At 45.0% G+C, this 233,302-nt stretch overlaps 7 protein-coding genes across 21 annotated transcripts in view; 2 read left to right on the top strand and 5 right to left on the bottom strand.

The window, feature by feature from the left end:
• The window catches only part of LOC119404728 (uncharacterized), a 53,855-nt gene extending 43,744 nt beyond the window's left edge, over positions 1-10,111 (bottom strand). The window contains exon 1 of the mRNA XM_049419373.1: positions 9,951-10,111. The gene's annotated coding sequence lies outside the window, so the exon portion shown is untranslated. The remainder of the gene's footprint in view (positions 1-9,950) is intronic.
• A 23,729-nt stretch (positions 10,112-33,840) lies between these two features.
• On the top strand, positions 33,841-89,435 carry LOC119404727 (dihydropyrimidinase). 2 transcript variants are annotated; one of them, XM_037671387.2, is made up of 13 exons: positions 33,841-34,091; positions 59,290-59,384; positions 59,727-59,800; positions 60,592-60,702; positions 62,453-62,620; positions 63,859-64,001; positions 65,817-65,885; positions 73,830-74,107; positions 75,511-75,652; positions 76,704-76,787; positions 79,361-79,624; positions 82,231-82,459; positions 89,111-89,435. In XM_037671387.2, the coding sequence occupies exons 1-13, from the start codon at positions 34,089-34,091 to the stop codon at positions 89,194-89,196; spliced, it is 1,746 nt and encodes a 581-aa protein (XP_037527315.1). In that variant the 5' UTR covers positions 33,841-34,088; the 3' UTR covers positions 89,197-89,435. The 2 variants fall into 2 exon arrangements, with proteins under 2 accessions (XP_037527315.1, XP_037527314.1); XM_037671386.2 differs by lacking the exon at positions 33,841-34,091 and adding an exon at positions 51,850-51,906.
• Positions 89,436-92,127: 2,692 nt separating this feature from the next.
• Positions 92,128-162,944, bottom strand: LOC119404725 (F-BAR domain only protein 2). 10 transcript variants are annotated; one of them, XM_049418984.1, is made up of 23 exons: positions 162,696-162,944; positions 152,151-152,242; positions 147,704-147,878; positions 146,171-146,383; positions 141,468-141,747; positions 138,687-139,085; positions 129,153-129,245; positions 122,337-122,430; positions 119,027-119,248; positions 117,067-117,091; positions 116,873-116,933; positions 116,697-116,738; positions 115,943-116,076; positions 113,893-113,928; positions 110,260-110,333; positions 108,112-108,281; positions 107,147-107,292; positions 104,335-104,547; positions 103,847-103,992; positions 100,435-100,651; positions 97,400-97,564; positions 94,256-94,508; positions 92,128-93,754 (listed from the first exon to the last, which is right to left on the bottom strand). In XM_049418984.1, exons 1-23 carry the CDS (start codon positions 162,723-162,725, stop codon positions 93,732-93,734), a joined length of 3,303 nt encoding a protein of 1,100 aa, XP_049274941.1. In that variant the 5' UTR covers positions 162,726-162,944; the 3' UTR covers positions 92,128-93,731. The 10 variants fall into 10 exon arrangements, with proteins under 10 accessions (XP_049274941.1, XP_049274942.1, XP_037527305.1 ...); XM_049418985.1 differs by having other exon boundaries at positions 119,027-119,218; XM_037671377.2 differs by having other exon boundaries at positions 138,858-139,085.
• On the bottom strand, positions 93,249-93,713 carry LOC125759910 (uncharacterized). The gene has a single exon (XM_049419372.1). The coding sequence runs from the start codon at positions 93,711-93,713 to the stop codon at positions 93,249-93,251; it is 465 nt and encodes a 154-aa protein (XP_049275329.1).
• Positions 162,945-163,346: 402 nt separating the features above from the next.
• Positions 163,347-175,168, top strand: LOC119404724 (integrator complex subunit 12). Its single transcript, XM_037671376.2, has 8 exons — positions 163,347-163,516; positions 166,400-166,640; positions 168,357-168,569; positions 169,577-169,743; positions 171,185-171,251; positions 171,353-171,445; positions 172,800-172,925; positions 174,169-175,168. Exons 2-8 carry the CDS (start codon positions 166,461-166,463, stop codon positions 174,586-174,588), a joined length of 1,266 nt encoding a protein of 421 aa, XP_037527304.1. The 5' UTR covers positions 163,347-163,516; positions 166,400-166,460; the 3' UTR covers positions 174,589-175,168.
• A 6,538-nt stretch (positions 175,169-181,706) lies between these two features.
• On the bottom strand, positions 181,707-186,491 carry LOC119404723 (tetratricopeptide repeat protein 33). Of its 2 annotated transcripts, XR_007417493.1 has the most exons (5): positions 186,142-186,490; positions 185,255-185,336; positions 184,350-184,481; positions 182,029-182,330; positions 181,707-181,971 (listed from the first exon to the last, which is right to left on the bottom strand). XR_007417493.1 is itself a non-coding variant. In XM_049418992.1 (4 exons), exons 1-4 carry the CDS (start codon positions 186,363-186,365, stop codon positions 182,109-182,111), a joined length of 660 nt encoding a protein of 219 aa, XP_049274949.1. In that variant the 5' UTR covers positions 186,366-186,491; the 3' UTR covers positions 181,707-182,108. The 2 variants fall into 2 exon arrangements, 1 of the variants encoding a protein (XP_049274949.1); XM_049418992.1 differs by having other exon boundaries at positions 181,707-182,330; positions 186,142-186,491.
• Positions 186,492-188,256: 1,765 nt separating this feature from the next.
• On the bottom strand, positions 188,257-231,445 carry LOC119404722 (oxysterol-binding protein-related protein 11). Of its 4 annotated transcripts, none has more exons than XM_049418991.1 (21): positions 231,310-231,445; positions 230,844-230,875; positions 230,547-230,652; positions 230,430-230,477; positions 229,720-229,801; positions 229,528-229,637; positions 226,596-226,826; positions 224,979-225,020; positions 224,332-224,412; positions 222,356-222,429; positions 221,959-222,044; positions 206,645-206,784; positions 201,240-201,325; positions 200,339-200,420; positions 199,381-199,513; positions 197,661-197,771; positions 197,103-197,257; positions 195,807-195,923; positions 192,414-192,575; positions 191,270-191,353; positions 188,257-188,755 (listed from the first exon to the last, which is right to left on the bottom strand). In XM_049418991.1, exons 1-21 carry the CDS (start codon positions 231,322-231,324, stop codon positions 188,696-188,698), a joined length of 2,037 nt encoding a protein of 678 aa, XP_049274948.1. In that variant the 5' UTR covers positions 231,325-231,445; the 3' UTR covers positions 188,257-188,695. The 4 variants fall into 4 exon arrangements, with proteins under 4 accessions (XP_049274948.1, XP_037527302.1, XP_049274947.1 ...); XM_037671374.2 differs by lacking the exon at positions 231,310-231,445 and adding an exon at positions 230,992-231,209 and having other exon boundaries at positions 206,645-206,781; XM_049418990.1 differs by lacking the exon at positions 231,310-231,445 and adding an exon at positions 230,992-231,208 and having other exon boundaries at positions 229,528-229,607.
• Positions 231,446-233,302: the final 1,857 nt, after the last annotated feature.

Here is a 233,302-nt window from a genome sequence, read left to right as displayed (position 1 = left end):
TCATTGTTCCGGAGAAAGATGTCATCAATTACAATATCTTCCAATGTTTCGCTTAAAAGAAGCCGGAGGGGGAAAGGGGGGGGGGGGTCGTTGCAAAACTGTTCCAAGTAGTGACAATGCCGTAAATACGAAAGAAGAGACAGTGACTGACGGTGTCTGTTTGCTTGAAGTTGTTTTCACGCTCGCGCCATGTCGCGTCAACAACAATACACTTTCATTACCCGTGAAATGCTCAGGCTCGTTCTTCTCACTTTTTATATCTATCTGCCGAAAGCATCTGTTTATTGGTACTTCAGAAGCAAAAAGTCACAAGATCCCTTATGCACTTGCCTAAGACGACTCGAAGGCGAACGCCATCTTCTTTTTCTACTCAGTCCATTGTATTCATCCCACCCCCGAAAGCTCGCTGCGCCTAACGTGGTTTTGCACTGCCTCCGGGATCGGAGGTGCGGCAAGCTTTCTGCACCTCGTACGGTTTTGCAGCGCCCCGGGATCGGCCCACCTTTGACCAACCGACGATGACGTCCTATTCATGTCATGATGATCTCTAGTTCTGGCGATCTGTGATGCCAGGGGACGTCGTATGGTGACGTCAAATATGATGATTTTTTTTTGCAACACTCGCGTTGACACCGACGCCGCCGACGGTCAAGTTTCGCACTTGATGAGACATATAAAGGCTTTCGCCTTAAAGAAACTACTCATAACCTGTTGCCAAAGTTAGTCAAGAGTCATGTCAATGTTAATCGAGAGGACGGTGCAAATGAATGAAGCGGGCGCGCCTTCGAGAATAAGCTTAATTTTTGGACATTCCGCAGCTTTATTTATATTTTGGGCGGGTTCACACACAGCACATTGAGCTGTTTGCCTCCTGGCGAATAAACACGAACACAGAGACCGACTCAGTAAAAGCCAAACGCGATATCGAGCTTAGCAGCTGAGGTGACAACTCCTAAGTTCAGAAACGCGGGTTCGATTATCGGCTACGGTGGCCTCTATTTCGCCTCGATTATAATTTTATATGCCAGTCTATATATTCTGCTTTACAGCACAATAATTTTTTTCTCGTAATTTTAGCACCAAAAATGCAGTTTCTTCGTTATGCTGGCACCCCCCCCCTCCCAATGCTGCTTCTGAAGCCGTATAGAATGTTTCCCCTTAAAATAGGCTTAACGCGAATCAAAAACGACAAAAAAGCAAAGCAGGCGCGCGAATCTAGCTATGCTTGTCGCGGTATACGTCTAAAGCTATGCTTAAAACGAAGAAGAAACTGTCACATGAGTCTTTCTTTTTTTTGTGCGATGAATGACGTCAAAGAGGAGGGGTTTATAATCTGCCCTCGGAAAGCGAGAATTGACGCACCGTTGCGTCACCCACATTTGGTATTTAACACAAAATGGCCAAAAGAAAAACACACAATCCGATATTTGAACTGTACTCGCCTCAGGTACAGAGATTTCCTTGACTCGGTTCATTCACTGAACTACGTTGCTACGAAAATAGCAAACACAATTTATAATATAGCAAAATTAGGATTTTTCTTACCAAAAGCTAAATATCTACGAAAATAGCGGACACATTGCATAGTATAAAAAATTAATACTTTTCTTACTCAAAGCTATGTTACTACGACAATAGCAGATAAAATGTATAATAACGCAAAACTAGGATCTCTCTTACCAGAGGCTACATTGCTACAAAAACAGCAAGCACAATGAAATCGTGGTTTTGACGGAAGACTGTCTGGTCGGGAAGTAACATGATAGAATTAAAAGAAGGACACCGACCGTAAAAAGAGTACGAAAAAGACGTTTCGGCTCCCCTGACCGGAGCCTTGTTGACAATCAAGCACAATGTATCACAGAGTAAAATTAATATTTTTTTTTCCAATAAAATTGTGACCATCCAAAGCTATATTACTACGAAAATAGCAAACGCAAGGTGTGATATAGTAAAATTAAGATTTTTTTACCCAAAGCTATATTACTACGAACACAGCCAACACAATATTGTCAAGCGGGCGTGGCAATAAATCATATAGTAAAATATAGATTTTTTTACTTAAAGCTATATTACTACGAAAATGGCAAGTACAATGTATGATATAGTAAAGTTAAGATGCTTTTTTACCCAAAGTATATCGCGCACGAAAATAGCAGATAAAATGTATCATACAGTAAAATTAAGATTTTTCTTACAAAAATAGCAAACAGAATGTATCATACAGCAAAATTTAGATTTTTCTTACCAATCTGCTTGTTTATGACTCACCGTTTTTTTTTTCTTTATTTACCTAAATCATTACTATCTATTTTTGAGCAATGCCAGGCTAAGCCCGCTTGCTACAACATCACCACAACCACCGTCACAGCCCTCACCACTGAGCTGAAACGAACATCTGCGCGTAGGACCAAACAAAAAAATTTTCGGCGAATTTCTTATAAGAGGCGATGTCCGTATGGGTGCGCAAAGCATTCTATGGAATAAGGTAAGGGAGATTAGTCGCACGCATGTCTTGTTTTGTTACGTCGTTACAAGAGCGGACAGCCAACATCAGGGGATAGTGAGCCAAGACTAAACATCAGCCAGCTCTAACCAACACTGCAGCCATTGCTGGTAATAAACGAGGAAATGCAAGCTTATAAAAATTATAAAGTTTTCTTTCATAATTGGCTAATATTCTAGTGAACAGTATGTCTTGGTTTTAATTCTGTCCAATAATTTCTATGTTCTACTTTACATCAATTGATATTTGTTTCCCAATACAAGGTAGAAAAATGTTTTATTAATTCAAATCAAATGAACTCATTTGTCTTCAAAGTGCAGAGTCAGTGTCATCTTAAAAGAGGTGTACTTGTGATTTCACTGATACGAAGCTTTAAAGCTGTTCATTGAATTTAAAGAACGTGTTAATATAACTCAATCTTGTTCCTTTAATTTTACGTTTTCACTTAACATTACCTTGTGGCTGGCGAACGATAGCCACTGTTGCCTTAGCGCCATAAAACCCAATTTAACCGTAAATTCATCAAGAGAAAAAATAAATAAAACAAAACACGGAACGTTAACAAACATCGATACAAGGTGGCGATCCGAAAACTATCTTGAGGACACCCCTTTACTTCCCGGAATGGCTTCTTGTTAGTAAATCTGGGAAGAAGCTAAACGGATAGTGAATTTAGGGACAATCTTGCAGCAGCGAAAACAAGATGATGACGTAGTACCAGGAAGTTAGGGGGCATCATATTGTGCAACGTCATCGTTACGCGTGGGGATGTTGGGCATCGACGGGAGAAAGAAAATCGGGAAGTCGACGCGAAATGAGGGACGTCACCGTCGTAAGGGCCGCTTCTTTTTACCCGTGACCTTTAGAAGACGGTGCCACTCGGAGCGAGTCAGCGACGGATGGGTGAGGAGGAAAACCGCCTGCGGCCGCGCCAATTCTCCTCCTTAGCAGGGAAAGGAGGGGAGCTCAGCTGACGTCACAGCGGATTGTTCCTTTCGATCTCGGTGCCGCGGCGGCCGGCCTTGTTGCATGAGATCTTGTTGATTGTTGTTGTGCCCGTCGGCGATGCCGCTGTTGTCGGATCGGTCGCGCACTTTTTGATCGCGCCGACTTACTTGTCGACTGTTAAGGCGAACGTCTTAGATGCCTCATAAATTGCGATAATTGCACGTCGGCGTCGTCCCGCGGCGTCGGCGTCAACACGAGTGACACAACGAATTATCACGTGATGACGTCACCGTGTGACGCCATCATGATGTCACAGATCGCCGAAGTTCGTGGCTCCACCACGACGTCATAACGACGTCACATAACGCGACGTCAGACAATGACCTCATTGCATGACGTCTTCGCTTGCTCAAAGATGGACCGATCACAGAGGCAGTGCGAAACCAAGTGAGGTGCAGATAGCTTCCGGAGGAGGTTCACTGCATCGACTGAGAAGAAAAAGAAGATGGCTTTCGCCTTCGAGTCGTCTTACATTAAAACACTAGAGATCCTGTGAGTCTTTTTTTTTTCTTTTTTTTTCTGTGTTGTTGTTGTTGTTGATTGTTACATTAGTGCGAACGTCCCGACAATGACGATTCTCGACGCCGCGCGACGCATGTTCGCTCCAAGTCGATTACGATTGGACATCCGGTTTAAAGAAGTAGGACATTGTCACGTGACTATTGAGTTTGCTGTTGGTGGCACCAAGTTACACTTGTGGTAAGACGCTGTTGAGAGGTTCTGTTACACCGGCAGGTGAAGTGGCGCTGCTTTCTGCCGCCTTGGGAATTGTGGTTTACGCGCTGACGTCGATAGTAGTGCAATTAATGTAGAAGCACATCAAATTCGGTTGATTTGAGCACTTTTCTTCTTTTTTTTCTTTGTACTGACTGTACTTACAGTACAAATTGACGTAAAGACGGAATGAAACTTCGTTGTTAGGCTGCAGCGACGCGTTTATCTCCTCTCATCATCGTCTCGTTTATCATCGCTGCTTTATCCAAGTTCAGTATCAACGTAAGGAAGTTTCTGTTATTGGCGTCGATTAATTTATCTGTATCAGAGCGCTCTCGTGTGCACACTGACACCCTTAACATTGTTCTACTGTTCCACTGCTCCAATTAACATTGTTCCATTGTTCTAATGCAGACAGCTGTCATTAGCGATACATCGGAAATTAGCTGTAAATAAAAAGTTGCCTGTTCGTTCGCTCTAAGCGCCTTTCCGTGTCACGCGCAGTTTGCACGACAACAATTTCTTCGGTTTGCGTAGCCACGAAGTTGGAAACATCTTGTGACGGCACTCCAAGCATTTTTAAGAACATGCTCCTGCGGTAATTCAAACATTGGGTTCTTTTGGCTCACGCGCGACAGGTTTCATCAAAAGATGTTCACCAGTCGTCCAGCGTTCGGATTTTTATGTGCGCTCGAGCGTGAAAGAGCCGAAACATTATCCACACCCGAGGGCCGAAGCAGAGCTCCTTGCCCCTATATATACTTTTATTCGTGAGATGAAGAAAGAGCGATGTATAATTGCTTTTATTTTTTAATTTTTTCACGTTTTCATTCCCGACGAAGGCGAAAGCACCTCCTAAGGAGGACGTAGAAGTGTTGCCTGTAGCCAGGAAACTAAATAAATAAATAAATAAATAAATAAATAAATAAATAAATAAATAAATAAATAAATAAATAAATAAATAAATAAATAAATAAATAAATAAATGTGCATGGGCTGTGCATTAGTATCGTATCAAACTTTGTGGTTATTTAATGCGCACGATTCACAAAGTAACTTAAAACATGTATGCCAAGATGGTCTGCCCGAATTTGCATCTGCTTAGTCAAGCCACATGACTGTGACCGAGTAGACTTCTTGTAATGAATCAGAGTGAGCTAGATTTAAGTAAAGCGTGGTGATATTGTCTCCAAACCAACCCAACTCAGTAACATTATAGTGGGTGTGAGTTCGTTGGATCACAGGAAAGCAAAATCATCGAGGCTGCTTTTTGAAGCGGGCGCTCCGTTGTGAACGGCCGTTGGCGTTCATTCGAGTTATTGTGTATTATTATTTGGGCCATCAAATGATAGGATGAATAAAACAAAATAAAAAGCTGTAGCTTTTTTTTTTATTTAGATAAGCCGCGTCGTTGTTGCAATCAACATTGTGTTTCCATGAACATGTGCATTTTTTTTTAGCGTGAGAGAGATGGCAGCCTGGCAACAAGGTCGTTACGCATACAGGCGTAAATACACGGGGGAACCTGTTTAGTCAAGTTTTCTGGCTAAAGCCAACACTTTATACAGGACTTGATTAAAAAGTGTTTAAGCAGTGCGTCATTAATGCAAGTATGACAGCGGCCGCTTACTTGAAGTCCCATCCACTCCATCTGTAACCTTAGCATTCGTGGATTCGTACGTTACTCACGTATGTACGTCATCACTTACGTACGTCATCACTCCCGACAAATTATAAATAACATATTCGGGTACTCATGGTCAGGGACTCGCGAAAACGTTCGCGTTTATGGCTATCCATGTTACGGTAAGAGCAGTATTGTGCCAGAACAAATGAACGTAAAGGGGAAAAAAAGCTTTCTTTTTTTTCCGGCACCAGCAGTCACACCTAAATGTCGGTTGAATATTGCACCAGTAGCAATTAGCGAATGCGTTAACGCTATAATAGAACCCTCACCGTAACAGCTTATGCGTATGTTTATGTATAAAACTGGTCGATATGACTTGTCAAGGTCAAATCGATCAGTTCTGCGTACTATTTTCTGCATTAATATTGTTTTGTATTTACTGCTTGCGAACAAGGATTTGTATCAATGACTCGTCTGTTCACTGGCCAAAATAAAAGGTTATCTTGTGACCATAAACCACATCGCTGTAACCGGCTGTGCCTGGCCTAGTTACACAAGTCTTCGTAGACTTAGACAGGCCCGTTTTTGTATACTATTGTTCTGCATGTGTAGAACAAATTATTATTATCATTATTTTTTTTCATACTTGATGCGTGCGCCAGCAGTAACACTCTACAGGTTGTTCCAGGGCACTTAAATCAACGACTGGTTGAGTGGTTTATTATTTACGTTATTACTGTTATGGTTCGCCAGCACAAACGCTTCTTAGCTGCTCCTGTGCGCCACAATAATTTATTTATTTATTTATTTATTTATTTATTTATTTATTTATTTATTTACTTGTTTTTATTTATTTATTTATTTATTTATTTATTTATTTATTTATTTATTTATTTATTTATTTATTTATTTATTTATTGTTCTGGCTTGTTGTGCCAGCAGAGTTGGGGCAGATAATGCATGTTAAACCTCGCTAAGGCCTGCGCACTTGCAACAAAGAAAACAAGGCCCACAGACGGTAAACGGACAACCACGGCCTTATGTACATTAGCACAAAATTGAAATCTGCGCGTTTCTAAACCTTTCGTGGCCCTGGCCGCGGTCTTAATTCACGCAACGTAAACACGAAAACGCGCCAGACCGGCGACATTAAGAAAATGTCAAGCGACCGAAAAGAGAAAAACAAACAAACGAAACGAGAGGTCACAAGAGCGCCCTCATTCACTACAAACTTCACATTTAATGACCCACGTATTTTTTTTTTCTTTCATAGTTTCTTTCTCTCTCTTTTCAGCTTAATTCAGTCAGCCTATATACGTTTCGCAACTGTTTGTCACACAGTGATGACTCATCGTAACCTAGACGGCATAATGAGGTGGGAAAAAAAGGAATTTCTTAAGCGGACAGCTGTGGGACCGCTCCTGCGCTGGACTTTGCTAAACAGTTCACTGTCACCCTATATCATCGTTCACCTGTGAAATTGGCTCTCCGTTCTAGCGAGTCACCAGCGACTCACGTGCATAGTGATGTACGTAACAACAGCCAACACGGGGAGCTAGCTATATTAAACTTCTGAACTCGGTGTACCAATTCGGGTTACAGCATTTCGCTATTCTTCTGACTAGACGTGAGAGCGACAACAAAGTTAAACAATAAATTAGTTTCGACTTATAAACTCTGAAAAATCTAGTGTCCTTAATTTCACCGCCATCGGTTCATTAATAGCCGAGAAAACCAATGCCAAAAGTATCACTTTTAAATTTCCCACCGAAAATCTCCGATGGTGACGTCATATATTTCGAAGTGTTTCTTTTTTTTGCTTTTCGTATTTTGGCCCGGCTCAAATTCTTTATTCTTCAGGAGTTGTACGCAAGAAGGTAGGTCCACCGACCGAAACGTCGAGGAATACACTAACGATTACCGCTCAGCTGTGAGTCATATGTATTTATTCTTAATCGTATGGCTCTGGGAACAGCTATAGTATACCGAATATACTATACATATACGTATATATATATATATATATATATAGAAGGTTCCTGACTATTCGGTAAAGGCTAAGAATATAAAGTCAGTGAAACACATAACATTCTACCTGACGTTTCGACCGGGCGCCGGCCTTTATCATTTTTGATAAAGGCCGGTCCCCTGTCGAATAAAATGTTTATATATATATATATATATATATATATATATATATATATATATATATATATATATATATATATATATTTTTTTTTTTTTTTTTTTTCGGGAGCGTTCGATTCATCTCGTAACAACTGGTAGTGCCAGAGGCGAGATCCGGACCCATGCCTTCATCACGACAGTTTGTTTTGCCTGTTCCCGCCCTGAGCAGTTAATTCAAAGATAGTTTATAGGATACCAAAGAATAGTGTAGGAATAATCAAAACGTAAGGCAAATTCTAAGCAACTACGGTCATCACTCAGCGAGTTGTGGATAAAAAAAAAACAAAATGAAAACTGGACTTTCGTTGTCATGAATTTTGCGACTTTTGTACGAAAGAAAGTTACCGATACCGTAAAAAAATCGCGACTCAAGCTCCTATCGAAGCGTCAACTCGAATCGACACTGCAGCGTCTGATGCGATTACGAGCGATCCAAACGACTCAAACGTGAAGTCAGGTCGGTGACCATAATGAAAAGTATAGTGTATAAAAATAGACTACGTTACAGTTGAACTATAAAGCCAGGCTGCACGGCGATCGCAGCGAAACCGTCAACCGTATCGAATTTCATCACCGCGCCCATCGCAACAACTTCCTGCTTTTTCCCAAACTATACAAGGACGGGCCCAGCCATGTTAACGACTGTATAAGAAGCGCGTACAAACGTTTGTAAGGAACAATGAACAACTTATTGAAAGAAACGAATTCGCTATCTTCGAAGACGATCGGGGATCTCTACGCACGAAACTGTCGCATCAGACATCTCAGAAGGGCGAAACAAGGGCCGTATTGCTGACCTATAGGCGGTCATGCGCGTTGAAGATGTAAAACCTTCTGCGCTTCTTTAGGGTTTTTTTTTCTTTTTTGGACAGTCAAATTGAGTCTGAGACGCGTTCGTTTGATTCGAAACGCTTCACGCGCTGCGTAACCCGTAGCGATAAAGTTTTCAGAAGACGTCAGCTTAAAAACGATTGTGAACATTTCGATACGCGATGGTGAGGTGGATCCGAGCCTACGCTCTAAGAAAAAAAAAATGAGAATTCGGTGGAGTATTTCTGCCACACGGCTGTGATTGTCGTCTACCTCGCGTACTTTTTCTTGCATTATCACCGCGGTCCCGGCACTTCCCGGTCACGAACGGCGAGCGCTATCAGCGTGACGTAGCATTCTTGATGGCAATGTGGCGAAAGCCAGGTTTTCAAGAAAGGAAACGCGAGCAAGCTAGATCACTATTATAGGTGCGTGGCAGAAATACTACTCAAATGCTCAATGTTTTTTCTTAGAGCGCACGGAAGGATCAAAGCACTTTTAAAAAAAGGTAACGTAAGAGCCGTTATAGCGGTGAAAACGTCTGAACCGAACTTCCCGTGTGTCGGTTATTCTCCTCTCCTCAACGGCTAAGCCGGGATATCTGCCGACGTAAGCCAATACAGTAATTTCCGGCGCTTGGAGCCCCAGGCCAGGAAGGGAAAAGTTACTACCGTATAGGAGGTCGAATAGATAAATAAACTCGAAAACGATAAGTCTCGTTTCACGTCTTAATCTATCAGGGCGTGTGTCAGCAGTATCCGTAGTGTCGCAGCCAGCGCAACGGGCAAGAAAGCGGGAGAAAAGGAAAGCCAGCGGGGGAAAACAGAAGGGCAGTTCGCAGTGGTTTCCAGGACAAGAACTGTGGCGTCGGTGGCTACACAGGCAAGCACACAGACCGTGCGGTAAAGGCCAACTACCAGGCAGAAAGCATGCCGAATGACCGAGCAAAACCAAGACGACGGTTACGGGGGAGGGTTCCATTCGGAGCGAGAAAAATAATAATACTTTGAGGGGTGGCCGAAAATTTGGTCCCCCGAAAGGGAATTCAGTGTTTCGGGAGGTACGTGCCGTGCGTTTATGAGGAAATAAGGAACTCACCTGCATCGGCAGAGCGTGGTGGAGCAGAGGCGTTTTTACCGAAACGACGAAACAGCGAGCTCGCACGTCGCTGGGCGGGCGGCCGCCGAAAAAAAACACCCGAGAACAACCGCCGCGCAGGAACCCAGAGGCACAGCAGACCGGCGGGCAGGCCCCGACCCAACCGCGGCCTGTGCTGCTCGCTAGCCTGCTGCTGCCCCCTCCCCTGGAGACCGGGGCTCCCGTTGCCACGGCGACGGGACGAAAAACTACGTGACGTCATTCCGCAACGTCATTCGTGGCGCGTGCCCCGTCGACGTCACCACGACCGATCGCGGCGGCGCCGCGCGGTGGGGAGTCGGAAACCATTCGCGCGTGGCCTCGGAGACTTAGGCGCTAAATTTGGGAGTCTCGGAGGTCGTGCTTTGAACTGAAGGGATCTGGAGAGTGCTTGAGAAGGGAAAGGGGTGTCCCTATTTTTAGCCAGACGGGGAAAGACGTACGGAGCTCGTCGGTCTATCTCTTTCTGCGCCGTTCGCGCCGCGCTTTCTGAGGGAGACAACACACTCCCTTTTCCGCTTTCCGCACGCTGCGTCGAAGTGCTCCGTGCCGCAAAGCCGTAAAAACGTTGGACGGGAAAACAAAAAACCGCACGTAGGACGAAGGGAATGAGCGGTAATGGCCGTAGCTCAGCTAAAGGGATCTGAAGAACAAACCAAAGTATAGTATAGTATAGTATAGTATAGTATAGTATAGTATAGTATAGTATAGTATAGTATAGTATAGTATAGTATAGTATAGTATAGTATAGTATAGTATAATACAGTACAGTACAGTACATCCTCCTCATATCTGAGGGCAATGTCGCGCGTTCAACCTACGTGTGTGAATCGTCGGCATGTTGCCTTCCCAAGGAAGATCAAAATTGCTATATACGTCATTCACAGGAGGGTTCCGCAATATTTGACCTCTGACCGGGACGCCGGGTCTTTCGTCTATGAAGCTAAGTTTTCCGTCAAAACCTGACATCTTGAACGAAATAAACAGCGTGGAAACCTCGCGATGCAAAACCTGACAACCAATGTACCCGTAGAGCGACAAGGTGTCCGAAGAGCATAATACGGTATAGTGGCGTTTATTAATTATTCGAGGTAACTGGCGCGGCTGTTGTCGCCACTAGATCGGTCGCAATGTTCTTACGATTCCGTAGGAACACTCAAGCTTACATTTTGACAATGAACTTGAAATATTGCTGGTGACGTAAGCGATGTATGTCTAGTTAACCTGAAATAGTGAAGGATAACTTTTCCAAGTGCATAGCGGCGCCAGCGAGGGATGCGAATGGGGGAGGGTAGCTGCCCCTCCCTCCATGGCCCCCCAAGAGCAAACATATATTCAAAACACAGCGCATAAATTCGTGGGCCTTCCTTACCCTCTGAAGGGACTTGTCGTGGATGCCTCTCCCACCTGTAAAGAAATCCTAGCGACGTCACCCCTGCTCAAATGTCATGTTCGTCAGTGGCGCCGTTAAAGGGACACTAAAGAGCAAAACGATTTTTCTCGCATTAGTAAAGTAGTCTTCCACCATACCAAAAACACCACGCTTGCTGCGAGAAAACGCGCAAAAAGAAAATACAAGTGGCGACGCCACCTTGGAATTCCCGCACCATTTGCCGTGACGTCACATATCTTTGACGGCGCCTGCTTGGGCCTACGTAGTTCCTAGCAGGGGTGGATCCAGGTGCCAACTTTGGGGGGGGGGGGGGTTCCTTCATTTGACAGGGGGGGGGTGGTAGGGTAGGGATGAGGAGACAGACAGGCATTGCAGGCAGGGGGGGGGGTGACACAGACTTTGGGGGGGGGCGATCGCCCTTACCGCCCCCCCTCTGGATCCGCCACTGGTTCCTAGTATGTTAAATCGAAGTACATTGTCCTCTGAGGGGGCCAGAGACTTGACATAACGAGCTTTTGGAAATTTCGTCGAGCCAGTTGCACCAAAATACGTTAAGTGCTCTTTGAAATATTTTACGTCACGAATTACAAAGTTCGGCGCGAAATTTAAAAATGAAACATTGAACTTGGTTTCCTGCTCTAATAATAAACCTATGGTGGTGAAATAAACTACACCAGAGTTCTCTGAGCACACTTTATCAATCGAAAACAATTCATTGTTTCTCTTTAGTGTCCCTTTAAGCGAAACAAATTAGCGCAGTTTGCACTAAGTCGCGCAAGGCTGAGTCACAGCAGTGTTGCTAGGCATGTTTCAGCTTCTATTGTTAACCGCCTGTACAGAATTCTTGGGCGGTGACTGAACGCGTGTCGGTTCATGATGATGAAAACTTTCTATCTATGACACACGGCAAACCTCGACCATAGCAGAGATTAAGAAGAACGGTAGCACAGCGCCAACTATCGAAGAGCCGCGCATACAGAAATAACCGCGCGCTCGCTTTCCATTCGCGTTTCCATCTTTTCCCGGAACTCTCGCCTCGAACTCCCGCCCCCTTACAGCAAAGCCACTGTAGCAGCAGCGGCGGCGTTGCGAATTGCGCCAGCCCTGTTGTGTCGAAGTCGACTGCTCCTCTTGTTGGCTTCTCTCGCACCTCGCTCTGGCTTCCCTTGGCTTTGGGCTTCGAGGAAGCCAAACAAAGCACGAGGAAATGGCTGAAACGCCCATAGGAACTTCTTTTCTTTTTTGTAGCATTTCACCTAGCGTCCGTTTCCATTATTTGCTTGGCTCGATTTCGTCTACTGTATCGTTCTTCCCTCGCCGTATTGCATGCAATCAAGCTTCACATTCTATGCCCCCAGTCATGTTTTTTCTTTCTCAAAATTTCTTTTTTGCTTCTTACACAACTATAGAGCACCGCGTTGAGAACGAGAAGTTAACCATTCGTAATCCGTCCAGAAAAGGCTAGTTATTATTTTTTCTTATTCAAGGGTGTTTCCTGTCCATTTTCATCCGCAATAATAATAATTGTTGGGGTTTAACGTCCTAAAACCACGATATGATTACGAGAGACGCCGTAGTGGGGGGCTCCGGAAATTTCGACCACCTGGGGTTCTTTAACATGCACCTAAATCTAAGCACATGGGCGTCAAGCGTTTCCGCCTCCATCGAAAATACGACCGCCGTGGCCGGTATTTGATCCCGCGACCTGCGGGTCAGCAGTCGAGCACCATATCCACTAGACCACCGTGGCGCATCTGCATATAAATTTTAACTATTATAGACATGGACAAGAATATAAATGGTTAAATCCAAGTAATCAATAAGTCATTCGGTAATGGAGAGAGCGAAGAGCAAGGAACAGAAGGCCCTGCTAAAGGGTATACACGACTGAGATCGAGACGAAATACACACGAGAGCATTATTTATCTTGAAAATTTCTTTAACGTATGCGCGAAGCCCACCGCACCCCATTAATTCCAGCAGTGGCTTGTGATGACTAGCGCTTGATAATTTTGGCGAACTCTCAGGAAATATTGGCTAATATTGAGTATCCGATCTTATAACGATGTAATAAAGTACTACAACTATGCATCTGCTCCCGTTCATAAGATAATTCGTAAAACTACGACAGTTGCTCATACGGAGATATGGCATAAGTTTATCACAATCACACAAGTACACGTCAACTGCAAATGTTTGTGTGTCTGCGTGAGTGTACGTGTGTGAGGCAAACGAACACCACGTAAGGAAATAAAGCCTGAAAAATAAAAATAATAACCTTAAAAAGAAGATACACAACAGGGATAGTAAAAAGCTCAAAGAAAACTTGGAGGACGCTCGAGCTTCGCCTTCCAGAGTATAGAACGCGATAGAGTAATCGAACCCCGTGCTCATCGGCTTCAACCGGGCCGCAAGAAAAGGAACGTTTGTGCGCGTAACATTGGCCGTTTCAAGCTATCCTAGAATCCCTGCTGCAAGTACAGTCGCGAAGTGCCCACAACGGCATATTTCTTCCTTTTGCGAATTGGCGAAGTACCCATTAGTCGTCCGGTCACGGGCACCTGCGGAGCTGCACACTTTGTAATAGGTGGGCAGCTTTGAACAGCCCACTCGTTGTGCAGTTCACATGTTTTGACACCTGGTGCGATTCTACGATTCTGCCACGCGATATTCCGCCACTACATGACATTCTTATAGCGTGTTGTTCTTTTTTTTTTTTTACGAAGCAGCTTGCAGCACTGGCGTGACTCCATGGTAGAACACATGCCAGCCACGTATAAGGCCTGGATTCGATTCTCGCTCAGACCGAAGATTTCTTAACATTTATTTATTTGCATCCATCCCGAATTCTCGCTCCCGGACAACGTTGATTTTTCGCTCACAACCAAGGACGCCGACGCCGCCAACGGAATTTCTGCGAAACGAGCTGTCTAACGCTGTCGCGTTAAAAACCTCACGGCACCTCTTCTCAATTCGCTTCAGACGTCTCAAAGGCGAAAACCATCCCGTGTGGCTATTGTACCGTGCACATTATGTCACGCGAACCCCGCTTTTATGCTCTCGCCGTAAGAAACGGGACGCGGTACCAAATGCCAGTCATTCGATCTCGATCCAGTGATTCTTCTTTACTTGCCAAGCAAACGGGAACAAAGAAAGAGGCAGATTTCGTCAACTACGTTTATTTCTACGAAAAATAAGCGAAGTACTTATTCTTCGTCCTTGACGGCACCTGCTCGCTCGGGCGCACCGATGTCCACAGTTGGCAGCCAATCCGTGAACGGGAGAGCGCCGTCGAAATTCGCAGTAAGGAGGATAAACAAATGCAGCTGTATAGCACAGTCTATGATGGACGACGAGCACTCGCCCATTCTTCGTCGTCGCCATACTTGCGCAGCATGCGAATGGCTAACCGATCCAAGACCGCACGCTGGTCCAGGAAGGCATTGAGCGTGCCCCATGGTCCGAGAAGCTGTCACGCCTTCCTCTCACCCAACCCACGATGCGCCCCATGCCGGACTTGAGTCTTTGGCTCTGGTACTTATCCGCGACCACCTGACCATGAATATGGTTGCATCTTCGACGACTTTGGACGCACTCGTTTCGCAGTCCTTCTCGGCCGAATGCTTGCACGCTGCTCTCCGAGGTTGACCCCGAACTTCCCAGCCGCATCACTCGGCGTGGTCCCTCGAGTCGTTGGAATCTCACCTTGCGAGCACAACGGATCGAGGACGGAAGTCGAGTTTCCGGTAGCGTCGCACTTCCGACGGCCGTCTTCATGGGCTTTATTCCACTGCATCGCGAGGAGCGCGAAGAGTTCTGGAAGGTTCGCTCGTGCACGTTGGACGGCAAGCCACTGGCACCGCTGCTCGTCGAATCGAACGCCGGCGTCGACTCGAACTTGCAGCACGGCCCGTCGCGACTCAAAGCAGCGACGCTTGTTGGCATCTCGCGAAACTGCGGCGGCGTCACGGCCACAGAAGAAATGGGCGAAGATCCGCAGAACGTTCGTTTTGGCAGCCACGGTGATGACGGCAGACGTGGAACGATTGTGGCGCGGGCAGAACGTGCAGCTCGCGCTTGAATTGGGCAGCGCATGCAAGGGTCATGATGATTATAATGATGCGGCACCTATACCCAACTCAAGGTAATGGCCTAGATACCGCCAGCGAATGATTTGATTTCGCATCAGTGAAGCATTTATGTCATGGTCACCCAGGTGTTTCTAAGCAGAACGAAATTTCTCTAGCGTAGACACCAAACAGCTTGAAAATTCGTAGTAAAGGTTTGCCAAGCGATCAGAAGTGACATTTAGTGCATAAGGTGGAGTCAGGAAAACTGAACGGGAATTAGTGTTAAAGGTGAATCAATTGCGAATTAAATTTAAAACAAATGTTATATTGAATTGATCAAAAGTGAATTAAATGTTAAAGCGAAATAAATGTGAATCAATTAAAGCGAAAATGTTTCAGCACCAAAATGGTTTCACTGACGGCCACGATATCTCAGCATCTAGTACCAGCCGTGAGGTCCGCGCGACACCAAAGTAATCGACGATGTAAACGACTGAGATCGTCGAAGTAGTTCTTCAAGTAGATCGTCGAAGTAGTATAGTTCATAGGGCAAACCGGAAGGCGCTTGAATGATCGTTTAAGAGAGCATAATAATGTGCAAGTGCGGTTCAAGGACACCTCGAAATTTACTGCCGCGACTGTGGCTGCGTGCCCCTCTGAGCGTTTCGAGGTAATAGGCAAGCACCAATCGCAGGCCACACGTGAGATAATTGAGGCTTATCACATAAGCAAGTCTGACGGCACACGTGTAAGTTCCCCTTCAGTCGCGCTTTTGCAAAAAGAGATTGCGTATATCGATCACATTTAAGCAGTACGCTGGCTTCCTGCTCAATCAACAAGTGACAAGAGTTTCGCTGGTATTATATCGCGGTGCTTGTTAACTGCACCCTTCTACGCATGTCCACTTTTCTCACATATGTATGTACATCGCTCCGCTATTAAATCATTGTTGAAAGTCAGCGCTGTGTGATGTTTTAGGGGCGAAGCTCCTTAAGGCGGCACCCGTTCGTCCCTCGTAGTCGTAGTCGTAGTGCGTAACCAGTCTTACGCTTTGACCTCCAAGGTGGTGCCGGTGGGAGATTTTTCCGGTGCGTTGTTGAACAATAAAAAATTCGCAGCGTGCGCGTTAACTAAAAGCCGAATTCTTCTGTCTCTCATTCTCCATTAGCAGCCATTGGCATGTTCCAGTAAGAAACGTTAGTAGAAGTAGAAGTGTAAGTGTTAGCTAAAAGCCGACTTCTTCTGTCTCTCATTCCCATTAGCAGCCATTGTTTACCTCCAAGGTAGTGCCTGGTGAGATTTCGCCTGTGCGTGATTAAACAATAAAAATTTTGTTCGAAACGCCGTTGATTGATGAAATAAACCAACGAAAGACGCCAGATGTTTTGTAAAAGCAAAACGAAAGAACGCCAGATGTTTCTAAAGTAAAACGAAAAGGCGCCAGCTGCTTAACGAAAGACGCCAGATGTTTTCTAAAGCAATGATTTTGTAAACAATGAAAATTCACAGCGTACATGTAAAATTAAAGTGAGCTGCAAGTCGTCATAACTCATCGAACCTTTAGTATAAACGCGCCCGAAATCACGTCGGTAATGATGTACTGGGCAGAATTCACGGAAGATTCACGGTTTACCGATGAACCTCCGCAGCTTCGCCCACTCATCATCATTCACTCCGTGGATATGCTGTGATTTTTTCTTCGTCAGTCCTTGTCTGTTGCGCCGTTCTTATATTCAATTATGTTCTGACTATGTTTGCTGCTGGGTGGGGGGGGGGGGGGGGGCAAAGGGGAGGAGCGAACGTTATGGGGGGCTCCAGCCTCCCCCCCCCCCTTGGGTGCCGCCCCTGCTTGGGTGCCGTGTTAGCCGCGCCCCCTCTCCATCATGCTAGAGGTATGATTTTTTGAAATCTCTCTAAAAGCAAGGAAACGCGATGCCACGTAGGCACATTGTGTAACAGGAGAAGAAGAAGATAAGAAGGAGGAGGATGATACGCTCTTATGACGAGTGGACGCGCACAAGACCTCAGCTTTCTCTTCTTCGAGAACGCCTAGAGACTGCTCCTTGCTCCGTTTTTCCCACGTGGATCGTGTAAGCTTCGGCCGCATACCACTGTTGATAGAAGCATAGGCGTGCGCAGGGTTCCTCATTAGGGGGTGCGAAGGTTCATAGCAGCGCCCCCCCCCCACCCTAAAAAGTCCATTTATGGGGCAGATTTTGCGCCCCCCCCCTCTTAGATGATTAGGGGGGTGGCCGCCCCCCCTGCCCCCCCTCTGCGCACGCCTATGGATAGAAGGATCATGGAAGCGCTGGCCTGCACGAACAGTACGTAAGCAGCTTCCGAGTAAAGCTGCTATTGGAGGCTAGCCGGTGCGAATACATGGCTTGCTTCACCCTGTGTGTGGCTTTTTCTGTGTCAATTCGTCCAGTTCCCGGCAGCACGAACAAGCCATGCAAGCTGCTTCGCTGTCCATTCTATCTTAATGCAACGTTGGCCAAATTCGCTATTTTCTTCGGTTGATTGCCGAGCAAAACGGGAAGAGAAGAAGCACATCTCGTTATCTACGTTTATTTGTGCGAAAAACCGACACCCTACTATTGCTATAGTCGTCTACGCTTCCCTCGCATGTACGGCTGCTCAACGTGCACGAACGCGCGCGCCGAGGTCCACGGCAGCGACCAGTCCACGTACGGGGTTGCACCGTCGACATTAGCAGGAGGCCAGAAGCGAATGTGGCTGTTTAGCTCCGTCTTCTGTACAGGATGAGCAGCGGACCGTTCATCGACGTCGCTGTACTTGCTAACCAAATGAATAAGGACACGACTAGACATTGCGGATGCAGTTTTAGGAAGTCAGTAAGAGCTCCCCATGGTCCGAGAGCCTGTCATGCCTTCCTCTCACCCAACCCACGATACGCTCCAGGCCGGACTTGGGTCTTTGGCTCTGGTGCTTCATCGGCGAGCACTTGGCGATGAAGATGGTTGCATCGTCGACGACCTTGCACGTACTCGTTTTGCAGTCCTTCTCGACCGAATGCTTGCACGCTGCTGTCCGAGGATGACCCCGAACTTCCCAGGCCCATAACTAGGCGTGGTCCCTCGAGTCGTTGGAATCTCACCTTGCGAGCACAACGGATCGAGGACGGAAGTCGAGTTTCCGGTAGCGTCGCACTTCCGACGACCATCTTGACGGGGCCTCCGTTGTTTCGTGAGGAAGGCGAAGGTTTCTGGAAGGTTCGCTCGTGCGCGTTGGACAGCAAGCTGCTGCCACCGCTGCTCGTGGAATGGAATGCCAGCGTTGGCTCGAACTTGCAGCTCGGCCCGTCGCGCTTCGGAACAGCGACGTTTGGTGGCATCTCTCGAAGCTGCCGCGTCACGGGCCCACATAAAATAGACGAAGATCCGGACAGCGTTCGTTCTAGCAGCCTGGTGCCGACGGAAGACCTGGAATGATTATGGCGCGAGCAGAATGTGCAGCTCGCGCTCGACCTGGGGCGCGCATGCAAGGATGATGATGATTATGACAACGACAACGATGTTGAAGAAAGGAAAAACTTTATTGGGCGAGTGAGTTTGGGCCCTTCACGGGCCCTGGACCACCGCACGACCATCGCATTGCGCCTTGGTGTCCAGACCACGCAGCGCCAGGGCACTGGCACCCCGGTTCACGCAGCGAAGCTGTTATTGAACTGAAGGTAATGGACAGGAAATACCCCTGGATACTGCCAGAGAATGACACGATTTCGCATCGGTGAAGCATTCACGGCATGGACAACAGGGTTTCTTTGTAGAAAGGCAATAATTGAGAAACGAAGCAGGTTTAAGAGAGAGAGATATATATACAAAGAGGAAAGGCAGGGAGGTTAACCAAGCTTTTGCTCGGTTGGCTACCCTACACTTGGGGTGGGGGAAGGGGGAGTAATAGAAAGGAGAGGGCAAAGAAGAAAGAAGAAGAGTAAGAAAGAGATAGATGAACAGTTAGCTTGAAAGTACGCAACACGAACTCGCGCTGTTAGTTCACAGGCGCTCGTGAAGTCCGGTGGTCCTCAAGAAGCACAAGAGGACTTTCGTGGCCTTGCGCATATGCGAGACCGTAGGTCAAGGTCCCAGGATCTTCTTTTCTGTCAGTGGCCTTGAATCCAACAGGCTTAAAATTCTCGAGGTAGTTGAGGCATGTCGTGTAAGTAGAAGTGACAATTAGCGCGTAAGGTTAATGAAGGACAACGAAGCGTTAATGCCACGTGAATTAAAGGCGAGCCAAACATGAATTAACAGTGAAAAAAAAACGTTAGAATGAATTAAAGTGAATAAAATGTTCCACAGTCGAAATTAATGTCACTGACGGCCAAGAATTCTGAGCAAGTAGAACCAGCGGTGATGTCCAGACGACATCAAATGGAATCGACAATGCAAACGACTGAGAACGCCGAAGTTATTTTTCTAATGTATATTTCGTGAGACTATAGGCTGGCGCCTGTGTTCTCCTTAGCGTTAGCTAAAAGAACTGTAATATTTCTTCTCTCCATCCAAACTTCCGCTTTCTCTCGCCGGCAATCGAAACTGCGTCTCCAAGCTAAGAAGCATATTCAACCCGGCGCCGGCCAACAGAAAAAAAAAGCAGCTTCGCACTAGCGGCGCCAAGCCTGAAGGAAGTGTTGTTGTCGTTGTTGTTGAAAAATGAAAAATGAAAAAATGAAAAATTTGGTGCCGATGGAATTAAGCGAGGGATTCTTTTAGTAGCAATGAGATATTCCTGGACAGTGCGGAGCCGGGCGGCCTGCCTTGTTTCTCTTTACTTTTCTCTTTATTGTTTCCTCTCTTCACTGGCGCAGCCAGGGGGTTGTTGGGAAGGTTTAACCCCCCCCCCCCCCTCGCACCAAACTTTTTTTTTCTATTTTGCATTTGTATATACACAGGCACACACAAACGTACGCACGAACATACAAAAAGCATGGTTGACCCCTTTCCCCCCCCTCTCAAAGAAAAAAAATTCTGGCTACGTTACTACCTCTCTTTTCTCTCTTTGTTTTTTTTCTATCTCTGTTTTTGTTTCTGCTTCTTCTTATTTCTCTTTTTCTCTTTCTATCTTGCTCTGTTTTTGCTATTTCTTTTTGTGTCTGCTTCTTTCTATCTATTTCTCTCTCTGCATTTCTTTCCCTGTATCTCTACCTTTTTTTTTCTCTTTCTTCCCTTTCTTTCTCTCTATTTCTCTCTCGCTTCCTTTCTGCCGCTTTCTCTCTCTCTCTCTCTCTCTCTCTCTCTCTCTGTGTGTGTGTTCGTTCTCTCGCCCATTCTAGTTATTGCATCCCACGCCCAAAAATCGGCGCAGCGAGAGAGCACGCGCCGGGCGCACGTGTCCGCGGAGCGAAGCAGAAGATGAAGAGGACGAAGAGCGCGCGCGCCGGCCGTGTTATTGCGTTGCACGCGCTAAGCGCAGCTGCGCGTTCGAAGGTAGAGGCCGTTCATGATGATGACAGTTTTTTGCGCACACTTCAGCGCCGAACCTCGAGCTCAAACAGCGCCGCTGTTACAAAAAAAAAAAAAGAGACAACTTTCGTTATCTATACTTACGCGAGAATGAACTAATATTTTTTCTAGCCATCCCCTGCTTATAGTCATAGCTACTGCTGCTTGAAGTGGAGGTACGCGAGCGCCGAGGTTCGCGTCATCATGCAAAACGAGAACACAGAGGCATATTTCGTTATCTACATTTATTTGTACGAAAAACTGGCGCTGTACAACAGCTCGTCAATGACGCCTCTCTCGAAAGATACGGCTGCCCAACGTGCTGCCACGCGCGCACCGAGGACCACGTCAGCAGCCAGTCCTTGAACGGCAAAGTACCGTCGATATACGACGGAGGCGGGAAGGGAACGCGTGTCTTTAATTCCGTCTTACATGCGCGATGTGCAGCCGCTCATTCTTCGCCATCGGCACACTTGCGAATTGGCCTAATGTGCACAAGATTCTCAATTCCCGATGGCGGTCCAGGAAGGCCGTAAGAGCGCCCCATGGTCCGAGAGGCTGTCATGCCTTCCTCTCACCCAACTCACGAAGCGCCGCACGCCAGACTTGGGACTTCGGCTCTCTGGCGCTTCATGGGCGACCACTTGACGATGAAGATGGTTGCATCTTCGACGACCTCGGACGTGCTCGTTTCGCAGTCCTTCTCGACCGAATGCTCGCATGACCCCGACCTTCCGAGGTGCGTCACACGACCACGTCCCTCGAGCCGTCGGAACCTCACCTTGCGAGCGGAACGGCTCGAGAGATGGCGTCGAGTTTCCGAGAGCGTCGCAATTCCGACGGTCCTCTCCGTGAGCTTTCCGCTGCATCGCGCGGAGGGCGAAGAGTTCTGGAAGGTTTGCTCGTGCACGAAGGACGACAATCTGCTGGCACCGCTGTTTGTCGAATGGAACGCAGGCGTCGACTCGAACTTGCAGCTCGGCCCGTGGCGCTTCGGAGCAGCAACGTTCACTGGCATCTCTCGAAGCTGCGGCGTCACGGCCTATGGGCGAAGATTCGGAGAGCACTCGTTCTAGCAGCCTGGTGCTGATGGCAGACGTGGAACGACTTTGGCGCGAGCGAAACGTGCAGCTCGCGCCCGCCTTGGGCAGCGCATGCATGGCTAATGATGATGAGGACGGTGCCAACTGTAGATGATAAAAATATGTTTATGAATAGATAGTTTGCGAAATAACCACTAGCGGCCAATTTTTCTTTTCTTCCGGAGCTTCAAAGGTAGATAGACTGCGCAACTCGCGCTTGAAAGACGCACGTAATGATCGCGATGATAATGAACTGAGTGATAGCGGCACTTATATGAAGTTACCTACATTTGGTGCTTAATAATTAATTGTTGGGGTTCAACGTCCCAAAACCACGATATGATTATGAGAGTGGAGGGCTCCGGAAATTTCGACCCCCTGGGGTTCTTTAACATGCATCTAAATCTAAGCACACGGGCCTCAAGCATTTCGCCTCCATTGAAAATGCGGCCACCGCGGCCGGGATTCGATCCCGCGACCAGTCGAGTGCCATAACCACTATAGACCACCGCGGCGGGTCATCTGGTGCTTAAAGCATTGGCTGTTATGACGTGTATACCCGGTTCCTAAAATTGATGCCGGCGTTTGCAATATATAAAAGCATAGCCTTTGAGGTTCGTGGCTTACACGATTTGAAATATAGATAACTAAAACTGATACCCAACTTATCCTGATACCCAGTTGATACCGAGATAAGCTGATACCCAGCTTATCTAGCAAAACCCTGCAGTGGATAGGAGTAGGCCCGTAGCCAGGAACTTTTTTCGGGGGGTGGGGGGGGGGGGGCACTTGCTGGGAACCTTGACTATTTGAGAAAAACACCTGTTTTCATTATTTAGTTTTGGAGGGGAGGGGCTAGCCTCCCCCCACTGGCTACGGGGAGTCACTATATTTTTAAAGTAATTTTCTTCTTCTTCAAATCTGTGGATCCGGAACGAGCCCCACGTTCCGCTCGCGCCATAAGCGTTCCACGTCCCATCGAAGCCTGGCTGCCACAGCCGACGCTCCCGGTTCTTCGCCCATTTCATCAGAGACCATAACGCCGCAGCTTCGAGAGTTGCCAACAAATGTCGCCGCTCCTAAGACCGAGAGAACCTGGAACTTCGAGTCGACACTGTTACTTCGACTTGACAAGCCGAGGCGGCAGCAGCTTGCCGCCCAACGAACACGAGCCAACCTTCCAGAACTGTTCGCCCTCCTCACGATGCGACGGAAAGCCGACGAAGACAAGCGCTGGACGAGCGACGTTGCCGGGAACTCGACGTCAGTTTCCGATCGCCGCCCGCAAGGCGAGACTCCGAGAACTCCGCAGGGACCACGTCGAGCACGCCAGCGCCCGGGAAGCTCGGATCATCCTCGTTCAGCAGCCTTTGTACGCGGATGCAGCCGTTGTACTACGACGTAAACTCGGACAGCCGCTGGGTGGTGCGCAGCTCACGAGCCAGGTGCGAGGAAGGCTGGACTGATTCGCGGATCATGCCGCACTCTGACCGCCTTCCTGGTCCGGCCTCCAGGATTCCGAGTGCGGCACGGGGACTTGTAATTGTTCGTCCGGTTTGCCTCTACCTCGGCGACGAAGAGTTCGTGGCTGATCGCTGCGTAGCGTCTATGGAGCAACCAGCGAGACGAGTCTGGCTTGCGCGATGTACGACTCCAGACGCCAGTAAGTGAGGCGACTGCCAATTCCGGACCTCGACGCGCGCGTGCCAGCTCATCTAGCAGCAGCTGCTACGAACATGGCGGGGACGATGAGCAAGAATACAGCGCGAGTATTCTCGTACGAATAAATGTAGATAACGAAATCTGCGTCTTTGCATGCGTTCATATGAGTGAGTGAGTGAGTGAGTGAGTGAGTGAGTGAGTGAGTGAGTGAGTGAGTGAGTGAGTGAGTGAGTGAGTGAGTGAGTGAGTGAGTGAGTGAGTGAGTGAGTGAGTGAGTGAGTGAGTGAGTGAGTGAGTGAGTGAGTGAGTGAGTGAGTGAGTGAGTGAGTGAGTGAGTGAGTGAGTGAGTGAGTGAGTGAGTGAGTGAGTTCAATTCAATTTATTCAGTTTCTTTACAATGTAACATAATTAGTGATATGTATTACATTCGGAGGTCCCATAGTTCCGGGAACTGACGGGGGGACCTCCTAATACTGAAACACATGTACGTTAAGTGTCAAATGCAGCATGAGAAAAAAGAATTCATTGATAAAAAAAATTTACTGAAAAGCTGAATATCGTGGTAGATCGAATAATTCGCAAAGCCCGTGAACTATATAGGCTCTTTATATCGCGGAAATTAAAAACTCATACCCTCTACCACCTGCATGGCGCTCTAACGCGCTGGCGAAGTCATGAAGCATACATTTAGATTCCGGGTTCTCTCTTACGCGTAACATACAAAAATTTTTTTTTTTTTGTCTCTTAAACAACGCGCGCGGCTGTTATGCTCACAGATGCGAACAATGCGACGCTCCCAAATACGGCACAATCTCCACCCATAACATCGCCCACATAATCTGAAAGTGTGGAATTACTATCATTTCAGTTTCTGCCACAGCTACGCGGAAATTTTCTGAGCGTTTCACGTAACCTCTCTAAACATGCAGAGAATAGGGGGTTTCGCGATATTCAAATTTACATTAATTAATCAAGACACTTTTCAATCTTCCTACGCATAGGCACTAACATTCCCCATACTTCCCCTAAATATAAGCTGCATGATTCTAGTTGCCGAGGACATCCCTATAACACACGCACAACATCTTCGAGGGCTTCTGCATGCATAGTCGCAATAACAGATACGATGTAACACTGCAGGTATACGCAGCAACTAAAAGCCCACCGGTGACTATGCAAGAGAAAACCGATGTGGCATTGGGGAACAAGCGCGTGCTTTCGTGTTAAAGACGCACAGTCATCATCATCATTATCCTGTAAGGGTGTTACAGTGTACTGCTAAAGTGCACTACTGCTTACCAGCCAACCATCTTTTTCGTTTTTTCTTTCTTTTTTTTTGGAAAATTCGGGTACCAATCAGAGCCAAAGATCAGACCTCATATTTCTCATCGTTTTAGTGGAAACAATACTGTCCTGTTGCTACCGATTCCTGCTGCACTTCGCAGCAGCGGATTCTCTCTTTTTCCTCAACGTAGTTAATCAAGTCAGAAAGTCAGCTAGTATGATAATCGCGTTCAGGAATATCCGCATGATCACAAAGTTCTGCGGTATTTCAGAAAAGTATTGAAAATAAAATTCAGGAAGCAACCGTTGCTCATTTGGGCGTTATCCTGAAGAGTAAGCGCACTGCTCAGATTACGAGCCCGTTGGTTCTTGCAATGTTTGTGCTTAATAAAGTTGCTGTCGTTTGTGTCTCCACAGTATTTTTTAGAGGCGAAGCATCTTATGGCGGAGTTCAATCCGGTGGTGGTGTGCGGCGTGACCACCCTTACTACGCATGCGCAAACCCTCTCCACTCCCCTCCCCCTTTTTCTAAACACGCCATTTCATATACGGGGTGCCCCTCCGCTTAAAGTGCGCTTGACAAATCTAGACAATGCAAGCGGAGTGTCACTTGCGGGAGAGTACACTCCGATCGGAGTGCGTTCAGTGCAGTGGCGCAAATCCAGAAAAATCACAAGGGGGACACACATCTTGCAATGGAGGCCATTTTGTTTTTATTTTTCTTTATACAAAAAATTAAAATCATCCTTTGAAATAATATTACCAAAAAAGGAGCATAGGTTCCCAGCTCATGTAATTGCATTGTTCTACTGATCGAGTCATCTCCGAAAGCGGTCGAGCGGCAGTTGCGATTTCAATAGCCTCACACAGCTGAGGGGTGTTGGACACAAGCCTACACGCTACAAAATAAACAGGCATTAACAAAAAAAAAGTTGATTGCACTATACTTAACTCTCAAGCAACTCAAATATATGGCGTTTGAAAGATAAATCTCAAGGGGTAACACTTGCAAGGGGTGTCCCCCCCAGCCTGAACACAAGGGCGATTAGGACCCCCCTGAGCCCCGCGTGATTTAGACCAGTTGGTTCAGTGTATACTGCCGGTGCAGCACCACATCCACCAGTGGTTATTTCGGGCTATTTCTAAATTTTGTAACCATCCATCCAATCACTGGCCAATATCCCTAAGTGGATGCACGGTCCAGGCACGAGGTGCCCGTTCTGCTCACGCTGTCCAGTCGTTCCACCTCCGCTATCGAAACCAGGCTAGTTAAGTTTGGGTCGATGGAGGCGATCCCGATGGTTCGGATGATCGTGGCGACACGTTGAAGGACTGGACAGGCCCGGTTGTTCAGATCCTGGCAAACTTGAGTTTATTTACACACATTTTACACTTGATGACAAAACAAAGGCCGGGGCGGCCACTCAACAGCTCTCGCGAGAACAACTGGGCTGGGCCCGCGCCAAGCGTTCAAGCCCTTAAGAGAATATCTCTTAAGATATTTCTTAAGAGAATATCTTAAGAGAATATCCTTAAGAGAATATCTCTTAAGATATCTCATCACCAAGTCCTTCGTCCCTGGATCAGAGTCGGCGCCAAGCACGACCTCTGTCCCCTCCTCAATCTCTCCGTCGAGCACCAAGCTCTCCCCTCTCCTCTCCTATTTCCTCCTTTAAAAGGACACTAAAGAGCAAAACGATTTTTCACGCATTAGTAAAGTAGTCTTCCACGATACCAAAAACACCACGCTTGCTGCGAGAAGACGCTTAATAAGCGAGAAAACGCGCAAAAAGAAAATACAAGTGGCGACGCCACCTTGGAATTCCCGCACCATTTGCCGTGACGTCACGTATTTTTGACGGCGCCTGCTTGGGCCTACGTAGTTCCTAATTGGTTAAATCGAAGTGCATCGTCCTCTTAGGGGGCCAGAGACTTGACATAACGAGTGTGTGGAAATTTCGTCGAGCCAGTGGCACCAAAATACGTTAAATGCTCTTTGAAATCTTTTACGTCACGAATTACAAAGTTCGGCGCGAAATTCAAAAATGAAACTTTGAACTTGGTTTTCTCCTCTAGTAATAAACCTATGGTGGTGAAATAAACTACACAAGAGTTCTCCGAGCATACTTTATCAATCTAAACCAATTCATTGTTTCTCTTTAGTGTCCCTTTAAATCCACCCTGTCTCGTCTGAGACCGCCTTACGGGACCAACCCTTTTCGATACTCCACCAATGAAGCAGAGAACTTTGTTTCTCTCAGAGACGTGTCTCCGCCTCCACGTTCTCACGCTTTGCTGTCCTCACTATGCGGCAAGCTAGAGTTACTGCATATGCTACCTTTAGGTAAGCATATACAGTAACTCTATACGGCAAGCCAGCTAAAGACGCCATCAATCGCATACACAGTCAAAGTACACTGAAATACACCCCACCAACGTGCCCAGTTTACAATGCCGTCTCGAGCCTTGCCTGCGACAAGATGCCGCCGCCTGCTGCAGTTACCGCAAAACCACGTCGGTGCTAATTCAGTGAGGACCGTCGCGACGGCGACACATTGTTTATGTTGTCAGTCTCCGTGGGATCGCTTCCGCCGCACGGGTGACTCCGCCGCGAAAGGAGCGGTCGACAAAAGGTCGCGGGGTTCGGCTACAAAGGCGCGGGTAGAGGCGAACGGCCTAATGGCCCTTCTGAGCGGTCGCTTTTCATCAAAGCGCCTTTTTTCCGTCGGACGCCGTCTGCCGATTAGTCACCGTTGACCCGCACCGGTGAAATCTTCCCCCGAACATAACTAGGCTTTTTTTCAAAACCGACGTTCCCGGGACTTCGTCCATTTCCATCATAGTTTATGGTCTTCCTGCTTCGAGCGATGCCATCAAACGTCGCTGCTCCGAAACGCGACAGGAGATGGACAGCTCAACTTACAAGACTTTGGTCGCTCACAGTGCACCAAAACTCACAAAAAAAAAAACGAGATAGACCCTTCATTTTCTCGAATAAAGCCGAATAACTTAAAAACTATTACAAATTTAGAGTGAATTTATTTTAAAAAATTCGGCAACTCCCACGTACCGAGGGTAATCGATGTTATGCGAAGCATGCGCGGGATGGTGACTGTGGATTAATTTTTGACATTGAGCGAAACGTTACGGAATGACGCTAGAGAAATATGGAAGGGATATATGTACACTCATATGTTGAAGTGTCGCATATCTATTACATAACCAGTTGTTTACAGTTGCGTAACGATGCCAACAGCAACGTGGGTGTTTCCAACACCAGACGCGGTAAGCTGATATGTAGTGCTCGACGAAGAAGGAACACAGATGCACAGGACAGGCGTTACTCGCAACTAAGCTTCATACAGGAAAGTTTCCCTAGATATATACACAGCCGAGTGGCACGCGCAGGCGCACTGCACGTACATACGTTACAGTCACAGTTACATGACGGAGAACGCACGCACGTTTCACGAACCCGTGTGTATGTGTAGAAGGGGTTCTTTACGGTTCTTGAACAAGGTCATCATCACCATGATCAGTCAGCACCGGCGCTTGGACTGGACTTGTTAATCGGATCCGTTCGTGATCGCGGCTATGAGAAGTGTAGTGAAGTGCGAGGTATAGTGTAGATGGTGGAAATCCTGGATGCCTCTTACGATGGAATTATCTATGATGCTTGCTGTAGTAGACATGGCAGCGAGGTCTTTTGATGCCCTCTCCACATCCAATCCGTCTTTCAAGCAGTATAAGGACCAAGCGTTGTTGGGTCTTGATATATGAATGTTGAAGTCAACGGTAATGATAAGAGGCCTGGTTCTCTCAGCAGATTTATTGTACAAAGCATTGACGATGGATTTTGCGTAATCGACGTCGTCCACGTTGCGGACCACGTGTTCGAGTGCATGGTAGTTGAGGGTCTTCCAGGGCTGTTCTGTCTTCAGTTTCCTCACTTTCCTTGCGTTCGCCGCGGTGATGTATAGGGGTTAAGGTGCTCGGCTGCAGACCCGAAGGTCGCGGGTTCGATCCCGGCCGCGGCGGTCGCATTTCGATGTAGGCAAAATGCTAGATGCCCGTGTTCTGTGTGATCTCGGTAGATGTTAAAGAATACCGGGTAGTCAAAATTTCCGGAGCCCTTCGCTACGGCGTCTCTCATATCATATCGTGGTTTTCGGACATAAAATACCAACAATTATTATTATCATCACTCCTTTCGTGTCAATGTATGTGTTCGCGGTTACTGTGTTGGTTGAGATCCTGTATCGCCTGTGGCACATACCCGCATACCATTAACTCTGCTTTACGGCTATGTGCCACACGTGACAGAGAAAGGGTTTCATGACACACGCGACAGGTATTTTGCGTTAATCATATCATGACCAGTGAATCGTGTTCGTCATACACTGATCCCCTTCTATGCCAATTTTGGTATATTACAAATTATGGAGACTAAAGTCCCTAGATTTTTCCCTGTTCTTTCTTAAGTACCGACAACCATTGAAGCGCCGTCGACGAATCTCTTTGGCTAACGCTCGTTTTCGGTAGCCATGTTCTTCCTAACGCTTTTCCAGCACCCGGTGAAACGCGATCCCCCATTCACTAATGACAGGGGTTTGACGGGAGGAGAAAGGCACGTCGCGTTAGCATATTGTCCGCTGAAAGATGCGTGTCTAATGTACTTAGACGCGCATGGCTTTGTAAATCTTCCAAGTTAGGAAGAAAATGGCGTCGGACGCCAGCTGCGCGTGAGAGAGGGCCGGGAAAGGAGGCAGTTGTCGCTACTTAAGTAAAAGGGTAAAATCTAGGGACTTTAATGGAGACGACCAGGAGAGCGCCCAGACGTAGGCGGATAGATAGATAGATAGATAGATAGATAGATAGATAGATAGATAGATAGATAGATAGATAGATAGATAGATAGATAGATAGATAGATAGATAGATAGATAGATAGATAGATAGATAGACAGACAGACAGACAGACAGACAGACAGACAGACAGACAGACAGACAGACAGACAGACAGACAGACAGACAGACAGACAGACAGACAGACAGACAGACAGACAGACAGACAGACACAGACAGACAGACAGACAGACAGACAGACAGACAGACAGACAGATAGATAGATAGATAGATAGATAGATAGATAGATAGATAGATAGATAGATAGATAGATAGATAGATAGATAGATAGATAGATAGATAGATAGATAGATAGATAGATAGATAGATAGATAGATAGATAGATAGATAGATAGAAACGGCCAAAGTGCCTGAGGTTCGCTCAGAAATGCTTCGCATTTAAAATGCAGGCATACACCTCTATAGGCGGCTTGAGAAGAACGCCATTGTTTCGCGCGCACTTACCGCAGTTTGTTCACAGAAGTTGACACAGATGTTTTTATGAAATGCTGAAGTAATGTCAGCATTTCAAATCGATTTTTAAGGCAATGCGTTGGCTAGCCTGATCCCACTTCACTGATATATTTGTCCACATATGTGGACGCTGAGATACAAGGGTTTACGCTATCGGCAACTTGTGCTCCGTCGTGCACAAGTTCTCAGGTGGGTATGAGCCACAGGAATTTGACGAGCTCGACTACCGTGTACAGTAGGTGCGAGTGTCAAACGAAAAACGAATACGTGAAAAAGAGAGAAAGAAAGAGATAGAAAGAACGAGAAATACACAGAAAGGGAAATGTATAGAAAGAAAGAGGGAATTAGAGATTAACAAAGAAAGGAAGAAAGAAATGAGAGAAAATAAATAAAAATAGAACGAGCGAGAAAGAGAATCAAACAGATAGAGTGATACAATTACACACAAAGAAAGAAAGAAAGAAAGAAAGAAAGAAAGAAAGAAAGAAAGAAAGAAAGAAAGAAAGAAAGAAAGAAAGAAAGAAAGAAAGAAAGAAAGAAAGAAAGAAAGAAAGAAAGAAAGAGGGAAATAAGGAAGGCCATTCAGCTGCTCTCTTCCTTCAAGCTGGGCACCACTAATGACAAGCTGTCACAATTTCTTTTAGTATCCCTTTAAGCAACGCCAGACAACCTCCATTTCGTCAAGATGTTACGGTGGTGTCATGACGCTATGCGTGGCGTTTCTGCTCAGATCACCGGACGCGGAGCTCTCGTTTGTCTGTTGTCTAGTGTTTGCGCTAAATACCATTATGACGGTTGAGGTGCGAACAGACTCTCCCGTAGTGTCGCAAGAATAAGGAATGGCCAAGGCTTTTCCGATGAATTCAGCCAATTACGTTGAGAAATTCCACGTGAACTAGCTGTAGGAGAGCACGCGTCCGCTAACTTGCGTGGCACACCGAGTGAAATTCCGTCCCAAGATCTTCGCAGAGCTGCACAGAATTCGCCAACGGCTACACGAAACCGAATGACGCGGATAGCCGCGCCTGCAGCTTATCGGAGGCCAACAGTCTCGCGTTACCCCGCGATCCGCGTAATCTAAATGAAGGGAAAACTGTGCCATGCTTTCGTCCCGTTTATCTTCACTAGGGCAAGGCACTTTTATTCGCAGGTTCAAGGTGGCAGGAAGAAAAAGAATCGTCTACGTGGCAGCAGGGTGAGCCATATACCAAGGGCCTATACAATCACTGCAGCCCATGGGATCGACTCGCTTTACGGGAACCTGGTGTTTTTTCATAATAAACCCTATTCACAATTGTGAAGCTAGCTTTCCTGCTATGCAGTATGCCCAACTAATGGCTGCTATTCACATACTGCAAACAGCGTGTTCAAGCGCATTTTGCTTACGCTATGACGTGGAAAATGTAGACTCGGCTCTCTTGACATGAACACGCATAATAGACAAGCCGCAGCACGTGTAAATATATACCTCGTCTCCTCTCTAAGCGGATAGGTGCCGCCATTAGTTGGGCAAATATGCAGCGCAGGGAAGCGCACTTACGGATTATGAAAAGGGTCTATTATGATTAAACTTGGGAAAGAACAGCGCTGTTTTTTCCCAAGTTTAACCATGAACCAACTAGCCCAAGCATCGACCATTGTAAGTCTATTATGAAAACGGCGCCACGGAAAGAGACGAAGAGACTGGAATCACACGAAGACAAGCGACGCTTTTGGTGTGATTCCAGTCTTTTCGTCTCTTTGAGTCACGCTTATAAAGTAATGCATCCATACCAACTCGCCCATCTGTTACTCCTGGAGTTTTTTCCTACAGATCGCTTAAAAATATATTTCCAGCTTACCGTTCGACGTACGGATCTTTGAGTAAAGCGCTTGAGACCCTTGCTTGCCTGGTTTTCTCGAGAACAAAGCTCCCGTCAGATCTTGCACATATTTGAGAAACCAGCGCAAAAGCCGACACGGACGCACGAAGTAGAATGAACGGACCACTTCTTGTGTCCGTGACGGTGTTTGAGCTGGTTTTTCAAGTACATTCAAGAACTTTTCACCAACCGGCTCAGCTTTCCATTCTTCTTCCGCCAGAGCTCACGTGGGACGCAATATCACCGCGTGATCTTGGAAGGAAGGGGAAGGTTCAGCCAGGAGTCGCATAAGTATTGTTATTTTGCCAGTGTCAGTGTTTCTACCGCTCTACCGCGTCAATGGGGGGGGGGGGGGGGGGGGAGCGCAGTTCTAAACTTATCGCGGTTCTCACTAGTTCGCCAGCATGACTACTGCCACAGCGAGGGTCGATCAGCGGCGTGTCGCTCCACCAACGACGTCATACGACACTTTTGCTGACGTCACGTAACCAACTGCTGTCGAGGTGGGAATAGACTCTCCCATTTCTCGGTGACTGTCGACGTTAATGCGATTAACGTTGAAGTGACGTCACTCTGAGCGGCACGCCGTTTTGCCGCCACCACCGAAACGCCAAATGCGTGAGCCGTTCAAGTGCGACTGAGCGCCTCCCTCTTGATGGTTTAAACACAATTTAACAGCTAGCACACTGTTTTCCCTCCCATGAAAGGGAAAGATTGTCATCCGGAGAATGTGACGAGCTACGAAGGAAACCCACACGGCTTTCTCAGAAAGAAAGCTTCCTAATCGACGAAAGAAGTCATCCTGTTGCGGGATTCGAACCCGCGGCCGACTCCTTCCCCGAGCGGTTAGTCTATTTCGTCCGTAGCTGTCAGTTGATTTGACCCCCCCCCCCCCCCCCGTTTAGCTGCGATTGGCCAGCCTTCTGGTTCGTCCAGATATTATAGAACAACCGACCCAGTAAGGCGTCGGTGTTGGGTTCGAATCCCGTGCGGGAAAAATTTTTCCCGCAGCGTAGAAGCTTCATTTGTCAGAAATCCGCGTGGGTGTCCTTCGCAGTTTAGTACTAAGAACGAGTGGTTTTTTTTTTCACTTTCACGTACAACGTGCTGGTGGCGAGCGCTCCCAGAGCGCAGTTAAAATCATTAAACTCAACATAACTAACGTATACAACGTGCACACAACAGCAAAAGTCTGCGGGACGCAAGATTTTAGCAAAACCTACATTCCCGCTTTGTATGGGAACATAGCCCCCAATCGAGGAACCTTTTCGGCGCAAACTGAACGAGGGCAACGAAAAATTCAACTTGCGCCGAAAAGTCTCCACAGCTATGAACCAGTACCAACTAGCTGAAACCAGGATGCTGCAGCGTGTTGTAATTTTCTCCTATGCCGGCTAGGTTAGAAGCGTCATTCACTAACAGAGACGGCATTCTCCATTTGTAGTTGAGCCCACGTCCCGTAAACATTTACTGTCGGGTGTACCAATGGATGAAGCATACCGCGGGGAAAGGCTAAAGCCAGTTTCGGTTCCGATTTCGAACTGCCCGCCGTGTCCAGCGCGAAACAAGTACCCGTCCGGGCAACCTCGAGCGGCCGCACCCCGGTGGCGAAGCCGACAGCGCAGGGGAAGCAGGAAACCCCGGAAAGAAGGCAACCCACCGCGAGCTTCATTCAACGTGCGGGATCGGCGCGATTTGACAGCTGCTGCCGCCAAAGTCTCGCTACCACTGTGCGTGTGCAGAGATCGTGTCGACTCGACATTTTGCGCCTGGAAAAGAACACTTCGGGCGTGAAAGAAAGGCACGAGCCGACGACGTTGCAGGATTTTCCGAGGACGCTTTTTTTCTTTTTTGACTTCGCACCAACTGAACCGGCCCGGGAAGGCGGCAGCACGGAGGCATCATGGTGAGTCTACGCGGCATTTCTTCCCGCGCGGTCGCATTTCAACGATCGGCGCTGGCTTGGCACCGTCTCGCGCTTTTTGCGCTCTTTTCGATTCAATTTACTTCCAGGAGCGTTTACTGTTTGTCATTTGGTGCATCACTGTGAAAACGTTGAGCGAAACACACACAAAACAAAAAAACAAAGTACAGGAAGAAACGTGTTTTGGACAGGATAGACGCTCACTTACAAGTTAAGTTAATTGAAAAGAATTCCAAGAAAGCATAGCGGGTGCGCGTGCGTCGTCACAAAACTAAGCTAGTATGAAAGCGCACCGAGAAGTGCTAATTGGCAATGTGTTAGCATTTTCAGTTCATTTTCATATGAGCTTAATTTGTGACTACGCATGCGCGCCAACTCCACTTTCTTTGAATATTTCGGCAAATTTCACTTGTGAGTGGCTGTCCTGTCCAGAACATTTATTCCTGTACTGTTTTGTGTCGCTCCACCATTTCACAATTCACTTCCACTTCTTTTGTATTTTTCACGCCGCGCCAATTGATCCGGGCAGTCTGGGGGCGTTAACCCCACTGGTCGAAGCGAAAAAAAAAGAAAGCTTCCCACAAAGATCCCCGGCGCTTGACCGTCTACGACCGTCGCAACTTTTATTTACGCTTTGCAACGCACTTTATTGTAGAGAGCTACAAGGTGTTCTAGTTGGTGTTCATTCATCTTTGAAAGCGCGCTAAGTGAACGCAGGTACGGAAAAAAATACGGGACACACGACGTTGCGCTGAACGTTGTGTGTTCTGTGTATTTTTCGTACTGTGCAGTGTCTGTGTTCACTTAGCGCTTACAAATGAACGTTTGTAGTATAGTAGTTTCGAGCCGCAGGTACTACCACGTAACAACGGTTTCGATTACCGCAGTGCGAAAAACACGCAACTTATACCCGCAGCGGCAAATGCATCCGCTAGTTCTCATTCATCCGCTAATGCGACAAGTCAGCGCATTCAAAGTGCTTCAAAACGCGACTTAACTTCGAGGGTAATCCGAACCCTCTCGTCGATGCAAGCTTTAAAAACAGAAGTGCACTCGTTGCTGGTTGAAGATGCCGCTCCGCGCTCAGGCGCAATTTCAAAACACAGATCTGCATCGCGCCTGCAACGGCCGATTGACAGGAAGCAGCGGTTTGTGTCTAGCGGCAAAATACGCGCGAATTACGAACTTGTTTACATCTAGTAGTCGGTGCGGGGCCGTTCGCAAATCATCCTCAAGGTGATCGCCTATTCGGTTGGTGTTCGCAGTACAATATATGAAGTCGAATTGCCGATTCTTTAAGGCGTTTTCGTTGTGTTGCGCATTCTGTGGTCGAGTTGTAGCGATCGCTTTTTCGGTTGTTTTTTTCTTGACAATACAAAAAGTTCCGCACCTAGCGCGCCGCTGCTATGGGTAGTGGACCTAACACCAATCTAATACCAGCGTCACACGGTCGCTTTATATCGCGATCGGGCCTGATCGGATCGAATTTCTTGATCGTGATTGGGGCCTCTATGCAAGCTGCAGAAGGGAGCTAATCACTGTTGAGAAATTTGATCTCGATCGGGCTTAATCGCGATCGCAATTGCACCGTGTGCCACCGATGTAAAGAAAAAAAAAAGACACTTCGCAAAAAAAAAATAAATAAAAAACTCTTGTTAACTTGTAACCGGTCTCGATTCGGTTCGCGACTTTGGGCACGCATTGTCATCACTTCCATTAATAGACAAGCGCTGCGCTTACCGCATCCTCGTAGGGCGTTGACCCCGCCAGCTCCTGCTATTAATAGCCTACTTGGACGTGCATATATCCTCCGACAATTGACTTAATTGACGACGTTGACGCGAGACGTATGCGGCTTAATAACCATGCGGCGCATGCGCGCGCCCTTTGCTAACACGCCCCCGCAGACACAAACACGAAGCTTTAAGCTTTGAGCATGGAGCTCGTTGTGGCGTATCGATTCGACGTCGTCTGCTTTCGCGTCGTTTTGGTGCAGACGTGTCGCGATGACTCAGCGCCCCGTCGTATTGATTCCGCTACGCTTCCGTGCGCGCTTTCGTGTTTATGCATTTAGGCCTTGTTCTACGCGTGAGGTATTACGTGGCTAGCTCCTAGAAGAAAAAAACACAAAAATCTGACTGTCACGGAAAACGTGGGCACACCCAGGTGATTGCTTTCTCGGTTCAATAATTATCATGTACAGATACGCAAGCAGCGACTGACATCCAGTGATTTTTAAGTAATAAGATGCGCAGGCGCACGTACAAAAACAAAACGAAAGACATTTGTTCGACGTTTCGACCGGGGACTCTTGAAAGAAGACTGGTCCCCGGTCGAAACGTCAAAAAATGTCTCTTCTTTTTTTATTTTTGTACGTGCGCCTGCACATCGTAGTACTTGACTATATATATATTAGCTAGCTCAGCTGAACGTTGATCGCAAAAGAAAAAAATGCAAGCGAGCTCACACGGAAGTTGTGGCAAATAGTGCGCAAGAACGGTGCATGAACAGAACAACAACACAGGCAAAACAACCTGCTACACTAACGTAAACTTAGTGCTAACCTAAACCCCTAAACCTACCGCTACTAATCGGCTCCTCCAAGAGTTGACGCGCCGCGATTGCTTAGCAGGTAAGGTGTCGCCCGCGCTAAGTTCGAGGACGCGGGTTCGATTCCCGGCCTCGACGGCCGCGTTTCGATGTGTAGACGAAATGCGAGAACGTCTGCGTGCTTAGATTTTGCTGCACATTACAAATGATCCGGAGTCCCCCTCTACAATGTGCGTAATAATCGTATCGTAGGTTCCCGGAAGTTTATTTCGTGTTTGTGCATGGTGTGTTCGTCTCGAGGTACGTGTAATTTAACGTCTATGTGAGTCAACCTTGTGCTTCGTGTTTCTCGTGGAACCACATATTCTACCGGACACGTGTCCTTCAGCCAGGGCGTTTAATTAGTTTAGGGAACACTGATGTGACATCGATTCTAATTAGTCGGTCAGATAACAATCCCAATATCAAGTGAACACACCAAGGGAAGCGTTGGCGTGGACGAGGGGGGGAGAGGGGTGTTCAAGCCTCCTCCCCCCCCCCGGAATTTTTGAACTTTGTGTGCATGTATACACGCACACAAGCACACACGTGATCATGCATAACGAGTAATTGAACCCCCCCCCCCCTCTTCGAAAAAAAAAATATTCCTCTAAATGGAATCATTTTTGATGGTATATGGTAAACCTACAGGTTGCAGTCGTATTCTTAAATGGACACTAAAGAGAAACAATGAATTGGTTTAGATTGATAAAGTGTGCTCGGAGAACTCTTGTGTAGTTTATTTCACCACCATAGGTTTATTATTAGAGGAGAAAACCAAGTTCAAAGTTTCATTTTAAAAGTTCGCGCCGAACTTTGTAGTTCGTGACGTAAAATATTTCAAAGAGCGTTTAACGTATTTTGGCGCCACTGGCTCGACGAAATTTCCACAAACTCGTTATGTCAAGTCTCTGGCCCCCTCAGAGGAATGTACTTCGATTTAACAGATTAGGAACTACGTAGGCCCTAGCAGGCGCCGTCAAAAATACGTGACGTCACGGCAAATGGTGCGGGAATTCCAAGGTGGCGTCGCCACCTGTATTTTCTTTTTGCGCGTTTTTTCGCTTATTAAGCGTCTTCTCGCAGCAAGCGTGGTGTTTTTGGTATCGTGGAAGACTACTTTAATAATGCGAGAAAAATCGTTTTGCTCTTTAGTGCCCCTTTAAATATGATCGCGTCTGCTTTTTTTTCTCTTTTTTTTTTTGCCACATAGTTATATTTCAATTTGTTTGCTATTCATTGATACTGGACGAACGTTGTACTCATCGTGATCGTGTATAATAATAGCCGTTTCCATGGTAACTGTGCCAGCGGAGCGCGCCACAGGTCCTATTTATTTATTTTATTCATTTATTTATTTTGGCAAACTCTACCCAACATCTACAATGGACACAGAAATGGGCCGCTCTAGCGGCCGGCCAGAGAACACTTGAAAATTCTACCAGCGTTGCTGCCGGCTTCAGAAAGTTAAGAGTCCGTTTTTTTTTTTTTTTATGCGCGGTCCGTCCAGTTGGCATGTTGGTTCGTTTGGCGTGCGTTCAAAAAGATTTCGTCGCGTTTCATTACTCCTTTTTTATTCTTCCTTTTTTTCTTTTTTTTTCTTCTTCCAGACTTCGCTAATACATTTTTTTTTTTTTTCTTGCGCTCGACGCTATGGCACGCTGAGAAGACGTCGAAATGCGACACGTGTTTCGTGGATGCATTCCCCCGTATATGATTGGTTCTCGTCTGGCACTTCTAGTTTTTTTTTTTTTTTGCCCCTTTTTTCTTCTTCTTCGTCGACTTCTCTTGTTGCGTGGGCAGCTGCGGTCACTTCGGATGGCCGCGCTCGCCCGGCTCGCGTTGAGCTAAAGAAAAACCGGTCTGCTCCCGTCCCAGACACGCATGGCTTCTCAGACAGCTTTTCCAGTGCCCATTTCGCCTGCATACTTTTCACTGACTACGCAGACGAAAGAAGAAGAGAAAAAAAAAGCCATATCGTATGTTTTGGGCAAGATGATTGCACAAAAACGTATTGACAACAGCTTTTTGTGCGCTGTGATCGCACAGACATGCATAGCCAATTAGCCCGCCAGATCGTCCTGAGCAGTGGCGTAGCCAGGGGGGCCCGAAATTTTTCAAATTTGCATGTATGCATATGTACATGCACATGTACAGACACACGCACGAACATAGGTAAAGGTTGGTTGAACCTAACCCCCCGCCTCCCGAAAAAAAATTTGTCTAGGCCACTGGTACTTAGCAGGAGTGAGTGAAACAACTTTATTGAGTGAAACAACTTTATTGTACTTAGCAGGAAATATTGCTTGCTGACGGGCATCTGTTATGCCGCAGTTAGAAATGTGCGATTCTTCAGTATTGGCTTCCATTACGGTACCGTTCTGCATCCCGTTCTACTGCAAGGCGAATCAGCAATGAAGCTTGTGAGGTAGATGTAAGTTGTCAATGAATGAATGAATGAATGAATGAATGAATGAATGAATGAATGAATGAATGAATGAATGAATGAAACTCCATCGTGCAGCCTGTGTTGCGTACGCTTCCAAACAAGGACTGAATGACAATCCCACGTAAAACTTGTGAGGCTTATGTAAGCAAGCAGTGAATGAAGTCGTCGAATGAATGGACAAATTAACGATTACAAATAGCTGTGTCTGCAGATGTCAATGTCAAGTCGCGCTGCTCAATGATACCGTCGAACGATCCACTCCGGCATGCGTCGCGTTCTGTGAAATGGCGTCTCTTGAGCATATTTCCACTAGTTCGGGCTATTTCTTTTTATGTATTGCGTTGCCATTAATGATCTATTGTGGCATGGCCTCCGTAGTAGACCCGAAACACTCACTTCCTTGTATCCGGCCATTGTCTGTGCAGAGCATTCGAGAGCCGGCAGACAAGGGCGCGCACTAACTATAGAAGTTACGAAATATCGTCCCAGCATTCATTAACGAATGCGGCGTACTCTGAAGGGCAAAAAGACTTTCTGAGACTGACATCAAACGTCGGATCTCGTTCCGCTTACCCTCCTTCAAGCTTTTCAATCTTGCATGTGTTTTGCACACACACAGTGGCACGGCCGTATGTTGACACCTTCGTCCAGCGCTCGTTTGTGTTTTGCACGCCTGCACCTTTTCAGCGTGCGCCATGGTGGTTTTGTTTGGGTACTGCTTTACAAGCCGGGCACGCTACAAGCGAGAGAGATCTAGAGATAGATAGTGAGAGAGGGGAGAGAGAAAGATGGACGTTTTCGCTAAAGCCCTAACGATATTCAAGGCTGCGTTACGCCATCGAGATTTCCTCCACTTCTCAGGGTCGACGTCGTCTCGTGTAGCGGATGCGCACATTCGCCTCGCTGCGCATCTCGCGGATGGCGCGTATTCCGATGTAATGTCCTCATCTACATATATGACGTCATCTGTGCAGCTGCGCCTATCCCTCCGGAACACGCGTTACGATCGACTGACTATAAATGCCCGAAATTTACACAATTTGATGCCAAGGTTCTGGAGACCAAATTTTAAAGCGAGTGGAAGCGTTATAATAAATTATGGTGTATCTTGCGGCAGTTTATTGTAACAACAACGTAAATAATAATCTAATTATTGTACACTCAGTCGTGCTATATATCTTCATAAACCGAATGCAGCGACTCGCATGCGATAGTCATCATACGCTACTTTCATACGATAGCTATCGATAACTATCGACTCACATGCGATAGTTATCGATAGTACATGCGATATTTATCTGCTGGCAGCGAGCATTCCTGAAAAAAGGTTTTTTTATTACTATTTTTAATTCCTGCCCTAAGCGCTCCACGTTCAACGACTCGTTGAACACGGCACTGCCTTCACCAGGGCGATCGTGTGTAGCAAAATATTTCTCTTAGAAGTGACATAAAGGATCTTTAGGCAGCAAGAATGCCTAATTCATCGTTCAGTGTCCGTGGTCTCTTCCTTGTCAATTAGTGCACAGAAATGGCAAAAGTAAGTCGCGTCTCCAAATCAGGACGCCGTGTCGCAAAGGGCTTTGCAATGTTTCACCACGGCCAATCCATAAAGTGGTTTCACCCTCTGGGACCAACAAAAAAGTTACTGCTCTACGCGTTCTTGCACTGTGTCGGTTCGCGAAAAACTTGCAGATCGTCGGTGTGTACACCTCTCCAAAACCGTCGGCCGCGCAGTGCCGACAAGGTGGCGTGCCCAGTCTAAGGACCGGCAGGCGTTCGACGCGCCCTTTATCTCTATGCACACGTGAACGTTGCGTTATCTGGCACGTGTCTTGCCAGTCTCGAAAAACGCTGCGTCATTTGGTTCGGCGCAGCGGTACGAAACTAGAAGGGGAAAAAAAACAGGAACATCAACCCTACATACATTTATTATTATTATTATTATTATTATTATTATTATTATTATTATTATTCGTATCGCGCCAAAACCACGATACTATGGGGCACGCCGCAGTGGAGGTTTCCGGAAATTTCGACCACCTGGGGTTAGCACCTAAATCTAAGCACACGGGCCTTTATAGCATTTCGCCTCCACCGAAATGCGACCGCCGCGGCCGGGATCGAACCCGTGACCTTCGGGTCAGCAGTCGAGCACCGTAACCTATATACGTTGCATCGCGTATAATCACTTAGTCTAACTGGAACTGTGCCGGACGCCTAGCCTTACCAGTTAGGTAGCAATACTATGTGACCACCGGTACAGAAATTTCAAATGCGGGCCACATGTGACACATATCTGTTTATCTATGTTTTGTCCTCCGGCAGCTTATCTCAAGCATGAAGACATACCAACTAGCCCATATTGCCGCCTTATTAGCATGTTTTTATCTATGGTCATACATTAACGTATCAAACCTGATATGTCACGCGCGACGACATCGGTGTGCACATATTCAATCAGGTATCATATTACTAACGCTCAGCTGCTGCTCTGAAAGTCGCGGGTGCGATCCCTGTCGCGGCGGTCGCATTTCAATGGTGGTGAAATGCTATAGGGCCGTGTACCCAGGTTAAGGTTCACGTCAAAAAAATGTCAAATTTTTTTTTAAATTTCGGGAGCCCTCCGCTATACGGCGTGCCTCATAAACATAACGTGATTTTGGCAATGTGCCATATTATATATATATATATATATATATATATATATATATATATATATATATGTATAATATATCACCGTGCCAAAATCACGAAATTACTGGGGTTTAGCGGCTAAATCCAAGTAATTATCACATTGCTAACGCATCGCCTATGCATAATGTGCCATATATGTGGACATATAGAGTTCCTCTTACGGCGCATTCCTTGTGTTCCACGTTCCTAATGAATATTTCAGGTACGACGCGACATTCCCATATTCGCCGGATAAACATAAATAAGAAAGTTCTGACGGCTGGACGAGAGCGCTAAGCGTGCAATAGTGACAAAGCCCGACGCTCTAACCACTATACACGACACAGGCGCACGCAATCATCAGAGGGAACAGATTGCAATTAAGAATGTCCCGCGGGCGAGCTGTACACCACGTTGAGACACTTGGCGAGTTTTCACTAAGCGGACGGAGCATTGACAATGATAATCGAGTCCGATCTATTCAAGCTGAGCTGCATGTTTTTTTTTTTCTTAATTTTACCGTGAGCAGGTTGTATTCAAGGCCATCTTTATTATTTGGAAATAATAAAACTGTAGTACATAGTTTTATATAATAGTAGTAATATTATAGTATAATAATATACAATTATTATATAATATCAGTAATATTATAATATATAGTAATATTTTATGAACTAAACTTTATATTTAACTATATATAATAATCTAAAGCCTACCTTTCTTCCCCCTTATATTGCACATACACGGAGCGAAGATTCCCACAAAATGCACAATGAATATAAAAAAATCACACGGTCCCTTATGCTCACCAAAGACGACTCGAAGGCGTCATCGCATGACGTCATCATGTGACGTCATGTTACATGACGTATGATGACGTCACAAACTTCGGTGATCTGTAGCGACACCTGTGATAACGTGACTCTCTTGTAAGATTCGTGTTGGCGCCGACGGTCACTTTTCGCGTTCGATGAGGCGTCTAAGGCATTATAGCCTTAACAATGATAGTATCATTGATTATTAACACTGTCATCTTCAAGGACATTACGACGCGTGCCGAAATAACCATGGCGTCGCATGCAGTAGCTCCAAGCCTTTCTTTCTTCCTTTCTTTTTTTCTTTTTTTGTTTCGTAAGTCCGGACTGCAACCTCTTATCTTTTCCACGCCGCCCAGCCAAAAACCGCGAGCGCTTCCGTGTTCCTTAAATATTTATTGTAGTCTGACTGTGTATACGAACGCACAGACGCGGCTCGTACCAAATTAAGAGGGCCTCTTCACTTGCGGCACATCAGATCACGTGCTCTTGGGTATGTGCGTGTGTATATATATATACTTTGTAGAGCCGAGAGAGAGAGAGAGGTCCATTTATGTACACGACGCGACTCGATGACTTCCAAGAAGCGAGACGCGCGGCATCCTTTCGCGTTGCGACTCGCGAGAGAGGCTCTGCTGCTCCTTATAGTAAGTAGTGTACGAGAGTCGCGGTACTCCCTTTTTAATCTATACACTCTCTCACCGCTGATGCCGCCGCTAGACGGCGGTTTAGCTACTTGAGCAGAGTTCCGCTACATGGCGCTCTCCCGCGCAGTTGCGTGCAGTGCGGCGAAAAAGGCAGCAGCAGCTGCGAAGAGGGGCTATATGCTACTTCTACAGTTGCTCACAACCTAAGCATAAGTACAAGCTCCGCGCGTAGAACTGCAGCACGCTTGCCATTCAGCTGTGCAAGAGAGTTGTGCTAGGTGGCTTTTGTCCTAACCGCAAGTACTTTTTCGCTGCTAATGTAAATGCGACGCACATTAATAATTACAAGTTCGTCGTCCCTACTTGAAATATTACGTTTCTCCGACCAATGATGTCGGAATGTTTGCTGAAATTTGCCAAAAATTTCAGGTTTTCCGACCTAAAAAAACAGCACCATGAGCGTACGTCTGTATTGCAACTGTCATGAATCACCAACTCGTCCAATCAGCCATTTTGACATGTATTAGAAAATCGCTTACCTGAAGTACGCGAAAGGTGCGTGACGTCAGGATATGAGACAACGCAATTGGTTGAGCATTATGCAACTTTTCTTTGGATGTGACAGCGACGGCTGTGGGCGGAGCTTAGGTTGTAACCGACTATACACCTTTTCACAGGAGAGAAAAAACGCCGCCATGTTGGGCTGCGCGCGGGAGTACAAAGGCCGAGGTCACAGCGTCGGTAGTGCATTTTTGGGGGGTCACGCCTATTTAGCGCAGCCCAAACAGAACTATGGCGGCGCCCAGGGAGCCATCTGTGAAAAGGTCTATACATATATCCATAGTCCAGCAAAATTAATGTAACTCACCTAGACCCACCCGAAGGATATATTTTTCGCTACGGGCCAACTCATGCTCAGACTCGCCAAGTTCTACTCAACGCCAAAGCTCAAGTCCCACAATAGCAGTTGCAGCGCCAACCGGTTCAGCTGACAGCCCGTCATAATCATGACGTCACGGTATGTGACGTCATGAAGTCACAAATTCTGATGTCCTTCGATAATCAGTGTAAAGATGCATGCGCCTGAAGTTTATCTTGAGGCGAAAGCCTTACCTCATCAAACGCGAAAATTGACCGTCGGCGTCCCGCGGCGTCGTCGTCAGCACGAGTGATGCAGAAAAATCATCATCAGGTGATGACGTCGCCGTACGACGTCATCATGACGTCACACATCAGAATTTGTGACTTCATCATGACGTCACATACCGTGACGTCATGATCGATCACGGAGGCAGTTAAAAGCCAGGTGAGGTGCAGAAACCTTGCAATGCCTTCGATACTGAAGGCAGTGCGAAACCACGTGTTTTTTGCAAACAGCTTTCGGAGGAGGACGGGGGGGGGGAATCAATAAATCGAGTGAAAAGAAAAAGATGATGATGGCTGTCGCCTTCGAATCTTCTTAGGCGAATGCATAAGGGACCCTGTGATTTTTTTTTTCTTCTAATAAATCGGCTGGAAGTTGGCATTCGCCCTGTCCTTCATGTCCGTGTCTCTCGTCGAGCTTTCCTTTTCTAGGAACAAGACAGCATTTTATTAGGGGCCACGTATAAGTGGCCTCACTCAATCTACGTGGACGAACTTTGACATATTAGCAATTATTTTGTCGGCTTCTTCTCTATGACCAACTCGCCCAACAACCAATCCTGCTTCTCTACTAACACAATCATTCGTTCAATAATCAGCGAATGACAAAATGAAGTTGTACAAAAAAAGAAAAAAAAACCGTTCATGCACTCCTTGCGAACTAGCTTAAAGGTGCCCTGTAACACTTTTCCGAGTAATCATCGAATGGCTTCATTGAAGGAGCTTACTGCATCACGAATCGACGGCCGCAAAAATTTCTAGAATCCGTCAAGTACGAGCGGAACTACATGGATTTGTCGCACGCTTCAGGCGCTTTCTCTCTCCTTTCGTACCAGCGAGCGCGCTGAAAGCTACGCAGGGGGGGGGGGGGGTGACAAGGGGGCAAGAAGATGCGTCCCTTCGTCAGCGCGCGTCATAACCTTGAGCACTTTTTTTTTCTTTTTTCCTTCGAACGCGCGGCTTACTTGCAGCGTGATCGCGAGCGAGCGAGCGGGCACGTGGCGGCATCCCGCGGCGGCTACGGTACCTATGCAGCTCACGATGCTCAAGTCAACCAATGGCCGTGGGCTTTTGGTTTATGACGCAGTCATTTGGGTCTGTGACATCATTTGTCGAGAGAAGAGGGGGCGACTTTGAGAATTAATTGTACACTCCAGGCCGCGTGCTGCGCGATAATATTTGGCTCACCTGTTCTCAGGAGCCTCGTCTACCGATCGGCAGCGTTTTTTGACCATCCTGAAAAAGTGTTGCAGGGACCCTTTAAACAGTACGCGAGATACCGGTCGCGCGGTGCGGTTTTCCGTGGCAGCTGCACGCATTTAAGCGGGACTGATAGCGCACACGTGCTCACGGAGCCAGTCTGTGAGTTTCTCGCCTGGAATCGCTGGAAGACGCGCGCGCTTGCGGTCGTGGCGGCGGAACTGCGGCAGCACGACGTCGCGAGTGATTGACTGCGCATCACTCAGCCGACGCCGCCAACCCTGAGAGAACGAGGAGAGCAGGAGGGTCGTTACGGCAGCGCCCTTGCCCGGAAGCCCCATTGTGGAGGTGTGTGTGTGTGTGTGTGTGTGTGTGTGTGTGTGTGTGTGTGTGTGTGTGTGTGTGTGTGTGTGTGTGTGTGTGTGTGTCAGAGAGAAAAGCAAATTAAAGTAACGTGGGGTAAGGCCGCAGGCACCACCCTGAGGCACAGCCGGCTTAAGCCAATTAATAAATAATGTAACAGGGGAAATTTTCCGAACGTATATTTTCGAAAAGGCCACTTTAAAAAACAGTAAAGGGGCTAAGCCAGAAGAGCACGGACGAAAGGATGTAAATGCGAAACGTTATAGGCTTAGTAAATTCAGGCAAGTAAGTTGTAAATAACAATTATCATACCCCAAATTGTTAAGGTAGTGTGTTAGTGGTTAAGGTGTGTGTTAAGAAAGTGGTAAAGTAGTAGGTAGTGTTCATGTAGAAAGTGCACATGTCGTTTAATTGTGCGGAAACTTGTGCGGACGGAAGTCTCATAGGCTCTTACCCGGTGTACGCCGCAGACATTCAAGAAGACTGATAAACTTAGCTTCCGTACAACATGAACGGGAGGGAAGCCCATAGGAGGCCGAAAATCGAGAGGTGGGGGGGGGGGGGGTCATGCGAGTTTGTTTACCCGTCCGATGCCTGCCTCCCTCCTTCCCTCCAACTCACTTGTGTGGCTTCCGGGACTGCTATTCTCTTTCGTGGGCCATTGTATGGGCGAGCCGGCGAATGTCCGAGTAGAAGTTGCGTGCATTGAGGGCTCTATAGCTTTCCCGCTGTAGTACTGTACTCGGTCCGCATAGTTGCAACCTTGATGCTGTCCGTCGGCGCTGCCTGTAAGTGACGAATAACTTTGCCAGCTGTGTATAGCTGGCACTACTTGGTCGTGCTTGGCCCTAGCGGTACAGAACGCCGAGTTGATCATTGTCATCATCATCATCGAAATATAATTGTTATCAGCATGACTACGCGGTGCAAATGCCTCGCGAATCCGAATCCGCTGTGCTTGCTGCGGCCACGTCATCCTTCTTTTGTGATGGTTATTTGCCTGTTAGCTCGGTAGCATCTGGCAACTCTGCCCGGCGTGCACATTTACCAAATTTAAAGGGATTCTAATGAGAAAAATGCGGGGAAATCGATTAGCAAAGCACGACATCAGCAATACCACAGACAAAAACAAAGAGCTTAATCTTACGGTGAAATGAATTCTTATAGATACCTAGTTATCTGCCAAATCCCAAGTAAAAGTCATCGATGATTAAAACACAATGGTTAAAAGGAGACTAGCGGTGACGTCGCCTTGAACTTGCTGCACAAGCTTGCCGTGACGTCATAGACTTTGAAGCCGTCGGCTGTAGGGCCCGGTTAACTGTTTATCGGTGAAAGGAGACCACACTATATTCTAAACACTCCAAACGCTCAGTTAGCAGGTTTTGAGGACGTCACTTCCGCGCGACGGCTAAAATACGAGAAAATCCGCGACGACTCAGACAGCTAGTTCCGGCGCGAAATATATACAAAAAAGAAAGCTTATTTCCGTCATGCTGTACAGGAATATAGTACATAGGCAAACGCTCCAATAACATCGCGTGTTCTTCGAAGCAACCACGATTACGTGTTTTACGAGGCAAAAAGTAATGTTAAAGAAACCGGATTGCGCAAAATTCCTGCTTCCAATTGTAAGTTGGCGTTTGCAAACATTCGTTAAGCTTCTTCTCTTGTTTGGTGCCTCTTATCTGCCGTGCGTTTAAGTACGCTAAAAACAAGGGGAAGAAAAAGCGGGGAAATCTTAATAATAAGACGCGTGACATTACGGACATCGCGTGCAAGAAACCTGCAGCTTTCCTTTCGCAAGGTGTCTTTCAATATTTGGTAGTCCATGCGTAAGTCCGTTCGATATGTTTCATGCTAACCATCTTCAGCCGTTGTATTTTATTATTATTATCATTATTATTATTATTATTATTATTATTATTATTATTATTATTATTATATCTACTCAACAGTGTTATGGGCCTGGGTCCACCAAGAATTGACGCACGTCATTTCCGTCACGGAACTGACGTCAATAAAAGGGCGTGCGGTAGCTCAGAATTTATTTATTTATTATTATTATTATTATTATTATTATTATTATTATTATTATTATTATTATTATTATTATTATTATTATTATTATATCCTTGTACCGCACTCAATAAAATTTTCCAACCCGATTGGTTTATCTTCGTGCACTTGGGGACCGAAAGTACACCCATGGTGTTCTAGATTACCTCGTTTGGCTGTCTGCCTACTGCACACAATTGACGACGCTGCCTGTGCGAACGACCGCATACGTAGCGTCATTGTGACACGAAACAGACGCTGGCTCGGGCAACCTTTCAAAGCAACCGCGCTTCCGCAACGGCTGAACTTGCGTATAGCGATGCGCCACCGAACGCTGAACGTGACGACGTCGTTAGGCCTAAATGATGCCAGCGTGCCTGTGCTCCGGGTGCCTTGGCATTGGGGAGAGTTCACCGCAACTGCGCATGCGCGCTGGAGTCCGTGACGTTACGCACCCGGCGATCGTGAGCGACCTCCGAAGAGGTTCGTGTGCAACTGCTTTCTTTGAGCGCCGTACTGACTGAACCCCCCGAAATTTCCCGTTTTTCTTCTTTTCTAAATATTTGCTGTTTTCTGCGATATGTGCATGCACACGAACTGACGTTAGAGAAAGGGGCAAAACAACACGCAGGCACCGGTTGTGTTTTAATTATTTAGACGTGAAAAACATGGGAATCAAGGCTACGTCAGAGCCGGATATCTCAAAATCACGAATCCATTACTAAACAAACGAAGAAAAATGAAGAAGAAAATATTGAAAATCACTGTACAGACACGAAAGCGGCGTACAACTGTGAGTCAGTATATAGCTATCGTTTACTGATCTTATAAAACGGTTTTTAGACATTCCAAAGTGCGCTATCTTGCACAGTGATGTGGCAGGCGCACCCTAATGTCCATACATAAATCTAGGGACGCAAATGCAACGTTTAGGCAATGCAACATTTCAGCGGCCTTTTGAAGAGCTCTGCTAACGTCGCTTGATTTCAAACGATTCATTTCGCCTTGATGTTCACTTGCCGTACGGTGCACGCGTTAAGAATGCATCAGGAGGATACTGCAAGGCAAGAAATAAATCGAGAGACAGACAATGAAGGGAACATGCGAAGAGGCAATGCTTTGTTGTTGTCCTCTATGAAGGGCTCTCATGAATTGGTGCCCTACATGGGACTGGCCAATAATTGGGTCAATCCCATGTAGTTAAAATGCTACGTTAAAATAGTAGCATGTGAACTCTATTATTAACGATAAATCTTTGGTTGATCGAAATCGATTTCATATAGCAGTTTAAGAATTTCGTCTACTACCTCACTGTTTTTTTTTCTTTCACACAGTTCTAACATGAAAAAAATGGACACTCGCCACGCCTCCAACGCGTTGGAAAACTTCTGAGGCTACTTGAGATCGGATCGCCCAATTAGTGCACTGAAATGCGTACGTATACGGTTCGCAAGAGAGGTACGCGCAACGAAGTACAATGCACTGTGTGTCGTACTGGCGCATTATATACTGTACGATGAAACATTACACAAGTCCAGCAGATATGTATAAGGACGTAGCTGTACACTCACATTTGACAGAAGCTTGCTTCGTAGCCATGGACACCGTTTTCTGCTGCGCCGCGTACCACACGCTGCATAGAATACCCTGTGTACTGTGACGCAGTGCACAACAGCTGGGAATCAAACAGCTTGTCAAACGCGAGGTGCGTAGAATGAAGTGTGCAATGCGTCTCGCGCGCGACAGCTGTGGCGGTGCAATCGAGCATATAGCGTACTATCTCACATTGTTTTCCTCAATCGCCTCCGATGACGGATGACTGCCCCACATTCCGATCTCGGAGGCCCTTGGTTTCGCTCGCAGACTTTCTATATGTACAAGGATCATCGAGTCTTGCGATTGTTGAGCCGACACAGATGAGGAAGCTTGGAGACGATGCATAAAGCGACGTCGGTTTCTGTTTAGTCACGCGGTGCGTCGCTAAGTTACTGTGGGCCTAGCTTTCACTTAACTGTCTTATACAGTAATTTTACTTAATCGTTTACCGACACCAGCACACTCACTGCGACATTTTACAATGCAAAGTCTTGTACAGCTGTCCTCGGGTTCATGCCACATGTCAATAAACCATCAATTACATATATTGCATAATTATTGGTCGCAATACTTCATATCACACTTTTCAGACATCATATCCGTGCGTGTCCATACTCTGACGGAGCGACTGCAGACTGATAAGTGACAAAATGTTGACCCTGCGAGAAAACTTTCACTGCCAAAAAGGGGAAAAAAAGAAGAAATTAACGTGTACGCGTGATACTTCTAAGATGGCCCAACTATAAGGTTACCGAACACAAAGCCTTCTTGAAGTCTCCTTTCGGGCTTATCAGACGACTTCATCGCGAGAACAAATCAAAAAAGGCTTTTTTTTTTATTGGTCCGCTCTGTTAGTCCTTACATAGCGGACCAAATTGCTTATGTATTTGCCCAAGACGGCTCGAAGGCTAAAGCCATTTTCTTCCTACTCTTAGTCGATTTCATTGATCCCCTCCCTTCACCCCATCCCCAAACGCTTTCTGCACCCACTGGCTTCGCACTGCCTCCGAGATCGGAGGCTTGCAAGATCTGCAGCTCACGTGGTTTTGCACTGCCTCCGGGATCGGCCCACCTTTGACCAAACGACGATGTCATCCGATGACGTCATCCTGGAGTATACTGGCTGGTTGAGATGCTGCGTGAACTCTTACTAGAACGCGCGGAGAAAGAAACGGTGACGTCAGATTAGTGCTGGTGCCCTCTCGCGTTCCTTTGTGTTCCCCCTTGGCGCGGCTGGCGAACAGAAGAAAACTGGGAGATCACAAAAGAACGCAGGGACCGAAGGACTGTGTGGCCTCCCCCGCACTGACACTCTCTGATGAGATAAAAAGTCACGGTGGCCGCCATGTTGAAGTACCCAGCGCAGAGAACCCGTCCGTGACGTCACGTGAAAACTATGTAAACCGAAGAATAAGCCTTTTTGAAGTCTCCTTTCGGGCTTATCAGATTTCGTCACGATGACACATCATAAAAGGACTTTTGTTTTTGTAAGTGTCCTCTATATTAGTCCTTATATAGTGGACCAATAAAAAGATCTCTCCCGATAGATAAGCGAGCTTCTTTTTTTTACACTTCTCAGCAGAGGCGTAGCCAGAAATTTTTTTCGGGGGGGGGGGGGGGGTTCAACCATACTTTATGTATGTTCGTGCGTGCGTTTGTATGTGCGCGTGTATATATGCGCAAGCAAAACTGAAAAATTTCGGGGGGGGGGGGTTGAACCCCCCCCAACCCCCCCGCCCCCTGGCTACGCCCCTGCTTCTCAGACGCGTGTATGCATGCATTGGGTTTGTGGAAGTAAACTCTCTGCAGGCCGGAGGTGCCGACACATGCGTAAACGTTCATGCGGGGAAGGAAAGAGCTAGGGGTCGTATCTACCAGCTGACGGACGACGTCTCGTCAATAAGGAAGTGTTCTCGCCGCCGTTCAACTGGTGCAACCGATGCGGGGGGGAGCGGGGCGTAAAGGGTACGGGAGAGGAGGGCGCAACGCCAAGGGCTGCTGCCCCGCCCACCCGTTGCGTTTTCCTCTCCTCGTGCTTCACCACCCCCGCACAGCAGTTTGCTGTTACGCTTCTCTTATGCACTTAGAGTTCGCTGCACGTCACGCTTGAAGTCGTACCGCTGACGTGTGTTGCGCGTTGTTTGTCTTGTATACGTGATATACTTTTCTTTCGCGTCTCCTCGCCGGTCATATTCGGGCGTGTTGTTGATGTCTGTGACGTCATGGGGTTCCGCGTCCGTGGTTCGAGGAGTGCGGCCGAGAGGGTGAGTGTTCTTGAGCTCGCGCCGCTAGGAGTAAGTGGATGTGTGTGTGTGTGTGTGTCATGGGTGCGCGTAGTACCCAATTCGTGACGTGAAAGAGGGGGAGGGTATAAGGGTGAACCGTATGTTCTCACGCTTTGTGAATTCTGGAGTGTGTACGGAACTAGCGAGCGTAACGGAAGTGCCTGGGCGGCGTACCGAAAAGAGAGGTCGCGCCTCTTTTAAATTCTTCGTTTTGTCGGTTTCCGTTCAGCTACTTTGCTTTTGTTTTATATTCTTACGGGCAGTAGAGCGGAACAACGCCTCCACGCACAGTATAGTCACTGCGCTGACTCTTTGAAAAGCATGGATGACACCTGTCGTACTTTGAGCGCGTACTGTATCCGCTTCCGACGCTCTTATAGACCTTTTCACAGACAGCTCCCTGGGCGCCGCCATAATCCTCTCTGGGTTGCGCTAAATAGGCGTGACCCCCCCCCCCCCAAAAAAAATGCACTGCCGAGACTGTGACGTCAGCCTTTTTGTACTCCCGCGTGCATCCCATTATGGCGGCGTTTTTTTCTCTCCTATGAAAAGGTCTATAGTTTATACTATATTTGAAACTTCGACATGTCGCGGACTGAATATTGTAAGCGTTTCTATTTTTACTTCCTTTGTTTCTTTGCGTTCACCTTGGAAAATCGCAGTATAAAATATGAGGTGCTGCAGTAGATGGAACGCCCTACTACTACTACTACTACTACTACTACTACTACTACTGCTACTACTACTACTACTGCTACTACAACTACTACTACTACTACTACTATTACTACTACTACTACTACTACTACTACTACTACTACTACTACTACTACTACTACTACTACTACTACTGGACATAACTTGCAGAAAGAAAAGATACACGTTTCGGGCTTGAATGGCAGTTAGTGCTCGTTACGCCTCAGCCACAAAATGGTCTCAAACCAGGCCCGTAGCCAGGAATTTTTTTTCGGGGGGAGGGGGCACTTGCTCAAGGTCTCGACTCTTCGAGGAAATCACCTCTTTCTCAGTAATTATTTTCGGTAAAAATCGCAGTACGTAAATTGCGTTACTTTTTAAATACTATTTTATTAATCTTATATTTTCAGTTATGAGATGAATCTTCCTAATAGTATACTATTTTTATACGGACGATAGGGGAGGGGGATCAAGGGGGGGGGGACGCTAGCCTCCCCCCCCCCCTCCCTGTCTACAGGTCTGGGCTCAGCAGACTGCGAGCATAATGCACTAAACGTAGAGCTGCTATGGGGGCTAGTAGTATCGAATTCATGACTTTTTGCGCTTCCAAGATCTGACGCAAGTACCAGTAGAAAAAAAAAAAAAGCATACACAGAGTATAAGTAGAAAGTAGAAAAGAAAAGACGCGCGCGCGCATCACCCTATGTGTGTCTTTTTTTTTTTTTCTACTTGTTCTTACGTCAATTCTTGGCAACACGACGTCACGTAGTACACTATATACTGCGGTAGATCTATCGAGGCGCTTCCAGCCAGGGCGGAACTGGACGGAGCATAGGAAGACGCGCATCGCTCGATGACGCGACCACGCCCTCGTTCCGTCGCGGCCCGTTGCGCCTCGCTTCACGAGCTCTTCTTCCGCCTTCGTGTATCGCACGCACCCGGCGAAGACAAAAGGTCACGACCCCCGGGTCGCCGAAAGGGGCCGAGCGCTACAACTCTTCCCCGGAGGAGGTCACGCTCTTTTAACCTCGCGCAGCTTTCGTCCCACGCTCCTTGATCAACAGTACACTCCGTGAAAGAGAGAGAGAGAGGAGTGTAGGGAAGTTAACTAGACTATGCGTCCAGTTTGCTACCTACACATGGGGAGGGGGAATAGGAGAGTAAAAGAGAGAGAGAAGGACAGACACATTTCACATCACACACACACAGTGCCGAGTTTCACAGGCGGTCGCTCAATGAAGTTGCTTTCAAGTACCGCAGGAGGGCTCGTGTGGCTTTCTGGGCTGATGTGCTGCGCGACCTGGCTCCTAAGATCTTTCCTTCATTAAAGGGCCGACCATCGAGTCTATTCAAGGCACATTGGAGAGTCCGGCGATCTTCGTCAAATTGGGGACAGTGGCACAAGAGATGTTCAATAGTCTCTACACAGTTGCAGCTATCGCGCATGGATGAATCTGCCATGCCAATGCGATGGCTGAATGAGTTGGTAAACGCTACACCGATCCACAACCGGCACAGCATTGTAGCGTCACGTCGAGAAATCTTGGATGGCAGTTGTAGCTGGAATAACGATTCAAGGTTCTGTGCAATATGCGAGTGCGAGCAGCGGCCTAAAAGAACTCATCGGTGTAGGAATGGTGCCTAATTAATTGCGAAGTGGGCTCGATTGTCCATATATACACACGTAGGGTGTGCCGGGTAACTTGTGCAATACTCGCCTTGGTAGCTTAGTAGCTGAGGTACGTGTACCGCTCATAAGCTCGAGCAGTGGCGTAAATTCAGGAAAGTCTCAAGGGGGCAACACACATCTTGCCATGGCGCACTCTTAAGAAATAAGAGTCTTTTGACTCCTTTCGGGGAGAGCCACGTATATGACTCTCTTTAAAAGAGTCACGTCAACTCTCTTTGGAAATCATTGTACTCTCTTCGGAGAGTCGTGTGACCCACAAGAGAGTTAACGTGACTCTTTAAAGGGGTCATGAAGCACCCCTTGGGATGATTGAAAAAACACATCCTGCGGAAAGCTGACACGGCTATGAACTGCTCTGCCAAATATTACAGTCGTGCGCGCCGCGTAATGGCCACAAGCGGAGCGCGAAGTTGCCGTTTCCCCAGGCACCCTCTTTTCAAACAGAGGCCGGTTCTCACTCTCGTCGGTGGGCGGGGCGTCTGTCCGCTGTACGTCGCAAGAGACATAGCATGCTTATTGGCCGATAGCCGACGTAAATTGAGAGCGGCGTTCGGATCAGATGCGCTTCTTGCCGCGGGGTGCCGCCACTTGCCGGCGCCGCACTCCTCAGTACACGGTAGCCGCACTCGCGCAAGCGAATCACAGCGGGAGAGCGATCGCGTTTCATGACGCGCGCTGGCGTAACTTCTTTCCCCCATGCCATCCCTCCCTGTCTAGCTTCCAGTGCGCTCGCCGGCACGAGAAAAGAGAGAAAGCGCTGGGAGCGTGCGCCAAACCCCCGTAACTCCGCTGATTCTTGACGGATTCGAGAAATTTTTGCGGCAATCGATTCGGGAGGCAGTACACTCCGATACTGAGGCCATTAGATCATTACTTGGAAAAGTGGTTCATGACCCCTTTAAGGAGAGTCATATACACTCTAAGAAAAAATAGAGTATTTGGGGAGTATTTCTGCCACACAACAATAATCGTCATCTCTGGCTTGCTCGCGTTTCCTTTCTTGAAAACCCGGCTCTCGTCACTTTCCTATCAAGGATGCTATGTCACGCTGATAACGCGCGCGCCGTTCGTGACCGGGAAGTGCCGGGACCGCGGCGATAACGCGAGGAAAGCACGCGATGTGGATGACGATCATTGTTGTGTGGCAGAAATACTACCCAAATACTAGATTTTTTTTCTTAGAGTGTACGTGGCTAGTCAAGACACCCCGAAAGGAACCACACATACTCTTTTTTTTTTTCTTAGAGTGCGGCCTTATTATTTTTATAAATAAATTCTATATTTACTTATATCAAAATTAAAATAATGCTCTCAAATAAAATTGAAAAACGAACATGGATTCCCAACTCGCGTAATTGCATAGTAGTATCGAGACTTCTCTGACACCGCTCGAGTGGCAGTCGCGATTTCTATAGTCTCACAGAGCTGAGGAATATATAGAACCCAAGTATACACACTACAAAATAAGCAGGCATTAAAAGGAAAGCTGAATTCGCTTTACTGAACTGCCAAGCAATTCAAATGTACGATGTTTGAAAGATAAATGTCAAAAGGGGGGGGGGGAGTTGTAAGAGTGTCCCTCGACCTGAAGAAAAGGGCCGGAGGTCACCTCCCCGCCCCTTTGATTTACGCCAGTGAGGTCGAGGTCGCGCGTTCGACTCCCGGCCATGGCGGTCGCATTTCAATTGAGCCGAAATGCAAGGACACCCGAGTACCTAAATTTAGGTACGCGTTAAAGAGCCCCAGGTGGTCAAACTTAATCCGGCGTGCCTCATTATCGCATATCGTGGTTTTGGCACGCAAGGCCTCAGAAATTATTAATAGCAATAACTTGTGCCAAAAATTAAGAATGCCTACAGACAAAAACCAAAGGCTTGGCGCCTCTTGGGAGCAAGTTGGACTATTTCTTTTTGTGTTACGTCAAAATACAATATATAATTAGTTATTATTATTTCGTGAGCTTCTCTATTATAATCTGGGCAAAAAAGTGTCGCTGGGGGAATTTTAGATCATAATAAAAATATCCCGAATCAGCTCTCTGTTGCCATAATGACGCTTTTTTTCTTCCCACAAGGCCGAAAGAAAGCGCGCGAAATGCGAAATCGAGGGCCATAGTCAGAGTTTGTCTACGCACATGCGCAGACAAGCTCAATTCTTACTGCTCGATGTTTCTTTTTGTATTTTTTTTCTTCTAATTTTACGCCAGTCACGCTCTCTGTCTCTCTTTTATTTCTTATGTAGCAGTTTTTGCTTATATACTATACCGAGAATGGCCGGTACGTAGTTAACGCGCTAAATTTTGCCGACGTAGCGTGCGAGAGACTGCATAGATAAAAAGCGATAAGGGCCGGGCGATTACCGCCACCGAATGCAACAGTGTCCTTACGCAACGCCACATATTCGGTCGTTTCACAGGAGGCGATAAGGAAGTGTTTGCACACCTTCGGCGGAGTCAAAAACGAGATTGCAGATAAGAAAAGCGCAGGATTCGAGCACATGGGTGGGATTAGCGCGGTCTCTTTTTTGCTAATCACTGTCCCTGGCCGTGAGACGGCACCTTTCTTTTAAAGGGTACTGACGCGATTTTGAGGCATCGCAAGAGGGACATTTTTTTAAATTATTTCTTTGGTATGCACTGCCAACGATCTCCACACATCGGAATCGGACAAAACGTACAAAAAATTTCACTTTGATTTTAAGGTTTTCGTCGTCCAGCATCTGCGAGCCAGCTCCACAGCAGTGGACATTAATTATCTCGACGAGTCAACACAGTTCCCTGGGTTTGCGAACTCCGCGTCATGCATAAAGCCTAAATCGCAGAAATCGCTATCGTGGTCGCTGGCCGCCAATTCACTCTTTTTTTTTTTACGTGCAGCACGTGCGACTGACAGCACGTGACAGAGCTGCTGCTAGTACCTCGCCAGTTGCTGTCTCTCCGTGACGTCACACTGTGTTCACACGTCACTACGAAACCGGCCCCCTCGATGTCGAAACCGAAAGTGTGCGTGTGTGTGTGTGTTTTAAAAGGTAGCGGCATTAAAATATATTTAATGAATTCCCAGGCACCAAGACACTCTTTTTAAGTTTCTCGACACCAGTTTTCTTGTTTAAAGCAACAACGTACCAGCGTACGAATGGAGCCCGCGCCGTTTTACGCTCAGTGAGCTGCGCTTTTATTTGAACTTGGAGATTTTGGCTTATTGACGTCCGCTGACGTTTATTGAAACATTCAGAGGTGTCAGTTATGCTATAGGGGCGGGGGGGGGCAATGTCCCCCCTCCCCCCCTCCCCATCTACCCCTCACTTTCTGACCGCATACTTTAGCAGCCCCGATAGCTGGCTCCATTTTGTTCTAGAAGAGTAGTGCACGGCTGGCAACACCTAAATTTCCAGATTCTGATCACAGCATCGACGGATTTATTGCGCTCGTGCCTCGCTCAGTGCAGTTCGTCGGCTTTGGATTGCGTGCTCGTTAAACTCCGGGAGGTCAAGATCCCGAGGTCCTCGGCCCACAGCGGTGTGCATCATAATCGCATCGTGGTTTTGGAACGTAAAACAAAACTTATTTCCACGAGAGCTTACCGCAATAAAATAACCGACTTTTGCTAGGTTTTCTCAATATATCTCGTCATACAAATATTGAAATTAGAACGATTCTTCTCGTTTCTTGATGATGGTTATTGTTGTGCGCCTCCCCCCTTTTTTGTATTGGGTTGGTACCTCATGGTGCACAGACCAAAAACATTTAAAAAAGTTAATTAAGGATCTGCACCCAGAACATGCGCCTTCGTGATGCCGTTGACAAGCAAGGTTTGTCAGGGAACGCGCTGCACCACCTAAAGTCGGCTTCTCCTAACGCTTCCTTGCGCGCCGTGCAGCCTGCTTTCCGTCACGGTAGCAAGTCGTCTTTGCTGCCAGATGTACACGTGTGTGTGTGTGTGTGTGTGTGTGTGTGTGTGTGTGTGTGTGTGTGTGTGTGTGTGTGTGTGTGTGTGTGTGTGTGCGTGTGTGTGTGTGTGTGTGTGTGTGTGTTTTTGCGTGTGTGTGTGTGTTGATAATACTTTGTGATACCTGTCCTCTGTTTGGAGCTCTACGACGATGTCATCATTTATTCGAAATATGATCTTTACGCGTCATTTACTTCTGTACATAGAAAATTTGGTCTCCCAACACTTGCAGATCTTTATCTATACAGCAGCGTAAACGATTAAAAATATTCAATTCAGTGAATTGAAACTTTCAATTATTCAATTTACTTAACAGCAAGCAGGAAAGTTCGGTTATGAAATACACACTACCCGCTCAAGTCATGGTGTCGGGACAAATGTCATTGAGTGTTTTGGGCGCAATATGCGGACTGACGAAAAGGAACGCGTACCCAGCGATACTCTCTGGAACAATGCTTGAACAACAGGGACTCGTTGGCTTCGACGTATCACAAGTAGAGCTCAAGCCAGTTTCTTACTATGATAAGTGGTTATACGCATTAAATACACAAGACAGGTCATAGTTTTCAAACAGCTTATAGTGTTTATTTCAAACATTACCATGCCTCAGTTGAGGTTCTTTTTGCTTGTTTTAGGTGTGTGAAATACTAATTTTAAGCCAAAATTTCCAGCCTCCAACAATAACACACTCGCAGAGAGCAAACACCGATCAGTCTATGTTCCAACTCATCTTACTAATATTCTTTGCATAAATAACATGAAGTTACAGCACAGGTTCAATGACAAGTGTTTTGATGTGTCTGCAATGCATTTTAAATGTTATTTTTGTTGGCACTTTCTCTTCTGATGCACTAGATTGGCATGTACGATGGCACACACTGCATCTAAAGGAAATATTCATTTGTAAGGCTTGCAAGGCCTTACACAGTGACTTAACTTATTCTTGGTCTTGCATACTTAATAATATATATGAAGCTCAAACAAACTTTTTATTGATGACTGAAAATGAATGTGCTGTTATTTTCGCAGAGTGCACAGACAAGGCTGCTGATCAAGGGCGGCAAAGTTGTCAACGATGACATGACTACCGACGCCGACGTTTTCATCGAAGATGGCATCATCAAGTAAGCGACAACAAATGTAGTACATTGCGTCACTCATTATTACGCAGATAGATATCTGCCAAGATTAGCAAGATGGAGGAAGCTTTTGCATGTGGATAAATTGTCCATCTTACAAGAAAGCAAATTTCGCCACTGGGAATAGTCATACTTCAAGATTTTCTTTGAGGGTTTTCTTTTTTGAGAGCCCAGAGAATTCCTGTGTGTCATTTATATAAATGTGTAAACACATGAATGGTAATTCCACCGCATTCGAGGCCTTCTGCACCTTATAGACGTCCCTGAATTTAATTTGCTAAGATTGTTGATACGCATTCGAAACAAAACAATTTTTTCAAACTTCAGACAGGTGGGCAAAGACCTGTCCGTGCCTGGTGGGACTCGTACCATTGAAGCCAATGGGATGTACGTCATGCCAGGTAAGCATGCAACGCATTACAAACTGAAGGAACTTATGTATTAGTTCCTTAACATACTTGTAAATACTTCTTAAATACAGTAACATGCTGGTTGGGCTAGACGGTTCATGCTTAATTCATGTGATGACAGCACAAAGTAACTCAAACCAGAGACTAATAAAACAGGGATTTTATACATGCTGTTCCAAATCTTTCTGCATCATTACATTATCTCATGAAAACTTGTTAGTGCATTTCATGAATTATGAATTAGACACACTTATGATCCTATTCCAGTGCCTCAAGTGCTACTTAAAACATGGTGCAGAATATGTCACCAAGAGCAAGCATTCATCACCTAAGACCTTCATGCAGAGTTCCTAAATCAGGGCACATTGTTTGCAATGATATGCTGTTCTTATTCCAAACTAACGACACCCACTACACAGTCTGGTCAAGAAGCGCACAGTGTGGCATTGAAAAGTAGATGTTGCAGGCATTCAAAAGAATTATGTATTTTTTTGGAAGTATTAAATTATGAAAAACAAGCAAAGGATACTTATTTTTGAAGATCTAGCACAGTTATTCATCTTGCAAGTAGAAGTCAGTGTTGCTTAACTTCTGGCACTGCGCATGTTCTTGAGGCAGTATGGTCAACCAGTGGTGTTACTGCCGAGACAATCTGTACAATCAAGACATGCTTGCCACAGCAACTTAGTTTCTTCACATGAATCAGCGAAGCATTTTTGCCAACATATAAAGATTGTTACAGGTAAGGCATGCCCTTTTATTTCTTTCTTTCTCTCCACCAGGTGGCATCGACTGCCATGTCCACTTCGAGTTCTTCTTCATGGGAACACGAACTGCTGACGACTTCTACACAGGCAGCAAGGCAGCGCTGGCCGGAGGAACCACAATGATCGGTACATCTTGTACATAGCGTAACATACTGTGACAGTCTCTTCTAAATTGACGTGCACTCAGGTTTCTTAAAGGGATGCCAAACAAAAGTCAGAAAAAATGATGAAAACATAGAAATTCTACTCGGAAGACATGACTGTTCCGATAAACAAAGGTTATTTCGCATATTTTTGAACAGCTGGCTGTATTTTTTGAGGATTGTCAGCGTGCGGCTGCTGCACGTCAGCGCGAGCCGCGATGTCACTTGTTGCCACGGCAGATGAAGGGTGCACCTCCTCCTATCCTGCTACTTCCCTTCCTCCACCTCCCCTTTGCATCCCACTCTCCCTCCTTCCACAAAGGTGCTGAGATGTATGTGCCCCTTCTCTTCAGGGGCTTTATCCCACTTGGGAGCATTGTTTGCTGCATGCGCCGTTCGTACTGGTTCTAGGAACCGTAGTGGGGGCTGAGCCGGTTCGGAGGCGCAGGTGACAGCTAGCGTTGTTGGCATGCCAGTCTCGGGTGCATAAAACATGACCAAACGTCACCTCCTCTAGTTCACAGCACGGCTGCTAGACGCGGCTGTTTGTGAAAAACGCATTAAATTCGTTATTTTTCCTCTAGTTTCCGTGTGAAGTGAAGGTTGTGTCTACCGATTTCAGCACCCGATCATTCAGTTTGGCTGAAAACCTCGGTGACAGAATTTTGTTCAGCATATCTTTAGACATGGCAAAGGTACCCCTCGATTCAACAAACTTTCTAGCTTTCTTTTTTTTTTGCGTGTGCTGGTACAGCCAGTGCATAGTATTTTCACGCATTACGCAAGGTTATGGCAGCTCTGTACACAGCTGCACAAGCTTGGCAAATCAAGTCTGAACGATGACAAATGGGAAACAGCTGAGGAAGTTAACTGATATATATATTCTTGTAAGAGACAGTACAAGACATGTAAGAGACAGTGACCATTTTTTTAATGCATCATTGTGTTACATTTTATGACACTTTACAGACACATTTTATATTTTTATATAGACACATTTTATTTTCCTCGTACCTGCCATGTAGCTTGGTGACCTTGCGCTACTAATAATGAGGCTACAGGTTTAATCGTGGTTACAGTAGTTGCATTTCAATGTGGGTGAAATGCAAAAACACTGGAGTGCTTATGCTATGGTGCACAAGGAAGAACCCCAGATATATCCGTGTGCACTGTAGAGGAACACTAAAGAGAAAAATCATTTTTCCCATTATAGTAAATTACTCTTTCGCAACTCCGAAATCGCCATACTTGCCGCGAGAAGACCCTTGGTAAGCGAGAAAACGCGCAAAGAGAAAACACGAGTGGCGACGGCACCTTGAAATTCCCTCACTAAATGCCGTGACATCATAGATATTGATGGCCCCTACTAGGTTCTACATGGTTACTAATTAGCAGAAATGAAGTACACTGTCCTCTGAAGAGGCCATAAGCTTAAACATACCAAGTTTCAGGAAATTTCGTTGAGCCAATGTCACCAAACTACAAAAAATACACTTTGAAATCCATGACGGACATTTCTGTACAATATTTAAAGACGAAACTTTGACCTTCATTTTCTACTCTATTAATAAACCTATGATGGTGAAATTAATGACATTATAGTCCTCACGGTACAGTTTATCAGTCCAAACCAATTCCTTATTTCACTTTAGTGTTCCTTTCAATTTAGCACACAATTTCATCTTGTAAGCCCAAGGCATATGATCAGTTTCTCTTCCTCGTTTTCTATGCAGTTGACTTTGTCACCAAGAAATCTCCCAGTATGAGCCTGCTCGAAGCTTATGAGGATTACCGAAGCAGGGCCGATGAACGCATCTGCTGCGACTACGGCCTTTCGGTAATTCTTGATGACTATAACGAGAATGTCTTCAAGGAGATGGAAACGCTGACAAAGGAGAAAGGTACGGGACCTTTGCATACCTATTCTTGCTTTATCTTTCTTGCGTGACGACGCATAACAGGTTAATCCGAATGCTGTGATGGCATATTCAACTAGTCATTCGAGGCATTATAACAGTACTTCTTAAGAGCATTACCATGCAAGTAACTGCTTGATAACCATCTTGATCATTGTGACAACAAAAGTGGTTCAGAACATGTTAATGAACATGCACAAAGCATACAAGCTAAATCTAAGCAAAGTTATTCATTACGAGTAAATTTTCCTACAAAAATTCTAGTTTCACGCATACAGGTAACCCTTCTGGCACAGTACATGAACTGTCTGTAAATGCTTCAAATCTACACGTTATTTCAGGGCGCTCAATATTCTATGGCAACTAAAAATAATCTTGTGACATGCAGATGTGTTTTATAGTAATTAATCTTAATTAAATTGTAATTTAATATCTACTTATCTTGAAGCCATTCATGTTCGGTTTTTGCATAAATAGAAATCAAAATCTCAGGGTAGAAATATAGTGCATTTTCGTTTTCGATTATATTCATCTCGAGGAAAGAAAAATGATACTTTTGACGTGGCTCGCAAGATGCTGCGTGTCGAACATGGTAGCACCTTCAGCAAAGTGACCATATGCAACAGTACACTGCAAAATGAAGTTAAATGCAGGCACATTTATTACGCAGGAGGTTCAGTTCATCCAAACTTAAATGTACTTTTTCTCTATATTAGCCCCTAGTTGACACAACTAGAAAAACAAGATGTGCACACAATTGTGTACAAAGCTTACTGAAAAACCAAAAAGACGCGTACCATCAAGGAGCATGTACCAACTAGCCCAACAAAAAGTTCTATTATGTGTACAAAGCGTTTCAAAGGGTTAAAAAAAAAAAACGGATGGGCCAAATTAACCCGACCACTATGATGCGCCGCATAATCATATCTTGGCTTTGCCGCATAGAATCCTAAAATTTTTTCATTTGAGTGGCCCACTGTTCATGTATATTGTGAGTGGCGCGTGTATGCTTCATTGCTTTCATCTTGATGTACATTTCAACATCTCATTTTTCCTTCTGGGAATGCTCTCTGTCCCTCCAGGCTGAATGAAAGCATTAATTCAATCTGCCATTGCTTTGAAGTGCGTTTTAAGATTGCTGACATATAGGGATAACGTACATATTTTTGTCCTATTTTTTATAACATGGATTTCACTGCATTCTCTGGTTCTGACAAACGCAGGTGTGAATGCCTTCAAGATGTTCATGGCCTACAAAGGCACACTCATGATGGACGACGACAAACTCATCAAGGCCTTCAAGGCATGCAGCAAACTGGGAGCGCTGGCTCGCGTCCATGCCGAGAACGGCGACATTATTTACGAGGTCTGTGTGAATTCAGCATGACACGATGTTGTTACGGGGTACTAAGGGTTGATCACCCCACACCTGGACCAAAATTTGGCAGGAAACGGGTGATACAGTGTTTCAATATGCTCAAGCATGCTTCATTTAACAAGTGTTTCGTTTAATAAAAGAAAAATACTGTATATAAGGGTGCAGCACCCAAATGGGAATCCAACGAAATGAGAGGCAGTTTTCCCACTGAAGCAACTTCTGTTTACCCAAATTCTGCTGTAGGGTACAAAGAGAAGTACACATCATGCCAGCCATTGTAGCACCGTCTCCTTCAACGCTAAGCTTATGCTTTCCTTCCTCAGCATATCATGGAGCACAGTAACGATATCGTTTTTTGATGTATGTAATAGGGAAGCACTTTCCCCTTAGCCCTTTTTCTGAGACTGATGAAAGCAGTGCATCTGAGTCAACTTTTATGGGCTACTGCAATGTGACGCCGCATGCGCTGCTGGAAAGAGAATCCATCCACATTTACGATCAGCATCTTTTAAATTATGCAAAGTAACAGAGTGGCAGTCATTTTCTCCAATGGTTGTGAAAGAGTTGAATGCAATCACATCACAAGTCTGTCCACTTTTCTTCAGAAAACCAAGGATTGTCACATTTTGGATTCATCTCTGTGAGGTTAATACAATCATGTATGTTCATCCGCTATTCCGCGAGAAAGGCAAGAATTAATTTGCAATGAATTAGTCTTTTATGAGATGAATACAATGATATCATAAGTCTGATGTTACTTGAAGAAAATCAGTCATTAAATAAACGTTTAATTCACCTTTCATGAAGTGAATATTACCACGTCATCTGCAAGAAAACCAAGCATTAAGTCACATTATGAATTCATCTTTTATGAAGTGAAAACAATCACATATGCTTGTCTTCTATTCTGTAAGAGAAGCAAGAACAACTTCACCTTTTATGGGGTGATTACAATCAGATCACAGGTCTACCATTACGAAAGAAAATCAATCATTAAGATACATGGTTAATTCACTTTTTATGGTGTGAATATTACCAGACCATCTGCAAAAAAGTGACTACTGTTACAATTCAAATCGATCTTTTATGAGGTTAATAGATTCACGTACGTTAATCTGCTATTTTGTAAGAAAAAAGTATTAATCCATGCCCCGAATTCACCTTTCATGAGGTGCATACAATTAGATCATTTGTCTACCATTACATAAGGAAATCCAGCGTTTTAACATTTTTCCAGCGTTTTAACATTTTTAACATTTGGTGAATATTACCAAATCACCTGCAAGGAAAGCGAACACTAAGTCACATTTTGAATTAAGTCACTTTATGAGGTTAATACATTCACTTATGTTCACTCTGTAAGGAAAGCAAGAATTCAGACTGAATTACAATGCAAATACAATCCTTCCACAATGTAAATACAATCACGTCCCAACTCTGTAAAAAAAATCTAGCATCAAGTTGCATGGTTAATCCACCTTTTTATGAAGTGAATGTCACCACATCATTTCTAAGAAAAAACAAGTTTTAAGCCACGGTACGAGTTGACCTTTCATGAAGTGAAGCGACATCTCATTTGATCTGACGAAATTATTGACCTGGGTGGCATTCGTAAGTAGTGCGTGATCTTGTACTTAGAGCGCTATAGCAGCTTATGTAGCTCGTTTTCACTAGCGAGAAAGTAGTCGCAAGGCATGCGTCTCGACCTTATCAAGACATGTCATGTTTTCATAAGGTGCCAAGCAGGACTCGTCTCCTTCATTTAGCAAGCTGCTGTTTACTTATCTGCTTATTTACTTTCAGAACCAAAGCAAGCTGCTTTGCATGGAGGTCACTGGTCCAGAAGGCCACCTCTACAGCCGAGAGGAAGAGGTACGTAGTTTACCAGTAATAAACAAAAAGGTATACGAATGAAAAGGTGTGAAAAACCCGTCACTACCATGGTACTCCCAGAACGAACAAATAAGCCCGTGAGACTACACTGATGCTCCGCATAACGTTCTGTGCAAATTTTTTAAAATGTTCTCCTTAGATAGAGTATTATTGCATCAGAATGTATTCGTTTGGTAATGCTTATGTCACTTTACCAAGCTCTTAGGCATCTTAAACCTTCGACTTCATCACAGCCCGACTAGTTTGGGGGATAAATCCATTCTACAGGTCACTCAATCAGTCAGGCAATGTGACTTAATCACAAACTATTTTACCGACCACGTGCTCAAGTGCAATCTGTTCTTAATGCTAACTTACACATCGCCATTCTTACAATGCATTCTGAACTGCAACACACATTTACACTCTCAGAATAAACAAGGCGTCTTAAGTAAACCTCCTTAACTCTGCTGCTGCTGCTGGCCCCTCCCCTTTTCCCTCCTCTTGCATCAAAATGCTCTACTCTGAAATCGCAGCAAGTCTTGAACACACTTGAAACCACCCAATCAATTATTAAGCTCATCAATCAATAAGCAGTCCATGTTACCTGTTGCACAGGCGAAGGCAATCAAATCAATCTGTCGCTGTTCCCTGTAACATGCATAGAGGCCAAGTTATTTAGAATACTTGAAGCTTTCATTCAATCAATGATTCAAGAAAACAGTCAATAATCAGTCAAACATTCAATGTTTTTTTACAAAAAGATTAATTCAATCAGTCACTGTTACAACATCAATGTTACAACCAATCAATGATGAATCGAATGGCCAATGTACTTCATGGCGTAGGTAAAGGATATCAGTCAAATCAGTTGCTGTTCTCTAACACAGGTAGAGGCCAATGCTAGCCAGGCCCGTAACTAGGGGGGGGTTGAGGGGGTTCTGACCCCCCCGAAATTTTTTTGATGCTTTAACTTTTCGGGTGATACTAAAATATTTACACGCCTTCACAGCGACCCCCAGCTGCCAAAGTTACACTGCAACTTTCCTGGCATTGCTTCCCTCTTCTTCCTTTCTTCAAACCTACCAGAACACCTCAGCGCTCCCTCCCCCGCACGCGCACCTGCCCTATTTGTACAGCTTTGCACTTCGCCCTCGCGTTCCTTCGAGTCTTTTCTTTTTCGTCTTTCACCCCGTAGCAGCTCCTTTATTGATTCCAGATGCTTTCCTTGTGCATTGCCGCTGGAGAAGTTATCCGTCTGTGCGGACCGCACGTGTCGGCTTTGGGTTTCTACGAAAAGCGCGTCTCCTTCTGTGAAAGTAAACAGTTCGACAGCAACGGCAACACCAACACGACGTGCGCAAATTTGCCAGGGAACGAAACCCCTAAGCGGAAAAACTCAGCGGCGCATTCCGAGGACGCAGGCTGCAGGGTAAACTTTTCTCAAACTGTAGTCTTCGCCACCGAAACGAATCATCGAAGATGACATCTACTGAAAGACTGGCATATCCGAGCAACTTCGAACAACCTTAACCACACGCAAGGAAATCTACCTCTTCTGTACACACAAGGTATATGCGCCTCCCTACAAAGCACACAAAGCGAGGATACAGCCGGCACACAATCCGGCACCAGCGGTCAACTTTCACAGGAGAGAAAAAACGCCGCCAAGCTGGGCTGCGCGCGGGAGTACAGAGGCTGACGTCACAGCCTACAAAGTGCATTTTTGGGGGGTCACGGCTATTTAATTAGCGCAGCCCAGAGAGAATTATGCAGGCGCCCAGGGAGCCGCTGTGAAAAGGTGACTTTTTCACAGGAACGGAGCAACACCTGCTTTCTGGACTGTACCACGGGAGTGCAAATGTCTCGGCAGTGCATTCTTGGGGGGTTCACGTATATTAAGGGAGTATGGAGTGCCCATGGAGTCTTCTGTGAAAAGGTCTTTAAGTAGCGTTAATCCAGTTTGCTGCAGCGGGAGTACAATAATGGTCCTGCATGCACACCAGCTGTAGCGGCGTTCAGAAAACACATGCGCCACGCGGGAGCCGGCGCGTTCATCACACTTCTACATTCTAGCCACTGTAAAGTGGATAAGAGAGGAAGAAAACATCGCCCGCCGTTCACGCCAGGCAGTCGAAGCAGTCGCAACGTCTTTTTGGAGCCACTGGCCACTTCTGTGTGCGTGCACAGGATTGCGGCAGCAAAATGAAAAGACACTCTGCAACAACGAAGCAAAGGAGTCTTGCGTCTTACTTCAAGAAAGTTCGAACCGATGAAGCGGACGGAGAAGAACCGCCTCCTTCGAAGGATAAAACTTCGCCCTCCTCAGCACTGGTGGAAAGCCAAGCGCGTCGGAACTTCTGTAGCGACTCAGGAGAATGCACCGGTTTATGTGAATCACCTGAGAACGAACACAAGCAGGACACCCATGCGCCGCCGGAAAATGATGGTGGCCGCAGTGCAACTCCAAGTGACCTTTGTTCTACAGTCAACGCTGGGCAAAGTGACGCCTTTACCACTGGGCAATGCCCAAGGAAGGTGAGTGGCATGGCACCTACACATTCTGGTTCGCCTCCCCTCTGTGCGACGAGTGCGAATATTTTGGACTTGGGACTGTTTGTCTCGAAAAGCAATAATGTAAATGATCCAGAGACGACGGAGAAGCTGCTGCTCAATCCGTGGACCCCTCCGGCTAACTATGATTATCCAGCCACAGGGAAAAGGAATCTGAAGTTCCAACCTCACTGGGTAGATCGTTACCCATGGCTTGTTTATTCAGAGAAGCTTCAAGGAGCATTATGCAAATATTGCGTAGTCTTCGCAAGCGAGTGTGCAGGAAAAGGGGAGCACCAGCGCTTGGGCTGTTTTGTAACTAAGGAGTTCACCAATTACAAGAAAGCCATGGACGCCTTTAAGAGCCACGCATCCAGCAGTTATCACGCCATGTCAACAACGCTATCGGAGAACTTTTTAGCAGTCCGGTCCCGCTCACAGCATGACATCTTAACACAACTTGACCACGGTCTTAAAAAGCAGGCGGAAGAAAACCGCAAGAACTTGCTGCCAATAATAGAAACAATCCTTTTCTGTGGCAGGCAAGAAGTACCGCTTCGCGGCACAGACGACTCTGGTCCGATAAATATGTCTGAAGTGCTGCCATTGAAAAATGATGGAAATTTCCGCGCACTGCTTAGGATGAGAGCAAAATGTGGAGATGCCGCCTTGAGAGCTCACATGGAAACATCTCCGGCGAATGCGCTGTACACGAGCCCAAAAATTCAAAATGAGTTGATCACCCTCTGTGGTAAAATCATACAAAGAAAGATAGTTGAAAACGTCAACTCAGGTTCGTGTTTTTCAGTTCTAGCTGACGAGGCCACTGATATATCTCGCACCGCCCACATTTCCCTATGTGTAAGGTACGTTGGACACGACACGTCGGGAGTGCCCATACTTAAAGAAGATTTTGTAGATTTCGTTCCCGTGTACGATCTCACTGGCAAGGCGCTGGCGAGCACAATCCTGAACAGCCTTAGAGGTCATGGCTTTGACCTGAACCTACTTTGCGGGCAAGGATACGACGGCGCGGCATCAATGAGCGGCCACCTTAACGGTGTTCAAGCCTTCATTCGTCAAACAGCGCCCAAAGCGTTGTACGTGCATTGTAGCGCCCACTCGTTGAACCTTGCTCTGCTTCACGCATGCAAACTCCCCAGCATCCGCAACTGTTTGGGAACTGTATCCTCAACCTGTACGTTTGTGAGAGCTTCGCCACAGAGGACGAACCAACTGCGAGACAAAGTAGAAGATTTAACACAAGAAAAAAGAAAATCAGTTCTCTCCTTTTGCCAAACAAGGTGGGTAGAGAGTCACGATGCACTTCAGCGTTTCCTTGAACTGTACGTGCCTATTGTACAATTCCTCGAATATTTGGAAGAAGAGGCCGCGTCATCTGATACTTCATCAAAAGCTTCTCAACTGCTCAATGCCATTACGAAGCCCGAGTTTGTCGTTTCGCTTCAGATCTGTAGCGACCTCTTCTCTTTGACACTGCCACTTTGCAAGTTTCTTCAAAAAATTGACTGTGACTTGGCTCAAGCGTGCGATCACGTAAAGAATGTTATAGACGTTCTTTCCACAAAAAGGGCTAGTGCGGAAACGGAATTTAATAAGATTTTTCTGAAGTCGCTCTCTTTGCTGAAGATCACAAATGTTGAGATGGCCCTACCACGCATCACTGGAAGGCAGATGCAAAGAAGCAACGTACCTTCTGCTACTCCCGAAGAGTACTACCGGAGGAATGTGTATTTGCCTTTGCTGGCTGACTTCGAAAATCAATTAAGAGACCGGTTCGATGCCCATAAGAAGGTCGTGGTTGGCCTTAACATGCTGCTGCCGAAATTCTGCGCATCGGCTAGCCTTTCTGATATTGATGATGCAGTGCAGTTTTACCTTGGCGACATTCCTTCCGCTAATGTCATCGAAGCAGAGTTCACACTGTGGGTGAACAAATGCTGCCAGATCGAAGAAAAGAATCGCCCAGCTTGTGCTTTACAGGCCTTAGAGATGTGCAACCGCGACTTTTTTCCGAACATCCACAGCCTACTTTCTATCCTGGCGACTTTACCCGTGTCGACGTCGACCCCGGAACGGACTTTTTCCACACTGAGAAGGCTGAAGAGCTACCTTCGAAATCATATGAACAACGACAGATTGACCGGACTAGCACTGCTCAGCATCCATCGAGAACTTCAAGTGACCCCAGAACAAGTCCTCACAGAATTTTGCAAGTTGCCGAGAAGGAAAAAACTTCCTCGTTTAAACTTCCCTCTATGTTTCAAGAGTCGATTAAAGCTAAACCCAGCTAGCCCAAGCTTCAACCCTTCTATTCTTTCGCAATTACGAGGAAACTATCCAGCAAGCAGAATGTGCGAACGGTAACAAGAAGATCGGAATGTCGGGCGACTTGTTTGTTTGCTTGCATACATACTGTCACGGACTGCCATTTTTGCGACCCGGCGTAACGGCAAATTAACGGGCGCCGCACTCCCCCGCTGACCGGTGGAACCGTTCGCCTCATGAAAAGACTGGTCTTTAGTGCAGGGAAGTACTGAATGGGGTGTTCTTCTTCAAACGTTAGTCGCCGATGTTTGATCCTTTGTACCTACGGCGGCGTCGGCAGGGTCGTCAAAGGCCGCGATGCACCCCGAACCAGCTGTAGACTGCAAGACGCACCGGCTGAAACCAAGGAAACTGACCATTCCCACGGGCAAAACTGCTTGTGGACAAGCCGTATGAGAGAACCCCAACAGGTTGTCACTCTCGCTCAGTTGAGGACCCTCTCCTAATTAAAAAGGGACGCGGTCAATATATTTTTAGGGTGGAGTTTCTAACAATGAAACGTGCATGATTGGACCCATGTAGAGGTCTCTTTTCCCCCAGGACGAGAATGAGGGGACACGGAGGTCGATTTAAGCGCAGGATTTCGCCTTGCTAAGCAGTCTAGTTGCTGACCAACATGGTGTAGAAGGAGATCAAGAAGTATCCCTTAAGTGGTTGTGGCTCCGTATCGGCTGGCCACCTAAACTTAGCCATTCGTCTAGTTGTGACGCGAAATTAACGTCTGTAACGTAGGCATCGGTACTTGAATCTCGAGTAAGTTCAACCTGCCCGAGATCGGCTTCAAGCACTAGCCTACCGGAAACACCAGCGCTGCAACACCGCCGACATCGCAGTTGTGCCAGAACTCTCTCTGACTTCTTGCATCCGATCGTCGTGGACTCAACGCTGCCGGTCATCACAGGTATCCCTTCACCTGTTTATACCTTCGGACTTTCTCATCTGTAGTTTTATTGTTGGTTAGTTTTGTGTAGTTTGTAATACTTCTCTCTTGTAAGCTGATTTATTGATTTTATATGTATTTTGTTAGTTGGTATTAAGTGTTGTACTAGATTCCTCGTGCTGCAATATCACTAGAGTTTTGTTTTTCCCCACACACGTCTCTGATCTCTTCACTGTCTCTGCTTACGTACGGAACGACCTAACCTGCTGCCATTCCCGTCGCCGACTTCGCGCTGGCGACGCTAGAGTGGCAGCTTGTAACACATACATACCGTTTTTGTACCGTGGTTACATTGTGTTACTTCATCAGGAGCCGTTGGTCGCGGTGTCCCCGGCTTTGGTGGTGCTATTGTCCAAACTTATTTCTTGCTTTAACCAGAATTTGAGGTTGACATACCAATTTCTTTATTTGGGTACAAATAATTGAAAAGTACCATCGAATTATTACAAGTAAGCGATGTACTTGATTTATTCACAAAAATAAGCCAGTATAAATCTTAAAAAATGGCAGCCGTTCTACACGCAAACCCCCCCCGAAAAAAATTCCTGGGTACGGCCCTGATGCTAGCGAGATTTGAAAGCACTTCAAATAAATTTAGCAACGATTCTACCAACCAATAAATGGTCTTTCTGACACAGATGAAGGCAATAAATTGGTCAGTCCCTGTTACCTGTAGCGTAAAGTGGAGACTAACATGTTTCAAGTCGCTCAATCGCTGATTCAACCAACTTTTACAAAAGATGAATAGCCACAACACGAGTGAAAGCAGAATACAATAGATGATGATTCACATTTCTATAGATTTTTTCTCGCCCATTAATCCTTTCAAGACCGAAAGAGGAAAAATGTGCCTAAATTACCAAAAAATGTTTTTCATTCAATTTGTAGAGCTTTTTTTTTCTTAATAAAGTGGTACCATTTCTTCAATTCACTGGGGTTCCTTTATTTCACTAATCATGCAAAAAAAAGATAACTCGAAGGTGGCTTCACTGCATGGCTATACAATGAAAAAATGGCAATAAAATGAAAGCAGAGACACAAATGTCCCAACATGGACAAGTGCAGCCATCTAGCATCAAGAAACGTAAGTACGACCAGTTTAGTCCTCATTGGTTCCATGTGAGACCAACTTCTGCTGATGACAAGTGTAGTCATTATCGGTCATTTTGTTAGAAAATCTCATGACGACTATACTCGTCAACGGTCGCGAAAGGGTCAAAGGCCACTCGCAAAAAAATTTTAGACAACATAAAGAGTACAGCACAGATATGGAGCCTTCATGAAAAATTTTACTTTTGAACTACGAGTGGAAGCATTCCAAAAAGCTCCCAGAATTGGCACTTTTTGATGCCAAAACTAAAGATAAACGTCTCGATTACCAGTCACCGGAAGTAGTGCAGGAAAAGTATGTGACCGCAAATGTACGGCTTCTAGGCAATAGCCTCTGAGATGAGAGTGTGCTGAAACATCTTGGAGGCACCATGCCTGGACTTGCATCATAGCGACAAAAACCAGGTGCCTGCATTGTCTGCTCAGGTGCTGTTTGAAGGCCTATAACAAAAAAAAAAGCTATCGCTACTGGCTCTGCGGTCTTTCCAAGATCCTTTCATTGGTATATACTAATCATTCATAATGAAATTAGGCAAACTAAATTTTCATTGAAATAGGCCTTTAAAGGGACACTAAAGTGAAACAATAAATTAGTTTATACTGATCACTTAAACTCTTAACCCTGTAATGCCCACTGTATCATATTTGATACATTAAATTTAATGCCTCAAAAGAGGTAAAAAGCCCGCCAAAGCTTCATAGAAAAGCCATTATTGGATATTTAACATGTTATGATTAACTAACACTGCGTTATTCATTTAATTTAATTAATTAATTAATTATAATTAGCAGTAATCAAGTTATGTTCGAAATAAAATTTCACCTTTTTTTTTTCCTAAAATGAACTCTACATGAAGAGTATATATGGTGAGTGTTTTCTCACAATTTTTCTCAAGGCAGAACGCCTTTTGGGCATTACAGGGTTAAAGCTATAGAGTCATTAATGTCACCCTCATAGGTTTATTAACAGATGCTATTCCCTCATAACACAGGTGGAGGCTGAGGCCACGCATCGGGCCATCGTGCTGGCCAACCAGGTGAACTGCCCGCTGTACGTGGTGCACGTCATGAGCAAGAGCGCCGCTGAGATGATTCTGCGAAAGCGCGCCCAAGGCTGCGTCGTGTTCGGCGAGCCCATCACAGCGGGTTTGGGCACTGATGGTACCCACTACTTCAATCGATGCTGGAAGCACGCAGCCGCGCACGTCCTGTCGCCCCCTCTGCGGCCTGACCCGTCCACTCGAGGATATCTCATGGACCTGCTTGCCAGGTAGCACTTCTATTTGATTGCACTCGTGCGTATAGGCGACACAAATCTTGCCCCAGTACCCGACACCTCCGCTTCATACTATCAAGCCCTCACACCGAGTAATATTAGTTTAAACTCTATTTAAAGGGACACTAAAGAGAAAAACTGTTTTTCTCATAGTATTAGTAAATTACTGTTTCACAATACCATAATCACCACGCTTGTCACGAGACTGTGCTCTGTAAGCAAGAAAATGCGCAAAAAGAAAATGCGGGTTCCTTGACGTTCCTGCACCAGTCGCCGTGACGTCGTAGATTGTGACAGCATTTACTAGGGCCTAAGTAGTTCCTTACCGATAAATGTGAAGTACATTGTCTTCTAAAGGAGTGAGAGGCTTAACGTATCAAGTTTGAGGAAATTTCGTTCAGGTACTCTTTGAAGAACTTTGGCTAAATCCCCCCGCGATACCAAGCTACTTCTGTATAAAACGTTGATTCGCCCTATTTTAGAATACGCATCTGTCGTTTGGTACCCTTATAAACAATGCGACCTAAAAATCCTTGATAGCGTTCAACGTAAAGCCATCCGCTTCATATGCTGCAATTACAGCCACAACTTCTCACCAACACAGGCTCTGCAATCACTGAACATTGTACCTTTGCACTCTCGTTATCGCATCGAATCTTTAAAACTATTATATACAGTCATCAACTCCTCTCCTAGTATCACTGGTGGTAATTACATCGCATTTATGGAAGAAACTTGCACCCGCAGCTCTCACATCCTGAACAAAAGCCTTTATTCGCTCGTACTAACACATTCAAATTTAGTTTTTTCCCACGTACAATAGACCTATGTGCCTACCGGGCAGTATTCGTTCACTACCTTTACAAGATTTCATTGATGCCACTATTACCCACTTAGAAAATAGGTAAATATCTAGTTTGTAATATGCAAAGTGACGTTTTCTTATGTATTGCCATATGGGTATTTCAGTTTTATTGCTGTTGTTTTTTGCTCTGTTTGTATTAGTTTTGTATAACTCACACTCCTGCTATAGCCCTGCATTAGGGCTGCAGTATATTCAAATAAACAAATAAAATAAACCAATGTAGCCAAAATAAAAAATAACACTTTGAAATCCATGACATCACCGTCGGAGATTTCGAGAGGAAGTTTATAAACGCTGATACTTTTGACATTGATTTTCTAATCTATTAATAAACCTATGGTGGGGATATTACCGACACTAGAGTTTTCAGGGTATAATTTATGAGTCTAAACTAATTTATTCTTTCACTTTAGTGTTCCTTTAAACAGCAACAAAGGAATAGGGATGTGACATTACAACAGGAGAAATTTATAAATTGTGCATCAATTACTGCAGTAAGGCGACATTTCATTCGTCCTTCTTTGTGTCTTAGTGGAGAGCTGCAGACGACCGGTTCCGACCACTGCACTTTCACGACTACCCAGAAGTCGATTGGTCAGGATGACTTCACCCGCATTCCAAATGGAGTGAATGGCGTTGAAGAACGAATGGGTGTTGTCTGGGAGAACGGAGTGGTAAGATTTTTTTCTTCTTTACGTTTGTAGATTGGCACCCCCGCCCCCTCCTAATGTTTGGGCGCTCATGAAACCCTTCTAGTTCCTTTGTATTGAGAGAATTTCGTGCTGGATGTCACCTGGTCACCCTTTGCCAGGGAGGTTAATGAAGCGTGAACTTGGTACAGGAATTTTCCTTCCCATGACGGCCGAAAGAAGTAATGTTGTTTTCACAGTATTTGAGATAGAATTTCATTTCTTTTTTTTTTTTTGCCGCAATTACAATCTCATCATAACTGCAATAAGCACAGCTAAAATCAAGAGCCTTACATTGCCATGCCACAAAAGCACTCAGGTCATAACACGACTGCCGACGTAAAGCGTTGTCATAGAGTAAATTTTACTTTTCAGAAAACTAGGAATTCTTTTTTGAAGTGAAATTTGTGCATGTGCATATAAACCTAAGAATGCATCAAGGAGCCTGGCTTCTGTCAAAAGCTCGTTTGTTGCCATGTGATACGAGCACACTTGAGGTTGAGCTTCTTTATGAAATGTCGCTTATCTCAAAGAAGATAAAGGAGATACTTCAAGGACGATGGTAGATAGGAAAGATGTGGGCATGGCACAATGCTAAAGTGCATCTTGTGCTCACCTGTGGAATTTATAATGACAGTTTCGACAAAAACCTTTCTTTTGCTTAAAGAAAACCTCGAGCTGCATCAGGAATATAGGAAGTGCATTAAACCTGCATATGCACAGTAACATGTATGGCATGGCAGTACCTCATTCCAAAATCTCAAAGAATTCTTGTCACATTGGGTCAAGGTGCTAAGTGCGTGCAGCAACACGGCGATGTCGAAAAGAAGCCATCTGTTGTGCCTATCATGTAGATGAGAAAGGACCGGCTAGTCCAGTTACTTGAGTTCCATCATACTGAACTTCCAACTGATTCCAAGCGAGTTGCGAAAAAATCTGCCGTTAAATGCATTTAAAAACCAGCACTGCAGGCTTTCAGAAAAAACTTTGAGTCTGTCATTAATTTGTTTAAAAATATTTGCATTGCTTATTTCAGAACACTGGGAAGCTGGATCCCTGCAAATTCGTGGCTGTCACAAGTGCCAATGCAGCCAAGATCTTGAACATCTATCCACGAAAGGCAAGTAAAACACAAAAATGTGCACAGCCATATGGAAGTCGCGACTGAGCTGTTTGGCTTGCGGTAAATGCCCTTCTTTCAATTTGCACAGTTGAAATAGACTTACAATTAGGGGTGTGCGAACATTCGAGTTTCGAATTCGAATTGAATAATACCTAATCGAGTAATTCGATTCAACTTTCGAATACCTAATATTCGAAGTTTTGAATAATTCGACAGGACAAATATTTAAACGTGACGAAGGATAATGGTTAGGGCTGTGCGAATATTCGAAATTTCGAATATTTTTCGAATAGTGTTTGCTATTCTATTCAATTCGCACTGGAAATTTACTATTCGAACTATTCGAACTTTCAAAAAAAAAAAAAATACAGTCAACGTCCGATTGAAAGTGACCCCTTCAGATTTTCGATATGCTTCACCTCATTATATTCTCGTATTGAGGCAAAGCTGCCTTTCAAGCTCCGTTACGGTCGAACTTTGCCAAGAGACAGTCAACGTCCGATTGGAAGTGGTCCCTAGATTTTCAATATTCTTCACCTCATCACACCCCGGTATTGTGGCAAAGCTGCCGTTCAAGCTCCGTTACGGTCGAACTTTGCCAAGAGACAGTCCACGTCAGATTGGAAGTGGTCCCTAGATTTTTAATGTTCTTCACCTCATCACACCCCGGTATTGCGGCAAAGCTGCCTTTCAAGCTCTGCTACGGTCGCAACTCAAGAAAACGCTGGTTCCAACATGGAGATGAAAGATGTAGCAGAGGTGGCTCAATTAATGTTGTTTTGGACTTGAAATTTGGGCAAGAAGTCCGAAAAATCGAAAGCCGAAGCTTTTTAGCATCCAAAATTTCAGATGTTCTTATCGACGTCTACGAGGCAGATTTGGAACTCCGGATTTCAAGCGAGCACACCTTTGTCCGCCACATCAGTTGGGCTTCCACAGAAGTTGAAAGAGGAGAGGCTGAGGAAATGGCATCTTTGCCTATCACGTGTAAAGTGTTGCCGGCAACACTTTGGTTGCACCAAATCATGTACATAAGTAGAATTCGGCCTCTACATTGCCTCATTCTTGATAAGAAAACTATGAAACACCACCCCGCCAGTGCTTCATCAACCTAGCAAAAAGAAACACTTTCATGTTGCTATCTCATAAAAATATGCTTTGGAATCCTGTCTAACTGCAATGTCGCTTCGAAGTATTCGAAAAGTATTCTAGAAATATTCGAGAAATATTCGAAACATATTCGATTCGATTCGCACTCACACTTCAATATTCGAATTCGCTTCGCACCCGAAATTTTACTATTTAAACAGCTCTAATAATGGTGCAACTTGGTTAAGGTAAATTGGCTAAAAGTAACACTAACGTCGTTACAGTTGGCCTTTCGTTTAAACTTTGACTGATATCCTGGTTCAAAGGCGAGCGCATGTTTATTTTAAAGGAGATCATGTCATTTCAGCACGTAAAAAACACACACAGGAATAATGTCAAGCCCGTCACAACTTCGCTTCCGAAACGAAAGCACGGACTTCTTGCGTACTTCGGTCGCGTATGCCACAAACGCCGTAAAAAGTCTCAACTTTGGCTCGTGAAACCTTCGGTGAATGGCTTCAAATGCGAAAATTTGTTCACGCTGCGTTGCTACTGCACCGCACCACTCGTTCAGAAACTCCCATCGTTCCGGTGCGCAGTTAAAACGCTGCTGTGAATATACGCCCGAAGATTTTTGGGCCCGGAGCACTCATGACGATGAAGCACAGCATTACCATTGTTCTTTCTTTCAATTTTCACTAAAATCTTTGGTATTTGATATTCCATTCAATATTCAGTATTTTCGGCCACTATTTGGCACTATTCTATTTGAGATGAAATTTCACTATTCGCACACCCCTACTTACAATGTTAGCAAAACCCTCACTGTAGATTAGCTTAATTAGGTACTACCAAGGCTGCCGTTGTACTATGGTGCTTGCCATAGTAAAGGTATCTGGATTCATTTTAATCACCTCAAATTTTTTTACCTTTCACTTAATCTAATTAACAATTTTGCATTCTGCCTCCATCAGAATCCATCCAAAGTAGCCATAAATCAAACATACATGAACTATTTCACATTAGAAGTTGCACACAACTTGGTGTGCAACTTTCACAAAAGAAAAAGCTTTTGCAATGCATTTCTTCAACATGCTTCAAAGATGCCTAAACCCGGAAGGCCTTCATATTTTTTGTTTGAATAACACATGAACTTATTCACATTTCTTATCGGAAGAATGCTCATTTAATCTTTTAGTGCTCTACCCTGTAAATAAGGTACTCGTCCAAATAACTTGAATTCAGACCTGAGACCACAATGTCGGTTTCATTTCTAGACCTTGTCGCTGTCTTTTTCCTTAAAAGTAAGCTTAAACAGTGTGACTATATACTACATACGATGATGTAATTGAAGCAATAACAGATCACTAGTGCACCCTTACTTCTTTGTCATTTAATTTTGCTGCTTCAGCTTACTTTAAACACTAATCAACTGGCCCGCCTTTTAACATGCCTTCTCTTTGACTCCCTCTACCTTGCAGGGCAGAATCCAGGCTGGTTCAGATGCAGACGTCGTGATCTGGGACCCCGAGAAGGAGCGTGTTTTCTCGGCCCAGACGCATCAGTCCGCAAGCGACTTTAACATTTTCGAGGGCTTCCGTTGCCGAGGCGCTCCGGTCTACGTCATTTCCCAGGGACGGGTCGTCGTCGAAAACGGAGAGGTGCATGCCTCAAAGGGCGTTGGCAAGTTCATTCCTATGGCGCCAAACTGCAGCTACGTCTACTCAGCAGTTCGCCAGAGGGAGGTAAGTGGTGACCTCTTGACCTCGTTAACCATAGAGTTTCGTACAATAACCTAGAGAGGAAACTGGCGCTGCGATCGTTCAACCACCATGGAAATAATGGGAAGTACAGGCTTCGGATTGGATTTTATTAGCTAGCGAACTGTCTACGGATCTTTTTCTACAGTTTCAGTTTTGTTCTTTGCGAGGTGTGGGCAGTGGGGTGTGTTGCAAAGCACTCAAGCAGTGCCTTTGTTGTTCAAAGAGGCTGAAGACTGCTAGGTTTCTTGCTTTGCGGCCACGTTGCAGCATTACAGGTTGTATTTGATAGTTTTAGCAAAGCATCGTGCACTCACCACTGCGCATAGATGTAGCGTCCCATGCCAGTGCAGGAAATTGCATAGAGTTCACGTTTTGTGATAAGTGCTACTTGTCAAGACTCTTTCAAATTGACTGCAAAACGACGGTGAAGCTAAGTAGACGCACCGTCATGCTCTTCTGACTCGACATCACAACCGAGAAATGCGTTGGGGGCAGGCCACTTGGACAGACGCATCTGGCATCGCAGCAGATGATATGTTAAGTGGTTCTCACTCAATACAGTACTGTTATTTCTATAAATAGATAATGCGTACTTTCGAGGGAAAGACAAGCGCGTTTGTTTTAAGTGCTGTAAAGAAAATAATTCATCATATTGTGATGCCAAATCTGCAACACAATTGCGGAGTAATGCATACCCTGGTGGTTGAATTTGTTCAGGTTTCAGTTCCATCTCATGGTAGCGCGAACTTTTTGCAATGAGTTTTATGCACAAAAGAATGAAGCAAGTTTTAATTGGAAAAGATTTCATATCGCTTTGTTTTACACTCGGCAAGCAAGTGTCAATCTTAAGAACCTAATCCATCCGAAGCAAATCCGAAGTCCTATATGTACTTCCCATCATTCCCACGGTGGTTGAAGCGCTGCTCAAGGAGCCCGCATAGACACTAGCGCCAGGTTCCCCTCTAGGTATTACTGTAAGAAACTCTATGTCGTAAACTTATTGAGAGTTTGAACGATGTAACAGCGCTACAACAAGATGAAGACGAGAGATAAAATTTGAAAGGACATGTTGTTGGGTTGGTTGGGATTCATTACACGGAGCAGCGCAACACGACAGGGACCATCAGAGGAGACCCAGACACTGCCCTAGCTTTCAACTAAAAGCTTTAATTACGTGCATCACAAATAATTCTCAGTGGCAGATTGACCCGTGAGATTGTAGAAGCACATGAAATTGGAAAAAATGAAAGAAATGGGTGAGCGTTCCATATTTGGCCTTCTCAGATAAAGAAAAGAGGTTTCTAGATTCCTCACATTGAAAATGACAAGACACGTTCCTGATTGCAGTCATGAAAGGTGCGAGTTCTGTACACTATCTTTGTTTGTTGTTTACTTGGCTTTGTTATCGGTCCACTGCCTTAGCACGTGTGATCACAAAATAAGGCTTTTAGTTGAAAGTTAGCGCTGCGTTTGTGTCTTCTCTCTCGGTCCCTGTTGTGTCACGCTGCTCTTTGTAATGAAGACGTGAGGAGAAACACAGCATTGACTAACAACCATGGTTGTTAGTCAGCACTGTGTTTGTGTCCTCTCGTCTTCATCTTGTTCTAGCGCTGTTTCATTGTTAAAATTCAGTTTATACTAACCAGCACAATTCAAGACGTTAATGTTGCAGGCATCAATCAGGAAATGGGTACCATCAGCATAAATTAAAATGCAAATGAGGAAAAGTAATTGCGACACCTTTTCCTAATAACCACAATGAAGAGATATGTGTAATCATTTCCTAAACTGCTTTTAAGCACGGTGTAGACTAAATCAGATTATCATCGTTGAGAGAGGCCTTCTTCCTGCCGTGGACATAGAACTGGTCGATGACCTCTTAATTATGCTGTCTTACGTGAGCCGAGTGCATCTTTTTTTTTGTTTTTTCTGCTTCAATTCGGCCACAGTTACAAATGCAGGCAAAGCAACAAATGCAATAACGTAGCCTCACCACGTCTGATGTTTAGTAATGTGTTTATAAAACCTGCTCGATGGTCACCGAGTCTTTCTTCCACACTTCCAAGCTGTAATACCTGCCACAGTGGCCTAGTGGTTATAGTGCTTGATTGCTGACCCGAAGGTCTCAGGATCATATCCTAGCCGCAGTGGCCGCATTTCAATAGAGGCCCATGGACGTAGATTTAGGTGCACATTAAAGGACCCCAGGTGGTCATGGGCGTCGGCAGATGGGGGGGGGGTGCAAAAGGGGCACTTGACCCCCTCAAGCCACACTAGCACTTGCCCCCACCCAAGCTACACCAGCGCTCCCCCCCCCCACTTCCCCAGCCACGATGCAACACAGGTTTGCGGCCCCCCAAGACAAAGTCCTGCCAACACTCATGCAGGTGGTTGGAATTTCCCGAGCCTTCCGTCATAATGGTATTGTGGTTTTGGGACTTAAAACACCAACAATTATTGTTGCTATCCAAGCTCTAATGTAGGGGTGAGGGCTTGCCCGACAGGAATAAACACATGATCTTCCTCTGTCGTCTAAGGCAAAGTTTTTTTTTTTCCTTTCACACCACCGACACTGGCGTCCCTTGCAGGCTTCCATTCCGCGCAAGATCGATCGATCAGCCCCGCCACCAGAGCCAGAGACCGTCGAAGAGCCACCAGTGTCGCCCGCAAACGCTGCCCCTGCGACACAGTCGACCCCACCACCCGCACCATACTACAAGGAGCCTCTGTACCCGGCCACACCTCGCGAGTTCCACAGTCGGCCACTGACGCGTGGTGGCTGCCGCAACCTCCAGGACTCCACCTTTAGCCTCTCTGGTGAGTAGGTTGCCGTTGCCACACTCACCGGGCATCATAAAATGCCAACTCCGATGAAATTTTACTTTGGGTAAATTCATTACAAGCAGGGTTCTTCTCCCTGGAAACTTTTTTAGAAGTATGTCTCAACCAGTTAGGTTTGACAGTTTCAAATTTTCAAACTTCCCGTTTCTTCACACGCATACAAATTTCATTCTTAGGTTGCGCATTTCTGGGATCTCCGAAGCACATAGAAAACGGAAGCAAGGGGGGTGCTTGTGTTCTAGACGCTGGAGTTGGCGATATTTGAAACCACAAGGCCACTTGTTCAGACTCTTTTTTAAGCCAAGTTGTGGGAGGCATGGCTCGCTGCCATTGCGCGCTCACTTGTTAGTTATTGGTTCCTCAGGCATGCATTTCAAAAGGTTCAGTCGAAGCTGTGGGCAGTCTATCGAAAATGGAGGGCAGTGAACCAGAGTGGTGGGAAGTGGGGTGGTGGGTGGCATTTCCACCGCCACTCGCCCTGGTGAGAACCCTGATTACAAGTGAGCAGTGTATCTTGCGGAAGAAATCTTGGTGAGGACACAGGGTTAATAATGGTAGTCTTCCCTTTACCAGCTTTGGATAGCATCTAAGCAGATGACGTGTGGATCTGGTGTCGCTATGATGTATGACCCGGCAAACCGCTTCCAACATGCGTCACATCAAAAATGACCATTCCTGTGAGCTTTCTGCGACGTTTTCGCTCGTGTTTCAAACATAAAATTTTTCACGGAGGCTCCTACATATCTACACTATCCAAAGCTAAGCTTTTTATGCAGTCTAAAATACTGTTGCAATAGGGCTCTAACTGCTTAAAGGGGTACTGACACAAAATTTCGCAGCCGAGATAGCCTGCTGGATCGATTCCCGTGTACGTGCGTGTACCATCTGCAAAATATCGACAGCGAATAAAGCTTGGAAGGTATTTTATATCAATTTTTAAGTTCGCGAGAGCAATCCAGCATTATAGGCCGCACCTGGTGCATTCACACCCTCGGAGGTGACCCGAGGTGACCCCCCTACTTCCCCTACGTAACCGTTGCAGCCAGTACAAGTTATGATGACGTCGTAGCCGCCATTTCTGTTTTGACGCGCTTCCTGACGAATCGCTCCTCGCCAGTGGGTCAAATCTGAAGTGATTTGCCACGTCAAAAATTCCTTCCATCCCCGCCACAAGAAAATCGTCGCCATCAGACGACGATGAGCCCGACGACGACAGACCGCGCGGATATGCGTTCACTGTTCTGTGTGCTCACGTGACCGAGCGTTTCACTCGCTAGGTGGTGATAGTTGCACCCGGCGGCTTGTCGTTTTTGGAGCTCTGTCAAACCGAAACTGAGGCTGTGTCGGTAATGAGGAGCTTGTAATTAATTATCAGTCGCGCGCTGCAACAAACGATGTGCCGTGTTATTACTAACAGGCCCCCAGCAACACATTGCAGAAAAAAAACGCGGGGCAAGAATATTTGTGTCAGGACTCCTTTAAGAATGAGACATAAAAATGTCTAACGGAAACACTGATTTTTTATGGATGTGCAAAATGGCACTTGGATTTAAGATATACAATGTGAAAAGAAAATACATTTTCAGGGTTCTAGTATTAAATCCCTACATTTACCACTTGACAGGAGTTGGCCAGTAGAAAAATACCGTTTAAATGAATTCAAATTAACGGTTTTTTTTTTTTGCAATGTGACTGCGCAGACAAAAAAAAAAGGCTTAACGCTGTGCGATACATGTTGCTTAGCAGTGCCACTAAGCATGTTGCTGTGATTGTCCTCAGCAACCAAGTCTTAGGATTTTCTTTTTTCCTGGCTGGGGGGGGGGGGGGGAGTTAGCTCGATTTTTCAGTGGTGCTGTGATGCTACTGAGGACACCCCACACTGACTTCCTTAGGCTGTACTTGAACCGTGAGAAAACATCTTCAGCCTTGCAATTGAAGAAAACAACAAAATCAACAAGAAAACTGTTTGACAGTCATACGCAATGCACATTATGCAAATTAGGCAGCTTAGTAAAGGTAAAAATGCTAGAAAAGCAAGTCCTGGGAGGTTTATTTTGAGTTCAACAATAAGGTAACTTCCAAAAAATTCTGCAAGCAACCAGGTAGATGTCGTTTATGCCAGGAAATGCCTCCTTCATGTTTTGTGCACCTGTTTCACAAAGCGTGACACTAGCGTTAGTTTGTGGAGAATGCGTCCCCCGGGCCCCTTTCGTCGCATGAAAAATAATTAAATTATCCTCCAACACTTATCATTTGTAGCTACCTCTGTCTAAACGAAGAGGCATGCTTAATTTCATGAAACAGGAATTATTCAAGTGCTTAGTTGATAGGCAAAAGAGGAGCCTCGGCATCTTTTCAAACTTCTATCCCCAACTTTAAAGCTTCTGTACTGGAAGTTTCGCGCAAGACTTAATCGGTCCGGCTTATGATATAAAGAAAATTAACAGGTTGTAGAAGGCTGTAGATGTCACTCAGCTGCTACCTTCGAGAAAAAAGAAAACTGCTGCCGCGGCTCAAGCTGCCTTAAATACTTCTCGGTGTGTTGTTGATGTAAACCACTCCTTATTGCACAGTAGACAGCGGAACACTGCCATTCCGCATTGCACAGCTGATATTCGCGACGCTAACCCCAGCGCCTGCGCAACGTTCCGGAATTAGTGGAAAGTGCTAAAAACAACCCTAAATAAGCTTGCACAAACGAAGTGTATCAGTCTGACAGAGAATGCATCAACATTCGTGCCTGAATCGCGACAAACCATAGCCTCTGTCCGGAGGTTGAGCGTCTTTCGTGGCTTTCTAGGAAGAGCAGTTATTTCCTGTGAAAGGAAAAGCACTTGCCATGATGGAGCCGATGGAGCTATGCTGCTGCCGTAGTTCAAGTCATGCAACTGAGGAGTTTCACGTACTATACACATGAGCACCCCACAAACTTCCAGCGGACAAATCAAACTGCGCGGCAACTGAAGCGAAAAAAAAAGCGGGAAAGTGGAGGACTACCCGCAAGAGCCGATTCATTGTCCGTCACCGCGGCGCTACCTTTCGAACACTTTTTTCCTTCCTCTATGCTTGCAAAGCGAGTAAACCGAACGGTACGACCAACTTTTATCGTGTCTTGCTAGTTGTAACTATCATCATACATTTGCGTTAGTAATAAAGTGATTTAAGTGCAGCAAGTTAACTTTGTTCTGACAGTCTGACCTCATCAAAGCTGATTTTTGATCAGTATGTGGCGCCCTCCCAAGTTCTTGCACGTCTGAACCACTGGTCTAAACGGCGAACACTTGACAAACTTTGAAGGCCACGCGATATGCTTAACATGCGCAACTTTGTCGACGTCAACCGTGCTTGGCAAAAACAAATGCAAAAGGTCATGTCGTCATAGTGAATAGTTTCGGTTTCGTTTTCGGTTTTTCGGCAGAATGGTGCGTCTTATTGGATGATGTAGTACCAGTTGCCTCTAGCAGAACTTTGGACGCTAAAGCTTGTCAATTTGGTGCAAAGCCGCTTTATTTGTAACGCACAGCTGTTGACGCATGAGCCAAGTGGCGCTGCTGCGTCCTAGGTGGCGGGTTCGATCCCAACAGCAGTGGCCGCATCCTGATTGGGGGGTGGAATGCAATAACACACCATGTATCGTGCATTACGATTGGGCGTTGAGAAACAAAACCTGTATGGAGGGGTTGTTTCTTATCAATTCTCTGTGGCCACGTTATCCTTCTAAACTCTTCATGTTTTCCAACTAGGGGCCGGGGTGGTGGTGGGGGGGGGCGCGGGGTGGTGGTGGGGGGGGGGGGGGGGGGAGGAACCTTAATATCAGTGGAGGGACCAGGCCATCTTGTCTGATGGTCAGCGCTGTGCTTGCACACATACACCGCCTAGCCCCCCCTCACAAACACGCAGCGATACTCGGGGACAACTTTCTGTGGCAATGAAGAGAAAGCTACGGGGGCGGAGAGCCTGCACATGTACTGCTACGCGAAGTAGTCCGGTTTGGCGCGCGTCTCGTAACGCCGTGGAAAGTGATGGCTAGCGTTGCATTTCGACGCAGACGCTGCTTAGCGCCTAAGGTACGGGTACAAGGCCCGACTTTTTCAAGCACGCAAAAACGAAAAGTGACAACGTTTAAAGTAAAAGAAAGACAAATATCTCGCTTGTGTGCGCTGCGTTCCGTCTCAAAAAGCCACATGTAGAGAATGAAGGAGTATTTTATATATATATCTCACGCAGAAAATACGGACGCAATTGTGGGACTACATTTATTAGCCGTAGGATACGTGCATTGCGACTTCAGCTGGAGAGGCCCGAAAGGGAAACTAAGTCCTGTGCAAAGGTGATGAGGACATGACCGTTAACTTCACCCATTACCACAATTCACTAAAGGGACACAAAAGGCAAATGACAATTTATGTCAGAGTGAAAGCTCAATGTATGACGTCTAAAACGGCAATATTATCAACGGCAGTGCCCTACTTACCGAGAAATTAAGCTAAATGGATGGATGGATGGATGGATGGATGGATGGATGCTATGAGCGTCCCCTTTAAAACGGGGCGGTGACATGTCTGCCACCAGGCTCGAAGAAAAAAAAAAGAAAAAAAATACATCCTTGTTTTATGCTGGCCTAATACCTTATCTATATTGATTAATGTATCACACGATGAGCACCACAAGCGGCACATTTTGAAAATGATCCCGGTGACGTATGAGAGTCTGCCTACAATTAATCGCTAGTAATCGAACTAGCAGCAATAAAAAAAGAACCTTCCATGCATCAAGAGACGTAATAAAATGCTGTTTGTCCGTTTCCGTTTGATTCAGGAAAAAAGAACCTCTTCGGCGTTGCCATGGGGAACGGCGCGCGTGGTTCAAAGGTTCCGTTTTCGCCGAACCGCGCTTCGCCCGGCACCCTGCTTCGCTCACGCCAGGGGCGTAGCCAAGGGGGGGGTTGGGGGGGTTCAAACCCCCCCCCCCCCCGTAATTTTTCAATTTTGCTTGCGCATATAGGCACGCACACATACAAACGCACGCACAAACATACATAAAGTATGGTTGAACCCCCCCCCCCCGAAAAAAATTTCTGGCTACGCCCCTGGCTCACGCGGTCGCGTCTCAGTGGTATTTTCGGTATCGCGTACAGCCGCGTGTGTTTTGCGCGCTAGTGAAAGTCGCTCTGACAGAAAGTTCGACAAAATGCCGCATGCATGTTATGTTGCCGGATGCCCGAATGGCGCACGCCGCCGCGCAGTAAAGGCGGGCAACGTTGGGCACGGCAGCAGTGACGTATGAAAGACTGTTTCCGGCGAGTGATTTGAAGTGCGCTAACGCGATGCGGACCACTGAAACGTGATTTTATTTCAAAATAAGCACTTCCTTGGCACAAAAGTACTACGAGGTTTCTGGACCGCTATTTCAACAATCAACGTCGACTTAAAGGGACCGACAACTGCCCAGAATATGAAATGAGTTGACTCCATTGATGTAAAGATTGCCCGTTGCACTGACTCAAACCAACGCTGTTTTTTTCGTGAGAGATGGATTTATATTTTTATTTCTTAATTGAAAGTCGCGAAAAATGACCTGTGGCGCCTCTGGCGGCAAAAACATGAATGAACCGATGAAGACGGCCACGTGACCGTTGATTGCTGTACGCGGTCGACGATTTTTTTGTTAGTATTGAAATATTGTTCGTTTCTTTAAATTAAAAGGTATTACTCTATAATAATGTACATATAGGACTGCGTTAGTAGTATGCAATAAAGTGGCGCTGCCTTCGCGTGACGTAATGATCCCATGCTCGTCAGCGCGTCTTGAGCAACTTTTCAGCGTGCTCATGCAACCGTGCACGCAGTTTCCAGGTCTCTAAGATTTTGGAGCGACATAGTTTTGCTACCTACACTTCGTCTCAGAAATGACGCGCGCTGCTACTCGGTGCGGCCGTGCATATGCACAGTTACGTTTTCGATGACTTGGCTTGGCTCGTGTATCGAGAGAGTAACGACGCCGGGACAAGCCATCCATGACACAGGCGCAGGCAACCTTGGGCGCAGGCGCACACAACGCTGTACAAATACCGGGAAGGTGTATAAAGCCACACATCTCATTGTAACAGCTTGCTTTTTTCAAAAATGGTTGGAAAGCTCAAAATAAAGGTGGTTAAGCATAGTTACAGTAACTCCTGCGAAAGCAGAACAACGACAGCTTCCACAAGGGCTAGCGGCATCGCTATCAATTCTCAGCGTTGCTGGAGCAAGCCTCCATGCGTGTTTGGAGCCTTTCACATCGAAAAATACTGCTTATAATATAACTACGTGCTTTTCGGATAAACCACTGCAGCTACAAACGCTACGAAGGGTGAGCTTCCTGTTGCGCCGTAAAAAACTGGGTCGAGAAAAATCAGTTGTCGGTCCCTTTAATATTTGCCTTTAGTGTCCCTTTAAAAGAGCCCCCTTTAATTGTATGTTCATATTTACATGCAGGAAACAGCGCTATAAGACGGGACAAAATGAAAGAACAGACCACTGCGCTTTCATTCGGTCCTATCTCATTGCTGTTTCCTGCATATAATCATGAACCAACCAGCCCAAATCTGTGCTCTTCAGTATGTTGATCTCTTCTATTTTAATGCAGGTGCCCAGATTGACGATGACAAAGGCTCCAGAGCTGCCATCCGCGTGCACAACCCACCGGGAGGACGGTCATCCGGCATCTGGTAGACATCGCCGCACTGCGCTTTCCACGACAAATGATGGCATCAGACTCCACTAACTGCTGCCGAATCGTCGCCGCTGCTTGTTCAGCTGTCTGTCCCACCGCCCGATGAAAAAGGCCGCGATCAAATTTCTTTCCATCTCCCTGTTGTGCTTGTTGCGTTGCCTTTATCCAATCAACACTTCATTATTTTTAACGAGGTATGTGCTGTATTAGCTGAATAAAAGTAGCATCGATATCATGACAGCTGTGTCGTTTCCTCCTTTCCACACTGATCATTAACCATACTTGTAAAATGTAAAGAACAGCAGAAATCCGCATGCTCTCCCACTCAACCTTGTTGATGCTGAGACCTTTTCAACAGATGCTAATGCGGTGTCTCTCTCTGACTAGCACATACAGGTACAATAGCTCACACCAGAAGATACTTTGATATTCTTGGTCACGTTTGGAACATGTGCACCACTTAATACAGTATTCTTGAACTTCAAGAGTACGGGCGATCGACATAATATCAGTGAAGCATTGATAGCACTTAAAGTTTTTGTTGTGCCACTGAATTTTGCTCCTAAATCTAAACAGACAGACTTTGCCAGCTGTCAAAAAGACAATCAACACTTTCGCTGCATGGAAGCTCAGTTTCTTGAATGTAAAATAACCCAACACCTCAGATTCCACAAAGTGATAATTGCAGTGCGTTATTGCTAGTTATTTTCAAAAAATTAAATTATACACATGAGCTAAGACAGTGCGGCCAATTCCCATTGTGGGTATGAGTCAGACTCCCAAGGCAACAAAACAATCTAAGAAAGCCTATTGTGGCATGTGTGTTAAATCTCGCCAGCAGTCTTTGTATGCTCAACCCACTTGAAGCTCTGACATGATATGGGATTCTGTGCATTCAGTGCAGTCTGGAAATGCCCCTACCTCTCTCCTACAGAGAATTTGTCTTCCAATACATTTATGAGGCTTTCATTCATTTTTGTAGAGGCGAAGACCAAAGGTTAACAGGACGCAGATTCTATGTGAAAGCAATGTCAACCTGGCTTTAGCAAGCAGCCACCTAATATTGCAACACTGTATTACATTAGGCACACATGAAATTCGAGATATATGTGCACAAGCTATGGAAATATTCTGCTTCCCCGGAGACCTTGCATCACACAAGATTTCAATTCTGCCTGTCAATATTGGCCGAGCTTGCTGAGAAATTACATGCTGAAAATGTGGAGAATACTCTGCTCAGCCAAAGAAGCTTTGACCATCAATGCAGTGGTGAAATTGGTTTTGAGTTCATTATTTTCATACTGTTCTTTCAACATTTTCGTTTTGCATTTTGCTGGAAGAGAGCTTTCTTTGTCGAAGGAGCCACACCTTAATTAAACAAAGTGGGTAAAACGGGGCCCACAGAAGACCTTAAGAAAAAAAATATATGTACCTTTCAAGGGCCTTAAAAGCCCTTGAAGCCCTTTCAACGATTAACATACTACGACACCTGAAATTTTGGAAACTTCTCAGAAACACTGCCCTAATGATTTTTATTTCACACAAAACAAGAAAAGTGATGGTCAGTACATAAATTTGTCTTATCTTGGTAGTGCAGCTTCAAACATTTCTTCAGGCTTTACTTATTACTTTACCTGCCTTCATAATAACAATATCTGGAGTTTTACTTGCCAAAACCACGATATGATTATGAGGCACGCCTTAGTAGAGGGCTCTGGAAATTTTGACTATTGTGTGTTCTTTAACATGCACCGACATCGCACAGTACACGGGCCTCTAGCATTTTGCCTCCATCGAGATGCGACCACCGCGGCCGGGATCCTTTACTGCTCTACCACAACGTCGGACGCCTGCCTTCATGAACTCAAATTTCAAGGCAATTCTACAGTATATATATATTTTTTTTAATGTAGATGGCAATACGACTCCATGCAGACACAAAATACAGCAAACCATTGCATTTCTAATACCTTATCTTGTTAAGAGCTATCAACTCGAGAGCTAACGAAGCCTTCTGTAGCAGAACATAGTTTAGGCAAATCCGTTTGCTAGATATCCTTCAGAAGCTGGCTGTATTGTCACGCTTGCTATTCCAACAGACACAAGCTACAGGATTCCCTCTAGTAGATTTTTGTTGAAAACTCTCTGACCACCACAAATAAGTGGTTAAGGAATGTTTCCATACTTCACTATTTTCCTCTTGTTCCTGCTTCTTTAGGCTATGTTGCGCGTTAACATGAAGATACTGATCTGGTCAGAATGGCTAGACTGATTGCTTGCACAGACATTGTGGTAACACAAAAAGTTCACCAAGTTAAGCCAAGGGCAATATTAAAGGGGCAATTAAGTGAAACAATAAATCAATTTAGAGACATATTCTTCTTTCAGCACTCTATCGTCACTAATTTCACCATCATAGGTTAATTGTTAGAAGACGAAATGAAGGTCCAATGTTTCATGTTTGATTTTGCGTGGAAAATTCAGCACACGAATGTCGAGTGTGACGTCACGAATTATAAGTGTCTTTTTATGTATTTTGGCCACATTGGTTCAAGGAAATTTTCTGAAACTTGTTAAGGCCCTGTGTCTCTTAGAACAAAACGCAAATCATTTTTGGTGGCAAACAATTACGTGGGCTCTAGAAGACACAGTCAAAATCAGACATCGCGGCGAGATGGTGCGAGAACTTCACGATTGCGTCGCCACCCACATTTTCCTTTTGCGCGTAGTGAGTGTCTTCTAGCAGAAAGCGCGGCGTTTTCGGTGTCGTGAAAAAGTAATTTACTAATACTACGAGAAAGATCGTTTTTCGCTTCAGTGTACCCCCCCCTTAAAGGATTACTATACTGAAAAATGCCAGTTTTATATTTAAGGGTTTCACAGACTATTTTCCTACGAAACCCAGCAAAAAAAAACTCACAACACACCTGTTGCTCTGCAAGGCAGCAATTTTATTGCGTCCTCCACAAGCTGTTTTTCAGAGATTTCACTTTTTTGTAGCTCATGTAAAGCAAAGCATTCCATCAAATCAACAACAGTGTGTGTATATATATAATATATATATATAATGTATATATTTATGTATATACTTATGGTTAGACAAATGTCAAGCAACAACAGATGGTACATTTAAACAACGCATTCATTCCAAAAAATAAAAAAATAAAGGCTAGAGCAAACAAAATACTTGCCGAAGAAGCGACGCGATATTTTTTTTAATTAAAAGGGGGAAGGACTGAAAGAAAGAGCACGCAGCAGGCTCAGGCTGTTCTTGAGGCGGTGACTCTTAGATTTTTTTTTTTTTTAAATCTGCGATATTTACAAGTTCACGCGGGAAAAAGACGCAGACGAAGCAGCTGCGGTGGCAACGGTAACTACGGCGGTAATTAATTAGTCTGCTAACGCACGTCGTCTGCAACGGTAACTGGCAGACGGCAGGCAGAACATGGGCGAAAGCACACAGGAGGCATAAACGAAAAAAAAAAAAAAAAAGCGCTGAGCGTCGTTAAAAAATATCCTCTCTATGTACATACACAATGCATGGGGAAAAATGCAGCAGTGCGGATGCGACCGTTGGGCAGTATATTACACTGTCAGCGACAAGAATACAAGAAAGAAAGTAAAAAAAAACTACTTTTGCACGTCGATTGCTAGGAAAAGCCGGTCGCATCTGCGCTGCTGCCGCCACCGCTACCACCGCTGCCACCGCTCGGCAAAAAAACAAGTTCTGGCTTGCGCTATGTCGGAGAGAAAGGTCAATATCCAACAAGCATCTACCACAACCATAGTGTACCGCGGGCACCTTCCAGAGGTAGTCTCCTTGGCATGGAATAGGATGGGCGCGATGCCGTTTTTTTTTTTACGAGCGAAGAGACGCAAGAGCGTTCGCTTCGAATTTCTGTCTATGAGAGGACACGTATGCTTCCATCAAACTCCCTCTCATCGCGGTACGTGTGTGAAGAAACGTCGAGAAGGGCCAAAAAGTCTGCCTGTTCTTCGTCCCTCCCTCTAGTGGCGGCTTCGTGCAGGTTTTCTTCTTCGTCGGGACCTACTAACTGCTACGTCGCCAGAGCGCCACAATTTGCAGGGCAAGGCAGAAGACGCTGGCTGCGACGACGGTGACTGTGAGGGCCGAGATGTGGGCTGGTGCGAATATGGGTGGAGGCGAGGCCTGGTGCTGTTGCTGCTGCTGGGGTGAGGACGAGACATCGGGGGCGGGGCATCGGGTTTGAGAGGCGGGAGGCGGAGCTTCGGGGGCGGGGACTCGGGTTTGAGGGACGGGAGGCTGGAGGACATCGCGGGAGGAGGATCTCCGATGGAGAACGGGGAGAGGGGGCGGAGGGGGGTCGAAGGAGGGCGGAGGCGGCGTGGCAACGCGCTCGTCGGTCGGACCAGCGACCGGCACGGGCGGCACCGCCACCGCCTCCGCCACGGTCGGTTGCGGAGCGCTGCTGTCTTGTTCGTCGGGGCTTGACGGCGGGGAGGCGGGGACAGGTGGCAGGGGACGGCCCGTCATCGCCGTCGCGGGCAAATGTCACGGCTCGCATAGGTACTTGCCTGCGCATGTGAAACGGGGAAAGTATGAAACAGTTTTCAGAGGAAGTGGAATTGAGTCCTTGTGCTATTCAGACAAAGAGTGAAACTTAAGGCTGTGTTATTTACACATTATAGTATTTCTAAAGACAATGTTGCCACGAAAATTTGTAGGTTGCCTAACAGGACGGGCTGCAGAAATGTTGTCGCTTGTCATAACGTTGAATCACGAGTGTTTTTCAGGAGTTCTATAAAATGGGTGCGCCATAAATTGTCACATCCTACAACTTCTCCATATGAACGATTGCTTTCAAGTTAATCATTAAAATGTTAATTGCTCATTTCACTGAAACTTTACGTGCGGCAAAGTATTTCCACCTCGACGTCGAGTATGTGTGTGAAGACGACAGCAGGTGCCTGACTGTCATAGCATATTTATAAAAATCTCTATTTTCTAAAGAAAAAAACACTGTACACACACACACACACACACAATGTAGAGGAGGCAGTTCAGTGTCCACTCACCCGACAATATTTGCCTCTTGACTAGAGACACGCGATAGCCCTGGCCAATCAGCTCAAAGCTGGCACCGGACAGAGTGGCTCCCTCGCAGACAAAGCGCGCCTCCAGGGGGCGAGGTGTCGAGGGACCCCGCGTCAGGGCGAAGCGTGCCAGCAGGGACCCGCCCCGCTGACCACCCGCCGTCCCACCCAATGGGTCATTGAGCCTCCACAGGGCTCGCTGAGTCTCCCCGTTCCACACGCATGGGGGCTTGGCCTGTGCACACCCGACAGCACAGAACCTTGTTACGCCTCCTACAAGCAGCTGATTGATTGACTGGCTTACTGACTGATCAGTTGGTAGGTCGATTTGTGGACTAGTCAGCTCCTCAAAAGGCTTGTTGACTGATCAGTTTTCGTTTGAAGTTTATTCCTTTCTTGTGAAAAAAGAGGAGCAAGAGCTAAAGGCTGTGTAGCCTGACAAAGGCTCTTACTCTCATGAGCACATACAGTACGGTTCAGTGTTAAAGGGAACACTTCAATGTGCACCTTTCGTCTTGCTGGCCCTCTAACAGCAAGTGGACAGGGAAACATTGTTCATGCACTGCACGAGTCTGTCAAAAAGAGGCAGAACTGTCAACCACCAGTAGTTTTATGCAAATCTAAGCCACTATGTTTTTGCAAGAGAGCGAAATCCAAACATGCCCTGCACGTAAGTGTTCCCTTTAACAGTGAACCTGTCTGTACATGATCAACAATACAGTTATAGCTCGTTAATTCAGATTTCACAGGATCGAAAAAGGTGTCCGAATTAACCGAATGCCAAATTATTGAAAGTACCAAGAAAACAATAAACGAGTGTCTATAACATCAATGCGTTTTCAATTTATTGATGAATACGTCAATCTAGTCCTTATTTTGCATAAGAGCAGTGTAAAAGCCGCAATTTTCGTGATTCGCGACTTCGTTCACAATGTGACCGCTGCTCTGAACCCATCCTTTATTACGCACTGCCACCAACAACACTACCACACGCATGTGACGATAGTTTTTTCACCGCAAGAATGGCCAGCAACTGATCGTTCATCCATCACAATGAAGCAAGCGCACTGCTACATTGTTCGCATGCGCCGAGTAAAATAAAAAACGAAACAAGTTTGCCACAGCCACTGAAGCCGTGGTCGCCAACAACGCAGTTGTAAAATTGTGGACAACGACCATACCTTTGTGAAGGCCTGCGGCCATTTCGGTCGTTCACGAACACTGTTTTCGCTCCATTGCGCCACATATTTGCGGCACTTCATGAGAATCGTCTGAATTACCGGGTTGTGGCCAAATATGGCCGAATTATTGAGTTTGAATACGTATGCTTGCCGGGACCAGATAACGCGTTCGAATTATCCAATTTTCCGAATTAACGGGGGTCGAATTAATGAGCTCTTACTGTACAACGAAAGACAATAGATGTAGAACATTATGCAAACAGTTCATGAATACAGTCGAAACCCGCGATAACGAAATCCCGAGGGAACGAAATTCTCACCGCAACGAAATATTTTCAGAGCACCAGCGAACACCCATAGGAGTCAATGCATTTCGTAACTCGCGACTACGAGAGATATTCATACCGCAGTCCCTCATTAACAAAATTTTTGAAAGACGAGTGTGCAAATAATCTACTCTAATAACTACATTCGAAAACTGCTGAAATGCATTCATGCTACACTTAAATTGTGCAAAACTATCGCTACAGCGCACTTGAGAAGCAGCCGCCATCATTGTTTACAAAAAAACAAAGCTGGCGAATGATGGAGATGATGGCTTGCCGAAACACCTGCTCGTTATCGCGGACTACGTAGCCAAATCCACATTCCTCATGGAGTTTTGTTCGTTGGCTTGGCTCTGTGCTTGGCTTTGTCGGCTTTGCGCGCACATCGTTGCGTGCGTTTAGCCATTTGTGAAGCGTTTGCTTGGTCGCTTGGTGCAGTGCGAACTGTGTGTTGCGATTGCTTCGTCCGTTTTCGCTGCCTGCGAAGATGCCGGCTCCAACGAAAAAGCGGAAGTTCATCACGCTGGAAGATAAGGCTGCAATCATCAGTGAGGTGGAAAAGGGCAGGAAAAATATGGACATCGCCGAAGAATTCGGCGTTGCGTGCAGCTTGCTGTCAATGATTCTACGCTGATCCGCGTTGATCCAGCGGAGCCGGAAGAAGGTTCGCCTGTAGGCGCACTTGATGACGGTACTGGCGACAGCGCAGTGCTGCCGTCACTGACCAGTGCATGGGGCGAACTTTGTGCCGTGGCAAATGAGATTCCCGATCGAGAGGCATGAAATTGCTGCATGGTAAAGCCCGCCAAAGCAAACTTACTGACTTTTGGAAATAAAATGTGTTTTTTGTAAATTCCATGTCATTTCTGCCGCATTCTCGCGCCAACGAAATTCCCGCAAGAGTGAAATTTTATGCTTTCCCCGCCGATTTTGTTATTGCAAGTTTCAACTGTATATACTTTTATAGATAATAATATTATCCATATTCAAGTTGCAGCACGAACCTTGGTTTCCTGATTGAGTAACTAATCATGCATGTCACTAACTGAATGGAAAGATGACTGGTCACCTGCTTGGCTGATTGATCAGTTAACGAGCTTTTTGATGGTCAGTTACCTGAATGACTGGCTCATTGATTAAATGGTTGAATGATTGATTCATGAGCTGATTAGTTAGCTGATCAGTTCGTTTGCCAGTAGCACACATGACAGATACATTGGTCAGTTGCTCGACTGATAGATTGATTGCCATGCCAAAGCAACACAGAGGCCATGAGAGACACTGTGGCAGAAACAAAGGGCTTTGGATAAATTTTAACAACTTCAATTTCTTCAATGCGCACTGAAAACATGCCGCACAAGTGCTATTAAATTCTGCCTCCATCGGAGTGGCACAAATGCAGCTGGGAATCAAACCTGAGACCTTGTGGACAATGCCGGCATGCCTCAGTCACAGAGTTCTGTCAGTCTGTCTGAGAGCGGCAAACGCGGGACACGTACTTATGTTCTCTCTATTGCACTGATTGAAACAAGAAACTTCAAGTGCGTTCATTTACGTAGACCCAGTCACTGAAGATCCCCGCATTGTTGTGTGGTCTTCTCGTGATTCGACATACAGACCTGCACACTTGTTACCCCGCCGTCCATGGGCACGCCCAGGCACAGTCCCGTCAGCGGTGGAAGCCCCGGTGCCGATGGGGCCGGATTCGCCGACGCGGGTCCCACCCCGGTTGGTCCTGTGCCCGCCGGCAGGCTCAGGGCCTTGGCATTGTACTCGTAGTCAATCTGCAGCAGAAGGGAGCGTGTTAGCTCACTGACACAGCGAACTAGACTCTGGAGGAAAAGATTTTAAGACAATGTCTTACCAGGCCCCTTACACTCACTTTCTTAACGAGGTACGATGATGTCCACAATAATTTCGGACAGAATTCGGCCTGTTTTGAGCAGCAGCCGCCTTAGGTAGGCCGCAAGTGAAGTGTAGACCAGAAGTAGGTTAAGGGGGGACACTGCGCCTGAAAACTTTTTTTACAATTCTTTACCAATTTAAATCAAACTCGCTGAGTTTATGTATATTTGTGTGCTGATTTCAAATATGCAATTTGTTTCCTAGTACAATGTGTAGTTTTTGAATTCCACGTGCCATTTTGGGAGCCCCAGTTTGCCTAAACTGAGAGAGTTACAAAGTAATTAGGCACATTAGAATGACCTGGAATGAGTACAGAGTGCAAGAAAACAAGAATGGATGTTCTAAGCCCATTTGAACAAAAGTTGTGGCATGTTGAATATTTGTGGCTGAAATCCCAGCTTGGAGTAGACTAATTTGGAATGTTCAGCGTGCCATAACTTTTGTTCAAATGGGTTTAGAACATCCATTCTTGTTTTCTTGCACTCTGTACTCATTGCAGGTCATTCTGATGTGCTTAATTACTTTGTAACTCTCTCAGTTTAGGCAAACTGGGGCTCCCAAAAAGCATATGAAATGTTTGATACTTTAAAAACTACATGTTATACAAGAAAAATAATTGCATATTTGAAATCTGCACACAAATATGCATAAACTCCGCAAGTTTCATCTCAATCGACAAAGAATTAAAAAAAAATTTTCAGGACCCATGTCCCCCCTTAAGTGCAGAACGAAAGCATCTATATATGTGTGCACCTGGATGCCACATGACCGAGCAATAGTTCCTTAATGAAAGTTAGGTATGACCCGGAAGTCACATGACAGAAGTGATAAGTGATGTCAAGGGACAGAAGGAGGCGCGACATAAATGCAACATTGTATTCATTCAATCTTAACCAAATTTGGTTGTCATGACATTTACACTGAATTCCGTTATACACTCAAACCTCAATATAACGAACACGGACATAACAAATTATCGGTTATAACAAAGTAAGTTAAGAATAGTCTTGTAGCAGATACAGTGTTACAAATAAACGTTTATAACAAATTTTCGGATTATAACGAAGTTATTTTCGTGGCAGATGTGACTTTGTTATAATGAGGTTTGAGTGTAATGAAGTTCGTAATGTAGAGGTTCCACCATATCTCTTTTTATATGCTTGCAATTGTTTTTACATGTTTTTATGTCCAGACAGCCGTTTACCACTCCAATGCTACAGTAAAAGCTTGATAATTTGAACTTGAAGGGGACTATAAAATTGTTCGAATTAAGCAGTGTTCGAATTAGCGGGCAGGCGCTAGAATGAACGGACACTGCGCCACACTGCCCGGGCAGAACCCAAAGAAGCCACCTCTGGACTCGTTATCGCGATTTAGGCGATACTACAAGTCTGTGGCAGGTGATTTAATTAATTGAGTTTATGGAGCTCTAACAGCAAGTAGAATTAACTGATCAGTCAGTGATACGCCAGAAACAAGCAGAGACACGCATTCATGTGAGAAGTGAGCCTTAATGTCGAAATATATAGTGCTAATTATGCTCCAAAACACGCTAATTTACATGGCAGAGTTAACGCAATCAAAATTAAAAGTAATCAGTAATTTGCATTTGCTTGTGCTTCTTCTGTTGCGACTCCATGAGCATCATTCGCAGCTTGCCCAAGAGCTCCAGCGCAGTGTCCGAATTCTCATCTGTGGAGAAATTCTGCTGTTTTGTTGTTTTTGCATCTCTAGTAAGCTTGGTTTGGCTTGGTTTTGACACACATTGTGATCACTCTGGGCCGACTTCTGTGCAGCGCGATGAAAGCCAGGGGGCTCCCAGTTCGAATTAACCGTTGTGGATACTGACGCGTTTGAATTATCTGGAGTTTTCCCCCATAGAAATACACAAGGCTGTGCCGGGACCAGAGCGTCAGTTCAAATGAACGAATTTCAAGTTAACAGAGTTCGAATTAAAGATCCTTTGCAGTACTACTATCAGGAAAATCAAACAAGGACTCTGACTTTATTATACTGTGAAAAACATCTTTGGCTATGGCTTAGAAAGTAAATTGATTGAATGATTGATTGTTTATTGTCTGGTCGATCAAACGACTGTAGATGTTCATTCCTACTGAGTAAAATAAGACAGGAGCGCCGATTCCGCTTGTCTGGAAGGGACATGTTCTGCAACGCCGGTTCCTGCTTCACAGAGTGTTTACCAGACAGCACTACGAATGAAGAAAAGCTGCGGAGGAGAGAAGACGTTCGTCAAGCAGAGCCGCGGGCAGGGGTTCTCTCTGTCATTGCTAAAGCAACAGCGCATGGTCACACTTCACCGTGTTCCTGTATCTGTTTGGCTACTTGTTTTGTCGTCTGCTCCCCACTTGCCACTTCTCCTCACTGTCGCCGCCAGCCTCCACCATTCAGAGCATGCGCTCATAAGAGCAGGTTGTTGAATCATTTTAATGCACCTCAACAGATGGCGCTATGCGTTGTAGCAAAGCAAGGGAAGGAGAAAGCATGTGTGAAAGCGTGAAGAGGAGCCGAGGGAGAGAGCAAAGGAATGACTTAGACCGTCGCGTGCACACGCTGCACAGTTTGTCCCGAGAGAGTGCACTGCACGGCGGCAGAGTCAGCACTCTTGTCTTTTACTCCGTGTTCATTCCCTATATTTTTTAGCACCTGTCCTAAACACTGCCACAGTTGCCGTGTACCACAGACTAGCATGGGCACACCAAGGCTTCTTCGTGCACAGTGAAGAACTCACCTTGAGGTCAGTGTTGTCCTCCTGCGTCTTCCAGAAGGCGACCAGATGCAGGGGCGCCGACCGTGCACCGGGCCCCGCCCGCACGTGGTACTTGAGGATGTCGATGTTGAAGTAGGACGCCGAGGGCGTCTGCTCGTGCTGCCGCCGCAGCAGGCCCGTGAGCACCGACATGTTGAACTCATACACGCACCGGTCGCTCGTCGACTGACTCGCATCTCTGCGGAACGCGGAGGGGAAGCCAATTAAATGGCAGGCTTCGACACAGACCCAAAAATGTACTCCCATCAACATGTACACATCAAAGCATCAATATACCTCGAACTCTTCGATCCCGAAGTCTGAACCCTCAATGTCGTCGTACAAGCACTTTCGCAAGTACTACAACCAACAACAAATTTTCAGTCGCCCACACCATGGCTGTCGTTAGCTTACCAGATATGAAACACAGTAACCAGCTCACTCTAGCTCATGCATTTCAAAGTGGGCTGCCATTCATTCTGTCAATGAGCTCATTTTGTTAATTAATCAGCTTCAGTTGTTAACATTGGCGTAGTGCATTTTAGGCAGCTGGTTTCGCTGTTGCCACTGACCTTCCCATGCCATTTTCTCACTTGATAAATTTTGTCCTCCAGAACAGTCATGAGACAGTCCTATGCAAACAGCTTAAAGTTTGAAACCGGCTCTACACATCTTTCTGGACAACTTTAAACATCAGAAACTGACTTCAAGTACTCCAGGAAAAAGAATCAGGAAGAAAAGGGTCTCTGCCTCTCTGCTTAACATGCCGTATACGATATCTGCAAAGGTGCGACTGTTTTCATGATGCCATTCAGGTTGCTCTGCATGCTTGTCAGCACACAGAGCAGCCTGAACACAGTTAAAACTTGATCTAACGAAGCCCAATTTTACGAACTTCCTAATCTAACGAACAAATTTTTATTCCCCGGCAATCACCCATAGGGTTCGATGTCGTCATCATCCTGAATCAACAAACAAACTTGGCCACCTAACCCAACTTAACGAAGTGTTTTCTTAAATGAATCAGTAAGGAAGTGGCTACTCCCTTCTAATTTTGGCACAGACATGTTTTTCTTCAAGCGTCCACTCTAACATTATGGTGTTAAAACATCTAGGTGGCCTTGTCTTTGGCATAACTTGATTTTGTCAAGGCTGCACATAGCGCCCACGTATGGAAAAATGGACTCAGCAGTTAGTAAAGCCCGTATGCACCAGATGGTGCTAGGGGCGGTGGTGGTTACTTTCGTTATTTTATGATATATGCGAGAGATAGCACTGATCGTCTCCTCGCAGCATGCTCGCTTGGTCTGCTTGCACGATTAGCACCTTCGTTTGCTGCGTCTTTGCATATCTGTAGCCCATCACAGCTTCACGTGCCCGGAGCCGCAAGGCTCGGACATGCGAGGCTCCATGTTTGGGCCGCGCTCAGCATGCCTTCTTCCTCAATTTCACGAAGTTTCCGATTTAACAAAATAATTCGAGCGTGGTCATCCCTTCATTATAGGGAACCCAAGCTCAAGCTTGCGGCGTGACGACAGCGCCGCGCCAGCCGCGCCGCGGCTCTGTCGGAAAGCTCTGGAACGTGGCGCGGCCGACTCAGCCCCTTTCACGGTAGCGGTAGCGCACGTGCGCACGCGTTCTTCTCTCGGTGCGGGTAACTGGGAGGCCGTCAGCTGGGTACGTTGAACCGAGAGGCTTGCTGTGCGAAGCTACGCACTTCCACGATGGCAGAAGCGACCCCGCGGAAGCGCAAGCGTGGTCCGAAGTATTGCGGTTTAGTGGCCAGCCACAACCGAACTGGATAGCTGGATAGCAACTGGATAGCAACCGAAGCGTGGATAGCTGACAGCGCTGTCTCGCCTTCTATTTTGGCTGTCTGAGTTCATCGCTTTTGTTCGTTCCGACTACCTGAATCGGTAAGTAACGGGGCGCATGCACGCAGCGACTACAGTAATGATTACTCGCTGTCTTCTCGCATTGTTAAAGTCCAGTTACGGTTGTAGGTGAAGCAACCTTGTGTTTCGATTCCCCGTGCTCGTGAGACCCGTCGTTGTTGAACGTTCACATTCGCGTTATACCGTTAGCGTTGCGCGGTTGGTTGAATTCAACTGAACTCGGCACATTGTCAGAAGTTCGGCGCCTGCATTTCACGCGTCGGGAAGGCTGCTTTATCACGCCGGAACGGACATCTGTGCATTTTCAGCAAGCTTTGACATCGTTCTGCAGGTTTGCTTTGTTTTTGTCACTTTATTGGGGTGATATATATTTAAGCCGCTAAATATAACTGGCACTTAATACATGCTTTGCAATTGCAACCTTGAAGTAAACACCTTCTGACTTTGTGCGATTTTCTAGCCGCGTTCACGCAACAGGTTTTATACGCCTGTCTAGTCGATATCATAAAAAGAGACTGCAAGCATGACGCGAGAGCCGAAAAAACGAGGCGAGCAGTTCATCTTGCTTCACAGTGGTTGAAGCTCAGCTAGCTGCCTCGCGTCTTAATCGGCGGGTGATTCTCCAGCGGCACGGAGGACTTGACTCAAACCTTCTCAGGAAGCAGTGCCATGGCCGTATAATCTTTTTTTCGCACGCCGCAAACGTTTGTTCACGAAAGTACACGGCTGCTACTGTAAGCATGCCATATCAAAACAACAATCATATGATTCGTAGTCCACGCCGCAGAACATCGATAGCGTGTACGGCTTCATTTCGGAGTGCATGTGGACCATTATTCATCTTTAACATGACAGAATGAGACTTACCTCGAGATATACGTCCTACACGTTGTAATCGCGACTTGGGAAATGCATTTCGCTTTGAGTCGGGCGTGGTTGTCGTCGATCGTCTGCTCTTCACCGTTAACGTGATAGCCTTTCTCATTTTATCAAGTTAGCTTTTCGGAAGCGCCAGTCAAGCTTGAAGATCCTTTTGAAGCCGCACTGCACGCGGTACATTGTGAGACGCCGCAAGTGCACCGCGAGAGCTCTGCACGTGCACGGAAGCGAGCGGCAACGCGGTGGAGAGAAGCGAAAACGCTCGCTGATCACGCCCCAGTTTCTCTTTTTCTGCCAGAGATGGCGCTGCCTGTCAAGAGCAGCAGCGCCGCTAAGCGTTGCTTGGGAAGCCTATATCGAGTTTCAGCTGTATAAAACATGGGCATGCTTAGAAAATTTGGCCCTATATACCATCCTATCATCAGCCTTTCTTTTTTTAACCACAAACATAGCATTAGTCTGTCCTGGGAAGCCTCCCCCACCCCAGATGTTTGAATTAACCGAAAAGCCTTATTTGAAGCAGCGAGTATTCAGTTATTCGAGCTCTAATTATCATAAGTCCAGTAAATTATGTCAGACACACCAATTCAGCTCGAGATCACCAAAACACCCCAACTTACAACGTAACGAGGTTCTTGTTGGGTAGAACGTTGTCAAAGCGGGCAGTGTTGACCCTGAACGTTAGCGCTGCTGGCGATGGGTTGTTTGTCAGCACATGTACAATGCCAGCCGGGAAGGACACCTTCATGTCACCCAGAAGCTTCACCTGCAAACAAAGAGTTTGTTTAATTTCACAAGGATGGGTCGATGCATGAGTCGATGCAGGGACAGATGTTGCGAATATTCCTTTGAATCGGGGTGACAAACAATGCCACCAAGCTCGCAATTTCAATTTCTATTGCATTTGACTAGAAGTCAACGGAGGTTACAGAGCAGTTAAGGGGTCAGCATTAAAAAAAAAAGGCTTTCCAAACTTGAGCTTTGGAAAAACAGCTCAAGTGGTGCAATGTAGTACACAGAAATTACCAACTGTTATCTGCACCAATCTCCAATTGGTATTTGCACCAATGTGTCACATACTAAACTGTTAAAGAAAGCTGCTCAGTACCTGGCAGAGCGTCTCGTCAGTCCCTCGGAAGCGAGCATGCACCACTTCCTGGAAGGCGACAGCCAGCGGTATAGAGTCGCACAGGCCAATCGTGAGTGGTGAGGGGCCCCGTGACGAACCCAGGGGCATGGGCGTTGTCTTGAAGTCACTGCTCAGGCTTCCCACGCTCTCTGTCCGGCTCATGGGCAGCGGCGACGCCCGACCCCGCACGGCCTGCTCCCATCGCACAAGCATGATGGAGCCATGTACGGTTGGTCACAAATGTTTATGAAATGTGGCATAGCGTTTCCTACGATATTTACTAGAGGGAACTGTGGCGCTGTGATCGTTTAGCCCCCACGGAATGACGGGTAGTGCGTGGATTTGCCTGGTCTTTGTGCTCAGGGCTTAGAACGCACTTTTAAGCTTTGTTTATTGTGGTGTTTTAGCTTTTGTTTCAGATAGAAGAATGGTTCGTTGGGAAAACTCGTGAGCTGATTCGAACTGGTCAGCCTAAAAGGGCACAAGGCGCGGAAGCACAACTGCTGAAATTTCGGTGAACTTCGCCTTGCAACCAAGTGGCTGCAGGTCACACAGAGACGAAAGAATGAAGCTCCGGCAAATCCATGTACTACCCATTATTCACATGGTGGCTGAAGCCCCACACGTTGCGGCTTCCATAGACCCTAGCATCAGATTTCCTTCTAGTGTATTAGTATGAAACTCTACGGGACATGGGACTTACAAGAACAGCTGGATTCCCACAAAGCCTAGGCACACTGCCACAAAGTCTAGGCACATTACCTCAAATTCATATTGCCTATCTGTAGGAGCTTGTGTTACTTAACAGCAATCCATCAAACTAAAAGCATCGTACTCTAACAAAACAGAAATTCATATTCCCCACAGAATTGTGTCTTTTCAGAAAAGAACCTTTTCCTCGTCTTATTAATTAAGTATGGATGAATAAACAACAAATGAATTAATTAATTAACCAATCAGCAAATGAAGTAATCAATTATTTGACATATGACTGAATCGACAAACAAGTGGAAGCACAAACAGTTAGTAAATGAACAAAGGAACAGATTAATGAACAATGCATAGGTGACAGAAAGGATTTCATCATATAATCCACCTATTTATGAATAAAACAAGTAATGAAGTTATGATTTAATAAATTATTGCACAGGCATCAGTAAATGCAATAACAAACAGGTGAATCAGACAGCAATAAATGAACCGATAAGCAATCGCTTCGCAGCACAGTAAGCAAAAGAAAACGGTGCTAAACAATGAATGTCACCAGTGCCAACATTTCGACAGGAGGACTTGTCTGTCTACATCCGACGAGTTCTCTTCCAGAAACATAGGCTCAAGCAAGATTCCCTTTATCAACCACTGGCCATCCATATTCTCGCGGACTGTTAAGCAAGTTAGTCAAGCTATAAGCGAATCAAGTGATGCATTTTCAGGAAGTGCAAGTAAAGCATGGCAGCAGTTAAAATCAATGGACAATGTTGCCAATGATGTGCAGAATTCGAACAGTGGCTAAGCACTACACACACACACATTCCAGACCCAGCAATGCTGATATGAGTTCTGCCTTGTTTCTCATTGCTGTCAACTCCCATGTCATTGCCACCATGGCTTACTACCTCACCGACACAACATCAACCATAGGCATGCGCGGGAAAAGGAGGGGCAGCCAGCCCCCCTAATCACTTAAGGGGGGGTGAAAATTCTGCCCCATACCATTACTCAGTAGGACCTGTCCTGTCATTGTTTAAATTGTGTAAAGGGGTCATGAACCACTTTTTTAAGTAATGATCTAATGGCCTCAGTATCGGAGTGTACTGTCTCCCGAATCGATTGCCTGCAAAAATTTCTCGAATCCGTCAAGAATCAGCGGAGTTACGGGGGTTTGGCGCACGCTCCCAGCGCTTTCTCTCTTTTCTCGTGCCGACTAGTGCACTGGAAGCTAGACAGGGAGGGATGGCATGGGGGAAAGAAGTTACGCCAGCGTGCGTCATGAAACGCGATCGCTCTCCCGCTGTGATTCGCTTGCGCGAGTGCGGCTACCGTGTACTGAGGAGTGCGGCGCCGGCAAGCGTCGGCACCCCGCGGCAAGAAGCGCATCTGATCCGAACGCCGCTCTCGATTTACGTCGGCTATCGGCCAATAAGAATGCTATGTCTCTTGCGACGTACAGCGGACCGACGCCCCGCCCACCGACGAGAGTGAGAACCGGCCTCTGTTTGAAAAGAGGGTGCCTGGGGAAACGGCAACTTCGCGCTCCGCTTGTGGCCATTACGCGGCGCGCACGACTGTAATATTTGGCAGAGCAGTTCATAGCCGTGTCAGCTTTCCACAGGATGTGTTTTTTCAATCAGCCCAAGGGGTGCTTCATGACCCCTTTAAAGAGCCGGGTTATGGGCACAGAGGTAATTGTTTACTTTCCATCTTTACTCCCGAAAAGCCAGGGACCAAAGGCAGGCCATTGTGAGAAGAATGTCATCACTTCATTTCCGTTTTTTCATCCATTCTGAAACGTGTGTTTGGACTTGACCAACGGGGGGGCCACTGCGATGAAACTATGCCCCCCCCCCCCTAATGGAAAACCCTGCGGTAGCCTATGACGCTAACAGTCATTGTGTGGACGCGAGCATAAGCAAGTCTTACAGGAGTGAATCTTACATTGCCTGACAGGTGGAGGGACATTAGTCAGGTAGAGTTAATGTGCTTTTATTCCTTTCAACCCAGGCAATGTATGTGTGTATGAATAAAATGAAATGAAATTAAATGCCGTTTGTACACAAAAAGGATGGCTAACCTCCGATCGTCTAGATGGTGGCCTTGGTAGCGCAGGCCCCGTGAAGGCACTTGTCGGTGTTCCTCCCCTGCTAGTGGTCGCTCCTTTGCTCGCCTCCGAACTCGTAGACTCTGCCGGTGCCTTGTCGTTGAACAAGTCGCTCAATGCTGCAAGCGGGGCCGAAAAGAAAAAAAAGTTGTGCTTTTCAAGCGTTTTTAGCACGAAGACAGTTGCGGTAGAAGTCACGATGGCTTGAACCCATGCGGCACCAAAAAAGCGGGGCTCTCCAGCAATGTGGATGACCCTATGAACCCCTACTGCCTTACATCACTTTTTAAGTCATTGCACAGGCACTAGGCAACTATAATAAACGTGTGACTATAACCCTTAGCAACATGGCATCCTCATTAGGAGATGTGACTTCCTTTTTCCATTTCTGTGTACTACTGGCAAAGGAGACGTCGAACACCGAGCTAATGGAGAATTAAAGATTCTTGTTACTTAAAGTTCCTCTATATCACTCCTGAATGAGATATTTCAGTATGCACGATTGCTTTTATTGGGGCACAATTGTGTTTAACGAGACGGATGTGGGGTGCTTCAGCAGCAATATTGGAATTTGTTTTTACCTGTTTAGGAATGCATGCCACCAAGCAGACAACTATAGCGCATAATTTGAGTGAGTCATCGAACTCGTTTTATGAAGAACTATAGCATGACTTACTCTACCATAATTAGACATTCATTTACGTTATAACTTCAATTAATTGATATAGAATGCGCTATAAGTAACTCTAGCACTTCCCGTTGCTTTAAAGTTGGTCTCCAAAACCTTGGCATCAAATCATGTAAATTTAATGCATTTATAAACAGCTGATCATAATGCGCGTCACAAAGGGATAAGACATGCTCACAGGCCGTGTGTTTAATTACAACGACCACCCTTGCTCTTGTGCAAGCGTTCAATAAGCGTTTGTTGCACTGACCTGCATATCGGTCCCAGGAGGGCACACTGCTCGACGCGGAAGGCTGTGATGCGGGCTCACCCTGGCCCAGTGGACTTTGAAGTCGCGTGGTGGGCGTTGATGCACTCGTGTCCAGTGGAAATAAGCCGAGCATGTCGGCTTCCGTGCCGCTGCCCATGCCGGCGCTGTCCCTGCGAATAGGGAGAACAATTAATGATTGGCATTCCTGCCATGGGAACACAGAGCGACGAGGGTCCATGTTTAGTACCAAACCTATTCCTCTTAATCTAATTTTTTTTACAGTTACACCGGTAATTAAGAAGAGGTGCGCATGACCGCCCGGAGCTTGTCGATCGCTTAACAACAGCTGGTGAACGTGCCTATAACAGACTGAATGTGGTGTATTGCACCTTCGAGCAACACAAACTGCAAGGCTTAAATAAAACCAAGAAAAACAGTCATAATCAATAACAATTCGTACATAATTTCTCATATAACAAAACTATTTAAAAACACCAGAAAACTTTCAGGATTTTTCAATGCGATTACAAATTTACTGAACAAGAGGCAACATTTAAAGAGGTGTATCAGGAGAAATTGACAGTCATTATTTGTCAAAACAAATTGTGCAAGTGCTTCTTTCTTTGTATCATTTTAATATGCCAAAGGAAGCGAAGAACATGAAGCAGATTTTTCCGTGATGTTTCTTCAAGCAAACCGTAATGCTGCTGCTCGAGGATAACAAGACAAAGTGATAAAAATAATCTAATAAATGCTCGCAATACACGGTACCACAAAAGGGTAAAGACCAGGAGGCATGTTGATGTAATATATCCCTCTCCTGTGCAAATCAGGTTTTGTCTGGCAAGACTATGTCTGTCGTTAAAGAGTGCACGAGTGTTCCCCCATACAATCACCACACGCGTAGTCATATTTTGAGAGCCTGCCTCAAGTTGCAAACAAGTAATTTACAGAATAATAAAAATTAAAGCCAGTTCCACGCCTGTGCAATCTCGGTAGACAGCGCAGCTGGCAATTAAGCGCCACCACCTGGCAAACACAGATCGAGCTATTTCGTCTTTCTTCTTCTTCTTTTTTACTCTCTTTCATTCTTTCTTTCCTTACCTCTTTCCATATTGCCCTCTCCTCCTTTCCCTCCTACTAGCCCTCACACCACTCCCCTTTCCCATCCCTTGCTACACTACATTGTACATGGTTATGCTTATGGTTCATCCTCTCACCTCCTCCTCACCCTAACATCAGTCCTCATCCTCTCTTCCCTTTCCCACCCCCTTGCTGTACTATACTATCCACGACTATGCTATGCTAGGAGCTGCTTGGCACATACCCGCTTTCTGTTCCACATACCCGCTTTACCCTCCCCCTCCTTCTTTCCTTCCTCCTACGTCGCCAAGAACAAACTGTCTTTATTTATAAACTCAAACCTCATTATAACAAAGTCGCATCTGACACGACAATAAGTTTGTTATATCCAAAAATTCGTTACAAATGTATATTTGCAACACTACGCATGACAAGACTATTCTTCATTTACTTTGTTATATCCGTGTTCATCAAGGTTCGAGTGTAGTCCATCTCAAGATGATGAAGGAGACGAAGAGAGCTCACGCCGGGCGAGTTATTGGGTGCGTTAAGTTAAGGAGTCCGAGCGCGCTCTAGCCAGCGCAGTGCGCTCTCGTAAACTTAACGATTAAAAAGCGACTTCCGGTGCGTAATTACGGAGCACGCCCTATGCGTTCCAACACTGAGACGGTGCACGAGAGCTCGTGCCAGTTACGGCTTCTGCAAAAAGTGACGTGTTTTCAACTCTCTGCTCCGACGAAGTGCGTTCTCCTTCCCCACTCGTTCCTACCGCTGAAGCAACGTAACATTCGCGATGTAACGCTATCGTGCCCTCGAAAGCAGTTGGCGGAAATCGCCGTTAAGCTAAGCTCTGAAGGTGTTGCACTCGAGCGCATTCGAGCGTGTTCCTTTGGAGTTCGGAGCGCACCAACTTAACGCGCCCATTGTGTTGCGCGCACTAGGCGCACAGCTTAAGTTTTTTTGTCCCGCAAACGGTGGAACGGAAACCTTAGACAGCTCTGCTGTTAAAAGAGCCACCCCACAAGAGGAGGCAGTGAGTCCGAAATGCATGAAAAGCCAGCTCACTTTGAACTTTGATTTACTGGCCTCTTGGGTGCTTCGTCTGGTGTCGACGAGGCGCTGTTGTACGCTCTCCGTGCCTGCGGTAAACGTGCCGTCAGCGTCGGGTGCAGGCCCAAGCAGAAACTATGGCTAGCGTGCACTGTTCAAACATGACAACTACTTCTACATGGAAACGAGTAAAAGCTACAGAATCATCCAGCTTCAGGTGCACTGCCACGCAACAAGATTTTTCTGTATAGGAGATTGACATGTGAACTCTTTCGCACTTGATTTTCTTATTGCTATTGGCATTTCATGACTATTATCACACTTCCATGCAAGACATTCAGTTTACATTCAGCTGCTCTGTAACAAATACCGTATTTTCTCACATATATCCCACCCCTGCATATAACTCGCACCCCCACTTTTTAAGCACATTTTTCCGTTTTTTTGGTGCGGGTTATATGCGTGAAGATACGGTATATTCGTTAAGATGTGCCCGTCTCCTAAGTAAAAATTAAGATGAAGCTGCATGAACCATGTCAGCAAATTAGAAGCCTTGCAGACTGTCAGCGCATATCCGCAGTACCCGATACTACTGAATGTAAGCTAAAAAAAGCAATGTCAAATGCCTTCTCCCGCAACAGTTTGAGTATGCGCACCAGAGTTGTTAAGCCTAGGCAGAATTTGCATAAGGACAGGCTACATAAATTACATGTGCAAACTACAAGTTTTGTTTGATTTGTTTATTTCCTTGCGTATGCATGAATGTTCACAATTTGTGACTTAGATTAGATTCAACATGTTCCCTTTCTGAAATATATCTAGAGGTACTTATGCAGGTATCTAAGGTTGAATCCAACAGTTGAAGAGACAAGTTACCCGCAACAACTGTATTTAATAAGGCAAATCCAAACCCCTTCCTCCTGTGATTACTTCCACACAAGAAAGATGCAGGCATCCGCCTAAATTCTTCACGGTACATTAGTTAGTGCACACTCACATTTTTCATTTGTGGAGAAGCCCCTATGTATGTTATTATACACTGGAAACCGTGAGAATGTACAGTCCTGACGGATTGAAAGGCAACATCAGAATTTTAGTATAATGACCAGTATGTGCAATTTCTCGAGATAACCACGTCTTGTCACTACGAATCTGGCAACTACAGGTAATAGTGGCTCTGATGTAAGCATTCAAGTTGAAATTACACCAATATGACACAAACCGAAGACGGTGCAAATGAAAGTACATGCGCTGTTGAGCCCTAAATTGTCACGTTCATTCCAATACACGCATACTATACAGTATTCTCTAGGGATAAAGAAGGCAATGGGTCTTAAAAAAGATGAAGTAAATATGCATCATCTAAACTATAAATGCAAAGATAACAACAACATATTTATGAGGCACTTATAGCTTATATATATACGCTTATAGCTTACACGACATCTGCCTCTCCTTTTTTGACATACAGGAGAAGAGGCTCAAACGTACACACATATGTAGATGCACACACACACAGCGTACACACAGATGCATGCGCATGCACACAACACACCTCGCACAGTTAATGAGGAAACAAGCAAATGCACTTAATCATAAGTTTGGCAAGGTTATACAGAAGCACAGACTTGTGTTAACCCTTCCAGCGCAGGTGATGTACTGATATGTTTTTTTGTGTTTCTATCCTGCAGTGCATCTAATACCCACATACATTTGAGTGCATTTGTCATACATCTGTCCACACGTTTGTGCTAGGTAACATGAAGTTCGTGAGCTCTGAGGTGGTTTCATCCTCTGTGCACTACTTTGCATGGCAGTGATCCTCCATTAAAAAAAAAAGAACCTTAGAGCAAGGCCACCATTTTTACATCCTTGTTACGATCTGTCGTATGTTTGCTGGAGGCTTTTCCCTTTCTTGTCTTGCTCTGCCTTCACTATGGCGCACCTTCCTTCAACAATAAGGGTGCTCCTTTCGATGGTGTACATTCTCTAGAATGGCTCTGAGATTTGTCGCATCTCTTTCGTCTACTACTTGTTCTTTATCATCCAGAGGGCATTTTTCATCATCCAGGTCACTTTCTTTTGTGCATATAAGCAAAAATTAACCATTGCATTAATTTTATAACAACCATAAGAAAAAAAAAAATGGCACCCGGGATGCGCCTATTTCCATTAAAACCAGACACTGAAAGGGTTAAGACAAAATGACCTGCAATAACGTAGCAGTAGTCATGTTTGTCAATGTAATGCGCTGGCCATGCATAGCTCATGACACACAAAGCGTAAAGGGACACTAAAGGCAAATCAACGTTGATTGTTGAAATAGCATTCCAGAAACCTCGTAGTGCTTGTTTCGTGCCCGGGGAAAGCTTATTTTGAATGAAAATCACGTTTTAGTGGTCTGTACAGCGTTAGTGCACTTCAAATCGCACGCCTTAAAAGGCCTCCTACCGTTGCAGTTGCCTTGCCCAATGTTGCCCGCATTTACTGCCTGGCAGCCAACATTTCTGCTCAGAAGGGCACATTACACAGTCACATGGACACGGCATTTTGTTGAACTTTCCGCTAGAGCGACTTTAATGAATGTACAAGGCGCACGCAGCAGTACACGATAACGAAACTAGCCCTGAGACGCGACCGTGCAAGCAGAGCGCAGCCCTGCAAAAACGAAACTTTTGCACAACCCGCGCCGTTCTCCACTGTTACGTCAAGTTCTTTTTTCCATGAATCAAACAGAAAAGCACAAGCAGCATTTTATTATGTCTTGCAATGCTCTGAGTGTTCTTTTTTATCATAAGTAGCTTGACTGCTAGCGATTATTTGTATTCGGGACTCGTTAACATCATCAGGCTCGTTCCAAAACGTCCCACTCGTGGTGCATATAGTGTCTTGCATTTACCTTAATTTCTCGATTACTAGAGCACTGCTATTGATAATATTGATGTTTTAGACGCTCTTAAACATTGACTTTTCACTTTGACAAATTTTTATTTGCCTTTAGTGTCCCTATAATTGAAGGGTGCAAGCCGAGTTTTAGGTGAACAGAAGTCATCAGAAAATAAAGATGGAAATAAAAGCCTATTTCAAGAAACAGTCACAACAGACCCTTTTCCAAATTTGCAATTGCACGGACAGCCATGTTTCTCTACATCATACACTTAACCATGATGACACCAATCACAGTTAGGACTAATGCAAAGTGCAAACAGTGCAATGCTGGCGCATTGTTGCGCATTTCACGACTGTGCCGCGTCTACACTTTTTTCATCTGACATAACGCACAAACCTTGCACATATGCGTCGAGTGCAAGACTGAAGATCCTGCCATCAAAGTGGTAAAGCGCCCCTGTGTAAAATTTAGCTTTATACAAGCCTGCTAGACGCAAACTGACCACACTACTATCAAGTAGGCAAACTGACGGAAAAGTCGGCTTTACAAATTCTCAGAGTGCTAATGGCTTTTTCTCAGAATGCTAAAGTGACTCTACCGAGCTGACTCAGACTGTCCCGGCAAAAAGTCAGTTTTACAAATGAGGAAAAGAGGTCAGCGACTACTCAAGCAGAGGTTTCAGGCAAACATGGGCATAGCTGTGGCCGCAGGGCCCATACTCATTCCCTGCCGCGTGCCACTAGGACACTACAAGCTACCTTGTGCCTGATGTACAGCGTTTCTGGCCTCCGACTCTGCAGTGCGGTGCCCGTGGGAAAGAGAGAAGGGTGAGGGCAAAAGAAACATAAGAAAAAAAAATGACATACAAAAGACATAAGAAAATGGACATACATTCCGAACAAGTGTGTGACACACGTCAGTAGAGAGTCTTAAAATTGGGGACCCAAGACACAGGGTCCCCAAGCTGCTTTAGGTAGGCTGATCTTGAGTTCAGAGGAGCAGCAGAGTTTGAGAGTTGGGTCAAACGCAGGCGGCGGCGGGTGAAATGCACGGAACGCCACATGTGGAGCCATGACATAGTGTGGCTCACACACAGTGTCATGGCCCGCGCTACGTCTGCACTGTCTCGCCGATGACCCAAGACGCCTTTGGGGGCCCACGCTAGTTTTAGATTTTTGGGTCTTGAGTCAACACAAACACAAGAGTGGCTTGGGCTTTGCTGCATGTGCACTTGCAGCTCACAAGTTTCTTGGATACCCAAGCCTTTTGGGTCCCCAATTTTAAAACTAGTAACTTAGAAGAACAGACTGTTGGTCAAGTTGGTAATTCATGATGAAGGAAACCAGCACGAAATCAATGCGAGACGAGACAGAGAAGGCCACAAGGACGGATGTACAACTAACAACTGAAGATTCTATTGAAGAACAATATCCATGCTCATCTCCTTCAACACATCAGTAAGCTGCCAAGCATCACAAGATTTCATTTCACGAGCGGCTGGTCAGCAAGCCGGCTAGCTAGCCAAACCAGTAACTTACCCACTGCCCTAGTTACACAGGCCACACTGACTGTTGTCAATGCCAAACCTTGGCTGAGGCTCACTGAAGTTACATTCACAAGACGAACTTAACTGCAATCATGCATGAAACTATCAATTTTAACAGAAAAAATGTGGTTGAATATATTGCATAAATGCATGCAACAGTGGCACACCACATCTGAGTTACAGTTCCTGTAGTTAGTGTGCGAGTGTAACCATGGTAAGGCTAAACTGACCTCATGGTTAAATTTCTCAAGATAATTCCAGTTGTAAATTTGAACCACTGGCCCAGCGAGTTAGCTAACATGATATAACAGAGCTGGCAAAGAGCTTATTTTTGTCCCTTCGCACAGTGATATAATGAGCATCACATAATCTACAAACAAGGTAAATTACAAAGGGCAGACAACAGCGAAGCAAAATAACAGTCACATGGACTAACGTTGACCCTCACAATACCTCTGCAACCACTGCAAGTCCTCATGAAAATAAGCTTTTATCTTATCCTGCTCATCAAATGGAATTTGCTGAAAGTGTGCCAGTGTGCATGCAATCTAAGACATTAGTGGCCTTTTCAGGCACCTTTCTTTTATTTTTATTTCCTTCACTACATGTAAAGTTTCCAAAACCTTGGCCCATACACTAGCTATAAACAAATTATGAATATACAACAGGCTCCACAAAGCAGCACCAGCTGCCACATTTGATAGCCATAGCTTTAGACCTACTATAGCTTCAATAAAAAAAAATCTTTTAGCAATGCTCATGTTTCTATGTACTGTTAGGTCAACTGTTATACAGCAGTGGAGTAACAGGCACTCAGCCAAACACATTTGTGACCTATGCAACATTGATTGATTGAGTGATGGATTGATTGATTGATTGATTGATTGATTGATTGATTGATTGATTGATTGATTGATTGATTGATTGATTGATTGATTGACTGACATCAAAACACAAGGACTATAATAGATGCCATGCCATGGTGGAAGGCTTCATATAAAGCTCAATTGCCTGGGATTCCTTTATATGCACTCAAATATCCGCGCATGAAAATTATTGCATTCCTGGTCCCCTGGAATGTGACCAAAGTGACAAGAAATCGAACTTTGAGCTCAGTAGCAAAAGACTGCCACCACTGAGCCAGCGTAGCACACATGAAAACAAGTGAAGAAAAGGCTTACAACGCAACCGCTACTGGCCGTCATGACAGTGACAAAACAGAAATAAAGCACACATGAACAAAAGGAAAATGGTGGACTTACAGAGTGCTGGGGAATCGGTGACAGTGATAGTGAGCCAATAGTGGCGCGCAGCTCGTCGACACTTGCACTCATTGGCGCCCCATTGCTCAGGGGCTTGATTTCTATGTGGATCCTTCGGTCGCGGTCTTCATCGTCTGCATGCCACAGCACACATGGAAGCATGCAGAGATGAAACACAGCAGCTAATGTCACAGGGTGGCGGAACATGCCACCACACTGGAGAGTTCATTCGTTACCGTCAATTTAGACTCCAAAACTTCAACATTTTCTTGTATCTGGCAGTCATTGCAATGATGGCAAGCAACAGGTAGAACATATTTATACTCATTTTATCTAATCAAGCAGTGACATCTGGCAACCACGACAGCAAGCCAAGCAGGCTTGTGCCTCTGAGATGGGCACATCTCGGCAGAGCAGTTGGAAAGGTTGTGAGCACTGCCACGTGCCACATCGTAAATTACGGGAGTGATATCCCAGCTGCTCGTACCAATCTGCAAGGCCCTTTATGAGGAGCTGTGTGATTGGCTCCGCAGCAGAGCAAGGCTCGATTCCCATGCAGTACTATAAGCTTTTTTTTATCACCAAGGTGCTGATGTCACCGGATGCAGCTCGCCCCAATATTTCAAGAACACCGGTACCTATGTCATATTGTCATCTATGTCTATATTGTCATCTATATTGTCATCTATATTGTCATCTATGCCATCTATGTCATATTGTCACTAAACCGCACAAATGAAGAAAATGATCTCACCTGAATCGCCGTCTGAACTTGAGTAAAAACTGTCTCTGTCATCTGATGAAGCCAGTGGTTAAAGAAATAGTACAGATTTGTGCATTGTCTTACAGTGAAGTGCACCACCCCAACTCGCAGAACACTGCTACACTACTATCCACAAGTCTGACAACACTGAGCGGGACAAAGGATACTTTCTTTGTGACGCTCCGATGATGGCCGTACAGTGTAACCTTCTTCGTCGACTTCGGCATTCTACAGAAGAAAGCGCCACATATAATGCTTGCCTCAATGCACTGAACGGCATTTTTGCCATTCAGACCATAACGACAAAGCTCAGTCAAGCCTCCGCTCAGCTGCAAGTTAAAGCAACAAAAGGCGAACGTACCTGCTCTTCAGATTCCTTGCTGTCTCTGAGGAAGCCAGACAAGCAGGAAAAGGAACAGATGCGAAGTCAGTGTGATATGTTCATGAATATTTTCCAAAGTCAATACTTCATAAAACAGATGACATTCAAACACATGAGTCAAACTCTTGGCTTTATCTAATGCTTTATATAAGATACAAGCTACCTACAATTACATATCTTCTGCATGGCCTGACAATGGTTACTGAGAAAATGCAGAAGATTACGGGGTGAGCTCTTTTAAGAGTTGTTTATCAGGAAGCAACGTGTAGCCAACAGGCAAGTGAAGATGTTTCACTGTTTGCAGTGAACCAAGCAATTGCAACTGCTGAGACCGCTGAAAAATTTAAGCTGTGTGTATAAATACGAACATATTAATAAATAAAAAATATATATAGGAAATGTACATAATAAATAGGCAAGCAGCCTTTAAAATAGTAGAACACTGCAATTTCAGACATCGTTGCCATAATCAGCATTGTCGACCTGTGCAGACAAGAGCAGCAACCCACATTTTCTGCATCCTGAAGCTTCTGTTTCTGCGTTCTCCTTTGAATTACTGAGCTGATCCAAGCTGTTGTTTGTAACAGAGATAAAATAAGGAAGCGCTATCTGTATCTGCAGGCAGTGAATCCTGTTTCCACTAAGCACAATTTGTTGTTGTGTCAACACAGCATGAAACAAATTGCTTCATGCATTAGGCTGGTTCCTCAGTAACACAGAATGCCAATTTCTTAAATACTCAAGTTGATGACTCACACTTTCATTTTCCTAGTTCCATGCATTGGAATAACGTACAGGTGAAAAGAACACAGCTGCACAAATATAATTTGTAGACCCATGTGAAACGTGCAGTTAGTGGACAAGTGAGAAAGTAGGGGCAAACAGTGGTGTGAACACACAAATTCAAGCACGGTGAATAAAAAAACGCATGCAGAAGCTGCTGATATACAAAAAGCTTGTTAGTAGCAGCGCAGCAGCAACGTTAGTAGGCAAAGCCAACACAACCGCTAGCCTCACATCGTCGCACGATACACACCGATATGGCAGACGGTATTCTTGCAGTGGTACACGTAGGGGCACCTCGCTGGACCATCCTGAACACCCCGTACACACACACAGGCAGTTTCAAGACAGAAACAATGCAGAGTCTTGGCACTGATTGTTGATTGGATTGTTGTAGCACAGTCGTCTTATGTGTGTGCTGCCTTCTCGCACAGAATGTCATTCCTTACAGTATCCGAATTTCAGGGAGATATTTGATTGATTACTGATTGATTGATTGATTGATTGATTGATTGATTGTTGTAGCACATTCTTCTTATGTGTATGCTACCTTCTCATAGTGTCTTATAGTAGTATAGTATCCCAATTTCAGGGATATCTTGATTGATTGATTGATTGATTGATTGATTGATTGATTGATTGATTGATTGATGATTGATTGATGTAGCACATTCTTCCTATGTGTATGCTACCATCTTATAGTGTCCCAATTTCAGGGTGATCTTCGATCAATTGAATGATTGATTGATTGACTGATTGATTGACAAACTCTTTGAATTAACGAGCTTGGTGCCGCTAAGAAACCCTATCAGTGGGGGACGCTACAGCGAAGGACTTGAAGATTATTTTGGCCACGTGGCATCCTTTAATGTGTACATTAAAAAGCACATGACAAAAGTGCATTACATACCATTCTTATCAAAACGTATCTGCGTCGTACAGAATTTAAAATTGTGACCTATCGTTCTGCAACAGATGGTTGCTACTGAGGAGGGTATATTTAATTCCACTTGCTCAAAGAATTTCACTGATGGACATATTGACATTACACCTATCACTCTAATTTCCACTTCCTGCTGCACAGTCGTCGGTGCACGAACACCATTTGCGTACCAACTACTGCTCGCTGCCACTGCCTCGCACCGGAGCAACTGACCTGGTGGGCACCGGCGCCACCGAGGTGGTTGCTGTGGCTGCCGTGGAGACCGGCACGTGGAAGAGTGAATCGAGGTCAGAGGTGGCTCGAGGCTGCTCGACCGAGAGCCGCCGGAGCGCGCTACGTTCGCAGGGCGGCGACGGTTCGTGCAGGGTGCCACTGCCGCCGGCTCGGCCCAGAGCGGCTCGTGCCCTGAGGAGCGAGCGCCACCCAGGCGGCCGCCTTGCTTTAGGAGAAGACGTGTTTTGCGCTCAATCTGAAACTCGTCCAGGTCAGCATTCGCTTCGTGCATGAGTTATGTTTTAAGCACCTACGTTACAAGGAGTCCTGCGACATCACTTACAAGAGGTGTCAAGTAATATGCTTGCTATCATCGAAAGAACGCCTTCATTATACTCTCCTGTTTCTCCTTAAAGGGCCCCTAAACCGCCTCCGGTATTATTGTAACATCTCAAGTAAACAAGCGCATCGAGTTTAGAATGTGTCACAGCAAACAATGGCAAGATACGCCAGCGCCATGAGCCGAGGTCACGCCATGAAATAGATAAACAATGCCGTGCTCTTGTCTTGGCCTTCCCATTTCACCAGCGTTGGTTGGGACGGTCAGCACCCACATCTTGTCATGGCAGCACTAAAAAGCCCGTTTTTCTGCAGCAGATATATGTGTGCTCCCTGCTTTTCCACCTCGCACAATGAGGAGGAGCACTCTGCGCAAAGGAGAGACGAACCGATGAACGCAGCGTGGCGAAGAAAAGAGCGAAACGAGCGAGGGCCGTGTTTTTGATCATCAAACGCGTGTAACTCTGCTGTTATGATACCATTTCGAAAAATTCTCACAGCTAGGTGTTCGTTGTAGACTCGTGCATAACTGCGAGACCACAATGAAATTTCGACCTCTGGGTGTTTTAGGGGCCCTTCTTTAATGCTCTGCTCTCACTAATTTCGATTTCTTTTCCTGTTCATATGAGGAGCTTGACACAAATGCATTTAAATAACATGACTTAAGTTTATGTGTACATATTGCTGTTTCGTGTATTCCTTAGTGTTTGCTTTGTGTACTCAGCTCTGTTTTCAATTGCATAAGCCCACATACTGCCTCCTTGCTGAACATTAGGTTTGTAGACTCGTCAAGCCGCCCTTGGGCAGCTTTTATCGGCAACCCCTCAATCTGCCTCGTAAGATGGGAAAATAAAATTGAACTGAATTAAGAGGCATTGTATCCGGAATCTCTTGAACGCTTTCAAATGTACTTAGTTTGAACAATGCTGCCACTGCTAAACTTTCGTAACCTTTACCACTATTCCTGTTGTTCCTGTTCTGCACAAAGCTGGCCATCACACTCTATGCACTGTGCTTTTGTATCAGCATGACCCCAACATGATGCGGCATACTTCTCCCAAGTGCCAGCCATCTCAGAGGTGATGATATCGACCCATCAGTACTACCATTATCTGCCAGTAGATGGTGCCCCTACCTTATTGTTAAAATTTCTGAGCTTTTGTTGCAAACACAGCTTAGATACAAGAATTAAGGAATTCCAATCGGCATCCATTTGTTTGCTGTTGTATGGGTAAGAAAAAAAAAGTGCTGGATGTTTTCAAAGAGCAGGTGGCTTCTTGAGCTAAACCCCCAATGGAACGTACAGGAGTAATATTTGGCTTACACATTCGTTATAATACTACTTAGCGGTCAAGCAAGATTATTTACTATGTTTAAAAAAGGCGCTGTTGGGCGTTCTTAAGATGAACAGCGATGATAATTAAAGCTCTAATTGAGGTATAAGCCTATTTTCTAGTCCACAATTCCAAGCCCCAACTGAAGATTATTCGCCTCTACTTCGGAGCTGTCGTTCTGAAACTTAAAAATAGCTTGTAATTAAGGCTGCAGCGGTTTTCTTTCTTTTGTCTGAAGATATTAAATATGTTCACAGGGCACACCAGTCCTTCATAAATAACAGTATCACTAACCAATTTTCCTACCTAAGACACTATTAAAGGTCTGTTCTTCTATCATTCATCTTCTATACATGGCAGTATTTGTTTTTTAATACTAATATCAAACTGTTTTCCAGATATACATAATGTTCATCACATAGACATGTTTGGCCTGTAACTGTGCTGTTAAAGTGCTTCATTTTGTGTTTTTACAAAGTAGCTATCACCATGATTAACAGGCTTTCTTATATTCCTTCATGACCCCATTTATTTCTTACACTTTCCGATTCGGGTGTCACCTAAATTCAAGGCTGACTAGCTTTGGACATGTACGATGGCACTGCATATTTAGAGCTGACGTGGCCCAGCAAGCAGTGTTAGTGGACATGTAGCAAGCACATGTGAGCACACACGTGACTCCGAAGTGGCAACAGTTGCACAAGGCGGTGCAGTTAGTTAATGCACGAAACACCGAACAGACCAACACCATATGAAGACATGAGCGAAAGCCATGTGCTACGTAAAAAAAAAAAAAAACACGTCACATAATCGACAGAAGACAATTTGCTAACTGTGCCAGGTGAAATGATTCCCACTGAAAAACAAGTGCTTTGTGCAGACGTTTCGTGAAGTTTAATCTATTTTGCATCCCACTGGCTTCTTAAGTAGTACAGCGTAAAAGTAAGAAACTATGCTAGCTTCCAGAGTTAAAGAAAAAAAAAATAGCTTTTTGTACCGTGTCTATGCAACTGCATGCAAAATTTAGCAATACCAACTTAATAATGGCAAAAATTTCTTTGCAATAATGGTACAACGCAATACGCTTCAATAACATGGCGAGTAAACAGTAATACATCTGCAAATATTCAGAAAATCAAATTCATTAAAACCAACGATGACAGAAACCTACGATGACACCTCACCTATGGTGCAGAACAATACACCAATTTCTACTGTTTGCAACAGACCGTTAAGAAAGCGGCGAGATACCTGTGAGCTCATCACAAGGCAACGAACGAGGATTGCTCGTGACAATCTGAGGTTGTGCTTGGTGGGGGGCGTTAGAAAACTGTGAATCAAAATCCCTTGTCTGTGGCGGAATTTTTGGAAAGAAAAACGCAGGTTACAGAATGTGCACGTGACTCAACTCTACCCATAGTTCAGGTGACGAAGACACTAAGAAAAAAAAGGTGGGGTGAACAGAAGCCTGTCCTTGTGCCTCAGTTGTAAGTTAGTGCCCACTCTGCCTCTCAAGATCAGATAATGATAATGAGAGGCACAGAAAGCAATGCAAAGCCATACGCGCAGGAAGAGAGATAAAGACGAGATAACAAAAGGATAAAAAAAAAGAGAAAGAAAACAAGTCCGACACTCACGCCTCTCCACTTGTGGTCGACGCGTCCTTGGAAGACATCTCCTTCTTGCGCTTGCGTTTTTCTTTCTGCCGCTCCCACTTGGTCCTCAAAAACCCTGTCGACCCAGTCGCCCACAAAAAACAAGGGCGTCACACATCCTGCCCTTACATTTGCCTCAACCAACAAAAGCTGAAAAGGGAGCTTGCAGCTTTTTGAGACTGCGTGCCTATCTAGACGCGACGTTCTTAGTTTACTCAAACATTTAAAGTGAATTTAGGCAGTCTTCTGCATGCTACACGCTGAAACCTAGGACAAGGAAATGCTTACACTACTTCCAAAGCAGAAACGTAGGCCAGGTGATTTGAACAGCTAAGTAGCACGAAAGATATAACAGAAAGGAACGCACGATGCCAACTAAAAAATGCACGTTGTGCAAGCAAATAAAGTGCAAGTACTTAAAGCCTTTGCATTCAAGTAGATCTTCTCTCTGTCGGTGTTTTTCATGCTACTTTTGCGTTTCCACCACAATTTCGACTTCTCGACATTGCAATGACGCTAATCATACGGAGAAGTACGGAGAAAAATTGAGGTCTTATATGGTGTTATCCTAGAATCTTTCACTACACCCATGCCCTGTCTTGACAGCACGGAGCCTGAATGCGCTGGTGCCTGAACCTTGTCCCTCCCACTAATTCTATGCACTACTGAACTAAGTGTTACCGTTCTTTTCTTTTTTTTAACAGACTGAGAGGCATCCCTTCAAGCTTGCGGTAGTCATTGCGCTATCTTAAACTTTAAGATGGCTGCCCAAAGTCAAAGACCAGTTGTCAGGCTATTACCGCATGACTGTAAAAAATCTGCTTACTGGTCTACAGCCATAGCGTGCATAACATGACTGCGGTTGCACGATCCATTTTCAGTAGCTTGTGCAATTATTCCTGATTATGATTCACACAATTATAAACCCTTCGCTATAAAGTGTTCAAAATCGAAATTTTTATGAAATGAACTTTGATTGATTGGCTGACTGTTTGACTGAACTTTCTCCCTCCTTAAACTGAGATTCTTAGATGAAGATTTTCAGCTTCTGAACCCTTTTACAGTTACACAGCTACACGAGTTCATGTGCCAAACAAACATGCACTACTGCTACGCTTGCAGTGGCACTACCTACTGTGACATGTGTGTTCATGGTAGTAGCACACATTTTACAAGCTGGAAAGGACAGCACTTCACAACAGACAGGGTTACGAATACAGCACGTAAAAGCGCAAAGCGCAGGAGCATGCTACCACTCACTACAGTATGGTTAGCTGCTAGTGATTAAAAGCAAATGATAGCACTACATACTATTACGCACAGCAAGAAAAAAAATTTCCTGTCAACAAAAGCCTGCCTCTTTAAACAACAGGTAATGCAATGTAGCAGTAGGCAATACTAGTATGCAATATAGGTACTAGAAGTATCACTATTACTATGCTAGTACGCAATACTCGTTTTGTCAATTAGTACTTGGTCTTTGGTAAATGCAGACACTACGTGGCTAGGTGGCAATTTATTACAAAAACTGGCATAAGAAACTGCAAGACTCCAGCCCAAAGGGCAATTGTGCATGCAACACAGTATTGTGTCATCGCAAAAATTAGATAAAGTTGTGTGCGTCACAGAGGCGGCCCTTCATTTTTGGTCCGAGAAATTCAGAGGGCAGAAAAACTGTATATAGTTCCTTGATTAAAGATATCAAACGTTTTCTCATTATTTATGAAGCCACGCTTAAATTCAGCTGCTTGTTTGCTGCAACGTATCCAAGTGAAAAGAATAAATTGCATATTGCGAATGTCATATGGCTTCCTGTCCCACTGCAGCAAACTAAGGATGCAGTAATGGCATCCGGCAGTAAACTAATGGCTGGTACATGCACACATAAGAATTGCTCGCCTGCTAGCTTCCATTTCTCTTGTTGTGAATGGCTTGGAGTACAAGATCCTCTCACATTTAACACATACATTTCTGATGAAACAACCTCCTCTCCCAAGCACTGAACTCTTCTTGCAATGTAAATATGTTCGTATACTCATCCTTTGTCAATTCTAAACATGCGGGCACATATTAACTGACTACAATATAACTTGCTTGGGATGACAGCACGAAGGAAACAATTAGTTATGACCAAAGATGAAGAGCCCCCTCTCAGCAAATGCTTCGAGTACATACAGGCGCCACAGAAGGTCTGACTATTGCTGGCTCAATGACAGCTACTAAATGACGCCAGGAAAGACAACAAAGAATCACTGACATCAATTCAGTATTCTGGGTTATTAATTATCCCCGTTAATTAATATTAAAATGCATCTATGGTTGAATACCCACTTTATAGCTAATACAGCTGACATTGCTTAACTCAACTACAGTGGAGCAATGCAAAGTAATCAAGTTGCCTGGGAAAATTTTTAATTAAAGAAGGCAACGAAACACACTGGCCAAGCCATTCTTAACTGGGGTTGAAACAGCAGAAGTTTACTGTCGTACGATAAACTATCACAAAAAAAAGTTGCGTGTTAAAAAAGAAATGGCAATAAGTTTTCAAGCTAAACTCTCCTCGCGTTCCAATTTCAGCAGTGCATTTTATTATAGAAACAAGCCTCAATTAGAACCATTTTTGCAATTTAACTTTTCTAGTTTGTCTAGTTCATTTCACAAGCCTTCTGCAACTCAAGAACACAAACACTCCAAAAACAGCCTAGTGAAAATCCCTTTCATCCCTCTCAATTTGCTGTAATTTCTACAGCCCAACTGCGATAGTGGACAAAACTGAAGTTTCCTGCTGGTACCACAAGTGCAGAGATTTTGGTACTAATATGTTCAAAGTACTATCAATGATGGAATACCAGCACTTACGGTACAGAGATACTGGTACAAACGCATAGCCTTAAAAGATTACTGTGTACAAACCCATAGCCTTAAGAGATTACTGTACTACAGGGCCACACTTATACCCACCGCATAAAGCTGACATTTCCTGCTGGTACCAAAAGCGGGAAATGCTGTTACCAGCGTATACCCTCTAAAATGACTATAATATAAGGCTCCATCTTACTGTCCCCACACAATGTTGCAGTTTCCAGATGGTACCAGCCTGTCTAAATATGCTGGTACAAACGCTGACAATGTCCTGGTATCATCAGTGAAAAGGTGCTGAAGCAAGCACGTGTTAAAATGGCGATGGCTTGCAGCTTTTATATCCCCTCCCGCCCCTTGTGTGGTACCTAATACAGGAGAGTATAACTTGTAAACAAATCACCACTGTCACGTTCACTTATCTGCCACATCTCTTACTGTTCCTTTAAAAAAGAACATCTCGAAAGAAGAAAAAAATACTAAAAAAAGAACAAAAGAAAAGCGATGAATCACCACCACTGCCACCGCCGTGACCGCCGGCGCGCTGCTTCTGCTGCCACTGCTTGCTGCTCCCAAAGGGTGAAAAAACAAAAGCGTGATGCAAGAGATGGCTGAAGGGTGCAAAAATGAAAGGGTGGCGGTGAGGTGGGTGAAGTGGTGACGTGAAAAGGCAAAGGGGAGGAAGCAATTTAGCATCTAATGTGCCAGCTACTATGCCAGATGGCAAAGAAGCACCGTCACCTCAGCATCAAGGGCATTCATAAACCAAAACAAAGCACTGCCACCACCAGTCATGAAACACTTCATCACTACCATGCACCTAGTGCAAAAAAAAAAAAACAAGCCTCTTGTGTTGACAGAAAAGCAGGTCAGAGAGGATGAACCGTTCTTCAAGAACCTTACTTGCACAGGAAGCACATACTCTGATTGCCGCAAATTTAAATGCAGCATATATTTCAAGCATGAAGAGTTCATAGTGAGAATCCATTTTTACATTTTCATGCACCCCGTGTACTTAACACATTTGTAACATTGGTGTAACACTGGTGTGACACTAGTGTAACACTAGTACAACACCAGCCCTGACAATATGAAGGGTAGTCACCGAACTTTTGCCCTAACGAAGAGAAGTCTCCTTGTCAAAGCATTGGCTCCAGCGACATTTTCTTCATTGACCTTTCATCATTTCAAGCCTCCTGACATACTCCTCATTTTCATTCATTCTTTATTCCTTAAAGGCCCCAACAGGAGTATTACATAAAGGGTGGGATAACATAAATAGAAAATTTTATGGTGAGATAAATGCAGACACTTCTTCCGACACTCATGCTGCAGTTATGGGAGTAATTAAAGTACACTAGACATTTAGTGCTTGGCTGAACATCAATGGGATGCTGCAGTCAAAAGCAGCATGAAACACATTTGTATTTGATGTTTAAGTTTCAATTAGTCTGTCACATTATTAATGAACAGTGATAAGAGGAAAGTGTTAAGAAATGGTGACAAAACATTAGTAGGGCAACAGCAGTGTAAAATGTCAATACACAACAGGAGGTGTATTTTGAATGCAGATATCTGTTTATAACACACGTGCAAATGATGCTTGAAAAACTGTAATAAAGGAATGACCCTTTTAGTATCCCCATTGACGAGATGCTAGATGCTGCTGAGGAACCATGACTCAGTACTGGTATCAGTTACCTTTACCCTATTTTGCTTAATTGTACTGACTGATGACACAAAAAAGAGCAAATTTTGATCACAGCACAGATACCTTGTTCTAAAAAAATTGAACAGTAGTATGAACTACAACTACCTGCCACTGTACTGAGTGTCATTAACAATTGGTACTAATGACACGGCAATATCGCAAATGCCAACTAGTTTGCCTAGTAATTAATGATGTCATGAAGTAACTATCGTATATTTGAAATGACAATAAAGGCAAAATTTTAATGACTGCTTAACAGCCAGTACACTGGATTGAGTAATATCGCGAAGGTCTTCAACTGTTGCTCCTGCATTAATATTGTTAAACCACCCCATTTCTGATGTATTTGCATCCTTTCATGCAGCCAACGGTTAGTTCATAGTTTACAAAGTGAGCATATTGTCTGATTAGGAGGGTCCCAACAAAATATTTGCTTTAAGAAAAGAAAGAGCAAATGATCAGAGCCTTATTAGGTAAGTTGTTAACTATTTTAAGAAATATCTAGTGAATTCTCACTGACGACAAAATAATGCAATGGTGCTTTTTATTTTTCAATAGAAGACAACTCAATAGCAGTCCTTGCTTTTGATGTAAACAAATACTTTATCATAGAAATATGCATGTCTCAGAAGGATTTTTCCTAGATCTCGTGGCATCATTGCCATGAAAATTTGCAAAATTGCTAAAATTGCTAGTAGGTGTGGAACATTATTAAAATGTCATCCATTAAGTCAGAGTCGACAGTAGCACCAACAGATCTTCCAACGATGGTTCTAACAGTATTGCCACTGTCAATGCCTAGATGTACTTCATTTGTACTTAAGCCATCTCATTCAAACAGTTGGCATCTTTATGAAGTTTCGAACTGCCATCTATACTGCGCACATAACTTTTACGTGATAATCTAGCAGAATCTACAGAAAATGCACAGAAAATGCACATACCAAATCTCATAATTTAGCTGATGCGTGGCCTTCAGCTTTCCTCTTATTATTTCTGCTGCTATGCACTAGTGAATACGTAATAAACTGGAAGCCAAAGTGCATTCTAAGAGTTGTTTAGTTAGAAAATTTGTACGATCTCAGCGCACGCAAAATAGTAGGCCTCAGCAGTTAACTTGCACATTACTACTTAGAGGAAGACTTTTAATAGAGCCAAATCTTATGCTTAATTGGCAAGTTTAGAAACCAGCAGATTTCATGTAACACATGACTTACTCCAAGAGTGTGTTCAATCTACGCCTGATGCAGCCAGCTGTGCCAGCCAATACTGTTATTGGTTCATTGTGTGCTTTGCCGGCGAAGGCCAGAAAGACCAACATTGCATGTTCCCATTACAGTCAGGCATGCAGAGGGGCTTACCGGGTTAGTCAAAAAGCGGTTGCATGTGTTAGGTGAAGAAGGCGAGTGGCGTGGGGTGCTTCCAAAGGAAAAAAGACGGTGCATGGCAGGGAGCAGATGTGTCATCGCTTAAAAAATATATATATATATTTTTTTCGCATTCTACGAAGAGAAGAGGTGCTGACAACGTTGCTGCGAGAGCGGCGAAGCGCAGAAAAAATCGCGAAGTCTCAGGCAGCACTTGCAGGTCTCTGCACTGCTGACAAAAGTTGATGGGTCGTCGGACACCGCACTTGTATTGCAACGATGCTGCTTGTATGGTAGGAACCATATCGATTCTCACAATGCCAAAAGGCAAAAGTGGCTTAGTAGTGCTGTAGTGTCCGGAAATCCTGAGAAATGTTCCAAATCAACATCGTCGTTAGAGAACTCAGGGCAACTCGAAGCACATGTCCTTAAAAACCAGTGTTGAGTCTGTCACAGTACTTCGTCCTGTACAAAAACAAAGTTATGTTTGTACAGTCTTTGTAAGATTATCAGTGACGGGTAGTATTGTTGAAGTACGGGACTGCGGTGTACTAATATCAAACATGAATATTATTACCAATGAGTTCCTAAATTTTAAGGAAGATTAGAAGGTTTTGAGTTCATTGCATGCTGCTTTCTTCTGCTTCACAGTGGCCATCGCTGCTACCACTGTTTGCTAGTTGCGCTCATCATCTCCACGTCAGTGACATTGCGACAATTTCGCCACCTTGCCGCACCGGCAGCAACGATTTCAGCAGTCCCTCATCTCTCCCTTCTTTAGCCTCTCGTCTACAACCGATTCCTAGTGCTACCATACGAGGACTGTAAGAGAAATGTGGGATGCTAAACTATAGACTTTACATTTAGAAGATCGCAGCGAGGTTCGGGCAAGCGACTCTCTCTTGGGAGCGGCTGTGGAGTTGGCTTGGCTGCCGTTGGCATCGACCCCTGCGCCTGAGGGGGGAAAGAGAGACCACCGGTACACTTTGGCGTCATGTTCGGCTGTTTCCTCAACAGTGAGTGGCGGTTTGCAGACCCCTGTTCCACTGCTGCTGCGTCTTTGGCACCAGGAGGGACCATTCATCGATCGGCGTCCCTAACGGCTTCGAAAGCAACACAAATCTCAAAATAAAATCGAAAAAGAAAACCTTAGCTCTGACAACTCGTTGCCTCTCTTCACTGTTGTGACACACCTCGTGCAATGCCTTTCCTGTCTGTTTTGAAGAGTGCGATTCCACTAGGTTAAAAACGTGTGGCTAGCGTTGGGCTAAGCTCTCTAAATGTGTATTACTAACAGCTATCCTTGTCAGCAGATTGGTTGAATTTACTCTAAAGTAATTAATCAGAGTTAACATTAAAGTTCAAAGTGTTTACCATTGTTAATAGAAATATTGATATAACACCTCCCCTGTTCTGTAGTACGAGGCTTGATGGCTAAATTATCACAATTACTGACTATTGTGGCATTCTGCAGAAATAACTTATCTGCACTCATGGTGCAAAACAAGGACAAGGTTTAAAAGAACATAAGCAAGAAATTCTGAGCCTTTCACACCTAAGAACTTAATTGATCTTGCTCTAAAATGTGTTCTGTGCTAAGCCTAAAGCAAATGCAGTAACGGTTACCATTACTATTAAGCTCTGCAACAACATATTCAAGTTAACATTCTCTCTACACTCACCAAAGTGCAGAAAAAAAGGCTACATCAAAGAAAAAGGACCGAGGCACTAGAGCCTGTAGAAGTATGGGCAACTCACTCCACGGAATGTTTCCAGTCTCGTTCTAAAAGAAAAAAAAAGGGGGGGGGGGGCGCCTTTGCCACCTGTGGCTTGGCCGAGCGCGAAGCTGAGCCGAAGCCAAAGCCAGAAAATGTAAAAACAGGCGGCGCAGCAACCGAAGCTGAAACAATGCAGCCAGCAAGAAGCCAGCGAGGCTTAGCGGCGCACCTGCGTGTTTGCACGCTGCTCGATGGCAAAGGTCGAGAGGGAAAACAATTTATGAATAAAAAGCAAGAGTTGCAAACGTAAAACATAATGGCACGCTGAAGTTCTGTCGACAAACTCGTGGGCAGGAAACAAGACAGGAAGTGAGGCACGAAACACCAACCAAGCACAGCACAGTGGTGCGACAGAAGAAACGAGTGGAAACAACAAACATATAAAAACAGCCCACCCGGGAAAAGGAACAAAATAAGGGTAGAATTAAAAAAAATTAAGGAAGTAAGTAGACACAGTGTTCCTTTTAACACAGCCAGTGAACTTCCATGCATGACAATGGCACAGATGACAATGCACACGCAAGCACTGAAACGAAACAAACCAACAGAAATAACACAAAGGGCTCAAAATACACAGGGGAAAAAACAAAACATTCAAGCAATCAAACGGTTATGCAGTTAATAATTGAGCCAACAACGGTAATGCAGCTCCTTTGATATGACTGAAACACTACCATGTATCATGTACGCATGCAGCAGGCTGGCATATACGCATCTCAGAATTAGTGGAGTCATTTTTCTATTGCTTTTTTCCCCATTTCCTGACTAACAGCGCCAATTTTAAAGATAAACGGTTGAATGAAAATAACTTTTTTACAGGATTACGAATGCTAGACTGAGAGCCCTTTCAACTGCATAAGCTGCGCCTCTTATTCAGAACTTTGGCTGTTCGGATCTGTTGGTTCTGAGTCATTAGCAAGTTTCAGCACTGCGTACGTTGCATCCGTAATGGTGCTGTGTACGTCAAACATCTTGCTTCGCATAGCGCGCACGAGAAGAAGTTTTGCACATGCATTCTACGTGAAAAGTGCCGTTCTTATGTACGTAATGCCGTTATGGACGCTGAGTATCCAGTACTAAAACACACTATTGAAAATATGTAGCACAATAAACACAGACACACAAGAAGGAATAAGACATACAAGAGCTAACATTGTTATGTTGTGCCGTATCTTCTTGTGTGTTTGTGTTCCTCTGCGCTACAAATTGTCAATCCTTTTATTCACTTACCTCCGCACAGCAGGCATCTGAAACTGTATGCAGCGTAAATGCATACAGTGTCTGCCAATTTAGCTATCTTATTTTGTACTTATTCAAAGAGGCACTTGCATTTAAGTTTTCAGCCACCACTTTAATATTAACCCCGTCAATCATGTGTTTATCTCTATGTTTATAAAACATTATTCAAGCTTTTGCTTATGAAGCCTCCGTGCACCGTATAATGTATTTCATTGGATTTTTTTTTAAATGAACTAAGATTTTGGCAGATCAACATTTTCTCCTGGTTGAGAAGAGGCAGCGCACTGCTGTTACAAAAGCAGTTATATCATACCTGAAGTGACACATTTACTAACAAGAAAAGCTATTGGGAATGTAAGTTTATGGTCCTTTGCGGCCACAACAAATGTTAAGTATTTAAGAGTCAGGAATCCACCCAATGGCTTGTCGTGTTGCAACAGTGCATTGAACATGCCACCATAGTGTCCCTGTCCTAAAAACTGCCAACTAAATCTATCACTAAAGCTAGGCTGACGTTAGCAAGCATGCACAATATATACTAGGCTCTAGACATACAATGCAAAACACAAGAAAAAGCCCAAGAGATGAACATACAGCTATTTTAGTTGGGAAACAGCACTTAACAAAACACAGACCATTCTGGCTCAACATAAAATTATCATCCCCTGAAACTTCCCCAGTTAAAGAAAAAAAAAAAGAAATTTCGACACCTCCCTACTTTTACTACATTGAGCAATAAAAGGTGGTGTAAAAATGCTGAATTTTAAAAGGTTAACGCATCTACTGAGTGAAATCACTACACCAGATGCGCACATTACACAAACCGGATGACTCTAGCTGAAGCCGCAAGTGAAATGCTGCATCCCCCAACTCTTAAAGGTTATCAATAACAATGTTCTGTATCAAATGGCGTTTGCAACAGTGCCTGTTCATCTGTCCTTCTTTAGAAAAAGAAGATATAGGCCAAACAAAAAAGAGATGAAGGACCATGCGGGAACAGGTAAGACAATAATGATATAGATATACAAATGTCAGTAGGGATGTCAATATGAAGGAGAGTGGTGAAAAGGCAAGATGGATCTGTGGTCACAACAAAAACGAAGCTTGGAACAAGGAAGCACACACACAAAAATATAAAGGGAATGCATCGTATTACTATTTCGTTCTTTCCTTGTTTGTTTCTGATAAGTTTGTTATGAATAGAAAGAACTTTTCTTAATGAAAGAAAGAAAAGAAAAGACAACTCTCTCGAACTCCTGCCTTTTGTATATACGAAGTGGCACTGCTTCATCCTCTCTTTCGTGCATTAGTGTGATAACAGAAGGTATAAGTGCACAGAGAGAAGCTGTCCCGACTTTTATAGTTAGTGAACTGCCCTTTTGTGGTCCCTTCGCTGCCGATATTGTTGAAACCAACTAAAAAGTGTTAGCTTGACCCAACACCCCACACACCAAGCCATTTTCGTGCCTAATTGAAATCGGAGGATTGGTGTATGCAACAGGGCTTTTCAAATGAGTTTCTTTAACAGATTCATGCTCAGATTACGAAATCGTGAGAGTAGGTAAATTTCAGCTTAGAGTTTACAAACATATGGTCACATGATCTTGTGCTGGGGTGGGGGTGCAGGTTGTTTCTTCAAGTTATATCTCTAGTGCTAGTAGTAATGGCAGCTAAAAGGAGATAAAAGCTCAGTTTACACACGTTACTAGATTAAAAGAAAGAAATGCCAACACACTAACCTGCAAGTGCTGAAATACAGTAGACTCTAAGTAAACGGAAATCTCTTAAACAGAATTGCTGCTTAAATGGAACAACTGGCTTTAAATGATTGGCTTCATACCTGAATACTGCAACCCTGTTCACCTCTCAGTAAACATAACTCCTGTTAAACGGTGCCTACTTTTTTTAGTCTCTTCAGGTTCCGTTTAACGAGAGACTACTGTATTTAGAAAAATGGAAATGGGAATGAGACTGGCCAAAACATGGTGGTGGCAGAAGGAGTGATAGACGAAGCTTCGAATTAGCCACTCATATGCAGAGGAAATGATAAAGAGAATGAAAAGGTTAAAGAAAGCAGGGGTGTGAGGATTGAACGCCTGTAGAGGTTGCCACAATGCTAGGAGTGGTTTTTACCAAACGTCGACAGCCGCATAACCACGCTAGTTTACTAATAAGCGATTGCAAAGATTAGCACAAACTGAAGGCACTAAAACACAGGCAGAGTAATAGGAGATAACCAAGTGATCTTATGACCTGTAGCAGGGCTGCCTATCAAGTTGCTTCTTCCAAACTTACATTTTTCCAGTTTTTCCTACAACCATATTTGAGTAAAACACCCATTACCAGAAAACTGGTACTGCAGTATTCGTCACACGGACATTTTAATTAGAGTTAGGCTACACCTAGTGCTTTTTCTTCTTTCAATGCCCTTTAATATACTTGGCCTGAGATAACGTAACTATTTTGATTATGTTTCTTTCGGCACAGTATTCATGGTCTAAACCGCACTCCACCTATGTTATCAACATGTTTGCTCGGTCACGAGTAGTACACAGCAGGAAAGGAACAGAAATTAGTAAAAAGGATTGCTGTGTTACACTGATCCCAGTTTTCATTTTTTTTTCTTCCTCCCCCCTACCCCCTCTCATTTTTCATGTTGCTGAAGTACTGTTGGACCACTAAGTGTTTACTGGGAAGCACACACACCTTTAGCATACCAAGCAAGAAGGACTTTACAGCTATCAACACGACTCGACAAACAGGAAATTTTTACTTTCCTGAATCCAGTGAATTGCATTCTAAAAACAATTGCACTTTTCGAGGAGTATTTTTATCACACAATTACAAACATGCTCTTCCTTGCTTACATAATCTTACTGTAACGATGTGTGCCCGATACTTGCAGGTCCTCAAAGGCATGCACACTATCTGAAATCGTGATGCGTTTCTCTTTACACGCTTTGAGAGATGAAAGGGAGTGAAGAGTGCATGTGTGTTGGGTGCGGGTCTCGGAGGCTGTGTGTAGTTGCCAGGAGGGCAACTAGATGGTGTGAGTGTCAAGTGAACAGTGAGAGGGCGTGCATGTGCACGTGGGAAAACGGGAGGAAACAGAGAGGAACGCAAGGAGTCGGGCATATGGCACAGCAATAAAGGGTTGTGTGGTGAACGTGGTTGCCGATCGTCAATTCCGGACGAGCCCCTATTTGTCACACTTGACGATCGGCAACCACATTCACCACACAACCCTTTATTGCTGTGCCATATGCCCGACTCCTTGCGTCCCTCCCCGTCACTCTTCTCCAGTTTTCCCACGTGCACATGCGCGCCCTCTCACTGTTCACTTTACACTCACGCCATCTAGTTGCCCTCCCGGCAACTACACACAGCCTCCAAGACCCACACCCAACACAGGCGCACTCTTCACTCCCTTTCATCTCTCACAGCGTTTACCTGCTGGGGGTGCCGCGGCAGTTGCGAGTTTTGCGGACGGCTTGGCGAGATATCCATGTCGGCAAAAGGTGTTCTCTCACTTCACAGCGCAATCAAGCAGATCTGATGGTGCCGACCAGAACACGAGTGACTGGTGTTGGGAGCGAACTGACCGGTGCTGGTCACACACAAGGTATCTTTGTGTCTGGCCAGCCTCCAGAAGATACTCCTGCTTCCAGAGGATAGAACTTTTGCTTGCGCTTTGCTCCAGCATTGGAGGCTCTGTTCCAGTCGTGGATCAGAAGGTGTTTCCCTACGTCAGAGTTGAATGCTCGCTCTCTGAGTCAGTCAGCTGCTCCAAATCCCCCACTGGAATTGAAAATTATTTTGGAAGCTACCAGTTCATCTTCCCTTCTTCGCTTTACGTTGTGGCAAACCTTACAGGATCTCAACGCTCACGGGAGTTGAAGGGAGGGAACCAAAATGAGGGATGTTGGAATAAGTCCAACGGAAAATCAGTGATGTGCAGAAGGTTCCATGAAAGGGAAACTTGTCATCCATCTGAAGACAGCCCAAGCAGCGTGCTGTCACAGGTACTCAACCAGGTGGATGACTTGCCGTACGTTCGTGCATATACTCAGGCCCAACGTAACCAATGGCTCAGGCTGCAAACAAAATTTTTTTTTAGAGAACAGAGACAGATCTATCCATTACCATTTACATCGATCTGCTGATTCAAACAGGTCCTCCAGAAGCAATTATACTTGTTCTTCAAGTGAAGTCATGAAGGCTTTCTCGACTACTCCCCCTTGAAGCGCAATGCAGCTTTGTGGCAGTGGAAACCTCGCCTTCAAGCGTGGCTTCACAAAAGTGTGATTGTACTGCTGTACGTGAGAATCGCACACTCAATCTGATACAAATCACTGTTTGGTAGACAGTCAGACTACGTTATAATAAAGACGCATTTAACAACAAAAAAGCATACCGCAAAGTACCGCAGAAGCACCCAGTTTTGCCCAAGTGCCCAGTATTAAAATCTCCGAAACTTCAGAATTCTGGAAATTATGCGTTAAGCATCACCCCCACCTCCAAAGTTCCAGCATCAGCCAAAGTAGTGCCCCCATTGCGGCTGTTACGAGAGCGCTAGGGGGCGATGACGGGAATAGTATTCAACAACATGCGGTGGAAAGGGAAGCACCGATGGGGGTGGAGATAATCCAGAATAACAATGAACGGTCCTTGAAAGAAAACCCTGTGGTCGCGGGGATGTCTCGATAAAGTACCGTATAAACGCGTGTAAGGGCCGCACCCCGTTTTTTTGAAGTGCATATTCTAAAAAAAAAAAAAAATCCGCGTAAGGGCCGCACCCACACTTTCCTCAACCAATACGTATTCAAAATGCGCGCGCGCGTAAGCTTCTAGGCGTAGTCGATAGATGGCGCAAGGAAACGCAACCATCATCATCGTCACCAGAGTATATACAGTAAAAGCTCGTTAATTCGGATTTCTAGGGACCGGAAAAAATGTCCGAATTAACCGAATGTCCGAATTATCGAATGGTCGAAATAAACACAATAAACGCACGAGTCTTTTCAACATACCTTTACTTAACAAAGTAATCGCGGATGCTTGTGTTTTCGAGCAGAAATTCACGCGGACACAATTTTTCTGAGCCCTTCAAGGTGCTCAGCAGCTCGCATGATGTCTGCAGTACCGCAAAAGTTTCACCCGTCATCCACGCTTTTCGGTTGGCACGGTAATCCACCGGAAGATTGTTGATGCTCTTAAAGCAGCGTGGCCTTTGAACCTTTCCGATAACGAGAAGCGGCAAGCGCTCTGTTCCCGTGATGTTGGGGGATAAAAGTACGGTTACTCGTTCCTTGCTTCTTGCCGCCGATTGAAGGATCCCCTTTCATCACTCTTCATCACTTCTTGTCGGGAGAGCCCGTTATTCAGAGCACGCAAAATTTCTACTTTGGTGGTGAAGGCCTTGGCCTTGTACTTGGGCCACTTCGCCGGCGTTGCCATCGGCGGAGAGTGCGGTCGCACGAGAAGTCGGCACAAAAGCACCAGCATCGATCAAGCTAAAGGAGCCGTACTGAAACTTTCCTCGATAAATCGGTGATCAACGATGCAGCACACCAACGGGAACAAAGCAACAAAAACCACACGCGAAAAAAAAGGCGTTCAACCAGTCTCAATCCAAGCCAAGTCGATAATTGATGTCCATGGCGATGCTGCGTTTGAGCTTCACTTTTGTTCCGAATTGTTCTTTTTTCGTTTTCGAGCCTCGCCAGCGGCCCGAAAGTCGCCGAATTATCCGATCTGCGGTCAAATCTGTCCGAAATAATGAGCGCCCAGTCTCATAGAGTGATGCGTATATTTACAGGGACCATATGACGTGTCCGAATTAACCGATTTTCCGAATTACCGAGAGTCGAATTAACGAGCTTTTACTGTATATATGTTTTTTTGGATTTTATTCATGTTAAGATGTTTGTGAAGTGGGCTAAAAGTTTTAACTTTTTTAGTAGTATTCATAGACCCGCCAACTAAAGGTTAAAGCAGGATTTTATCTTTAGCTTCTCACATCTCTATACAAACGCGCTATCGGCGCTATCCATATCGGCATTAGCATCACCAACTTTGGCATGGCGTTCGCGTTGTTCGGTTTGTGCTAGTTTGTGCAGTTCGGCCAGCCATTTGCTGTAGTTTTCTGCACTGTTCGATGACCTTCGTGCTAGCTTGTTTTCCACACGGCGTTCACGTTTTGGCAAGATGGGCAAGTACCTGAATAGCTACACTGCTGGCTATAAGTTGAAGTTGATCGAGTATGCTCTCGAGCATGGGAAACGTGCCGCCGGCACAAAATTCGACGTTGACGAGAAGTGTGTTCGACGTTGGTGTGCTCAAAAAGAAGCCTTGCGAAACACCAACAGCACTAAGCGCACTTTCCGAGGAGAGCAGTGCAAGTTTCCCGATTTCGAAGAAGACTTGCCCCGCTATCTGACTGAAGTGCGGAATGATGGTCTTGCACTCACAACGGACATTCTGCGTGTGAAGGGACTATCCTTGGCGACTGTACTTGGGTGGATCCTATCTGCGTGGAGCTCGGTGTCGACGGACATCGTGTCCCGAAGTTTTAAAGTCGCCGGGATATCTAACAGCTTGGATGGCACGGAAGATGACTGCTTGTGGGGTGACGGCGCTTCGCAGCACACCATCTCATCTCGGACTCCAAGTCTAAGGACTCGCCGAGTGACGACGACTGAGCACGTATGTCGCAAGAAATGTCGTATACTGCAATAAACGCTCTTCGTTCGCTAACTGGTGCGTTTTTACTTTAAAAAAAAAATGCCTCGTGTATGGGCCGCACCCTGAAAATTGGCCCTCATTTCTTGAAAAAAAAGTGCGGCCCTTACACGCGTTTATACGGTATGCCCGCAGCCGCTGTTTCCACACTTCTTTTGCAATCCGCTAGCCACGCGATGCCCTTCTACATTGTCGCCAGGAAGATCAAAGTCGTCAAGCGGTACCAAGCGTGGGGAAAGAATGTGAGCTGCACCTCTCGGCATTTTATGATAAACAGAAAAAGCATTCGCGAGTAGGACACCAAGTATGACGCCCCTAGCGCTGCCTCGAAACTTTTCGCTGGCTGCCATCTTGGTTTTTGCTGCTTGGACCGGACAAGTGCTCATACCTAGATTAACGCAACTTTCAGCCAAAAGTGGGTTGGGCGCTTCCGCGGTACATAAGGGTATATAAAAAAATTCAAATTATTTTATTCTCGTCACTTCTCGTCACATCTTGCTACGTCTGTGGTCGTCACTGTCAAAGTTCAAACCGCTTCTAGAAATCTTTTCGGGCGCAGATTATATGCACAAAGATACGGCATTTTCCTTTTCAACGATGAGATGTCAATGAGATGGGGGGAACAGTTAGAACCTACCCGCGGTGGGAGCAGCATGACGTGCAGTGGTGGTGGTGGCGGTGGCAGTGGCGTTGATGTTGTTGTTGGCGGCGGGGGGAGGAGAAGGGGCCGGTGTTTTCGTGGCCGACAGGGACGGAGAGAAAAAAAACAGGTCCAGGAGAGACATGGCGCGGTGACGCCGCCCTTTACCTTCTTTCTTGGCCGCCGGCGCCTGCGGACCATTGGTGGCAGCCGAAGACGGCGCCGCTGCCGCTGCCGACGCCGGGCAGAAGTCGGCCGGCAGCACGGGCCCATTCTCAGAGCCGGACGCAGATGGCGCGGGTGTGGACGTCGTGAAGAACGGCGGCGAGCCTGTGGTGGCCGCGTTCGTCGGCGTGAGCTGCAGGCTCGGGTCGGGCTCCTCGAAGGTGATCGCCTCTGCATGACGAGGCGCAGAAACCAGTGACCAAACCAATTCTCACACGCGCTTCTTCATTAGAGAATTTTAGTTTGTCCGTAAACTTCTTTAAAGGGACACTAAAGGCAAATAAGAATTCGACGTGGGTTGTTGAAATAGCGTTCCAGAAACCTCGTAGAGTTCGTTTCATGGCAAGAAAATGTTTAGTTTGAAACTGTGTTTTAGTGGTCTACACACAAACTGTTCTCCTCCGAGAACGCCCTCCTGACGTAGCCATGCCCGCGCCCGACAGCAGGCGCTGCAGCACAATGGAGCAAGGGGCTTTAGCAGAGTGCAGCCAGAAAAAAATGGAACTTGCATCATTCTCACGAGTAACGCCAAGTTCTTTGTTGTATGAATCGGACTGAAATGCACTAGTTACAATTTATTCTGTCTTTTTAATGCACTGAAATGTTTTTTTCTTTTTTGTCATGGGTGGTTTGAGTACTTGTGATTAATTGTACCGAGGCCCTACTACATCATCGCACTTGTGTTCCAGAATGTCCCACTGGGAGCGCAAATAGTGTTCTACGTTTGAAGATATTTAATAGGATATTGAAGATATTCAAGATATTGAAGAACAAATTGTGTTTTGAAAAAGATGGTTACAGAATGTGTGCCAAACAAATGGAAGTGCAGTAGAGTACATCAGAAAATCGGGTGGCATTATAAATTGAGGATAATCAAAAGCACAAGAAACGGGGTTGTGGTGAGACGACTTATATAGGGACAAGGCAGCGCTAGGCACTAATGTCTTGTCAGGCGCTATAAAAAATCTGGTGAGCACTGGCCAAACATGAGAACCGATTACACACAGAGCAATAGACATAAAAGCATGTCTTTTGCTCTTCCCTACAGCTGGAGCGAGACGGGATTACGAGAATATTACTGGAGGAGACCTTCATCCTGTAGTAGACACAGATTGAAGACGATCAGGTTACAGGACTGCACAAGATAAAGCTTGAAATTCACATGTGCAATGCTCGCATACAAGCATCGAAAGGTATCTCACCGGAAAACGAAGCAAAGGAAGAAATTTGTTGATGGCTTGGGTGTGGTGAGTAACGCACCGCTTTCCTGTGTACTAAGTTGCACGGGACTAAGAGGCAGATGCCTGAATGCTAGCTTGCAGGAGCACTGCCAAAAAGTGCAGAAGGGGAGACAGCATTTTATTCGTACATGCTGCAATCAATGTGGCTGCATTCCGTTATTTGACAAGATGGAAATATTAGCTAGACAATCATAATACAAGAACTATCACTGAAGCCCCAGCTATTCCAAAGGCAATGATATCAGTGGAGCTTCTGTAGCTCTGACCGATAAGAACTTATCTAGATTCACCTGCACGTTGGGCACAGTCATAGTTTCGTTCCGCGTTTTTCCGAGATAATAAACTCAGCATGCCAATGCCAGCATGCATTGGCAGGCTGGGTCTTATCAAGTATACGGGGTTATATACCTACATGTTCTTTGTAGCAATGTCAGTTCAAAATCAGCATAGTTTTTGTGTTTATTTTATGTCTGTTTGTGCAATATGCGTACCGAAATGTATAATACCAACTAGCCTGTTCCTACGCCTCACAATGAGGAAGCAGGTGTTCACAACTGCTCACAACTGTTCAGCGCTGATAACGGGTGTGGCATTATCTGCAACAAACTATGACAGGAAAAAAAAAGATGCTATGCATGCGTGAACACACAGCACAGTCACAGCGAAAGCTGGAGGAGCGGCCTTTCTTCTAGAGCCCGTTGTGAACTCTCTTGGAGCGACTACTACAAGTACAGTTGTGAAATACCCACTACGCCATAAATCATGATTTTGCAAAGTAGGAAAGTACCCACTATGCCATTATTCATCATTCTGCGTAGAAGCGAGGTACCCGCTACACACCTGTAAGGCATTATGTGCACTTTGTTCATGCTGTGGCTGATGACGAAGAATTATGGCTGAGCTCTTTGCAATAAATTGGAGGCTCTAAATCACCCTCTCGTTACGCAATTCGCATCGTGTGATGCATGCTTGTTATTTTACTCTTCTATCACGCTATATTGCATCTGCTAACGTGATTCCTTGCCCGACATGATGCCTGTATAGGGTCTTTTGGCGAAGGAGTTTCAAGCAATGGCTCTGTGGTAGAATATTCAAATGCCACACAGAGTGCCTTGGTTTAAATCCCACTCGATCCTGGATATCATTTTTCTCATTGTGTGCGATAGTGTTTACAGACACACTGGCGGCGGAAGCGGACAACTACGCCACCAAAATCGGCTGTTGTTGTGATCTCATAACAGCTTTTGCTGTAAATGAAATCTTAGTAACTCAACTAACAAACAAAGCAAAAACAAGGCAACGATAACCTCACCTGGCTTCTCAGAACCCGTCTGGCGAGCGGCTGCAAACTGCCGCAGTAACGTATCGATGTCCAGGGCGTCGCACTGCTGTCGGAACTCGGCGTGCACCTGCCCCACAAGGGCGTGGCTGCTGTCGAGGACACGCGCATATCCCGCCAGGAACTCCTTCATGTGCTGCAGGTGGCCCACCTCGAGCTCCTGGAACCGCTGGCACGATCCGGCCATGCGCCGTTCGAAGTCCGCCCGCACCACGCCATGCCGCTCCACCAGCTGCCGGTACTCCTCGCATGCCTGTGGACACGTAATGTGGCAGGAGAGTTGAGCAGGAGGCATAATAAACTGTAATTGGATGCAACCTAAAGGGGTACTGACACAAAATTTTGAAGGCGAGATAACTTGTGGGATAGATTTGTGTGGACACACACACATCATCTACGAAATATCAACGGATAATATAGCCTAGAACATATTTAAAATAAATTTCAAAGTGCGTGTCATGCCACTGCACTCGAAACGCGCCTTTGGTTTTCATGTAAACAACCAACCACCCCCTGCGTCACAAATTTGTGTTGGCTGCCACGATCCTTGCAAGCGCTCTCTCCTAGCAGACCTTTTCAACGGAAAGAGGGGGCAGACCCACACGGGAGTAAAAAGGCTGTGTCCTCGCCATGGCAGTGCATTTTGGGGGGTCACACATATTTACAACGTCTCAGAGGGGATTATAGCAGCACTCAGGAAGCTTCTGTAGAAAAGAGTTGTCAACACAGTGCTCATGTGCATGCAGTTTTGTGTGCACATTAGTGATGCAGAACTATCGGTAAATTGACTATCGATAGTATCGATAGATTTTTTGAAGCTATCGATAGTGTAAACAAACTATCGATAGTGCTACTATCGACAAACTATCGATAGTGCTACTATCGACAAACTATCGATAGTGCAATCGGATAGTACCATCGTTAATATTACTATAGCGATATTACTGCCACGCGTGTTTACTGCTTTGTTTTGACGTATTCAGGTTTCACCCACAAAGACTGTTAGCAACGTTTGACGCAGACCGCGCCGTAATGTTTGAGAAGCTTCACAATTGTTTGAGATCATTCTGTTAATACGCGCCGGACGCGAATAGTCAAAGTTATTCAAGAGATTACGTGAGCACCAGCGATAACGCGGGACGGTTTGATGACTGATGTATAAAGGACGACGCGCTCCAACGATGATCAAATTACTCAACGGCTGACGACTGCTCCCGGCGCTATAAGTGCGTAGCATGTATCGCTTGTATTTTGAGCTTTGATTTTCTGGGCACAAGTTCGCCCAAATAAAGAGCTTCGTATTTCCCAGTCTTGCTGCAGCATTCTTCACCGTCACAACCACGTGACAATACTATCGATAGTGGTGTGAATAATGATGTGGTTGCTGGTCGGTCATATTGCCAAATTATTTGCGATAGCCTACTATCAGCTTCGCCTAATTTATGAGCAATTTTTGGCAGAGAAATTATTTATTTCCACAGTGAAAATGACGGACTATATCCATCAATAAATTCGTATCCAAAAGCAACGAGTTACAGCTTACAATTAACTTCTTGATATTTTTTATTTTGAAATCATAAAATGCAATATCAATTTGAAACCGCGCAGTCCCACCACATGTAAAGGCTTCCATTCCGCTACAGCTGAAAAGTTTCACGTTATGATAATGTGTCAGCAAAGCACTCTGGTGAAGAAAACAAGCGTGTCAACTTTCTTGCCCTTGAGCCTGCTCCTCCGGCTCCACTATGTACCACGCGCGCGTTGAACCAAGTTTATTCTGCAGTGAGTCGGCGATGTTTTTATACTATCGATAGTACCATCGATTTTTTTACTATCGATGGCGCTATCGATAGTATTTTTGACTATCGATAGCTCGATAATGACTCAGCTATCGATAGTATCGATAGTACCATCGATAGTTCTGCATCACTAGTGCACACACAGCCAGCTATGTTTACACAAAAACCACTCTGGGTCGCCTCACTCGGCGCTCTCTGAAACCAAAACTGCGACTGAGTGCTACAAAACCCTCTCCAAATATTTAACCATCGCGCGCTCGAGCAAACAAGCTTTGCAGCCGTGATAAGTGGGCAAAATTTTTGCGTCAGTGCTCCTTTAAAGGAACACTAAAGTAAAATATTAAGTCGACATTGATTGTTGAAATAGCGGTCCAGAAACCTCGTAGTGCTACTTTTATGCCAAGGAAGTGCTTATTTTTAAATAAAATCACGTTTTAGTGGTCCGCAGCGCGTTAGCGCACTTCAAGTCACCCGCCTGAAATCAGACTTTCATACGTCACTGCTGCCGTGCCCAACGTTGGCCGCCTTTACTGCGCGGCCGCCGACACTAGTAGCAGCAGAGCAAAAGTAGCGGGACCAACAGCAGCAACAACGGCCATCGAAGCCTTCGAAGCTTGCCGCAATCGCCGCAGTGGATGTGGACGGAGAACTTGACGACGAGACATTGGTGCGCGACGCTGGGCTCCAATTCAGCGACTTGAGCCCCGATGAACGCGGTATGCTGCTGAGGGCTCGTAGTGCCGGCGTCGTTGCATGTGGCATTTTGTCGAACTTTCTGTCAGAGTGACTTTCACGAGCGCGAAAAACACACGCGGCAGTACGCGATCCCGAAACTACCACTGAGACGCGACCGCGTGAGCGAGCAGGGCGCCGGGCGAAGCGCAGTTCGGCAAAAACGGAACCTTTGAACCCCACGCGCCGTTCCCCATGGCAACGACATAGAGGTTCTTTTTTCCATGAATCAAACGAAAACGAACATACAGCATTTTATTACGTCTTTTGGTGCACGAAAGGTTCTTTTTTTTTATTGCTGCTAGTTTGATTACTAGTGATTTATTGTAGGCAGACTCTCATACGTCATCGGGATCACTTCGAAAATGTCCCACTCGTGGCGCTCATCATGCAATACATTTAGCTTAATTTCTCGGTAAGTAGGGCACTGCTGGTGATAAGATTGCCGTTTTAGACGTCATACATTGAGCTTTCACTCTGACATAAATTGTTATTTGCCTTTAGTGTCCCTTTAAAAGGGTCATGAACCACCCCTCAGGCTTGGCGAGAGAACACACCCTACGGAAAGCACACACTGCTATGAACATCTCAGCCAAATCTTGCAGTCGTGTGCATCAAAGAGAGCTTACAAGCAGAGCGTGAAGTTGCCATTTTCACAGGGGGCCCTCTTTTCATACAGAGGCCCGTGTTCACTCTCTTTGGAGATGCTGGCGCCTCCTGTTTGATGTCGAACAGCAGATAGCATGCTATTGGCCAATAGCCAACACAAATCAAAAGAAGTGTTTGGATAAGACGCGCTTCTTGCCACAAGGTGCCGCCACGTGCCGGTGCCGCGCTCCATTGTCTGCTACCATTACATAGTGAGTAACGCTCGTGCACAGGAATCACAGCGGGAAAGAGCAATCACGTTTCATCACGCGTGTTCAAGGTCATGACACGTGCTGACATAAATTCTTTTTTCCATGCCATCCCTCCCTGTGTAACTTTCAGAGTGCTTGTCGTGACGAGGGCAGAGAGAGAGCACTTAAAGCATGCAACAAACCACTGTAACTCCACTCATTCTTGATGGGTTAGAGAAATTTTCGTGGCAATCAATCAGTGAGGTAATAAACTCCGATATAGACAAAAAGTGGTTCTTAGAAAACTTGAAAAAAATCGTACACGACCACTTTAAATGAAAGCAGGAGAGGCCCCACTCGGCTAACCGAAGCACGGCAGCCAAATGCGTCTGCAACTAAAGAAGTAGTTACGTCTAAAACTTCCACTGCACCTTCTATCAATTCATTGTCCATCAAGCCACGTAACTGTGAATAACGAAAACCAAGCTCCTAGAATCCAGTGTCATTCTAGCTCATTCCGTGCTCAGTCACCCGACGAATAGAGGCTCACATTTTTGCATGCGATATTCGCACGACACTCACGCCACAGTCGCACGGGATTATATGTCACTCATTGTCCTGCTGGTTTTTGACTGCCCATAAAGCTTTGCTTGGCAACCAAAAGTTTGTGCCACAGCTTCTGTCAATCACCGTGATTGCATAACACTGTTGCAATAAAACTCATTAAGTTACGTGAAGTGGTTGCCAACCAAAAGTATTTGCTGTTGCAACCTTTTCTAATAGAAGAGTCCGAGCCAAACTTTCTCCTTGAGAAAAGTGTGAACAAAAAAATGCAGAGTCCTTCCACTACCGTGAAGATGGAAGCCAGCAAAGCTGTGGTAGAAGCAGCGGCTGCATTTTATGTGGCAGCGGCGTCACATTGTTTTTGCAACCATTTGCACTTTCAATAGCCGCTCTTCTTCATATGAGCAAACGACGCGTGTCCATCCCATTGCAAGTCCCAAGGGCAACTGCTAATAACAGTACTAGCGCTATCTCTGTGTCACGAGACAGAGGGACACAACGATTGGTGAGAAGTGCTGCCACGGAGTATCGCAACACTTGTGAAAGAGGCATCAGCAGTAGCGAGAGGGCGAGGGCACCTGTGATTAAAGCACTTCATATATAAACAGATATACTATATCCACCGCTGAAAATTTTTGTTCGACACGTCATTTTGTCTATGGATGCGATCTGCCAGAAGCTAGCTACATACAGTTCCGCTGTAAAAAAAAAAAATAAAACAGTGATGACCGCTGCCCCTGACCTTGCGCGCCTTGGCCTCAGCCTTGTCCAGGTCCTTGGGCGAGGACTCCCGCTTGAGCTTCTCCAGCTCGAGGCATCGGGCAGCGTAGGCCTCGCGGGCTTTGGCCAATGCTCCCGTCGTCTGCTGCAGGCCCTGCACCACCTCTAGCGTGGGCGCCTCCTCCTCCTTCACCTGCTTGTGCCGCCGGTGCTGCTCCTCGCAGTAGCGCTGCACCTGTGCACACACCAGCCGACACGTGTGTTTCTCTTGAGGCTCATTCGCACCTACGACTAGCACCAATCGTGCGACCATTCTGGACTGTGACCTTTTCGACGACTAAAAAAGAGACTCCAGGTGAACACCGTTCACACCTGTGCGCGACCTATACCCGTCGCCACACGGATTCGTGTCTGGTCACATTGCCATTGCCCCGTAAAATAAGCTGACGTCCTGTTCCTGTGCATCTGATTGGTTAAGAAGTTTGCCACTGCAGTCACGAGACTGAAAAATCGAGCAGCGAGCGACTAAGCCAAAGCAGTCGCTTTGCAACTAACTTGGTCGCACGACCTGTGCTAGTCGCAGGTGTGAACGAGCCTTTCAAGCACTGACCCATTCAAAATTAGATGTGCATCAATAGAAACTTCAATAATGCTAAAAGAGAGAAGGAATGAAACAATGACAATGAAGAATGTAAAATATCATACACGACACTTAATCATGCATTGGAAAAAAATTTTGGTAGACAACTAAATCGTTCTAATGTAGTAAACATTTTGACAGAGATCTGTCTGGTGGGGTGAAAGAATTCTAGATGCTGAGATAGGTCCAGCCCCAGTTTTTAGGTGGATCCAACATTTTGGGAACCGTTTGATCCACTTCTCAGAGGTTGAGTGTATCAGTTGTGGATACAGTCAGCCCCTGAGGAAGTTCCATCATTTCTTCTCCTCTCATTTTGGCTCCTCCTTTCCATTGCGTCGCGAAAGCCATGCACAATGCGAAGGCCGTGGTGATACAAACAATGCGAGTGGTTTATAAGGTTTAGCACAAATTTGCCTATAAAAGAATTCAGTCTTAAACCCTTTGCGGTCCGCTGCCAGGCCCGTCCCAACAATGCAACACGGCCACTGTGGTTCGCCATAGGGCACAACACGCTGCCCAAATATCACTGACATACTTGGGCACAATATCAATGCAAAAAGACACATCTGATGAGTTTCTCTTGCACAGCTGTTTTTCTTTCACGGTGCTCAAAACTGACAAAATGTTTTCAGGCAAGAGCATCCGGAAAGTCGGTAAAGCTTTCAGACCGCAAAGGGGTTAACACTTCCACTGGTGCATTCTTTATTGTCACAACATGACGTACAGAAAGTGAAGGCCCAGCAGTTCGCATCCCGTTACCGAACTGTGGTTCAGTAAAACCTAGACCTCCCTGTCCCATGAAATACGTTGAAGAAAGAAGTGACCATATAACACTGCACAGTCTTTACTCTGCACCATGATTTGTACTCGGCTACTTTTCCGGACTGATATTCTCTACTAAGGAACACGACGCACCTCCCGGACCAGGTCTTGCAGCTGCGCCACCATCTGTGCATGGAGCGAGGAGAGCTTTTCGGAGGTGGAGCGCAGCACCCCCCATAGGGGTCCGAAGGTGCCCGTCGAGCAGGAGCCGGCTGCCTGGCGGGCAAGCTTCGACAGCAGCTTCGAGTGGGACTCCTCCACCAAGGACCTGCACAGCAGCGGGGGTGGCCTTTCATGAGAGGGCACTGACCTTCTTGTGCGCTAAGGATTAATCCATATGCCAAAACCGTGATTACGAGGCACGCTGAAAGTCGGGAGATTAATTTCCACTACGTGTGGTTCCTTAATGTGTGCACAAACTTAAAGGAGCACTGACACAAAGATTTTACATCCTGTTCTTTCTGTTGCAATAAGTAGCTAACGACCCACTTATCACAGCTGGAAAGCTTGTTTGCTCGAGCGTGCGATGGTTAATTATTTGGAGACGGCTTTAGTCGCAGTTTCGGTTTCAGAGAGTGCCGAGTGAGGCGGGACCCAGGGTATTTTTCATGTAAACATAGCAGGCTACATGAGCACAGAAAACCACTTCCACATGAGCACCGCGTTGACAACTCTTTTCAGCAAAAGTGTCTCAAGTGCTGCTATAATCCCCTCTGGGATGTTGTAAATATGCATGACCCCCCCCCCCCCCCCCCAAATGCATAGCTAGGGCAGGGATGTCAGTTTTTGTACTCCCATGCAAGTCCATAAAGGAGGTGCCCCCTTCTTCTGTTGCAAAGGTCTACTAGGAGAGAGCACTCGCCGGGATCATGGCAGCCAATACAAATTCACGATGCAGGAGGCTAGTGGTAGTTTACGTTAAAGCCAAGTTGGTGTCGATGTTGTGAGGTTGGACGTTTCGCATGCAACTGCGCGACATGCACTTTAAAATTGATGTTAAATAAGTTCTAAGCTATATTAGTCATTGATATTTTGTAGGCGACGTGTATGTGTCTACACAAATACACTATATCCTTCGAGTTATCCCGCCCTCAAAATTTTGTGTCAGTACTCCTTTAAGTCTACCAGCATTCTTGTAATTTGCCTCCACTGTAATGCAACCACCATGGCCAGGAGTCAAACCTCTGTTCTTGTGATTAGCAATGTAAACTAAGCTACCATGGCAAATTTCAGTGGCAGGTTCACATTTGACTCTGATCACATGCAAGTTTATCTTAATGCATCCACAGCTCCTTACACAATGTTTATATGTTCCGCTACCATTAGCAAGATGGCCACAATAGTGACGAATCAAAACTGACACAACAAGCTGAGCAGCAGAATGTTACAACCAACTCAGCCTGCTCAGGATGAGGCAAAACTTTCTGGTATTAAAAATTCACAAATTTAAGATAAAAATACCTTTTTTGAAAATGTTTCGTTAATGAAACAGCCACATTCAGCACACTAATAGTACCCCACTAAAGCGTGCACAAATCATAACTTCCTGCTGCTGGACAAGCAAGAAGAAGCGCTGAGTGAGGAAAAAAAAAGAGATAATAAACATCACTAGCCAATAACAAGTTGTGTGAGTCATGCGTAGATGCATTATACTACCACGCCACTCTATCAGATAACAGCTGTGTCCTGACAATGCAGTGCCTACAACTACAATTAAATCTGTCAGAGGCTCCCCCCCACTATGTGCTGAAACACATCACACTCACTTGACAGCATGTCACTGCCCTACTCGTCCTTTTTCACTTCGATGCGACGAAGTTTTAAAGGCCGGTCATGCTAATCTTTCACAAGTGTGAGAAGCTCAAGTGTTTCTTAAGTAGTTGAAACATTACAAAGTACTAGTACAGAAAAGCATCAAAAGTTTAACGATGTGCCCAACATTTTTTTTTAAATGCCAATCGCTGCAGTAAAGAAAAACAAAGCAATGTTTGTACTACTGTACAGGATGGCCAAACAATTGAATTGAACCAGATGCAGATAACACTCGCAAAGCAATGCTAACATATGAATCCACACAAAAGGGAAGCAAAAGACATACATTGTGCTTTAATGAAGTCATAATAACCTTGCTTGAAGTGTAGATAAAACGCAGTGTTTACAGACGCACTGCCTTCAACTTCTTTTCTTTCAATAACCCTGAATTTTTGCCTTTGTTTTCAACAATCTGAGAACCAAGCAACTAACCTTAGCACAGTGCATCAATTTTTCTTTTATTCCCCCCCCCCCCCCTCCCCGCTACACCTATCTAGAACACCGCAGAAAGTGCTAGGGCACACCCAAAATAAAACACGGGACAGTGTTTTTCACTAAGCATGTAAGTAAGATAGGCTACTTCTCCAAGTAACTCATTCAATGCTTCTGCCGCACCCTCTCCCTAGTACTAACAGACTTTCCACCGTCTACAATGTGTGTACGGCTCGCACAAGTGGGAGTCCGCAGAACTGCGTCTCAGACAAAGCGGCCACCACTCCCAATAAGCAATCACTGCACATCCCGGTCACCCCCAGCAGCTACGATTGCTGCCCTCCCCTTTCAGAAGCAATTGCATTGTTTCAGATGGCCCATTGTTCTCGAAGCCACCGCACGTCAAAGGCCAGTGGGCAGACAAAGAAACGAAAACGAAACTCCTGAATGGAAGTACGGAGCGACGTCGCAAAGGGGACGGAAGCCGCGCTCGAAGATAATAATCGGTCGGCGACGAAGGATGGACAAGTACGGCAGAAAGAACAAACAGGCCTGCCGGAACGGCACGGTGGCTCCGGCAGCTGCTAGGCTTGAGGTTGTGCATTAATTGAACACTGCGGCACTCATTGTCAACGTGGCTACTTGTTCAATTTCCTTCACTGCCTGCTGTCGCTCTTCTTCCTTCGTAGCAATAAATACAGGCTGCAAGTTCAGCACAACCAGCCCTCGAAGTAACTAGCCCTTGTTGAGAAACTGTACTTCCTTGATCTATCAACACACGTTTTATGCTAGTTACGACACGAAGCAACCTCGCTTGTGCTCGAAATCAGACAAATTTGTCTACAGTGGCTGGGATGTTGCAGAGAACTGCATTACAAAAAAAATAATAAAATAAGTACATATTGAGGTGAAGTGCAATTGCAAAGCCACCATTTATAAGATTAACTACCAGTACTGAAACGAATACAGGCTGCAAGTTCAGCACAACCAGCCCTCGAAGTAACTAGCCCTTGTTGAGAAACTGTACTTCCTTGATCTATCAACACACGTTTTATGCTAGTTACGACACGAAGCAACCTCGCTTGTGCTCGAAATCAGACAAATTTGTCTACAGTGGCTGGGATGTTGCAGACAACTGCATTACAAAAAAATAATAAAATAAATACATATTGAAGTGAAATGCAATTGCAAAGCCACCATTTATAAGATTAACTACCAGTACTGAAACGATTAATGAAAGAGTGGCAGAAAATGGGCACGTGTAATCAAAGAACATCAATTATCATTGGTTTTGCTTAAACAAAGGTCTTAAAGAATGAAGTAGAAAGCAAAAGAAAATGTACAAGTGGTGCGTAAGAACGCACAACTCTGGCACGAAACATGCAGCACTTTTTTCAACTGTAAACTGCACACAACTAGGTGAGGCATGGTTTCAGTTCTTACTGCCAACAATGTTTGCCGTCACTTGCATGTTATCTAGCTTTATCAATTTAAATAAATCTATAAGATTAATGACCCCCTTTGATTTAAAAAAAATGCTTTTCAGCACCTTTGTATGTTCCCTGAGGAAAATATTGATGGTAACCCCACCTAGCTTTCGGTTCTCAAATTAATCACTGAGTGACTCATTGTCTTAATTCTTTTAAGCAAACTGCAAAAATATGACTAAGTGCAGCACCAAAATAGACCAAAAAATCAAGAACAAAAGGAGTCACAGTTTGTAGCAAAGAAACAATTGAAGGCGCACATGCAAGTGCAAGCTGCACAAGGCAACAAAAGAACATTCCTCATGGCCAAGAATTGTTTCAATGTGCTACGTGCGACAAAAGGACAAAGAAAGTCTGAAAAATGGCAAGGAACAACCTTCGGCGCTCAATAGCTCTGCCAATAAAAACAGTCTCGAAGAATCACTTCAGTGGAAGGCTTGCGAGACATTTTCCACACCGACGGCAGTGTTGAAGACAAAAAGACCTTGTCGAAACTTTCAAGGCAGGCATCTCATGAGGTCGCCGTACCCCTGGTCATGTGGAACGAATTCCTCAAATATGTTAGAAAGCATTGCGGGACTTCTGTCTACTTGCTGGCATTGAAAGGAGAAACGTCTCATTTCGAACACAGCTTATTGATTTTCTAAGAATATCGCATGGTGCCAAAAGCCATTAGCCAATTCCAACTTATCAGCCAGCTAAGTGCACTGTTGCGAGAAATCCTTTCTCCTTTATTTTCTCATTTTAAGCAATAACAAAATGCTAACCAAGCAGGCAACACTGTTGCATCAACTTCAAGGACGACTTACCTCTCGCGGAAGAACTCCGCCAAGTCTTTGGCCGCGAGATAGCCATATTTCATGTTATGGTACAGCACATCAAATCCATTGTTCTTTTCTCCCTGCAAAAAAAAAAAAAGAATAACAAGCAACATGAGCATGTGATAATGCAGCATGACAAAGCCAATGCCCCACCACAAAAATTATAAGACGATTGCATCTGTTAGAAGAGCCTGCGCATTCGAAGAATGCTGCAGTGAAATGCGTAAGCTAGACTCACAGTGTGCTTGTGGAGGAACTGTGTCAATGGAAAATGTTAAAAAAGTTACTGAGTGTGAAAAACCTTCATTTTGACCTTAAATGCGGCTTTTCTAAGCTCCACAAAAACCTCGCTCTCAACAATCAACAAGCATGGGCGTATTCACAGCTCCCAAAAAAACCCATTTCGAACGTCCCGATATTCTTAAGAGTTTTACGACTCCCGTCTATAATTTCCGTCACGACATTCGAGCAGCTGAAACCAGACCATTGGGATACTGGTCTAAAGGTATTATGTTCCATTACAGAAAAAATATAAGGGCTTTTCAACTTGACTGACAAAGGCTGACAATGTGTGACCCTAACAACTTTCTGAATCAGGTCAAGCTTGACTAGTTCAGCCCATTAGCAAACATGAAAAATGATCCAGCATCCATGCTGCATTAAAATTCAGTTCTCTCAGTACTACTCCTGTCCTGAAAAGGTTAATGAACAGACATCGCTTGAATAATGATAATGAACAGACACCTCAATTAGTACATATGACAATTGCTAATAAATATGTCAGGACAAATATCCTGCCTTGTATAATAATAATAATAATTGTTAGGGTTTAACGTCCCAAAACCACGATTTGATTATGAGAGACGCCGTAGTGGAGGGCTCCAGAAATTTTGACCATCTGGTGTTCTTTAACGTGCACCTATATCTAAGCACACGGGCCTCAAGCATTTTCGCCTACATCGAAAATGCAGTCGCCGCGGCCGGGATTCGATCCCGCGACCTGCGGGTCAGCAGTCGAGCACCATAACCACTAGACCACCGTGGCAGGTGAATGTCCTGCCTTGACACAGTTGTTAAGCATGCATACAGCATCTTACAGCATGTCCTCAAGACATAATCAGCACAGAATTTCGTAGTAGGTGTACATGGGCATGGCTTCTAAATCAGTATGGCCTACCAAAGTATGGCCTAACAAAACAAAACATGATCAACAAATCTGTAAACCACCAATTAAATACGAAAGGCACCTTATTTTAAAGAAGGTGCCACACCTGAAACTACACAGCCTTATCATTTATAAAGAAATACTTTTTGCAATGCACAGCAGGACACTGTTCCAAGTATCCTGCAGAGTAAACCGAATGAAAGGTATGAATTAATATTCAGAACTTCTGACAGCTAAATTTTCATTTGAACATGAATGAACATTCCCAAATTCGGATAATTTTTTAGCATTTGGTGGTCAAGCCTTCAATCTGGCTTAACAGCTCAGGTTCAGGTGTAGTCATATAGTCAAGCACAATTAAACAGAACAAAGGAATGTACTACCCTTCCCACAATGTAATTATATTTTCATTCATACAATGGTTGTGTTGAATGCCCTTAGCCATAACAACAAAGCAGGTTGAGCCTGCGACAAAATCATCTGGGTGTTCCATTATCCAGATTGCAGAAGCTACTTATTTCAATGGCTTTCCTCTTTAATGAAGCTTAATGAAACTAATTAAAGGGATGCCATGATCCCGCATTATGGCCAGGAAGCCGATGCATCAGAATTTCCATGTTGCAACAGTTCGGTTTTCCTATTGTGCCAATTAAAAAGCCCACGTGAGAGTCGTATAAACTGCAAATGAACCCAGCACTGTCATGACCTCGTTATTATGTAGCCATCAAATGAGGTAATTACCCTGCTTCAAATGTGAAGCAATTACCTTCCTCCCACTAGCGCTCTTCCAAACGGTTGATCTAGAAGGCCTCCAAAATGCAAAGCCCCGGCGCGCACGCATACCAACGAAACACACTTTGTTGCACAAAACGGGAAGGCCTCGGCAGTGCATCGAAAAAGGCAACAGTAACACACTAGGCACCACATGCTCCTACGGGGAGCACTGTAACCTACATGCACAGTGCTACCCATTTCTTCTCGTATAATGTGTCTCGCGAAGTAAGTAAAATGACAGGCCTCAGGAGAGACGAGACGGACAAAGAAGACGTAGCCTGACACTCAAGAAAAAGGGAGGTACGCCTTACACGCAAGACGCGTATGTAAGATAATCCTCTGCACTCCCCTCACCTCCTTGTTTGCCAAAGATGCAGCTGGCTTACGTCCAGGGAAAGTCGTGCACACGCAATCCTGAGATTCCTCCGTGTGCATGGGAGAGAAACACCCCTGTATGCTACTACGTGCCTGCTGTATTCAGTCTGACAGCTGGCATAGTCGATTTCATGTAGAAAAATCTTGGCGACAAAACATTGACTTTGATGTTCCTTAGCTTGCTTTTTCCTTTCTTTTTTTTTTCATGCGGCTGTCTCCTCTGTAACTATCATGTGATGCCTTAATTTTTCAAGAAAACAGTGATCAGCACATCATTGTGAGGAGCAATCAGTTTGGAATGTGTGCCAAGTGCAGCGTGACTTCATACGCAAAGTTGGAGGCTATACATCACTAAAACCAGAGACTGATGTTGCATGGTATTATGAACCCCCTCGTACGCTCTACAGTCGGGTCATACGTGAAAAAAGGAAATACCCTGCCGTGCACTTAGCAAAACAATGTTTATGCTTTAGCAAGCTTCCAGGGCATTGCATATTGCTGTGCATCTAGCTGACGTTAACCATAAAAAAAAATGCCTGACACGTCCATGCACAACTTTTTTTGTAATCTGAATCTTGGAGGGAATAGTGAGAAAACAAGGACTGAAGATTGCTTAACTTTTTGCAAAAATATAGCTGGCAGTAAAACTTTCAAAGGTGCTAATAAAGAAGCCAAGTGGCTCTTGCTAAAAGAAAAGAATGAACATGCACGGCCTCGGGCGCCGCGTGAAGAAAACAAGCATTGGTTTAAACCGGCTCAAATTAGCTGGCTGGCATCCAAGAAAGATCAAAACACAATCCTGAGTTTTCCTGAAGTGAAAAACACCATCGCATATAACTGCCAAACAGCTAACAATTTTTTTTTCTCGTTTATTACGACTTGTAATACGCACCTGTATTACGCACCTGTAAATGCCCAAACACCGCTCTGTATCAAGAAACATTAGTACAGCACGTTCGTTATGACTGCTGATCGCAGCGAGCACATTTCTTTTTTTTAGTAAAGTAAGCGAAGTGTTTTCTGAGAACAAACCCAATTAGTGAAGTAGCTTATTAGTAATTGCTCATCGCGATATATTCAAAGCTACAACACCTTAATATATCAAAGCTAGGGGCTTTGCATTAAGCCTCTCATGCTTAAAATCGACCTTTTGAATTATCAAGCTCAACGTAACACATGTGATACATTGGGCTTTTACTAACTACCTCACAGAACTCCAATTCACATACTCTTGTTATATTTCGAACAAGACCACAATGAGCAGTTTGGCACGGAGCTTGTCCAGTAATAAGCCTTATCTGCTTTTTGCTTGACATATTCGTGTAGTGCCAATCACAAAGGAGCCGAAGCAGTTGTGAATGATAAAACTTGATTCTGTTTTCTCGTGCACCAATACAATGACAGTACTGTAATGAGATGACAACAATACACCACTATGCACACTTAGAGTTGTGTTTGTTAAAGGACCCGACTTCCAAGCGTACTACCACAGCATTGTATGTCAGTAGTTAAGGATGAGCAAGAGTGATGACATTTTCAAAAGAAAAGAAGTAATTGCTTAAATTAATTCGAGAATTTCGTAAGCTGCCCACAGAAGAGGCTTTCTTAATGGATGACTGGAAGTTTCTTGCCTACTCTGTTTGCTAAGCAGATGTTGCCTCTATGCAGCACCCCCAGTTATCCAACATCATAACCTAACCTAATCTCTAACCTGACCTAACAACAGTCCCCACTTTTATTTTATTTCTCCCATAAGACTTAAATAAATTTTGCCATCACTTTTACATTCAGAACAGAAGTCGAGATTTCAAAGTAGCATATATTTGTATTTGAATTAATGATTACTTGCACTTCCAAGGGTAGTAATAGTAATACTAGAACTATTCTACTAAGAAAATCATTCAGAAAAGTGGAAATTTTTCCTCTCGCAATTTCTGCAATACTGCACACATTTAGCAAAACACAGCCTCAACTTTTCTTTTTTTTATTTTATTTTTTTGCATTACAACTGTTACGAACATTCGCGGCGGTGCCTATCCGGGAAATCCAGGCCATTGCATGCTCCACACATTCGGTCACATCTCCTTCGACCAAAACACGTCCTTTCCTGGTTACACAACGTGCCCGAAGCCGGCGTGTTATAAAAGTGCAATCTCATTTGCCACTGGGGAGCCAGCTTTCTTTTCTATTTCTTTCACTTCGAGCTAGGCACAGGCTACGTTGCAAACCTCTCAAGTCAAGCGTGCGCTCACACGTGCAATGACGTGCAGGTGTCTTTTCGAGCACGTTTCATTACCGGCAAGCACCGCCTCCTTCCCGTTAAACAATCAAGTGAGATAAACGGGTATAGTGACAGGTTCGTGACATTCACTCCCAACCACCTCTGGGGTGTTCCGCTTTCGTAACGCGCTCACTTTTTTAAATTACGTTCTTTCTTTTTGCAGAACGGAGAACGTGACTCGAAGCAGCACCTGTGTGCAGCAGTGCGTAGCATCTGTGCACGTGACAGCACGTGCGACATGCGTGAGTCAGACCATTGTCTGCGAATCTTGCAGGAGTCCCGAACACCTGCCTGGTGATTGTTAAGGGTCCGCAGAACGCTACAATGTCATGGCGAGCAAGAATGTGAAGAAAGTGCTGCCGCTGTTTTATGCGGGCAGCGATGACGCAAGATTCTCAGCACGAGGTCCGGCAATTATGCTCGCTGTTCCAAGAGAACTACACCTTCATTTGCCATGACAGCAAAAGCTCCAAACTATTTGAAACGCACATTAAAAATGAGTAAAGTAGATTAGTGGACTGTTTCCTTTGGTAATTTAAACATGCTACATTTCTATCAGAGGTTCGAACGAACCAGGAAGAAAGTGGTTATGTAAAACATGTGACAAAACCCCCTGTCAGCACCCACAACTGTTGCAACTGAAATGCTTAGTTTGATTTCCCAAAAAAGCACAGTGCCCAAGGATGCTCCACATCAATTTCGACCACATGGTGTTCGTTATGCGCTGAAGGGATGGCACGCACGCATTCTTTTTTCATTTTGCCTTGCCAGTTGAATTTGGCTGCCATGGCGAGCGGTCAAATATAATCTGCTCAGCAGTGCAATGTAATAACAAGTAAACCATCGCCGTGGGTAACATGCAAAACAAAAAAGTCAACAATACGGTTATGTAAACAGTGAATGGCTCTTTGCATTTTGAAGAGACCCACCCTAAAGATATGGTCAGCTCTCCTGGTAGCTCCAAGCAAGGACTGGCCATCAATTAGATTGTTAACTTTAGTACTTCCAAGTTTTCGTTCAATCCTCTCTGTCTAGCCACATTGGTTCAAAAATGAGGGATTTACATAACAAAGAAATAAGTACTGCAGAAAAGACCACTTTGTTTTGGGGAAGCTCAACACAAACTCGCAGATAAATAGACCAGGTACAGTGTAACAAAAATAGACCAGCTACAGTGGGCAAAAAAAGGGTGGAGATGAAGGGGGGGGGGGGTCATTCCGTTTTTCCTAAGGCAGGATTTCATAATAGCTATGCCAGAAAGGTGCTTGCACGACATTTACTCTGTCAGCCTGGCCCACTTCAGAAAATGAAACGTCTAAAAGAATTAAGCACAGGAAAAGCCATAACGAGCATGTTTAACTTACAAACAACACTGCCATACTTCCATGGTTTTTGCAAAAATCGCACTAACATGTAAGCTCTACAATTAAAGCACACGTCATTAAACCAGAATCAGCTCCCACATGCCCTATTATCCAATTATAACTGAAAGACATTGACCTACAGGGATCGAAAGCAATATGAATGATAAAAATGGGATCAGCGAGATTAGCAACGGTTATCAGCAGTCTCTGAATGCTGTCTCAGAACAAAGCTACTAATGGTGTCAAAAGTGCCACGCTCTTTTTTCTATGGCAGGAAACAATGCATGCCTGCCATAAGTGCCAGCCAACGTTATCCTGTGTAGGTGTGTAGGCCAGTATCGCTGGTGTCGCTCGGTAACTGCGGTGTTTATTTCGATAGACGAATGGTCTACGTATACCAGAAGTATATTTATTGCAAGTTCTACTGTTTTTCAATCAATCATGACGTCTTACAGTCACGTGGTACTTAATTACCGCACAAATAATTATTATCAACATGCATAATGTCGGGACTTTTTTGTCCAATTGTTTCAGCTAGGCAGACTGTAACTGATGCACGCCTGGCAACTACCGCAGTGCCTTACTGAAACAACAATTACCCAAGTTCGTTAAATTACTACAGTGTACAGTGTATGTACCGTTGTACACTGCATGTCTGACGACGCGATTTTGAATGCAATATTTAGAAAGGGCAGTACTGCGTCTCCTTTCATAGTCAAAAAGACCAGCATCGATCGTGGTTGACTGTAATTTACTTGATTTATTATGCACAGGGGAATACACGTTCACGAACAAAAAAATATCAATAATGTACAAGGAGGCAAAAATATCAGATGTCGTGTCTCATTTTTTTCATGCATTAATTTTCCCCCCACTGTTCCTGTTGCTCCTGTTCGAACACATTCCTATCTATAGCAGACAAAGCCAAGTTGGAGCTGGTGCCCCCTTGCAACCATTTCTTTTCTCCACAATTGCTCAGTGAGCACAGCTAATGATAATAAATCAAATGAAATGTGACGAAGCCTGCGCAACAGACTCCAAACTTGTTCCTTCCACTAGCATGATATCTCTCGCTATGTGCATGAGTGCTTCTCGGTGAACAACATACTGCTTCAGCACACGTATGCACATTCCTTTGAACCCTTTTCAGCCCCGCTCGATTATCGTGCAACAGTACGAGTTCTGAAACTACGCAGCCCCACAACGCGTCATCTGTAGACCCGACAGTTGACAGCCAACGTTTGGAAAAGCCCTTTGAAACATCACGTCATCGCAAATGTCAGTCAGCAGGTGTGAGTAAATAAAAAAAAAGAAAGAAAGAAAAAGAGAAAAGTTGAGGTGTAATGCACAGAGCAAAACAAAGAAGTTGCGTCACCGAAGTTTCTGCCTTTACACCGTTATCTCTTTGACGTAAGGTGTTCTAGGCCTCTTCCGTCAAGAGCTTTCTGGGCACAGTGCCAGTGCTTGAACCGTCCAGATTATGAATGGCTCAACCTTGCTCCACTTCCACCTACCCACCCATAAAGGCCCTTTACTGCTCGGCGCAATCAGTCGAGAAAAAGCACAGTTTCCGAAACACATCTGTGCAAGTAACAGATTACTCTTCTACGTTTGTGGCTGTGTACGGCTCCAAACAACTGGCAAGAAGTACTTGGCGGAGAGGATTTAGCCCTTTGTTGAAAAGGTCACAAGTATGGCAACAATAACACGCGATGTATGCAGAGAGAAACGAGCTAGACATGTGCTGTCCTTTCTTGACCTCTTTTTTTTTTCCGGTGAACGTCGTTCGTTTTCCGTACCCTTCTAATATTCCCTCTGGGCTACGTGTACACATTTATGCACGCAATTTGTTTTAGCTAGCGGGGAGAAGTGATGGCAAAGCAAGAGTGAAAGACAGTGATGTTCGGATTACTTCAACCTCTTTCATACTCAAATAACTTCTAAAGTGGTCCCTTTAGGAGCACATGTGCAAAGAAACAATGAAAACAGGCATTTTAAAAACAGCTATACAAGACCAACTAGCTGAGCAGTGTGTGTTTATAAGTACACATGATCCTGTCTGATCACTGTCCCACTTTTTGTGCTGTCCTGCCATAATGTTCATGAGCCAACTACCCAGCTAAGAACCCTTGAGCATTACAAATGATGGATTATTTTTATTTTGCCCATCCAAACTTGCCGTTGCACTCTGCTGCAAAATCACAAAGGTTTAATTTGTACTAAGAGAGAGTGAGAAGTTAAAGCAAACGCGGCTAAGCGGTTAACGAAGTTACACGTGATTTGCTAACTTGCATTGGGAAAGGGTAACAAATTGAAGAGGGAAAGGGAAAAACAAGCAAGTGACGCGCGCACGAATGAAAGCCCCGATTGCGTCGTGCAAATGCGTGCCGAACACAGCGAAACCAAAACGCAATCAGCGCAAACAGAAGAGGCGCGGAATTTGGTCAATCGCACAGGCGAGGGACAGTCAACGGTGTCCGCAAGCACGATCGTGCCCTGGGAAACGCACGCACGCAGTGCGGCCGTTGCTAGGCTCAACATCACGAAGACCCGCTCCTCGCCAGACGTGCACAAAGGCTACCACAGCGCGCGGGTTACGAAAGCGCGCACAGTAATTGGTTTTACCGCTCCTCTTTGCCGCTCAAAACGTTTTTATCGCGTGATGGAAGAAGAAAGGCCTTCGAATCTCTTCCCAACGGTCACACGGCCGGGAAGGAGGGGCAACCAACGGCGAGCGGAAATCGACATTCGTGCAGGCAGCAGAGTCTGCAGTAGTACGCAGTTTGACGGCGTCGTTGACTGCTCGGTTTTTTTCGCACGACGGTAGCTGACGACAAGGAAAAGTAGGCAATCGGCGATAATGGTGTCTGGTCCACTCCGTCATACACACGTTTTTTTTTTTTTTTTCTGTATCATTTTCGTTTTACGCAGAATAAGAGGTCATCGTCGCCGATAACGAAGGCCTTGCCTCAGCGGCGCAACGCGTGACGCAAGCTCTAAAATCGCCTCCCATCACACAATCGTTGCGTTGACACCATTGACACGCCAGCCGCACATTAATTGAGAGGCATCGAGCCAGGAATCAGAAGGAACTATCCGAGAACGGCCGGATAAACGCTCAAACTAATTAAAACGCGTGCTTTTTTTACGGCGGCCTCGACGCCTTTGTGTCTGGCAGGTAACTACACAGGCCGTTGCGCCGGCAACTCTCGTATCCGCTCAACCGTCGGCTCAACGAACCACGACGGTCTAGCTCCGGTCACGAACCGTGGAGTTTTGTGTTCCAATGTGACGCGTGAAACGTGGCGGCTTGTTTTGCGCCGTTGCGAAACCGCGGTCGCGCACACAGGATGCGTGCGTAGCGCTAATCGTGCGTGTTTTTCCTTGCAACGGGAAGAAGCTAGCCGACGTGCGGCATCACGCCTTCGTTTTGTAGAACAATGACCTAATAGTAGTAGTGAATGCGCGAAGTGCACCTCCGGCCGCAGCGATATCTTTACAGCAGTTTCACTTTTTTCCATGCTCTTTAAGCCCGCGGCCTGGATTGCCCGTATCAAAGGAGGAAAAAACGCCGCTTCACAGTCGTAAAACTATCCCATATACAGTTAAGCATCGAAATCAAAGCGAGGGCTGAGTCACGCGGTAACGGCGAGCAGCAAAAACCCGCCGTCGAGATCCTGGCGTCGGCACATACGCTTGGAAAGAGCGCATCTCTTGTCTCCAGGGGGTCGATCTCGTGCGCATTTCAGACATCGCGAGAGCAAGCCAAGTCAATCGCGAGCACGAACGAGAGGTCGACCACCTGACAGGCCAAAACAAAACACAGATCGACGAGCCGTCGCTGCAAGCACGAATCACAGTGTGCCGTATGACAAGACCACAAAGTTGCACACACGAAACACGGATGCGGCCTTTGCTCTGCTTTGATCGTCGCTGGCACGAAGCATATGCTTCCGTGCTCACGAAAGTAAAAACCCAGCGTCAAAACGAAAACACCGTTCGACTAATCGAGTTGATAAACTCGCGACTTATTACGTCCGGCAGCTTTCTTTTTCTTGATTCGCTCTTGCCTTCCGAGTCGCATCTTGCGCAGTAACGTGTGCATTTATGTATTTTCCTTTGCGAACTGCTCACTTTCGTCCTCCCCGTAGAGACGACCCTCTCCTCGGCGGTGTGGATGAGTCTACACGCATCGACGACGGCGCTAGGCGACAGAACGTAAAGAAAAAAAAAAAAAAGAACCACTAAAGCGGCGCTCCCGAAGCATGGCAATAGCGAACGAAGCGCGTACCCGCGGCAACCACACCACCACTGTGCTACGTCCAATGCTCGCGACTAGGCCGCAGGACGAAAATTAATCGCCGCGCTTGTCACCTTGCCGCCCGGACTCGTTGGCCGGTCGAATGTTTAGGCGTAGGCGAGCGCGGACTCGTCGGGGTTTCGTACACGACGCCGCTATCGCCAGGGGTGATCGGACCGACACATCGCGGGGAAGTGGTGGTTGGTGCGGTTGGCGTCCCGCTAACTGCGCGAACGCGTCGAGTTTTTGTGGGCACAATCGGGGGAGTACGTACCCAGAAGTAGTCGCGGAAGTCCACAGTCATTTTGGAGTCATGGGAATGGTGGCGTGAGGAGGGCTACAGCGAAAATTCCTCGCTGCCGTCTTGTCGTTGGGTGGGGAAGGAGGGTCGAGTTCCGATTCACCGATGGCGTTAGCTGGCGTTAGCCAAATATCACACACAGGCCACCACTACCTACCACCACAACGGCAGCAGCAGGCGCAGCAGGCAACGCGAACGAGAGCACGAAACGAGACTCGACGAGAAATCGTCATCGCCGTTTGTTGAGTCGGCCGTCGCCGCGTCCGGCGCCGCAGGGTCGTACGGCGAAAACAGAAACCAGGCATTGCAGAAACTAACGAAAACATACAAATTTTAGCAATCAGAAAGTCTATTAGTCCAGACTGTAGCCTCTACAACCGTCTTACAGCTGCGAATAATCTAAACGTTAAGAAGTGAACACGACTTTTGGCAGCGTAGACGAGATGATCCGTTATTCCTCTTCTGAAACTTCTATTTTAGCTACTTTTCCTTCGCACGCCGTACAAATCACTCTTGTGGGCTCAACAAGAGCATTGAGCTTCGCCTGCGCCATAAAAATGCTTCAACGAGAATCATTCCAACATACTACACGCCCAAAGGCGGCACTCCCATGGCCGTTCAACTTTTTATGGCCGTCGCACCGCAATCGGCATCGCCAATCGCCGACAAGTCGAAAGCGCCTGAGCTCCGCAAAAAATTGCCGAAAAAAACGTATCGCGGGGGTTCCAGGCTAGCTCTGGGTGCCCGAATAAACGTAGGAAGGTCCGGTAAATTCGTTTCTCCCCATCAGCAACGTAAGTGAGGCCCGTCACGGCTCGTGACAGTCTTTTTTTCTCTCCCCTCTCTCAATGGCCGGGCGGCGGCCATGAGTCAACTTTCTCTTTTGTTCAGCATGGCGTCCTTCACCTCCTCTCATCTGTCCATCCTTCCCTCCTCTCATCCCTCCATCCTCGCTCCTCTTTCAGGCGGCGCTCCTTCGCTCGTTCTTTCAATTTTTTTTTCTCGTAAAATGCGCGCTTAATTTTTTTTTTTTCTATTTCTGCGTGGTGTTTGCATATTCCCGATCGTGCAGCTGAGAAACCAGAGCTTCCATGAAGCGAAAGCTGTTATTAATCATAATTATTAATAATAAATTATTATTATTATTATTATTATTATTATTATTATTATTATTATTATTATTATTATTATTGTTGTTGTTGTTGTTGTTGTTGTTGTTGTTGTGCTGTTGTTGTTGCTGCAGAACATGGATTCATTTTTGAAAACTGCTCACTTTGAGGAAGCATGCATATATTCTGGTATACAGTTTTAATTAATTGAACACTACTTTTTCCACTGTAAAGTGCTCATTTGTTGGTGTCGTCTTTTTATAGAAAGTTTTCTTTTTATATAATACATTTTGTAGTAGGTGTATTTCAAAAATAAAAGGAGGTTTATTTCTTGTAACTCGTCCACATCCATGCTTTCAGAAAAAAAAAAACTGTGGAACACCAGTTGTTTAATTGTCCATTTCGTTATGACGAAATCGTTTGGATCATAATGAATTACATATCATGTCTACTCAATCGTTTGTGCTCTTCGAAAACTAGTTAACAGTGTTCCGTAAAGCATTAGCCCATGCCAAACAGGGATATTCAATTCAATTTATTCAGACAAACATTGCCTAGGTTGGAGGGACTAAAGGCAGATTATCTCTGTCTGGGTCCCTCCACCTATACGTTTGCTCATATGTAGTGGAACATAAAAATGCAGTGATTTCATTTTTTAGGAACATAAAAGCAAAATTCAAAGAGTAGAAAGAAGATCGGGAGCACGCACTTTAAAATATAACAGTACAATCAACAACAATCACCCATAGCAAGATAAAAAATTTAAAAATGTAAAAAAAAACTGAAACCAGGAACATATTAGGTCAAAAGACTGAGTACAATACTGAATGTAAAATGCACATATAAAGAAATGAGTGACTTCTGCACAATAACACAAAATTACAAAAATACTGAAAAAAAAAATATTTCTAACTGATAACATATTAGTGCACAGTACAAGAGAGTAAGTAAATCTCAACATTTTTCTTTAAACTGTATTTAGTACTACCTTGTTCTAAAAGTTGATGGATATAGCTATAGTTATGGAATATATTAGGTATTTCATATGACAAGGTTTGGTTTTCGTAAGTTGTTAGTTTAAATTTGTCATAATGTTAGTCTAAATTTGTCAAAACGTAGATGATAGGGAGCATTGTTTTGGGGGTAGCAATGTGCCATGTAACTGCTTACGTTGTTTCCAATTTCCTTGCCGCAACTAAAGCGTTGGTCCATGCCATACAGGGTTATAGCAGCTACCACTTGAAGTGCGTGCATCCTGCCCCTTTGGCAAGACATTCCTTGTGGTCTTAAAGCTCTGAACACAACCTGTGCTGCGTGAAACAATTGTGTGGACACTACACTGGTGCAATGAATAGGAGAGTCGAGTAGTCCCTGGACCAGTTAAGTCAATTTAGGCGATTCTATATGATTGTAATTGTTTCAAGGACATGTAAAAAGTTTATCTAGACAAAGGGTGCCACGTATTCTGGACAGCCTAAAATGCCATCACAGAAAGTCATAACCGGTATATTTGCTGTGGTGTTACCACTGTAGCAGCATCGATTGTCGACCATATTTGCGTCTGCTGCAGGACGAGCTCCTCTGGCAATAATACGCCATTACCCATCATGCACCAGCTCACTCCCGTCCCATGGCTGCCAATTTCCTGCTTTAACCAAGCTAGTTAATTGTTTGTCATTCTTTACAGCACTTCCATGATCTTGGCACCCATATTGTTACTCTAACAGAACACCTGTTATCTGCTGTACACGTTACAAGGGCTCCTCAACTTCATTTCTTACTCTTAGTCTCAGCTGATACTGGCTACCCGTGTTAGCTCTGTCTCCAGGGTAGCCCTCAACCAACTGTACCTGTTTAGCAGAACACCAGTGTGTAAACATGAACAGCTTTCATTTTTCTTTTCCGAAGTAGCCTAGCACAAGGCTATCCAAATTGGGTTAACAAAGGGGTAGCCTTATTACATGGCTACTTCAGGAGGAGGAGTTAGAGCAAAAATGGAGAGATGCTTAAGTTCACATAGTGGTGCTTCACAGAACATGTATACCCAGCGGCCCACACTTCAAGAAGCTAGAGGTAGCCTATAAAGGGCTACCCCTGAGGGTAGCCCTAGGGGCCAGTTGTTTCTGCACTTACTGAAGTGATATATGATCTTTCACTATCAGCCAAACAATTTCATCATAATGAAATGGACGATTGAAAACTGTTGCCATAGATTTTTTTTTGCTACCCTGGAGGTATCCCTGTACTTTGGATATCAAAAACGGTTGTTTTTGTAAGCTTTTCATGACACTTTCGCTCGTATTTCAACCATTAAGATTTGCGTGGAAGATTTTGTATATTTACAATCTCTGAAAGCTTGTATGCAAATTCAAAGCAAAACTGACCTTGCATTCCAAATGAGCCAGTGACATTACTCGTCTACAACATTTCAGCACCAGGACTTGCAGAATAAAGATATTAAAACTTTTATGAACCTATGGCTTATCGTACTTCTTAAAACTGGGCCAACGAATGCTGGCACTTGGAGATGGAAAGTTTAAGTTAAACTTCTCTCTTTCATCTTGGCAGGAGAGTGCGCCACCCTCGGCTGGTTGCTCAGGGTGAAACTGTCGTCACCACATTCACCGCCATGGCTCAGTTAGAGTTGGACCCGCTGTTTCTTAAGGCCTTGCGACTGTTGCACTCGAAGGCGAAAGACTCGGCCGAACAGCTGCGACAACTCATCGAAGACACGCTCGTCCAACGCCAGGGTGCCAGTGGAGCCTCGACGGGGAGGGACACCAAGACGCTACTAACCACAATCAAACTGGTCAGCACTGTCTTTCTCTAATTCACTTGCTAATTAGTTATGGTCAGTGCGGAGCACTCTTTGCCAAGATATCCACCAAAATCTCCTCGACAATTCGTAAAACACTAAACCCAACAGTTCACATAGTAAAAAAATATTAAAAACTACATCTACGGAGGCGCTGGTTGCCATCTGTCTTGTCTGCACAGCTACACAGTAATGGGACGAATGGTACCTGAACATCCTGTTGGAATTATACGCCATCAGGGCCACTATCTTGTAGTCTTTTTATGCACCACTCAAGGCCTCCTGATCCCATCGATAATGTAGGTGGACTGTCACCCTGACCAAGAGCCAAGTACAAAGAAGCAAGAGGCGTTATCATAGAAAAATGCATCGCTCCAAAATACCAGCCCTGGTGCACAACGTAAAACATGTGCCTTCTTTCCTGGCATTGCTGGTTTGGCACACCTGCTTGGTCGAAGAAAGTGTTCTCTGCAATACGTGTCGACAAGAGAAATATCACGTCTAAGTTTCATGCACTCACAAATATGTGCTGATAAGCATTACCCAAACTTTAGGGTTACCATATGTGCTAAAGAAAGTCTTTTCTATTGAATCATCAAACACAAAAATAACAGATGCACTGGGGACAGTGCGCATACTGTGTGTGTTTTTTAAAAGCTTCTGCACTGAGTGAAAAACTATGATGTACATGCAAATATTCTTTCTCTTCTTTTTTCTTCATTTTTTTGCTCTTATGCCATCACCTGGAGCGGAGCTGCTTGAATGGCTCTGTTAACGTGGTTATCCTCTCTGCCTTTCATGTACAGCACCCTCATTTAAAGAGGCCCCGCAACACTTTTCCAAGTAACCATCACATGGCTTTATTAAAGATGTTTATTGCCTCACGAATCAACCACCGCAAAGATTTTTAGAATCCATCAAGTACGAGTGGAGTTAAAGAGATGTGTCACACGCTGCAATTGCCTTCTCTCTTCTTTCGTCCAGACGAGCACGCTGGAAGCTAAGCTGGGAGAGATGGCACGGTAGAAAGAAGTTACGTCACGCGCGTGTCATGACCTTGAATACTTTCTTTTAATTTTTTCTTCGAATGCGAGGCTTACTTTCAGTGTGATCGCAAGTGTGCGCACGGGCACGTGGCAGCCTCCCACGGCGGTCACGGTAACTATGAGCTCATGATGCTCAAATCAGCCAGTGGTGTGAATTTAGGTACATGATGCAGTGATTTGGGTATATGGCATCATTTGTCGAGGGAAGAGGGAACGATTTATAGCTGATATTGAGAAATAATTGTAAATTCCAGGCCATGCGCTGTGCTGTAATGTTTGGCTCGCGTGTTTTCAGGAGCTTCGACTACCGATTGGGAGCATGTTCTGACCATGTTGAAAACGTGTTGCAGGGTCCCTTTAGTAGATTACAAAGGCATGAAGAACTGGCACACAGAAGAGGAAGAGCAGGATAGGGAATCCAAGCTGGTCTCATACATACAAGCACAACATGCCTGGCAGAGAGATTTGAGATTGTAAACGGAGTCAGATTTCTTGTTTCATTGTGCTGTTCCAACACATCGCTGGTCTTCTCTCGTTTTCTCTCTATTCTTCTTCTGTATGTACCAGCAGCGTCTTTCTTTTTTTACTTTTGCTTTGTTTTTGCATGTGTATGTGTGCATGCTTGTATTCCGAGTGACGCTTTTTTTCTTCCCTCTGGTCGCAGGAAAGCGATGGCAGAGCTCACCTGCTTGGGCGGCGGCAGTCGCCCAAGCAAGAGACTGGAGCTGGCAACAATGGAGGTCCACCTGCCCTGTCAGCCATTCGAAGCCTATCCACTGACGAGCCAAGGCGGAAAGACCCACCGCCTCTAGAGTGCAAGCCACCTCCTCTTCCCATCTCGGCCATTAAGCCAGACACCCCATCGCCCGTCTTAGAGGCAAGCAGTTTGGTGAACTTATACGCCATGGCATTTTGAAGGTGGCATTATAAGCTGTGGCTGTATTATTTAGGAGCCATTATGGTCAGTCATCTGGCTTGCACTTAGAAATTTGTTGCTTTCGCGGCAAGGGTCCTTTTCTTGGGTCCCTTTCTTGCAAAAATGCTGTGCTCAGTTCATATGCACATGAGCAGTGTGAGAAAGGACACCCAAATCTGCATTCAGTAGCATTATTTTTAATTACATCTAATTACCTTCAATTACCTTGTTAGTCAACACTAGGTGATAGTTGATAGTTATTCACCATTTGCCACCGCTAGTGTTACGCGATGCGTGCAAATACAGATGCGATAGGCTTCACTCAGCAGTCTTCAAACTCACACACTTCTTTTTCATTTTGCGCACAGACTTACAAGAAATAACGAACCCTAATCACAGAGGCAATGTTTTTGTGTGCTGTAGTTGCCAAAAGACCGTAATGACCACCATGCCTTGGTCACTTTTAGGTGTTGTCCAAGTCCATTGTTCAGTGGACAGTACCCTCTAGATAAAATAATACAGATCTTTGAGGCTATTGTTCTGCTTTCTGCATGATTTTATTGTGTAGTGCATGTTGTGTGTGTGTGAGGGGGGGGGGGGGTATGTAGTGTCGCCACTTATGTCAGGGAATGGAAACTGTACGAACAGTGACAGCCGCAATGTATGCCAGAGGGCGCATTACGACAATCGCCAACACGCGGCGGTCTGTTTAACCTCCTCAGTTGCCGTACTGTCACTCCGATTCCGTATTCCTGAAGTCTGTATTGAACGTGTGTTTGTTATGTCATGGTATGCCTCTGCTCAAGACGCGAGTGCCGGCGTCCTTACATCACACACACGACACACAATACACAACAGATCCAATTGAACACATTCCCCAACCAGACTGATTTTTAATCAAATGTTTATGTTCTGCGTGTGAACACATTTGAACCAACAAATCGGAAAGCCATTGTCGTTTTGTACAGGTGAGCGGTTTGTTAGAAGCCAAACGTGCCCGCACAGAGTCGCCACAGCTAGCCTCATCCCAATCCGCCTCTCCTGCTAGTCGTCTTGCCTCATCCTCGTCCCCCGACTCGAGTAGTGACGGAGAAGACTTCACCGTAGACATGGGCCAAGTGTGTGTGATGTGCAAGTGAGCATCGAACGCTTTTTATCCATTTTATACAAGCCATCTCTGGTCATATTGCATTGTTTCGGGTATCTTCATAGTATCATCTGGAAACACTGCCCTTCGATTCATGCATCAGGTGCAACACTATATAAAAGCTAGCAAGACTTCTTGCAGTAAATGCGTTCACACCGAGAAATAATTAAATAATTTTACCAACCATAATGTGATTTTTTTTTTTCGTTTTTAAACTGAGAAATGAGTGAAGATGCTTTGCCCCTTAGAAATTAATGAACCCCATTATTTATACGGTTGTCGGTAGGTTGCCCTGGATCGCTTAGCGTCTCTTTTTTCTTCGTATAATGACCTCCCAATCAGTTGTGGATGTGTGCAGCTGGAGCCAATTGCAGAGACCACGTTTACAACGACGAAATCCAAGCGCGAGACGCGTGAGCTTACACATTTTGTTGACTGAACTTCTTGCATAGCTTCCACAGCGTTGCACCTGATGTACGAAACAGAGAATACAAAGGACAAAATACAGCATGAAGAGTGCATCCGCTAGTGTGTTTGTTCCATTGCGTGTCTTTATCCGAACACTTACACCCATTGTATTCTTTCTTCACCCGTCTTCTAGTCATCACCGGAAGTGGTAAGCACTGTGTCCTCGCTTCCATAACATTCGATCATGTTGTACGATTGCTAACCTCGCAAGGAGACAGCACATTTCATGCTGTCTATATTCACAGCTCCTCTTCTGTTTTTGGCTTTGTCAATTCCCAGCCACATATCAGCAAGGGCGAATGGAAAAACTATCACGTGCATAGATTTAGATTCAGATTGATAAACCATGCTTGCAAAATTAGTTTGGAACTCTCCTTTACGGCCCGTCCTCGGTCTATATTGCTTCTCTGTTAAACCCAACAAATCAATCAGTTGGCCAATTAGTCAATCAATAAATCAGTGTACACATGTATTCAAAGAAGAGAAGCGTAAATTGTGGTCACTGCTGTGATACAGGGAGCAGCAATGACATGCGACAGTCTGTACGGCAACCTCCTTGCCATTCTTATCAATCCACCACTCACGGCTGGCTGAACCTGTTGACAGCGTGAGTGGACTAATTACTTTGACCACTGATGCAGAGCAAAAAGAACAAAAAGGGGTTAGAGCATCAGCAAGGGAATTAAATCAATCAAAGTTTATTTCACCATTGCTACAGAATGTCAGCCCTGGACTACTGAGCTAGGCCGACTGAGGCCTAGCCTCAGTTCTGTTGAGGCCTAAGGAACCTTAGGCCTATTGAGGCCCAAGGTTCCTTTGCTCGGTAGGCCTAATGTTCCTTTAGGTTCCTTGGGCCTCTTAAGGCCTGAGGAACCTATAGCAACCCCTTGAGAAAAAAGAACTGAAATGCATTGCTATGCTGCATTTCACTTCAAAGCTGTGGTCCATTTACCTTTCGCAGCCAACAAGATGTAACTGCCAAGAATCAGCTGATCGAATGCCAGGAGTGCCACTGCCTCTATCACCAGGTGAGTCCAGCTCAAGGCACACTGAGTGATCAAAGTCATTGAGGAGCCGACCTTGTGTTGATTTTGGAGGGCAATCTTGTTGTTCCTTTCTAAAAATACAGGAGTGCCATAGACCGCCAGCCACCGACTACGATGTCAACGACCCTCGCCTCGTTTGGTACTGCGCCCGGTGTACGAAAAACATGAAGAAAATGGTGAGTTGAACCCATTGGTGATCCCCCCGCCCCCCCCCCCCCGCCCCCCAAAAAAAAAGAAATGGTTCATCAGCAGGTCCGCCTACGGTGTGCAGAAGGTCCTGCGATGGCTAGAGAAACTTGAAGAACCATTGCTAACTTATTTGGGAAACACCATTGAAATGGTTCGTGTAGTGGATAAAAGTTGCCATCAAAGGGGCCCTGCAACACTTTTTCAGCATGGTCAAAAACGCTGCTGATCGTTAGTCGAGGCTCCCGAGAACACATGAGCCAAACATCATAGCGCCGCACGCGGCCTGGTACTTACAAATGAATTCTCAAAGTCAGCTAAAAATCGCTCCCTTTTCTCTCTACAAATGATGCCATATACCCAAAGCCACCGCCATTCTCTGATTTGAGCATCGTAAGCTGCATAGTTACCGTGGCCGCCGCGGGATGGCGCCACATGCCTGCGCATGTGTGCTATAACATTGGAAGTAAGCCACGCATTAAAAAAAAAAAAAGAAAGGAAATTGCTCAAGGTCATAACGTGTGCTGATGAAGGGTCACATCTTCTTGCCCCTTGTCATCCCCCCTCCCCCCTGCGTAGCTTTCAGCACGCTCGCTGGTACGAGAGGAGAGAGAAGGCACTTGAAGCGTGCGATAAATCCCTGTAACTCCGCTCGTACTTGATGGATTCTAAAAATTTTTGTGGCATGTGATTCGTGAAGCATCATGCGCTAATAGTGAGGCTATTCCATTATAACTCAGAAAAGCGTTGCTGGGCCCCTTTAAGCATTTTGACAACACACGCAGTCCACGTTAAACGGGTTGACGGCAACACACCAAGGTGAATTCTAATGCTTACATGGAAACACAAAGCGCCAAAATGACCAGTTACAGTATAACAACGTAACATCAGTCATACTGTGTTGTTATAGATGGATCTCTGAGGTGTGTTTTAGTGATCAGTAAATTACCATTTTCATCCATAACATTAAGGTTCAAGTTCTGTGCTCACTACGACAATGTTTTCATTCCACCAGTGAAAAAAGAAGACTTTAATAAGGGGAAAATTAGACTGAAAACACACATCTTTCCAAACAAATTTTTTCAGTGCAGGAAATTTTGTCGTTTTACTCGGCAGACCAAATAGCACTCCACTTCCTCACATTTGAATATGACAATTTCTGTATTCCTGATCGCTCTGGTTACTTACTCTTCAAGATATCCTTCATGAAGCTGTCTGTGTGATATGGCTTAATCTTTCAGCTGTTTGATGGAAAGTGCAGCAAACCATAAAACAGATCTCCTGGTTTTCACTTTTCTTTTCTTTTGTTTAAGGAGTCTTTTATTGTGCATGTGTTTCCTTCAGACCATCAAGCCTCCCAAGCCACCATCAAAGGTGCCCTTCGGTGTTCCACGAGAGCTGACGCCACCGAGCAAACCAGACACACCTCCACCACTGACGTCTCAGCCATTCAAGCGCTCCGAGCTGAAGGTGAGCCATCACCAACACATGTCTGTAACCAAAGGCCGGCGAATAAAGGGTTGTTGCACAAACGTTCATAGAAGGCCAAGCTTGCGAAAACCGGATGAGTTGGAAAAACCGCTCACCTGTGGCACTTGGGAGAGGTAATAGTAATTGTCGGTGTTTTATGCCCCGAAACCATGATATGATGATGAATGAGAGACACCATAGCGGAGGTCTCCAGAAATTTCGACCACCTGGGGTTCTTAAACGTGCACCTAAATGCACACGGACCTCTAGCATTTCGCCTCCATCAAAATGCATCCGCCGCGGCCAGGATCTGATCCTGTGACCATTGCATCAGTAGTCAAGCACCATAACCGCTAGACCACCGCAGCGGGTACATCTGGGATTGAATGCAGGGAAGTACGGTGCTTGCAGACGTTAAGCAAGGCAGAAAGGAGAGCTTCTGCTTTGGCAATGAGGTTCACTTCCTGGTTGCATGGTAAAAAAAAAACAGTTTGCTTTCTCTTAACTTATCCAGTAATTGACTTCTTTAACCCGCTGTGGTGGTTCACTGGTTATGGTGCTCGACTGCTGACCCAGAGGTCATGGGATCAAATCCTGGCCGCAGCGCCACATTTCGGTGGAGGCGAAATGCTAGAGGCCCGCGTGCTTAGATTTAGGTCAACGTTAAAGAACTCCAGGTGGTCGAAATTTCCAGAGCCCCCCACTATGGCGTCCCCCATGATCATATCGTGGTTTTGAGACGTAAAACCCCAACAGTGATGAATGAATGAGTTATTCAAAAATTTATTTCGATAAAACCCTCCCCAGACAGCACCTAACAACTTCCAGTTTGTAACCACAATTTGCATTAGGGCCTGGAGAGGAGCTTTTGGAAAATATGAGCGAAGCCGAACCACGACTATTGGCTTTGTATCGGTAGTAAGCTTGGTGCCAAAAAATCAACCACGCAGGAACACAAAGGAACACATAGGAACACATAGACAGTACGGGCACATAGAGGAGAGTGCCTGTCCTCTTTATGTGTTCCTGCGTGTTCATTTTTTTGGTTCCAAGTTTACTATTGATACAAGGCATGCACCAACAAGCCCATCAGCGAGTACTACTAGAATGTTGGCTTGTGTCAGCTGTCTTGCTGTTATCCTGTTGCTGCATCTGTTTATCAGAATGTTGAATGCCCAACTAAATTTTCCAACTTTGCAATCTCACATCACCTTCTTCGTTTTCACCATTCTTCGGCATCCAGGTTCCTGCGCTGTCTTCCTCCGCCGGTCCGAACAAGCCCATCGGACTGGCCGGCCTTGCCGCAAACTTGAGCAAGCCAAAGCCACTGAAGCCGATTGGTTCCACCGCACAGCCGCAGAAGCCACTCCCCTCCACCGCATTCCAGAATCTCTCAAGCCTAGCCGCGGCCGCCACCGCCATAAAGTCTGGCTCTTCCTCCACCGCCGGATCCTCCAGAGGAAACAATGGAGGAAACGGCAGTTCCTCGTCGTCGAGCTCCTCCGGCCCATCGCCGCCGACACTCGTCCCCGTGAGCACCGCGGGCGGCAATGGGAAGTCGGCATCCTCATCTCTACTTATGTCTGCGGACAAGCGGCTGCAAATAATGAAGAAAAAAGCCGCAGCAAAGATGCAGGAAAAGCGACGAGTGACATCGAAGTAGCACGATTTCTTTCTGTTCTCTTGTCCTTTTTGTTTTCTTGGCGGCTGGCTCCGGAGTTTGGTTGCGTGGGACACCGTTTCGAGTCTGTCAATCCCTGGTACTGTGTTGATCGTTGAGTGCCACATGTCTGAATCTACCGGCCGAAGGGAACGTCACAGACTTCACATCGCTAGTTTTTCGACTTGAAGGATTATGTAAAGATTTGTCTTGTCTTTGTTTGTTTGATGTCTAGCCAAGTTGCAACCACCTTGGCAATGGACCATGACAGCGAGGCAAGGTGTCTGCTGTGGACTGTAGGTGCTGTGCCGATTAGTGCGCATCCTGTTATACGGAGCGTCATGGAACATCCTTGTTGACATAAGAAGCAAGCTTAATCTAGTAGGAATGTCAAGCTGCATTTACATAACGATGCTTGCTTCTTGGAGGTGTCCGGGAATTGTGCACCCTATTGTGCTTTGTGTTTATACGAGATACCTGGAAGATGCCTGCTGACTGGATGTATGGATACGTGAAAGAGAGCTGACTGGATATATTGCATGTCATTTTGTTGTTGGAGAAACAGATTTTTATTGAATCCTGACTGCATTAGATCTGTCGCCATGCAAGTGTGGCAAGTTGCACGACTTTTGTGCGCTTTCTATTGTGAAGGGTCGCCACACCGGTCGGTCTGGCACGATGCATGTTCAAAGTCCATGACTGGACGTTCTTTCGTGATTCTGAAGCACAGAGTCCTTGGAGTGTGCTGTCACTGAAGTAGATCTAGAATTTTGGATTAACAGTGTGATTGCATCGCTCGGTGAAATGTGACATGGTCGAGAGAGTTCAGTAGTGGTTCATCTGGTAAGGAGGGCACCTAGCCAAACAGCTAAGTTTCCGAGTTTTAAATGCCACAGGACCTTGTTTTAGCTATTCTAGATCTATTGGCTCTGTCAATCTCGAAAGGCTACTTCAAGGTTGTTAGTTCAGTCTTGTCTCAGAAATGCGTAACAAGAAGGGATGCTTGCTAACAATGGGTGAAGTAGCGAAACATAAGCAGTGCACGCGATTGAAGCGTCATTGCCGTGTAAGCCGGTGAACTAAGTAACTAAGTGATCTCCAATCGCCAGCAGGGTGCATTAACACAATTCTACCAGATCTTTCCCTATATGTGGTAATTGATAGCCGGAGAGCACATGATGCAGTAATGACACATCACTAATGCAGTGCTCGGTCCAGCGTTACAGGTATCGTGGAGTGAAGTTTCAAGTTTTCAGGGGCGCAGTCGCAGATCTACAGTCTAGTCAGCCCTCTCTAGCAACGAAGAGTAACTGACCAATCTCTGCACATACATCAAGTTTCAGAAAGGTCCCAGGTAGTTGATCCCCAAAAAAACTTCTGTTTTTGTAATTCTGATATGGAGTCGCTACCGGGATTGTTTGATTGAGGAAACGTAAAACATGCGAGAAATGACCGGTGAATAAAAGAAGCAGTGATGCTTTTTACATTTTGATGGAACTGTTATAGGCTTGACGTATCCTTAGTATTCCGGCACTTACAGAAAGCTTATTTTGAACACAAAACCGGATATTAGCCTTCCATTCAATTTATACGAGGCACCGGGTCAGCAACATTTTCCCGTAATGTAGAAAGAACAATGCGGTCACGTTAGATTGGACAACGAAGTTTTTCCGAGAACAGTTAATGGCCCTGTACCTTTCCATGGCGTTTAGCTACCTTGCCGTTTGCTTGCGTTTTCGATACTGACACCCACTGACACCACTGGCATGTCTAATGGCTTTGGACATGCCTTTAAAAGGCATCTTATTACTTGCAAAGCTTACAGAGCTTGGTTGTTAGTCTCCAACATCCACTTTGAGACGACTACGCACACATGCTTGTCTTGCATGCAAGCGCACAATATCATTTTTACACATGATCCATTTAGCAAATGTTTGATTTGGAAAAGGAAGACATTGCCTCAGTAGGAACGGAATATAGCGCAGTATGTATACAACTTATACGAGGTCTGAATACGCAGAAGACGGCATCATACATTTCGAAACCGCTCAAAAATATTTTTTGTTGCCCCGCAAAGCATGTACCATTATGGATGGATGAGAGCCGCCCAGAGTGCATCTTTCATTTGCCCGTTCAGCACTTGGCACTACATTCGCATGGCCTCGTGCTTAGTTTAGGCACCGCAGCACCTCTGGCCACCATCACGACTCGGTTATTACTCATTAGAAGTGGTCTACTTTACAGTTTGCTGTTCGCGTCCCATTTGTTCATATGGTACAGTGCTCGCTGAATTAAATTCAGTAATCTAAGTACACCGAGCTTGGGAAATTTAGGGGCCCATCATTGCCTGGATCCCGAACATTCTACTCAGGACTAGCTCAAGGTGTGAGGTATGGGAGTGATCGAAGGATCAGTGCTTTTTAGCCGTCTTCATTAATACTACATACAGGGTGCAGAAGCATGTATGACCCTTACACTTCCAAGGAAAAATTCCCCACAGTTATTCGGAGTTTTCCTTCATTGAGAACTATCTGATATAAGAAGTCGCGTCGGAGCTTCTTTTTTCTCATAAGTAATGCTGCGGGTACAAAAAATTAAATGCTACTGTGGTACTCTTCTTTTAAAATGGATAAACCAGTATGCCTAGCGGTACAAAAAAGCATGGAACTCGAGCATCCATGTTACGTTTCATACGTCTGTGACTAGGCAAAAAAAAAAAAAGTGAAATGGTACAAGAAGTGGTCATTCTTGTGGAGACTGTTTGTCACGGGAATGATTTTGTCATCTCGAACATTATCGCCTGCCTGCTGTGATCGAAACGGTGTGCAGAATGTCGTCAAGTGACATCGAGGTACTGTGCGCACCGTCTTTCATGTGACGCCCCCTCAGCAGGACTTGGAAGACACGTGAATCACGTGACATGACGCTAGCCTGCTTGAATCACCCAGTGACTCCCGCCAGAACGAGAACTCTACACGGACTTTGCGAAGTGTCTCGAGACATCTTGCGAAGCGATGTGAAATGTGATAGCACTTGTTGCAAACCATTTTGGCATGTTTGCTGTCCAGTGCATTAATCTTGATGATGGTGCACTGCTAGCAGAGAGCTTCAGCCGGTCCACAGTGTTACTCATTATGAAATTCGACTACGCTGGTAACACCAATAGGGAATGTATAGAGTTACTGTATATGGCTCCTTTATGGTAGCATATACAGTAACTCTTGGAAAGCAGTGCCGGTAGCAGCACCTTGTGGTGTTATGTTCAACCACGATGCTTGTCTTTGCGTATGAGTTCTTGATGAAGGGAACTAAGAAAAAGGACAGTCACAATGTGAACATCAATGACTGTGCCATTGCCAAGGTATTTGCAGCGGGAGGTAAATAGATTGCAAGTCTGCTACTGCTGTAACAGCGCAGTTGAACTCAGCTTCACAAAAGAGCACTGCCCACACAGTTGCCCGTGTCATTGCATCCAGTGAAGTGACCTTTAAATGGTAACAAGTACGTGAACAGAATAAAAACCTGATGTCAAGAATGGACGAAGTTGGTGGTTGGACGACAGGTGTCACATGCACTTCAGTGCAAGCTGTGTGGCGTAGAGTTTCCTACGAAAGTTACTAGAGGGCGCTACAAGTTCGGTGTGGAAGACTGTTCAGCCAGTGCGAGATCGATGGGCAGCTACGTGGACTTGTGTCAACTTGGGTCTCTTTGGCTTAAAACAACTTTAAGTCTTCTCAAATTGATCATTTTCAGCAAGACGTGTTATAAATATAACAATTTGCAATGATCCCAACTGTGCTAATTACCCTCGTGCATTCAGAAAATTATAACTGCTTCAAAACCTTCACAGGTGAAACATAACTCTGCCTTAAAAATGTCAAAAGCAAAGAAAAGGTTAGACAAGTCTGTTTACTACCAGTCATTCCCATGCTAGGTAAATGGTCACACCACAAGAGCTCCTATAGTAGACTTTTAAGGACATTCTACGTTGTACACATAAGCCATGTCAGTAGCCCTGGTCACTGAAACCGCTGGTAAGCAACGAAGGGGTCTTTTTTCTTTTTGATGAACTTGTGTTATTGCAACATTTAGTGGCTGTATCGAAACAGCAACGCCAAAGTGTTCACGAGTGCACTGTTTGTGCTGTTTGTGTTGCAGAAAAATGAGCGAACTTGCAGCAGGCCAGGCAGGGGCTGCTGTTGTTGGTCTACATTGCGCTGTCCTACAAATTAGTGTCGTAAACCAGCTTTTTATCTTTTCTTCCTTCAAGTGCTTCGTCGGTTTCAGGGCATTCGTTTCATGCAGTTGCTAGAGCAGTTTAGGAAATGCATAAATTATAATGACAACTGCTTCCAGGTTGTTTGAATAACAGGTCGTTGAGATTTGTCAATATTTCAGAAAAAGCTCTTCTTTAGTTTTTTTTTCTCCCTTTATCAAGGTGGAGGAACCAAAATTGTGATAAGACTGTTTTGCACGAGGTTTGCTTCCTCCAGAAAGATCTAGAGAGGAGGGTCATTGTAGCAGTGCGGAAAAAAAAAAGACAATTGTGCAAAATGAGGATGCCGAGTGTACAAGCAAATCAGATTAAAGACGTCAGAGCAATGATTTTGCCTAGTGCCGTTTCTGTACAACACGGTTAGAGGCATGATGAATGTCTCACTTAGCTCGCATGAACCTGTGTGTTTTTTAACAAATCTAGACCATCAGCTTCAGTTAGAATTCTGTCATCCATCAAGCACCAGCTATTACATTTCCTCCTTGACACCACTGTCATTTTATGCTAATTAACCCACTTTGGCATGCACACTTTCACAAATCAAATCGCTCTGCGGAAGCCCACAACATGGAGTATCATTCCCCAGAAGGGAAAGATTTTCACCAAACCAACTGCATTGCAAAGTTAGCCGAAACACTAGGCTTGTGCGAATATTCGAGCACTTCGAATATTCGAACGAATATTACAGTATTCGAATTCGCTTCGACACGAATTTAAGTTCTAGGAAATTTCGAAGTATTCGAAATTAACGAATTAACATATATAAACCGCATGTAACCCCCTGTAAACGTGACTTCACTGCAGTGCAGGGGTGCTATACCGTGAATACACCTATCCAGGAGAAATCCGCACTGCGGCGAAACCAGACTTTAAGGTTAAATGAACGTACAGTAAAACCTCGTTAATTCTTTAGTGCTTGTCGGTGGGCTAGTTGGTTTGGAAGCATTGTGATGAAACAGCGCTAAGAGACGAGGACGGAAGGGCACACACAAAGCGCTCGTGTGTGTACCCTTCCGTCCTCGTCTCTTAGCGCTGTTTCATCACCATGCTCGTTAATTCAAAGTCACTGGGACTGTGAAAAACCTTCTAATTAAACGGGTTTTTGGATTAACCAAACAAAAAAACAGGATGCAAGGAACTTTGAATTAAAGTAATCAGAGGTAGTCGTTTGCTGTGCCTGCTAGCTTGCGGCTCCAAGGGTTATGTTTTCCAACAATACCCAGTTTCAGTTTTGCCGCTAAACCGGGGAAACGGCGGGCCTTGCTACTGCCAGCGCAAGAAAAAAAAAAAGAAAAAAAGAAAACGGTCTCGCGGTCAACTGAAATGCGCGCCTGCGGAAAAGAAGACATGCTTCACTGCAACACAGTGGTGGCACGCAGGCAGCATGTCACCTGCTCCTCGCAGCGTCACGATAAGAGCATTCGCCCATTCTCTCTGGTAAAATAGAAGATTTAATAATGACCAGTGTGACGGAATTGGCGATGTGTTCTGGGTGGAAAAGATGATTGTTGAAGTTTTCGAACTGAATTTTCGAAGTAGGCGTTGCAGGCAAGTACTCCGCCGGCAGTGCAAGTGCACAAAATGCCGCAACAACCGCCAATCGGAGGTTCGCATACGTCGCGAATTCCGTCAGACCGTCATTTATTAATTTCTCTATTTTCCCAGAAAGAATGGGTAAATTATGACACGCTGACGTTGCGAGAAGCGTGCGTCATGCTACCCACGTGTCACCGCTGCCTTGCAGTGAAGCACACCTCTTCCGCAGGCGCACATTTTAGCTGAGCAAAAGACCGCTTTTTTTTTTTTTTTTTCTTGCGTAGGCAGCGGCAAGGCTGGGGTGCTCAACTTGTCACTCGTTAGTATTGCCTTATGGCTCCTAAGCGCCATCGTTTCTGCAGATTTGCTGCTAAATCGGGATCGAGAATTTGCACATGGCACCTAAAGTTTTCGAATTAACCGGGCTGGTACTGACCGCCGCTTCAAATTGTCCACTAAAATTTACATTGCAAAATACGGGACCGTAGAAATCCATCGAATTATGCGGGATTTCGAAATAACCGAGTTCGAGTAATGAGTTTTTACTGTATTACCCTCACATCAATTAATCGTTTAAGTTTAAAAGCTTGTTATACCAGCTTATATGCTCTAAATATAGTAAATTTTAAAACGTAACGTATTTTACAGGTTATCACTTGCATTCTAGTGAAAGTCAAATCCTGCTACTATTCAAAGTTGCTTCCACTTCCTTTGAACCAAAAAGAATGGCATTTGCACATGACTTGTTTTCAATTTTTTTAAAAATGCGCAGGTTAGTTGGGTTATGACAAATATGCTCATTTTTCTTTAACATTTTTCTTTGCAATATGTGATATATACTATTCGATTTCGCTTTGAAATTATTCAACCCCCCCAAGTCACTATTCGCTTCGGACTTAAAATTTACTATTCGCACAAGCCTATGAAACACACATGACCCCACCTAACTGAAGCTTCACACTACATTCAGGCAAACAAATCACACTGTCACACAGTCTTGTTGCAAAGGTACGGGGCCCTTCGGCTAGCCTCTGGGTTGCCACGTCATGCTATCAGCTACACACCGTGTACGAGAGTCGATACACTTTGCTCAGCTTCAGTGCTTCCACATGTGGGCGAGGGCACGCGTCGCATTCATGATACGGTTGCTGCCACCACTTCTGCCAAAAGAACACCGCTCTAACTAAACCTTTGTGAAAGGAAAAACAGTGAACTTCAAGGTACGCTCCAAATCACGTCTCCTTGAAAGGCTGTGGCGTCTAGGCTCACTTCACTAAGGTACGAAAGCAAGTGTTGAAGAGTACAGTAGTGAGCACGAAGAAGGGTTTTATTAACAAACATTTAAACATGACCACTGATGCATCTTCCTTTAACACAGTCGCAGATGAACAGTTCTTGCATGGTACATCAGTACCTCACTGCCACAGGCATGGCCATGCGGTGTCTTCTGCAAAGTCCACGATGCACCATGTTGAAAGTCCAAGCCAAAAGCCTGGCAACTCGGTTTTTTTTTTCTCTCAGATTGAGTCGCCAAAGTGCACCGGCTTCACCAAGAGCTTCACCATGAGCACAAGCTCCATGAGCACAAGAGCGACCATGAGCACCATGAGCACAAGAGCGACCATGAGCACCATGAGCACAGGAGCACCTTGTGCTCCTGCAGTCTCTGTCACTACGCAGATCCAGCACTGTCTGGACCTGTACACTCTTGTCACCTGATCTCTCGACAACGAACGAGTTCGGGTTTAGGAGCTTCGGTATCCGGCACCTCGACTACGTTGCCGTCTTCGTCGAAGCAGACCGGAGTCTCCTTTGCACTTTCTTCCGCGACCTGTTTCTTCCTAAGAAGCTGCAAGGTGTACAGTAGGTCCTCCGTACGGAGCTCTTCATCCGCAGGATTGAGGTGGACTGCAGAGCAGAAACTTCGCAGTGCCTGGGGAAGACCAAAAGTTATTGCTCTCCTAGTAAATAGGGTAGATTTAGACCAAACAACAGTCTGCTTGTATAGTCTATAACTTCATATGAATCATTAACTTAATGTTCACAGTTGGCACAGAATGCTATAAAAGCTATGCAAGTGGCACAATCGCAAAAGCTTTGCTTGCTTTACAGAGCAGTAGTTTTTGATATGCGACACTTCCTACAAAAACACTGACTCATACATTACACAACTATGACTTACAGAAACAAGGTAATGTTACATCACATGTTATTTGTGCACACGTGCTGCCAGTATGCTATATAATGTGTTATGGCTGCAACTACAAGCAGTGTGCCGTTGGTAGTTCGCGGAGAAATGATGCTCAATGCACACTGTGGTAAAACAGTTCGGTGATGCCTTCCACATAACACTGATTACTTCATATTTTTCCATATGAAAATTTACGACATAGTGCCACATTGACATATATGATGCATACTTACATGTACGCCTTTCTTTCATATCAAGCGCACTGCGTTTCAGTGGCTATTGTAATAGCGAGAGGGGAAAGAAAAGAACCGAACCCACAACCTTTGCGAGTCAGTTTCCTCCGGTAGGCAAGCTTGTTACTACAGTTCAGTTTTAAAAAATCTATACAAATAACATGCCCCATTGCTTTCCTTGGCTTCTTATAGCCCTGAGAGGGGTCCCTCTAGCCTTCACAGAACTAATTAATACGTATAAAACTATGACCTATGTGCACTCACATAAGTTGGAAGTGTCACTCAATGGTATACGCTCACTTGTGTATCTTTAAGGCGATACACAACACACACTAACGTTAACCCTTTAAGGCGCTTTGTACACAACTTGTTTTTGCTAGTTGCGTCTACTAGGGGCTAAAAAAGAGCAAGATACATTGAGATTTGGATGAATCGAACCTCCTGCGTAATAAATATGCTTTAATTTAACTTCATTTTGCAGTGCATTGTTGCACATTATCACTATGACGAAGGCACGGCCATGTTCGACGAGTTGTTCTGTGCCGCTTTCCACGAGCCACGTCAAAAGTAGCATTTTTATTTACTCAAAATGAATATAATCAAAAACCAAATTGCAGAGTGTTTCTAGCCTGAGATTTGATGCTATTTATGCAAAAACAGAACATGAATGGCTTCAGGATAACTATATATTTAATTAAAATTTAATTAAGATTCATTACTATAAAGTACACAGATCCAACGTATTATGAGATTATTTTTGTTGAAATAGAGTATCGAGTGCCTTGAAATAATGTTGTGTAAATTTGACGCATTTATAGACAGTTATTCATAGATGACACCTGAAAGCGTCAAAGGGGCCCTGCGACAAAAAATAAAGCGTGTCGTTTTCATCGCTTCTTCTGGAACTGTGGAATGCACCGATATCGTTGCGCAAGTGGTAATGCCAAAAACAAAGCTGTTATAATTTTATTTCAACGGAGAAAACACTTCGGTTTCAGACTCGAGCGACACACAATGGCTACTTTTGTGATCAGAAGTGACGACATTGGCCGAATGTTTTGATTGGTTTGACGCGACAAGGCGCATGTAATATTCATATCGCCCCAGCTAGGCCACATTACTGTTCGCCAAAAATTATAAAATCACTCCTTATACTCCCTTTGATGCAGATGAAAAAAAAACTGCAAAACGACGCTAGGTGCGCTGCACAACGGTTACCTCGAGGCGACAGTTCCGGTATATCTCTATAAGAGGCGCATGGTGATTGGAACCTACCATTGTCGTGAGTGGGAGAGTGAAATGTGAAAGGGAACGTTTTTTCCCCTCGTCTGCTGGGGTTCTGAAGTTTTAAGACTAATAACTTCCGTTCCCATGCATGAATTCTGATCATTCATTTTGCATTCATCTCAGTATTCAGCACTACACACACTCCAGCGCTGCAGAATGCAGGCAAAAAAACGTTGCAGGGCCCCTTTAAAGGCTATTGTTCCAAAGAGGAAGGCGCTGCAAGTAAGAAAACCAATCTTGCCATTTGGATCTCGCCCAACTGTAGCTGTGCACGTCCAAGGGTTTGGTGTGCAACCCACCACGAGGGATCGAGCTTGACGACTTGCTCTGCCTCCTGAACGGCCGCAAAGTCTTCTCGCAGCAGCATCAGCACCTAAAGAGCAAACACTGCCTCGTTGACTTTTTTTTATTGTTTGTGTGTTTTTTTTTTAACGACTGGCAACATAATGTTTAACTCCACAATGTGTACAAAATATGTTCAGTATGTCTACTAATGTGAATCGCTCCTATTTACAGTCGATTATCTTTGCACAACTGAAAGTCACGTGAAACATTTTCTTTCGCACACTTATTTAATGGCTTCAAATGGGATGCAAATAATCCAAGCAAGGTGCAGTGTGTCAGGATCGTTTAGCTGCTACACTGTTAAAAATAACTCGGAGGGTAAGCTGTACATCACACCGCATTGCCTTTCTTGTGTCTGCAATATTTTCCATTCTATTCCAACTTTTCTGCATGCACGAAAATCTGTGGCTGGCACACAGCAAATAGGTTGACGCAAACTACAACAAATTCACAAAAGCTCCGTGCAATTTTGATGTGCGAAAACAAGCTCGTTGCCTTGAACATACCTGAAATAATGGACAGCTTTAAAAGTGGGTGCGCCGACCTTTACCGTATGCAACCAACACACATGCATCAAATGGTTGCCGCTAATGTGCACACGTCAAATGCAAGACACTCTTGGGTAGGTGTGCATGTTACTTTTAGAAATTAGCATATGTACCTATGAATCCCAATGCCTGGCTATCGAATTATAAAACTATCTGATGATTACAGAAAGACACCGTTACACATGGTTTTGAGAAAGCTGCTGAAAAGTACAAAAGTAAGAAACATTTATATTCCCAAGTGTGTCACTCTCACCTGCGCCCTCATTTCATGGATTTCTACATCCCCAGGTGTGAGCTGCAGTGCTTCGTCAAATTTCTTCAAAGCTTCCCAGCACCTGAAATGGCCACAATCACGCAAAGATATTATAACGTTGGTTTCAAGTCAAATCCCCAAACTTCCAGCTTAGCGCCACTGCCATAATCCGCAAAAACTACGCGGCCGGATACCCAATTTCGTGACTAACATCTCGAAATACGAAACAGTAAAGCTTTGGTTGAAGTCCTGATTGACGAATTATCACTCATTTTCTGGTGTAACGCAACCGCTATTACGTGCTGTTGATTTTGTACGGAGTACTCGGTCAATATACAGATACGTGCACTGCTTTCAACATTATTACAGCAAACCAAGAAGCTAAACTATCAGCCTGCCGCACCGCGCGTAGCTGCACATTTCATTTCGCGCACTTGACCGGCAGAGAGGTCAGACGTAACCTGCCCGTAAACGAAGATCATTTGTCGAATGATGGCTCGCGCGAAGCAGTGAACAATTCTGTCACGCGCAGGTGATCGATGAGATAAAGTGAACGTAGTTTGTGGTTCTCGCTTATGCATTGTGTGCGCTCATTCTTGCCGCTCCGTTGGTCAGCGACCTGATATCTTTGCAGGGATACGTTGCCGGGCTAGTTGGTTGGTATTCACGCAACACGACAGGGATGACATGTGCGAGTTCTGCACGCTACCTTTGTTTGCTGTCTACTTGGCCTTGTTATCGGTCCGCTGCCTCTGTATAACGTGCGTGATCGCAAAATAAGGCTTTTAGTTGAAAGTTAGTGCTGTGTTTGTGTCTTCTCTCACAGTTCCTGTCCTGTTGCGCTGCTACGTGAAACCACCCGATATCGCCGAGAACTCGCGACGCACCTGTCGAGTTCTGCCAGCGTCGTCCCTTCTTGCCGTAGGCGACGACTCTTCTGAGCGCAGTCTTCCAACAGCAGGTTCCTGCGACGCTTGTAGCCGCTCAACCAGTCTACGCCTTCGGGAGGGTCGGCGTTTTCGTCCGCGCAGTTCTCTGCAAAGGCGGTCGCCAGGCCCGTGGCAACTTTGCCACTCGCCTTACGCTTCCACCCGAAGGCTGTTGCCTTCATGACTGCGCGTGACAGCTTAAATCACGAAGAAAAACTTCGTCGAATTAAGACGTTCTTTGGCCAAACTTGTTGCGATCACCACCGAGACGCGAAGCTCAGCGACGCGACATATTGAACTGGCAGCGATGGCGATGCCACCTTTGTTTACAATGCGAAACCGAAAACAGAAACTACCCGCCGTGATGGTGCCGTTGCGTTCCTGCGTACCAGCAGCAGTAGCCGCGTTTCGATGGGTGCGAAGGGTGAGTTTCAAAATTTGGGTATACAGTAGTGGTCATAGAAGCTAGGGCCATACAATTAGTAAGGCATTTTATTTAAAGGTAGACGCAGGCTGCATTGGAGCTCGAAATTAGTTTCAAATTGCGTTGTGTTTTTTTTTATTTTCGTCTTTTCATTTTTCTACATGTGTACTTTTTGGCAAAATCTGCTATCTGCAGGGCATTGTGATTTTTCACAAAGGTGGCTACTAATACTTTACAGAAGTGGAACTAAAACTGTGAGCTTACATCAAAAACTAGATTTGTTACGTTTTTTTACGTTTGTAGACGTATGAAAATTGCCACTTACTTTTTTTTTTACTAAAAGAACATAAATGCACCTAGGCTACTTATTCTAGTTCCAGTATTGTATATGACACCAATTAACACATGTGAGAAATTTTCCTTGCTTATACCTGATAGTTCCAGAGAAAAAGGTACAAAAACTTCAAAAATGTTGTTTTTGAGCAAAACACAGAAATTACATAGGGGTAAACGTGTATTTCCTGTCAACGTGTCAAAGAAAAAGGACCAGAAATTATTTCTGAAACCGCGAGTGCCCAAATGTTATATATTTTCTGAATGATATTCTCTATAAGGCGATTGCAAATTCCCAAAATTGCGCCTTAATCCCACCTTAATCCGGAGGCACCACTGCGGTATGCTTAACAAATATGTCGGAGAAACCCTCGAATCTTTTATTTCTTTCCAGATAAAAATGTTAAAGCACTTAACGTATGCGCAATTGTGAAAAGGCTGGTCTAGTACGCTGCACAAGCTGAATGAAACTCAAGCCGTTCAGCTTGTGGAACCTCGTTGACACAATCTTCACTAGGATCAGAAAATAAAACAAACCATCCAAACATCGCAGTATATATGCAAAGCTAGTTTCAGATTGCAGAAAATGGGCATACTCGGCGGTAAACTTGATAGCAATTGAACACTAGCGTGGCGTCGGCAGATGCTGCTCCGCATCACAACACATTACGTGGAACAGCATATCTTGAACCCACTCGAGCTGCAGCCAACAAACTTTGATTCAGTAACATTGAAATAACTTGTCAGTTTGTGCTGAACATTTCTTTTTCTTCGATGTCCACAGAAAAGTTCATCCGAGGTTTAAAAAAAAGTGAAGATGCCAAAATTTCCTCAGATCAACTGAGCTTTACGATGAAGCCCCAAAGAGTGCCAATCACCTTAATGCTTTGCTCGTGTGCCGTTCGAATATTATTTAAAAATACCAAAGTTACGGGTTTCAGAAATATCAGTAAAAGTCCACTTTTGCAGTTCGATTATCCAATTAAACGTGAAAATACGATCGCATTAAACATGTGACTCAATTACTCCGATAGGATGTTGTCGGGAAAAAGAAAAAGATGTATTATCCCAAAAAAACCTATTATGCAGAATCGTAAAACTGAAATTTAACCTTAGTTCATTTTGGATGAGAATTAAAATGATCACAACCACGAAATCTCAGGACTTAGGTGTAATTATTCACACATCCTGACCATGGCTGCTAACCCGCTACAACAGAACCTGCAATATTGTCTGATAAGTTGAAGTGTGCGAGCTGTCAGGTATTGGATGCTTTGTTATACTATTTCACACACACACACACACAGCTCTTAAGGTGAAAAATTCTTTTATTTATTTATTTTCTTAATAAAAATTTTCATTTCCAAAATACATAGTCATATTACAACACTTGCATCTTCCTCTGTTATTACTGTACAACATACCCGCAGTGATCACGCAGTCCAAAAGGGAAGAGAGCGTCACTTGTTTTTTTTTCTAACACGAAGAAATGGATGTCATCGTCTCTGCCGGTCACACAAGCAGCCGGAACGACTGAAAAGTGAGCAGTACAACGGTAAGTGCACTCCGCAAGTTGGTAGCCAGGCTTGATCCTTGCGAAGGGATAGCACTGCTGCTCTGTGCAGGGGAGGTCTGGATGTTTGCCTACAAGAAAGCATCTTGTGGTGTCGTCACTGTCTACGACACACTGCTGCGGCTTTAGCACCTGTGTGGGGGTGCACCGTGATTCTCTCTCATCCACAGGTTCTGTGAAGACTAGCTTGGCTTTCCCAATGGGTACTTGTACTTCCATACGTTTCCTTCAAGTCGGAAAAGCTAAAGAAACAAAAAAAACAGACAGGGAATATAGACGTTTTCATAATGATACCTCGAGGCTTATTTGAGGACGTGGGTAAAGGAAAAGGATATCAGGAAAGGAGAGTTTTATGTAAGTATTTCAACGAAAAGTACAACACACTTTATTCATCAATTATGCTACCAGCAACGCGTTTCGCTAGAGAAGCAGCTCGCCCCCAGCAATTTTTAGTTTATTAAAATCCCTCAATGTATATGGCTGCCATAACAAAGTTTGTCAAGAGATAAAATTTGGAATAACTTTTCCAATCGACCTCGAGAGCAACACTATAACACTTCACAAAGAATGAAAACATATACATTTCTTCCAGCACATATCTATCTCGAATTAAACACCTCTAATACTTTTTAACGGCATTTGATGACTGCAAGGCTCTGCCTTGCTATAGTTTGTTTTATAATTTATGCTATACATTTTTTTTCTTTGTATATCTATTTAGCGTTGTTGTTTTTTTTATGATGTAAAATGTCATTCTAGTCTGCATACCTTGATATCCTTTATAACTGCTTTTTTGTTAGGGATGCCAAATTAGCCGCAGTAGGTGTTTTTATAAACATATCTGGTATCCAATGAAAGGAAAATTAAGCTGTTATTATCATCATTATTGTTGTTGTTGTTGTTGTTGTTGTCGTCGTCCATCTTCTTCGTGTTGTTGAAGTTGTTGTTATTATTACGTCCTTTGACAATCCTTGACACCCATGAGGTAACATGCAATGCCTCAGGCCAGTCAGAGCCTTTCGTTGACATTAAAACAGTTCTGATACCACGTCCCATGATCACATCACAGCTTCGGCACACAAAATCCCTGAATTTAATTTCTCAATTTTTCAGCTCTTCTGCCCAACTTTCGAATACGCTCATACAACAAGTAGCATAGTATGTAAAATATTTTTTCCCTAAGTTCGCTTTCTTCCACATATCACACTGTGCTTTTGCTCTTCTACAGAGTTGTTATATAAGTTCTGTAAGTTGTTACAGCCGGGTGTTACACAGAATAAACACCAACATCTATAGTATTGACAAGTCAGCTAGCCATTGCATCGTGAGTAGAGCTGTGCGAATAGCAAAATTTTGGGTGCGAAGCGAATTCGAATAATTAAGATTGAGTGCGAATCGAATCGAATAATTTCGAATAATTTTCGAATATTTCTCAAACATTTTTCGAATAATTCGAAGTGAAATTACAGAAAAAGTTGCAGAGAATCCCTAAGTATGTTCTTGTGAGATAGCAACATGAAAGTGTTTCTTTTCGCTAGGTTGATGAAGCGCTGGTGGGGTCATATTTCATAGTTGTCTTTCTTATCAAGAATGAGGCAATGTAGAGGCCGAATTGTATTTATGTACATGATTTGGTGCAACCAAAGTGTTGCCGACAACACTTTACACGTGATAGGCAGAGATGCCATTTCCTCAGCCCCTCCTTCTCTTTCAACTTCTGTGGAAGCCCAGCTGATGTGGCGGACAAGGGTGTGCTCCCTTCAAGTCTGGAGTTCCAAATCTGCCTCGTAGACGTCGATATATAAGAACATCTGAAATTTTGGATGCTAAAAAGCTTCGGCGTCCGATTTTTCAGACTTCCGGCCCAAATTTCAGGTCCAAAACAGCATTAATTGAGCTCCCAACTCTGCCACATCTTTCATCTCCATATTGGAACCAGTGTTTTCTTGAGTTAAGACATTTGCGACCGTAGCGGAGCTTTAAAGGCAGCTTTGCCGCAATACGGGGGTGCGATGAGGTGAAGCATATTGAAAATCTAGGGTCCACTTCCAAACGGACGTTGACCGTCTCTTGGCTAAGTTCGACCGTAACGGACCTTGAAAGGCAGCTTTGCCGCAATACGGGGGTGTGAGAAGGTGAAGCATATTGAAAATCTAGGGACCATTTCCAATCAGACGTTGACTGTCTCTTGCCTAAGTTCGACCGTAACGGAGCTTGAAAGGCAGTTTTGCCGCAATACGGGGTGTGATGAGGTGAAGCATACTGAAAATCTCGGGACCTGTTTCCAACCGGACTTTGTCTCTTGGCTAAGTTCGACCGTAACGGAGCTTGAAAGGCAGCTTTGCCGCAATACGAGAGTGTAATGAGGTGAAGCATATTAAAAATCTGAAGGGGTCACTTTCAACCGAACGTTGACTGCATTTGTCTTTGGGAAGTTCGAATAGTTCGAATAGTAAAACTTCAGTGCGAATCGAATCGAATAGCAAACACTATTCGAAAAATATTCGAAATTTCGAATATTCGCACACCCCTAATCGTGAGTACTTGGTGTTCATGTCCAGATTGGCTACAGCAAAGCTTCAACTTGGGCTCGGTAAGACATTCTAATGTAGGTGTGCTGATCGAAATGCACGAACGTCTAAGGACAAAGAGCATACTTGTCTTGTTCTCCTAGTCCTTATACCTTCATGCCGTTCACTCAGCGTAACTACATAAGAATTCAGATTGACTCTCAATTAAAAACTAGAGAAGTTCACCTTGGCATCATGTGTATGCTGTGCCATCTCTCCTTGCTCAGGATCCCCCTTTCCTCCCGACTGTTCTTGCAATCTCTCTTCAATCTATTGTCCAAAGATCGGAAAGGAAAAGAAAAGATTCACGCAAATGTTTAAAGGTTAAAGCAGCACCGATATGTATCTATGACATTGCAGAAACGCTACCGTACGCTTCTTTTATGCAGAAGGACGGCATTTGACAAAGACATTAGATGCAAGAAAAATCAAATAAAATCCCTTTTGCAATTATGATGACTGGCCCAATGTGGCTGAAATATCAATTCTACGAATTCAAATTTCTTTTGCCATGTTTTAAATGTGTTTTCAGTAGAGTACTTAAGTAAGGGGGCTGTAAGAACACCTAACTGAAATACGAGAATGAAGAGATTAATCTGTCATCAGCTGATCAGCATGTCTGAAAATCGCTTGCATGTTGTAAAACAACAGTATACCATAAAATCCCGAGCAAGCATCCCCCTACGGTGAAAGATAATCCGACAAGATTTGGAGGGGGGGTGCCCTTGCTAGGTCGCGGATCAAAATTCAAGATGGCGGCGGAACATCCCCTAAGAATAAAAAAATGCACACCCGTGCTTCTAATAAAATGCTTCATTTATTATGCATGCATTCGCTGTTTCCAACACAGTCAATGAAACAGTGAAAATGATGGGAGGCGCTTGCTTTGTCATTGGCGTATATTTCAAATCTCTCGAAAAAAAAGAGGGAGGCACTTGCTCGGAATTTTCAGGTATGTCCACGGGCTACACAATGTCAGCTATACAGTGCAGACAAAAACAGAGACTACGATAAAGACAGATGACAAAGTCAGGATGACAATAAAGACAGGGACATAGGAGGTTCGGCATAACAACCCAATACAAGCAAGACTAGTTCCGGTCATTAAGAGTAACAGACAAGATTCCAAGAGAAGGCAAGGGCGCAAAGGGGAGGCAGAAAGTTAGGTAGACCATAAGAAGTTTGCAGGGGTAACGTGGCTGCAACAAGCACAGGACCGGGTTGACTGGCAAGACATGGGAGAGGCCTTTGCCCTACAATGGGCACAGTCGGGCTGATGACGATGATGATGATGATGATGACAAATGACAGGTTGCCTCCAGAGCCTCACCTGGCACTTGTGATGGGATGCCAGCACTGTGTTACCAGAGCGTAGCGCTTGTGTGACGGGCTGCCACAGACGCCGGGATTCAAAGTTGTCCTGGGCGTCTATGGGTCGACAGCGCTTCGGCTGTCGCTTCAACTCGGAGATCTTCCACTCCTTGGAGCGCCCCTGCGAGACCAGAAGAGGACACTCTATTAGCATAATGCTACAATGAAAAGTCAGACATATGCAGTAGAATCTCTGAAATTATATATCACTTTTTAATGAAATCGCCGCTTTAACAGCCTTTAAAAGGGCCCTGCACCAGTTTTTCAGCATGGTCAGAAAACGCTGCCGATCGGCAGTGACTCCTGAGAACATGTGAGCGAGACATTATAGCGCAGCACACGGCCTGGAAATTACAATTAATTCTCAAAGTCCAGCTAGAAATCACTCCCTATTCTCTCAACAAATGATGCCATAAACCCAAATGACCGTGTCATAAGACCAAAGTCCATGGCCATTGGCTGATTTGAGCATCGTGAGCTGCACAGTTACCGTGGCTGCCACCATGAGATGGCACAATGTGCCCGCGCGCTTGCTCGCGATCACACTGAAAGCAACCTGCACGTTTGAAGAAAAAAAAAAGAAAAAGTGCTCAAGGTCATGACGCACGGACTTGTCCCCTTGTCATCCCCCTTGAGTAGCTTTCAGCGTGCTTCGCTGGCATGAAAGGAGAGAGAAAGCGTTTGATCATTCGGGTTCATACTGCACAAGTGCGTGTTATTCAGCCCGTAGAGTTTCCTACAATCACCTAGAGGGAACTCTGGCGCTGTGATCGTTCAACCACCATGGGAACGGTGGCTAGTACACGAATTTGCCTAATCTTCGTGCTTACGGCTTCGAACACACTTGCGGCTTTGTTTATTGCTGCGTTTTGGTGTTTCATTTTGGATAAACGAATGGATTGTTGTGAACTTAGTGACCAGATCTGAATTGGTGAGCCTAAAGAGGTTAAAGTGGTGAAGTGGAACTGCTGACTTTTGCTGAACTTCGTCTTGCGACAAAGCGCATGCAGGTGATGCGGAGCCAAAGAGAGCCGAAAGAATGAAGTTCAGACAAATCCGTGTACTACCCATCACTCCCATGCTGGCTGAAGCATCATGCATTGCAGCTCCCATAGACACTAGCGTCAGAGTTCCCTCTAGGAAACGCTATGATTCAGCCACCGACTGGAGCCGTTAGACCACGCAACACATCACCAATGCCTCCTCGAACACAACCACTAGGGAGGCCTCATCAGTTTAGTAGCCATCATTCACATGCCATACCCCAAGGCAAAACTAGCTGCTACATTCATTCATTACTTTTAACATACACAACAATTTTAAAATGGTCTGTGACATGTAGTGCTGCACATCCAAACATCTTTCATAGTAAACAGTACTCCTGTTAAAAGGAGGACATTTGGATCATTATGAACATTTTCATTTTTAATCATACTGGGACTAAAGTTAATGAGCACTGACAGACAATAATGCTAAGGAAAGTATAGGGGACGTTATTAGTAGTAAATGTAAGGTAAATGGAAGAAAGAAAAGTGGACGAAAAGATAACTTGCCGCGGGCAGGGACCGAACCTGCAACTTTCGAATAACGCGTCCGATGCTCTACAAACTGAGCTACCGCCACGGCCATCCCGCCGTCCACTTTATAGGGTATCTATGTACATTTAAAGGAGTACTGACATGATTTTGAAGTGCAGCAAAACGGACGTTTTTGGTTTCCTTGGCATGTAGTGTTAACGCTCTCCCCACACCGCATCCGGGAAACACGTATATATATTTAAGTTTGATTTTAAAGTTTTCATCTCCCAGCATGTGCAAGGCAGCTTCACCACATGGAGAGCCCTATGACGTTTAAAGTCAGCTCACTTGGTTTGCGAAATCTGGGTTCTGCATGCAGCCTAAATCACAGAAATCGCTGTCGGAGGCACTGGATGACAGTTCACTCATCATGAACCACGTTCGACTGACAGCAAAGGACAGCAGGAGCATATTTCGTGGGTTGCAGTCTGCCCGTGACGTCACGGGCAGACTTGACACGTCACTATGAAGCCGCCCTTTCGAAACCGAAACCGAAACTGCTGGTTGAAAAATGCGGTATTAAAAATATATGCAATACATCCCCAGGCACCACGACACTCTGTTTAGGGTTCTCGACACAACTGCTTTCATTTAGAACAACAACCCGAAAAATTTTTAAATTCATGTCAGTACTTCTTTAAACGTGGGAGCGTCAGTCAGCGCCGCCAATAGCCATGATGGCGAGTGTGGGACACTCTTTATCTGCCTGTTGGCGTCACGTAGCACGTGAACTTATTACGAGCTGGCAGCTGACCAATAATCCCTCACATACTACCTGAAAGCATTAAGCCTGCCAGAACGAGACCCTCGCTATGAATGAAGGAAGGAATTCTTAATTTTAAGGGCTCGTTTTTCTTTGTTATACACAATACTGATGAGCACTGACAGACAATAATGCCAAGGAAAGTATAGGGGATGTTATTAGTAGTAGGTAAATGTAAGGTAAATGTGAAGAAAGAAAAGTGGACGAAAAGATAACTTGCCGCGGGCAAGTTATCTAATGTTGGCACACATGTTTGATGCTACTGTGATATTAGCCAAGCAATATATCACCCTCTTATTTCAAATACTCTCAGTGCTACAACATTTTTCTTCACTGACCTCGTGGACAATGCAAAGCTGATATCTTGGCAACCACTTGAGATATTTTCAGCCTGTTTGTGTTGTTACGATCTTTGAAGGGTGCTGTACATTGCAACATGCTTATTCTTACCCTATCTTGCATTTGCAAATTTAGCCTTTTGTATGTGTGCCATTCTAGCTTGTTCAGTGAAGGTTACAAAAAATGACAATTGCGCAACATCCCGCAAAAAAAGAAAAAAAAAGAAAAAAAAACAAGCATGCTACGTGGTGCAGCATACGTCTCAGAATATATAGAGCGTTCAATCACATTTCTAACGCATTCTTAAAGTTCTCCATATTCACCGCGAGATCAGTAGACGGAAAACGTTGCGACTCAAAGTATTGAGATAGGAGGGTGATATTCTGCTTAGTTCATAGTACAGTAGCATCAAGTGTATGTGCAGGATTTCATCACAACAGGGTTAAGTATGAAAATAAGCGTAATGATCCTCACGGCCCCTACCCCCCCTTAAGTGGAACATAATTCTGCTTTCATTTAAAGTTCCAGTTGATGAGATTACATTGTAGTATAACAGATAGTCAAGAAATGACTTTCAAAGTGTGTCACCGAATATACAGGAAGTGGATGATGATCAAGACTCCCTTTCAAATAGAGTTATGCGGGCAAACTGCACAGAAACAGCAAGACTCACGTCTGCGTACTGCAGCTCCAGCCTCGTGTCCCACTCGCCCGAAACCTTGCACACCATCTCACCCGTTGCGGACTTGGCTTCGCCAGAGACGCAGTGAAGCTTGCCTCCATAGAACGGCTGAAGAAGGAATAAAAGAAAAGAGATCGATCGATCAATCAATCAATCAATCAATCAATCAATCAATCAATCAATCAATCAATCAATCAATCAATCAATCAATCAATCAATCAATCAATCAATCAATCAATCAATCAACTTATTTATTTACTTACCATTTTAAAAAGCGATACCGTGGGATGAAAAATCTCTAGTAAGCTTGACTAGGCTTCCCAGCCCGTTCAATCGAACGATCGGTCAATCAATCAATCAGTCAATCAATCAATCAATCTACTTATTTATTTATTTACCATTCCAAAAGCGATAACGTGCGATGAAAAAGCTCTAGTAAGTTTGACTAGGCTTCCCAGCCCGTTACAGTTATCACTCAGTTCTCTAATAAATCCTGCTAAAAAACTCTCAAGGGAAGGAATGGTTGCAGAGGCATTCAGTGGCTCTATTCCAGCATCTGATGACACTTTACGAAACGGCCTAGTTTAAAAACACGCATGTATCAGTCGTACAAAAACTTTTTATGGAGTAACATACTGCCAGAAATAAAAGGACCGGCAGACTTCAACACTGTAAAGAAATAAGTTTTGTGCACTACTTCCAAGTGATAGCACTGCCAATTTTTCTTTTTTTTTTTTACTTGTTTAGCATAAAAGCTTCAACCTTGCCACGTTATAGTCATGTATGCTTGATGCCCAAGAGAGTTGTAATGTGGCTATTAATTTACTTTTGCTACTCTATAGTTACTCATTAGGAAATGAAAAAAAGTGTTCTGACTGACGCAACTTTTTTATAGCTTTGTAAGAATTTTGCATGCTTGCTGTCACAGCTACCTAGATGACTTGTGTCATGTTATTAATCTGAATAAGCCAAACCAACTGCGCAAATTGAGGGAAGTACAGAAAATAAATCTATCGCTGTTGCGTCCAACATTTGGAAGCACACTAACGGATGTTTCAATCCAGCAGTGCATTTACATGTATAGAACAAAATCGAGCCAGTAACTGAGGCAACCAGGGTACGTAACCTGGGGAAATGACATCCATGTAACTGACGCCCCCGAGTCAGCGGGTGAAAGACAAGGATAACCCGAGATAAATCCCTCGAAGGGGTTGTTCCAGTGCAGTGGAAAGAAACAAATTGATGATCACGACAATGACAACAACAAATGACGAGAACAACACTCACCTTTGTGTGGAATGTGATGGGTGCGACGGCATCGCCGCACGCAACTGTGATCCTCCCACCCAGCTCGATGTACGGTTCGCTGAGCAGGGACCGCCAATACATGGTGGGCAGTCCTATGCTGTACGCCTCGCCCGAGCTCAACAGGCGTAGCTCCACTGAAACGACAGCGAGAGCTTTGTTTGCAATAGGTATTTATATGCAATAGACCTTTGTCTGCAATAGGCCCTTGTTTGAAATAAGCCCGCTCAGGAATTTTGTGTCAAACAAATTAAATGAAAATTCTGTGGTTTTACTAGCAAAAAACGCGACACAGTTATGACAAATGTCCATGGTGAGAAACTCCAGATAAATTATACGACCTAGGCCTTTTAGCGTGCATCTAAACATACGCACACAGGTGTTTCTGCACTTTGCTTCAGCAAAATACAGCCGCAGGGGCCGAGTGTTGAACCCGTGCCCTAGTACTTAACACAACATCACAGCAACTAAGCCACTGCAGCAAGCTGCTCAACAGTTAGGAAAGCTGAAAACACGGAGCATATCAGACTGGACACTTGCCTTCACCCAAGAACTGCAGCCCCACATAATTTCCCATAAAGTTAGATTTGATGCCAAGTGATGCTGAAAGGCACATCTGCTTCTCCAGGCACTCCACATAGAAGGCACTCACTGCAAGTTTGACAGAAATAATGATATAAATACTGTCAGAAACATTTAACCTTATTGTGAACCCTGAATGATTGATTGAATAACAGGTGGGTTGACTGTTTGACTGGTGGATTAACTGGTGAACAATGGTGGGTTGACTGATTCACCAATGGACTGACACTTTAGACAGCACTTAATCGACAAGCCAATGAACTGATTAGGCTTGTGTGAATATTCGAGCAGTTTGAATATTCGAACGAACGTTGCAGTATTCGAATTCGCCTCGAAACAAATTTTAATTATTCTAAATTTCGAAGTATTCGAAATGAACGAATACACATATATAAACCACATGTAACCCCCTTGTAAAGGTGGTTTCACTGCAGTGGAGGGGTGGTATGCCATGAATACACCTACCCAGGCAAAATGTGCACTACCATGAAGCCCCACTTCAAGGTTAAATGAACAAATTACCTTCACATCAATTCAATTTTGTAAGTTTAAAAGCTCGTTATATCGACTTATATGCTCTGAGTATGGTAAACTTCAAAACGTAACGTATTTTACAGGTTATCACTTCCATTCTACCAAAAGTCAAATCCTGCTACTTTCAAAGTTGCTTCCATTTCCCTTTCAACCAAAAAGTGACATTTGCATATGCCTAGCTTCAATTAAAAAAAAAAATATTGTGCAGGGTAGTTCGGTCATGACAAATATGCTCATTTTTCTTTATAATGTGTGATATATACTATTCGAATTAGATTCGAAATTATTCGACCGTATCACTATTCACTTCGAACCTAAAATTTACTATTCGCACAAGCCTAGAATTAATGAATAAGTCAACCATTTAGGCAACCAATCAGTTAGACAATTAATATAAATCAATTTTCCAGTTAATTAATTTCAAACAAACCAGATAATTGTTAAACTGATCATGATCAATCAGTGCAACTGCACTGATTGATATGAAACAGCTACACAAAGGCAAGAAGAAACGAGCACAAGCACTTGACAAAACACATTGCGGGGCTAGTTGGCGATGCACTTTTTTCTTCATGTAAGTTATCCAGCGCTGTATTTTGTGACAAACGCACAAAAGGACATGACCCAGTGCTCATCCTGTCAGGCCATCCTATGTGTTTGTTGCAAAATTTAGCACCGGATAACTGTCATGAAGAAATAAAACACCAGCTTGCATTTTCTTTTCTTGTCTTTATGTTGCTGTTGCACTGATCTATCATGCATGTGTACTAATGCACCAAGTTTTCTCTGCTCGTGCAATCATTAACCGATTGATTGATTGATTGATTGATTGATTGATTGATTGATTGATTGATTGATTGATTGATTGATTGATTGATTGATTGATTGATTGAGTGATTGAGTGAGTGAGTGAGTGAGTGAGTGAGTGAGTGAGTGAGTGAGTGAGTGAGTGAGTGAGTGAGTGAGTGAGTGAGTGAGTGAGTGAGTGAGTGAGTGATAGTGATTTTAGCGCTTCAAAATGATAAAGCAACTGTAAGAGGGACTGAAATGGAGGGGCTCTGGATTTAGTCCGACCATCTAGGGTTAGTTCACCTGCACGCACAGCAACAAGCAGACATATTTTTTGCATTAAGCTCCCACGCACCTGGTGGGTGATGGGAGACCTGCTCCGCCACAAAGGTGACTTGGGTCCCGACGTCGCCAACCCCGGCCACTTGCCACGAGCAGTGAAACATCTCGCCAAGCACAGGGTTGTATGGTTTTTGGGCAGAGCGACTCTGCATAATGTCGGCAAATAGTCACTTTTCTTAGGTAACATTTGAGTAGAGGAGGAGCCAGGAACTCGTATTTCACCAACAATTTTTTTTCCTCTTCTTTACACTCTTCAACTGGCTGAAACATCACTACAATGCTGCTGTTATCAAAACTGCCCCACAATTATATGGATAGTGAGAAAAAAATGAATGGGAAATTAATGGGATCATTATAGAAACACAGCTGCAGCTTTGGTATTCACAAACACATTTACCAAGTACTACATTCAAGAAAGAGCCCGAATGTGACTTGATGGTTTATCTGGAACCTTTACAATCCCTACCAATAATTCCAAATGTAATTCGATTTAGACCTAGCTTGTATATTGCAGGGCACGTCTTCATGAAACATGTCATTTAGTACTGACACAGTTATAGCCCTCTTTATTTTTTATTTTTTTGAGACATCAAGGAATTTGCTACACCATACCAAAGCCCCGTGACGTATATGAAGCCCATAAAGAACAAACAATGCATACTACGTGGCACATAAGTCCAGTTGAGCAAGTCTGGCTGCAGGATGAAGACCAACACAGCGCAGACGACAGTGACATAGTGCTTGCATTTATGGACATACCTAAGTAATTCCCATCCATTTTGGCAGTAGCAAGAAGTCCAAGCAGCATGGCATAGTTAAAATACTGTTGATGAGGCAGTGCTTGATTTAGTTGATATAGAAACAAATATGCCATAATTGGCAACTATGAAACCAGTAAACAAGGTTCACTTATGATCGGCCAAATCAAAGTTCAGAGGCTACACTGTCATCATCGTCATCAACAACATTACCTTGCGTGTTGCGTAGAGTGAACACAGCAGCCATTCTGTGACCATGACCAGCCTCTCCTCAGGCGTTTCACCGTCCACTATCCTGTGTTTGTACATTGCATGCGCAAGCATTATACACACTCACTCTGCATCAATACTGGACAGTGATATCCAGCAAACAAACACTCTTATACTGTAACCTGCATCTTAAACAATGAAGAGAAATCAAAAAGGGGGACTCAAGAGAAACATTGAGTATCACCAAAAATGCATCAGCTTGCTGACAATCTCGACATCGGTTTCCCGAAGAATATACCAGTTTGATGGGCTACCACGTGCTCAAAATAAACGGACTCAAAATATGATAACACCACAAGTCACAAACACAGCAGGCAACTGCATGGACAGGAATTGTGGGTTTCATTCAACCCCAACCCAGCTGAGATGCTAGTTATTAAGGAAGGTCTGAAAAATGCTAGAAGTACATACTAAATGAGCATCCCAACATCTTGCGTCTTGTGCAAGACTTAAGAATTAATGCAGACCTACCAAGTTTTACGATTCTATCGTAAAAAATGCCTGATTTGCCGCATATTTTTACAGTACTGTATCCACACCTACATTTTTTACGATTTTCATCTGCTCTGTTCAGAATTTGCAAACACACTGATTATTGGTTCACTGAGTTGCTATAACTCCTAAATGTAGATTGCTCATGGTGTCATGTTGGCAACATTGATTAATGGCATACGACTGAACTTGTCCATATAACATGGCTTAACCTTTGATGGCCAACACAAGAAAAACAAAGGGAGTACAGGGACTATCAAAACTAAAGCAATTAGGTACTAATGCATTGTGCATGTTAGCCAGACATGAGAAAGAACACGTTACATGTGTTGGTGGAGATTTTTCAGCTCACCTCAGAAACATGTCAGGGTAGCTCATGAAGTCGGCGTACACTTCAAGAAGTGACCTGGGCTCAAGAATGTAGCTTGGAAGTGCCACCTGCATATTCAGGGGAAAGAAGAAAGATCTTATGTGAGATTCACATTAGCAAAATTTCAGTCAGGCATCCTAAACTCCTTACATCTTCCCGTTTGAGAGAGCACAGCAAAAGTTTTAGGCAGCACTACACTTGTGTATTTTTGTGTGAAGCAAAGTTAACATGGTGTGACCCTACCATGGCATAAACTATATCATTATTTGTAAAAAATCAATATGGCAGTTCATTACCACAACTACATAAATTAAAACACACTGCAGCTCAAATGAGGACATACTGCAGCACAAAGAGATAATCACGAAAAATATATAATAAATGGATACTCCGTGACATGCCTTTGTGTGTCTCTGTACATTTTTACATTCGTAGATAAGAAAGCTTTGTCTTTTCTTTGCTTTGTGGCAGAGGTGATAGCGAGGTTGACGAAGCGGCCTGTCTAAGATGTCACAATAACATATCTTTCTGCAAGTGCATTTCTGCACTCCACCACTTGGAGACACATTGCTCGTTTCTGTTTATACTAAGTAGCCTTTTTTTAGCTATTTTGCTTGCCCTACTTTATTTTCCACTTCTAAATGGAAGTAACTTCGAAGAAAACAACAAACTATACATGTTAGTACTAATTCGTAAAACTTACACAGGATGAAGAAAACACACAGAATTACGATGCTTAGTCCAGCTATTCTTTTTTTTTTTATCCTGTACATGCATTCATGCTACCTCTAAAACATGTTTCAGTTTTTATCGTCTAGAATGATGGAGGGGCTCTCTAATGAATGTAAAATGGTTTGTCTAGCAGCACGCCTAGCATTTAACTACAGATGAGTTGGATCACCAGACTGATTGGTAGGACCAAGTGCTCCCACTATACAGATGCTCAAGAACTTCGTTGCAGTTTTTGATGGTATGATCATTCATCGCTTAATTTGAAATGAAACTTTGCTAACGTGCTCCAACTCTGGTTGTAATTTGACGCAAGCAAAGCTATCAGTGATGCCAATTAGCATGCACCAACACCTGAATGGACATTCTTGCATTCCTTCAATCTACGTGCACAGAAGAACCTGTAAGTTTGTGAATGGTCCCCGTGTAATCTGACGAAAACAGTACACACAGCCTTGTAACTGTAGCACTGCGCCAGTGGCAGCCAGCCAGCAGGAGAAAAAGATGACGAGCGCCAGTGGCTCGTGGCGCAAGGCAGTGGGTGTCGTGTGCTCGAGGAGCACGAAAGAAAGCGACTCTCCACACGGCTTGCTGGTAACAAAAAGCGTTTATTTCAGAGGCGCCCGGACGCGCCTGCTCTCGGGGTGTAAACCGATCCACGCACCGGGAGGGCGCGCTGGGCTGTCCGTCGTTTACACTACGCGGCGCGTGCGTGTTACAGTAGGCGAGGCGCCATGCCACATCTCCCTCTCTTAAGTGACTACACCGTAACGTTCAGGCACAAAGACTCTGCGGCCGGACCGGGTGGTGGTTGCTGGAACCCTCGATGTCTCTGCTGCAGCATCGTTGACTGGCTTGGGCAGTGAATTATTGCTGTCGGTTCGCAGCGGGTCACCTCGCTGGGACGAAACTCCATTGTAGAGGGCAGCTAGCGGTCCCGCGACTGTCGACGGCTCGAAATCTTCGTCGTCAGTGTCGAAGACTAAAGGGGAGGGAAGCGGTTGTGCTTTCTTCTGTGATGCTCGTCCCATTGCCGGCCTCACAGAAGAAAGTGCAACCGCTTCCCTCCCCTTTAGTCTTCGGCACTGACGACGAAGATTTCGAGCCGTCGACAGCAGCGGGTCACCTCGCTGGGACGAAACTCCATTGTAGAGGGCAGCTAGCGGTCCCGCGACTGTCGACGGCTCGAAATCTTCGTCGTCAGTGTCGAAGACTAAAGGGGAGGGAAGCGGTTGCGCTTTCTTCTGTGAGGCCGGCAATGGGACGAGCATCTTTCTGTTGCGACGCACGTGTCCGCGCTCTGTTTGGACCCAGTAGGAGCGGTGAGTGTCTGCTTGTTGAGTTATCTCCCCCTCGCATTTGAGGTCTCGCACCCAGACACGGGTGTTTGGGGAGAGAGCTGGTAGGTCCTTAGCCGCATGACGACGGTTGAAGTTTCGCCTCTGGCGTTGTTTTGCTTCGAGGTCCCTTTTTGTCACTTGTTTGTTGTCGACGTTTCCAGGAACGAGGAGAGCAGGAAATGCAGGGACTCGAGAGCGTAGCTGGCGTCCCATGAGCAATTTAGCCGGGCTGAAGCCTGTCGGCCCCGGCGTGTCTCTGTAGGCCAGTAGGGCGAGGTACGGATCGTCTGCTTTCTCGAGCAGATGTTTCACTGTTTGAACGGCGCGTTCCGCTTCGCCGTTCGCCTGCGGATGAAGAGGACTGCTCGTGGTGTGGTTGAAGCCGTATGCTTTAGCGAATTCTGCAAATGCCAAGCTCGAGAACTGCGGGCCGTTGTCGGATACCACTGTCACAGGGATGCCATGACGAGCGAAAATGCTTTTGAGGTGGTTAATGACGGCGTCTGCGGAGGTGGAAGCAAGGAGTGCAATCTCGGGGTACCGTGAGCGATAGTCCACACATATCAGGTAGTTCTTTCCCCGAAGTTGGAATAAGTCGATCCCCACCATCTGCCATGGAAGCTCTGGTGTAACTGTCGGCAGAAGCGGCTCGGCTCTTTGCGGTCGGTTTATAGCGCAAGTTTCACAGTTAGAAACCATTCGCTGGAGTTCCGATGAAATTCCTGGCCACCACACAGCCTGCTTTGCCCTTTCTCTGCAGCGTCCGACGCCTTGGTGCCCCTCATGTAGGCGAGTGAGAATTTCGCTTCTCAGAGAATGAGGAATCACCAGGCGCGTTCCGTACAGCAGGTAGCCATTGTTTTCAGACAGACTTGTTCGGTACTGCCAAAACGGAGAGAGGGGGGCTGGGACGCTGCGTTTTTCCGGCCATCCGTTGAGGCAAAAGCACAGAAGACGCTGGCAGACCTCGTCTTCCTTTTGAGCTTTCTTCACTGGATCGAAGGCGGAAGTTTGCAGACCCATGAGTGCACCCTCTACGCGTTCTGTGGCACACAGAAACTTGACTAATCCCAAGCTTTCGATGGCAGGTAATCCAAGGAGTGGATGCTTCAGCTGCTGCACAACGTAGATGACTTGGTTCGACCTTTGCGACCTCCACGTGATCGTTGCGTCAAATTTCCCGACGACCTGAAGTGCCCTGCCGCTCGGTCCTGAGAGGGTTTCGCTTGCTGGCAGGAGATGTTCAGGAATTCCAGCAAACGTAGCCGGGACAGCAGAAACTTGAGCACCGGTGTCGATCTTTGCGATCAGTGGATAGCCGTTCAGGTCGACTTCGACAAGCCTTGAGTCGTGCTGAGCGTCGGCTGGTTGGTTTACCACCCCAAGAAACATCGCTGAGGTTCCTTGCTCGAGCGTTGAGATGTCTCTTGACGGAACTTTTCTGCAAACACGAGCGAAATGTCCCCTTGTGTTGCACTTTGAGCACTTCTCAGTCTTTGCTGGGCACAGAGAACGAGAATGAGGCGCTCCACCGCAGTAGTCGCACGATTGAACATTTGATTTCGTGGCGTTGTTATGCGGTCGCGGCAGGTTCTTGCCCTTGCTGCGGCGATTGTGGGAGACGGCGTCGAGACCGGTATACTCTGACTTGAAGGAGGACGGTTCCCCGGAGGCCTGAAGGAGCTGCTGCTGCTGCTTGTGCACGGACTCCTTTTGGCGTGCCTTAGCGAGCGCCATGGCGAGTGTGAGGTTAGCGTCCATCTGTAGGGCTTCGCAGAGCTTCTTGTCGCGGAGTCCAAGTACGAAGCGGTCGCGGATGAGGCGATCCCGCAAGTCACCGTAGTCGCACCTGTCTGCCATGTTGTATAGGGCGGTGACGTATTGGTCGACAGTCTCGGAGGGCTCTTGTTCCCGCCGATTGAAGCACGCTGACTCGTACACGACGTTTCTCGCTTGGACGAAGTGCGAGTCAAACTTCGCCTTGACAAGGTCAAAGTTTTTGCTGTCTTCCGTGGAGAGCGAGAACGTGTTGAAAATTTGTCTCGCTTGGCGACCCATTACGTAGAGCAGAGTTCGCACCTGCATTTCACGCTCTTGATGGACGAGACCCGATGCAAAGCGGTAGTCGTCGAACTCGAGGATCCATGCAGGCCACTCGGAGGCTTGATCAAACGTAAATGGCTGAGGAGGCTTAAAGAGAAGCCTGTCGCGGCGTTCGTAGCTGCCGTAGCCGAGTCCGTCATCGTAGTCGTTGGAGACCGTTGAGGACGACGAGAGCAGAGGCTAGAAGAGACGGCAGAAGGATCCCACTTCTGACACCATGTCGTGTGCTCGAGGAGCACGAAAGAAAGCGACTCTCCACACGGCTTGCTGGTAACAAGAAGCGTTTATTTCAGAGGCGCCCGGACGCGCCTGCTCTCGGGGTGTAAACCGATCCGCGCACCGGGAGGGCGCGCTGTCTGTCCGTCGTTTACACTACGCGGCGCGTGCGTGTTACAGTAGGCGAGGCGCCATGCCACAGTGGGGACGCTCGGGTGCTTTTGGCTGGCTGGACGGCACGGCCGCTGCTCGGCTTCGGCCTCTCGCTTCCTTCCTCGGCCGTACGCCTTCGTCTTCTCATTAAACAAGTGACGGCGGCACGTCTAAGTCGGACGCCGTCACATCGCAACATTTGGTGAGCCGGACGCAAGGTTAAGCGACCGGCGCTGCACCGCTGCCACTGAGCTCCGCAGCCATGTTCCAGCCAGCTCAAGCCTGGCAGCCACAATTCGATCCACCGCTGCCACCATTCCGCACCTCCTGCCTACAATCATGGTTCGAGGAGTTCGAGGCGGCCTTGGAGCTCAACAACATCTGGCTCCAAGAATTCATGTTCAAGGTGCTAGAATGCCGTCTTCCGGGTGACCTCAAACGCCACCTCACATCGCTGCTCGGCTTCGGCCTCTTGCTTCCTTCCTCTGCTGTACACCTTTGTCTTCTCATTAAACAAGTGACGATGGCACGTCTACGTCGGACGCCGTCACGTCGCAACATAACCAATCTCTGTGATTTCCAAACAAGACAGAAGTTAGGGTTAGTACGGAGGCATTAAGGAACAAAAATATTCTTGAACAGGGAATGTTGCAGGAGCCAATGTTTCGACAAGTGGACTTGTCTTCGTCAAGGCAAGTGTTGACAAGGGCTTTAATGCCAAGGCCTTGACGTAAGCCGTACCAAAGACAAGTCCACTTGCCGAAACGTTGGCTTCAGCAACACTCCTTGTTTCAAGAATTTTTTCACAATTTTAAGCTCTGTGATGGCACTCGATGGCATATGCACCTTTGTAAGGTCCATGCCAAGCTTGAGTTTGGACAGCAGCTGCAGTATGGCGTCCTTGTTCTCTTCCGTCGGTATTGAGGTGTCTTCGTCACCGCTCTCGTCTTCATCAGGTACCTCGCCAGAGTTGTTGGTGTCCCCTACTGCAGGCAGAGAACTGTCCTTCAGGATCTGCACTGCTACACTGCCTCCATGTGGCCTGGCTTTCAATAGAACGCACTGGCAAGGCAAATCTAACTAGAGATTGTAGAAGAAACATAGAGCATTGTAGATGCTCCTTTTCATAGAGTGATGCACAGAAGTGCGAGCGTTTTCGCAGCCACACTGGCATTTTCTTCTCTGTCGCCCTTCATTTTCCCAGCTCTCAAATGCAGATGCAGATAAATCAAACCATGTCAGAAGGTATAGAAGACGAGCTTACATGACTGCAAATATTCCATCCTTAATTGATCAGATAAACCTATACAGCAGTAGTGCAGTCATCACTTACTTGTACAACTTGCCTTTGTGAATGTCTGCCACTTTTCTGCACACGCTATGCTACATACGTTGCACCATGGTTACTGCAACGTGATAATTGGGCATTTAGACAGTTGCAAGTGCATACTGATTAGTCATGTTGAATTAACATGGGTTCAACACAGGCTGCTGTAGCCGATACACAGTTTTAACAAGGTACAAGTCACAAGTGGTAATGTTGCAAGTGATGTGTGGTGTATGACGTAATTTGTCTCAAAGAAGCTACTGTTTCAAATGCACTATCAACCAATAGCAAAACACAAGCAGAAAAATATAGCAGAATAGTTACTTTTGCCTTCATACTTTAGATTGAGTGATACTGATGCAATTCCTTACTTGGATAGCAAGCTCTGGAGCTATAGAATGGTTACAGGCGGATTGCATTCAACTTTTGAAGCACTTATGTACCCAACAGGCTCAAATAAGTTTTTTACCGCTCCTTCGGGTTTTATATTATGGTGTACCCTGCTATCCATAACGTAACATAATGCTGGTACAAAAACCAAACACAGTCATCCACATTTCAATGCTAATCAGTATCCGAAGCACTATGTTCAAATGTTTTATGCTATGCAGGGGTGACAGCATGTTCAGGAACTAAAGACAATCAAGTTTTGTTACACAACACGGGAGCGAATTGTTAACCACACAGGCTTACTCATTTAGCATCGGTCCTGACTTTTTCAGATCCTGATCATGTTTTTCGTTGCGTCATTTTTGTGACGTGCTGTTTTTTTAATCACGTGATATATTGCTACTTACATAGTGTTCCCATAAATAAATCCAGCAGACAGTCAGCACTTTGCTTACTTAACCCTTTGCAATCTGTACTTTCGTGATACACAAAAATGATAACCCTGTCCAAAGTGATACAAAAAATTCAAGTCCTTTCCGAGATTTACAGCAGAGCCACATGACTCAAATCTCAAATGAAATACCACATGACAAGTTTTACTCTGTGTTGCTATATAATGCTTTGCTGTGTGTTTTCATCACACTTGGCATGTTGTAACTGTAACGGCTCCAGTCACAGTGCCTATGATCGTTGAGAAATTAATTACAGTAATTTTCATACAGAAAATTATATCTATATCAATGGGAAGCATTAGGGTGCAAAAAAGTATGTACAGGGTGTTTTTATAGAAATTCTATTGCAGTCAGGCTCCAGTCATTAGCGCGTATGAACTCTATGTCATGGCAGAAATATTCTTCCACAGCTAAAATTACAGTGATGCGACTAATTAACAAGAACTCATTAACTTTTTCTTGAGGGCAGTTGTTTATATAAGAAAGTTGTAGTGCAGGCCAATTTATGGCACACCCATTTTTTAGAAATCATGAAAAGTTGCACGTAATTCGAGATATTCATCATTGAATTTTAAGGGCTACATCAAAACTGACGGCGCCCGGCACGCAGGAAATGCGGCCTCTCTGTTACGTCAGACTAGAACTACCCGTGACAAGGAAGTGACGAAATTTGAATCAAGGCGCGCTGAAGCAAAATCTGGTCAGGAAAATCGGCAAGCATTCTGAAATACACGAGTAGACAACTTACTGTTTGCGTGCGATGTGTAGTGCTTGTCTATATTTTTCTTAAACTATAAACAGGTACGCAAAACTATTTTGCCTGCCTGCAAGGAGAAGCGCCGCAGTGGCTGCCCCTGTATTTTATGCTTCACAGACAAAGAAAAGGTTGATATTGTGGTTTTTCTTGTGCACAGCTCGAAATAAACAGATAAGCACCAAACACTACACGCGCAGGTAAGGCAATGCACTGGCGCAAGTGAGATGACTTGCCAATTTTGATGAACGGATATGGCTGCAACGTGCCTTCATTTCAATTTTCGCCATTTCCTGGTCACAGGTAGTTCTGGTACGCACGGGGCATGGTCAGTTTTGATATCGCCCTTAAAATTCGATGATGGATATCTCGAATTACGTGCAACTTTCATGATTCCTAAAAAATGGCTATGCCATAAATTATGATGCACTGCAATTTTCTAATATAAACAACTGCCCTTAAGTCAACAATTAAAAAGTTAATTAACAAGTTTTTGTTAATTAGTTGCAACAGCGCCATTTAAGCTGCGGCAAAGTATTTCTGCCTCGCATGGAGTTAGTGTGTGATAACGAGAGGAGCCTTACTGTCATAGGATTTTTATTAAAAATGTGTATTGTCTAAAAAAAATACCCTGTAAAACACATGATAAAGGTTACCGTCAGTGTCACATTTCTGCTATAAATGGGCCAGATTAAAGCTCTCACTAAAAGAAAAGTGCACTGTATAACTAAACTCACAAATTTGGATCTTAGATTATTCAGTTGTTGGCAGAATCTTAAAAACAAACTGTGCACGGCAAAATGGTTTGTGTTAGCAGTTTATTTCTCAATTCCAAAGAAGCCTCTCGTCCCTGGAATAGCAAATATAAAACTTCCGTTAAAGCCAATGTATGCATGACTGCAACTGATGGCAGCATGTCCATTTAGCCAGCTGTTTTGTCTACACTGGTTGAGAGCTCCCACAATAACCTAACTTTCTAGGATTTGCTATGCAAAGACTTCTTTCGATTATGCTCATTTATGAGATATTGCAACAAGCGGATAATAAAGGCGTGGCATCACGCCAGCCACTACACAAGAACAAAAGAAAGAAATTGCAAAATAAGGCCCCAGAAAGAGATGTCAAGTAGCAAAAGTTTCACGGATATGACGTAATGCAGCCAAGACTTGTAAATGGTTAATCTCTCTAATGACTTCCTTTTCTTTCTGCAAACGCCACACTGTTTCTCAACACAAGCTGTCGCGCAGAAGAAAGAAAGGTGCTAGCTAGAGAATACTTCGTTATTTTTTATCCTGATTAACAGAAAGCTGTGTTGCTGGAAATAAACTTTGTGCCAGCTCCTGGGCAATGGTTTACAGTTGTGTCTAGGACGTGGTGAAATGAGTGGCCAGTGCATTTCAAGTAGGTGTGTGCTAGCAGCTGTAACCACTTCAGCAATTAAATCACAGTAGCTGAAAGCCAGGGCATTTCTAGATGCAGTGAAATGCTTTTAACCAGTTCGCTTCCTGTTGCAATATCCTCGCATGCCAAAACAAGACTTCTTTTCCACCCCGTGTACTCTATGAAGTTGACTGAATCATTATTTTTTATAGAACTAAATTGACAATGTTTATCTCAAGCAGTCTATTTTGATCACTGTAATCTTTTAACTATGAGAGCATAAGTTAATAATGACAATGAGTACTCTCCTCTTAGAGGTGCACTGAGTAGCCTGAATGCATTTATACAGCCCACACTACTGAAACGTTCCATATTCATTCGAATCATTTCACAAGCTGTTTAAGATTGTCATGGAAATTAAACATATGCAATTTGCATATTCCTCCATAAGATTATACATAAATCGTATGGACTTATTGGAACTACATACAGAACATTTCAATAGGGTGGTCATCCAAGGCAGCTGTAATGGCACATGCGAGAGCACCATGACATTAGTGAATCACAGAAGGTACAAGCATTATCATACTGTGCTACATAAACGTTGTCCCATTAGGGCACGTAATGCCGCAGAAAGCCAGAACTCCCGCAACTTTAGTGAATGCTGCACTGTATTGCAATTCCATCTCTGGCACAATCATTCCTCTACATTAAACAGTTCTTTTTTCTTTCTCCTTTTGTACACAGCTATTGCCAAAGGAATTGCTCAGAGGTCATCATCCAATGAAGTTCGAACAAATTTGAACTGTCTTGAGTGGCACTGGTGAATGCCTGGCTGAAAGTTAATGCAAAATAATCTCAGTGCGTCTCAGCAAAAATATAATGCATGAACAAAATAATACAGCTACAGATTTGTGTACTACATTAGTGCGCATGCTCAGCCTGCAATGGAAGAATGTGCTGAACTGGGGTGGGGGGTAGCACGTGTAAAAGGAAATCGAACTACACAAAAGACTGGATGTAGTGAGGTCGACAGATGCAGCGCTGTCTGGCATCCTCACACCATCCCATCATTTGAGCAATTCTGCTATTCCCTTCGAAATTCAACACTGCAGGATCCAAAAGCAAAAGTAAAAGCTAAGTCATGACACAACTTAATAATGTCGGTGCGGTTTGCAAGCTGTGTGTATCAGGCAGAAAGCATTCGGCATATACGCATGCTACTTACTGTATCACAGAGACGGCCCACTTTGACATGCGAGAGGCCGGTGCCTACGACTACCATGAAGCCAACAGACACGGTGAATTTGAAATGGGAAAACTTTTATTGGTCACAGTGGTTTCACTTCTCGACACAAAAAAGCGAGGGCCCCCGTTACACTTTGGCCGTTAGCCTTCAAGAACCTACACTTCTCGCGCAATGTAGTGCATAAACCCTGCTTCAAAGAGAATGTTGAGCAGTTGTGATCTAGTCGTAAAATGTGCGAGATGAGCATCTGAACTGCCCATTTACGAATTTAAGCGAAATACTTGTTCCAAATATGAGCTCAGAGAGAGAATGAGTATGATAAGCTTCCTCATGATACCTCAGGATCACGGCACTGCGAATATGAGAAATGCCGTTAAAACTTGGAAAAGTGGTTGGTGCCATCAGCTACAAGGACTGCCAAGCAATGGTTCTGGCCTGCTCTGCGTTATGCAGTGCAAAATGATGCTGCCATCAGCTGTGTAGGGCAAAGTGACGGTTAGCGTACTTCACTTCGCTGACCAGTGAATCACCGACTAGCGAAATACGCAGAAGAAATGCAGTATGCGATGTATTCTCTCCCTATCCTTCCTGCTTCATTTCTTTCTATTCTAAAAATAAAGATATATAAATAGCCCCTCACTGCTTCTACTGTGTGACAAGTGCACGACATTGACAGACTTATACCCTTGTTACACAGGCAAGTTAACCGCAGTTACGATTAACGACGGTTAACCGCGTTGAACTACGGTTAGCGCCGACCACGGCTCGCCGATGTTACAAGGCGCACAAGTGTCCTCGGTTAAAGCGGACTTGCTTTGGCGTGAATGGCTCCGCGTCTGGCTGCATGTCCGGCGTTCAACTCGGCTGTTATTGCCGCTTCCACTTTCGCACTCCTTGAGGTGCTCCGTAGATGACTCAAATTGTTTTCCCAAAGCCTAATCAGGCCTTCCGTGGGTCGTGCAGTCCAATTCGTTCGTTTTCACGAACGTTCGCCGGTGTGCACACGCCCTCCATGGAGGCCGCCATTTTCTCGGTTAACTGCCAAACCGAGGTCCCCAAGCTCGGTTTCGTACAACCGCGGTTAGCGGCATAACCGCGGTTTCACATACCGTGTAACATAAGCGAACCGCGGTTATGCGTAACTGCGGTTGCACTAATCGAGGTTTAGGCTGTCTGTGTAACAAGGGTATTAAAGGGGCACTAACACAAAATTTCGCGGCCGAGATAGCCTGCGGGATCGATTCCCATGAACATGCATATTTCATCTGCAAAATATCAACAGCGAATATAGCTTGCAAGGTATTTTAAATACCTTCAAGTTTGCGTGAGCGATCGACATCCTCGTTCTATTGACACTCTCAAAGGGGACCCTGGGGACCGCCTACTTCCCTCACGTGACCACGCTGCAACAAGTTATGATGACATCATAGCTGGCATGTTTTTTTTGCCACGTTTGCTCCAGCAGCCTACTTCTCGGCGGCTGCTCGCGAGCCGTGCGGAAGTGCGTCACAGTTCTATGTGCTGACGTGATCAAGCGCTGCACCCGCTAGGTGGTGATAGTTGCACCCGGAGGCTTGTCGTTTTTGAAACCGAAACTGACACTGGTCGGTAATGAGGTGCCTGTAATTAATTATCTGTTGCGCGCTGCAGCAAACGATGTGCCGTGTTATGACTAACAGGCCCCCAGAAAACATTGCAACAAAAAAACGCGAGGCCAAAATTTTTGTGTCAGTACCCCTTTAACGGTGTTTTAAGTAGCATAATACTAACAGCTTGCACGCATGCCTGCACAAGGACAGATTGTGTGTAGAAGTGCAAAAGGTTTGAAATGTGGAATGAAAGTGTGAACTTATCAAGGGAAGTGACAAGGTGGTCAAGCGTGTGTAAGGATTTGCTACGTCTCTGCTTTCTGGCAATAAAGAATGCATCTCACACTTCAGTACTGTGCACGTAATCTGCTTTTCTGACAAAGTTTTTCTTTTGTGCGTGGGAACACCCACACTAGCAGCCTTCATATACTCAAAAGTTAGATTAAGTGCGTGTGCGTAACTACTACGACAATGTGGCATATGTCATATTATCCTAGCAGTTACGCACATGGCATAGTACGAATATGACAACGTATGTCATGTCATATTGTCATATCTATATGTCATAAAGATACGATAATGCGACGTAGCAATATGACATATCATTATGACATATCACTTTGTACAGGTCACTGACCAATTCTGATGAAATTATCTGACGTTTTGGAATCGCGTACGGGTTCCTTGCTCACTGAGCTGGACTGGAAGCCTTTGTCAATTAAGTAGCCAGTAAGTGACACAACGAGCATGTGTAAATGGCAGGCATAGTCCCTGTTGTCCTATGTACAATGCACAATGTTTGATTTCGTGTGTTTCCGCCAAAATAAAGTAATCTGATAGCTTAATTAAGCTGATCATACACTGTATTAAGCTCTGTGCATCATGCTAGAAAAGATATGGAGCAGCTGCCTGGAGAGGCAGAGTTTATGGAGAGGCAGTCTTTGACGGAACCAGAAAAGTGTCTCGCATTCTGAATGACTAGTCCATTTGACCCCCTTGAATTTACCTGCGAACACATCACAGCAAGCAGGCCAGAAGTCACTGCTTCACAATGCCTGTGACAGGTGGCACCAGTGCACCGTCAAATACAACTCTGGTATGCTCTGGCTTGGCACTCTAAAAAACTGCCTCAAAAGACTACTGTCCTGAAAATCAGATTTTAAGCTGAAAGATTCAGGAATTTCAACATCGCACAAAGGTGCTAAGCCACTAAAGTGTTGCTGAAAGAAGTACTGATCAGCTCACCTATGCAAATTTTGCTAGCAGTTATGCTTACTGCATGCACTGAGTGGAAATGACGAAGATTGCCGTTAACAGCTTAGTATTGGAGCGATCTTAAAAGCTTCCCACAAGATATTGTCGGTCAAAAGTTGTTAAAAGTGTTGTTCGGTAAATCTGTTGTTATGAGAGGGCAGTATACAATCTGGAAGAACAACGGCAGCGATTATAGCTAGACTACCGCCGACGCTGCCGCTCGAAAAAACTCGCAGCAGCTACATGGAGCTGTGAGCAATGAAAAAAAACCAATACTGTGCAAGTGGGTTCAAATTTCACCGTGTCTGCTAATGCATTACATTGTCATATGATCACAACGGGAAAGGCGATACAAGTGCAATACTGTAAACCTCCCCTTCTAGCAATGGGCGCTAGTTTTTGCTCGAGAGGACAGGCAGGAATCCCTCCGCCAATAGGATGACTGGTCTGCTCAAACTCGAACTTTGCGAAGAGGTGGTGCTTGGCAGTGCTCCTGGTTCTTAAAAGGCACACACTGCACTTGGAAACAAGCGGAACGGCATCTTTCTCAAAAAGGGGCAAAGCTTGCGTCATTGAAGGGGCAGATGTACAAGTTCTTAAAATTTTTTCGCCCTGTTTTGGTGTTCTGAAGACTTGGCGTCACCTTCATCAATAAGGTATAACTTACATCACTGTAGAAAGTCAGCAGTGCTGCTGTTCATCTTTGCACCATTGGTGGTATCGTGTTATGCTAAAAGTACACTAATGTAGCCTCCACAGTAACCTCAGTGCAACCCCAGTGCAACCTCAGTACACCCTTAGTGCAACCTCTGTAGTTTAGCTACAACAGGACTACAATACACAAGGAGGATTTATTATGCCATATAACAGTATACCATAATAATTAAATAATGTTTAATTGGCAAGTCCACAATTTGGGTCTGAGTCAAGCCATACTGGGGGCCTTTCAATTGAATTCACCCACTTGGGGTTATGCGCAATGATGATCTTATCAGCACACGAGCATAATTTAAAATTTGTTGCGCCATCACAGCAAACAATGCATACTTATGATTTTACGCATTACTATTTAAAATTAATGGGTCATTCCATGCCAACTGTCCCAGTGTGGGCGCTCGACAAAAATCGATTTTTCTGAAAAAATCTGAGAAAATTTCACACATATAGACATTAGTTCTACAGTATTTTCCCAAAATATTTCGAGCGGCAAAAATTTTTCGGGCACGTGAGCGCCATTTGAACTTCTCAATATGGCGGAAAACTAGGTACGAAAGAAAAATTCGCTATAAATGGACCGTTTCACGCATTCATTCGAAACTTGCTTTTTTGTGTTTTTAGAGCATCGAGCTTTTATTATAGGACAGTTGCTTAGAGTAGCTTTATATTTTTCACTCCTTGGCGCATAAGTAAAATTGAGTAAGTTGCTGCGTTTTCGAGAATTTTTTTACAAAAGAAGATTGCAGAGCAAATACATCAATTATTTTTATAAAGCTCTCCATAACACGTACTATCTCCTAAAGGTTTTGTTTTGCCTGTATGCGGCGCACAGGCTCTAAAATAAAATCCTGAACTTGCAAAAAACGCTACATTGGCCTATGTTCAGTCGTCTGTAGCACCCTAAGGTGGTCCAAGAAAAAATAAGCGGAAAAGCGCATACGATTCAGAATCATAACACCTTCGTCCACAAAAAGTTTAATCGAAGTAGTTTTTGTTTTAGTTAAGAAAAAAAATTTTGAAGTTTAGAGCCACCATTGCATTATATTGCTATGGGGGCAGTGCAAACCCACTGACTTTACTGCATAAAAAATAAAGAGGTAGTGTATTCGTAGCACATCGTTTTCAGTTCCTTTTGTTAGTACTTTTTAATGTATAATACATATCAAGGAGATGATAAACAGAGATAAAACTACAACAATACCATTGGCTTAGATGCCGAAATTCCCCAATAATGAATCGCGTTACTTATTGCATGCGGCTCTGAGAATCAATTGGCGTCAAATAAGTTAAGTCTCAAAGTTCGTGTAAACCGGAGAAAGGAGGCAGTGAGCGTGGTCATTTATAGCGGATCCAAGCGGAGTTCATCAAAGTGTTCCGCAACGAACGGCACATGATTTGACGCACACGACGGACGGAATGCGTATTCACGCATTCCGTCCGTCGTCCGTGACACTACGAACGAGATATGCCAACTAGGGGTGTGCGAATATCAAATTTTTCGAATACGAATCGAATACGAATATCCACCTTCGAATATCGAATCGAATATCGAATCGAATATCGAATCGAATATCGAATATCAAAGGAAAAATGCCTCCACAGTAACATTATTTTATTTAACATGTAGCTATTTGAAAAAAAAACATTAACAGCCTGACTGGCAACACAACATACTCTGCTATCTCCAGAACACAATGTCCAGGCTAGCACAATGCACATCACAACACAAGCAAACATCACGGCACAATGAAAGTAATGACTAGATGTTATCATGAAGAAATATGAGTTGCTCCACATGATCAGGCAGCAGGCGCTCCCAGAGACAACCCCCCCCCCCTGCCACTGAAAAGGCACGCTCGCTTGGAACAGCAGTGGCTGGTATAGGGAGGTACATGGGGCAAAGCTTTGCCAGACTGGGGTATCTGAAGGTGCCTACAGTCCGCCACCAGTCACATAGGTCACTGTCTTTCTTCAGAAGTGGTCCCGCATAGTCAACGAGTGGTAGTGCGGCACGTTGCGGCCGCATAATATTGAAAATGTATGGTTACATGATGGCCAACAGCGCTGCACGTCGGAGATGCACCAGCAATAAATCATACGTATTGGGGCGCTCGTCGCAGGCAGATATCGTGCCTCCGTGTACTTACGATGTTTATCGCTCCTCTCGGCAACGTTTTTAGCTATACGAACGCATCAGAAATGTGGAAGACGAGCTATTTTGTGCATGATAATCGAATCACATATTCGAAGCTATCGAATATTCGAAACTTTTCGAATACACAATTTTCGAATCGAATACGAATATTTCGAATGTAATATTCGACGAATATTCGAAACTTTCGAATATTCGCACACCCCTAATGCCAACCTATTTTTCACATCCTTATTTGGATGGTTGCAGGCAGCAGGTTTTGTTCAAAGTAGAATTTGTCTGTCTGGTAACATGCATTGTTTTACAGCTGTTATGAGATCACAACAGCCTATTTTTGTGGCGTAGTTGTCCGGCGCCACCGCCGCCGCCTCCGGTGTGCGTAAACAATGCGATAAGTAACGCCATTCATTATTGGGGAATTTCGGCATCTAAGCCAATGGTATTGTTGTAGTTTTATCTCTGTTTATCATCTCCTTGATATGTATTATACATTAAAAAGTACTAACAAAAGGAACTGAAAACGATGTGCTACGAATACACTACCTCTTTATTTTTTATGCAGTAAAGTCAGTCGGTTTGCACTGCCCCCATAGCAATATAATGCAATGGTGGCTCTAAACTTCAAAAATTTTTTTCTTGACTAAAACAAAAACTACTTCGATTAAACTTTTTGTGGACGAAGGTGTTATGATTCTCAATCGTATGCGCTTTTCCACTTATTTTTTCTTGGACCACCTTAGGGTGCTACAGACGACTGAACATAGGCCAATGTAGCGTTTTTTGCAAGTTCAGGATTTTATTTTAGAGCCTGTGCGCCGCATACAGGCAAAACAAAAACTTTAGAAGATAGTACGTGTTATGGAGAGTTTTATAAAAATAATTGATGTATTTGGTCTGCAATCTTCTTTTGTAAAAAAATTCTCGAAAACGCAGCAACTTACTCAATTTTACTTACGCGCCAAGGAGTGAAAAATATAAAGCTACTCTAAGCAACTGTCCTATAATAAAAGCTCGATGCTCTAAAAACACAAAAAAGCAAGTTTCGAATGAATGCGTGAAACCGTCCATTTATAGCGAATTTTTCTTTCGTACCTAGTTTTCCACCATATCGAGAAGTTCAAATGACCCTCACATGTCCCAAAAATTTTTGCCGCTCAAAATATTTTGGGAAAATACTGTAGAACTAATGACTATATGTGTGTAATTTTCTCAGATTCTTTCAGAGAAATTGATTTTTGTCGAGCGCCCCGACTGGGACAGTTGGCGTGGAATGACCCTAATAGCAATGCAGTGCACGTAAGTGTGACAATGAGAAAAGCACTGAAAAGTCTTAAAAGCCGTAGTAAGCTGACCTCTTCGCAAAGCGAGTGGCATACCAAAACGGAGTCAGGTTGAAGAGCTACGCATGCTTGCCTCCCCGAGCAACACAACCTGATGTGAGTTAAGGCTTCCAGACAGGTGAATGAAATGACCTTAATGACGATGTGATACGTATGGCAGCTGTACATGCTAAACAGCACAGCTTTGTCGATATTTTTCTTCTTCGGAAGGGCCTGTGCTGCAAACCTGCCTCTTCTAATACTGACAAAAGCAGGCATAGGCATGGCAGAAAGAAAGGGCAGCGGGGACGGTGATACTCATAAAGTGATACCTTGATAAATGAACACAGATGTAATGACATATTAGACCAGATATAAATCATAAATAAGTAAATATGAAATTTTCTCAGCAATATCAGTGTGTAACCTTATGTCGATATAATAAAGGTATTTTCGTGTTGGGTGAGACTGTAAACTAAGTTTAACTGTAATAGTAATGCAATACTGATTAAGAGAGATATGATAAAAGCTGATATGAAGGTCCAGATTGAGTAGACTACCACATAGTGCACAATTCCGCATTCTGATTAGTGACAGTTCTTTAAGGATACTAAATATTTTTTTTATGTATGGATCCATACTAGCATAATGCTAAGGATTACAGAAGCTTCTTATTTTCAAATGGAATTTAAATAAATTCAATTTTACGTAAACCTAGCCCCTGGTGATCTTAAAAGTCCTATCTGCATGCTCTGGCTGGAAGAGACGCTCAAGAAGACTTCCTCCTACATGAAGTGTTTTACCTGCACGTAGACTCAACTGCAGTTAGCAGGTTCACACAAGTGCAACAATTCACAAAACTAAGAGTTGACGAGTGACAATGCAGCGAGGCTTCCTGCAAAGTTACATGCTACAGGAAATCTTAAAGAAATTTTACTAAGAGGTCTTACAGAAGAGGTAAGACTTGCTGTTCGTAGCATGTCGCAACAAACATGAGCCGAAGTTAAACGCTCATTCCATCTACATGTGTACCTTGTTTACTGTTAGGCATGAATGTTCCAATAACCAACTAGCCCGTGTTTTGTTCCAAGCTTCCTGCAATGTTTTTTGCCAATGTCTTCCCCAATGAGTTCCTGAGTGGCAACACGTATACTGCAGCGCGTTTTCCCACCTGTGTGTAATCTTGCCCGCCGTTAAAGCGCTTCGTGCAGGCAGCCTCAAAAAATGTAGAGTACGCTTTCTTTACTGCCACAGCCAAGCCCTGCTTCTAAGTTGCCTGTGGAAGAGGCAGATTCCATGCAATGGTGGTGAAGATTTAGGGAAGGGGGTAGCTAGCACCCCCTGCACCTTGCATTTCAATGTCGCTAGTTGCAGTCCATGCTATACAACGCCAATCATATACCAAACCCTGCATGCTCCCCTCTGCGCACCTTCCTGCATGTGACAAGACCTCACTCCCTGCTTAAATCGAGTTCAACCTCCTCCTAACGATGGTATGTCATACAAAATGGTAAACGATTCGCTGTCACAAGCAGCACACAGATGAAAAAGGAATGCAGAAATGATGCTACGCGCTGTTGTCGTTGTCGTATAGCATACACCCTGGCAATAGAGAGTTTTAGCTAGTCCAGTATATGCAGTGGAGTTTGCGTAATACCGTATTACCGGACGCTGTCGAGCGGCACATTGTGACGCTTTGTCCAACCCCAATTATACATACATTTCTTTTGCATGTGTGCATCCAACGAGCGTGCTTGTCAATAACAGTTTCAAGCAGACTTCAAAAGCACAGCATGTAAAGATGCATACCTGCCAAGTTTAGAGAAACGGAATCCGGGAGATTTACTCAACGGGGGGGGGGGGGGGGGGGTGTACTGCGATAGCAATTATATGTACATTAGGCAGTTTTAGAACAGCGTACGCAAAGCTTTGCGCCGGCTTTTAGCGCAACTGCGCCTGCGCGTGCGTCGTACGCTAAGCGCTTGCGGGCTTCTGGTAAGTGACGGAAATAGCGGGCCGCAAACGCTAACGCTAACTTAGCGTACGCAATTCTAAAACTGCCTACTGTCAGCGGGATTTTGCGGTCGCCGCTGATCTGTAGAGAGTCCAAACCGATAACCTCGCTTACGCATCGTCTGTTTCACGTGCGAGTAAATGCGCGCTAGCGCTAGGGAGGAACGCTGTTGAAGCAGAGATGAAATGAGCCGGCCGTCACCATCGCGCGAAGGGGACATGCGATAACATCGCTCCGCGTGCGAGGCCTGTCGTCGCTTGCTTACCAGTTATTTCGTCGGGCAAGGGACCGGCGCCGTTGAGACGGGGACGGTCGCGAGCGCTGGCAAACGCGCTATCTCGACAGACATCGGCTACCCTTTAAAGTGCTGGACTGCGGCGCAAAGTGCACAGCTACTTCATGCGCAATGAAACTGAGTTGAACCTTTCTACCATCGTTAAAAAGAAGAAGAATCCTTTCTACTACGTGGCCAGACAACTTTGCTTATGTGGCCAGACAAAGCACTGGACGCGCGGGGCAAAACTGGATTTCCGGGAGATTTCTCTATGACCCGTACAACCGGGAGAAACGTTCAAAATCCGGGAGTCTCCCGGGTAATCCGGGAGACTTGGCAGGTATGAAAGATGGACACCCTTAAGGGCATCCATCTTTACATGCACACGCTGCACTTTTGAAGTCACACTCTAAGAGCATAAAGATGGACACCTTTAAGGGTGTCCATCTTTATGAACCGTAAGATGGACACTTAAGGGTGTCCATAAACACCATAGAGAGTGTCTTTTATGCCCTCAGAGTGCTTGATCGCGTCTACCTTTGCATCCTTAAAAGCGTTCAAGCAAATAAAACAGGACAAGAAGAAAGACACAATGAACACCTTTAAGGGTGCAATGATAGCCACCCTTGAGGCATTCGCTTTTAAGGGTGCAATGATGGACCCTCTTAAGGGTGCAGGATAGAACACTCTCAAGGGTGTACAGAAGGACACCCTTAAAATGTGTCCATCTTTGCACCCTTAGGTGTGTTCTGCACTTATGACGTGGTTGTTTCTTTTTGTCCCATTTTATTCGAGCTGCACTTATGAAGAACTAGGAACCAACTCGCCCAAATCAGTCCTACTGTAACTTAAAGGAGGCAACATGTCGCTGCCGAAAATTTACACCAGCAGCGAAGCAGCACACATCTCACTACTGCAAAAGAACGCCGTTCACTTGCTTGAGCTTTATGCCAACACCCCGAGTGCTCACGCTGATGCCTCCAGTAACACGCTATTCCGCAGCTACACCAAGTTTGAGGACAAATTAAGCTTCTCTATTCTTTTTTTTTTCAACGTCATCCTTGCGGTACAGCAAATGACGCGTTCCTCCACCTAACTGCTCTTGTGACCCGGGAGTGCCCAACTGCTCTTCCGCGACACTGTGAACAAATGGAATGGTCGTACTGTGCTGAAGTGGCACTGTTGTTCGCGGCATTTTTTAAAAGGGTTTTTGTACGAGAGACGTTTTTTTTTTCCTTGGCAACCTCACAGTAGGCGGCACTTGCGTCAGCTGTGGACGTCGACGTTACCTGGGCCAGACAAGCAGCTGCCCGAAGCGGTTGCTGTGTGGCCCAGCTTACAAGAGCCCTGTTCGCTGCCACTTCCGTCCGGTGCACTGTAGAGAAAAAGTTTGAGAGAAAAAAGAAAAGAAAGAATAGTTTCACGATACTGAGCTTATCAAACTGTTAGCAAGGTCTATCACAACTCTTCGTCTTTGTGCGTGTGTATCTTTATTGCAACCTTGTGGCACGCAATGTTTAGCACTTCTAAAATTCTTTCACAAGAGAAACTTTGTTTTGTAAAATTTCACCGTGATGTCCGTAAAATCATAGAATAAGGCCTACTTCGCGAAGTTAACGAAACATCCTGGACAGTAGGCAGGTATGTAAGACGGATGAGATGGGAGGTTCAGAAATTAGCGCTCACCTGTCGCTGCAATGCGATGGCTCCAACCATTCGACTGTGGAGTTGGAAGGTAAGCCGGCAGGATTGAAGTTTGCCTGTTGACGAAACAAGCCGCTCAGTAAACTAGGCTCAAGATATTCACTTTACAAGGCTGCTGAACAGGAGACAGCCAAACCTAATACAGTAAAAGCTCGTTAATTCGAACTCGGTTCATTCGAACTAACAGTTAATTCGAACTCATGCGCTGGTCCCGGCACAGCCCTGTGCATTTCTATCCGGAAAAACTCACGATAATTCGAACACATCGGCATCCACAATGGTTCAATCAAACTGGGAGCCCCTGGTTTTCATCGCTCCTCGCAGAAGTCGGCCCAGAGTGATCCGAATGGGTTGCAAAACCAAACCAAACCAAACTTACTAGAGAAGCAAAACAACAAAACAGCAGTATTTCTCAGCAGATGAGAATTTGGACGCTGTGCTAGATCTCTTGGGCAAGCTGCAAACGATACTCATGGAATCGCGACAAGAGAAACACAAGCAAATCCAAATTACTGGTTACAATTAATTTAACTGCGTTAACTCTGCCATGTAAATAAATGTGTTTTGGAGCATAAACAGCATCATATATTTCAAAATTAAAGTTCACTGCTCACAGGAATGCATTTCGGTGCTTGTTTCTGGGGCATCACTGACTGATCAATCAATTCTGTTTGCTGCCAGAGCTCCATGTACTTAATTTACAAAATCACCTGCCACAAATCTGTAGTAGCGCCTAATTTGCGATAAGTCCAGAGATGGCTTCTTTGGGTTCTGCTTGCGCAGTGTGGCGCTATGTCCATTCTTTCAAGCACCCGCCCGCTAGTTCAAACCCTGCTTAATTCGAACAATTTTATGGTCCCCTTCGAGTTCGCATTAACGTGCTTTTACTGTAACAACAAAGTCAGATTCATTCATTCCTTCAGACATCAGAGTCCATTCATTAGCCATAGACATAGCATCATCCACCTGGGAGTAATGCGAAGCTGCAATAGAGGACGAAGTATGGAGTACCGACTACCTCGAACCCATGAAACTTCTTAATAGTTCCTCAGAAACAAAGCTTCGCAGTTGAAGAAACCTGGCCTGGGAAGCCTGGCCTGAGGACAAACCTTTTGAAGCAACGAAGCTTCGCAAATGTTTCAGCTCCACTAACGTGAAACCTGGAGAGGGGCGAAGCATGCAGTCTGCGCCGGTGTTTCACCTTCATCGGCCCTGTGTCGGAGTTGTCTTTCGCGGGTGAGTGTGTTCTCGATCCTTATGAACTTACAGTTCAGCGACCATTGCAGAAAGAGCATTTCCGGGACCAATGCACACCATTCGCTCTTTCTTGCCAAACGGCACGCGCTGATTGGGCACCGGAGAAGCGCCAGCGGGAGGAGCAATTGCGTCCTTGCCAAGGCGGTGGCGCACTCCTTTGCATTGAGGTTTTATTCGTTTAAATGATACGCAGAGTTGACGTAAGTTGTCTTCGTGTTACACATCGCAACATGCTACAAAGTATGCTTTACAGGAGAAAACTTGGCATTTCAAACCAATTTTGAGACGGAATTTAACAAATTTCTGTTAATGCAATTAAATCCTGATTATTCCTCTATTTCAAATTATTTTAGATCATGTTAGTTTATTCTGAACGGGTTTTGACTAATTATACGTTTGTTTGTGACCACAGTCCGACAACTCGATTTACCGTGACGACGACATGACACGCCAACAAGCCGAGACTATAAAGTGCTTCGCCCCTAAAAAGGGAATCAAACCGCAGACCAATGCCTTCCAGGTGCGATTACTCGAACACATTTGTGCGTCTTCTACATTCTTGGAGGGTCGTTGCCCTCACTTCAGCTAGGTACATTCAGCAGGGACACAACAGCCAGGGGTTTCAGGCTCAGGAAAAAGATAAAATGAACAGCTATACCGCATTTACTAGTCTACTCCCAGCCCTCGTAACAAATGTGTACCTTGCTTTCTTGAAGGATGCTGAGGCACTGCTCCAGGCACATAACTGTGGCACATGACGTTGCTTTTAGCAACAGCATGTCCTGCAAAAATAAATGAAAAGTACAATTGCTGATCAATAAGTGCAGTTTAAAAGCCTCTAAGCTAATGCAGGGGCTATGGGAGGCACTTCAGCAGAAGGCTGTGAATTCTGACCGCTTGGGGTTCTTGAACGCCCTAACCTGTAACCTGCAAACTAAAGAAACAAGCTCAAAGCATGTACTGCTTTGGTGTCCTTTTGCAATCAGAAGACTGCCAAGGGGTATGGCACGGAGACGAACAAGTTAACAACCAAGATGTTTTTTGCAAGTAAAATTTGGTATTCATAAGGCACGACAAAACATTCGTAAAATCACAAGATGAGCCTGAATTTGCTGAATTTGCCAAAGATTTAAGACACTTGGCAGCCGCGTCACTTGTACCTGAAGCAAAGTACGCAAGTCATTTTGTGCCCGTTCCCATCAAAATGAAGTCACTGTGGCTTGTAATCGAACCCACAACTTTACGCTCGCAGTACATGATGTGTTCACCTCCTTGCGGGCTCTAAGAAAATGTTCAGAGAAAAACGCAACATCTTGGAAGATGGAAATTCATGGTTTGAGACACTCACCTTGTCGTAATACTTAAAACCGGGCCCGTGGCTCGGGAGGCTCTGCAATGAAAGGAAAAACAGGAAAAGTAAAAAATAGCTGCTGTTAAAATCTGCAGCATATTTAAACTGACCTCTAAGTAAATATGCCCTCAACTCAACCCAATAATGTCACTAATTATGGGTGCAGTAATAGTTAAAGGCCAGCAGTGACAAAATTTTACTTTGGTTATTGTCGACAAGAAAGAAGCATATAGCTGAAGCAACCTTGGCCAAACTTAAAGGCAGGAAACCGTGTAAATTTTAAAATAGTTTAAATAAGGCATTAGCTGACAGTGGAGGCAGCTGGTGGTTAGCGGGTCCTACACAAATTCCAGAATATGACCTCCTGGATATTCAGCGCATTGTGGCTGCCAGCTAATCTCTAATGTCCCAGCTCCAAATCCACATTGAAGCAACTATACTCGATTAGAAACTAAGATGATATGTCAGCTCCCCACAGAGCCATCGCTGTACCTCCTGTTAACAACAGAAAACATAGCGCGCGCTAGAAGAAGAGAGAGATGAGAAGCAGCACGCGGCATGAGGATCTTGGTTCTTTCGCTGAAATTAACGGCAGCATTGGAACGCGCTGCTCTATCTCTTCAGGCATGTTGTCCTTAAAACCCGGTTCATATTAGAACGAAGTCTTCGGATTTTACACCTCCCTCAGAGAATTTGCATAAAAGCTTCATAAAAGAGTGCCTACTCATTTTCGTGATGTCAAACACTCGGAGAGTTTCAGATAGTTGACTTTTTCATACAGACACATGTGTTTGTCACTTGTTTCAAGTCGGAAACTTGAACGTCCTGGCAAATTTCTCCAGGGACTCTGACATTGCTGCTCATCCAAAAGTAATGTTCCAGGTAGCAACGACAGACCTTTGACTCTTTGTATGCGCAGTAATTACTATAGCCGAGAAAAAGTGCTCATGGTTAGAGCGGAAGCCAGCTATTATGACTGTCTTCCACAGGTGAAGAGGAGGGTTGCCACAGTTCTGTGGGCCGAGCTGACATTTTTTCTTAACAGTGATGCATTTCCAGCGCTTAGGCAAAACAGGAAAAAAGCGTGCAGACACGGAAAGAAAAGGGGACAGTAAGATCGCTGGTCTTCAACTAAGTTTAGTGCACAGAAGGGGCAGGGGGTTCTTGTACAGTCAACATGCGCCGACAGACGGCGTAACAGGAAATGTGGCGCGTGCACGTTGCCACTCAGCATCGATTACCAGTACACAGCTTTCGAGAAAGATAACCAGCTTCTTTTTGCGACCACGCGACAGAGGCTATGCTTACACAGTTCTGATTTTCTTTTCTGATACAAAAGGCCTCATGGACAAGACGGCATTTTTCATATCGGCCCATGTTGACTACAAAAACCCGCCCCTTCTGTGCAATAAACTTAGCAGAAGACCAGCGTTCTGACTGTCCCTTTTTCTCTCCGTGTCTGCATGTTTTTTTCCTATTTCGCCTAAGCGCTGAAAATACACTAAAGTTCATTATTCGAACTAGGCCGGCCAGCTGCTTTAAGTACATTTTTTCTTAGGTTGTGACCAAGTATAGTGTCGGGTCAAGCAGCTTTTATTCAAAAGGTCAACGAACCTCAATGGACTGAGCCAGGTTGTAATAAAGCTTCCCAGCACGCGCGAGTATCTCCCGAACCGAGGAGAAGGCCTCGGCAGGCGTCGCGCTCGCTTCCGTGTGACCGCCCATACCGGTCGTGTACCACACCGTCTGCGAGCTGGCACCCTGACCGGACCCGCTTCCCTTGTCCTGAGGTACCACGCCTTCGTGGGGACCACGGATTTCTCGTGGCAGTAGTGGAGGGTTTTTCTGAAAACAACAAGATAAGCCTTGAATGCTTAAAGGGAGGCTACAGAGAAACAGTGAATCGGTGTCGTTTGACAAGTTGTTCACTAAGAACACTAATGTCGTTAATTTCACCATCATAGGTCTATTAACAGAGGAGAATATCAAGCGCTCAAAGTTATTTTTAAATTTCGCGTTGAAATCTCCGCACGTGACGTCAGGGATTTCGAAGTCTATTTTCCTTATTTTCGCGTCACTGGCTCAAAGAAATTTCCTGAAACCTTGCATGTTAAGCCTCAGAGGACAATGTACTTCATTTTTACTAATTAGGAATTATGTACAACCTAACAGATGCCGTCAAAACCTATGACGTCACAGAGTTTAGTGTGGAAACTTCAAGGTGTCATCGCCACCCGCATTTTCCTTTTGAGCGTTTTCTCACTTACTAAGCGTCTTCTTTCGGCAAGCGTGGTGATTTTGGAATTGTGAAAGAGCAATTAACTAATATGAGAAAAATTGCTTTTCTCTTTAGTTAAAGGTGCATATGCAATGAGCAAGTACAAGAACTGATAAAAACTGGCTTTGGACAAAGGAATGCATCGTTGTGCCCGAGATACTTCTACTTCTTGGGCTGCTCACTCTCACCATATACGCTAGGTATCACAGTACATGCTCACTTATATCTAATCAATGATGACTCAAGAAGCCAGGAAGCCTTTCATGTGAGGAATGTAATCACTACCTACACCATGAGGCTTTTTTCAATCTCTCTAAAGCCTATTCTACTGTACTCCTTGAAGTTTTGCACACTTGTGAATACTATTCAAACGGCTCATAAATGCACGAGAAATATTTTGCATCAATTAATTTCATTTTCGGCGTTCAGTGACCTGCATCATTGCTTCAGATCCAGTCGCAATGCCGTGACTACCAAGACTAGACATTCAGCAACAACATGATGTCACGTGGTAAAAAAAGTAATATAATGACAACAGGTAATGGGAAGAATGGAAAACGAAATGAATCATTATGACATGCAGCCTCAGAGTTTAGACTCTGTAGAATTCTTATGACATTTGCTATGCATTTTCGGGTGTCTGGTCCCGATAATAATGGTGGTACGGTGACCAGTGATGAATAGGCAGTCAAAGCAACTGAAACTGGATAGAGTCGTTAAACAGCGCAGCCTCGGATGTCCTAACCACTTCAAATCGCTGTTAGACCTGTGCTCAATGTTGTGTCAGCATTGCAAAGTGATATTTGGCCTCTCTGAAACTTGTACAGTCAAACCCCTCAGTAACAAAATCGACGAGAAGCAATTTTTGTTCGTTCTCGTGAGAATTTCGTTGTCGAAAAAATTTTAAAATATGCACAATAATTACATTGCACAGCCAAAACTTATTTAAAGAAGTTGATGATCTTGCTCTGTTTCACATTGCTTTGAAGGAGCTTGACAGCTCAAGCCTCACGGCTTAATAAGCTTTGCATAGCTTCATCGTCGTCGTGTGCGCCGAGCAAAGTGCAAACGATGCCAAAAGCATCAAGAACTTCCCGAGAACTTACTTGTATTTCTTGCATTTTGTTGATTTCCTCACTCTCGTAGTCACTCTCATGTTCTTTGCACACACTTTCGATGATAGCGTCGACGATAGTGCGGCAGCAAGCAGTTAGGCAGTCTACAGAATATCTGTCGGCATGACAACATTAACGTGGACATTGTCACTTGAAACGTCATGTGCCGACGCAGTTGCCAACAGAGGCGTTAGCAAAAAAAAAAAAACTGTTCTCAGTGAAAAAAAAAGTCTTGTTGCTATCATCATCATCCGGTCGAACGTAAACAGCAATGGTCGCATCGATGCTTGTTGGCGCAAAAGTGTGTGCCCGGCTTGTCGAATGAGCGGTGCTGCAATTTTCGTACTTCTGGGTTCCCAACTAGTTGATGGGTTGAAAAAAAAAAAAAAGTTGCGGATCACTACCTGAAACTTTCGTTACTTCAGGCATGCTTGTTAAAATCTCTTCACTGTCAAGAGGGGGGCAAATGCATAGAACTCTATGGACGCTTGCTGGGGACGTGATTTCTTTGATGCCGCGAGAATTTCGTTCTTGAGAGCTTTCGTTATTGAGGGGTTTAACTGCACTACAAAACTTCAACATGCTTGTAGCTATAGAACATGCCTGGAAACCACAGGCTGTTGCAAAACTGACCAGGAGTGTTTGCTCCGACGTAAGCGAAGCCTTGAAATATACGTCTACGAGGCCGGCTCCAGCTGCGAGGCGAAGCAGCCTTTGCCCATTTGCCAAAGCAACCTGCTATGGATAAAATTTGAGATCTTCAAAGTAGCATTACAGCCAATTTCAACCCCCCTATACTAGTGTTATAAATTACACTGCTACTAATGCAGAAATAGCCCTTAGGATTGCTTATTTAAATAAATTTAGTGCAGAGAATACGTTTCGCAGCAAGCAAATAAGATACCTGCAAGTTGCTGCTCTTTGAAGCTCTTGCATACAGCCGATTGACAACAAGTTAATAAAGAATAAAATGCCAGGCTCTGATGTGATTATGAGCCATGGTGTAGTGAGGGAGCTGCCTAAACATATTGAGGTGCCTCATGCTAGTCATATGAACTACTATGAATGATCAAAAATTTGTCCCCAGAGGTGTTCCAATTACTCCCATTGTTTCAAGCCACTATCTGTCTCCCGCGTAATCATAAACACTTACCTGAGCTATTGTTTTCGTGTGGTCTTCGGCGACCTTGCGTAGCCTGTTGATCCAGAACTGCCTCTCCTTGGCGTCTTGGCCTGGAAAACGGGAACGTCCGCAGGACACCACTGTGTGAGCAACAACCATTATTCGCCACCAACCTTACTAACTAAAAAGGATCGCGCGCAAACCACTCGACAGAGTGCCCACCTCTTAATTTATACACTTCCCCGCAGGCCGCGCTGACGGTGAACATCTGGCCATCCTCGTCGCTTGGCGAAATGACGGCCCCCTGCACACGATAGCGGTATTGCATGGGAACCCACACATCAACCTTTATGACGAACAAAACGTGAATGCGACATCTAAGGCCAAGCACAGTTCTGCAATTATAATCACGTTCGTTAAGCTATCTTATGAGCACTGAAGGACTAAGGTCTTTCCCGGACACATCCAATTACACCTACGTCACATTGGCCTACTTCCACTGCATGCCTGCAAAATTTCTGCGATACTTGATTGTGCTTTTCGTACTTTGATACCCCCTTTGTAACAACCCGTTAGTTATCAATGCTGTGCATCACATATTATGTGCCCAATACCACACTGCCCCCCCCTAGTCTCAACTGGCGAACAGCTGTACCTTCTGCGCATTAATCAATACTATTTTCCCCGCGTATTCAAAGCTACACGTACCATTTTTCGCTCTACCGCTCGCATACGCGACTGTTATTTCTGAAGCTTGCCTTTTTCGGGGTTTAGCCACACAAATAGTTAGCATTAGTAGAATGCACCGATTGTATGTTTTTCCACGCAAGAATACCGGCACCCTGCCGGTCATGAACTGGATGTGTCTACACCACATCGAGTTACCACAAACGCGGTAGCGACGTAAAATGCGGAGTTTGTTGAGAACTTACCGCAAGATGAACCGCTCCGCGGGGCTTGCCCTTCTTTACTTCATCTAACTGAAAAAGCACGAAGCGAACAACACGTGTGAGCAAAAATATGACCGCGAAGTGCGATAGGTCGCTTACCATGTAGTATTCCAACATTCCTATGTCCGGGTTCAGGACAAACCACCTGTACTGCCATCCCTTCACAACGTTTGTATACTTGTACAGCTGACCCTCTAATGGCTGCCTGCGAATCGAAAATAAATTGACGACAGTAAGCAAAACGGAATGCATGAGCGAAAGGTGGGTTTTGCCGATGCGCTTGGAAGCGCGAACAGTGCAGGTCAACCCACAACGGTAAAGCGAAAGCTCGCATTCAGAGTTTCGTTCCGCTAATATGAAAACAAAAATTGTCCGCGCTGTGTTGAGGACACTTACCTCATCTTGTTCCCTTCATCAACGTCAAGTTCCTGCGGAAGAAGGCACGAAGCGCGATTACTACTGAAACAACTCATCACTGGGAAGTTTGTTACGCTACGCTCGAACCGCTAATCCGAAAACAAACAAGTAACGTGACCACCGATACCAAGATGTCAGCGAGAAGACGGGAGCTCAACTCCTTGATAGTGTCGACAACGTCCATTCTCGATCGTGTTTGTTTCTCAGCCGAGAGTTTATCGAAGCAGAAACAATCGCCGAGGATGCGGGGCGTATGCACAAGTTGGAAGCACCGTTTCTCCGAGCCCCAAAGTCATTTTCTTGGCGCTCGTCGTCTGGGCAGTTGGCTTCTCACGCAACGTGTTTACCTCAAGTACGATCATAACTGCCCGCGAGATGACGAACTTCTTCTTCGGCAAACGGCACAACAGCATCGACAAATTACGGGAAAATGTAAACCACCTACCTCGTCGTCCGCCATTGCGCTCGATCATAAAAGCAACAAAACTAGTGAGGCATGCGAGAGCCGCAGTCATGAAAATCACGTTTTTTCCGCGGTAAACATAGTCACAACGGCGCTTCGTTTCTAGGTGCCCGGACTTTGAGTGGTAAATACGACTTTAGCGTCCTCGCGTATGGAGATGTATAACTAAATAGCCATTTGGGTCGCTTGCGTTTGGATTAGAAAATAACTCGCGAGGTAGCGCTTCGCACGTATTATTTTCTTTAAACGGACGTTTGTTTTGGCTTGACTGCGAACACTAGCCTTTCAACAGCAATTTCGTTTTCAGTTTCGTTTACAGGATGTTTTTTATGGAGTGTCGCTCTAGGGAGCGTAGTGTCGCGTAGTTGCTTGCATTGTATAAAGCAAAGAAAAAGAAAGCTGGCTGTTATTACTGTCGATAAACGGTTGTAGTACAAGTGGATGTATAAGTGTTCTGTGGTAGTACACTGTTCCTATGGCTTAAGTTTGGGCACGTTGGTAGTCCTCTTCAGTCTTTTAGCGCAGGGATAGGTACGCTGGGTACGTCCGATGATACACTTTTTCTGGCGTTTTCTCTCACAACCTCTGCGTTGATGGTGTTGTGGTCCCGACAGAGTCGTCTAGAACTTGTTTTTTTTTAAGAATGGAGCTTTCCTAAAGAGCATGAACGTAAAACAGGTTTCAACATACGCGATGAATGAAGCACAGAACACCAGCACGCTTGGACGTGTTCGGGTTGGGCACAATACAAAAACTCCATCTTGCCGCGGAAATGCGCTTTTGCTAGCGAGAGAGCGTGGAAGGTACAGGTAGCGACGCTGCCTTGAGGTTCTCGCACCAACTAAACGTGACGTCACAGATGTTTACGGCGTCTTCAGGGGCTAACGTAATTTTTTAGCGGTAAAAATGAATCAGATTGTGCTCGGAGGGGGCTGCAGAGCTTCGCATGGCAAGTTTCAGGAAAATTCACTGAGCCAATGTGACAAAAATATGTAAAAATATACCTTTCAAATTCGTGACGTCACACTGACATTCAGGTGCTTCAATTACGGCGCGAAATTTAAAAGACAAAATTAAACATTGACCTTCTTTTTTCTTAATTTCTCTCTCTGACAGTGAACCAGTGATGGCGAAGTTAACGACGGTATTGTTCCCAAAGAATGGTGTCACGGATAAAAATCCACCAATTAATGGTTACAGCCTGAACAAAGTCAAACACGTCGTGCACAGAGGCTCAGTTGGAGTCAGTGAAGAAAGCTAATAGCATATTAATAAAAGAAGGTATACTTTTTGGGCTGCTGGTTATTCCACAATGAACATATCTACCAACTTGTGATTCTGATTCATCAGGTGCTTTGGAAGATTTTCGAAATTTACAGCATGGAGCCGTCGCGTACATTTCCACGGCTGTTTGTGCCCTCATGAGGTTCTGTCTAGAGCAAGCGTACTTTAATTTTATGCATGTACTGCGACAGCCGCCGAGACACTGTGTGACATATCACCAATAATTGCACATGGCTATAACAAAATTGGTCTTGCCGAAAAAGAAGGTTTTCCTTCGTGTAATGAATTCGCCCGTCGTCTCCACTGCAAAGTGAATCATTCAATCCGCAATTTTCGAATCCGGTTTCTTCCATACATTCACGTGCAGCATCGGCAGCACATGCACGCCATGCAAAAGTATCTGCCTATAGTTAGTTTCCAATGTAAAAAGAAAACATTTTCTCTCGTAAATATTCATCGTCCCTCAATTGAGATATCGACGCAATCCTGCAACACAGACTTTTATGTCTGGACACTGTGTTCTAATAATTTATATGTAATAACTGATCGTTTATAGTCAACTGGCCGTGAACATTCTGTAGGATTCGGCCCCGTGCTTTGAAGGGCACGATACTCTTCAAGGCGCGCATCATAGGTGTAACGAATAAATAAATAAATAAATAAATAAATAAATAAATAAATAAATAAATAA

This window comes from Rhipicephalus sanguineus, chromosome 9 (assembly GCF_013339695.2).
Source record: "Rhipicephalus sanguineus isolate Rsan-2018 chromosome 9, BIME_Rsan_1.4, whole genome shotgun sequence".
Classification (NCBI taxonomy): Eukaryota; Metazoa; Arthropoda; class Arachnida; order Ixodida; family Ixodidae; genus Rhipicephalus; species Rhipicephalus sanguineus.
Note: the sequence above shows the minus strand (reverse complement) of the source record. Positions and strands in the feature narration are given on the sequence as shown.

Excerpts from the sequence above, each read along its gene's own strand:
- LOC119404724 (XM_037671376.2), top strand. The coding sequence starts at position 166,461 with ATGGCTCAGTTAGAGTTGGACCCGCTGTTTCTTAAGGCCTTGCGACTG. Across the intron at positions 166,641-168,356 it reads TACTAACCACAATCAAACTG|GAAAGCGATGGCAGAGCTCA; the intron begins GTCAGCACTGTC and ends CTCTGGTCGCAG. Across the intron at positions 172,926-174,168 it reads TCAAGCGCTCCGAGCTGAAG|GTTCCTGCGCTGTCTTCCTC; the intron begins GTGAGCCATCAC and ends TTCGGCATCCAG.
- LOC125759910 (XM_049419372.1), bottom strand. The coding sequence starts at position 93,713 with ATGACGGGCCGTCCCCTGCCACCTGTCCCCGCCTCCCCGCCGTCAAGC.
- LOC119404725 (XM_049418984.1), bottom strand. The coding sequence starts at position 162,725 with ATGACTGTGGACTTCCGCGACTACTTCTGG. Across the intron at positions 146,384-147,703 it reads TGCAAGACCTGGTCCGGGAG|GTGCAGCGCTACTGCGAGGA; the intron begins GTGCGTCGTGTT and ends GTGTGTGCACAG. Across the intron at positions 116,934-117,066 it reads GCAAGGAATCTGAAGAGCAG|AATGCCGAAGTCGACGAAGA; the intron begins GTACGTTCGCCT and ends TTTCTTCTGTAG.
- LOC119404723 (XM_049418992.1), bottom strand. The coding sequence starts at position 186,365 with ATGAAGGCAACAGCCTTCGGGTGGAAGCGTAAGGCGAGTGGCAAAGTT. Across the intron at positions 184,482-185,254 it reads TCCATGAAATGAGGGCGCAG|GTGCTGATGCTGCTGCGAGA; the intron begins GTGAGAGTGACA and ends TTTGCTCTTTAG. Across the intron at positions 182,331-184,349 it reads AGTTGGGCGAGATCCAAATG|GCACTGCGAAGTTTCTGCTC; the intron begins GCAAGATTGGTT and ends GGTCTTCCCCAG.
- LOC119404727 (XM_037671386.2), top strand. The coding sequence starts at position 51,865 with ATGGGGTTCCGCGTCCGTGGTTCGAGGAGTGCGGCCGAGAGG. Across the intron at positions 76,788-79,360 it reads TGAACATCTATCCACGAAAG|GGCAGAATCCAGGCTGGTTC; the intron begins GCAAGTAAAACA and ends TCTACCTTGCAG. Across the intron at positions 79,625-82,230 it reads CAGCAGTTCGCCAGAGGGAG|GCTTCCATTCCGCGCAAGAT; the intron begins GTAAGTGGTGAC and ends CGTCCCTTGCAG.
- LOC119404722 (XM_037671373.2), bottom strand. The coding sequence starts at position 231,048 with ATGGACGTTGTCGACACTATCAAGGAGTTGAGCTCCCGTCTTCTCGCT. Across the intron at positions 230,653-230,843 it reads GATGAAGGGAACAAGATGAG|GCAGCCATTAGAGGGTCAGC; the intron begins GTAAGTGTCCTC and ends TTCGATTCGCAG. Across the intron at positions 192,576-195,806 it reads TGGAGCTGCAGTACGCAGAC|GGGCGCTCCAAGGAGTGGAA; the intron begins GTGAGTCTTGCT and ends CTGGTCTCGCAG.